This window comes from Cyprinodon tularosa, unplaced genomic scaffold, assembly GCF_016077235.1.
Source record: "Cyprinodon tularosa strain WSP-4 unplaced genomic scaffold, ASM1607723v1 ctg8, whole genome shotgun sequence".
NCBI lineage: Eukaryota > Metazoa > Chordata > Actinopteri > Cyprinodontiformes > Cyprinodontidae > Cyprinodon > Cyprinodon tularosa.
This window is the reverse complement of record NW_024039562.1, coordinates 3,294,519-3,577,276: the sequence shown is the minus strand read 5'-3', so window position 1 is coordinate 3,577,276 and position 282,758 is coordinate 3,294,519. Positions and strand designations below refer to the sequence as shown.

General features: G+C 38.4%; 7 protein-coding genes across 18 annotated transcripts; 4 read left to right on the top strand and 3 right to left on the bottom strand.

Moving 5' to 3' along the window:
* The first annotated feature begins 2,285 nt into the window (after positions 1-2,285).
* On the top strand, positions 2,286-20,034 carry wu:fl23c11. The gene is made up of 16 exons (XM_038271539.1): positions 2,286-2,665; positions 5,924-5,951; positions 6,045-6,173; positions 6,383-6,439; positions 8,357-8,460; positions 11,887-11,992; positions 12,074-12,115; positions 12,558-12,691; positions 12,777-12,839; positions 12,917-12,974; positions 13,066-13,289; positions 13,498-13,548; positions 13,641-13,692; positions 16,830-16,925; positions 17,004-17,042; positions 17,851-20,034. Exons 1-16 carry the CDS (start codon positions 2,555-2,557, stop codon positions 18,645-18,647), a joined length of 2,091 nt encoding a protein of 696 aa, XP_038127467.1. The 5' UTR covers positions 2,286-2,554; the 3' UTR covers positions 18,648-20,034.
* A 2,455-nt stretch (positions 20,035-22,489) lies between these two features.
* On the top strand, positions 22,490-30,475 carry LOC119774159 (protein disulfide isomerase Creld1). The gene is made up of 11 exons (XM_038271541.1): positions 22,490-22,742; positions 23,561-23,681; positions 23,770-23,852; positions 24,115-24,225; positions 24,412-24,503; positions 24,664-24,843; positions 24,944-25,039; positions 25,121-25,204; positions 27,712-27,807; positions 27,911-28,051; positions 29,562-30,475. The coding sequence occupies exons 2-11, from the start codon at positions 23,565-23,567 to the stop codon at positions 29,780-29,782; spliced, it is 1,221 nt and encodes a 406-aa protein (XP_038127469.1). The 5' UTR covers positions 22,490-22,742; positions 23,561-23,564; the 3' UTR covers positions 29,783-30,475.
* Positions 30,476-34,803: 4,328 nt separating this feature from the next.
* On the bottom strand, positions 34,804-42,336 carry mbd4 (methyl-CpG binding domain protein 4). Of its 3 annotated transcripts, none has more exons than XM_038271351.1 (8): positions 42,242-42,336; positions 41,937-42,109; positions 39,654-40,354; positions 36,843-36,908; positions 36,600-36,734; positions 36,375-36,524; positions 35,162-35,265; positions 34,804-35,079 (listed from the first exon to the last, which is right to left on the bottom strand). In XM_038271351.1, the coding sequence occupies exons 2-8, from the start codon at positions 42,041-42,043 to the stop codon at positions 35,005-35,007; spliced, it is 1,338 nt and encodes a 445-aa protein (XP_038127279.1). In that variant the 5' UTR covers positions 42,044-42,109; positions 42,242-42,336; the 3' UTR covers positions 34,804-35,004. The 3 variants fall into 3 exon arrangements, with proteins under 3 accessions (XP_038127279.1, XP_038127277.1, XP_038127278.1); XM_038271349.1 differs by having other exon boundaries at positions 42,194-42,334; XM_038271350.1 differs by having other exon boundaries at positions 42,208-42,334.
* Position 42,337: 1 nt separating this feature from the next.
* Positions 42,338-72,424, top strand: ift122 (intraflagellar transport 122 homolog (Chlamydomonas)). The gene is made up of 29 exons (XM_038271348.1): positions 42,338-42,493; positions 43,880-43,946; positions 44,031-44,115; positions 44,204-44,282; positions 46,821-46,897; positions 47,009-47,075; positions 47,163-47,309; positions 48,016-48,091; positions 50,254-50,445; positions 50,793-50,931; positions 51,395-51,597; positions 52,484-52,621; positions 53,674-53,838; positions 54,105-54,302; positions 54,832-54,972; positions 55,690-55,743; positions 57,191-57,361; positions 60,624-60,790; positions 61,234-61,405; positions 62,990-63,092; positions 67,288-67,428; positions 67,514-67,611; positions 68,525-68,625; positions 69,967-70,132; positions 70,230-70,341; positions 70,424-70,552; positions 71,078-71,154; positions 71,282-71,446; positions 71,949-72,424. Exons 1-29 carry the CDS (start codon positions 42,453-42,455, stop codon positions 72,081-72,083), a joined length of 3,606 nt encoding a protein of 1,201 aa, XP_038127276.1. The 5' UTR covers positions 42,338-42,452; the 3' UTR covers positions 72,084-72,424.
* Positions 72,425-72,569: 145 nt separating this feature from the next.
* On the top strand, positions 72,570-80,387 carry LOC119774054 (rhodopsin-like). The gene is made up of 5 exons (XM_038271352.1): positions 72,570-73,506; positions 73,586-73,754; positions 73,869-74,034; positions 76,369-76,608; positions 79,049-80,387. Exons 1-5 carry the CDS (start codon positions 73,146-73,148, stop codon positions 79,172-79,174), a joined length of 1,062 nt encoding a protein of 353 aa, XP_038127280.1. The 5' UTR covers positions 72,570-73,145; the 3' UTR covers positions 79,175-80,387.
* A 3,381-nt stretch (positions 80,388-83,768) lies between these two features.
* plxnd1 (plexin D1) lies at positions 83,769-198,271 on the bottom strand. 4 transcript variants are annotated; one of them, XM_038271345.1, is made up of 36 exons: positions 196,872-198,271; positions 193,862-194,038; positions 179,919-180,050; positions 176,872-176,972; positions 168,362-168,491; positions 164,889-165,057; positions 164,600-164,708; positions 157,840-157,939; positions 156,500-156,598; positions 153,914-154,003; positions 153,084-153,192; positions 149,978-150,135; positions 143,380-143,525; positions 132,856-132,961; positions 128,842-128,981; positions 128,266-128,445; positions 128,094-128,178; positions 127,736-128,005; positions 120,961-121,110; positions 114,658-114,772; positions 113,987-114,094; positions 111,370-111,482; positions 110,342-110,452; positions 107,617-107,747; positions 104,611-104,809; positions 104,390-104,536; positions 104,143-104,299; positions 103,682-103,785; positions 97,516-97,579; positions 96,225-96,259; positions 93,512-93,616; positions 92,379-92,542; positions 92,133-92,280; positions 86,608-86,748; positions 86,409-86,483; positions 83,769-84,697 (listed from the first exon to the last, which is right to left on the bottom strand). In XM_038271345.1, exons 1-36 carry the CDS (start codon positions 198,081-198,083, stop codon positions 84,581-84,583), a joined length of 5,697 nt encoding a protein of 1,898 aa, XP_038127273.1. In that variant the 5' UTR covers positions 198,084-198,271; the 3' UTR covers positions 83,769-84,580. The 4 variants fall into 4 exon arrangements, with proteins under 4 accessions (XP_038127273.1, XP_038127274.1, XP_038127272.1 ...); XM_038271346.1 differs by having other exon boundaries at positions 110,348-110,452; positions 120,961-121,113; positions 196,872-198,270; XM_038271344.1 differs by having other exon boundaries at positions 120,961-121,113; positions 196,872-198,083.
* A 5,103-nt stretch (positions 198,272-203,374) lies between these two features.
* On the bottom strand, positions 203,375-264,282 carry tmcc1a (transmembrane and coiled-coil domain family 1a). Of its 7 annotated transcripts, none has more exons than XM_038271422.1 (7): positions 264,185-264,282; positions 245,318-245,359; positions 243,966-244,246; positions 210,885-211,142; positions 210,017-210,708; positions 207,926-208,061; positions 203,375-205,529 (listed from the first exon to the last, which is right to left on the bottom strand). In XM_038271422.1, exons 3-7 carry the CDS (start codon positions 244,218-244,220, stop codon positions 205,215-205,217), a joined length of 1,656 nt encoding a protein of 551 aa, XP_038127350.1. In that variant the 5' UTR covers positions 244,221-244,246; positions 245,318-245,359; positions 264,185-264,282; the 3' UTR covers positions 203,375-205,214. The 7 variants fall into 7 exon arrangements, with proteins under 7 accessions (XP_038127350.1, XP_038127346.1, XP_038127348.1 ...); XM_038271418.1 differs by having other exon boundaries at positions 243,966-244,844; positions 264,185-264,270; XM_038271420.1 differs by having other exon boundaries at positions 245,314-245,359; positions 264,185-264,264.
* Between the last annotated feature and the right edge of the window lie 18,476 nt (positions 264,283-282,758).

The window sequence follows — 282,758 nt, the reverse complement described above, 5'->3', positions numbered from 1 at the left end:
ATATTCAGACTCAAACATCAGACATCCCATACAGATAAAAAAAGTACAGACAAAATGGTAACGAGACAGATCCTACTACCAACTGACACCAGTCATACCCAAAACCCATGTTCTAGACACTCTTGGGTTAAAAATAAATAATTAAGTAGAAATGACAATAATAACAGCAATTGAACTGGTTGATACTAAGTTCCCGAAGAGATTAGGATCTTTTCCAAAATAAAAAAACACCCTGTTGACATACCAAGAGGTTTTCTACATTTACGTCTTAAAGGGGAACCACCGTTTTTTTTTTACATTGGCCCCTTGATTTTACGTTATTACATCATGTTCTACTCACCCATATGAGTTTTGTGTCATTTGGAGCCGTTCTGAAGATATTTGATCAGGTTATATACAAGTAACGTCTTCCTATGGGCAACGACTTGAAGGCACAAACTAAACTGTTCATAATTTATTCTTTATGGTACGCCAACATTCATAACATGTAGGTGAATCACTGTGCCCCAGACATCCGCGGTTATATTTTTCATATTTATATCTTTTAAAAACAAAGCGGCGCGTGTATGACGTCATCACAGATCCTTCCTCCCAGCAGCTATAAGACTCTATAACCTTCACTGTTCCTAATAACCTTAATAAGTTGTTACATTTATGGTGATTTTGCACAGTTAGTCAGTTAAATAACATGCTGCTGTCTTTTGTTCATCTCTGATGTTGCTGCTATTTTCAAATATCCATTACTGTAAAAATGTCCATAGCTGCATATTGGTTATTTTATTATCCAGGTACACAGTATTTATATTGTAAAAACACTTTACAGTACAGTATTTTATTATTTATCTTTTAACTCTTCACTATTATGTTATTTTTATAAATTTTTCTAAGGTCCACATTTGTGCGACCATTTTTTCTAAAATCTTATTGCTGCTGTAAACACCAGAATTTCCCCATTGTGGGACAATTAAGGGATTTTTTATTCTATTCTATTCTGCACTCCTTCCTTGTGTCTCATCACTATTTCCAGTCGTGTCATCCCATCTGCCACCATAGAGGAGCGGCAGAGGCGTAGCCAGAATATTTTTTATAAGGGTGGCCAGGCAATAACCAATGTACACTGAGGGGGGCAAAAGTGGATAGGCACAAGAACCTCACTTCAACTATACTTTCCTACAGCCTTTGCTAACAAATAGATGCATATATTTAAACATCCATGCTTTCTAGATAAAAGTTATAGTGGATAAAATACACAGAAAAAAATCATGCAACTGCAATTGGCATTTACTTAATCATATCTAGTTACTTTAACACAATTGTTTTACCCTCTACCCTGCTAACATGAAACAATTGTGTTAAAGTATCTAAATATGATTAAGTAAATGCCAAAAACAGTTGCTTTATTTATTTTTTTTTGTGTATTTTCTGGTTTGAGTTCTGGGGCAAACATCTTTTCCATTGTCATTACTTACCTACTTTTATCGATAATCATTCTGCATAAAATTGATATTTACTAATTATTTAATACGTTTTTATTAAAATAGTTGTTTATCTATGATTTCACTGAAGACATTTTCTCTTTACCCCATATAACATAAAATGTTCTGAAAAGAGCATGAATTCTGTATTTATCCTGTTTAATGTTATTATATTGATGTGCATAATTAACCAGTCTTTTTGTTCTCAAGAAATTATGAATACATGGAAAAATAGCAATATATGAAAAAAATGTAAATGAATATTCCACTTGAGAGTATTACTGCTGCCACTATCTGTATTAGAGGGGGAAAATGGTAGGGGTGGCCAATGATTGGCTAAGGGTGGCCATGTCCACCCCTGGCCCCCCATCTAGCTCCGCCCCTGAGAAGCGGGCATAAAAGTAAATAAATGGATAAAAATAAACTTTTTACTGTGTGAGGCCATAATAGCGCACCAGCTGACTAAAATGTCGTAACACACAATTGACTGGCTTATAAAAATTTGTGACGTGAACTTTTAACTTTAGATGTTGGAGCAGATGTCATACAGAGTTGTTATATTACATATGTTAAAATATTACAGCCAGCGTATTATACTTTATACGCACTATATAGAGGCTGATTTATTACGCTGTAATTACGCAGACACTGGTTGAGTTGTTTTTTCGGATTTCTTTCAGTTTTTATTATCAGGAAGATCTTGTTAACGCACAACCCATAACCTGAAAGATGAACTTTTCATCCTGCTTTATTTTTATTTCATCTTTTCCTGCCTCCGTGCAGCAGGATCCGCCCACTTTCTTCGGAAACACAGTGCCAAGCCAAAAACTATTTTCCACTGTCTCACTTGAGCAGGCAGCTCAGTAGCGACGTGCCCGGATCCCAGAGCTGACTGTCACCGGGAACAGGCGCGCAGAGGAAGCAGCTCACATGTGCGCATCGGGCAGCAGCCTGGCAGCTGCTTGGTTTTTACTTTTTCCTGGATATACAGTCCTGCTGAGGTTTTCTATGGAAAGACACATAAAACAGAAGGTGGACGCAGAGAATTAAAGCCTCCCTGAACTCTTAGAGCGGAAATCATGGCTCGGATCCTCCGACTGATAGCGCATGTTGTGTCTGCGCTCAGTCTGGGGCTGCTGCTGTCGGAAGGCGCGCTGCAGATGGACACACCTGTACCTACCTGCGAAAAGGTCAGTTCATTTACCTCAAATTGACCTATTTGGTCTGTCTTTAACTGATATTTATTGTTTGATTAATTAAAAAAGATTATTAAACATTCCTTTCCAGTCTGTCATTGTCATGACGCGTCAGGTTACAGACGCGCACACAGGCAGGCGCAACGAGAGGGATCAAAGTGTAATGCCTATTATTTATTTACCATTCCCTGAGCATGACACCTCACCTCACTTCTCCAGTTCTGAGGAACGAGAAACCACTAAACCTTTGAGTAAAGCACCAAACTTCCTCCTAATAAATCCCTATTTTCAGGGAGATACCAGCATGATACATTATTTCTATTCTTTTTTCAGGATTGATACATCTATAAATGCATCTAAAAAAAAAAAAAAAAAAAAAAATACAATACACCATCTAAAAGTGAACTTGTTTCATTATTTGGCGTCAAAAAGGGACGCTTTTATATTTGAAAATGCTTATCCAACAGAGAGTGATATATAACAAGCATTTATTTTGGATGATGCTGATGACTTTGACTTATTCTCTTTAATAAAGAAAAATATTTACCAAGACATATTGTATTCTGACTTAAATGCTTAAATCATTGTAGGAAATGACTTTTTATTTTATAAATTGCAAGCAACAACTTAAAACTAAAAGAAAATATCACATTTTACCCTATATGCTGTTTGATGTGTGAATCATAAATTACTGGATCACCAATAAGAAATACTCTACCATGCAGAGAATTAAATGAAAACATTATTAACTCTTAATCTACCTATAAAACAAGTTGTATTATTTAGTGTATAAAAAATCAAACAGTGTAAATAAAAATGAATCGCTTTAGTGGTTTGTTGCTAATGGTCCTAACAGGAGGACCACTATATTAAATACAAATAAACATCCCTAAGGCGTGGGTCCCATTGCAAGCCACTTTAATTGACCTGATTATAGAATAATAGAATCAGGTAGCTGTTTTATGCTCTTTCATTTATGTGTTTTGTGGGTGAGAGGTTTAAGAAGCACTAATTTTTGTCATTATTTATTAATGTGACTAAGGATTTTATAAATTTATTTTCAAGAAATTAGTTTTAAAATGAATCGATGGGCAATACTTAATAAAGAAAAACTGCTGTAGAATCAGACATCTCTGTATAGTGGAAAGAAAAATGTAGGATTCCAGAAATTGTGGTTAGCTTTTGTTTTGACACTGCTTCCAGGTATAATCTAATGAAAGCAATGATCTCTTTACTGTTTGGCAAAAGGGGTTTTGTTAGATATTATCAGAACAGCAACAATTTTATTGTCATCACCGCCTCCTGAATTAACCCAAATCTCTTACACAGACTGTAAAACAATATTGTTTTTTTTATTAAATGTTATCCAACACACTAATTCTGTAACACAGGGAGACAGTTAGATAGAGATAAAGTGAAATTAAGGAGAATACTAGATGTAGTTTGACTGGTGTAACTTTCACAAAGTTTACTTTAAAAATGGAGATGTAAAGGTTTATTAGCAGAAACTTTTCTCATCATCTAGAAATTGGTTTCTTGATTGCATTGGACACATTTTGGAGTTTTAAACACATGGCATCCCTGATAAATTCCCATAACCTGAAAAGGTTTTTTTTTTATTCTGCAGACTCAGTAACATAAAAAGTCACTTTTTACTGCAGTCTAAAATTCCCTTCAGTCACTTATTTGGACAATAGACACTAATCCCTCTGGGGTTTACCAGGATAAGTCCTTATCTTAGATGCAGGGGACCTGCTGTTTCTTCAGGAACAGCATCTGGCATAAAAACTCAGCCAAAATGACTAAATGATAGGCATGAAAAGAGCAAGCAAATAGTGATTTTCCTGAATTATATTGATCATTAGGCATCTAGCTAACTTGAATGGCATGCTCCCTTGTTTTGCCTCATTTAGTACCCAAAAATTGTATTAATATAACAGCAACACTACTTCAATGTATAAGTAAAAAATTTCATCTAAGAAATTCACCAGATAAGAGTAAGAGATTGGTAAAAACACTACTGAGGTTCTGATTAAATATTTATAAATGATGTTAACAGAAATATAAAAATATTCCATACCATGCAAGGTTGCCGGTATTAGAAAGAATAAAAAAGATGCATTTACACAATGATCAATTTAGCCAGAAAAAAACTTTCCCAGATCAATGTTTTTTCAATCTGAAGCTTTTTTAGACTCATTTCTTGAGTAGAAATAGAAAAAAAATCACTGTGTGGAAATTTAAGTGTCAGATGCAAATAAAATAGGCAAATAGGAGCACTTAGGTACATGAAACAAAAATGTATGTATGTGTATTCTTCAACTTTTACTGTAGATTCTTGAGTAGATAACTTATCCTGAGAGGAAAAGCTTTTGAAATAAATAAATAAAGCAATTAATCAATAAATGCATTGTGTTGAGGAGGCCTTTGCCCTCAAGAAAGGAGCAGGTGTGAGAGGAGACAAATAAACAAAAAAAAAAAAAAAAAAAAAAAAAAAAAAAAAAATATATATATAAATATATATATATATATATATATATATATATATATATATATATATATATATATATATATACACACACACATATATATATATATATATATATATATTTTTTTTTTTTTTACCCGATAAAACAATCTGAACAGATAAATAAGAACTTGTGAGTTTCCGTAAACAAGACAGAAAAGAATAAATCTGTTAATATTTATCCAACTTGAAGAGTGAACGAATGAGAAATTCAACAGAAAGAAACCAAGGGAGGTTGTGACTCATCACTCAAAAGGTGATGCTGTGCCAGTCAACTCAGCCCTGAAAACAGGGAGCATTAGAAAGGAAACATACAACAATACTAATGCTAACCTGAAAGCTCAGTAAAATCTGTCATTATTTTAACTAGATATGATGAATTTTTTTTCCACAACAGATTTGGGTGATCTCCTTTATGAACATAAGGGGGGAAATGATGTTCAAAAGCCTCAGACGACACTGTCCATTTTTCAGGATAGAGTTGGAATACATACGCTTTGGAGAAGCATTTACATTCATTTATAAACAAAAGTACTGGTTTTAAGTTTTAAGACTTTTAAAACAGGCAGACTGACATTTGGTTTCGATCTGTGTTGTACAGAAATAAGTTGCATTTATAATTATAAGACAGTCTGAACAACCCGTCCAGCCAGTGTTTACTGTTACTGTGCTTTAGAGGTGTGGTTCATTTTCATTTCACTCATATTTTTTTTTCTCCTCCTCAGGGTCTCTCTGACTGCAGTGTGCGCACAGGTAGTATCATGACATCTGTTGCATGTGCTTCTGTTTAATGATGACAAGCTTGCACGCCTGCAGTCAGCCTAAACAGGCTCTCTTTGTCTTCAGGGCCGTTCAGCGGCGCTCTGCCTGATCCGTGCGGCTCTCTGTATATAACACACGTTCAGCTCAACGTCACTCACTGCAGTTATATGAATGACTGTAAACCCTGTCTGATAATTAAAATCAGTCTCCAAGGTAGTTTCAACTGTGTATTTTTAATGATTTAAAAATTTTTCAGATTGCAAATAATGACTATAAGATTTTCTGTTTATCGATATTTCTTTAGAACTGCTTTCATATTCTTAAATATATATAGTTCAGAGGTTTCCTGCATTGTAATCATAACAGTGAGAACTACCTATGATTTATTTTGTCATTCTTTCTTTTTCTGAATGTTGCTGCAGATGTGGATCTTGCAAAGAGTGTATCTGATGGGTCAGGTGACGACAGCGATGAGGAAGGTATGAAATAAATACCAAATAATGGTTACAGCAGATTTCACAACATTTATGCTCCTAGTAGTAAAAATGAGCAAAGAGCCTGTAGTGGCAAAATCATCAACTGGAAATTTCAGAAAAAATTTTTTGCCTTTCATTTGAGCAGGTTCTTTTATTGAGAAATATTGCGGTTTAAAAAAATTTTTTTTTTTCTAGATTAAAACTAGGAAGCAGTGCTTAATATAAGGCCATCCCTGCAGTTAATTCTCAATTGTGAGTCAGTGAGGGGATCTTTGAACATTTTTCTTGGTTTAGTCCAGGGGTCTGCAACCTGCGGCTCCGGAGCCACATATGGCTCTTTGGACCCTCTCCACCGGCTCTTAATACTGGCTAAAATGTATATAAAGAGCTAAATAATTTACTATAATATATACCGGTATCAATAGCTTTAGCGTTTTTTATAAGATGGAAGAGAATGAGTTTAAAAGAACCAGAAATATATTTCTAGAGACATTTTTCTATGAATTAGCTTGAAAATTATATGTTTTAACATTAAAAATATATGAATTGATTGTTTGAGATGGCAACAACTAATTTCCTATACAAGCTTTTAAAAAGAAGGTTTTCTAGAAAAAGTCATGGTAGGATTGATAGAGATCTGCAGAGACTAAACTTTAGTCTCTGCAGATCTCTATCAATCCTCTTCATTATTATCATCCCCAAACAGATCCATGGAAGAAGGCTGACTTCTCTATGTTGATTTGGTTATTTGTTCTGGATCATTTGCCTGCCAAATGACCTAACAGGTGAACTAATTTCAGTTAACATGCAACTTGAGCTTTATTTAACAACTCTTATGCATCTTTGCTAATTTTCAAGAGCCCTCTGAAGACAAACAAGCCCACATCATTACAGGACCTCCACTATGCTAAGCATTGACCATGAGATGTCCTCTTCATAATTATCCTGTGTTTCCTACCAAACTATTCATTAAGCAAATTTATTCATAAAGCAACAATTATCAGCTTTTCATCTAAAAATAATATTTAAAACTTGCAGTTTCCATTTATTGAATCAAGCTATTCTAAATAACAAATCAATTGACACTGAAAATAATTCCCCACCTAGATACTATGCGCCTCCTATGAGATACTCACTACATGGACGCTCGTCTTTCAGTTGTCAACAAGTTATGTAATACCAGCTGTTGCAATGAGATGCTTTTCATGTTGCTTTTCAGTGGTTAGACTCTAAGAACCATGTTGAAAGACTCATCCTGTGGTCTTGGAAAAAGTGTTGCTCTGTTTAAAAACACTTAAATATGATTGATTACAGAAAGTATAACCATTGGGTGGAGAACTGTCCATTGCTTTTATTAAGAACTGGAAAGACATTGGGGAACCGTCGTCTCTGAGAAAGAAATAAAAAAAGGTTTGTTTGCTAGGGAGGAAAAATAATATTGGACTCTGAAGGTTCATGGTAAGAAGACAGAAAGGTGAAGTGATCCTCCCATGAAGCCTCATGCCTACTGGAGAAGGCTTTGGGCAGTGGTCAGACTCTAACATCATCAATGCCAGATATTGGAGATAAATCGATGCAGCACTGGTTGAAACTAAATCTTACGACGGTCCAACGAAATAAATGGAGCATGTAACCCTTTTTTGGTGGTGACATTAATTTAAAGTAAGAGGAGCAGCCCAACAAACTTAACATGTTTAGGCTTGTTATGGTAGGACAGTGCTGATAACTATCTGCCATGCCAGAACCACCTGCTGGCATGTAGACTGTAGACAAGGACAGGATTAGTACCAGTGTCTATATATTTTGTGCGTCCTTACCAGGAGTGGCAGTATTTGTGAATGACACTGTAGACGATGTCTTCTGAGTACTACAAATCTTTATACTCTAATTTCTGTTAAATACGTTTTCTCTGTCCTGCAGCTCTTTTGAAAGTGTGCTACTCCTTCCCAACTTCCACTGGTTACTGCAGGGCAGTCACGTTTAAGAGAGACTACATAAATATGGACCAGTCCTTCACATATCAGGTAAGATCAGCCTTGGTTATACAAACAGGCTCAACTACAGCCCTGAAAGAAGTGCCCCTTCTTTGAAATGTAATGTTTTACATAGATTTTACATAATGGGATGTAATACAATGAGTTATCTGATCCTGAGTGCTACACTTGGTAAACACAACCTCTGGTAAACAACACAAGATTACATATAACCCTTTTTATTCAAATTAAGAGGTAAGTATATATTGAGCAGACATGAAGGGTTAGATTCTGTGGCAGCAGGGTTTTTTTCATTAAATACTAGTCATCAACTGATGAATGTAACTTGAAGTAAATCCAAATAAACACATTTTCAGCACTGTAGTATTCCCTTAGAGAAGTATTTGATGCTTTCTATGAATCTGAGATTGAAATGACCAGGAAATCACATTGGACTGCTGTGTGGTAGTGCAATGGTGAGGCCAAATAGAAAGGGTTTTAGAGCAACAGTACATCAATCTCCAGCACAGAAGCAGGTTGACAACAGTGCCTGAATTTTAAAAGGCTTTATAAATGTCAAGCCCGGACCTCACCCTCACAAAAATGCAGAGAAGAGACCGTATGATGGATGTGCATGTACAAATACTTACAAACTATAATCTACTGAGATAGTCTTTGAATAAAGATGGACCAAACATTCCTTTATTACAATAGGAGAGACTGATAAGGTTATCTGCTGTAGAAGATGGGGGCTGGTGGTCCTAAAAGCCGCTGAATCACAGGGTGTGTTCAGTTATTCAATCACAGCTTTTACAATTTGGTTTAGTTTGTGGTTTAAATTATCTTTGGTTTGTTTTATAGACTGCTAAACTTTTACTATGAAAGTAGATAATGCTCCCTACAACCAAATGAACGTGCTCCAATATCTGGCTGTGGACTACCTTCATTTATGCTAAATCTATTTTTCTGGAACTATTTCCTGCGGCTTCTTCCTGGTAAACTGGTCTCACCCTCCCATGTGACGTCATGGCTTGTTCAAAAGAAGAAGTAAATGAAGCATAACATAACTTGACAGGAGATTTCAAAGCAGTAATACAGCAAGGAAGCAGATATACTTGCAACAATGTCTCAAAAACTGATGGATATTACTGAGACAGCTGGGTGAATCGTAATTAATCAATTATTGAAATAATTATCAACTAATTTAGTAACTGATTACTTGATTATAGAGATTCTAAAACATATTTAGCTCAGGGGTCTACAACTTGCGTCTCCAGAGCTACATGTTGCTTTTTGGACCTTTTTAGAGCCATTTTTCTTCTATTTGGCTTGAAAATTACGTGTATTATCATTATTTTAATAGCTAAAAACAGCAATAAACTTTAAGCTGTTTAACATGGCAACAGATTCCATACGACAGATGTTTAATAAAAATAATAGATGCTTTAGCTGAAAGAGCAACCCACTCAAAGCTGTTATTACACCAATATTGTAAATAAATATAAACATTTTGCGTTCAGTATAAATATACTCTATCCAGACATCCTGAAATGGCACAGTTTTAGCTTCACTTGATTAAAATTTGGTGTACAAAGGAACATATTGCTATCTGATCATTAATAGGAAAACGTTTTGAGAGATTAAACGCTTAGCAAAATAGTCGTTAGTTGCAACCCTAGATATTACAAACCGAACAATCAGGATATGCAGTTAAAAACCAAGATGCAATAAAATTTACATATTGTTTTAATGGCAATTCCAAAGCTGATTGTATTTTATCCCTCTCTAAGAAACATGGGCTAGCTTATGGAAAATATGTTAGCATTTATAATTACAATTTAATAATTCATTTGATCACTTGGATCTGTTTTTATCATTTTTATGTATTTTCTTATGCTGTAAAATTCTGGTAAATGTAAACACGATAAAATTTTAAAATGACAAAGGAAAAATAAGTGAATATATATAAGTTAGGCTGCGAGGATTCCAGTAAGCCATTTTATGATGAATCTGTTAAAGGGACCTCACCATTTTTCATAGGAAAGCGATTACCCACCCCCTCCAGAAAACCTCACTGTGCCTGCACAGTAAACGACTCACAAACTTTCTCTCATCAATAAGTGGTGATGCAGGGATGAGTGTGATTCTTTCTGCTTGAAGTTGGGACAAAACACATCTTTTACCATCTTATCTTCACATTGGCAGCAATTTTTTTTAAAGCTAACGTCTAAGTCATAGAAATGTATTTTTTGGCTGCAAGAGGTCCCCTTACTTTTTTAAGTTTCCCTAAAGAAGAGCCTGAAATGGCCTGTCATAGAGATCTGTTCCACTGTTTTCTGAGGTCATCTGATAGGCTGGTTAATTATTAATTCACTCAAAATGTTCCTGCCATCTTGTGGGTTGTACTTGAAATAAATGTCATGTTTAGAATTGTAAAATTGGTCAAAATGTTAAAAAATTGCATGATTGCAGATTCTTTGTTTTATGTCAAACCTCTAATGCTTAAGTTCTAAAAATAGTTTCAACTTATTTTCTTACTAATTAAAAAAAAATGGTTTCTTCTAACTGAACTGCAGCAAAGTGTTTCCACTGTTTCTAAATCCCACACAATCTTTCAAGGGGTCAGTTTTACGCTGTGAATGAATTGAATGTGTTTTGCAAAAGTAAACTGATCTTCATCAGAGCAGACCAAGCATCTGCATGGCGTAGCATGAGATGAAGTTATATTATAAGCTTTCTTGAAAACAGTTTAGTTTGACATGTTTAAATGTGATGTATAGCAACCTTGTGAAGCTGAAGCTTAAATCACATATTAGTTTGTTTCTGGTTAGCAGAACCCTGTTATCTAAAACTGTATATCCCTCATCAAAAAGTACAAAACAGATAAACCTTGTGTGTTAAGGGTAGGGTTGCCTACTTTCCCTTAAAAAATATTGTCTTCCATATTAAATGTATAGTGGAGGATGTTATTTTTCCGGGTGGGTCATCAAAATAAGTGGTCATTCTAATTGTCATCATTCTGATGCTATTTACATAAGGCCATCCTACGTGCTCTTCCCCATTTCCACTTACCGGTGGTGAGTCTGACATAGTGGAAAAATTGCAAATCTTCTTTTGGAAAGTAAGCTTGTATGAGCGATGCAAAGTGAAAACTTAAAAAGAGCGTGCACAAGGAAAAATGGGCTCATGTATGCTCTCGCAAATATTTAATAGGTGTTCCCTCTCTGGAGTGAGTACATGGTTGTGCATGTGCTGTTTTTTAAAAATTTGCGTAAAATCCTGCACTTAACCTTTAGGAAACCAAATTTAGTGTCTAATTTTATTCAGGTGTGATTTACATGCTTACAAAATCAATTCCTAGTGTTAGGGTAGAACACTATACCTTGCAAAGAAGTCTACGTGATTTAAGTTTCACAGCATTGGCAACCCTAGGTAAGGATTTTGAAGATGACATTGTTTTTTATTTTTTGCAAACAGTTGCTGCTGACAGAAACAATGGATTTTGAAACTCCTATTGTGGTTATAGCTGAATCAAAGGAAACGTATGTCTACCAAAATATCACAATTCCAGATGCAAAAACAGGTGAGTTGAAGCTTTATAATCGTCTCAAAACAAATAACAGCAGCCTGTGGACACTTAATTTCTGCTGTCTTCTTCTTCCAGTCTGTCCCTCTGACCTCTGGAGCCTCATCATAGAACGCACTGGTAAGAGGATTAATGTCTCTCAAATTATGTTACTTTTCTGCTAATATTCTGTGAACGGTCAAGACAATAGTGGTCCTTTCTGTAAGGTGTGTGTATATTTACATCTAGGGTAAATCTTAAAGAGCATTTGAAAAGAGATTGAACAAAGGGTAAAACTAGGAGGGATTTTCTGCCTTATGACCTCAAAAAGCTGTGAAATCCTGAAGAAAAAATTAGACCATCAGTTTGTTAGATTAAGCCGAAGAGCACTTGGGTTGTGTTGAAAGATGATGATCTAAACACACCATAAATAAATATATTAGAAAATAAAGGTCATCCTTTTTCCTTAAATTGACAAAGTTATAATTTGGAAATAGATTTTTGAATTTTCACAAAGTCAACCTTTTCTGTTATTAAGGACTAGGGTGAATTATTTCCACTGACTAACATGTGTTTCTCTCAGTTCCCAGACTCCAAGCTGACACTGAAAACATCAGCAACGAGGTCCATCTGCATCTGCAAAATATTCCTGCCAACCAAGAGACTGTTACTTGGGAAATGGCTTGGGATGACATAAGGGGACAGCCAGAAAGATGGGTCAGTCTGCACTATCAAAAGTGTTCATACCAAAAACTAAGATGTTCAACCAGTATTTACCTGTGTAATTGTTTCATCTGAACAGCCCATAGGCAAGAGCAAAACTGTTATTCCATCAGATCTCATTGCACCATGCCTGTGCTTCCTGGTAACAAATATTTTAACAGAAAAAATATAATTAAATGAAAAAACTACAAGAAACTAATAAAATAACTTTACCTGCAGGTATGGCTGCAAGACAAAAATATCAGAGGGATGTACTGTCCTTTTACAAACCAACCAGGTAAAAGGCCTTACCTGAGCTCACTGTCAGACCTTGTGAGTGTGTGTGTGTCAAAACAAATTAAATTTTACATTAATGTCATGTTTAATAGATGCTCTGAAAAGAATGCAGCACAACGTGTCCGTGATAATGGTGGAGTCTCAGTGGAGGAGCGGGAACACAGGGCTGAGTTGGAATGTAACCTCTCCCTGCAAAGTGAAGGCAGAGGTGCGATTGTGCAAGAAAGACATGGCAGGGGGCCAGTGCGAAGAAGTGGCAGGTTCCAGGCAAATGCTCGAGACTACTGGTTGGATCACAGCCCACAAAGTACACTGGGTAAAAATAAAATTTTACACGTAGACATAGTTCATCATAGTTCATGATTGAAGCTAGATGCATCTGTGTGCACAAGTCAGACATCTGTATCGTGGATACATCTTTCCTTTTGCCAGTATTCCAAACACCTTTGTTTTTTTCAATCATGTGTGGATATTTTATTAAAAATGTTAAAAATTTGGTTTCTGATTCATATTTATCTTTTCAGCAAGCAGGAGAGTTCCTTAACTCCTCCTCCCATCCTCTGCTTTGTGTGCAGGTAACATTAGTTCTTCTTTACTAATACCAATAAGCAAGATTCTGCGCTTCCTATGATATTAAAAAACACTTTCTATATGAAATATTTTATAGGTTAAAACTGAAGGGATGGTCGTGTTCTCGGAGCCTCAGTGTCCATTCGAAAGTAAGTCTGCTGTTCAATTAAAACTAATCTAACTTTAATTTTAAAAATATGTCTATTGTTTATATTTTGTGAATAATGTTTTATACTCTGTCTTGTACTATTTCATCGTTGTAGAACCTCTGTTTTTACTGTAGGGTAAACATTCAATGCACGTTATGGCTTTTTTAAAGGAATTAATGACATATGCAAAGCTTTTAAGGTTCTTAACTAGAATATCTAAATAGATGCAGAAGTTCTATGGCCATAGAAACAAAATCTATTTATTTAATAGTTATTATGTTTATTTATTTATGTATTTAATTGTATTTTTAAGCACATAAAACAATAAGGTTTTGGGAAAAACTAAATTGTAATAAACTCAACAGCAGCTTAATAATGTAGAATATCTGCTTAAGAGTGGTTTGTCAATGATTTTCCAAACGGGCATTTTGATTCTGAAAGGGTTACAGTATTTGATTTTGTTTTTTTTTTTTTTAAACACAAGAGTTAAAAAAAAAAAACTTTCTTTCACTTTATATAGGGTGTGTCTTGCAAGTTTGTAAAGAGCTGCCTGGTTAAGTAACATTTAGGAGATATAAGGTATTTACTGGACTATTGCTGAGCAGCTTTCCTCACAGCAAGTTAAATACCGTTGGCAAATATGTTGACAGACTTCTAAATGGTTTCTCTGGGTGTCATCTTTAAAGCACTGGCAATATGTCAGCCGGTAATGTGCTTTCATTGCATAAAGATAATAACAGCACCTATTTCCTTGGAGGTAGCTGTTATGCAAGTTTACCAGAAGATTATAAATACACTAAATAGCTAGAACTGGAGGTTATAGTTAATTGACAGGTCATTTAAATTAAGGGGAAAACTAATGAATTATTATTAGTTTAATGATTATAACTGTAATTTGCTTACTGACCAGGATTCTTAGTCTTTGACATGAAAGGTTGGACTCCTAGACTGGGTGTTTAAATCTAGTCCCTTCACCTGTTTGATAATTTAGACTATGGCTATCAGCAGAGTTATTAATCACTAACCAAATAAATGTGTCTCTGTTCATTCAGATGTTAATGAAAGAAGAGTGAATCCAGCCTGAGTGATAAATCGTTTACTGCGTAAAATAAACACAAAAGACCATGGGTTAAAACACAATGGTACCTTTATTATGTAATAATCACACAATGTTATTAAATCTATAACCAAGCAAACACTAAACAGTACTGAATAATAAGCACAAGTAAATAAACAAATAAACAGAAGAGGAAAAAAGGGGTTTAAAAGCCTGTTAAAGAGTCTCTGAGGAAGGTTCAAGTTTTAAAGCTTAATAGCTTGAAAATACCCATTAGAATAAAAGCAGATGAGTGTAAATAAACCCTGATGTAGATATGTTAAATGCAGTCAAAACAGTGCAGTTAAAATTCTTAAAACCATCAGTAGAAAGCTTTTTTCAAATACAACATAAACACAACTATCTATTCTACCTAGTTCATCCAAGCAGAGCACTTATTAAGCATCAGATGGAAAGAGGGAAGGATGGATATTACTGTTTTGGCTCGATGGAATGGACTTTCTGGCTCGGTTCAGTTCTTTGCAGGCCCCGTCTTCTGTTCAGTCTGTTTGTCCAACAACAGCTCTGGATTGATCCGATGCAATAACAAGAGCCAAGGCCAGGACATCTCTCTTTAGCTGCGGAGGTTAGCTGCTCATGTAGCATGTGGCTGCTCTAAGGCAGGCAGGACCAGTATGGCACGGATCAGCAGCTTTTAATGGCTCCTTGGCAAACAGCAATTTGGCCTGCTGTCCTCCTTCGGCAGTTAGATTTAGGTCAACCAGAGCTGGATTAGCTCTCCTCTACTGCAAGCACTATTGCCCCATTTACACTACCCCTCTGAAACTGATCTGTGTCGAGTTCGGACCGAGCTTGGATCAATTAACCGTGCCAAACTTGGTTCCTTACGACTATTTACACAACACGCTAAAGCGGTTCCTTGCCCCATATCGGCGGTCCACAATACTACACCTCTCAAGGTGGGAATTACGCAAACAAAAATAGAGGCGCCCATAACATTCAGGAACTTATGTGCCTGGATAGCATCTTCCACCCAAATTTCAATGAGAGCCTCTGCATCATCCCAGGTTGTACCACGCTATTTTGATGCCATTTATTGTTAATAAAAGGTTCATGCTTTGAACAGGTGAAGAGATCTTCGAATTACAAAGCCGGACACGGTGGAAAACCCGTGAAATGAGTCAGCTGACTGTAAATAGGAGAAGACGTGCTCTGATCATGCTCTCTTTGTAATCAGAGAACCAAGCCACAACTGAACCGTGCTGAGCCCTACTGATAAACTAGTACTAGATTTAGCACGGTTCGGATGTGTCTGGGACGGTCCAGTTCAGTTGTGTTCCATTTACACTCAACACTTCTTTAGGTTACCATGCTCGCACCGATCTCTGCACCCTCAAAAGGGTAATATAAATGGGGCTTATGTCAACTTGGTTTAAATCTCAGGAAAAGACGGTCACTATGATCAGCTCCATCTGAATCATAGGAAGGGTAGTCTGACTCGGTCCAGCAAGTACAGTCTTCTCCAGAGGGATTTGGTCGCTATTTAGCGTAGCTTTAAGCTGAGCAGTGCCTTTCGTGGCCGTGGGCTACTGGCAACAGGAAGTTTAATGGGAACTAGTTCCCCTTCTATACTCTGCTGTAGGGGTGTGTCTTCAGAGGGAAGTCATTCTGTTTACGTCACTGACATTTGATCTCAACGTAACCATGGCTGACAAAAGAATAATTTAAAGCACCACTCCCTCTTAACGAAGACTTTCTACTCTTCTTTGGAAAGTAGTCCTTTCTTGAAATCTTCTTTATCAAATCATATACTCACTAAAATATTGGCTGCAAGACATAAACAGATTCCAAACATGGCTGTTGTGATTAAATTACATTTTGATAATCGTGCATTAATGTAATTTGTTGTTTAAACACAACACACATTTTCACGATAAAAAATTGAAGCAATAAAATACAGAAATACAAGTTTTACTAAATCAGTATCAACATGTTTTGTTTTGAACATATGTTCTCAGTTGTATGATGCAAAGTTCCGGATGTTCCTTGATTTATTTATTTGTTTACTTTTTAATTTCAGTACATCGGGTGAGGTGGACTCTGCCGATTCTCGTTGGATTCATCCTCATCTGTTTGACCATACTTGGAGTCTACCTGATAGGAGGCATTCTGAAAGGTGGGCATCTGTACCAATACTCTGTGTTTCTGGTGGGTAACAGGAAAACATCTAATATTAACTCTACTTCTTGTGCAGGATATGTTTGGAGGTGGTTGAAAGATGACGATGTCAGAGGTGCGTGGAATTCTTGCCTCTGGCTCCTTCTAAATAAACATGCTCTTCCTGATGCTAAAATACCTTAGATAAAACTAAAAAACCAAAACATTTAACTTATCTTCTTGCAGGTCCATGTAACAGACTAACAAATAAGTAGTGTACACATGTAAAGTTGAATTGTTGGATATATAGAGGTTGTTAGAAGCGAAGAAACATCATAAAGGAAAAAGGGAGTATGTAAATTGTAGAAAAATGAAAGGCAAGATAGTTTAAAACAATTACATAACTACAAATCTACTGAGAATAGATAAGCCAAAGCGCAAAGAAGGCTTTAAACAAAGAATCAATGAAAGAGCTCATCGGATTTCTGACAGAGCGACAGTCGGCCACAGGTCTGAGTATTCAGAATAAGAATTAGAAATACTTCAATAATCCCAGAGGGAAATTACTTTTGTTACACGCTCCAGTTACAGTTTTATATATGTATTTGTGTGTACATTGCAACCTTTAGTTGGTAACCCCCCAAATTTAAGCTCAGAGGAAGACCTTAAAATTCAAAATGTTTCCAAGTGCTCTAAATCCAGTCAGGCTGAGCTGTTTTAAAAAAAGAAATGTCTTTAGGTTCAAAGCTTGTACACACAACCTTTTTGCAGTTTAGATTCAAGCTTTTTTTTTTAAATCTCAATAAAAAGTGTTTTTGGTTGTGGAAAAATTTCAAGGCAGTTTAAATATGAACATTTTTATTTTTAACCAGTATGTCAGTTTTTTTAAAACAACTTTCTGGCTCATAAAAACAAGAATAATGGACACTGTCTTCCTTTTTCAGATGCTGTGGGTGGAGTTCATGTGGTGCTACTATCTCCACCTGATGACGATGAGCGTGTGCTGGAGCTCCTGTGTTACCTGGGCTCATCTCTCCAAACCCTGGGCTTCACTGTATCGCTTGACCTTTGGAGCAAGGGTGACCTCTGTGCCCTTGGCCCCGTGCCGTGGCTCCACTCACAACTAGACAGTCTGAAACGGCAGGGCGGAAAGGTTGTTCTAGTCCTAACCCAGACCACGTGGACTAGAGCTAAAGAATGGGAAGCATGTATCTCTGAGAATAACAAAGAGAACATTAAAGGAGTGGAGACAGACTGTGCACAAAGCAACCTTCCTCCTTCACGTCATGTGGATGTTTTTGGTGCCTCGCTGAGATGTATTCTGCAAGACTCTTCACAGGGCAAGGCTGGTGAGCGGTTCATGCTGGTGCAGCTTGACTCGCTCTCTCCTGCACTGCCAGGTGGTTTTCCCACAGTTCCAGATCTTTTTTGCGGACTCCATGTCTACAGCCTTCCGACCCAGTGTCTGGGCTTTCTGACTGAGCTGGCAGGGTCTAAAAAAATCACCTCTTCATCAGCAAGAAGACGAAGGGCAGGGGTGCTCCAAAAGGCATCAAGAACTCTTACTAAACGACTGTCGGGGTTCATAGCAGGGAAAAATGTCTTGAACCTTCCTGGGATCATTCAGGGTTCTGCTGGTGGGCAAGAGGAAGACTCTGTGGAAACACTACTCATAGAATCAAACTTAGGTACACCGCCATCTAGTCCTGACACTGTGGTCAGTATAATAGAATGGTGCTGACTACTGCGGCAGCTAATATAGGAAATATTATGGGAATCTCCAACTAACATATACCTCACTTGATGCTCTAAGACATCCTCTAACGACTAATTTTCCATACCCAAGTAGTCATTCCTGGGATGTTTATCTTGAGGTTTCTCCAGGGGTTGTTTGACAAAGGGCAGTTAAGGGTAGCATAAGTTAGGGTAGGGTCAAGCTACCCAATGTAAGAAAAATTTTGCAAAGGGGTTTTGCTGATAACACCAGTTGGGATATATTGTTCTTTTGAAAAAACAAAAAAATACTCTTGTGCTTCCATCACTCGTTAAACTTTAGGACAATGTCCATTGTGTCTGGTGTAAGTATCTGCTCCCCTTGGACTTGAGACTGCTAGTTATTGCATTAGCATGTAAAATGCAAGCTTGTAACACTTATGCAACATTAATTGCACTCCAAATAGACCTTTGGGACGTCAATGTTGCACCTCACTGTTCTTCATTAAGGATTTTCTTTGCAATATATCGGGCAGACCTGGAGTAGGGAACCCCCCTAAATAGCTTGCTGGCCTAAAATATGGCAACACAGAAACACACGAGACAAAACAACCATGTATGCACATAACTATGGTAATTCCAGGTAATCCCTTAACCTAACATGCATAATTTGGACAATATGTAGAAGGTTTACTACTAGAGAGAATACTTGGATAAGAACATAACTCTGCACTGAGGAACTGTTCGTTTAAGCTAATTTGAAATGAGTAAGCTAACATGTCAGTTTCTGCACTATAAGAGGACTATGGACTATTTTTGAAAAAAATCAAACAAGCATTTGGACAAAATTAAACTCTGCTGTAAGATATGTTAAGAAAAAAACATGTAATCCAGCAGTTTTGGTGGACGGTAGTAAAATCAACTTTATAAACTTGTTTAGCAGCAAGAGTGGCTCTGTATAGTAAACAGTTAAGCTTAATCTGCTTTAAAAAACTTGAAACGGTACTGGATAGTGAAACCATCTAGTTACACAAAATACATGAAATAACTGAACATATTTGTAACAGCTTCAAGATGGTGTTTGATGCTGAAGTTGCAGTAACAAATATGAAATGTTCAAAAACCTCAAATGGATCATCTATGTGTACTATACTCTTCATTTGATATTTGTATCAACAGTTCCCTGCGTCCAATGTTTATTTGAATCTTTTTACTGGTCTATGATATTCTTGCACTTCGGCTGGACAATAAAAACCCTGGCATTTGTGAAAGATAAACTTTAATCCATGTTTTATATATATGACAGTCTGTAAATTTAAATGTCATTTGTTCAGATATTCTGAGTTGGTTTTATACTGTGATATGTCTTATATAATTAAATATGGGGTTCAATAAAGTATAACGATGCCTGTCTTCATATATATATCTTTTTCATGTGTTTAAATCATAGATTCCCTTAATCTATCTCTCCTTATAAGGACTTAAACCTTGGGGAACTTTTCTGTTGAATTTTTAAAATAAAAAAAAAAGCCAAATTCGGAAAAAATGCAGAAAGAAATGTTATCCGCTCAAACAAACACCTGGTTTGAATGAATATAAAGTTTTTCCATTTTTGGATTCTTGACAAGAGGAAAACTGTAAGTCTTAGTCTTAATTAAGCTTTTAAACTGCTCAAATTTTCAGCATGGAGTTACTTGGAAAACTTTGTTTTTTTTAGATGAAAGCTGGAAAAGAAGTTTTTTTTCCAGCTTAGTTTTTACTTAGGGTCAAACCTAAAAAGTAACAAGAGGTTTCTGTATGTGGAGTGGATGAAAACAATCGTTGGGGACAATTTAGGGCAGGAGGATGGAAACAAGAGATTTTAGCATGTGGTGAAAGTACCAGGATAGACAGAATGTTACAAGGCTTTAGTTGTAATTATTTTACCAGTGAATGACTTGAATATATATTCTCTCTTGTAATACAAGATAAGATACAGCAGCACAGCACATTAGCACTTTTCTTCCGGAGTATTGTTTGACTTATTGTAAAATAATATACTAGAAAATACAGAAAAATGTTTAATGAAGAACAACATAAAAACAACAGGATCAGTTTAAACTTAGTCTAATTAAACTTTGATTGAACTACTCAAATAGTTTATTAGATTTATTTATTTACTTTTTTATTGCAAACATTGAGAAGTATAAAATGAAGTCAGGGCAAATTGTATATGCACCTTAAATCAGCTCAATATCAGATCAGTTCTACTTTTAAGGGTAGGCTTAAAACTTTCCTTTTTGATAAACCTTATAGTTTGAGTGGCTCAGGTTATCCCGAGCTATCTCTATAGTTATGCTGCTATAGGCTTAGATTGTTGGAGGACACAGGGAACCCTTTTCTGCATTCTGCTTCATTCTATCTCTTCTCCCATGCTGCAGTATTTGCCGGCTCAACCGCTAACTTTATGCTCTCTCTGTTTTTTATCATCATAGTAGCTTCATCTGGTCTGTTCCTGTTTGGCTGTGACACCAACCCGGAGAGAAATATCAGTTGTGCTGCTCCCTACAAGACCTTTGTTTATAGATGGAGCTGTGCTGCTGTCATTAACACCTTTGTTTATAGATTTTGAAGCTTGGCCTGTTTTTCAGTGTAGTCCTGTTTTTCTGACTGTCACTAACTGTATGTGCTTTTTTTCATCCTCTGACATCCTCTGGGAGCTGGCTAGGAGCTAGTCCACCTGGTTGTGTGTTTCCTGGATGCGGCCGCCTGTGGAGTTGGTTGACAGTTGCCTTTTGTATCTGCTTCTTTTTCTGTCTGCTCCTTGAACCCCAGTCTGCCTTGACAGATGACCGCTCACACTGAGCCTGGTCCTACTGGAGGTTTCCTCCTGTTGAAAAGGAGTGTTCCTCTCCACTGTCACTCCAAGCATGCTTGGTGTGAAGGATTGGTTTTCCATAGATAGAAAATTTGAACCAATCTGATTGTATTATCTTGTTGAATTATCTCTGTAAAGCGCATTGAGATGACATGTGTTGTGAATTGGCACTATATAAATAAACTGAATTGAATAGATTAAGTCAGACAGTGACCCACTGTCAAGAATAGGAGCAAATGCAATAAATCAGAACATCAGAAAATAAATAACAAAAAGCCATGAAATGATGCAAGATTCCTAAGGCCTATGAGACAATAATCTTCTGTAAACTTTTCAAATGTGTCCAATGTAAAACGATGCAAAACAGAATCAAAGTAAGTAAATAAAATGAAATAAAGAGCAAAATCATATAAATCAAAACATCCCAACAATAATGATAATTTGGCTACATGTTTAGTTTTAATCAGTCTCAGAGGCAGAGGCAACAAAAAGTGAGCTTTGTTTTAAAACACCTACATCTATGAATTAAAAATGTGTCAATAAATATTAGTTTTTTTAAATGCTCAAGAGAATTGGCTTCTTTTTCAAAATCAAATATGTTTTTGTCACATAATGGAGACAGTAAAAATGTATTAGACTAGGTGGGTCTGACGATTACGGAAGAGGATTAGGGCCACTTAAAATATAAAAAAAAGTTAACAGATTTGTACATGTTTATTTTAGTATAATATGGGAAAAAAGTCAGAATTCTGAATTTTTTCTCAGAATTCTGGCTTTTTTCCCCTGCAGAATTCTGACTTTAATCTCAGAATAGTGACTTTATTCTCAGAATTTTTAACTTTTTTCTCAGAATTTCTGACTTTAATCTCAGAATTCTGATTTTTTTTCCCCCCATGTTAAACTGAAATAAAATTTAAAAATGAGTAAAAAAATTTTTTTCAGTGGCCCTAATTCTCTTCTGTAAACGATTCTACAGTTTGATTGGTTAATAAATTAAATGCCAGCAACGTCATATCCGGTGTGGCAGCGGCTTCATGGAAAACAGAAGACACCAGAAGCCGCTCATTCATTCATCCCAGCTGAGTTCATCTATCTATTCCTCTGCAGACCAGCTGCTGCAGGAGCATTTCTATTGTTATTTACACCTTTTGGTTTGTAAAAGTAGGATTCCTAAAATATGAAAGAGTTTGGTGCGATGTCTGAGTGAGCCAACAGTGAAGAAGACGATCCATTGGTGGTGCAGCAGTATTTTGGTGTAATAACAAGGTACAACAATGAAAGCTTAAAGTAAAATGCAGACTCAGTAGGATGCAAAACTATCCATCCATTTTGGATTCCGTTTCAAATTAAAACATTAAAAAAGGAATTGAACAGAAAGGAAGAGTCTGGACAAGATTGGCTAAAGTTAGCGGCTAACTGACATTAGCGGCTAGCTGATGCTAAGCTAGCTAAGCTAATGTTGAAACCAAAGCATCTGTGTGCATCAATCAATAGGCTTTCATTTTACTATCAGCTTCAATAGGATAGTACGATTTTAAGTTTATCACTATGACGCATATAAGTCGGAGATCGCTTTTGTACACATTGAAATCTACTAATACCTTTAGTCACATTATGAGGAATCCCTTTCCAAAGCTAAAGCAGCCTTGTTTGATTTGAAACCATGTTATTGATTTAGTCTCAGTAGGCTTGTTAACATTTACTTACAATGTACTAAATAGCCTTTGTGATAATATGCTGCCATAGATACAATATTTAAAAGACAAATGCAAAGGGAAAATTATGCACCTGCTAGCAAGTACTCATTCATATGTAAAGCATTGTTGGCTGATATACTGAGCCCTTTTTTATTTTATTTTTTTAAACCTTAAAAAATTTCCTAGATCATAGCATAGATCTAAACTTGATTATTTTGCAAGAACCTAATATTTTCTAGTAATGAATCTAAGGTGGACGCACAAAACCAATAATCTTTGCAGAAATGCAGACAAAGTGTCAGAAGAAGAGAAACATGTTGCTTTAAACACAGATTGGCCTAAATATTCTGGTGAATCTTAAATGTTGTTTTCCTGTGTTCCCTGAAGGACCATGTGGGGAGCCTGGCCTTTGCTGGCGGCTCTGGTGCTTCTGTCAGAGCTCTCTGTGGTTAAAGTTCAGACGGCTCCATGCCAAACCTGCAGAAAACTAACTGAAAGCTTTATTAAGGTAAACCTGACCCACTGTAAGTTTTTTTTTAACTTGTCATTATTGTTATTGTTTTTTAAACCAAATGATTACAATTTTTTTTTTATAGGGATTAGAAAGAACAGCAAACAAGAACTTTGGAGGCGGCAACACTGCATGGGAGGAGGAGAAACTGGCAAAGTATGCAAGAAGGTAAGACCATTTTCTATGAGCTGAACCAATCAGCTAAGTTTTAGGATTATATTTGTTTTTGCATCTTATTATTTTAACATCATAAACATTGCTCGAAAAGTATTTAGATTAGCATGTTGGTAAGCATTTATATGGTGATTTATGTTGGTCATCACATTTTTTTATTTGCATTCACTTAAAAAAAGAACTGATATGAGATTATCGTTGAAGTTCAACATGTTTGTGTGCTTCAGCCTGTCTCATTACTGTCTTAATGATTCAGTGAGACTCGGCTCTTGGAAATAGTTGAAGCTGCTTGTGAGAAAACAGATTTTGAATGCAACCGTCTGCTGGAGCAGATAGAGGACCAGGTTGAGACATGGTGGTTCCACAGGTAAACTCGTATTGTTACCGGTGTTCTATTTTTACCAAAAACCCTGCCTTTAATTGTCTTTTTTTTTTTTTTCCCAATATCAATTTAAATTTAAACCAATGACTGTTATGTTTTTTTAATCATGAGGTGTTCTGGTGAGTCTATTTCCACTTTCTAATTAAAATGCTGTTGTTTTTTGGTTTCCAGGCAGCAGGAAGCACCAGACCTGTTTGAATGGCTCTGTATTGAGCAGCTGAGACTCTGCTGTCCACCTGGACACTTTGGACCTGACTGCAAAGGTGTGCAAAAAACAGGTTGCATTATGTTGGTAGAAAAAGAGAGAATATATATTCTTTATTTCTTTTTCTATTCATACAGGATTTAAATAAATAGTTGATTATTCTAATCATGGCATTTGTAAGCTTTTTATTAAAGGAGTCATTTTTGTGTTCGATGCAGAGTGCCCATCTGGACCCGGAGGTGTGTGTGGAGGTCTGGGCCGATGTGAAGGGGAGGGCACCCGTCTAGGAGACGGCGAGTGTGTCTGCGATCCTGGGTACTCGGGCCCGCTGTGTCAGACCTGCGCTGATGGTTACTACAGGGAGAAAAGCTCCAACAACAGCGCAGGGACTTGTGCAGGTGTGTCGTTTTTTTCAGACCGTTGTTTACACATTTCTAAACCAATTTCCTTATCAACCGGAACTGATGCTTTTATGTTAATGTCTCCTGTCCTCTTTAGCGTGCTACCACTCCTGTAAGAAATGTTCAGGGCCACAGGACTACAAGTGCCTGGACTGTAAACCTGGGTGGATTCTTCACGACAACAAATGTGTGGGTGGGTGTGGATCTGTTTTTGTGTTTATATAGCATGTTTTGGACGTTGGAACGCTGTTTGACTTTCATCTCTGCTTCTCAGATGTGGATGAGTGCGGCACAGAGCTGGCTCGTTGTCCTTCCAATACCTACTGTCACAACACAGATGGATCATATGAATGCAGAGGTATGATGCAGTACTTCCTCATTTCTATCAACAAACTTGATGTTAGATATGCCCTAAAAAATTTACTTACTAAAATTTGAACATTTAAAAAAGTATTAGGGGAAACAGACGGTGCCAAAACATTTCGAAGGCTTTGAGGCTGCTTGTTCAAGCTGCTGAACAGAGAGACGGACTTTAGAAGGTGCAGGACATTTGGCTCTTTTAACAACAAGTACTTGTGCTGGTTCGGTCACTAATTACAGACCATTAAGTAGGAAAGGAAGAAAAATTAGATTTTCATTGCAGTCTCTTTGGTCATGGTTTGTTTAAAAGGAGCAAGTTGATCTGTTTTGACTGCAGTATATGCCAAACAGACTGGATGTATTAAAAGCTATGAACAGGTTAGGTGGAGCCTTTTTAAAAGTACAAATTTTACGTAGGGTAAAAATTGCTTTAAATTGTAATTTGAAGAGCTACCATCCTGGAACTTTTAGATGCATCTGTTTTCTAACACACCTGAATCTCAATCCCCTCCTTTAGCTTAGCAGAGGCATGATATCAGACTCATTTGAGTTAGGCATGTTAAAGTGGGGTGCATCAAAAAGTTGAAGGATAGTAGCTGTTGAGGGCTGAGCTTGAGCACCCCTGGGCTAAACTGTGAGATGAAAACGAGCTGATAAAGCTGAACCTGTAAGGAACGTATTAATGGGTGGAAGAATAATTTTTCTGGTGTTTCTTGGGACATTTTTCGGGGGATTTGTTGCCTTCTTTGTTTTGTTTTTTATTTTAGTTTATTTAATATAAACAAATATTTACAAACTACCTTAAATGAATTTATGCATGATGCTTTTTGTTTTGCTCTCTGTTGACAGAAGCCTCTTAATCTTGCAGTGTTTTAAATATGGCAGTAGGTTGATGTATTATTGACTAGATTTGGGTAATAAAACCTGGTAGACAAACTGACACCTGTACTGGATCAACTGAGGCGCTGATCTTTGCACATTTGGTAACCAATAAAACAACTTTTATCTTCTCTACACTAATAAATTCTAAGCCATCTTTTCCCTGGTATTATGAACACAGTGAGTGTAGTCTGACCATTTGGTAATACAGAAATATAAAGTTGGTGGTGATCATCAGAGATATGGTACAGCTAGAGAGCCTATAGATGCTGCACAAAAATCCTAGAATGGAGCCTTGAAAGATGCTAAATTAGATCTTTGTTTACTATGATTTATCCTTACCACATGGCACAGATTAAGTTTGGTGTACCAAACAGGATTAAGTCAGATTATCAACAGCAGATGTGGAGGAAGCTGTATTTCGAAATGTTAGCAGTGGTATGGACATTTGATAGTCAAAGCGAAGTGTAGACTGATGTTTTTTTTAAATCACTAATGGGTGATCTAAACCCAATCTTTTTATTTTTGGTTGGCAAAAAAATCCAACCCAAAACGTGTTTTAAAGCAATTTGTTACACCGACTACATGAAGTTATATCTTTCTTCTCATGGTTTAAATAATTAATGACCACTAGCAGGAAAGCCAAGGAGTAAGAAGACACATTTTAATGCTGGTCTTAAAGTCCTATGTAAAAAAGAAAATCCCTGGATATTGGAAATCAGCCAGAAACCTTAAATCAAAGCATCTCTACTTTAAACTGTCTTGATATGTGACAATTCCAGAGTTATTAAGATGATTTGATGAATCCTCTGTCCAGTCAAACCTTTAGAAAGTGGGGTGTGATTTTTCAAAGTTGTATGTTTCTGATATTTTTCTGTAATTGAACAGCGTACAGTTGTACTTGAATGTGCAATATGCAATATTTAAAAAATGTCTCTTAAACGTTATCCTAAGCAATTTGCCCAAAATAGTTTATTTTTTAACCTTTCAATATTGGGAAAAATCATTTGAAATTCTTTAATTTTTTTGCAGGTGGATTATTATGATAGACTTTTTACCTGTTTCAATTAATCTGCTGTGAATCACCTACAGACATTGCTGAATGCTGCAGCAATGCTCACATAACTCGTGTCTTAGCTTCACTTTACTGGCTGCCATTTAATTTTAGATTTAATTTGAAACTTCTTGTATTAATTATTTGTTAATCCAAAATCAGGGACTCAAGATTCAAAATCGGACTTTCAATAGTCGGATGTACAAGGTTTAAGATCTTTCGGGATTAGAAACTTCAGGCTGTAGCTCCCTTATTGTGGAAATCTGTCCAATTGTTTTTACAAAATCTTGACACCTTTAATTGTTTTGTAAGGGATAAAACACCCATATTTACAGACAGTCTTTCAACTAATTGTAATGTTTTGTGAAGCACTGTTTTTGTAAAGTTCTGTATAGATACAAGTTTACTCACTAACCGATCCTACGATTGGTTTAGACAGAATTACTTTATAATTAACCTAAAAAAAAACTTGTTAATAGAATTTGACTTTATTGTCTGTATGGAGGTTTCTCTGCAGTTGTCAGAGTAGCGCAGGTTGGACAATAATGATGCTGACTGTGTGACCTTTGCAGGCTGTGATCAGGCGTGTGTGGGCTGTATGGGCAGCGGTCCCGCTCGCTGTAAGAAATGTGCACGTGGTTACAGACTGAAAGGAGCCAAGTGTCTGGGTATTCAATCTATTCTTAATCTTCTTCGTATTTCTTTTATTTTTTTACACCTTTAATCTTATCTTGGAGGCCATTGAGCCATTTCCTGTGCGTTCTCTCTCAGATATAGACGAATGCAGTGAACGTGCAATAGCATGCCCTGGGCTAAATGAGGCCTGTATCAATGAGGAGGGCTCCTTCCACTGCGACTGTGCTGAGGGATTCATCAGAAGAGATAGCATTTGTGTGGAGAATCAGCCACCTGGTGAGTAGCAGCGTTTCATCCTCTCTTTTGAAATATAACTGAATAGTAGGTTTAATAACTTTCCCCAGTTTTATACTTTAAGATATTAATATAAAACTGCACAGTCCTTTTATAATTTTTGATGATATAGATTTTCTTTTTATTGCACTATTTGCCTGCAGTTTTTTGTTTTATATGGTTTTGAGCTGCCAAACATTTCATTATATCCTTGAGGAATAATGACGAATGAAGACTTCTGGTTCTTTTAAAAACTATTTAATATTGTAAATAAAATACGGCAAAAAGAACCTACAGGCCCCTTGGAAGCAGCCCTCAATATAGTCCCCACTGACATCTGCTGAAACTAGGTTTATTCTTTTGCACAAATTAGTTAAAATTTGAAGCTTATTTGCAGCTGCTTTAAATGTCAGTTTTCCTATTAGATTTCTTACAGCGATGGCTACTGCAGTGCTTAGCAGAATAAAACCTGAAGCTGCAATTGATAAACTAGAGAGAGGTTCTGCTGTGATCAGTTCTTAACAGGCCTGTCTGAAGATTTTAGGTTTTCTACTTTTTGTCACTTAACTACCAATATTAATGTTTTTCTTTTTTTCTATTATTGAACATTTATGTGATGGAGCTACACAAAAAAATGCAAAGTATCTTTTTAAGGTTACTTATTTATTTTTTTTATTTAAAAGCATGGTGAGCTTTTGTATTCAGCCTCTATTTATTCTAACAAACCTGAATAAAACCAAAATATCACCCAGTTTCTAAATGGACTCAACCTTTCTGTTAGTTGTAATATAAATACAGCTGTTCTGGAAGTCCTATAAGTTTTATCATAGCATTGTAATAAAGGAGTAATTGCATAAAGGAGCCAGTATGTTCAAACTTCTTTAAAATATTTTAGTCTAACATACTTTGTTCCTTATTTAAAAAAAGTCCAAAGAGTTATACCTAAATAGCAGAGATTGTTGTTGGTCCAGATGCTGCTAAAGCAATCCTTAATTTCAGTGTCTTTTATTATTTATAAAATATCATTAGGCCCAATTACTATTTAAGCAGATTCAAAGTCTGTATTTTGTTTTCAGTTGTGAAAAATGTTAAGTTGGCTTTAATTTATCTATTTTGTAATTGGAGGGGAAAAAAGGTGTTGGAACCCAGCAGTAGGGAACACAGCATCAGGTCAGATGGATCCAAAACTCAATTGAAACTGAGCTTTAATCCCCAATGGTGAAAGGGGTTTAAGAGAAAGGCGGAGGTTTACCCTCTGGTTGAAATTTTCTGAACACATGGCCAGATCTATAATGGTATCCTTAACTTCAAAGTCTATTGAAGAAAACCCTGGATTTAACAGGACATACATATAGATAAGACAAGTATGTGGTTTGATTTGGAAGTTTGTGAGATCAATAAAGTCAATCATTCATTCAATGAAGTGCATCGGTAAAGCTTTCAGTTCCAACTTCCTAGTTGGAAAGGAACCCATTAAGATGTTTGGTTATGAAGTTTCTTTTCCCCTCCACAGCTGGCCCAGAGAAAGGATTATTCGACGAAATGACGGATGACGAGGTCCTTGTGCTGCAGCAGATGTTCTTCGGCGTCATCATCTGTGCCCTTGCTACACTTGCAGCAAAGGGAGACATGGTCTTTACTGCCATTTTTATCGGAGGAGTAGCTGCTATGGCTGGATACTGGCTGACAGAGAAGGGGGACTACATGCTGGATGGGTTTCTGAAGGGGCGCTAGGCTGCCTGAGACTTCTGTTATCCAGACAGGAAAGGTGATTAGCCAAAGGCAGGACATTATCTTCGTAGTTAGCCTTTCAGGGATTCAATTGTGATCACATAACTTAAAGGGCTCGGGTTGATTACTGTATATCCATGAAGAGGATTATGCAAGAAAAGGTAAAGACTATGATGTCATAGATGAAGCAACACTGCACTGATATAAAACAACTGATCTTTCTTTATGTCATGTTTGCCTGTGGCAGGTTTCTGCTACTCTTCAGACGGTAGTCATGGACATGCAGTTAGGTCGACACCCAAATCACCCCTGCAACACATAGTACATGCAGTCTGAGGAGAGTTTTTTTTATTTTTATCATGAGCTTTTTCACTGAATGACATTTTGCCTCTTTCTCCACGAATGTTTGTCACAATGCATGTTATCTATTTGAAATGAAAGATTCTGCACTGTTTTCATTTCTTTACTTTAGCATGGATGCATTTGATCTTTTAGCTGCTGGGTTATTTATTTTATTTATGTTTAATGAGTGTGAGTGTAAGGATAATTTAAATACCAACTGTAATCTGGATAAAGCCAACTTCTGTTGCCTTTTTAAGCCAATATTTATGTTTGTGAATGTTTAAATTAACTGCTTGTCTGCAACATCAATGCAAACCATCAGTTGTAATTAAAAATATTATTTTTAAACTATTACTCATTTTATTTTATTGATCCTGTCATTTACCTGGAGTGGAATCATCCACAGAGGTTTGCTTTAAAATAAAATTAGATTGGAATTAAGTTTTTTAAGATATTTGTTTAGTCCTGTTGTTACAAAAAAAATAACATTTAAAGATATTGGTAGTTAAGCAGCATGCAGAAAAAATGGTTATGAAGACAGAAGCCTACACTTGGCAAGCACTTTCCTAAAGGTATAGTGGAGGATTTTGGCAAATTTCTGACCCGCCCTCTCCACTTAAAAAAAAAAAAATATATATGCCCATCCATGGACATAATCTTTTTTTGGGGGGGCATGTCCCTTGCACTTTTTCAAACAGGTTTTACTGTCCAAAAACAGTGTTAAGCTACAGTACACAACATTCGTCGAATACTAGGACCAGTACTTAGATTCGGCAAAATAAATTGGAGGTGGCCTCCCATGATTATTAAGCTGATCCCAGTGTGAAATTTGTCCCCAAACCTTCGTCTCTAACTATGTAGGGGCAAAGATAGCCATGCCAGTCGAGGGACTGACTGCAGTTCTACTGTAAGGTGCCTTGGTCAAGTTCAATGACTGCTGTACCTGACACGTAACAACCATACCATGCATTTTGTTTAATACTCTATATTAATTAGGCTATGTATGCTTTAGAAAAAAAAAAATTCCACCATTCTCTTTTTTTTTCCTGAATTTAGACCGCCCACCAGCTCATCTGTTTTTTCTTGTGCACTGAAAAAATAATGCAACCATTTTTGGCATTTACTTAATCATATAAGTTACTTTAACACAATTGTTTTATGTCCTGCAATGCTAACATGAAACAATTGTGTTAAAGTAACTAAATATGATTAAGGGTCTGTGGTTGGACGATCAAACACCCTGAAGTTAGTTAGATTAAAAAATACTTGATTTAAAATTTAGCTACGGTAAATAAATTTAAGATTTGAAAATAAATATAACAATTTATAGATGTAGAAATGGATGTATTATATAAATATAGCTCAAGTATTTAAATGTGGATTTAACTTTTATATTTAGCATTTGTTGCTAAATGTGTGAGGAAAAAGCCCTAAATGTCAAAGAAGTGTTGTAATTAGAAATGTTTTAGTTTTTTTTGTCTAAAATTTTACATTTTGCACACCAGGTGTTATGTGAATGAGTCTTCAGATGCAATATAACAGCAGCGATTAATGATGCTATTCCCATAAAATCTTATTTGCAGCAGGCCATCTTCACACTGCCAATATTTTACACTGTACATGAAAGCGCTCCCACATAAATCCTATTTAGTTCTCCCAACAGTTTTATTTATAAAAGAAATGCTCCTTTAGAAAAGATAGACTATCTAATAGAAATGGAACTTTATTGATCTCACAATGAAGAAATTAACTCTCTGCGTTTAACCAATCCCCTTTGGGAGCAGAGGGCTGCCACTTTTCAGTGCCCAGGGAGCGGTGTGTGTTTAAGGGTTTTGCTCAGGAACCCAGAGTGGCTGTGAGGATCCAACCGGGTACTTGCAACCTTCTTAGAGCCCAAGAACACTGTTCTAACCCACTAAGCCAACTCTCCCCAAATCACCCTCTCCTGACATAGATATATGCAGATTTTATAACTCAGCTGTAAAGTAGAAAATACTCAGGGTTAGTCCAAACAACCCTGCTTCTGAGCATGGTTGGTTTTACTGAATACTTTTTTCTGAATTTTATTCAGCCTACTGACTTTTTAGCTTTATATAAAAAGAAAAGGCCAGGATATGCAGAAATGTACCCAGAAACATTAATTTGTAAAATAGGGCCCTGCTGAATTGCTTGTGCCAAACCTCTACCAAAATGAGGACATTGTCAGATGTATCTTACTTTACTAGAGGAAGAATTGAACTGCTGGAAAACATTTAATCAGAAAAGAGGTGAGAGGCACAGGCTTGAGGTCAGTTAGATGTTTTCCACAGTGAATAATCCAGGGAGCCATGTCATCTATCATTGTTCACCTGTGTTTTAAAAAGAACTAAGTCATTGATCCATCTATCTAGAGATCCTTAAGATGCTGATTTAATTTTCCTGTAGAACTTGTGTCAATAATAGGAGGAGAGAGCCCCAACAATGGAGAACAGCTGAGGGTTGCTATTAAAACAACATGGCCTCACTTTTCAGCAGCAACATAACCTCCATGCAACACTGCATTACTGCAGGAAGGAAAGCCCTGACCAACGATTGAGAGCGGACATTATACAGCAGATGCATATGTTTTTCTGTTTAACAAATCCTTTATTTTTAATGGTCTGATGTTTTTTTTTTCTTCCAGGAGTTTAGCTGTAATAATCGAAATTAATATAAAGAAATACTCTATATGGAGCCTTGTGTGACGAGTTTTACCTTTTGAATCAAATCACTACTTGTTGATGTTCTAATTTATTGAGATGCACATCTACTTAAAAATAAATTAAAAACATATCCTTTGTGTTAGTCACATAAAATATGTAGACTAGTTCATCTGCATTTTTTCATTTCTCCTTGGTGGCTGAGATGAAGCCTGAATCGCAGGTTTTGGCTGCTCTGAGTCACGCCAGGGTTCCACTCCAGTTAATGGGGTTGATGAGCAGAAGCTCTCCCTCCTTCAAGGCCTCCTGGGAATGTCTTATTGCTCTGTCCCTCCAGCTCTGCTCCATTAGCTGCACACAAAACAAGAACAGCCGAGGCAAGGAAATAACATCAGTAGTTTCCTGTAACCTCAGAGAATGCTCCAGCACACATTAGTACACAGATGTATTAGTAATGGATGCATAATGCATGTGTGGGACTGTGCCCTCTTGCTCTCCTCTGTATGCTGTCATTGCTTTGCTTTGCTCAACCCTCTGTTGTCTCTCACTTCTTAGGGCAAAGTGGTCTAACTCTGATGCTCGGCTTCCTTTACTTGCCAGCTGCAGCTTGAGGTCAATGCACTTCTTCTCCATCTGTTTATTTATCTGCTCCTGCATCACCTTTCTCTCAGCATAAACTATTACTTAAAACTTCAGAAGAGTGGAAGGCAAGCTGACACATGTTTTACCTGTACGCTTCTGTCTTGCTGCCGGTGGTTCCATAAAAGGCTTTCCTCTACATCTGTGAACTGACACAGCAGCTTCCACTCAATTCCTTTACTTCCAACCTGAAATGTTCTCCTCTTTGCATCATCAGTGCTCTCTTGTGGTTATGATGGTGAACAACGGGTGTTTCAAGACTCATGGTGGTTAGAGGCTAAAGGAGTCTGCAGAGGGTCCAACCTGGGAACACTGTAAATACTAGTCAGAATTTAATACTGTTGTTTTTATGCGCTTTAATTTAATCTAATTAATGATAAATTTACCCGACATTAGGCCAAAATCAGGTATTTATTGCCTGATTGCTCATAGACAGACAGCCAAGGTCTGGGAGGACTGGATATCTAATCGGAGCGACAATAAGGCTGGGATGGTGATGGGAAGGACAGATGGGTGTTGGAGCAAATTTTACCACATACTGTGACTTAAACCTGTAGCGAAAACTTGCACCATTTGGATCATAACGAATTATTTAGAACACCTTCATAACTTTTTAAGTTATCCTGTACACAGACAGACACTCAAACTCTCTAAAAAACATAATCCTCTTTGTGGAGGTAAAAAACAATAAATCGCTTGTTCTATAAGAAGGTTGCAAGAACCCGGTTTGATCCTCACAGCCTGCATTCTGTGTCTCTGAGCAAAACCCTTAACCACACGCTGCTCCCCGAGTGCCGCACAATGGCAGCCACCTACTTCCCATGGGGATTTGTTAAATGCAGAGATCAATTTCTCCAGTGTGAGTTCAATAAAGTTCAATTATTATGTTAAACTGGCTTTGTTTGCTGAAATTTTCCAAACTCCTAGATCTTAAAAAAAAAAAAAAAAAAAATATATATATATAATAATAATAATAATATATATATATATATATATATATATATATATATATATATATATATATATATATATATATATATATATATATATATATATATATATATATATATATATATATATAATATTAAAGTGGATTTCCTATTCTGAATTACAGACTTGTAAAGGTACTAGTTAAAGTTAAACAAGAGCATTCTCTCAGTGTTTTGCTCTGACAATATTCTCCTTGGGAAAGAGGTTACTCACGCCTCTAGTAAAACAAAATGTCAGCGCTGACTGAGTAGCCACGCATCATTGGACTCAAATAGAAAAACTGTTAGCCTGTGGCAACAAATTACCCAGAATATGACAGAGAACATTTCCGGATGAGATCTAGGTTTGGAGCAAAACAAAGAGGAGAATCCTATCAACTGTTAAAAATAAACACTTTTATTGAACAGGATAATAAAACTTGTTAAAAAGGTAAACATTTGAAACAATATAGCATAATTTTTAACTTATTCAGAATTAAAAGTGCGACACGCTGTTGGTTTGATAATGTCTGTGTTTATACAGCAGGGCAGTTCTTCTTGCTTTAAGATAAAAATCTTCCTCGAAGTCGCTCATTCTTCAGATTCCCAACGTCTCATGGTTCTCCCACAGCCAGGCGTGGTATTTATTTAACTTGTGATCTTCAGGCTTCACCTTTAACAGAAAATGACAGACTGTCACATTTAGTTTAAGCCTGAATCCAAACAAATACTGTGAGGGATGCGAGTTCATTCACCTGTCTCCACTCTTCAACACAGAAGATCCTGTACGAGTCGTTCCCATACTTTCCTATTCCATGCAACTCTATGGGGTAACGCCACTGTTTGTTGAGAAACTCATCTAAGCAGGAGAAAAACTGTTAGTTTCTCCCAGTCTTGGGCTGGGAAAAAAATTTTTTGCTACTTTCTTTTATTTCTTATTTCTTAGCATGTTTGGTTATCAACATCTGACGAATTAAAATAGAGGCTTCATAGGTTTTGATGCAGGACCAGCAGGTTCTGTAACAGCTTTTTCCCTGCTGCCATAAGACTGTTTAACTGTTAAAAACTCTAATCAAGTCACAAATCGTGACTCTGCATCACACTGTAAGCATTATACTTGTACTACATAGTGAATCTACAAAATAGACCTCAACTTAGTGCTTCTTCTGCATTTTGCACCACATCTTTTCATTTATTTTTGCACTGCTCTGAACCTTCCACATCAATGTCTTTTACAACATGTCTTTCCTACACTGTTTACATTTTTATCACTGCTGCAATTTATACATGGAAATGTTCATTTCACTGCTAAGCTGCTTATTCACTGTCGGAAAGCTATATGTGTCAAAATTTTGTTTTGTATACACTCTGTGTATACGAAATGAGAAAATGGACTTTTGTGGGCTTGCTGGTCTGTTTTGGTCTGCAGGTTTAATTCGACACATGCCTTTGAAAAAGTTGAAAAAAGCTGAAATTAAGACTTTAGTTTTGGTGATGGATGGCCGCCATTCAGGCCATTTTTGCCTCACCTTTCTTATCGTTAGGGGAAAAACACTGACTGTACTGATGCAACTGGGGCCTGTACTTCTTGGATGCTGTTGTGGGTCTGTTATGATGTCTGTTGCTATTGTTGTGATCTCTTGGATGTGTTTTTGCGGTGCTTTTAGGGTAGTTGTGCTCAGCTGGCCACTCCTGGGAAGATTCTCTTTTTTTTTTCACCATTTGTGGATGATGATTGTCAATCAGACCATGATAAATACCTTTCTGACACTTTCCAGGCTGAAAATTCTCTTTTTTTACACATATTCGTGTACTTTTACGAATATTTTTATCCCTTAAATATAAAAACCTTATTTTAAAAACATCCCTTTTTGTGTGTATGATGTTGTGACAAATATGCAAAAGGATTTGTAAGAAGGTGAACATTCTTTTTACATTACTGTAGTTACTGAAGACATACATCCTCACCTGAAAAGCGAATGATTGATTTGGCTCGGAGCTCATACAGTCCAAGTGGCTTCATGAGTTCAGACATGGGCTTCCAGTCAGCCTCCTGGGTCACCTCTGCAGACGGGTAACGTTCAAAGAACTGCCAAAGCACTGGAATAGCCATCTTGCCTGTAGTGAAGAACTAGTGAGACACCTCTTTTCACTTAACCTTAAAACAAAATGTAAGTGATTGCGGGATTTTACCACTTGTCTTATTTAGAAAAATAGTGGCCACCAGAAGCTTCCAGGGGTCGTGGAAAAGGGTTTCCTGTATGAGGTTGAACGGAGATCGGGGAGGCGTCCATTTTCGGAGAACTTTCCTCCTGGGTGGGCTGAGTCCTGAGTACAAAGGTTGATAAACATGCTTAAAAAACACACAACAGTACCTCCGATACTGCAATAAACACGGCCTGCTAATGATTATGCACAAATTCACTCAAACATTACCATCTTTAATTGGTTTCCCGCTGAAATATGGGCTTGTCTTCCGCTTACTCACCAATTTCTTGGATTCTATAAACACACATAGAAATATTAAATATCGCACCCAACATAAGCCCTGCCAGATTAGTATTATAAAATGTAACATAGATGTATATATTTGTAAATGTTATTTAATTATAAAGGATACTTACAGACATGGTCTTTGGGCTCTTACTAACTACCTTTAAGATGTTATAAAATGGTAATAAGATTCTCATTTGAATTTAAAGGAGGTGAAAATTCAAATTAGTCAGATAAAAACAAGTTAAAGAGAGCTAATTAAGGGGTTTTAATGGTTTTATTTGGATGCTGCTCTGCCTCATTTAAAGCAATAGTTGCTTTAAGAGCTCTGATGTTTTTGCAAAAGTATTCATATAACTTGACGCTTTTTACAACATTCTTATATATTTTTGGGGTTGTGGTTTAAACTTGATCTTGGATTCAAAACGTTTTCCCATATCAGATCATATCAGAGGCGTGGGAATCTAAACTTTCAGCTCAAACAAGGAGAAGACTGATCAGAGATGCAGCCACGAGGCCCATAATCACTCTGGATAAACTGCAGAGATCTACAGCTGAGGTGGGAGACTCGGTCCATAGCACAACAATCAGTCGTATGCTGCACAAATCTTGCTGTTATGGAAGAAAATAATTTCTTAAAGATATAAAAAAAAAAAGTCTTTCTTCAGCATACGTGGAAGAAGGTGCTCTGGTCAGATGAAACCAAAATCAAACTTTTTGCCAACAGTGCAAATCGTTTGGCATAAAAGCAACAACTCATCACCCTAAATACATCATCCCCAATGTCAAACATGGTGATGGCAGCTTCCTGGTTTGGGCCTGCCTTTCTTCAGCAGGGAAAGGGAAGATGGTTAATTGATGGGAAGATGGATGGAGCCAAATGCAGGAGCATTCAGGAAGAAACTTGTTGAAGTCGGCAAAATACCTCAACACTCCTGTATAGTAGAGTCTGCAGGATTTTCATTCCAACAACCAGGTAAACGGCACCAGTGTGTGAGCTTGAGTTTATCTATTCTTAAATCTAAAGGCCCTTCTCCTACTTCTACCTGCATTGCCATAGTTGGTATTGATCTTATCGCACTGGTACAAATCCTTAGGGCTTCATTGAAAACCCTTTCGATTTTCTTTAAATGTCTTTTAGCTGCTGCTCCATATACATAAAATCTGTAATCTATTCTTAATCTCATTAGGGCCCTAAAAATATACATCAGGGATTGTTTATTGGCTCCCCAATCTTTTCCCAATGCTACTTTTAGATTTAGAATTTTCTTACATTTTATGTCTACTTTGTCAATATGTGTTTTCCTTGTTCCTTTTTATTCTAGCCATATCCCTAAATAGTTAGACTCACTGTCTCCATGCAATGACCATTTCTAAACAGATGATTCTGATTATTGCAGTTCAACAAAAGCCTGTTAATCTGCAATCAATGGAAAGCAGCTGTGCTGAAGCAGGGAAACCTCTAGAAGCTGCAGAACAGTGGCCGACTTTGGACATGCCTGAGCTAAGCTCTCCCTGTTGAAGAAAGCTATTCCTACAACATGATACTCCCACCACCATGTTTCACTATGTGGATGGTGTGGCAACACAGTGTAAACTTAAGAGTTCAGTTCTAGTCTAGTCTGAATTTGGCATCTTCTTTCTTTTGACAGTAGTGCTCTTCTTGTCAATCTTTTATAAAGGTCAGACTTGTGCCTCACTGGTTGTCCTGTCAATAGATTCTCCTGCACAAGGTGTGGATTTCTTCCACAGTTAATTGTTAATAAGAAAAGCATCTCCAATGCTTTATCCCTGACCTGTCTGTTGTGTTTCTTGATCTACATGATGCTGTTTTTTAAAATGATCTAACAAACTTTTCCTTTGCACTATAAATCGTTGACTCTACACATGTAAATTACATTTTAACCTCCTTAAGGCTACATAAAGTCGTTACTTAACTGGAGGATGCTCCCCACATCCATTTCAGGCAGCAGAATTCCTGAATTCTCATTTAGATATATCCTTAGGTGCAGGATCATTGAATGTGAAATGCGGACACCATAATCATCTCTGGTTATTTTTAGGGCTGAAACAATCGGATTAATTGAAATTAAACTATTATTGAAATAATTGTCAACTAATTTAGTAATCAATTAACAGTTAACTGGAGCATGGAGACTCTAAAACATGCCTATAACTGACAGAGCAACTGAATTAGAGCAGTAATTATATCAAAATTGTAAAAATATGCAGAAAATTTTTGCATTTAAGATGAAACCTTTGTGTCTGTCAATATGCCTTATCCAGAACTCCTTAAGTGGAAATATTTTAGTTTCACCTGGTAAAATCTTCTTAAAGGAAACTTTCACTGATTATTAATCGATTAATCATAAAAATATTTGACAAATTAATCGATTTGCAAAATAATCGGTAGTTGCAGCCCAACTTCTTTTGCTAGAATTTTCCAAAACTGCACTTCCTGAATGGCCTACACTCATTTCTGGCTGCTGCTCCTTTCTTCTGTAGGGTGTATGATGGAAAAGGTTGCCTTAAATCAAACACATCAACAAACTACTGATGGTTCATTTATCTCTAACAACTTTAACTTATAAGCAGTTATGACTGGAAAAGGCAAAAGCAACCAGAAACTGATTTATGATAAAACAATTTATGATAAGGTAATAACTTATAACAAACAAACTTAAAAGTAGAAGAAATAAAGGCCTCAACTTAAAAACATTTTTCTAACAGTGGGTTCATGTAGCTCATACTTACTATTCTGGGAATCTCTTACAGGTGTGCAGCTTCCAGCACTGCTGTCAAGTAGCACCTCCTCTTCATGACCGTCAGCGTTATCCACTACCACAGAATTAGACTTGTTGTCACTTTTGCTGTGAGGCGGCGCTGCATCTGTGTCTGCCACGTTCTCGCTTTTATTCTCGCTCTCATTGGCAGCTTCAACACTCAGAGTTGAGCCTGAAGGGAGTGGGTTCGTCTGTTGAGTCCTCTGAGCAGGAAAGGTGTTTTGTTGATCACTGGCAGGAGCGAGTCTCAGTATTTTTTCCCTCAGCAGCCCCACCCTCCGAGGTTTTTCGTTCACATCATTATCCACCAAGTCTGAAGAAAGATGCTCAGCCCCGTCAGCGATGTCATCTGACCTCTCTTGCAAAATATCACTGCTAACAGCCTCCTCAGTAGGCTTCACCTTCCTGTCTTTGGCTTTACAGCTTATAGAGGAAAAGGCTCTTTGAGATTTACCTTTGGGGGATTTCACCTTTTCACCCATTTGATCCTCCTGTCCATTTATCTGCCTTCTCTTCTGTGTCCTTTTCTTTTTCTTGGAGTGATCTGTTTCAGAGCTAGTGAATTTATGTTTGGATAAGGTGAAATCAAACATATTTTCCAGGTTCTCCAATCCATTTTTTAACAAGTAAGCATGAAGGGATACTTTAGAACGGAATCTCTGTCCACTGGGACTGAAAAAACAAAACAAAACTATTGATTAGACATTTGACTATACAAAAGTGCAAATCACTAAATTAAACTTTAACTGAAAACGTATTTAATATCAGTTATTCAAATTTTAAAAGAGGATCACATGTATAGATTAATTACACTTAGTGATTTTATGTTTATTTTTTCTTAATATTGAAAATCAATGCTTACAGCAATGAAAACCCAAATTGTTATTTATTCAAATATTTTATTCTTAAATAAGATTCTAAATACTTGTCTATAATAAAAAATTAAAGGTTTGTAAAATACAAGATGAATAAAAAGAAAGGTGTGAAAGTAATAAAGAAAATACATGGAAATGAATAAGCACGTGAAAGAGGTTCATGAGCGTGTGATTTCCCATTTACCACTGTTCTCTTGAATACATCACAGCTACATCATGAGTTTTTTTTCACAATGGCCAAAGAGAGAAAAAAGGTAGATATTAACGAAACTTATTCTGCATGCAGTTCAAGAGGCGCACACTCTTCATTTGTTTGGTTTTACCATTTAAATGTATACATCTACAGAAGGGCAATATAATAATAAGTCATTGCTGTTTTATTTTCATTTCACTGTATTCTTGTTCTTCCAAAGTATTTGAAGCTGATTAGAAGTAAGCACTAACAGAAGGATCTAAAAAATACTGATAATATTTGAATACAATTTTCAATATTTTCACAGTTTCACAAATAATAAAAAAAAGTAAAAAAAAAGTCACCAGTTTGATTTTTAGCCATTATTTCATTGGACCTGTGCAGCTACAACACTGATAAAAAGGGATAATCTATTACAGAAATTTTTAGTTATGCCAAACAACTGTTATAGGAAGGACTATCGGCTTTACAGCTGTTGAGCTGACAGTTAATAACAAGAAGATGAGAATACTACACCCCTAAGTGTAAATAACCAATGAAGCACATCCTCATTAATCAGCTGATCACCTTCACTTAAACAGCATTTATAGTTATTCATATTAACTGTATAGCTAATGGACAAGCTTTCATGGGTATGTTTTATTGTGCACATTTTCAAATCACACTTTAACACCAGTTAACTGTCCATTAGTATCCGTGGATATAACTGGGGCGGGGCTACATCTTTTAAATCGATTAATCTCTTGATTATTTTATCGATTAACAATCGGATAGCCAAAGATTCTTTAAAGAAGACCTCTCACTAAATTAAACCAAGTAAAACTCAAACAGAGACACACACAATTCATGCACACACACACACACACACACACACACACCTAAGGAGAATTTAGAGAAGCCAATTAACCTAACAGTCATGTTTTTGGGCTGTGGGAGGAAGCCGGAGTACCTGGAGAAAACCTACGGATGCTCAAGGAAAGCGTTCAAACTCCATGCAGAAAGGCCTCAGACAGGGAATTGAACCCGAAACCTTCTTGGCGTAGTGCTACCCACTGCCTCACTGAGCAGCCCTTTATAATACAATTCTTGAAATAAATGTATACAATTTTTTCTGTTGGCTGAGATGCATTTTAAATGGTGGTTAATCCACCAAGTGTGTGAAATGAATTTAGGACAAAGCAATCACCTAATCATGTACACGTCCAGCTTTCCTGCAGTCTTGCCTGTTTTCCTCTGCCTTACTTCTCTCATCCATCCATGGGGCAGCTCCTCCTGCTTTTCCTGGACTTCCATGATTTCCAGCTCATTTTCACAGAGACTCCCGGGATGAGGATTTTTTCACATTTTCTTTGCAAGTGTCTTAAAATGAAAGCAAAAACACTTTTGCATTAAACGTAATCTATTTGCATTTTGCTATTATTGTCGTGCAACAGCAAATAATACATTTCAAAAGACACCTCCACCCTCTTTATATAAACCAGCTGCTTGTACCAGAACATCAAATAAAAGGTAAAATCGAGCAGAACAATGTAAACCAATCTCTTCTGATGCAGACAGTGTGGAGAGGAAGCGTCTGCAGGAAGTCGTCAGCAGGTCTGAGTCTGCGCAGTGAGGGCAAACCCTGACGTCACCAAATCCCAACTGCAATAACTTGTTGATTTAAAGAAAGCCATTTGGTTTCCCACATGCTTAAAATCTGAAAATGAGGCCACATGAAAAATGGAAAGAGTCGGTTCGTGAACGGTAAGGGGGTCTACGTTTTTATTTATTTAGTTTAACCCTGCTCGATAGCTGGCAGGCAATGCTAGCTGCATAGCAACGGTGGTTGCTATGTCAACTCCAGCTAACGCCAGTTAGCATCTTAGCTAGCCGTTTATCCAAGGAAGATGATGTTTATTATAAATAATCCCTAATGGAGACGTGTTGTTTGCCACGGCTATTATTTCAACGAGACTTCTTAAATTATGGGAACCATTCATGGCAATTTAGATGGCTTTTTGGGATTGTAAGGTTTATTTCTACGTAGCTGCGAAATTACATTTTTAAATATAATGTATCATGTGATTTCCCTAAGTTTAAATGTTTATCCAAAATGTTGATGTTGGTCTGCAAATGCTGCAGCCCCACTGGAAAACGTTTTTATTTCCAGACCATAAAAGAGATTATGACCCCTCATCTATTTTTGATGTGTTTTAAATGGTTTATAGCTTTAATCCATTTTCTTGTTATTTTAAATCTAGTCAGATGTTATTCCCTAATTCCCCATTTTGGAAATTCTCTAAGTAACTGTCTCACAAAAACCACAAATTATATCTTTAAAAATGAATTTTTTTTTTTTTTTTTTTTTTTTTTTTTACATTTACCCTCATATAGATACATATTTTATTTACAATAAGAACCCAGCTTTAATTTACATTGGCATATTTCCATTAATTTCATCTTTTTTCTATAAAACTGTTTAAGAATTTCATTATAGACTTAAATTATATCACATTTTTTTCTGCTATTTTGTTAAGTATCTTAATTATATTGAAATAAATGGGTCATTGACTTGGGCTGCATCCTGAAATGAACATTCATAGTTTAAACCATTGATTCCCAAAGTTGGGGCTGTGGCCCCATATGGGGTCGGGAAATAAACAAGTTTGGGGTCCTGAATACTCAATAGAAATTAAAACTAAACAGTGAAATTGTCAGTGAACAATTTTTTTGTTTAAAGATAAAAAATCAGCTGTAAATAGACATAACTAAATACAACAGCTTTTTATTCTTTCTTGGTTTTTTTGTTACCTTCATACCAGAGCTTAAAAGATGTTTTAGAGATTATTTTTCAACCAGTAGTTTGTGTTTTAAGTCCATTCTACTGTTATGTGGGTCAGAAGATGACAGTTTGGGAACCTCTGGTTTAAACTCTTTGGGGGGGTTGTTTAGTAAGGATGTTTACATTGCTTCTTTGCATGCTCAACATACAGTGGCGGAAAATAAGCTCAAAACATTCTCAGGGTCTTTTAGGTGTCCTTCTTAACATTAAAATTGCAATATATGTGATAAATGGCACCTCACCACTGTTCCAGATCAACCAATCGATCTGCTAAAAATAAACTGTCAACACCGTTTTCTCTCTTGCAGTGTTTATGACCTTGCATTCAAGCCAGATGGCAGCCAAATTATTATAGCTGCAGGACAACGTGTGCTGGTAAATCTCACCTTTTATCTTTGGCTTGCAAAGGATATCTCTGCAGAATACATTATTATTACAAATTATGGCTTCTGTTTGCAGGTCTGTGATGCTAAAGATGGAACTATTATCCAGCCTTTAAAAGGACACAATGGCACAGTGTACTGTGTGGCCTATGCGAAGGATGGTACTTGGCTGCTTTTTAGTTTGTATAACTAAGTCTTCATGCATCTTACTTACTTTCATCTCATTAGAAGCCCTGTTTTTTTCTGCAGGTAAAAGGTTTGCCTCAGGATCTGCAGACAAAAGCATCATCATATGGACTTCAAAACTGGAGGGTATTTTAAGATATACGTAAGTGAGTTTTAGACTCTAAAATGTTCTTTATATTTGTAAGTAGTCACATTTTACATTTGTTTTAATGTATTTATATTGGGGTCATTGACTTAGAACCTATGAGCACCTTTTCATTTCAGTTTGTTTATACCCCAGCAATTAACATGTTTTTTTTTTTTTTCAAATAAGATTCCTTTTCATGTCTTTAATATACAGTCCATTTCAATCCAAATTAAGTTTAAATAAACCTGATGCATTTCCATACAGTTCAGACTTGCAGTCAGGTTCAGTTATCATTAAGTTACAGTTGATAAACAGGTATCTACCTACATTGTAAACATGACTTGCAGAAATGGAGAAGGTGAGTTTGTTTTCTAAATAATAGCTTATATCTGCTTTTTAAAATCTTGCGAAAATAAAATAATCTATTGATCATTTGAAAAAGCCAGATTTCAACGGAGATAACGCTGAAGGAAGTTAAAGACAGACAACGAAAGTTAACGACTGTATATAAAAAAAAAAAAGCCGTACATTTATGAATGGAGATTTAGATTATGTTTAATTTCCATTTGAGATAATGTCATTATTTTCATATCAAATAAAACTGAGTTGAAATGTAGCCAAAAGGTTCAAGAATTATCTAACAACGTGAAGAAAGGATGGTAACCTTTGACCTATCAGCTGGCCTCACATTTAGTCAGGTTAGAACTGCCACCTCCTCTGGTTTTATTGGAATATAAATAGACTAACACTGAAGGTTGAATAAAAACAAATACTCAATGAAATTCCAATCAGACTGAAAAGTCATGTGCTCATTTGTACTCAGCCTCCTTCACAGCAATGTTGCTAAATAAAATCTAGGAAAGCAATTGTACAGTGTACATAGGGTAAAACAAAACAAAAAACCTGACAACACTACAATTTAATTAATGCTGTCATCTGTTTGCCTGTCTATCTAAAGGCTACTCTGCTAAATTGATCAGTCTGACTGCTTTCTTCAAAAATATTCTAATAATAAATTTGCAAAAGTTTTATTAAGATTTTTCCTTTTTTACAGAATTTGAAAGGGAAAGCTAAAAAATACACCAGGTTCCAGACAGAACATATTGACAAAGAATATTTATTTAATCTTAAATGGAAACTAATTACTCTTTTCAGGTGTTTTTTTTTTTTTTTTTTTTTTTTGGCATGGCCAATAAAGTAATAAATAGGACTATGCTAATTATGGAGGAGCTGCAGAGATCCTCAGGTCAGACAGGGACGCTGTTATTAATGTAGTGTACAGATCTGTCCTATATAGAAAAGTTGTGAAGAAGACCATTGTTAAAAGAAAGACATAAGGACTCGTATGTACTGTTTGCTATGAACTATGAAGAGCAGAAAAGAAAACATTTAGAATAATGTGCCTGGCTCAGAAGAGACTAGGACTGGGCAATTAATGGATTTTTATTGATTAATCACATTCTTTTTCTTATGAAAATAAACATTTTTGGGGAAAAAAAATTAGATTTTTTTTAAATTCATCCACGTTTTTGGCTTCCATAACTCAGGCCTAGCGGGATTAGTTCATCACTTTCCATTCTTATAACTGATAAACTAGCTCCCTGAGTAATATCACCAGCTGCAAACATTTATTTTCCTTGTTTCTTCATTTGTTTTTCAAGCCTGTTTCACACCTTTCATTAACCTTTAAATTAGGTTCACCTCCCAGAGGGGATGATTGAAATAAAAGCGAGTTTTTATTATTTATATTTTTTCTAATGAAACTTAAGTGAGAAAAAAAATGATTACCTTAATTGGATTTGGTAGGGGAAATAAAATCTGAGATTAGATTTTTAAGCTATATTGCCCAACCCTAGATAACTTTATGGCATTCATGCAAAACATGGAAGAAAAACTCTCTTCGCTTACCTTCTTTTAAATTCCACCATTATACTGTTGATATTCTTCCTTCAGCAAAAATGAAAGATGGAGCTAAATAGAGGGCTATCCTGACAAAACCTTTGGGGATTTAGTTCAAAGATTGCTCATTTTAAAACATCAAAATCAAAATGAGAGGTCCACAATTTTTAAAAATCTGGTTTATACTCCCTTGAGCCTTAAGGTGGCACTAAATGTGTGGCAATCATCCCTAGGGAACAGGTATATGTACATGGCCTTGGGAGGACCTTGGAATAACATTATCACTTATCACAATCCAGCCATGCTGTTGAGAAATGTTCACTAAAGCTTTATTTCAACTCTACGGAAAACTACCTAAACCCTGCTGAATATCCTCTTATAACCCATGTTCCAACTCATGTTTTAACCTGTTCTGTTTCTGCTTGCTCATTTAAAACAGAAAATTAGGTTATATTATTCACAGACAACTTAAAAGCCTGTGTTGGTGTTAATATGGAGGAAAGTTAGTCTCCATGAAAGGAATCATAGATCTGATTATACAGGAATACTTTTTATTTTTTATTTGACATGTTAACTTGGCTGTCTGCTTTTATATCCTTGTACATTGTGCATTCTTCTCATTCACTTTTCCTATTTTGTTGACCTTCTATGTAGCCACAATGATGCTATCCAGTGTGTCGCTTACAACCCAGTCACTCACCAGCTTGCTTCCTGCTCATCTGGTGACTTTGGTAAGTGTACTTCAAGTTAAAGTAAATAACTTTACTTTAACTTGAAATAAAACCTACTGATATGTGAAGGAGAATCATTAAGAGAGCGTGATCTGTTTATTTCTTTTTTAGGCTTGTGGTCCCCAGAACAGAAATCTGTAAGCAAAACTAAAGTGAGTAGCAGAATAACGTGTTGTGGGTAAGTAGTCCATCTACCGTCCTGAAACACTTTTTACATTTTCCTGCATTTCAACTGTGCTTCAGCCAGAGTTTGCTTAAACTTTAGGTGGACCAACGATGGGCAGTACCTCGCCCTTGGCATGATGAATGGTGTGGTGAGCATACGGAACAAGAATGGAGAGGAGAAGGTTAAAATAGAACGTCCAGGAGGATCTTTATCCCCTATCTGGTCCATCGCCTGGAGTCCCTCCAAGTTAGTAATTCTTAGTTTTTACAAAATAACATCGGTAAGAAATGTTTATTCCTTTTATATTTCATCCATTCTTTGCTGACATGTGTTAGAGATACTGTGGATTAATTTGATTAAAGTTATATGTTGTTGCTGAGGCCAGCAGATGGCAGTAGTTGACACAAGAGTGATTGAACTGTGCGCTATTATGATGTTCATTTGGATGTGTCTCAATTTTCTGCCACCCCCCTTTGCCAAACTCAGGAGGAATCCACTTACTGGGTTCTTAAGAGATTAATAAAGTGATGCAGAAATAAATAATGTATAAAGTTCATTTAAAGTATTCAGTGATGGATTGCACCAGAATTATTAACAATGCAAGAATTCATAAAGTATGTGAATTATAATAATTCACCTAAAAGTGAACACGGGATTTGATTTGGGGAAGGGATTTAGTTGTCTTAGAATTAAAGAGCACATTTTTGACATTATGTTACGGTAGATCTAATTATCATGCCATGCCGTATTTAACTGTGTCCTGACATTATAATGCTATTAAGTTGAAACCCGAACAAAGCTCCCCATTGCTGACTGTCGCATACAATGGAAAATCTCGAATGAAAATTGGCCGCACTTGTTTTCAGTGTCATCATTACTTAACTAACCAAAGCCCCTATCAGCACAAAAGACTATCCTTAGCACTTATGGCTAAGCTGTTTTTGTTTCACAGGGATGAACACAATGACGTGCTGGCTGTGGCAGACTGGGGTCAAAAGCTCTCCTTTTACAAACTCAGTGGACAGCAGGTGAATATCAGCTATCTTCGTTGTTAAACCCTTTCCTTAATTACTAATAATTACCTGATAGTTCAGACCTGAATTTAAAAATGATATTTAAGCATTTCAGTAATTGGGTTTAAAAAAAAAAATCATGCCTTTTTTTTTCTGTCATTGATTTATTTTATATCCAGCAGCTTTTTATAGATTTTCATTTTCCTGATTATGTCCAGAGAGTTTGCCAGCCAATAAAGTACAGTGGTTCTATGGTGTTTATACCAGGTATTTGTAGGCACAGCACAGGTTTTACAGTTAAAATCTACAGTTTGCACCACCAACGTGGCTGATTTTTTTTTCATAATCCCTTTAAATAGAACGCAACTCAATGTTCTACTGCATTTTGCACCATATTTATTTATTTTGCACTGCACTGAAACTTCCATATCAATGCCTTTTGCACCATGACTTTAAACTGGGTTTCCCTTTCTCCTACACCGTCTGTATTCCTGATCACTGCTGCATTTTATAAATTGTAATGTTCATTTCACTGCTGTAAGCTGCTCATTCACTGTCTAAAAGCTGTATGCATCGAAATGTCTTTTTGTATACACTCTGTGTATACAACATGACAATAAAATTTGTCTAAGTCTTAGTCCAAAGTGACCTTAATAGTCAAATTAAATGCAACAGTTAATTTACTCTGAACAAAATGGTTTATTGTCCTCTAAGCAACAATCCAACCCAGGTAAGACACCTCTGACACATCTCTAGGTTAGGGGTGGATACAAAAACACAAGGAATACAATAGATTTTCACCCAAATGCTTAAAAAGCCTTTGCTTAACTCTCCTTTTAAAGCTGTGTTTATTGTGTTGCTGGTGCACAGTTTATTCATACATTTTTTTTCTTTCACTCAACTTTTCAGTTATCATTTTTAATAATTTTTTTAACTTTATTGATCTCACATTGGAGGAATTTACCTCTGCATTCAACCCATCCCCTTAGGGAGCAGTGAGCTGCCATTGTGAGGTGGCCAGGGAGCAGTGTGGGATTAAGGGTCTTGCTCAGCCTGTGGGAATGGGGCTCAAACCCAGAACCTCACAATTCCAAGCTCTATGCCCTAACCAATAGGCCGCCACTCCCCATGAAGTCATTATAAGCTTTGCTGCTGCACCGAGTAAAATACCTGCTTCTTTAGCAGTTATCTTTTGTGTCTCATTTTCCATCTGTTATCACATATGTATAATATAGAATTTTTATATTTGAAAACAATTTTAAGGGTTTTATGGAATGCTTTGCACACACAAGTCTTAATTTATTTTGTATTAGCTGTAAATACTAATAATCCAAATTAACATGAATGATTCCCTCTGTTTGTAATGTATTATGCCTAACTGGTTTAAATTTTAGTCAAACAACTGAACTTTTCTATGAAATCAAATTTGATGAAATGCTCCTCTACATGCTGCGTATTCAGAGGCAGATGATCTATATTTGTACTGGCCACATTTCCACAAAAATACAGGCAATCTTTAGCTGATCTGGAACAATATCTGACATGGTTCAACATTGTCAGAGATTACTACATAGAAAAACTTTAATACAGTTTAGAATCAGCTGTAATCGGACTGTTGTGGGTCTTTTGAAAGTGTATCTATACACTAGAGGTGACCCAGCAAGGGTTTACTGACCTACTTCCAATCACTGCTTCCTCCTCGATTCCTTGTAGCTAATTTGGTCAGTATGAACTTAATCTGCACTGTTTGTTTTCCTCCAATATAAGGTTTTATTATTGTTGTCTCCTTATTTATCGACTTAAATGAACATTCTGTTATGATTGCAACATAAGGGATTGCTCACAATGCAGAAAATAAGCTGTGATTGTCTTTTTTTGCTCACTGGGGAAAAAACCAAAACAGATGGATAGGATGGAGAGAGCTGATAGGATGCTGCGCAAATTGACTTTGAACTCTAATACAATAGAGGCTTTTTAAACCAGAGACACTCTTCTTTTTTTTTTTTTTTTTGTCTTCCTTTTCATCAGATTCAAAGGGGTAGTTGAATGTACTGAGGACTTTGAAGTTTGTCAGCCCAGACAGTGGGAAGTGCTAGCTCGGACTCTGAGCAATAAATACAAGACATGCTCGTTTTATCCCTGTTTCTAAAGTGCTTCTCTCTCTCTGTCCTCCTTAGATTCGAAAAGACAAAACTCTAAACTATGACCCTTGTTGCATCAGCTACTTCTCCAAGGGCGAGTACATTGTGATGGGTGGCTCGGACAAACAGGTGTCCCTCTACACTAAAGATGGAGTGCGGTTAGGGACCATCGGAGAACATAAAGCATGGGTGTGGACATGCCGAGTTAAGCCCGACTCCAACTATGTGGTGGGTCCACAGCACATGATTCCTCTACGAGGCCTAACCTTCCCTGCCCTTGTGTGGTAATGCATGTCACAGTGAAAGAGATACTTTTTATTTTTTCAATTGTGAAAGCACCATTTTGAACTACACAGATACACAATCTTTTTCGTTTTACAGTCCCTCTTTTACAGCTTTTCCTCTCACTATATTTAACTGAAAGTGATGAGGCACACAGGAGAGAATTGGTTCCTGGCAGATTCTCGCAGCTCTGTAGTATAGAGGCTTTAACAACAGGAACATTTTCCCACTCCCTCAGTCTTTTCTTAGAGGTGTTAATAGGATGTACCGCTACATTGTTGTTTCTTATCTAGGTGTGTGGCTGCCAGGATGGGACCATCTACTGCTACCAACTTAACTTCACCACAGTTCATGGCCTCTACAAAGACTGCTATGCCTATAGAGACAGCATGACCGATGTTATCGTGCAGGACCTCATCACTGAGCAAAAACGTAAAGTTCTGTTTGTTATTTGTGACTAAAGTGATGTTAGGAAACTGTATTAGATAATTATGTTGGATGTGATTTAGGGTGCGTGACCTCGATCATATGGAGACATAACTACAGACTCGCCGCACAATACATTATCTTTGGAGATTGTTGTTTTTTTGGGATCAACTGAATATTTTGAAAAGAATTTGAATTTAATTGAAAATTATTTATTGCATAGCATTGTTTTCATGTCCAACTCGGTTCCTACACGGTCTGGAAAAGTTGGAACTTTATTCAGTCCAAATGTTTTTGGAAAAATCAAAAGAAATGTAGCTCTGTCTAGTTAAAAATTTAATATGGATATTTGTAAAATCAGTCTGGAAACTTGTGGGAATATATGTGCAGGATATAAACACTGTCTTAAAAAATGCTTTCTAATATATGTTTTGAAAACATTTTTTCCCACATTGTTATATTTCCCCAGTGAGAATCAAGTTCTGTGAACTGGTAAAGAAGATAGCCATCTATAAAAACCGCCTCGCCATTCAGCTGCCTGAGAAGATCAACATCTGTGAACTCAAGGAGGACAACTCCTCCACCCTGAACTACAGCATTAGCAAGAGAATCTGCAAGAAGTTTGAATGCAACCTGCTGGTGGTCTGCTCCCAGCACATCATTCTCTGTCAGGTCTGAAGTCTGTTTTCCAGAATCCATGAAAAACTGAATAAAAAAAAAAAAACAGAAAAAAATCAAATCTTTCATAAAGCTTTTTTTTTTTTGACCCATCTGCTTTCAGTTTTGCTTCTTTTGTAATGAAAAGTTCCCTTCCTGAGCTTTTTTTTTTGTGCTCAGACCAAATTCTTCCTACCCTAGTGGCTTTACAGACATTAGGACACCATTAAGATGATGAAATCAGACTGAATCAGTGTTAAACCATTTAAAGTCAAAGCTACACGACTCAGGATTGAATTGCTGCTTCCCCACATGTTTCTGCCGATCTTGCACAAGGGCCCCAGCTGTACGTGTGTTCCTAGATACATGTGCAGCACGTGTCTCTCTCTCCCTTCTGCAATCCTCTTCAAACTGGATAAAAAAAAGACAGTTTGGATTGATTGGAAGGGTTGGGGTCTGTTAAAGCAGTGGGTGTTTTGTGGGGGGATCCCTCTGCTTTTCGTCTGTATGTTTGACAGCGTCTGGTAGGGCGGAGGGGCGGCACTGAGGTTATTTCCTTTCAAATTTGTCTAAAGCACAGAGGTGCTTTAGATCTCTCTATTCGACATGCTCATGTTTCATGGCCCAGACAGATCTTAGACCTTATATATGGGCTGTGCATGCTTCTGGTAGATTATATCATTGTTTATCTTTGTAAAATTGCTTCATGACATTGAAACACCCTTTTTGCGGCGTTTAAAAGAACAACATGCTGCAAGTTATTAGACTTACATGAGTTTGTTTTGCTACGATTAACAGCCCATGAAATGATGGACCTAAGACTGTAATTTTTCCATAATGAAACGGTTAGTCGGTACTGTATATGATTGTGGTTTCATGTTACTCGTTCCGCTCTGCACAGGAGAAGAGACTCCAGTGCCTGTCTTTTGCCGGTGTCAAGGAAAAAGAATGGGTGATGGAATCTATGATTCGTTACATCAAAGTGATCGGTGGTCCGCCAGGCAAGGAGGGTCTGCTGGTGGGCTTAAAGAACGGAGCTGTGAGTACTTAGAGACGACGTAATCCCTCACAGAAACTTGGAAACAGTAACAGTTCCATCATGTTATTTCTCTAGGAATTTGGAGAAATGCAAAATGAACTCTGTGCATAATTAATACAGCTTCTTATACAGTGCTTTCCAAAAGTATCCACACCCCTTAAAACTTTGATTTTACGTTTGTTTTGTCTTGGTATGCTACAAAATCTAATGTATTTTATTGGGATTTTTACATTTTTTTATTTTATTTTGTGATAGAACAATACAGAAGAGGCCGTAATGATACAGAAAAGGGGGAAAAATGCTTGGTTTTTCATTTTTATGAATGGAATTTTAATGTTTTATGCATTTTTATTTAATGTATTTTACTAAATACTTTGTAGAAACACTTAAGTGCAGATTTAGCAACAATTTCTAGGTGATTGTCTGTGGCAGCTTTGCACATCTAGACACTCAGATTTTCTATCTATTCCTCTTTACCAAACCATGAACACCTGTTTTCAAGTTTGGCCACAGGTTCTCAGTTTAATATGGATCAGAAATTTTTATTTATTCAGGTTTTTTCTGACACATACAAGATATAATCAAGTTTACAATGTAACAATTACTTTGCTCATAGTCCTTCTAGCTATCATTTTATATGGTACCCTTTACCTAGACTACTGTAACCCATGACTATTCATTGATAAACTAGACTTTTTTACTTATAAAGTGGCTTGAGATGTAATTTATTGTTATTCTATAGTTAAAAAAGGAGCTGGGTTTAATTAATATCTCTAATCGTCTTTGAAAAGCTTAACACTTAGAGCCTTCTTCCACATGTTTGTTGTGTCTCCTACATGGTTTGTAGGTTGAATGTTCATGAATGCAAAGAATTTGAAACTATCATTTTTAAAACTTCACCTTTTTTTTATTCCCTCCAGTTAATGTCAATTTGTTGTAAAAATGTCAAATGTTTTAAAAGCTCTAAGGTTTTGATTACTTTTGCAAGACACTATAAATCGTAAAACACACTCCATCTGCTCAGATCTTTCTTTCTGATTTTTTTGATGTAGATCCTGAAGATATTTGTCGACAATCCTTTCCCAATAACGCTGCTGAAGCTGTCAACATCAGTGCGCTGCCTCGATATGAGCGCGTCCCGCAATAAACTGGCTGTGGTGGATGAACATAACACTCTCTTCGTCTATGACAACAACAGCAAAGACTTGCTTTTTCAGGTTTGTAAAAAGAAGGAGTGAAAACATCCCAAGGATTGTACATTGGAAGATTTCTCATAATAAAAAAAAATTAAATAAAGGAAGATTTCTGAAAGGACTTCATGGGATCAGTTAGTCAGAGCGAAAAAGAAACATGGATGCTTGTTACAGATTTGCATAAACCGCAGGAAGAATTCAATTTAAAATGGTGTCTTCCTGGCTGTTCTTTGTTCCTCTGTCACCTCCACACCTTTGTTTCTGTATATCTTCTCATATTTTCTCTGTAGGAGCCTAACGCTAACAGCGTAGCCTGGAACACCCAGTGTGAGGACATGCTGTGTTTCTCTGGGAACGGCTACCTTAACATCAAGGCCAGCAACTTTCCAGTGCACCAGCAGAAAATGCAGGGCTTTATAGTGGGCTACAACGGCTCGAAAATATTCTGCCTCCACGTCTATTCCATGTCTGCTGTCGAGGTGCCTCAGGTATGTTATACATAGCCTAGATGTAGTGATGGCTTTACATGTGATAAAGGGTTTTATAGCACATCCTTGTTTTAGTGACCAGAATGTCTTAAAGATGTATTTTTTTTTTTTTTACAGATTTTTTTCACATTGTAAAGTCCAGCATGTGACATTTTATCAAGGTTTTATGCATTAGACCAATCCCACCTCCAACACAATTATCAAGTGAATGAAAATTATGTGAAGCTTTATGTAAATAAAAAAAAAAAAAAAGGAAGAAAAAGAGACAGATTCTCCAACATTAGTTATGCACCTCTGCAGCTTATTGGAGCTTCTTGGCCTCTTCTGTGATTAAGTTTCCCCTCTTCTTGACCGCTCTATTGAATAAACTTCTCTAGGTATTTTGGCCCTACTCTAACAAATGACTGGGGCTTTCACAGAGCAGATGGATAAATATTAAAATTAAATCACACAAACAGACATCATTTAGGTGACTTACGATTGCCAAATGTATAATTCTACTTCACCTCGTTACATTTTCTCTGCCCAGTCAGCACCCATGTACCAATACCTGGAGCAGAAGATGTTTAAGGAAGCTTATCAGATCGCCTGTCTGGGTGTGACAGACAGCGATTGGAGGGATTTGGCCACAGAAGCTCTCGAGGGACTTGACTTTGAAACAGCCAAGAAGGTGAGCCAGACACACAGATTGGCAGGTTAAGTCTTAATATCCCACCCTTAATTAGTAATTTTTACTTAAATTAGTGAAACTAGATCAACATGTATGATGTAAGCCCGTTCACTGTGGATTTCTTTTTATCTGTAAGATGTTAAAGGAAAGCTGTGGATTTTATCCAAGCAGCCAAGCAAACATTGAGCCCCTTTTTTTAAACTTCCCATATTTGATTTAGTTTGTATTTGTTAGAAAGACACATCCATCACAAAAAATCTCCAACTATTTGCACTGGTTACGCTCCATTACAAAATCTGAGAACATTCTTAAAACATATCACTGCAAGTGACTTATTGTTATCGCACTGTTGTTTATAATATACAGTTCTGTTTAGAAAGAATGAAAGAAAAGAAAGAAAAAGGGTTCTTATGTTCTGCCAACCCTTAAGTTTGTATATTGTAATTCAGCTTTTCCCAAAGTTTGCTTTTGTTTGTTTTTTTTTTTTGGTTCCATGCAGTCCAAATTGTTAAATTTGGTTGTAGAGCTGTTTTTGACTGAGTCTCACGAGGAATTTAAAGTGGACAATTTAGAAAAATAGTCGGTAGCTTTAGAGGTTAATTATTATCTTAGCCAGGATTTTAATGAAGCTGAGGCTGGCTATGCAACCAAAATTAAATCAGATGGCAAGAAAATATTAGTTAATGCTGTGTATTATTATTTTTTTTTCTTTTTCAGGCCTTCATTAGAATCCGAGATTTGCGCTACTTGGAACTGATCAGCAGCATTGAGGTAATGTCTATTTATCAGAAAGAAAACTATTCAAAGATCATCTTTTCCTGTCCTTTCATTAACTCATGCAGCACCATATAAAAGCATTAATACCCATTTAGCGTTCTCACATTCATTCATGTTAAGGCTGCAGGTTTCAATAGGTTTTATGGGGATTTTATTTTATAGACTAAGAAAGTATTGCATCATTGTAGATTGGAAAGCAGAAGGTGCCTGGTTTTTAAATTCTGAACAGAAATGAAATTTACTGTGATCTGGTCACAGCTGCAAGTCTTTGTGTCGACATCTAAACTAGAAACCCATGTTTGCAAAATAGCTCCAGCTCAGTCAGACTGGACACCGAGTGTCTGTTAACCTTACTTTTTCAGCCTTGTCAAACATTCTTTACTATCTTAATATCTGTGCTGATTAGGTGATTCTAAATGTGACCTAAATTATTTAGTAATTCCTCTGGCTGTTGAATAGAGTTCTTGTTCCCCTGTGAAATGAAGGTCCACTCCATTTTTTAGTAATTCAGGATTACTCCCTGTTTAAGTTTATACGTAGTCCTATCAGTTGTGACCCGCTTTAATGTCCCTGCTAAAGAAAAAAGCGTGACTATCATTACCACATTTCGCCATGAAAATGGGAAAATTCATGGGTAATGCATGGTCTAACATTTCCAAATCACTTGGTGCTTTTATAGGCTTATATATGGCTTCTAACTAGAGCACCTTCCTCCAGGTGTTTGCTCTGACATGGCTTGTGACAAACTACAAACAGATCTTCTTTTAGCTTTCTCATTTAACTCTTAAATAACACCGGATTAGTGTGAACCTAATAGTTATCCTACAAACCCATAATTCCCCTTGAGCTGTGAATCTTTAAACTTTCTCAGAGCTACCATAGGCCTCTTGCCGCTCTCTTTGCCATGCCTTTCCATTGACGGGTGGTCATGTCTTGCTAGGTGTATACTTTTCCATTTTTAGATGAGGCACTGAACAATATTCGGTGATGATATTCAGAGCTTCTTTAAAACTTTCAACCACTTTATTCCTGCTTAGTTCCTGATTTCAAGAGTTGTTTTTGTTTACTTAGATTCTCTAACAGTGATCAACTGGATTTATGTTAAGGGTACATTACACTGATGTCAGTTCTTATTTACCAATTAGGTGACTGATTGATTGAGATTGATTGACCTGAATTTTAATACTTATCAAAGTGAAGAGGGTTAACATATTCAAACATCAAACTCTATAGATTTTCCTACTTTTTCACAATTATGTACACCTTTTATATTGATTGAAACATTCATAATTTTATAAAACTCATTGAAGCTGTGGGTATACACTTAGAATGTGGAAAAAATGCATTTGATACGCACTGTGTTGGTAGCGGTTGAAGTGTGGATGTTTGAACATGCACTTGACTGTGTGTCCACTCAGTGTTAATGTTGACTGATTTGTAGGCGAGGAAGAAGCGGGGCGAGAACGACAACGAGATGTTCCTGGCAGACGTCTATGCCTTCCAGGGGAAATTCCGCGAGGCTGCAAAGCTCTACAAACGCAGCGGCCACGAACCAGCCATGAAGAAAGCTGTGAACATGTACGCCGACCTGTGCATGTTCGAGCACGCCCAGGTAACGGAACTGCTTACTGACAAAAACATGTCCAATCACATGCAGCTCAGCTTTTACAAATACAAACAAAAACCCCTGTTTGGCTCCTGCAAACTTTATGAGTCGAGAACACATGTTTGTTCTTTATTATGTGGAGAAATGCCAGGTTGGGGCCCTGTGCTGTGCTCAGACAACCCCTTTAGCCTTCTCTCTTTCCTCTCCTCATACATCACCAGGAATTATATCATATTTCATCTGAGTAGTAAACAGATGCCACAAAATTCCACAAAAACCATGGCACAACAAAAGAAAAGCTTACATAGTTAATATTAAAACTGCAGATTGAAAAAATATATATATCTATATCTATATATAGATATAGATATACTCTACATGACTTATTCATGTATATTTCTGCATGCATGTGTGTATCAGATTGTATCTGTGTGATGTGGCAGCTGTGTATTTTTCTTGTTGTGTGGCCATCTGGTCGCACAGCCTGTTTGTTTTAAGTAGGAAGGACACCAGAGGGAAAGGCCGAGTTTCTGCCTGATGTTTGTCCGACTGTCTTCCTGCTTCCTCAGACCTCTACAGTTCCAAATGTTTAGTCTTTCTTGCTCTCTGTAAAGATTAAAATTAAGATAGTGAAAGTGACATTATTTTTCAAAGGAAAAAGGATCCCGTCTGGATTTAGTATCTGTACTGTTAGAGCGTAGAAATTTTTATTTACAGGATTTTGCTGAAGCTTTTATACGTAAGAGGGCCTAGTGGTTAAGGCATAGAGCTTGGAATCCTGAATTTCTGAGTTCGAAACCCACTCGAACAGACTGCCACTCTCGGTCTGTGAGTAAAACCCTTAACCCCACACTGCTCCCCAGATGCCCCACGAGGGCAGCCCACTGATCACCAAGGGGATGGGTTAAATGCCAATGTAACATGCTCCCATGTGTGATCAATTAAGTTCAATACCTCTGAAATAATATTATTTTTTTCATGTTTCTAAAGTAAATTTTTATGTATTTTGCAACTTTTTAAAAAGTAATAGACCAATACAAATATATCCCGGTGGTTGTCACCTTTATTCCACTCTGTATTCTCACGAGTGTAATCTTTGTTAAAAAATAAAAAAAGGAAATTTTTTTTAAAAGAAACAGTTTTGAAAAGTTTGGTATTCATTCTTTTCCTGCTCTGTGTGTCAACTGTCATTGTTGCTAAGGGACAGAGCTTACTGGTTAAAGCAACTGAAGGCTAGAAATGTTTGAATGCACAGCCAAAACTCTTCCAGTCTCCTTATTTACATGGACTTCGAAGGACCCAGGCCAGATAGATGCGTCCTTGGAAGATGCAGTCTGTAAGTTCGACTTCAGCCTTGGTTTTGGGAAAGGTTCACACTTTTCATGTGTTAAAAGGTCTTCATTAGCTGTTTTATGAAGTAGATTTAGTGTGGTCAATCTTATGGTTTCAACTGTGTTGACCCTGTTTTGTTGCGGAAACAATCAAATTATATAATCTTTAAAGGTTCTCATGTTAAAATGTACAACTCTCATCAACTATCAAAATCTTGTTAGCTAAAATGCTAATTCAAGCTAGAGTAATTTTTATTGTAAAATGTCCACTGTGTTAACTATGTTAACCTTATTTGGTTAACATGGTGGACACCTACTTAACAGAGTGGACATAAGTATACACCGGACATACGTATATGATTGGTGTATACGACATATATACAGCAGTCGGTGTGACCGGGGCCTGTCATGGCACACATGGACCATCTCTATACCCTTGATTGGGTGCTTAAGGGTTCGTGGGAGTTTACCCAACCAGTTCACATGTGATTTTTGGATCTGGAGAAGGCTTTCGACCGCGTCCCCCATGGTGCCCTGTGGGGGGAGCTCCGAGAGTATGGGGTCCGGGCCCCACTATTAAGGGCTGAACGCTCTCTGTATGACCGCAGCAGGAGCTTCCTTCACATTGCCGGCAGTAAGTCAGTCCTCTTCACGGTGCATGTTGGCCTTCGCCAGGGCTGCCCTTTGTCCCTGGCTCTGTTCAGTACCTTTATGAACAGAATTTTTAGGTACAGCCAGGTACTGGAGGGTGTCTGGTTTGGGAACCTCAGGATATAATTTCTGCTGTTTGCAGATGATGTTGTCCTGTCCTGTTATATCTCAAAAAAATCTTAAAATTTTGGATTTCTTTTTTTTTTTTTGGCAGTTCATGACACCCTAAAGGCACCACATTTAAAGAAGGACCCTTATATAGTTGTGTTTTGCTCTTTCTTTTGCATATTTCTTAGCAAAATGACTTCTTCTAAGTCATCGAAAGTAGAGTGTCCTTGAAAAGCAATTTCAAAGTCTACAGATTTCAATTGGATTTTGGCCTTAACTTTGACAAGGCTGTTCTCACATCGCAATAAAGTATTTATGTTAGTTTACGTTAAAAGATAAACCTATGCCTCAATCTTTAACATTTTGCAATCTATAACAACTATCAACCTTCATTTAGTTCTATCCTTCCAATCAATGTTCACCAGTGTTCCTGTCCCTGCTGATGAAAAGTATCCCTACAACATGATGCTGCCACGGGTACATCTGTGTGCATGGGTTCACAGTGTTCCTTATGTAGACCACCATGCATTTTAGTGTCATTTGTCCAAAGCACCACCCTCCATGTTTGCTGTTTCCTGTAGATGCAAGCTGTCCTGTGCAGGTTGAGCTGGAGTCTTTTGAGGGGTTTAGAGGGAATATGAATGCAGGCCACAACTCTGATCTTTTTTCTTATTATTCATTCTTTTTCGGATGAAGTGAATGCCAGGCATCATATACATTAAATATTGGTACACACACAACAGTATGCATACATATAAATACATGTACATGTTCCTGCCTAATCGAAATAAGGATTTCTTTATTTAAAAAGAGACAATTTTTATTTTCTATCGAGTTGATATTTTGGGTTGATCTAGATTATAAAGGGTCTGTGATACTGTATTTCTAATGATGTTTGTAAAAATAACTACAAAATGTTTACAATGTTCAACAGGTTATTTGTTTTCATCTATAAAGTCACTCATTAAAACCAAAAAAAGGATATATAGATTCGTTTGCATGATCTGATCATTTCTAACCATACATTTTCTTTGGTTTTTCCTCTGGTACAGGACACAATTAATCTCCTAATAACCAGTTTGGTGTTTTAATTGCTTATGTTTTTTTCTGAAATCATGTATCATAAGTGGTTTTTCAGTTTTATCATGTTGCCTAAGCCTTTTGATTTCTGTTTGCAGGAGTGTGCGGGTATTACAGACCCAAAGGTCTCCCTCAAGCTAATAACAAAGCAGGCAGATTGGGCTAAAAGCAGCGAGGAGCCCCGGACAGCAGCTGAGATGTATCTGTCAGCAGGAGAACACATGAAAGCTATAGATATTATCGGAGAACACGGCTGGGCTGACATGTAAGTGTCTTTCACTACGGGGGATATTCTCATTCCCTGAAGAATATTGTTTTCTAATCAATACATATAAACATATCTGTATATATATTTCTGGAAAAAGAGTTACTATTGTCTAATTTAAATTATTTTTAAGAGACGAACAGGAGGTTATGGTGTGCAGTCAGTGACACTGTAAAGTGTCTGTAAAGTGACACTCATGTAACAGGGTAGACCTCTAGATTTCTGTTTAGTTGCTTTGGGAGCCCCAATCCTTTCATCTGTGTTACTACAGGTGGATCAGAGGGACTCGGAACAGTCAGAGCCCTTTAACTGGAATCAGATAAAAGTTCAGACTCTGAATGATGAAATTATTTTCTGGGTCTTGAGAACGTCCTCCAGACAAACTACTGATGGTTTAACCTCACCCACCCTACCTGTGTACCTGCCTCCCTCTTGTTATGCAGGCTAATTGGCGTTGCACGTAAGCTGGACAAGGCTGAGCGTGAACTACTGGCAAAGTGTGCGGTGTACTTCAAGAAGCTGGGACACCATGGCTATGCCTCAGAGACTTATTCCAAGATGGGAGACTTAAAGGCTTTGTTGCAACTACACGTGGAGACGAGTCACTGGGAAGAGGTCTGAGACAACTATTTAGCTTTTAATATTAAATCTGATTGTCATAATGTATGTAAACAAAAATGTCCTGACACAGTCAAATAAATACAGAGATATTGGAAATTTACTACATTTAATATTGTTATGAACTAGGAAAAGAATAGAGGAAAGAAAATACATTGAAAAGGATTGTTTATTTACATCTTTTCTTTTAACTATTCAGGCTTTATTTACTTTCACATTAACTTCTTTTTATAATAGGTCACTCAACAAATGTGCTTCCCTGCTTTTGATTTAGATAAATGATGCATGTTACAATAATAACAGTTACTGACTAAAATAACATTGTTCTTTGTTCCCTAACCCCAGTCCCCAAGGCATGTACGTCTGTCCATCCATCTGTAAATTTGTATTAGATTTAACTTATTCTTTACTATGCTAATGGGACAAAACTGACCCGAGGTCAGATGCAGAAGTGAGTCTGAAAAGTATGGAATATTTGACTGGAAAAATTTTTATAAACGCCCAGAAATACAGTAACATGAAACCGTTGTTAATAAAGTCCTTCGTGAGCTTTTATGGCTTGTTTGGTTTGGCAGGAAACCCCAACAAATAGCTGTGTGAGATTGACACAGTAACCACAGCTGAATGCAAACAACAAGACAACATGTCTGCCCGATTTCCTCAGTTACTGACAAATAAAACCACAGCACCCCCCTGATCGTTAAGGTTCTGATTGCTCTGAGTCCATGCCCAGAATGTGACGAGTTCAAGAAAAAAGTTAAAAAAAAGAAGATATATTGCATAGAAAGAGCATCAGCCTATAACTGTATTCTGTTCTTAATCATGTTTCCCCGCCACCACAGATCATGTCGCTTGTATGGAAGGGAAATAATGTGTTTTTTTTAATCCGTCTGCGGTCTGTAATCAAATTAGAGGCACTGCAGAGATTCTAATGGCTGATTAGCATTTGGAATCACTAGAGCCAAAAACAGAGCATCAAATCTTAAAGATTTGGTTCTGGAGTATCTTCTTAATCCCCAGAGAGAGAATAGAGGAAAAAATAGAGGAGGGTGGCAGAGGTGTAGAGGATACTCTGGCTTAATGTGCCTCTCTGAGGGAGGTATGCACCAAGTTAATTCCAGCATATGGACGCCATTTTTCAGTAGCACCAGTTTTAAAAGACTTTTTTGAGAGTTTTCAATCATTGTTTTCAATCAAGTGTTTCTGACTCAGATTATGCCACAGGACACTGAGTTTAATTAGTCACTTTGTACGGCAAATGTTTGTCCACAGGGTCCCACAGCAGCTCTTCATGTCCTGACAATCAAACAGCAATGCACTTGTAGTCCCGACTGAGCCTAAAATCAGCTTTCATCGTACACTTGCCTTCGTTTTCAGTTAATTGATAATGTTGTTGAAATGTTTTGACTTGAGGTTAGGTGTGTTTTATGGAAAATGCGTGGTAACTTGTATCTCCCTAATGAGCTGCAGCTGGGCCTTTACCTGCCCAGGGGCCGTTTAACATTGTTTTAGATCTTCTACCTACTAGCTGCTCTATTAACTGATTTTCTTCTTTTGTCCTCCTGCCTTTCAATGTTCCAGGCCATCTCCCTGGTGAAGGAGCACCCACAGTTCAATTATGACGTCTATTTCCCTCTCGCCCTTTGGTTTGCAGAAAACAGTCACTTTGATGAGGCGCAAGAAGGTCAGAGTCACTTTCACTCGCTCAAATTTGTTTCTGTTATACAGCACATATAATACACGCCTACAGGAATATGTTTCAGTCAACATAGAGTCTACTTTAAGTTGGTTTACATATGGAAGTGATAAAGCCCGTCTGGCTTTAAACACATACTTTTTTTTTTTCACTACTTCCTTAAAATTTTCCATATCCCTGTAAAAACATGATCCTCTTTGCCGGAGCAGAGCAGGACACAGCTCGGCTGCTGTTCAGTGAGTGACACGCTTGCTTGGCTCTAATCACCAGTGCTACAAGCGGCTCTGATGATGATTACCAACTCTAACCATAGTCATAATCAGCTCATAGATTTATAATTATAATCTCAGCAGGCATATTTCCTCTCCCACATAATCTTCTTCTACTCGTCTCAATGTGGGATTTATGGCTGATTGTGTTTGGGCTTGCTTATAGTCAGGCGTTTAGGTAATTGTGTGCGTTTTAGGTTGCCACTAAAGCAGTATTGTGTTACAGTGATTGTAATGTCTCAGATTCTGGCTTGTTTTACGCTCAGTACTCTGCTATTTCTCATTGTCAATCTCAGAAAGGGTTATCATGGCTTAGATCTGCTAAACTGCTTTGTTTTGGGGTTTTTTCTGGGGCTTTTCATGTAGAATGATTGATCTCTAAAATGTAATAAAATGGGTGGTTTTAACTTCACAGTAATAGCGCTACACAATTATCAACTTCTTATGTTTCTATTCATTATGTACCTTTTCCTATCAATTAATAAGTTAATGTGCCCAAGAGGCCTAGTCATGATTACATTTTCTTATTTTTTGTGACTTTTTATATGTCATAATTTCAATGAGAGAAAATTTTTTTTAGCTGATAAGAAAGGTTAATATGGGGTCCAAAATACCTCACATAAGATACTCAATCCAAATAATTTTTAAAGAAGCTTTTTAGGGTCCTTTAAAAAAGTAAACAGACTAATGAAACACTGAAAAGACATTTACTTTACAACTGCAGCCCCCAGAAGTTTATTTTGAAGGATTTTATAGAGATGCTTTGATGAATTTGTTGACAAGTAAATACGCAAGCAGAATTTCTTTATGTTGGTAAATGAAGATGACAGAACTTTAAATAAACATATAAATTACTAGGGATATAAATAAAACTAAGCAAAACCGGACCTTAGTAAGTGAACAGGGTCCATTTTGGAGAAACAAATGACATCAATTATTTATTTTCATCTTGGTAACATGTTGGTTTTATAAGTTATATCTAGCTGCTGTTAGAGAGTGAAAAAACAAGGATTTTGTTTCTTAACGGTGCCATTTGAAGATCTTCATTTGCTCCCTAATAAATGTTTTGCTGCATCAAACAACGAGCATCAACAAATATTTATATCCTTAAAAAGCCTGAAAGCAGGTTACATTGGTCATTCCATGATATGTAGGGCTGCATATCTCAGTTAGACAGTAAACGATTAATGTAGTGATTGATTTTTTGACCTGAAAGATACTCTTGAGATATTAAGATATTATCATATAATAAAATTACAATTATTGGACATTTTTAATGTACCGGTACTGTAAATGGCTAAAACAGCTCATATAAACTCAACTGAATGCTCAGAAAGGACACTTGAGGAGTTCTGGCTCCACCATCTTTAAGGACAAAGAAGCTTCTTTAATTTTTTTGCATAGTTATATGATTTATTGCATTCAAACTCATTTGTTCCCATATTGATATTGTATATAGTGATATTGTGATAATTGAAACATTGTTGACGTTATATGCAGCCCAGCTGAGTCATTCCTTCAGTTTTAGCTTTGTGCTTTTAACTCGTGAAGGCAATACCTGTAGGGCATACCAGGTTCCACTGACAACAATTCTTATGAGTGTGGATGCCATTACCAAGAAAACAAAAGCTTCAAAAAGATTTATTAGAAAGTCATTAAAAAAGCAAACAGTTTTTAATCCTTCAGAGCTTTTAACATCCATCTGTTTTAAAACCTGTTGGTTTGAAAAAAAAGCTGTCAGAGTTAGGGTGACAAGAGCAAAAGCCTGTTAGAAAAATTGTTTTGTTTATACACTTCTGTAATTGTATTTTTAGATAAATAAAGTGACTTCAATAAGACTGGCATTAGCAACTCTACAAAAACCAGAGATCAGAAAGTTCTTAGCATAATTCTGCCTCTTTAGATCCTCATAAACTGGATGCTAATCTGTAGTCATGAGTTTCTGTCCATATTTATTTTACTGTGTTACCTGCTGCTTCTGCTCTGTCCCTCCAGCAAATGTATTCTTTACCTGTCTAGATTAATGAATTATTCAGTATTGTTATGATCATGCGTGCATATCGGTTTATTTTAGTGTGCACTGACTTTATTTTAATATAACATCCAAAATATAACATCTGTTTGTCTCCACAAGCAAGCTCGCTATAGAAAAGCACTGAGCACAGTCTGCAGACTTGTCAGTTTGCATTTTGTGATTGTGTAAGGTGGGGGGGAAGGGATGGGGCTGCTTGTCGCTAACAGTAACCAAAAGCAGCTGAAAGTGATTTCTGTCCAGTTAGGACTTCTAATATATTTTTGACCCCCCGCAGCGTCCTATGGGGGCAGGGTCAGATTTGGGGGTCGACTACCAAGAGTTGCTTCTAATTACACAGTAAAAGGAACATCAAGGATAATCTCTTGTTTATGTGGACGTTAAAGAGGAAGTGCTTTAGAAATATATACATTTATTACTAATGCCTTGTATGGCATTAGTAATAATCAAACTACAGTTAGATTTATTTCATTTGGATTTTTATGCAAAAGATGCTCCCAGTGTCTTAAAATCTGAAAAGTGTGGTGTGCATTTGTCTTTACCACCTTCTACTTGGGCATAAAATTAAGTTCACCCAATTGCCTAGTAAAATTCATTTACTAGAACTTAACTTCAATTCATTTGTTTAGGGCCAAGTCACTAGACATGTCATCTGTAAGTCTTTGACTTTACAGCTGTCCCTTTTTTCTGCATGCATGTAGCAACAGGAAAGCTCCCCTTTAACAGGGGGAAACCTTTCGCAATATGTCTGCTATTTTTTCAAAATGTAAAAAATTTGAAAATGTAAAAAAAACCTTTAAATGCATTTGAAATATATCCGAGGCTTTCATCATATGATGCGGCACAGTACATTTAATCAATGGAATACGAAAACATTGAGCTACAACTGCAAACTTAGACATGGCTGCTCTCCTTAAGGCAACTAATGGGTTTGCCCTTTACAGAATGAGATGGGAACCAAGTGTAGCTCTTTAACTTTTCAGGCAAAACACCAAACTTCTGAGCACCCAGAGTACCACGTCCCCTCAGGCATAGTGCATCCAGCATCATGCAGGTAGGAAGCGTTTCTTGAGCAGGGACAGAGAATTTGCTTATATTGATATGAAATTGGATTAAGCTAAACATAGGACATCCTTCTAAAACCAAACTATTAAAAGCTGAAAAAAAATGAAAATAAAAACAGATGGAGAAGCACACTCCAGCGGGAAAAAAAAAATCTCTGTTAGAATCGCCTAGTCAAAGCCCAGATCTATATCCAATTGAGAATTTGTAGGAATTGTTAAAGGGGCCGCACCTTCTCTGCTGTTAGAAAAAGCCTTTGGTCATCTATCCTTGTAATGTACTTTGACAGAATTCCAACCCATAGATGCTGTCTGGTGTAACTGATATATTTTACAAAGAAAATAAAAACATTTTGAGCTGGTAGGGATGCTCCCTTAAAAACTCATCAGCTTTGATTGAATAGAAATGTGGCTCTACAAAGTATTGAAGGGTGGGGTTTAATACTAATTCAACAAGTTATGGGCTGTCTTCATTAATTTTATGTAAATAAAACAGCAACAATGTGTTTTTGGTGTTTATTTTTATTCAATCTCTTATGCAATGCTTTATGTTGGTTAATCGCATGTAATGTGGCTGTAATGTCACTGGAAGAGAGATAAACTACAGATCACCAAAAACAAGGCAAACATCCTCCTAAAGATAAAGCTGAGGGAAGTTAAATGTCCCCACTATTGCTTATGTGAGAAATAGTTGCATGGAAGTTGGCTGCTAGGAACCAAGTATGTGTCCTGAAATGCCCTGTTTAAAGTACTGCTTAACTGCAAAGCCCTTTGAAAACTTACAGGATCCACTGACTGTTGTTCTTTTTTCTACTTGTCAGCATTTAACAAGGCTGGGCTTCATAACGAAGCTGTAAAAGTCCTCAAGCAGCTTACCCACAATGCAATGGTGGAGAACAGGTTCAATGATGCAGCCTACTATTACTGGAAGCTGTCCATGCAGTGTTTGGACATCGCCAGAGGTGAGGAAAATCATCACTGATGTCCAAAGGAAACAGAGCTCCCTTATTTTTTGCACCTACTTGTGATTCTGTTTATCCAAACCAGAAAAGGAAGATCAGAGGAAGGAAATGCTGCAGAAGTTTGAGTCTTTTCAGCATCTTGCTGAGCTATATTATGTCTACCGCTCCATTCAGCTCTACACGGTGAGGCTCTGATTCTTCATAGGTTATAATTCTGCTTTACTCAAAGACACAAAGAAAAAGATGTTTAGCTCAGGTGAGCAGCTGTAAGATTTAAACTGCTTAGCCCCAGAAATAGCCCCTACTATGCGGATAGAGGTCTATTTTCGGTCCATATATGTGACCTGTGATTTCATACACATAGAGTGAATCTGGCTTTGAAGGATTATGTCAATCCACTGAATGATTTAGCTTTAAATGGAAATTAAGATAAGCTCAGAGTGTGTCAGGTGAAGTGAACAAAAGAGAGAATAGAAGGCATTAAGTTAAGGTTATAGTTCACTAAAGCAGAATGGCCCACCCATTATTAAGCTCCTAAACCCCCCTGACCCAAATCGCCAGGGTAACAAGCTCCTTTATAGAACCACATGACGACCTCATCAGTGGTCCTCTCCTACCCTTCTGGTCTTACTGGCCTCAAGACTACACAAGTCCTGCTTATGAGCTCTGTGTGTGAGATCTGGCCTTTATCAGTGGGCTCAGTTTGTTGTTTCAGCTCTTTCTGTCTGTCTCTCAGGCTCGGTCACACCCTCGCAACAACAGAGGCATCTGTCTGTGATCCAGACCAGAGCAGGAAAACCTCGATTTATCACTTTAACTCTCCCAGACAGGCGCAATAGATTTAAACTCTCAACTCTGGGGATGAAATGCTTTTAGTGACGGCTTTAGAAAATTCGTCATTGCTTTTCAGAGCACTCTGAGGATGGATAAGACGCAGCAACGGGTTAGGCTGCTTTAGAGCAGGTTGAAAGATTATAGAAATAAGAGTGGGAGTAAAAGAAATGGAGCTTTTAGAATTGTTATCAGATATTTAGGCTATTTTGTATAATCCATACCACAGCCATGTCTCATTTTGGATTCTTTTTTTAATCTTTAGGATGAACCATTCAGTTCCCACATGCCAGAGACGCTCTTCAACATATGCAGGTTCCTATTGAACAACCTCACCAAGGACGTACCGCCAGGAATTTCTAAAGTGTATCCATTTTTCCCCACAATGAAAACGCACCAAAATGTTACAGTTTGGTGGACGTTACTTTACAACAAACCACCCCAAAATCAAGACTGGCAGCAGGAGCAGAGGAAAATAGATAGGAGTAGGGAAACAACTGAAGCGTTGGCGCCACAGCGGAGACCGCCCCACTGCTGAGGGGAAGAAAAGCGATGATGATGGGGAGGAGACGATGGCAGCAAAAGGCACATTTTTGGTTTGCTAAACAAGCGCTTTGATTACTGAACTTTGTGCACAACTTTTCTTCAGTGAACAATATGTTTTAATTCTAACAAACGCCATCCACCGCAGTAAGAAGCAGACAAAGCAAACCCTACAGAAGCTGGTATGAGGAAGGAAGGGGAGGCCTTGAAAAGAGGAAATCCGCTGCAGCAGTTGGGATCCTCTGTGGCCTAACAGAAAAAACTTTGAAGTGAGATTTATGAACTTTGTGGGAAGGTGTTGGACGTTGTGCAAACTGTTAGAGACACTATGCTGCAAATAGCCCCCTCTGAGCTAAACAGGGTTACACAATAGAAGGAGGTGCGTTTATCAGGAGTAGCAGAACTGGGTGAGTAGGAGGAGCTGGAGAGGAGAGGATTGGCTTTATAAGAGACAGAAAATACCGATATGGAGCCGTTGCAGCTGCAGCTCCTTGACCTGTGCTTTCCACTAACAGAGCTGCTCTCCACAATCTGTTTTTCTATAATTACTAATATGTAACAGTGCTGCTATTAAACAAAACTCGTCGAATAAATGTTATAAAAGATGCACAGAGAAATAGGCCTGCCACCAGAATAAGCTGATTTTTACACTTTGGAGTTCAGGAAATTAGAATCTGATGTTTTCCCAGTCACCTACATTTCAACAAGTTAGGACATCATCAATAACTTCATTTATTATAGTAATTTGATTTTAAAAACAAGAATTGGATATAATTCTCAGACATGGTGTGATATAAGGGTTTTTAAAGATTCATTTTAATCAGTTTTTATTATTATTCTAATATGGAAATTGAATTCAGTTGTAGATCTTTGGAGAATAAGAGAGCTGTCTCTCTTTGACACATGGTGTGACATTCCCTCTGGTTCTTATATAGATAGATAACAATAAAAAAGCTTCTTAAGTGTACTGCATGGCAACAATAATGATCCACATTTCATAATGTTTATAAAGAGTATATATTTTTTATTTCCCCTTTAAACTAATAGATAGAAATGTTTTCAGCTTGTGACATCCTCAAAAAATTGGTGATCAGTCATAGTCTGCAGAATCTGGTCTATGTATCTCCTCATGTCATAGTGCAGTTACCTTAACCTGACCCTTAGCAACACCTTGTTTGCACTGGCCAAGCAGAGTCGCAAACTGGGAGCGTATAAGTTGGCCCGGTATGCATACGAGAAGCTCCAGGAGCTGCACCTTCCTTCACGTTTCAGGGAGTCCGTAGAGCTGGGCAGCCTCACCATTCACTTCAAGCCCTTCCAAGACAGTAAGGTGGGTTAAAGACTGCGGTTCATGCTGCCCTGTTTCTGAAACATCCAAGGCCCTCTCTCTCCTGTTTCCCGTCGGTCAAATTTTCTGTTTCCTGCAGGAGCTGATTGAGGACATGATGTGCTATCGGTGCTCCACAAACAACCCCCTTCTTCAGAGCAGCGTGTGCATCAACTGCAGGCAGCCCTTCATCTACTCCGCTTCATCATATGGTCAGTAACTCAGACATGATACAACCAACAATTTTTTCTTCCTTATTTTTTTTAGTACTTATTTATGTATTGTTTGCCACAGAGGTGCTGCCTCTGGTGCAGTTTTACCTGGAGGAGGGTATCAGGGACGAGGAGGCGCTGTCCCTCATAGACCTGGAAGTTCCTCACACAGATGAGGGCCATGCACAAGGCCACACCACAGACAGAGGTGGTATCCTTTGATCTCTGGCTCATTATCATATCTGCACACAAAGCGACAGATTGTTCTCTTGATGTATATGAATTATTAAGTGCTCACTAAGCTGCTGGCCTTACAAACAGCACACCTCCTATAATTGAAGCAGGGGGCTCTCCTCTGTCTTGTGACAGTCCTTAAAAGCTGTTTAGTCTGCACTGGCCTTGATTTTGTGCTTGTGGGTAAGCTGTCAGAACTAAGTCATCTTAGGCCTTGCACTAATAGGGTTAGTGAGGCTCTCCTGTCTCATCTTAATGACACTAACTCTCGAAGAGCCATAGCCACAGCCCTGCTCCAGGGATTAACCTGCATTAGCCAGCCGACTCTCAAGGGCACAGAGGTGTGTTGTGTTCCGCCAAGGCCATCAAGTGAATGACAGACACAACTTAAACACATTGTCTCTCAGAACTTTCCCCTTAGATGCCAATTTATCAGGAGTGTCTCTGCAAAGAGCATTTGTAAAAATGAAAAGGTTATTCTCTCTTAATTGATGCCAAACAGTCATGCAGTCTATGAGAATAGATGACGGTTTGGATTATACAGAGGAGGATCCATTTACAGCCACAATGAGCTTTGAGGTAAGGAAAGAAAGGACAAAATAGATGAGGTGATTAATATTCTGCCAGCTGGGTGAGCCAGCTGGAGACGATGAAAAGACAGAGTCGGTAAGAGGATGTGTTTGTGTTCACCTGTGTGTCCAAACAGCAAGGGGGCTCCACCTTTGTCCCCGTCAAGGTGAGCCGCTCGGCGCTGCGCTCCATGAGCAGAAGGGACGTCCTGATCAAACGCTGGCCCAAGCCCCTCAAATGGGAATACTTCCGTTCCCTGCTGCCGGATGTGAGCATCACCATGTGCCCCAGCTGCTTCAAGGTACTGGATTTACATACCCAGTGCAGCAAATTTCACTAAAACGTTTTTTAACCTGATGGAGCATTCATTCATGAATTCTGACCTACAGATTTGGAGTTCGATTAACCCTGACTTTGAGTGATTGTAGTTGTTTTTATTCTTAGGACTGTAATGCATCCAAGAAAAAAAAAAGTTCTATAGATTCTTGAAGGGGTGGCGGTTCTGAAACCAACAGAAGATTGAAAAATTACAAGAGTTTTCCTATTTATGCATTAAACCAGATCTCTAACCTTTACCTGATTTGTTTTACTTTGCTACAAAAAGTGAATCAAAGTGCAATCCATTGTTTAATGTGGTGAAAATGATGTGGTTTTTTTAGTCTGGACCAGAACAGCAACCAAAGATTCCCCCCCACCTCTTTAATTTTTCAGAATTTTGACAGATTTTATTTTAATGCAACCTTAACTGTTTCCTTTTTATTTTGCCTGTTTTCTCATTTTTTTTCTGCTGTATTTTCTTTCAGATGTTTCACAGTGAAGACTATGAGCTCCTGGTGCTGCAGCACACCCGCTGCCCTTACTGTCGGCGGCCAATTGACGGGCACAATGGATCGACCCTCCAACAGAGCCGATTCAGTGAATTTCCCTCATTGTCGTAGTTCTTTTTATACAACTTCTATCTGCTGGGTCTTAAAAGGTCCTTTGTTTAAATTATCTACTTTTGGGGACTTAAATATGTCCTTAACAACTGCAGGATTTCAGTTATTGTAGCTTTGTCTGAATTTTGTACATTTGTTTTCATGAATTTGCTTTTTCCATGTATCCTTTTACCCAAGTCTTTGGCTGATGTAGCAAAACTACAAGGCCCATAATGCATAGCAGCTAACCGCCCCGTTGGTAGGGTTTCATGGTTAGCCATTCAACGTCCCTTTAAACAAAACTTTAAATATTTGTGCATTTTCCAAGTTTTTTATAAACTCTAATAAAGTGCTTTCTTTCACATGACTGCTGTCCTTTTTACGGGGAAAAATAAGTGATTTTGTAAAATGTGATAAAGGGAAATGTTTAAGAGCTGTTATGAGCAATACAACCCACTGATTGTGATTACACTCAGCTCTCGAAGTGGAGCTCTCTGCCTCACAGTGGTTAAAGCTTTAAGCTTTTTACTGATGCAAATAAGTTGGTTTGCTGCAGAAATTTCATTTGTAGTCCGTCCACTCTGAACGGCTGAAATCACAAACCGTTCCTCCGCCTCCCCTCCCACTCGGTCCTCTCAGCTAATTCTCATGCAGCGCTGATGCACATGACAGTAATTAATGGGTTTATTTAACCGTGGTTCTTACTTCTCACTGAGAAAATGCTTCACATCTTTTATGAGCTGTGTATTTTTCAGAGCGTTCCCCTGTGATGCCTTGTGTATCTGTGTGTGTTTGTTAATGTGTGCAAGGATTCTGAGAGTGTGTCTTAATTCCATCTCTGCTAACACCTCACTCCATCCCTCGTCCCTAATCCAGCCAGACTATTAAAAGGTGCTGCACCTCCTCGGGGGGCTCCAGACAACATCTTATTTCCTCAGGATACAGGCGTCCATCTGTATTTTTCCTCCTAATTTCCACCTCCACTGCACCAAAAGACATCCCAGCTGTGCTTTGCTCTGAGAGGCACAGGCTCTTTTGCCCAGGTCTCTGAGAGAAGAAAAGACATCATCAACAGACACAGCCATGAATGGCACAGAAGGACCCAACTTTTATGTACCCATGTCTAATAAGACTGGGTTGGTGCGCAGCCCATTTGAGCACCCTCAGTACTACCTAGCCGAGCCGTGGAAGTACTCTCTTCTGGCTGCATACATGCTGTTCCTCATCATCACTGCCTTCCCAATTAACTTCCTCACCCTTCATGTCACTGTCAAGCACAAAAAGCTGAGAACCCCGCTGAACTACGTCCTGCTCAACCTGGCGGTGGCCGACCTCTTGATGATAATTGGAGGATTCACGGTGACCCTGTACACGGCTCTGCACGGATACTTCATCCTCGGTGTCAGTGGCTGCAACATTGAGGGATTCTTTGCCACCTTAGGAGGTGAGAAACTATCCTAAAAAAACTAATGCTGTGTAAAACATTTCTGACCCATATCTTATTGTCTTATTTAATATCTTAGGGGAGATTGGCCTCTGGTCTCTGGTAGTTTTGGCAGTTGAGCGCTATGTCGTGGTCTGTAAGCCAATGACAAACTTTCGCTTTGAGGAGAAACACGCCATTGCTGGACTGGGGTTCTCCTGGGTCATGGCTCTGACCTGTGCTGCTCCACCTCTGTTTGGATGGTCGCGGTACTGTCTGCCTTTCCTGCAGAAATATTCACCTTTTATTGTTGTAGTTTGTTACATTAATGCATGTTTGCGTCATCTTATAATTGCATGCTCTGTTGGTGTGCGTGGATGCAGGTACATCCCAGAGGGCATGCAGTGTTCCTGTGGGATTGACTACTACACGCCGAAGCCCGAGATCAACAACACCTCATTCGTCATCTATATGTTCGTCCTCCACTTCTGCATCCCCCTCTTCATCATTTTCTTCTGCTACAGTCGCCTGCTCTGCACTGTGCGAGCGGTAAGAATATCACCATCCATGCTGTTTTTTCTTTGTTTTGTTTTTTTTAAGATATGATAGATTATCAGGTTAGATTTTTTTCCTCCATCTGAAGGAGGGCAGAGCATCATGGAGTCTCAGGGGATGTAAGGGGATTTAGAGGCTCAAGGACACTTCAGGAGGGCAGATGATTGCCAACGTGGCAGCTTGTAGTGAGGTTCTCATGCTAAAGGGCATTCAGCTTCCAGACTGTGTGATCGTCATGCCCTTCATAATATCAGTAAAATTTTAATTATTCATTTGGAATCATTCAAGGTAAAAGCTTTTTTCATAACCAGTGGTATGCTGTAAATGTGCATAATCTCCAAAAAGCTCCGTCAATGTACTTACTGTAGTTGGGTTTGCAATTCTTCTTACAAAAGGCTTGAATGCCCTATGCTATCCTTCCTTTGGAACCAACCCCATATGTAGGCATTTTAAATTAGAAAATTTTCTAATTTAATACCCAGAACTCACCTTCTGTTCATGAGGCATTAGTAGTTTGAAACTATTATTCTATTGAGGCAACAGCTACATACTGTCTCTGTTGTTGCTTTTGAAGATAAACTGATTTTACAAACAGCTTAATCCTCTAGCAGTTGTTCAGTTGTGAAACAAATTAAAATATGACAATAATATTTTGGTTTTGCAAATATTTTCCATGTAATTTTGATAAATTGTTCATTTTTTCATTAAGTGTCATTATCTGCAATTATATTTGCCTAATTTTTGCCTCAGAATACTTACAGCACAGGTTTCAAAATTCAGTCCATAAGGGATGATTTCCCGGACCTTTCAGATGCATCTCTGCTTAAACAGATATGACTTCAATATGAGCTCATTAACAGAACTCTTACGAGTTAGCTTAGCAATTTTGACTAGGTGTGTAGGGCAAGGGACACAGCTACAGGACACCAGCGCTATGAGATTTTTAGGATTTCGATTTGCAACCCCTGGCTTATAGTCAGTAGGTGCTGTTTTTTTTCATCTCACATAAACAGAGAAGGTCCTTTTTCTCTCCTCCACCTGCATCCTCTCTAGGTAGGTTACATGAGTTCTATCTGTGCACAATGCTGTTGTATATTGTGGCTTTTTTTGGGACACACACACTAACTCCCCCCGGTGCTCCCAAAGTCTCCATAGTAGCAACTAACAAATGCTAAATCCTGATTTAAATAGGGCTTGCTATCAATCACGTATGCAAATTTATTAGATTACCTACACTATCTAGACGTACAATGTTTTGTTTACACAAGAAATTTAGCTCAGATTCTTGGAATCTTAATAGATCAGAGCCTTTGCATTTAGTATTACGTATGTTTAATGTCATCAGTATTCAGCATCCTTACACGGTAAAGGGGTGTTAATATTTATTTTCTGGGAAAGAATAGAAACAAACAATACAGCTTGTTCTTGAATCTAAGAAATTATCGATTATGGTTTGTATCAATTGAGACAAGCTCAAAAGCACAAACTGACAGGAATTTCTTTGTCTTATGTTGTCATATTGAAAGTTTATAACATATTTGAATATTTGATGTTATTGCTGCCATTGTCAAATAATTTACAGCGGTACCCATTGTACTGTTAAAGGAGGCAGAAATACCATTTCTGGTATTAAGTGTATCTGTTTTTGGTATATTAGCATTTTAATTAAATAATTTGGTGTCTTGCCACAGAGATGACCTAAGTTCAGTTCATACATTTATGAACGCATTGAAGTTGTGATTATGTTGGTATCTTAGCATTTGCCTTTTTAAATGTCTTTAGGGTCATTCTCTGTTGGATCATCAAGCTGTTAATTTCAGCTCAGGTTTATACAAAATCTTAAGGTCCTCATTTATTTTCCCTTCTTTATGGTAAAAACCAGATGATAATATCCTCAGCATCATGCTGTCACTGCCATGTTTAACAGTGGGAACAATGTTCTAGGCTTTGAAAGCCTCATTTTGATTCCTTCAAACATTTGTCTTGACATTGTGACATTGACCTTGTCCATCCTGTAGATCTTTTCTACGTACATATTTGCACCCATGCATAGCTGTACATTTAAGTTAAGTGTGAAGGTACGGGGTATCAGAGCATGTAATTTGCTACATCTCTTCATCGTGGAAACTAACTGGTTTTCCAAACATAATTTTCACATTCATTTGCATAAGGAACACATGTAAAAATCTAACTTGAACCTGGAAACGCATCAAATTAACAATTATGTTTTTTCTCGGTTTTATTTTTAGTTGTTAAAAATATTAGATGAAATGGCTTCTTTTCGCACATTTTAAAATGCCGATTTAAGTTTTGTGCGTTTGTGTTTAGGCTGCAGCTCAGCAGCAGGAGTCAGAGACCACCCAAAGAGCAGAGAAGGAGGTGACACGCATGGTCATAGTGATGGTGATCTCCTTCCTGGTGTGCTGGGTGCCCTACGCCACTGTGGCTTGGTACATCTTTGCCAACCAGGGAATTGAGTTTGGACCAGTATTCATGACAGCGCCAGCCTTTTTTGCCAAAAGTGCTGCTCTGTATAATCCAGTCATCTACATTCTGCTAAACAAACAGGTATGTCTAGAAAATAATTGTGTCTAATATATGTTTTTAATGAAGCAAACTCCCCTACAGAAAGTTAAGAGAACAGACACCATTTATATTTGTTCTTCGCGAATAGATCTTTTTACTTTATAGCCAACATGTTAGATTCCACCTTTTTAATGAAATATTTTACATAAATGTGTAGCTTTTAGCTGTATAGTAAAGTGCAAGAAGAAAATGTATTCAGTCCCCTGAGTTCAGACCTCTAACTTACACTATATTGCCAAAAGTATTTGCTCACCCATCCAAATTATTGGAATCAGGTGTTCCAATCACTTCCATGGCCACAGGTGTATAAATTCAAGCACCTAGGCATGCAGACTGTTTTTACAAACATTTGTGAAAGAATGGGTCGCTCTCAGGAGCTCAGTGAATTCCAGCGTGGAACTGTGATAGGATGCCACCTGTGCAACAAATCCAGTCGTGAAATTTCCTCGCTCCTAAATATTCCACAGTCAACTGTCAGCTGTATTATAAGAAAATGGAAGTGTTTGGGAACGACAGCAACTCAGCCACGAAGTGGTAGGCCACGTAAACTGACGGAGCGGGGTCAGCGGATGCTGAAGCGCATAGTGCGAAGAGGTCGCCAACTTTCTGCTGAGTCAATCACTACAGACCTCCAAACTTCATGTGGCCTTCAGATTAGCTCAAGAACAGTGCGCAGAGAGCTTCATGGAATGGGTTTCCATGGTCGAGCAGCTGCATCCAAGCCATACATCACCAAGTGCAATGCAAAGCGTCGGATGCGGTGGTGTAAAGCACGCCGCCACTGGACTCTAGAGCAGTGGAGACGCGTTCTCTGGAGTGACGAATCGCGCTTCTCCATCTGGCAATCTGATGGACGGGTCTGGGTTTGGCGGTTGCCAGGAGAACGGTACTTGTCTGACTGCATTGTGCCAAGTGTAAAGTTTGGTGGAGGGGGGATTATGGTGTGGGGTTGTTTTTCAGGAGCTGGGCTTGGCCCCTTAGTTCCAGTGAAAGGAACTCTGAATGCTTCAGCATACCAAGACATTTTGGACAATTCCATGCTCCCAACTTTGTGGGAACAGTTTGGAGCTGGCCCCTTCCTCTTCCAACATGACTGTGCACCAGTGCACAAAGCAAGGTCCATAAAGACATGGATGACAGAGTCTGGTGTGGATGAACTTGACTGGCCTGCACAGAGTCCTGACCTCAACCCGATAGAACACCTTTGGGATGAATTAGAGCGGAGACTGAGAGCCAGGCCTTCTCGTCCAACATCAGTGTGCGACCTCACAAATGCGCTTCTGGAAGAATGGTCAAAAATTCCCATAAACACACTCCTAAACCTTGTGGACAGCCTTCCCAGAAGAGTTGAAGCTGTTCTAGCTGCAAAGGGTGGACCGACGTCATATTGAACCCTATGGATTAGGAACGGGATGTCACTTAAGCTCATATGTGAGTCAAGGCAGGTGAGCAAATACTTTTGGCAATATAGTGTATGACAATACTAGAATAGTAATAAAGTTTGGCAATTTTGTTGGATTTTCTTTTTTCCTTTTTACATTTCCTGACATTCACAAACTTTAGCTGAAACCAGAGTTTCAAAGAGGTTGTAAAGAAGCAAAATGATCTCATCATAAAAAGTTCTCAGCCTGGTCAGGAGCATAAATTATCTGAGTCATTATATACTTAGAGTTTCTGCAGTGAAGGCAGGCAAGCATACATTTGGAAATAAATGTATCAACTTTACAAAACTAGACATTTTTCTAAGACCATTTAAAATATGTGACATAAACTGGCAAATGAGGCTGCCAGGAAGCTGGAGGAGCTGCAGGGACGTCTTCCAAGCACTGATTGTGTTCTAAATGTGAAAACAATCTTTTGTATATTCCACATTTCTGGTCTAAGTAGAATTGCAAGACCATTTCCCCCCGTAAAGAAATCATCCATCCAGAGATAAAATATCCTAAAGACACGTTAGAATATGTTGTATGAGCTGATGAGACCAAGGTTTGGGCCAAGATTTGTGTTTGGCACTAAAGAAACCTTGAACATGAATAATAGAACTGTAAAACATGCTGGTACCACTCTCAGATCCCCTGTAATAGGGAACAACTTTACAGTTTTTCCACCCATAAGTTGTTGGCTGCTCTCCATATTTGTTTCTTAAGCCTCTGCTATATTCAGATAACAGTGTAAGCAGAATTAGAAAGCAGTACAAAAAAGATTGAAATGTTTGCAGAAGAGAAATCCTTCAAAATTTGTCATGTTTATCTTGTAAATGATCAAGAATCTAATCCTGATCAAATACACTCATTTGAATACCCTAAACAAGGTCTAATGTTGGGCATCGGTGAAAATGTATACATGTTGGAGTCTTGTTTTATTTAACACACCTAATGTGCTGAGGTGAAAAAAATGATTTGGTTGATTCTGCTGCCTCCAGTTCAGAAACTGCATGATCACCACCGTGTGCTGTGGAAAGAACCCATTTGGTGACGATGAGGCAGCCGCCGCAGTCTCCAAAACCCAGACTTCATCCGTCTCCTCCAGCCAGGTGGCCCCCGCTTGACCCCTCACTTCCTCTTCTATCTGCTCCATCTGTTGCTGCTCACCATGGGACCTATCACCACCGAGCAGCGATACGTTCCATTGGCCGGTTCCTCCGGACTCACCTCCTCACTCTTCCTCGCTGCAGTTGGCTCTTAGGCTGCAAGTTCAGCGGGACAGACTGGATCAAAGGCCAGCATGTGCACTTTAAGCTTGTTTAATTATGAAAAGCGTTCAGCGGCCCTGGCTGATTTTTAACCCGGCATTATAGGGTTGCCATCTCGACTGAACACATTCCAAGCTCCCCTGCTGCCCCCCCAACAATGGCCACAAATGGTAATTTTTTCATTAGCCATTTACAAGTTTCTGACTTAATCTTAGCTGCATGTTTCACCATTTTTTCAGTCAGAAATGTTAAAGTGGTTGGTTTCCTACATACACTCCTCATTTTCTTCCAATTATTTTTTTAACTGGGCCGTGGTCTTGGCCAATAGCTTAGCTCTTTAGTTGTCCTTTACATTTCAAAGCCAGTTTGATGTGTGTTTGGCTTCATATGATTTGATGCAATGCAACAGCAGACACTCAGCATGACGCTAACACCACCATGCTTACCCATAACTAAAATGTTTCAGGTTGAAGAGCATCACTCCAAATATTTTTCCTGTTACTTACGTCAAAAAAATCAATCTCAAATCTGTAAACAAATTCTACGTCTACACATCTCAGTCAAGCTTAGAGATGTTGCCTTTTTCTGCATCCATGTTAACAGACATTTTTTCTTTCTTGCTTGCTTTTCTTTCCTTTCTTTTCTTATCTAAATTTAAGTCTGAATGTTCTTTTTCTTTACTGTGTCTGGATGAGAAAAATAAAATCCAGAATAAATGCTGAGCTCTCCACTCTTAAGACTCATTGCCTTATCACCCTGAACAAACATTGCATCCATGCCAATAATGTGTGCACATGAATTTCTGACTGCCTCAGTATATATCCCCAAAGTACGCACTATAAATAACCAGTTTTGAAGTCTTTAGATTTATTTAGATATTCGTTTGTTTAATGTTTTTTTTAGTACATCAGATTATTCTCTCCTCTGGTGTATATGATGATAAATCTGGGAGAGTTGACTCGTTCTTTGTCTCAGCCATCCGTGGAAGTGAATGATAGAGTCTGTGTGTATGTGTGTGTGTTTTGCAGATGTTTATGTATCTGAATGAATGCCAAAATGTTAAGAGTACATGTAACTAGAAAATTTCTAAAGAAATTTTGAGGGGGGCCACCTACTGCCCGTCTGGGTAACTGGGCCAATACGGCCCTGGCAAGTGACATTGGGGCTCCCCAGACCAACTGCTTACGCCTTTGAGGGCTGCTGAGGGAAGGAAAGAGGGCTAGGTCATGGGCAAAGAGAGCTGTGTGCCACTTGAGCTGAAATCTGGGAAATAGACGTGCACAGCATATGATGCACAAGGGTAATATGGGTTGTCCATATTGAACCGCAGTGGGTAATGCGCAATTGGCGGGCTTCGCCCGCCTTCTAAGAGCCATTGCAGTGATGAAATCACCAATGGCGGGCTCCGCCCGCATGCTCAGAGCCATTGCAGTGATGAAATTAAAAATGGCTATGAGCAATATGCCAGAATGTATGAGTGTGTATAAGGAAGAGGCTTTTATTCTGTAGAGTCCCTGTAGTCTTATTTTGAAAGTCTATCATGGATGTGCATCAAAAGATGGGTCATGCCCAGCAGTGATATAGAATCCATTTCCAAATGTTAAATCACTGGTTTTCCATGTTATTAGGTGAATAGCTGCTGTATTACAGAGTAAATGGGAGACTTTTATTGTGAAATTTGCTCTGGGGTGTGTTTTTGAAAAGGTCACTAGAGTCTAATAAAAACAACCTGAAAGAGTTTGGGTCATAATGTTGAGCCATTTGCATCAATTATTGCATTAGTATAATCTAGAGGCTTTTATTTTGTAGGGTCCCTGGAGTCTTATTTTGAAAGTCCAACAGAGTTGTGTTTAGAGAAAATGTTCAGACCCAGCAATGATAGTTGATGACTTTCCAATCGTTAAATCACTCTTTTTTCCATGTTATTAGGGCAGTAGATGAAGATGAAATGGGAGGCTTTTATTTTGAAATTTGCCATAGGGTGTGTTTTAAACAGTCTCCTAGAGTCTATTCTCTAAAATGGGGTTGAGTTTGGGTCATAATGTTGAGCCATATAGGGCAATAAATATATGTAAAAAATATAGAGGCTTTTATTTTGTAGGGTCCCTGGAGTCTTATTTTGAAAGTCTATCAGTGTTGAGTGGCAAGGGAAGTGTCATGGACAGCAGTCATATAGTATCCATTTCCCAATGTTAAATCAGTGCTTTCACCCTCCATTAGATTAATATGTGCTGTTTAAAACAGCAGAGGTAAAATCTGTTTGAAGCACGGTTACCTTGACAACGCTTAACGAGCCTGTCAGTGACAGAGAGAAAAGCGCAGCACTATCGTTCCTTAGCTCTCAGGCTTTTTTGAATGGGAGGAACAGCTCCGAACAAACGACTGCTGAGCAAAAACCGTATGAGTTATTCAAAAGATTTCTTCACCGTGAGCATCAGCAATCCTTCGACTCCAACTATGCCAACTTTGGTGTATGTGTGTCATTCAGAAAAATATTTATGACGAGTTGAAAACACATAATGTCATTCGTTTTTCTCCCCACTGCTGCTCCAAAACCAATGAAAAACGGCTCTGATTTTGATCGACTTTAGGTCGGTCTGGAGGGTTTTTAAGGAAAAGTATTAATCCTACCGTAATTCCGAAGACATTGTGTGAGTCCAGAGGTTTCAGCCTACAAACTGACCAAAAATGGTGACTGTAGCTCCAAATATGTGGCCGTGAGGCAAGAACAAAATGTTTTATCTTAAAAAAAATGGCTGCCTCACACTAAGAGTTCAGCAGCTGCACTGTAGCAGGCTGCTGCAGAAGCTAACTGTCAGCTAGCTTCCAGGTGCTTACCCTCCAAACAAACGACTGCTGAGCAAAAACCATAAAAGGTATCTGAAAAATTCTTTCAGTGAAAGCAACATCTATCCTTTGTCTCAGACTGGGGTAACTTTCATGTCTGTAGGTCTTTCACAACCCAAAACGAAGCACAAACAAAATGGCTGATCCCACCTGCTCCTCCCTTTGTTTTAACTGCAGGACCTCACTCTCACTCACCTTTAAGCTGCTAAAGCACCCCTCCGAACAAACGACTGCTGAGTAAAAACCATAAATGATATCTGAAAAATTCTTTTTATCTAAGCGACAGCTATATCTTGTCTTCAATTGGAGTAACTTTCATGGCTGTAGGTCATCTACAACCTGAATGGGAAGAGAAAGAAAAAGAAAAAACGTTTCATCACAGCTGAGCTTCTAATTGAGCTAGCTGCAGCAGGTCAGTCACCCAGCTTTCTGGTGCTTAAAATGTCCTCCGAACAAACGACTGCTGAGCAAAAACCGTATGAGTTATTCAGAAAATTTCTTCACCGTGAGCGTCAGCAATCCTTCAACTCCAACTATGCCAACTTTGGTGTATGTGTGTCTTTCAGAACAATATTTATGACGAGTTTAAAACACATACTGTCAATCGTTTTTCTCCCCTCTTCTGCTCCAAAACCAATGAAAAACGGCTCTGATTTTGATCAACTTTAGGTCGGTCTGGAGGGTTTTTAAGGAAAAGTATTAATCCTACCGTAATTCCGAAGACATTGTGTGGGTCCAGAGGTTTCAGTCTACAAACTGACCAAAAATGGTGACCCTAGCTATAAATATGTGGCCGTGAGGGCGAGTTTAAAATGTTTTTGGGTCTTAAAAAAACGGCTGCCTCACACTCTAGCTTTTCAGTCTCTCCACTCTAGAAGGGTGGATTTTGCTAAAACTTTGTGGCGCTTGAGGTCTGATTATACAAAAACCGTAGCAGTTATCAACATGCCGTCTTCAGTTTTATGCAGAGGAAGGATTTATCTACAAACTGAGCTTTAAACTGTTTTTCTAAGTGAATGTATGCCGACACAGTGAAGCGCTGTTTTTTATGCTTTTTTTTACCTCTCCCCATTCATTTCCTATGGGATTTTTTTGCGACGTTTTCGCTAATAATTCGCGAACCTTCGGACTAATGAGAAAGTTTTATACAAGCACGCATCGCACCATTGGTCCCGACGCGTGTGCCAACTCTGGGCCCGATCCGACAAACCGTGCGGGACTAGTTACGCGCCGAAGTTTTAGGGGACGAGGAGAACTATAATAATACGCGGAATAAATATGTGCAATAGTAATAGGTGGGCCATGCCTTCGGCATGTGGCCCCCCTAATAAAGAGATATGTTATTTGTTGTGTAAAGGTTAGGATTTGTGTGTTGCAATAAAAACAAAGCTGAATGTCCGCACCACCTTTTCCTGCACTTTTTTTTTTCTTTTTATCATGACAACATGCACAGTGTTTCCTGAGAACTTCCAGATGCTAATTTGTGGGCGGCAGAGTAAAAGGCCAGATTGTAATGGCTGTCAAATGTTGTTAAAATCCTGTAATGCATTTAAGAGAGTTGCTCTTCACCAGCTGCTATAATAAATCGCATTATTAGACTCTGTTAAAATACTTAATTTCCTGCAATTTATTTCACAAACAAATAATTTGGCATCACGATTACAGTCTCTCCTCAGATTATATTGAGCTCACACATTTTTGTCCTTTAAATGTAAATATCCCTCTTTAAATCGATCAGATTCTTACATCCATTCACAAGCACACTGATTATACTGATGCAGCTCTTCCCAGTGAGCTACATTAAAACATCTGAATTAGTTGTTGGCAGTCTTTTATGGCCTTCCCTCTGCTCCTTGTCAACCTGTCATCAGCCTGCAGAGCACATTGGGACGTAATGTTCAAAGCACCAATGGGAGTCTGTTGCCCATCTTCAGCCAGACCTGAGATCGTTGCAGGCTTTAGGAGATGGGAGGAGTCCATTGTGGCACTGCTAATCCTGATGGACAGGCCACTTGAAAGCATTATAACACATCTATAAATATTGCTATAGACATTATATTACAGTACAGTGCATCTTAGGCTCCTTCCCTTCAAAAAAAGGGCTCAGTGCGTTAAAGGTGGCCACCAGGGCTAATTGTGCAGAAATTGCCGCTTTGAACTCCTGCAAATTCCTTCTAAGGTAAATCAGAACTAGGCTGGAATTCTGTGTTGCGTTGTGGGAAAAGATTAGGAAACGCATTGTGAGCGTATGACGCTTGAGAGGCAGCATTAAAATCCGTTTTCACTCTTGCAACAGTCAGTTGGAGAGAGATACATGAGCAGTTCCTCCTCAGTGGCGTTCTCTGGAAACCGTGTAGTTTGGAGGAGGGCAGCTGGCAGAAGAAGAGTGGTGGGGAGCAGAGGAGATTGACAGCTTTAAGCTTCACTGCAGCACTCGTAGATGTTGTCCTCCACAAGAGCAATGACCTGCTCGAACTTGTGGTGCAGCTGTGTGCGACGTGCAGTAGGGTTGGCCTCCAGAGCGTTCACCACCTGATCGGCGAAGATAGAAGAAACAAAACAAAAATGACTTTCAGGAGCTGTCGAGAATTCAATCAAATCTGCCTACGTAAACAGAAAGATATGCAATAAAATTACCACCTCCTTCCCCATAAAGTGCTTGGAAAATATTGGTCCTTTTTCAAATTTTATTATAGCCACAATGTGTCTTTTGAACGGCTGCTAACTCTTTGATCTTAACCATTCTATGATGGACCTGGCTTTGTGTTTAGAGTTGCAGCCCTAAAAGAAAAGTACATTTCCAATCTAGTCTCAACTCTGATGTAGCTTCTACCAAATGTTCTTCCAGTATTATCATTAATCCAGCACCAAGAACATTTCTGTCACTCTGGCTAATTTTCCTAATCCTGTATAAAAATAAAAAAAACATTCCTACAGCATGTTCTACTGCACATGTGATATTTTAGGGTGAAATTTAATCTTCCTTTTCTTCCATAAATAATGTTTTGCATGGAGACCAAAATGCTAGATTTGTGAAGTGGACTTTTAACCACCTGAGTGGTGAATCTCAGTAGCTCCTCCATAGTTACCACAATCTTGGCTCTATGATTACTGCCCTCCTCACATGGCTTGTCTAGGCTTTGTAGGTTTGTAGTTTTGTCTTACTCTTTCCGTTTCCAGAACATGGATTGAAAAATGCTCCTTTTGAAATCTTTACAGAAAAGCTGAATTTATAGAGATAATTAGAAAATCATTGATTCTATTAAAAAATTATCTGTCCTGGATTTTATCCATGGGTGTTAGGATAAAGGGGAAATAAAATAAAATAAAAACTTCAGGGGCATGAATGCTTTTGTGAGTGGAAAGCAGGGAAAAGAAAGAAGTGTTTCAGCCTCTTCTCCCTGCCGTCATGCACGCTTTATAACCACAAAAGCTCTTGCTCTTCACATATTTATAAAACCCACATCTGCTCTGGTTTTCATGCCCAACAGTTGTCACTGTGTCAGTGGGATTTATGGGCTCTTAGCAGCAGTGTGCTACCAGGCAGAGTGAACTGAGCCGGGGCAAAAGAATAGGCAATCAGGGGCCATTCACAGAGCTCTGTGAATCACAGTCTAAGCCCCTGGCCCACGTCAGTACAGTAGCATGACAGAGCTAAGCAGCATTATTGTGAGGGTGCTCCATGAAGGCAAAGTCACCACTGACTAAGCCTCTATCTGCAGAATAAGGCGTAGCAGCGTGGAATCATGGGGGAGGACAGCGGGAGCCTGAAAAGGGCTAGTTCAAAGCAAAACGAGAGATATGAAGCGGCAACTTAACAGCGCCATTAGGCAGATGGGGGTGTCGGCTCATGAGAAGGTAAACAACACGCTGTTTGCTTAAAGTGAAAGGTATCTGTGGGCTCAGAAGACATGAGTGAGCAGACTGAATAATTCCTGCTGCTACTGCTTGGATGGAAGCCCAGATCTGATTGTTTCCCCTTTTAACAAAAGAAAAACAGCTTTTAGATGCTTCTATTTATTGACTAGTTGCAACGCAATCCACAGTCTGTTACATCTCCCATCGCAGCTGAGATCTGTAGCACTGATGCATCAAGCTCTGATAGCTATCAGTGAAACTTAATACAACAAGTGAGCTCTGTGGAAGCATTGAGGCTGTGAAGAATGGCCAGTATGAACATCCAAACACATCTTATCCACATCTTGGATCACAAAAACAGAGAACAATGGAACAAATCTCTCACCTGGTTTCTGTATCTCTTGGCATATTTGTAGATTTCTGTCAAGGCCAGATGGGTGTTAAACTCATTTCTGTATTTCTGCAAGACAGACATCACCATATCAAGTCAGATCAAATTCCAAAATGAGACTTTAGTGTCATAACAGGCTTTTGAAGATCCAGACAGATAAAACAAGCAGGAACCCTTTGAATATTTGACTTACTCTTGACTCCTCAGCGAGGTGAGCATTCATCTCCTGCTCACTGAGAGGGGGCATTTCTTGGATCTGCTTGTAGTAGCACTGTACTCTCTTCTTGTACTCAGGGATTTCCTTGGCATACAGCAGCTTGTTAGTTGGTGAATCCTGTAATAAAAAAAACAAAACAAAAAACTGATGTAAACGTTTAATTTTGCAGCCACCGTGTCTCTGCAGGGCTTTGCACCTGCAGTGCTTTGACCCACTTGCACTGAAGATTTATGCCACTTTAATTTTTATCCCTAAAACAGATGCAACACCTTTATTCAAATGGAAAAGTTCACACTTAAAATTGCACTGAAATGAAGCGAAGGAGGAGTAAAAATATAGGATTGTGTGTCACTAATACAGACGGTAAAAAGAAAGTCGACCTTTTCTCCGAGATTTCAGTTTGTACAAAACAAGCAAAAGATTTCACAGTGCCAGTATGCACTGCCAAAATGGAAACTTTCTATATGGAAAACTCTCTTGTTAAAGAGAACCTGTGTCTCTACGAGAGTAATAAAAACAATTAATAATCAATTAATAATAATACCAATGAAGCTCATCTCACTAAATTAATTAAGCAAGACTGTATATGAAAGACTTCTTAACGTTTTACAGGACATCACTAAGTTATGGCTGCTAAAGAAACTTCTAGAAGGCCAAATTGTTGGGTATTCTTAGATTCTCGCACGTGTTTTTTGGTCTTTTGAGTTGATTTTTAAATCATTTTAGGGCCTGGGACAGATCAGATCTTTTTGTTATTCTTAAATGCATTTGATAAAAACAAAAAAAACACATACAAGTGGGTGGACTTTCTCTTTTTTCAATCAAAACTGAATAATACATTCATCTTTAGTTAATTAACCTACTCACAGCTTGCTCAATGGATTTGGATGTTGTAATCATTGGGCAGCATCCCAGACATCAGTGTCTAAATTCTAATCACAGTGGAAAAATGATGACATCACTTTGCATTGGTTTATGAAGACCCTTCAGCCTAAGAAGGCACAGACTCAAACCATGTAGGAAGAATGATAAAAAACACTATGACAAAGTCACTGGACCTCTTCAATAGTCAGTTCTAGAATTTTTCCCCTTTTATTTCTTGTTTAAAGGCTTTAATTATATAAACTTGAATCAGCTTCGACAGTCTGATAAGATTAAATGGCTGTTCAAGCTGATTAATCAAACTGAGGCATAATTTAACAATATAAATAATTTTAATGCTGCATCTGCTCTAATTGAGTTTTAATAAAACTTTAAATATAATAACTTGAAGGAAGATCTTTTTTCTCTTTTATTCCATTATACCTTTACTGAATAATAATTAAGGTATTCTATCTCCAGCTGTTTAATTTTTTTTGCCAGCCTTTCTTACATTTACAATCACTGCATATATCTCCAATCCTCTGTGCGCTTGCTTCTTTTCTCCTCCTCCAGATAATAACTTCTCCTTGCTGTGCTTCAAATATCTTTGCAATCCGGCTGTTAGGTCTACTGCGAAACCCACCTCCATGCAATCAGGCTCAAGTTGAGCAAGAATACGCAGTCGGCACTTTGTTTGACCATTATCCTTATTCTAACACCAGAGGTTATCATATCTTCATACTTGAAAGGCTACTTCACACTGATGATTCGTAATCACTACAAACTGTTCATAGCTGCTCACACAGCAGGATACTATGAATTACCTATTTTTCCAAACGTATATCCTGTCTAAGAACAGAATACATGTAATAGTTTCAGACAGAAAGGTTGTGTGCCATCATTTAAATATGCATTTGTCTTTGAAGCAGTTGATTCAGTGTTTACCAATCTAGTTTTAAAAGCAACCACGTTTCAGAAAAATACCCTCAGTAAATGTATAAATGATAACAAAATTAAACATATGGGATTCTTCAAGGATTAATCCTTGATCCTCTTTGGACTTTATTATATACTTTCCCAAATTGCTCACCTGTTCCAAAGATCTCATCATCATTTTGCTAATGACAAATGCAGTTATTAATTTCTGTATCATAATCTTGAAATAAAATGAATGCTTTTTTATGTTAAAAAGTTGTAGGTTTAGAAACTGCCTGGAGTTTTCTCAGAACAAAGCTATGATTTTTGAAGTTGATACTGATACCTTGAAATATAATTAATCCTGTATTAGTTACACTATGTAAGACTGGGAAAGACATTGAATTGTAATCTTTAACTTATTCTTAAATTTACTTATTTAAAATTTACTTTTATTTTTAGCCTTTTTGAATGAAAGCGCTGAATTCCAACTGTTCCCCATAATGGCAGTCTATAGACAATGTTTGCATCCTTGTAGATTAATGTGATGGATTGAAAGTTTTTTTTTTCAGAGGCTTAATTCGTAAGGATTATGATATTATATTATTAAGGTTTAAGGTATTCAAGCTGAGATATTCCCCCCCCCTTTTCTTTTCATTTTTGCATAAACCAAAAAAAAAGAAGAAAAAAAAACACAAATCAGAAATGCAAAGACCTTGGGTGGGGGCATCCATCTTAGCTCTATTTGTATCTCTATATTCTGTGTGCTATTTTTGATGATATTATTTTTTTATTTTCTTTTTTCCTTTGTGAATAAGCTGACTCTATTTTGCAAATCTCAAGCTTCAAACTATGTATGTGGTAAACCATTCTTAATTTCTGTAGCCTCAGAGGTAGATGTTAATCTAAACTTTGTTTTATTTTTGATGGTCCTGTCAAAACCAGTAAAAATCAAGACAATGGAGGCTTGAGACATTTTCCTTTCTACACAACAACAGGAATCACAGTCAGAGCTGGAGAGCACACCAGTCTGAACAGATCTCCCCACACTGGTGCTTATTCAAGCAGGAAGAGAAGTAGAAGCCCTAAAAGGCTGAAGGCATGTTTGGGTTTTAGTGGCGACTACTGCTGTGAGCATAGTGCAATGTGGGGAAAAGAAAGGGACAGAGAAAGTAGGACAGGGAACACAAAGGCTTGTAGCTACTGCTTTCAGCCGGACTGAAGGTGCTTACAGTGCACCTTAGCATTTCCACATGTCATGACTGATTTGTGTCACTTATTGTTTGAGTTTAATGTGCTGAGGAGCTGAGAGGCTGCAGCCAAATTTGCTCCTTCTAATAGGAACCCTCTTTCTTCCCGTCCACAAGGTCACTTCCTGCTGTTCGTCCATCTGTCCACCAAGCCTCCTGTGACTGTGTAGCCCTGTACGCTTTATATCTCGCCAAATACACTGAAAGAAAGACTCTGCTTCCGACTCTGAGTTTCCTGCTGCTAGGTTTCCAGCTTATCCAGATCCTCTACCCTTTACTGTCTGGTCCTGTAGCCGTCGCCTGGTCAGAAGCTCTCAAAACGAGACGTGACATTGCTTTTCTCCTTCACCTGCAGGACATGTGACCATATCCTTGAACCTGGTGGTTTCCCCATACACACAGCCAGATGTGATCCTATAATGAGGAAGCTGCAGACGCATGCCTCATCTTTGAAGGTTTTATGTTTGTCTTTTGCACCCGTGGACACGGTTTATCCTGTTTGCACACTTGAGCAAAGCGTCTGCGTTTTGCTGCTGAGATAAGGCACATAAATCAGCCTGTTTCTCAGAGAAAAGAGCATTATGTGAGGAGTCTTGGCTCCCTCCAGGGAGGAAGCCAGTCAGAAGGAGACAGGAAGCAGAGCGTGCTGAGGGTCATGGTGTCTGAAGGATGAGACAGATTTGTTAGCAGCGAGGACATTGACATGCAAACGTGCACATTGCAGACAGGCAGATAGAAAGAGAGATTAAAAATAAAGAGATGGATAAATGTTTGTGCCCTCACACACAAACTCACGCGCAGCACCAAAAGAGATCCTTGGTGTTTATGACCTTGGATCAACCGAGTGGGCTGGAATAACAGGAGGAGAGGTAGATGGAGCTGACAATCTGAGGACTTAGGAGGAGGGCTCACGATGGGGGGGCTGAAGAGGTGTGACTATGTGTGTGGCACTGGCTATTGGGAAGCTAAATGGGTCCAGTAGATACAATGATTGATGGCTAGAGAACAAATAATTTAAGGTTTAGGTGTGAAGAAGGTGAAATGACTCAGTTCTTTATAAGGTGACAGAGACGGCGCATTTGCTGTTCTATGTGAGAACTAAAGCAAAAACAATTGTTCCCAATAATAAAGTCAGGGTTTTCACAGGAAGGAGGAACTCTAATTTAATTCTTTTTAATGCTCTTTTAATGATCTTAGAAATAATTTTAATGCCATCAATAAGTACCCATTACTCTCATATATATATTTATATAAACACGGCCAAATCCTTCGTAATCTTTACCATCGACAGGCTGCAGCCATGCCCCGAATTTCTCGTTTTCCAGCCACTTATGTTAAAATTTGCATTTTCCCATTCCCTAGCTTTTTCTGTGCCTCGAGCTTCTGTAGCAGTTCCACGCAAACATACTGTATGGAACCAGTTAAATCTGATATATTTCACAATTTTTAAAATAAAGCATTTTAAATGCCATGATAATCACATTTAATGAATTTTAATGCCAATTAAGGCCTTAATTAAAAAAATAATTATTTAATGACTTTTAATGATTTTTAATGACCCGCAGAAACCCTGAAAGTATAGTACATAATAAACAGAAAGTAGTATGAAATGGCACATCTTAACTTAAGGCTTATTAATCTGTTTCCTATCAGATATATTCCTTCATCTGATTTCAGGGAGTAAGAAGAGATAATGCTACTTCTGAGCCACTGGTTAAAATGACTCCCTTTTTACTGGTTATTACAACACACTACTAAGAGTTTGCCAAAAATTGGAATTGTGATGAATTTCAACACATATTGTGATTTTATTGCGATTTTCTTCTGCACTAAGCACAAGCATGTCAACGTTTTACCACAAAGTTTCAGTTATTTTCATTGCCTTGAAAGCCTGCCTCTCCACAGTCAGGTTTTGCAGGACTTTACTGCAACATTAGCATGAAAAGGTTCTGACTTCTACTATAATGCATAGATCTAGGTGCTAGCTGGAATCCTCTCTTCCCTTCTGTGCGACAGCATAACCACTTTAATCGTATTACCACCACCTAAAGAGCTGCGGGAAAAAAAGTGTGTCTTGCTCCTGTTAAACGTATTGTGACTACAAATTGAGTGCCTCTGTGATTTGAAAATTGTATTTCCTAAATTGTGATTATATTGCAACTACAATTCATTCCGCAGCATTACATGCTATCATTTAAAACTGCTTTCTAATCTAGTTTATATCCTGTGAACTTTCTCCTTAATGGATTTGACCTTATACACACTCCCCCCTGCTCCCCCCCAAATAAAAAAATAAAAACAGGCTTACAGTAAGACTCTAAACTACGGTGTCTCAGGTTGAATAAACAGGAGGAAATCACTTTATCTTCCAACATGCCCAAAGCTAATAATTTGCAAGTTGAGAAGATGCATGTCTGAGCATGTTTCTTTTTCCACAGCAGCTGCTAATACTAGCTCTGTGAATGAGAGCCTCACCTTTCCTAGCTGCAGATCAGAAATGGAGCAGGCATCAATGAAAGCCTGGGCGATGACAGACAGACAGGCGTCCATGTGATCCGTCTTATCAATATCAAAAACAAACTGGGGGTTCTTCAGGATGTTCACCCAGAAACGCAGAGGTAAGCTGCACAGACATAAGGAGGGAATCATTTTTTTAAAGACTTTCACCCATGGACAAAAGCAGACCAATGGGGTCTTAAATCAAAGTGCTTAGTAGACTACCTATTTGTTTTCCAGATGTGCAGGGTGTCTGGGTCTGTGATGCCGCGTTTGTCAGCTTGCTCCTCAAGGAAGTCGAAAAAGTATTTGATGGCCAGAGGTGGACGGTCTGGAGGGATGCTGAGGATTGCCAGGAAGAGGTCATCGAGGAACTTCTGAAGAGTTCCCTGTGGAGGTAAAGGGCATTCACATCAAGTATTCATACCCTTTGAACCTTTAGACAGTTTGCCACAAGTACAAACTTTAGTGTAATTTACCGGATTCTTATGTTAGACAAACAAAGAAGAACACAACTATATGGAAGAAGAAAAATAATGGAGGCTTCAGTTTTATTTAATAAACAAACACATGGGAAAGTGTGGCATGCATTTGTATTCAGCCACTTTCAGTCTGATACACAAACAAAATGAACCTGTTTCCTCTAGAAATCACCTTATGATTACCAAGATTACATCTGTATAGTTTAATTCTGCAGGAAAGCCTTGGAGGGTTTTTTCGAGCAGTAAGGAACTCACTAGACAGGAAGAAAGTTTAGTGGAAGATTAAAGAAGGGTTAGATTACAAAACAATATCTTAAGCTTTGAACATTGCAGCAAGCAAAGGAAAGAGACAAGACATGTCTGTCATCTGAACTAAAAAGCCCATAAAGGAGAGCATCAAATAAGACTGAAATTACACATCTTTTTCAGCTATATGCCACATGGTCTCTTGGTTCTTGTTGTTTATCTTCCAGCTGAATAATAGCCCTAAACATGAAGCCAGAGCTATGATGAGTTAGATCAAAGAATATCTATATAATGAAATGAACTGGACCTTTGGCAAAAATTGATCAAAATTGATGTTCAGACACATCCAACAAGAGAGAGATTAGGTATAATGTCCATCTTTAGGTGTGCACAGCTGCTAAAGCCTTAGGTAAAGAGACTAGAAGCAGTGATTTTTGCAGAAGTTGGCTCTATAGGGTAGAGAAAAAAGATGGCTGGAATAAAAATGTGAATTTAAATTCCACCAAATTAAGTTAAAGTTGTAAAAGTGTGAAAAAAAGGTTTAAGGAGTAAAACTATTTTTGACTAAACTTAGTTTTGACTTCATGTTCGACCTCACTTCAAAGTTGGCAACAGTTTGCTTCTGGTTACCTTTGTAGATAGAAGGCGGGTCAGATAGATTTCCGGCAGCACTTTCTTGCGATGGCTGTGTCTGTGTGACTTCTTGGTCTCTATTAGCTCATCATGAGGTAAAACCTGGAAAACCAGAGGTCAAAGGTTACAGCAGTAAGGACCTAAGTGAACATGCCTCTGTGTTTAATCTGCATGAGTTGTGAACTGGAATTTTTTTTCTCATTCTTGCAAGAGTCACATGATCCAGATACACATGCAGGGTATTTTTGGAGCATTAGATGACAAACAGAACTAGGGAAGTCCAAAGAGGTTAGGAAATTCTCAGGGACTTTTTCTTCCTTGCTGTTTTTTTTTTGTTTTTAGTAAACTAGATTATATGATTTTTTTTCAAATAAATACTTAAGCATTTCATTGAGTAAGGGGTTTGTTAAATAATTATATATGGTTAACATTTTAGTTAATAACTGGGTCTTTATTCAGTGTAACTCCAGATTAGTTTGGAATTAAACTGACTAGACTAAGACATTAAGCACTTTAGAACTAGATATCTAAAATCAAGCAATATCTTGTTTTATCAGCTTCTGCTGTCAAACCAAACCCCACAAACCTTGATATCATAGTTTATTCTCCCATGCCCCTGGAGAGCCTTTTTTATGTAATGATCAGAAACACAACCATTTCACAAACTAATTTTAGGACATTTAAAATCACGTATGCTGCTTTAATCTTTTCTTTTAAATTACATAGCGTGGTATGCACAGTATTTTAATTCAAGTTTTGGTGGCTTTTATAGTTGAACACTTTGGTTTTTGAAGTATAAATGAGTTAACTTAAAGCAACATGATTCTGAAAACATGTCCTTTATGAAACAATTAAATGAAACCTTAAATTTTTTTATACCTCATTTAGACATGAGTATATTTTAAAAAATAATCAAGCAGATTTAGATATTTCATTTATGTCTCAATCACAATTAGACAGAGTGGTTTTACCCTTACAAATGCATTACATCATACTGAGCGTCAAACCGTATTTCATCACTAAGGCTACACATATATCTCATAGACATGACTCAATATAAAGGTTATAACAAACGCAGCTTTATACTTTATATTTACATTTTGAACAGTTTTAGAGCAAGTAGGCTTCCTGGTTTAAAAGTGATTTAATCTTAGGCTCAAGATTAATGACAATCAACCTAAAGACGGTTAATTTAGCATGGATTTACTTATCTCTTCATGTGAGACATAGAGCTGTCAATGTAAGGCAAAAAATACCCCTCTTTATTACTGTTTATTTTGTGTCTAATAATTGAGAGTAGCAGTAAATATGTCAACATGTTTACATAAATTCTGTAGTCTGACAGTAACAAGGATTTTAACCTCTAACCAGAACCACTTTGTTCTGGAGTGGCAGCCACTAAACAATAAAAGAGATATCATTGTTTTTATAAGAACAACAAACAATCTCTGGTACATATGAAAAGTCTGGTACTTGTATTTCATTTCTACCCTGGAAGCTGTGTGTGTATCTCCTCTGCTAAGGACGCTGTGCTAATAACTGAAAGGTCCAACATTGGAGCACAGCTCCTTTCGCTCCTTGTTTTGCTTTTCAAACTTATCTAAACTAAGTCTATGTTTATATTTGTAAAACCATTAAAGAGATTTTTAAGGAAATTTTCCTTTTAACTTAAATATATCAACATTTCATAAGGCATATCTCTGGACCATTTTGACATCATTTGGATGTTTTTTGAACTGAAAAGTTCTTACAGAATTCTTCTGTCCCCAGTCGGCATTCCAAACTGGAAAATTAAACGTATAGCGGAGGATGTTCAAAATAAGTGGTCCTCCTAATTGTCAATCTTTCTAGTGATATGTTTATGTAAGGCCATCCTATGAGCTCGTCCCTATTTTCACTTACCGGTGGTGAGTCTGACATAGTGGAGAAATTGCAAATATCCTTTTGAAAAGTAAGTGTGTATGAGCGATGCAAACTGCAACTGTTAAGTAGAGCGTGCACAAGCAGAAATGGGCTCGTGCATTCTCTCACACGCGTTTAATAGGCGGTCCCTCTCGGGAGCGGGTACAGGGTTGTATAGGGTTTTTTTTTTAATTACTGAGGGCTGGGTTTTTTGCAAAAATTCACAAAAATGGTAATTTTCGGGGTTTACTGTATGATTTTCTACATCTGTATAAATAACCACTCAATTAAAAAATTATGATTGTTTAAAAAAAAAAAAAACATCCTAATCAGAAGCTGCTTTGATATTTTTTGGTTAACTGTTTAGTCTCAATGCTCAATGCTAACTAGCTGTTAGCTCCAGCCTCCACTAATCTGGATTTTTACCAAATAACAACATCAACAGAGTTATCACTGCATGGATAAAATGTATGAATAACCTTTTAACAGAACCTAACTTAAACAACCCTAAACTATCCCTTTATGTTCCAGCTCCTCCACTCCAGAACTTTCCTGTAAAACTAACCGTTCACCCGGCAAATTGTATTCCAAGAAACTCATTATATTAAAGTCAAAGGGCCCATATCTTAGCTGACGTTTATGAAAGAGCTTAAGCAGCATTAGCGCTGTCATGTCCTCTCAGCAGCTTTCCCTCTCACCTCCTTTCCCAAACCCCCCCTCTACTCTCTCCATCATCAGGCATGCCACTGGGCTGCCCACAGGAAAAACTCTTCAAATTTAGTCTAATTACTTATACAGAAATACTCACCAAGTGCACATATTTCTCTGTGTCCAGATCCTTAACTAAATAAAGACAAAAAAACATACTATATTTAAAAAATGCAATTAGGATGGTGTAGACTTTAACAAGCTAAAAACAATTGAGGCACATAGAAGAATGAGGGATACAAGTAAGACAAAAAAGACTGACAGGAGAGTAAAAGAACGCAAAAAGAAGAAAGTGATTAGGATGGACTGTGAGCCCGAAGGGGAGGGAAGCTGTCTGAGAGAATGAAAGAGAAAGATTACGAGCAAAGGGAGAGAGAGAAAGGAGAGATTACGGGAGAGGGATGCACGGAGTTTGAGACTGGTTGTGGAGCCGCTGTAATGAGATGGTAAAGCTCGGCCAACGATGGGAACAAAAGAATTAAATCTAGCTGGTTTATTTATAGATCTCAACACAAAACATATTCATGCACACGCATGAACAGATATGAGAGCAGGGATGATTGTAGACTCGTGTTTAAACACAAGCTCAAAGACAAATATAGTCAATCTATTGTGCATGGCACAGACGCTAAAACAAAGAGAGGCTGAGACATCCTCACTCACTCACAAACAGCCACCTTCATGGTGTGTGTTTTCTCATTACAGCCCACTCTGCCAGAAATGCTCTCATCCAGCAGGCCACAGTCCAGACCCTCAGCACTGATCACAGACAGCCAGGACAGTGTTTCAGATTAGCCAGGGAGCACTACAAGCTCATAGCACCCCCTTGACGCTTTGAGGCAGGAGCCAGGTCTGGTATGCTTGAGCCTATTTTTGGCACCGCGTGAATGGAGAGAAACATCTTTGATGGACAGAACCTGAAGAGAACCCAGCTCTGGTCTGGAGCTGATTATGTAAGGTGGGCCCCGGACAGCGAGCACAGGAGCCCATTAACGGCTCGATGTAAACTCATCTGTCAACAGGCGAAGCTCGGCGGATGCTGGACAACGGGCCAAATTGTGTCACATTTTTCCCCGACAGTCTGACAGCTGCTAATGGATTACATCCAGAACATGTAGGGGGGAAAAAATAACGCTTTCAATGAGTTACTGTTGTTAGACTTCCTGTTGTGATTTATTAGACGGGAGGGTATTTAGATATCAGTCTTTTCATGGATGAGGGGAGGGGGGGGTGCTTGGTTTCACGTATGTTTACATGAGCGGATCATGTTTTGGTGATCACCTAAGCATGTGCTGTTTCCAAGTGATTGAGTATGTGAGTGCACCTTTCCACATTCGGGTGAGTGTGCATGACAAAGTGACAGAGAGTGGGTGTGTTTGAAGGTTACCTACCTCTCTCCAGGGTGCATTCTTTCTTGTCTTTCATGCTCATGGCCAGCGAAGCACCCTCAGGGATCTAGTAAAGCGGGGAATAAGGAGGAGAAGAAGGATGAGGGGGTGGGGGCAAAGAAAGGCGAGAGAGGCCAAAGGGCGTGAGGTCAGGGGTTAGCTTGGGTGCACCAAAACAGTGTCATTAAGAACGCCCTGGAGGGCAACATGTCGCTCGGCGCTGCAAGTGTTTGTATGTTTGTGTATGCGTGTTGGTCTTGCGTGCACCCGGAGCGGTGGCCGGTTTCACAGAGGCCTGGTTTGGCTCATTAAAGTCAACCTGCAGTGAAATGGATTGAGCAGCTTTGCCAGTGAACCCAAACTGTTAGTACTAGCTCCGGCTCGTTGCTCTCACAGCTCCGTTCCAACCACCCAGCAAAACTCAGTACAACACTTACCAAAAGTGCAGGTAACAGTTCAAAGGTCGAGGGGAACCGGAGGGTTTGTTTAATTATGCACAAATCATCGCAGACATAAACACACAGACAGACACGGTGGCTTTCATGATGACAGAGAAGTATCTTTAAAAGCTTTCTGTTGTCACTGCCTGATTAGAAAACGAAATGATAACATCATGTTTTATTCCATTCCAGTATTCCTTGTACCTTTATTGATGGGCAGATATAATGATAAAAATGCAAACACAAGAATTTAATTCAAGAGCTTAATTCTAGACAACTTCTATGATCTTCATGATGATAACGAAATCAGCAGCATTGTATAAAAAAACAACAAAGTTTTACACATTCCAGATTTACTTTTGTCTGTTTTAGTGAAATTATACGCATAGTTAGTACTTGATGCGGTAATCCAATAACTATTTCCATTACTCCATCTATTAAAAAGAACTTGCTTTATTTTGCCACTTTTAGTTTTCAATGTCAAAAAACAGGCCAGATGTGGAAATGTTGGTAAACCTTCAGAGATCTCATATTTTAAGCATATTTTCAAAATGTTAATTTGGGGGTTAAAGCTTTAGAGAAACTGGTGTTTAAACATGGCCAACAAAATACTGGTTGGTGCATTTGTAGTTTTTCATTCACTCAAATAACAGATATAAAAATATAATTAATATATTAAGGTAGAGGAGCAGAAATGTTAAACAAAGGAGACATTGACAGGATATTGATGTTGATTATTTACAATCTAAATTTGATCGTTTGCTTTATATTAAACAGTCACACATTAAGTTATGACAAGCATCTTTTAGAGGAAATGTTTGTAGTTGCAGAAAAAGATTGTTCCTAACTTGAAAAGCCATATTATGTTAATCTGTCCATCAAAACAAATTATTTTAGTTTCATGAAAACCATGAAACAGGGTTTCACTTTGATATCTGGGTTTTAACTTTAGGTGTTAATAGAAGGCAACATCCGTATTTGAATACATTAAAAGCATGTACAAATTTTCTTCCACTGTAAACTTTTATTTATAGCTTTATTGATCTCTAAAATTCAAATGAATGAGAGAATATTGTTTTTCAACGACTTAAAAGACATGCTGATCAAAAGTAATTAACAGAAACTAAGGGTCAAAACTGAATGAATCACCTCAGTTAAGTTTTGCTTATGGCTGTTTTAGTTCAAAGGTTGACCTTCAATGTAATTATTTACATACGGTGTCTGCTGAGTCTGCTTTCACTGTTTCTGCCAAACTAAAATATTACCCCAGATTTAACATGTCCCAACAATTTCCACTCTCTGAAGCCCCTGTCACACCTTGAGGATTTAGCCAGTGTGTGCCTGACGTCCCAGAATCTCCTAAAATGCTGACATACGCTGAACTTTCTATGTATCTTATCAGTTTTGAGCGTATACATAAAGTATTAATAACGAGTCTAGAACTTATGCCAACGACCGCCTAACTTATGCATAACGCACAGCAGCGTAATGCCCATGAAATGATGCAAAAGCCAGCTTCCTGAGGGGGGCAGCAATGTGCCTGGAGGCGTCCAGTCTGCATAAAATGATGTCTTTGATTGCCCGGTATCAACCTAGCTGCTGTTTACTGCCTGCTAAAAAAAAAAGATGAAATAATGAAAAGAAAAAGAAAGAAAGAAGGTTTGCAGACGCGGCAGATTCAGCGTTATGTCTGCAAGAGAGTTTATTGGTCGTAGGGGTGAACGCAGGGAGGATCCATCACGCTCACCATGACACACCCTATGATGGGGATGAAGTCTAGAGGAGTACTGGCTGTTTACTCCTGTGAACCCACTTTTATACCAAAATGTTGCCAAGACACCATTAAACAGTAGCTGTAAGTTAGAAACATGTTCAGCGCTCATCTGGAACATGTCAAATACGTTGATAGGCGTTGGAGGTAAGTTCTTGATAAGTTACATATAGTTATGCACAAGTTACTCATACGCAGTACTCGAGCTGAGGGGGGTTTTCTTAAAAAAAACGTAAAAATCATCCCCCTTCTTAAATGACCATCCCCCCATACCGTCCCCTGTGACATTTCATCACTGAATGTGTGCATTTCTATTATATATTAATGGTAATGGCAATAATATTGCCCTTTTAACATTTGGAAGGCTACGAGTAGTGCACAGCCTGCGCTGTTCTGAACAGCATCACGGCCAATTTGAGGGAATGTGAAAATAAGGAGGGAGGGAATCTTCCGCAGGTTCCAGGTTCTAAGTTGCCAAGATCTCCCTCCCCTGCTCAGTTTGAGAAATAATATGTTTACAATTATGCAAGTTTCCCCACATAATCAAACCTGTTCTTTGTGATTGTGGTATGAACTTCATAAGTCTGGGATAATAAATGCGAAAATAAAGGGAGGAGGGAATCTTCGGCAGGTTCCAGGTTCTAAGTTTAACAAATAAAGTGTCAGAAATGATCTAGAATGGTGTTGATAGCAAAATCAGGAATCACCATTCACTGAGCAGAGAATTTATTCACGCAGACTGACTGAAGCACATCGCATGAAATGTGTCTCCATACAAGTAAAATCCTATTAATTCTAATTTATCTATCCACCAAAACGATCAATTTTAAGGCATCCAAGTATCCCATATAGGAGATATGAAAAAAGTAAGAATATGTTTAAAATGTCCGTTTTCATTTATTTTTAAAACTGTTTTCTCATCAATGGACATGAGTTTAGGGCGATGCGTGCTCCCTTGACAGGGGAGGTAATTCTCGGCACGACAGAGGAAACCTGGAGAGAATCAAAGCAGGGGCGGATTTAGGGAATTTGGGGCCCTAGGCAAAGACAGGCATGGGGCCCTCTGAATTGAGAAGACAACTCATAATACAGACCCATTATAGAGATACAGAAAGTTTAATAAAATAGACAAAAACATTATTTACTAAATTTTGATTGCCCTTAATGATGTTTTATATTTTTATATTATGTGTAGGGAAAAATAATAATTCAAGATATCTTTAATTACAGTCAAACTGCATTTCGAGATATCTCAAATGGCGTAATCTAATTTGTCATTTAAAGAGTCACACATCCGGAATTATAATTAACATATTTCATATTTATAACATATTTGGACAATATTTCTTTAATATCCCAACTATGAAATATCCCCCCAGTGCTGTCTCTGAGCTGTCCTAACAGTTGCCTGCAGAATTTTGCATGGCTGCAATGGTACTGGCTCTTCTTTACAAACTTGTTTTAAAATGCCACAATACAGAACTCAGCAGTATGGGATGTGTGGAGAACAATAACTTTGTGAACTCTAAGACACATTTCAATTTAATTATATATTTTTTTCATTTATTTTTTTTAAACACTTTTTTTTGGTCAAATTTTAAAGGTTCCTTCAATAGCTTCTCTTCTCGTCTCCTCTCATCAACAGTTTGGTGAAAAATGAGCAGCAAGTGTCAATAAAATCCAAGAAGTGGCCTACCATGACTATGAAGCTGATCCCAGTGGTAGATTTGTCCCTAACTATGTAGGGGCAATGATAGCCATGCCAGTCCAGGGACTAACTGCAGTTCTACAGTAAGGTTCCTTGGTCAGGCTCAATGACTGCCATACCTAACATGTAACAACCATACCATGCATATTGCTTTAGGTTAATATTATATATTAATTAGGCTATGTATACTTCCAAAAAAATAAATAAATAAAAAAAAAAAATAATCCACCCCCCCTTTTTTTTAACAACTCGTCTACTGCTCATAGGTTTTAGATAAGCTTGACACCACGACTTATGAGTAACTTACACTTAACCTATGTCACGATCAGATAACTTACCTGTAACTTATGCCTCATGTATGAGCATACGCTGATATATGGCAATTTCCCGACGTACTTGCCTTATGTCAACGTGTGCTTTAGCATGCTTCAGCTTACCCGTAACTTATCCAATGCAAGCCAGAGTTTTTGCCAGATTTGACGTACGTCAGGCATACGCTGGCGAAATCGTCAAGGTATGACAGCCAATTACAGTAAAGTCAGAAGCTCAACAGAAGCATGAGTTTAAGATATTTTTCCCCCATAGCGCATGTGGCAGTTATGTTCATGGAAGTGGGAAATGCCTAACCCTGTTTACATCAGGCTGCTTGTTTTACTGACCTTTAAGCATGAACCTTACAAGATCTATAAGCATTTCTTCCTCTGTTGTGACTCACATACACATGGAATAATACACTCACGTACACTCCCATGTCTAACCTTGACCTCTGGTATGATGTCGAGTTAATAAACAAGTTCGTAATGTTAAAACTGAAAGTCACAAAGAAATGGTCAGCTGGGTTTCTGGTCAGAAGTTTACAGATGCATTTGATATTATATTGTGTTGGTCAGGTGACATAAAATAAAAACAAAAGAAATAGTCCTGTGGCACAATATTGCATTTCTATGGAAATTTGTTTTCAACCTGCTCTACCTAAATGCATATGAAATATTAAACTATCCCATGAAAAGTTCTGCCTTAACCACATCGAAGTTTTGTTTTTTTGCAAAAAAAAAAAAAAAAAGCAAAAAAAAAATGGTCTTGTTAAAAAATAAACACATTTAATTCTGACTGATTTTATATAGATTTTATATAGATTTTATATAGATATAAGAGCTGAGGTGAGGGTGAATACAAATTTAACCCCCAGACAAAAACAAATTGGTTACAATGTCCCAGAATGACCCAGGAACAACAAACCAGGGTTACTATCTGTCAAAATCTAAAAACTGATGTCACAATCTGCTGTAAAGTGAATTTTAAAACAACGTAGACTAAAACTCGCCGCTCCTAAACCAAAACCTTCAAGCTCAACGGAAATATGCAAAGACAAGCCAAACACATTCTGGAGAAAAGTCTATAATCAGACAAAATAAAGATTAAGACATTTAAACACCGTGATAGAAAAAAATGCCAAGACGAGGCTTTCACTCATGCATGGCGGTAGCAGCATCATTCTAAGGGTCTGCTTTCATACACACTTCCTCTGTGGTAAATACAGTAAGGCACAATGAAGGAGGAGGACTGACAAATATGTCAGCTTCTCCTGTAGAAAGTAATCAGATGACTGAAAGCAGCTGGGTTTTTCAGGAGGATAATGATCTCAAAAACACAGCAAGCTGCTTTAGAACTGGATATAGTCTGCTAACATTTGCCATCTGTGATCACTTTGGTTTTATTCCGTATGAAATATGTCTAAACCAAACTGTGATGATTTAAATGAGCTCTAGCGTTTCTGACATACAGAGAGCTCATATACCCAACTAGAATCAAGACAGGACGTTGTAATTGGATACAAAAAAAAAGGCTTTGGTTAAGAGACCTTTAGCTAAATATCATGGAGGTGTGTGTGTATATAAATGAAGCACATTTATATTTCTGATCCTGTATAAATGAAAGACAATCTGCAATAAATGTAAATTCTGCACCAGGCTCTTGCTTTTTTTAGCCTAACTGATGTTTTGTGTTGTTCTGTAATTCCAGTCTGACAAATAAGCGGTTTAAACGACAAGTGCATGTAAATTTTTGACCAGCACGGCATATAGAAGTGGCCCTTGCAAAACGGCAGCTAACAGTGCTGCAAACAAACCAAAGGAAGCCCAGAAATATAATTTCCATTGAATTTTCTCCTTTAACAGACCACTAATGTAACATTACCCACATTAGCTGCCGTGCCCACATACACACACAACCACACACAAACACGCCCACCTGGTAATGGAAGACTGTGTTGAGTTTCTTTCGACCATCCTCCATCACTGAGGAGTTGTCCAGATCCTGCAGGAGCTTGCTGTTGCTCCCTGAGTCAAACCACTCTGTAAGGAGGAATGGGATGAAGAAGGTGGAAATCTGAGACAATTTCATTTTTAAATTTGGAGAAGAATAGGCGAGACAAATGGCAGCCATGCTTCAGCTCTATGTCTTGACCTGTGGAAATATTCTCAGGCCATTAATCAAATCAGCTCTGCAGGCTCTGCAGCCTCTGAAAGCAATAACTCTTTGTGATTATGACTGTACACTCTCCTCAATGCATTTTGTCATTTATTATATTGCAGCCTCAGGTTAGTTGGGCTTCATGAGAAGAATTGACCTTTTTGCAAAGGAGATTACTATATCTTGGAGAGCTTGAGGAGGGGAAAGGATGGAAATAATCAGAGGAAATGTGTTCTTACCCAGGTCCACATCCTCCGCTCGAGGCCACTGAGAGAAAGGCAGGTTTTTATAAAAGGCTTCAATAATTTTTTCTTTAACTTGGCAGATCGTGTCAGTGTTCATGACCCTGACTGACAGCGAGTCCATGCCACAGCCCTGGAAGGACACGTTGATGTTCTGCAGACCAAAAATAAACAAAAAGTGTGTCACTTAAACTGAATGGATTGTTTGGTGAAAAATGAGCAGCAAGTGTCGGAGTTCTGGGACCTGTGGCTTGGCCTCAATGTTCTCACGGAGAAGCCACTCCTCGTTGAGGGTGTAGCGGGCTTTCCCTGTGAGGACGTCTATTGAGCCCTTGTTGATCTGCTGCTTGATTGCACAAAGAAGCAGGAAAAAAGGCTCGCCCACCGTTTCCTAGAAAATAAGACTCAAGTCAGCAAATCTTTCTTTGAATCAAATCCCCTCTCAGCATTCCTTTTGATCCTTACTTTCAGGTAGCTGAACATACAGATGGACATCCAGTTGGTCAGCATCTTCTCCACGACGGACTCTGTGCGCCGCAGCATCAGTTTGGGGTTCTTAGAAGCTGAAGCATCAATCAGATCCACCAGCAGGTCTTTCATGATGCTGGTATAATATTCCAGTTTGCCATGGAGGGCGATGGTGAGCAAGGATGCCAGGCTGCATCTGAAGGAGAGGTGGGGGTCAGAAAACGATTAGCAGAGGACACACAAAAAGACCCCTCCCTCCCTAAAAAACCCACAAAAACACAGTTGTGCAAATATGGTCCATCAATTTGTGGTCAGAGGAGATTTAAAAATAATAAATCACGGGAACCAAAACAAGATTTTGCTCAGCCCACTGCACCTGTGACTGCAGAGCCAAAAAAAGATCTGATCTAAAGCAGGGAGTGTCTGAGTCAGTGTCCAGAGCTACGGCCAGGGGATTTTCCCTAACAAAGCCTCTTTAATCCAGCAGGAAGAGGCTCCATCAGTCAGTAAGTGCTGACGCTGTGCAGGGACAGGGATGCGGTCTGCCTCTGGAAATTCTTTCTGATTCACGGTGACTGCCTAACATTGGAAAACCTCAACAATTATTTAGTTTACCTCAATATTGACTTGACCTGTTTCTGCCTGTGTGAGCATGTGTGTGTGTTTGTGCAGCAAAAATAGAAAACACAACACTAAGCGCGGTAGAAGCATTTTACATGTTGTCATAAATAATTTGTTTGAGAAAAACAGAGTAACATCTGGCATTCAGCAGGAGTTTCTTACTTAAGGCAAATATTTTCTTTTTTTGTTGCCCTTATTTTTATCATGCCTTAGCTAAAAAAGAACGTCCATTGTTTTCATCACCTTCTTTTCTGTTGATATCTTCTTGCTGCAAGGCAGCTAATGTGACAAACTGCTTTTCAGAGGAACGACGCAGAGAGCAGAGCGAATAAAAAAGAACAATGTCAGTCAGAAAAACTAAAGAATGCCCCAGAAGTGGTTAAAATTCCACTAACCCTGGAACTAGGTCATTATTAACAATTTTACTTGTCTAGCTGTTGTGGGAAAAAACGTGCACCAGTCAATTAGCCATTTTTTTACGGCTCTCTAACCAGCAGGTTAAAATGTATGAGGAAAAACTCCAATCATTTTCGGTCAATGAAGGCAATTATGCAGTTTATTCTTTGATAATTTCTTTTTTTTTTCAATTGGATAAACATTAGGGGACCCACTTATGACCACATAGTTAGTTTAATCCAGACTTAAAACGAACTATTAAAGAAGCTGCAGCCCTTTATTTGTCTTATGAGACTTACAGTTTATAGGAAATAAAAATAATTGTTAAAATCATTACCAGCGCCTCAAACCTCAAAGAAATCTGCAAGTTGGTAAAGCCTGCTACGAGCATCTTTATTGTTAAGGTAAAGAAGAGTCTGCTTAGTTTACAATAAGGTACATACCTATGTATGTTTAAATATAGAAAAGGACGTACATGTATCTATATGTATTAAATGTCTGGTTCTCTTATGGCTTACTATAGCTTAGCAGATGACCTATTGTGTTTGAATCCCCAGACAGCTCCCTCTGTTAGTGTTTGTCTGAGTCTGTCAGTGGTGGCTGAGCTGTATAAGTGGCCACTTTGCAAAGGTCAACTCCAAACAAAAGGCTAAGTCATTTTTAATGGTCTGCTTTAACCTTCAGACAGAGCAATGTAGTTTAGATTTTATATCAGAAAAATAAAGGTAGGAATAATATTTACTGTTCGAAATTTCACAACCCTTAATGGCATTTCAAACATATGTCCTGAAATATAATATCCTGTTGCAACAATATTGTCTATGAAGACCATAGGTGAGACAAATTGGCGGTACCTTTGTTGTTGTTTTTTAATTTTGTACAGAACTTCAGTCTTGATAAATGTTTTTTTTTTTCCTACCAAATGCCCCCAAATTTTCTTTTTCCATTTCAAAGTGTAAGCTGAGGTTCCTTGAACTAGGTACTGAAGAGGGAAAAGCCCACAGCATCACAGATCTTTCACCATACCTACCATGGCCATGAGCTGCTCTTCCAAGTTTTCGTCTTTTGCTTTAAACCAAGCTTACCTGGAGAGTTTTCTGGGTAAAAATCAATTTTTTTAGACCGATTTGACAAAAGGATGCAATTTTAATCAGCTGTTTGCATTTATGATTGTAGAACAAAAAAGGCTTTTTCCTGACATTCCCAATAAATAACTTGGCTTCTTTTTTTTTTTTTTTACAAACACTTCATGATCCAATATCTGGCGCAGCTCTCAAGCTGTGAGCTTTAGGAGATTTAATTTCCCTTACTTATCATCCTGCTAACTGTGCATAATGGCAAGATAAACCTGGTTCCTCTTTCTAATTACTGATACAACTGTAAAGATGGGAAATTTCAGATGAGTAACTAAACACAGATCTACCATGAACTGTATGTTCTGTTGTATTTCCCAGTCTTGAGGTGTGACTAAAGGGAATGAGAATTTCTTTCAAATTTGATGACTTTTTTCCCCACGTAAGCAGGGAGTTGCGTAATACCAGTTCAATGTTTCTCAAGACTCTTATCCACTAGAATAAACTATATAGTAGTGCGCTATCAGTGAATGTATTAAAAACAAACACATATACTGAATCCTTAGTCCTCTACATGGCCGTTTCAGGTCCAGTCTGTGCCGCATGTTTTCTTCCCCCCTCGATCCCATTTCCTGACTGTTAACTTTAAAAAAAAAAAGGCCACTACTGCCACAAAGATAATAATAATAATAAAAACCCAAAATAATTCTTAAAGTGGGGTTTCTTTTACCACACATTAAATATGCTTAATCAAACATTTTTTACTGTCACTTTTTAGTGAGAGATAACTGCTGCAACGTAAGATGAGTAGGTATCTCAGGCTTTAATGTAATATCATTCAATATGTCAATATATGTGTATTCTATTACAACTAAAGCCTGCACAGCATTGAAGCAGTACATTTTGCATTTACCTGTCTCTCACAGCGAAGTCCTTCTGCTGCTCCAAGGCGTGGACGAAAGTGATCAAGAAGTGCTTGTTATTAAGCAGAGTGGAGAACAGGGTGATGCCCTCCTCCACATTAGGTTGTGTCGTGTTGTTGGCCTGGTGACAGAAGATGACAGAGGCTGGGTGAAACATTTACTTCCCTGCATGATTTCACCCTAACTGGATTACACACCTGCTGTGCCCTCACTTATCATTTCCAACACCTCTCCTCTCATGTGACCTATTCTGCGAACACCTCATCTTTCTAGCGCATCCTCTTTCCTCCGATCCTCCAGGTTTTTCGCTACAGTAGCCCCCCCCCCCAGCCCCTTACAGTGTTTGATTGTCGCTAAATGTGCGGAGTCGACTTAATGAGTGTGGTCTATCAATGGGTGCGACTAAGCAGCGGCGTGATGAAGTCTTCCCTCTGGACCGCAGCCATATGGTGTGGTTTGCAGCCTGACAGAAGGAGAACAGGGGTGTCCATTAAGATAAATGCCCGCCTCTGAGATGTATTCGCAGTGACCTGGAAAACACTTCCTGCGAAGACAATCTGGATCCAAGGCACTTCATCACCGTCAGCCAGTCTCCCCTGGCTGCCGACCTAAAACCAGCGCTGCAATCTTTACCTTCCCTCGTTAAGACTCTGCACACACACATGCGTGTGCTTTCACACTCAGCACATGTTAACACCCATGTGTGAAAGTGCACCCGTTCACCCAAAGCAAAGGTTAGATTCTACAAAGGGCTTTCAGGGGCAGCAGCCTGGGCTTCTAATGTTTTTTAATAAATGGACGATTGTTATTACACTATTTTATATGAAAGTTATAAGCCCATATCGGGTTAGTTGTGTAGTTTGTTAATTTTTTTTTTTTTAGTTATACAACTCACCACTAGTTCAAAATGTTATAACCTAACTTACCTTCATACACCAAAAGCTCTATTTGCATTCTTCATCATTATTTAAATATATTGTGAATGTTTTTTTTTATCGCGGGCGTGCTCCTGTTAGATTCTGATTTGGGGTTCTTCACCACTTCACACTGTAGTTTGACCTTTCATCTCCAGAGACTCTTTGCTTTTCTTGCTACTTTAATAGACCAACTAGAGATATCTCAATCTTTAACACCTTAAACTGTTGAAGCTCTAGTGCTCTTTTAATGCTTCTCACTTTAACATTACAAAGTCCTCTGCAGGTTAAGCTGTTTTATTCTTTAGGTTTTATTAATCTGCAGCAAGTTAACATTTGTAGATTTTATGGTAGCTTTGTTCCACTGTCAATTTTCCATAAAGGTTTTTTCCTTTCATCTAAATTCTGAAAAAAATAAAATATATTGTGTACTCTTTCCAAATTTGAACAGTCTACTCACTTGAGTTATAGACAATTGATCCTTTGGACTAAATTTTAACAGATTTGTTTTTATCATTATGATATACGTAGGTCGATAGACTGATTTATTTATATATTAAAATAAGGTTTATTGAAAATTATTCCTCCCATTGTAGTTTTGTAAACAACCTTTTTTGGTTAAAATAGATTTGTCAAGCATGGATCATTTCATACAAACCACAGCTCTGGTTATACCTGCCTGGATTACTTTCTGCACCCCATGAATACTGAGTAGTTTTCTGTAAGGTATTCAGCCTGTAAGGAAATGTTTTTTTTTTTGTGTTGTTATTATTATAATTTACCAGACAAGGTAACTCAAAGTAATTTTACGTTGAATCCAGCATTAACCCTCTTCAATCTATCATATCTTATTATAGGCAACTAACCCAATCAAGGATCAGATATAAAATACACTGAAATTATGCTGCTATGTCTGAATATGTTTATGACTATTCATCTCCCTATGACTAATGAAAAATGGGGGAAAAAACTGATATACATACAGGAATATGGTTTCTTAGGGGTATACATGCATGGGCATGAAATGTTGGTATTTATTGGCAAAAAGATTAATGACATGCAGACTTGTAGTACAGATAATATTTTTAGGGAACCTTTTAGCAATGACAAAAGATAATTATTTAAAACTTACAATTGGTTGTAGATCAATCTGTCAATCTATTGTCCTTTTTCATATGAAAAAGAATGTGTGTGGTTAGAGCACCTCATCTAGTTTCAGCCAATGAGCCAACATCTTCCTATATTTGGCTTTAATTAGCTTACTGAAGATAAATTTGCTCATAGGGGAGGATTTTAAAGATATACCACTGTCTAAAAACCATCAAATAGCACAATGGCCGTCATATCGGCATTAAGATAAAGTCACAAATCTCAATAAGGTTGTCCTGAGTGCTAATCATTGATAAGATCACCATGAATCCTCAGAAAGACTGAATGTTATCTAGCAGAGAATGAGATCCTGTTTTTTTTAGTTTTTATTTAATGGATATGATTCTCCTCTTTACTCTGCATAAACAGTTATCAGGGTTCACATTAAAACACTTTACCTAAACCAGTCCTACAAATGGAACACAGAGAGCATTTATTTAATCAATGTTCGAAAGAAATCATGAGCTGAGATGTAAAAAAGCCCAAACAACAAGTTATTTATATCTCACAAAGGGGAATCTGTACAGATGATATGGATGGTCCCCACTTTAGAAACCATTCATAAAAATTGAGGAGATGAAAAGCAAAAATCTATTTTTGGCAAAATATCTCTCTTTGATGTGGACCTTGCCTAAGAATGACAATAGCAGACCTTCACCTGCCAGTCCTGAAGCAGCGGGTGTGTCTCTGGCAGTGCCCGAGGTCCCAGAGAGTCATTCTCGTAGTTGTGACGAACCAGGCTGTTCTCATAATCTGAACACATCTGAAAACGCACATAAAGACACACACAGAACAACTTTAAAACAAAGTATGCTGGTTTTTTTTGTAAACACAGGAAGGAGAGACTAGGAGGGAAAATAATGAGCTGGGCTCTGGTTGTTGCCGTTTGCACTGGCGTCCAGAAATAAAAAAAAGAGAAGTTATTAAAAGATTGTGTGAAAGAATCAAATTGTGGTAAAACCAGAAGTTAGGAACAGAGAAAGCTTTTCTAGACAAAGTGAAGCTGAGCTAAAAAGCAGCCTTCTCAGCTCAGTCTGTCATTTGAGGACAGCTACATTTGGCCTGTGTTCTGACTGCGTCTAACGCTGCTTTGTGTGTGTAATCTCAGACAGCCAAATGCTCTTCTGGGGCATAAGGGACAGTGTTTGCTGTTTTGTGGGAAAACTTTTGATATATGATGGCAGGGATACAACAACCCAATTCTAAGTGCAGACTCCATCCATCTAGTGTCCACTCTACAACCAGTATGGCTTGAAATTGTGCAATGTCATCTATGGTTGCAAAACAGAGAGTGGGTGAGCTGAGAGAGGAAAATTTGCTTGTCTCATTGCCCGTCATTGTTCTGTATCCTTGAAAGTTTTGTCTGTATGTGTAGAAAAAAACAGAAATTTGCCCACAGTTTACCTAAGTGCCAGATCTCAGATCAGGAAAAATGCCTACCTATTGGGAACACATTAACTCTCCTGCAGGATACTAAACTGAGCCAAGTTTACTCAACATTTATCATGTGTTTAAAAGTTCCAAGGTGAATTTGTATCCTGCATATTACCAGCAGTGGAAAATGTTTAAAAGAGAGAGGCGGATAGGGAGTAATACAAATATGAAAACCCCCGGTGAGAAAAATGGCAGTGTCAGTCTGCCAGGCGGACTCAGATAACAGGCTAAAAAAAGGTTTCTCACCTTGGGGAAGAAAGTGCGAGTGACAAACTGTTTGTACTCCAAGAAGGGGATGCCCTGGCTGCGATTCAGCTCTTTGGTCAGATCTGTCATGTCTGTTTGCAGCTCTGCAAAGCCTGCAAGGATGAAAAACAAAAAACAAAACAACAAAAAGAACTATGAAACCTGATTTCTGAATCACAAAACTTTTTTTTACAAAGAAAAATATATAAAATGCGTCTGGGTTCTGATGCTATGTTTACAGTGCAGGGTCATATCCTTGATGAATATTAAACAGAGAAAAGTGTAATCCTGTGATCTTTTTCCCTGTTTCTTTGCCAGATTGTGCAGCCCATCTCAGTACGGAGGCAAATATTTACCAAATGCCAATCACACCAACCAAATCCGGCTGAGGATTTGATCCAAAACATATGTGCAGGCAGAGGTTTACATGCAGAAACAGTATCAGCATGTCCAGGCACTGGCTCCTACCTACACACCAATGCTGCAGCAGGGCTATGTTTCAGCAGAGGATAAAGCTCTCCTCTAATGAGGGCCTGCAAATGTTTTATGGGAACATGCTTCATTTCAAAACAGGGGAGACGTATTTGGGTTATATTTGTAATTTTGTTGGAGTCTGTCTATTGTGAAACAATAAAATAGCAGACTAGAGTGATTTCAGAGCACCTTACAAAAGGCTGGACTTTTTCCTTTCATCATATTTTCACATTACAACCACAAATCTTGATGTTTTTTTGTTTGGATTTTATTTCAGACCACCACTAAGCAGTGCAAGCTTTTTTATGAGAAAGAAAAGAGAGCATTGTTTAAAAAAAAATCCAAATAAGAACACTTAAATAAGACAGATAAAATCGAGTGTGACCAATTGCTTTTAAGACATTACCTCTATAATCTGTTATTTAATAGAAATATTTTCAAAACTTAGTTGAATCCATTTTCTTCATGTATTCAGGGGTATGCCGAAAGTTTTTTGCCCAGTGTTCTCTAAAATAGCCTAAGTTAAGTTAGAACAGATGGTGACTTCACACGGTCTCTGGATTTCAGTCCAGACTTTGACCAGGTATTTCTGTCCCATAGATCTGATTTGATCTGAACTAATCTGTTCTTGCTCAACACTATTTTTTAAGCAACCTCCTTGTCTCTGCTAAAAAGAAGTTACACTACAGCATGATATTTCCTCCATCATGCTTTCACTGCTGAAATAGATTGTTTGAGATGATGTGCCTTTTTTCTCCTGCTTGTAGGAAAAAAAAGGTTCTGTGAATGAATAAGTGCTCTAAACAGTCTCAAAGCCTTGGAGTTGAGCTTTTTTCCATCTGCATAGCCATGTTATAAACCATTTTCTTCATGTATGCTCCAGTAAGACCACTCTAGTTTCATAAAAAGTTCCTCTAAAGAATTACTGCAGGGCTATTATTTGCTACTTTTTTCATTATTACACTTTTTTGCTCAGTTTTTTAATAAATAAAGCCCTTTGTGTATATTTACAATAACAATTCCGGTTCAGTACTGTGCGTGATGCAGCAGGTAAACAAGGAAGAGGCATACTGCAGCTAAGCCATCAATTCACACCTCCTAGTGATGTATGAAAATAATGAAGAAAGGTCTAAGATCCAGTGTCAAAAAAAATACACAAAAAAATGATATTGAAAGAGGGGTAAAATTAACAGCATTTGGAATGCAGTATGAATTGGTGTTCAAACTGCTGTCCTTATGAGCTACTTAAATAGCAGACGGTGACATTACTATTTATGTTGGCTCATTGCTCCTATTGCTGAAATTCTATTTAGGCTCAAAAGGGACTATCAAAACACTATCAAGATGAAAGCTTGAGATGTATAACCTTATTTTATCTCGATCAAATAATTTTTTTTGTGCACAGGCAAATACTGTAGCTACTGTGCACCTATTTAAGTTATCTCTTAAACCAGATAACATTGTTTAGTCTAGATTAGATGAAAAAGGTCACATCACAAGCCATCCCTGTGCTTCTATTTTCACACAAATCTTCCTGTTTAAAGCAATATCTGAACCATTAGTTTCCTGTCGCCTTTTAGCCCTCCTTTTTTTTGAAGTGCTACTTTCCCCTAAGCAGCAGGATCCCTCGTTTGGTGCGCACTCACCATGAACTCGTCTACAAATCTATCTGTGTCCTCTGACTAAATAACCTCGCTTCTCTTCTCCCTCCCACGCCTCTGCTTCTTCCCCCTGCTTGGGTCTCTCATTCTCGTTCCTATCGCTTCCTCCCTCCATTTTTCTTTTTTCTCTATCCCCCCCATCTCTGCTCCATAAATCTGGGCACTCAGACATGCAGTGGCCTTCACTCTGGTCTCCTCTTTTGCTCAGATGAACACATAAACGTAAAGATGCACAGTGGCACTCTTCCTATATGCAGGACGGACGATGTGGCCACATGCGTATGTGTGTGACTGATCATTTGTCATTTTATGTGTTTTATGAGTCATGCTTACTAGGCACAAATCTGTCCACTTTTGTGTCTCCTTCCCACTTCAGAGGAGACAACCTTAAAATCAAATGCCCTTTTGCACGCAAACACAAGGACATATTGAAACAGGCACAAACGAGGTCTAGAAAGTCAGTGTTCGTCATCTAAACCTACCTTTCCGGATCTCATCTCTGATCTGGGACTCCATCTCTTCCATTTGGAGAAGAGTTTTCTGCCAGTAGCGTTCAGCTCTCCGGCTCTTTGTGCAGTAAACAACAAGAGCTGCAAACAACAGCAAAGAGTGAGAAGAACAACCCCTGTTTCACATACTAAGGAGTCAAAAAGGCTCCAAAAGATATTCATTAACAGTTTTCAGAACAAAGCTTCTCTTTCATTGTTTTTTTAAATAAATTCAATTTGTTACAGATAGAATGAAACATTATCCATGTTGTGTAACAGCTAAATATAATTCATGCTCCCAGCCTCACATCACTAGCATCACCGATAAAATGTCTGGCAGAAAACAGAAGGGCTTTTGTGAATATATGATCCAAAATAGAAAACGGTGTGAAAATACACACTGGCACTAATTTTCAACCATACACCTGGCAAGCAGACCACATCAGTCTCTGATAACAATGAACAGCACACGGACACACACAAAGACAAAGGGAGTAACACTACAGTCTTTGTGTGTCTGATACTAAAGTGGGATGAAGCAATTGCAGGAAACTACAAGCCTAGAATTCCTTTTATCGCTTTCCACATCTGGAGCATCCATTGCTGCAGCAGGCAAACATCCATCATCCTCTGGAAAAGCACTTGTGCGTGTGTGCTGGACCTACCCACTGTGCACAACAGCAGCAGCACACAGCACACCACAATGGACACCACGATGGCCATCTCGCTGCCGCCAAGCTGCACTTTGGTGATCATGTGGCGAAAGTTCCCCACTTGCACCTGGAAGAGAAAGAAAAGCAGCATTGAAAACTGGGTCACATTTCCTGAACATCATTCCTACCTTTTTGTTATTATCTTATCTTACTGAGGTAATCCTAAAAACCAACGGTCATAATGACCATGAAATGTGATGGTTTTAGTACTTCCCTCTATCATTTTATCAGTGTGTAGCTTTTGATGAAAATGAACATGATATAGGAAGCACAAATGCAGAAACAACAGCTGTGTTTAATTAAATATGATTGAAATATAATTAAATCACAAATGTAACAATTTGGATGATATCATTTAACCCCAGTTCTTGAACTTCAGTATAACTGCAGCTGATGTTACTTAGGCAGATTTACAGGAAATGTTTATATCAACTATTAGCCAGTCTAATAGTCTACCAATGGCAAGCTGTTCTGTTCTTTAAATCCTCAAAAACAGCTATAAAAATAAAGTTTTAAGACAATGAATGGCTTTAAACGAAGAATTATTAATTGTTATTAAATTAAACTATTCAAACGAGATGTAGTGAATAAAAACAAATAAAAAAAAAAACTTAAATGACACTTAGTTATGGGCTGGCCAAGATAATAAAGGGTTGAAGTTTTAAAGATTAACAACATGACATTCATATGGTTTTAGGTCCTTGCGCCAAATGAATGTTTACTGAAGTGATGCCAGGTGCTAGTTAGATGCCAGAATAAGGCTCCTGGACTTCTCTATAACTTACATGGATGACAAATGTAATCACTTGGAAATATTTTTGGATGTGCAAAACACAGAGTAATGGTGTTGAAGGTGAAGGATAACACAAGTCACTCTATTAAGGTGACAGGATTTAAATTCACAGAAGTTTGTAATCGAGATGTTTCATCATTTTAGCAGCAGAAAGAATAACTGTTGCTTTTATGGTCTTGTTGTTAACACCTACTGTACATCACATTTCTATTTTAACTCTGGGTAAATAATGGCATGATGTGGTACTTTTACTTAAACATATCATTATTTAAATGTATACTGCCTCCAGTTTAATGACAGGGAACTGAAGAAAAGTGCTGGTGCTGGACCTACTGTGCTACCTAAGGTTTTTTTTTTCTTAGTGACTGACCTGGTAGATAGCTTACCAAGTCAGTCACTGAAAAAGTCAAACACAATAGAGACATGCTTGATGTTGAAACTGTAAAGTGAATTAATGAGATAAAAACAATACAAGTAAAAACCAAAGCATATTAGGCATATGAATTCTAATGTTTGGGTTGGAATGAAATGTTGCTAGTTGAAATTTCCTTTTACATCTTGAAACCATAAAAAATAGATTTTTGTTTAGAAATGCAGTAAATGTAGAAAACAATGTTTTAATCTTCTTATTAATTAATGAAAAAAAAGCATAGTGTAAATATTTTGGGTGCTTTCAAATGTCTTCTCTTGGTGAGAAACTTGGAAAAATTTTATCTTCATCCCGTAAATTCAATGCAAAAAGTACCCAGGTTGGGAATTGAACCTGCAACCTTCTTGCTGCAAGGCAGCAGTGCTACCCACTGAGCATAAACATACGTCTGAATTCATATTGAGCCTAAAAATAAAATAGATTCTCACTTTTCTAAGCTGTGTGTTCATAATATCCTCATGACCTTTGTCCAACATGTCTGTGACCTGCTTTCAGAGAACAACAATAGTTTCCCTCTGAATTTAATCAGATTTCCACCAAGTTTAAAGCTTGTTTACCAAAGTTCAAAATCCCATCAGCATCAAAGTACAATATTTACAGCCTATAGATAACTCTCTGACTTCATTTTCAGAGTTAAAATCCTCATGTACTGAAATAAATTAAACTTTATTACAACCTGGCTGTTAGGTTTACAACAAAGGCTATTTAAATAAAATTGTAACATTGCATACTTTGACATATATTAGTTTAGCAATATTAATACTCCATATATTATATATATATATATTTATTAAGTGTGCAGTTTATTCGGAATCATCATAACTAACTAAACATAACTAGAGGATAAAATCAATGCATCAGCGTTTCAGACAGGCTTAAAACGAGCAGTGGATGTTAGCAGCGGTAAATAAAGCTGCTGTAGACTAAATAAAATGAAATAAAGGAATAAACTTCTCAAGGTGAGTTAATTTTAGCTACTGTCCCTGGGTATGTGCTTGAGGTATAATAACCTTTTATTTTCCTTTTCTTTTAAATTTCTATCCCACAACATACAGGCGGTAAAGTGTATTTGAAAGACAGATACAAAGATGAAGAGAGAAAGATAAGGAAAACAGAGCAGGTATAAGAAGGAACAACATTAAAGGAGTCATTTAGTATATTTTTATCCCAGAACTGCACCAGAATAGCACATTCAGATTCACATATGAAAATACTTTTTCCCCCCTGTGCTTTATGCAGCTTCACAGTTAATCTTAAGTCATGAACAAGCCCTTTAAGCTCTTGTCTTTTTCAGTCTCTTTACTCCCAGGCTTTGCTGAAACCTTTGCCCCTTTTAGCTGCAAAGTGGAGCCTCTAAAAGCCCACTGCAAGCCCACCAAGTAATTATTTTTTTAATGATTTCGAAAAAAAAACTTTTCTAATCTACAGTGCTGGGTAATATCATTCACATCCCTTGAACTTTTTAAATTTTTTCCTCATTACAACGCAAACTTTATTTTGTTGTGATTTTTATTTGTTAGTTCAACACAAAGGGCTGTTAAACTGCGGAAAGGAAGTAAAATATTTCAAATAAAAATCTACAATTTCCCCTACAAGGATTTTTGGGGTTTCAAAAATCTTTTGAAACCCCAAAACAAACTACAGTGAGACCAGTTTATTTCAGTAATCTAATTACTTCAGAGGTTTGTTGGAGAATATGTGAAGAAATACCATGAAGATTTAGAAACACAGCTCACATGTCAGGGAAAATTGGGGAGAAGTTTAAATAAGTAGGTTTAAATTATAAAACAAAATATATATAATTTGATATTCTTCATATCGGCACAACTGCAAACCTACCAAGACATTGAAGTCCAACTAAACTGGCAGGTTGAATAATCAGAGCAATAATCATACAGAAAACCAAGAATCTCTGGGTTATTCTGAAGGAGCTGCAGAAATCCTAAATTCAGGTTGGAGAATCTGAAGACAGGAAACCTATTAGTCATGTTCTCCACAAAGCTTACCTCTTTGGAAGGCAGGTAGGAAGATAGTTTAAGGAAACATGAAAGAACTTAGGCTAAAAGTGTTCCTCAAGACACATAAGGGATCCAGCAGATATCTGGAAGAAACTGCTATGGTTAGATGAGACAAAATGAGAACTTTTTGTCCCACAATCTGAAACCCAGTAGTAGAAACGTCATGTTTGTTGGGATCCTCAGGCTTGCCCACCAGAGGGCGCCGAGGATCCTCTTCTGCTCTCTTTGTTTTTTCCCTTAGGTTTGGAGTTACTGTGGGGATCTGGAGATTACCCTCTTTCTCCAGCAGGATGCGCTGTGGGTCTTCTGGAGCTGGAACTTTCCTGCACACCTGTTCCTAATCCTCTCATTAGAAGACCTCTCCTTTATAAGCTCCTGCCTGACCTTGATCCCACACCGCAGTGTTGATCTTAGTTGGTTAGCTTCCTGAACCTTCTGCTATAGACTGAGTCTTGGTTGTTCCTAGGTTGAGACCAGATTCTAATCTCTCCTTTTCTGTGCCTCTCAGGAATCCTGTCTCCTCGTTAAGCACTGGATGAGCTTAAACCCCAGACTCCTCGTGAAAGCTCAGGATGAGCTTAACCTCCTGTTTCTTCGTGAAAGCTCTGGATGAGCTTAACCTCCTGTCTCCTTGTGAAGCTCTGGGAGAGCACCCTCACTGGAACCCTGTCTCTGGTCTGCAGCTCTGGGAGAGCTGTGTCACAGGAAACCAGTCTCAAGTCAGAAGCTCTTGGAAAGCCCAACCTGCTAACCCGCCCTGTTGAGCCAACCCGAGGATCCCTACGTGGTTTGAACTTGAAGACTTCTTTGAGGAGTTTCCCTAGAGGTTCCCATGTGGACTATCCCCTGTTGTTCTGTTATCCAGCCATCCCCCGCTCCCTGCACAGACTCCAGTGAACCAGACCCAGACCCATTTCAGTCCCAGTGTTAAACTTTGTGATTTTGGACTTTATTAAACATTTTGAACTTTTCCCCTGCCTCCTCCGTGTGTGTTCTGCATCTTGGGCTTGCCTCCGTTAACCCATCATGACAATGTTATTGTAGCAATTTTGCTTAGCAGGGATTCGGAAGCTGGTCTGAGAAGATCAATGGAGCAAGAAGCAAAGCTTAAGGAAAAAAAAAGAATAAAAAAGGTTTTTGTACTTGATCACAGGCTTGGTCTTTTGTACTAGAAATTTCAAAAATATTACTGTACTTATCTTACCATTACCACCTGTTCAAAAGTAATGGATATACTTTGATATATACTCCAAAAAATAGCAGCAAAATAATTTTTTTTGTTCAAAATGATGATTGAAAGCCACAATAGTTCAAATATACAGCATATATTTAATATCTATTCTTAGGACTTGGTTTCAGCCTTTCACATTTATTCCACAATGCATATTTAGTTTCTAAAAAACAAGAACACATTTTTCTAAGTACCCTACTTAAAGCATGTGCAGCTAAGCATTCCTTAATAAGGGCACAGGTGCTGGTTCATACAGAGAAATGCCCATCCATTTTGTAATGGAGACAGGTGCAGATGCAAATAGAAACCCATACTGTAGGTTATGAAAAATCTTCCCTCTGTTCTGAAGAGTCGCCCAGCTCAAACTAACCCAGATTTGTTAAGATGCGAACTTTCCCTTCTTGCTTTTGATAAGTCAGCACGGTTCTCTGTGGTCCTTTCTCCCTCCTCATCTGCAATCCCAGCATACTTCATAAAAAGAGACTCAGATAAAAAACCCTCCAATCCTCACACCAAATCCTTCTTCATACTACTCTCTGGGGGAACCAAACTCATTGGGCTCTCTGCTGTCAGCATTCCTTCATCCTTCTTCCAGTTTTGGTGCTTATTTACACGGCACAGCCGGAGAAGGCCTTCTTTTTCCAGAGACTTCACTGCTGTGACCCGGTGTAATGGAGGGGAAAATGCCATTGTTCCATGTTCTTGTTTTGCTCAGGGTAGAAAAACATTGCTTCCTCACGTCTACTGCTGCTGTACTTCAGAGCCAAGCACAACACAGGCATGCAAAAATAGATCTGCCTCTGAAAGTAAGAGAAAAAAACACTAATGGCCGCAAAACTTTGCCTGAACGCAGCATATAGGCATTTATTTAAATCTGCCGACACAAAAGAAAATAAATGCTAGGGCTATATTTACAGCCTTGTCAAATCCCCACACTTCTCGATTGCTCATGTGCAGACAGCCCACCCATTACTGTTATGACACCTCCTCTGACCCTTGCCCTCCGTTCAAGTGGTTGCTAATTACCCCTGTTTATTCTGAGTGATCTTGATCGACAGAAGGGGCGGGCAGCTACCTGAGCATGCCACAGGTACACAAGAGGGAACTGAGGGAGTAATGAGTTTCTTATTCCTATTTCTGTAAAAAGAAAATGGAGGAAAATGCTCTCAGAGCACAACTCAGCTGAGGAAATTTCAGAGCTATCTTATCAAACCCCAATCAGTTCAGCTCATTTAAAATATGGTTGAAATGCTTTACTCCTAATAAAGCTCTCCTAAAACAGACCAAAATGGATAGCAACGTGTGAAAGATAGAAACCCGTTAGTAGGACAGATTTATGCTTTTATTTTCTAACTTGGAAGAAAAACAATCCCACTGGGAAGTTAGATCACCACTGACTCAGAATAATGGTGCAGCAACGTGAGTGAGAAAACAGAAAGGCGTAAAGATCTGTTGATAAATACAGCATGTCACTGTTTTGTTGTTACGTTGTGTCACTAAGTGACAGCTCAACACTCCAGCTAATGTTATAGTGTCATGGTAGGATACCCGAAACCATTCATAAAACACTAACACTGTGTGGCTAAGACATCTTACATTCGGCGCATGGGTTTATGCACACCAGATCTGTTTGAGTTAACATCACAGATGGTCCTGATTCTGACTAAATATTTGGCTTAAATGCTAAATGACAGATGGGTGAGGAGCTGGAATTATTAAGGTCTGTTGAGCAATATTTTCAAAAGGAGATTAGATAGAGTATGGCTGTGTTGTTCATACTTACGGTGACAGGAAGTTCACTTTCGCTGGAACTCAGCTGCCCGTTGATGGTGCAGTGGAACAGCTGGTCATTATGGAAGCTGATGTTACAAGGATAGGAGCCAATCATCACCAAGTATTCCTCCGGCACTAGCTCGAGCTCGCTCGGCACTTTCTGCTGCAGAAGAAATTTAAAAAGCAATATCAGCTGTGCAGCGCTGAGATTTGGGTCCACTTTGAACAGGCCTGGATCATATAGATGCAAATCTTTCACTCAATGTAAAGCAGGCTGTAATACTACCATTTGTCCTATTGAATAAATGTTCACATTTTACAGGGTAATTCTGTTAGATAGACCCACACAAATGTTCAACCATTAAAATACCTGAAAAGAGTAATGTGCTTTTTTTTATTTAGAATCCTCTACAATCATTCTACAGAATACAACCCATTGGAAACAGTTTCCTTCAGATTTCAGTTAATTGGAAAATGGGTACAACATCCAGTGTGATAGATAATAGAGCTAATAAAACAACCAGCGCTTTAATGGGATGGTTTAGCATAGAGCAGATCAACATTCTAGAATAACCCAGTCAAAGTGTTAACCTAAATCCAGCAGAGAAGCGATGGTGAGATGTCAAAACTGCTGATTACAGATGCTCTCCATCCAGTCTGACGGATCTTAGAAAAATAGGAATGAGCTTATATCTTCTTCTCTAAATGTCCAAAGCTTGCTGCTAAAGTCTTGCTGCTAATTACAGCAAAGGGTGTAGTGCTCAGTTTAAAAATTACACACACTATTTACTGATTATGTGATTATTATAGGAAACAGGATACATATACATTTATCATAAGGAGAGTAAAGGGGTTAAAATATAAGCACATCATGTTTTTATATTTCAAATGTAAAAAAAAACTGAAATGCATTATGTGAATTTCTTTTTACTTAAAAAATATATTTATGACTAGAAGTTTTAATGAAATGCTTGATTGAACTTTACCTTTCCCCAAACAATCCCACTGATCCTGTCTGAGTCCAGAATTACAGTCTCAGCGCCTTTACAGAAATCTGTAGCAATAAATCTCACTGTCCTACTTCTATCCACGCCCCCCATCCTCCTCATCTTCCTCACTGCTGGGAGATATGGTAATTAAAGGGACCCTCCTCTGATTTTCCGCTTTACGTGTGACTTTAAGTCATGCGGAGTGGCAGACCTCAACCGTTTAATACAGTTCCACTTTGTCTTCTTGAGGTCCACAGGGAGCTTTCTACAGTCTGAAAGAGATGATTCCTACTGCAGGTGACATCGTCTCCACTGCTTTGGGCTTTACACACTGTTGGCTTGGAAAGTGAAGGATGTTTATCTGCCAGTTAGGGTTCAGTAACATTTTTAATTAGGAAGCATTTTGGGAAATTTGTAAAGCTGGGCCTCATCTAAAGTCATTCCAAGCATGTCTATTAATCTAAAAGTGAGGATAGATCAGCATTTTCTACTTCATCTCACATTTATGCATCTGCTGCAAATTCCAAAGTGATCTGAAAGGATGAGATTAAATTGGTGGATTATTCCTTTAATGTGAAATACATAAAGACTCTGTGGGTTTTATGGATTTCTACTTAGAGCTTCTTCTGCAGACAGTTAATTTGGGCCTGCAGGGATTTTTTATTGGGTCTCATTTTTACTGCTTAACTTGTTCAATGCAAAAACACTCTGTTCTGATCAGTGGTGGTTGTTCCTTTTCAAGATTAGGGCTCTGCATCAAAGGTCCAGCCAGTTGAGTGTTCTGCAGAAAATCTTGAATCTTCTGTAAAGTTGGACCTTATATGGCTTTAGAGCACTTTAGATGAAATGATCACAGCATCAAAGCTCTATTGACTATTGGGACTAGAGCTTCTTCTTCCTCTCTTCCTCTCTCTTTGAGCTTAGTCTAGTTGTCCTTAATCTGCATTTTGTCAAAAACCAAAATGCTCAGCTGAGTTTGGCATCACAAGCCTGTCAGTTTAGATTAGGTTAAAGAACCCAACAGCATCATTGCTCCCTGTCTTTTTCCATCATCCTGAAATGTGCCTCCGGTTTGACCCCTGAACTTTAAACACTTGATTCTATAGCATTTCAGATGGATTCAAGATATAAACAGGACTTTTGCAAAGGGTGGTCCTTTCCCTTAGCAGCAATTATGTTGGAAATTCACTGCTGTCCACATTTATGACCCTCCTTCATTAAGTATAACGTAAATGTTGCAAAAAGGATGATATACGACCTTTAACATTTTAATAAGGTCAATCTTTAAAGTGAGAAAAATATTTTTAATGCAATACAAAATGGAAACTCCAAAAGTAGTAGAGATGTATTTTAACATGTACCTTTTATTCTTTATGGAAACTCATCATGATCACATGACTGAAGCATGCTTTGATTACTTATTAAAAGGATGACCAGACCTACAAAGAATCTGCCCCATTCATTTAAAACTGCAACTTCCTTCAATACAATTAGGCCAAGTGAGGAAGTGTGTGCGTGTGTATCTCCAGAGGGGTCTCCTTTCTGTGATTACACCCAGAGGGTCCCTACAGGATGCAGCCTCTTAAATCTCTGTCAAAAACTGCTTTGTCATACCAAACACATACACAAAATAAATGAGGTTTTGATTGATATGGAGAAAATGTGTTATATTTTCACAAAAAACATGGTTGGATCAAGCAGATTTTTCATAAATCCAAAGAAAGATGCAGAGCACATCCACACCTCTGATCCTGGCTGACTAACAAGCTTCCTATTAAACAAACACATTCTTTCTGCAGCCTCCCCTCCCCTCAGGTCCATCACAACTGGAATCCACCCTCCTAAATAAAGCAGGAAACAACAGACAAGTCACCCATGTAGGCAGGCTGAGACAGCGATTCCTGCAGCAACCTCCTCCCAGCACACACTCACACATGAAGCGGAGGTGGCATCATGTTCAGACATCCTTGTCTGTGCTGTTCCATGTGCGTGTCGTGCAATGTCACAGCCGGCAGCCCTTTAACGTGATGGATTCAAGCAGACAGGTGCTTAAATCAGCCAGAACGCACAAACATGGGGCCTCCCACTGAGCTGCCACCACGCTCCTTCCTACCCCACTCACACCTCCAACAGAAATCAACATGCTAAGGAGGGAAGGGTCTTTGATGTGTTTTATGTGCCTCTGGTTTATGCGAATATAAATAAGGACACACTCGGCTCTCTCTGATGTACACTTTTAAGTAAAGATGCAAAACAGAAAAAAGGAAATATCATCACTTGTTGGTGGTTTTTAGTCTTCAGAAATATTCTTGTTAGTGGGTTAGCTTGGTCAGCTGACAGACCAGACTGGCTCAGTCTCTATAGAAAAACACGATGACTTGCAGGATGAATTCTGCCTCTACAATACTTTGACATGACATAAAACTTACTTTTCAGCCTCTCTGTTAATCAAATCAACAATTAGGATTTCTAAGCACACAATTAATAGCTACAGTGCCCTCCATAGTTAGCAGCCTGAATTAAGATATGCAAAAGTCTTGAAATAAATGAATATTTTAGCATGGAAGATCAGTCAAACTTTGAAAATCCAAAATTGTCTAACTTGAGTACATTGGTTAAGTTGAAGATTATAGCTCACTTTATAGAAATACAGTTTTTGACATATTACTACTTACTTAATTATTACTGATACCCCAGTTATTGGTATCTCTAACACCTCTGATGCACCTTTTTGTTGTTTTCAAGAGAATTAAAGGGTTAAAGAACATTTCATAGTGATGCTTTCCTGTTTGATTGGCTGCAAATACACTATATTGCCAAAAGTATTTGCTCACCTGCCTTGACTCACATATGAGCTTAAGTGACATCCCGTTCCTAATCCATAGGGTTCAATATGACGTCGGTCCACCCTTTGCAGCTAGAACAGCTTCAACTCTTCTGGGAAGGCTGTCCACAAGGTTTAGGAGTGTGTTTATGGGAATTTTTGACCATTCTTCCAGAAGCGCATTTGTGAGGTCGCACACTGATGTTGGACGAGAAGGCCTGGCTCTCAGTCTCCGCTCTAATTCATCCCAAAGGTGTTCTATCGGGTTGAGGTCAGGACTCTGTGCAGGCCAGTCAAGTTCATCCACACCAGACTCTGTCATCCATGTCTTTATGGACCTTGCTTTGTGCACTGGTGCACAGTCATGTTGGAAGAGGAAGGGGCCAGCTCCAAACTGTTCCCACAAAGTTGGGAGCATGGAATTGTCCAAAATGTCTTGGTATGCTGAAGCATTCAGAGTTCCTTTCACTGGAACTAAGGGGCCAAGCCCAGCTCCTGAAAAACAACCCCACACCATAATCCCCCCTCCACCAAACTTTACACTTGGCACAATGCAGTCAGACAAGTACCGTTCTCCTGGCAACCGCCAAACCCAGACCCGTCCATCAGATTGCCAGATGGAGAAGCGCGATTCGTCACTCCAGAGAACGCGTCTCCACTGCTCTAGAGTCCAGTGGCGGCGTGCTTTACACCACCGCATCCGACGCTTTGCATTGCACTTGGTGATGTATGGCTTGGATGCAGCTGCTCGACCATGGAAACCCATTCCATGAAGCTCTCTGCGCACTGTTCTTGAGCTAATCTGAAGGCCACATGAAGTTTGGAGGTCTGTAGTGATTGACTCTGCAGAAAGTTGGCGACCTCTTCGCACTATGCGCGTCAGCATCCGCTGACCCCGCTCCGTCAGTTTACGTGGCCTACCACTTCGTGGCTGAGTTGCTGTCGTTCCCAAACACTTCCATTTTCTTATAATACAGCTGACAGTTGACTGTGGAATATTTAGGAGCGAGGAAATTTCACGACTGGATTTGTTGCACAGGTGGCATCCTATCACAGTTCCACGCTGGAATTCACTGAGCTCCTGAGAGCGACCCATTCTTTCACAAATGTTTGTAAAAACAGTCTGCATGCCTAGGTGCTTGAATTTATACACCTGTGGCCATGGAAGTGATTGGAACACCTGATTCCAATAATTTGGATGGGTGAGCAAATACTTTTGGCAATATAGTGTATATCATCACACAAAAGCTTATTTCTTTCACGTTATCTTCAAAAGGGTAAATGCAAGAAAACATACCATCCACAAGACAGAAAGCAGCTATTATAAAACAAAAATATGAGGGCACTGGAGCTATGACAAAAGAGGTTTGAGAAGGACCCACGTTTACTTTACAATACCACACAGTTACCAGGATAGTAAGGGAGGTTCTCTGTTCTTCTCTGGGCAAACAGTTTTACAAGCGCAACCTATATACCTGATATTTGTACTTTTTTCAGAAATGCTAATGTTTGTACTCTACTTTACTTTTAAATTAACATTAAAAGCACAGCATAAATGCTAATAAACTCACATGCACAGCTAAGAAACTCCACCTTATACCTGCACAAAATTACAATGCAGAGTTTTGTTTTTCTATGCACAGGCAGAGTGGAACCTGAGGTGAGAATGTGACAGCTGAATATAATTTAACAGCTAGCGTGTTTCTGTTGTTTTTGTTTCTGTATTAAAACAAAAGATTGAATACTGGTGGGAAATGAAATGCAAAGAGAAACAAGAATCGACATAAAACCATAAAAATATTTTCAGTCAACCCTCAGTTCATATTACTCTGTATAATTCAATAATAAAACATGGCGCTCATGATAGAGATTCTTTATGTTTACTTTTGAATTTCCTGCATGTGTGCAGCTCTGGTAGAAACCTTGCTTTTTTACATATGTTTGAATAAATCATGTTTAATGTTATAATGACTAAGTGCCAGGTAAAAGGGGTTTCTGAACTTGTAATTACATGGGGGAGACTCAGGATCAAATCATAAAAAAACAATAAACCTGCCCAAGTTAAAGACTTAATGAGTAGATATTCTATGTTCTATCTAATCTATTAACAATACAGGTAATTATTCTGGTTTACTCTAAACCAACTTGACAGGCTCTGTTATTGGGTCTGGTTGGCTGAGCAGGTAGAAGATAGGAAGTGGCTTAGAGCTCCAGCATGACACAAAACAATGTTAGAGAATAGGCCTTAACGTGAAGTTCAGAGCTTAGTCATTGAGCTAAGACTAAAACTATAATAATAGTTATGAGAAGAAATAATTGAAAAACAGACATGTGAAAGTCTATCCCTGAATCAGCAAGCTTTCAATCACGTGATTTTCTTTGAAAGGAATATATATATATATATATATATATATATATATATATATATATATATATATATATATATATATATATATATATATATATATATATATATATATAAACTTGTAGTTTATGCTCTGCTTTAGGGCAGCAATGGTTGCTCCTTTGCCAACCAGAGAGGAACTGAGAGTAGATTTGTCACCTGAATGGTAATTCTCTCAAAACAAAAAAAAGCATCATACATTGACGTGGGAAAACATTAAATAGCAAGACTGTTTAGATCTTCATTCCCACTTCAATAAGTGATGCCAATATATGGCAGGCAGCTGTACCAGCCTTTTCCCAATATTTAAGTTAAACTGAATTCACCGACATCGTCAAACCAATGGGAAACCAAGTCTCTGAATAAACTCAGGTACGCTTTTATGGCTGAACCGGATGGCTTTAAGGAAATCAAACAGAGTAAACAAAAGAAAAGAAAACAACATACACTTACTGATTAACTTGAATAATTCTTAATTATCTACTACAAATATCAAGGAGATGTCATCAAAAAAGCTGTTCAATATGAAAAAAAAAACAGACCAGCATGTCTCTCCATCTTTACTCACATTGATGATTAGGGTCAGCGGCTCTCCTGAATGGTGTTTGATCTGCTTCTCCTTGTTGGCGGTGAAGAACTGAGGGTCCTCCACATATCCCAACTGAAAGTGCTCTTTATGATTCTCTCTGTCATTCTCCACAGTCCTGTCATCAGAGAAGCTGGGGCTGTCCCCCGTGTAGCGGACCCCATTCAATATAAACTGCACAGATGTTTCCTGGGACTGGCTGGACTCCGGAGACAGACAGATGATAGTAGAGGTGGATTGCACGGTGCAGTTCTGCAACAGATTAGGACAGATATAAATCTAAGACTTTTTAGATAATAATATTGTGTTTTGCATGTAGGATGGCTGATGCATCGCTTACTGTTTGCCCTATTTCCAGAACATGCATGATGACACTCTGAACCAGATTAAACCCTTGACCTTTAACTGTGATGGTCCTGCCACCACTGCAACACAAACACAAAATAATTTTTACATTTTAATCAGAAAGAGAAGTCCATAATTCCCTCAGAGTGTTCAAACAGGGTATACACCTGAGGAAGCTCTTAGTTGGGTGGATGGAGCTGATAGTTGGGTTCTTCTCATAGATGTACATTTCGCTTAGCTCCATTTCCTGACAAGGATGGTCCTCAAACTCCACACACACGGTCACCGGCTCAGAATCCACCTCCAAGGTTGGAGGCATGATGCATTTAATCATTTGATCTGTTTTTCTGGAAAGAAAAATATGTCAAAAGACATAAATATCAACACTCGAGATTTTTAGAGAAAAAAGTTTAATCCAAAAAATGTTTCTGATTACAGCTGCAGTTACATTTTGTGCTGCTTGGCAGACTTTCACAAGAATGGTGGAGCTATTTTGGTATGCGCTATGGCAACAGCTAGAAGTGCTGAATTTAATCTTGTGAGAAGTTATGCAGAACTTGTAAAGCAATGCACTCTGAATATTTAATTGTCTCTTCATGCATTTAATATCTGCTATTGAAAAAGGAAAGCTATTATGTGGAAAGGAGAAAGAAACCATGCAAATGATTTCTAATTGTAATGGTTAGAAACTTGCAAAGCAGACAACTTGAAAAGGAAAAGGTTAAAAACTAGCTTGTACTCACTCTGTGATGGTGCATTCCTGTGTTTTGTTGACCTTGACTCTAACCTGTGAACCAATGTCTAAATGTTTTCCATGAATTGTCACTCTGGTTCCTCCAGCAGAAGAACCATTCTTTGGATCTATGAACTGCACACTGGGGACCTGCGTTCAGAATAACGATGCAACACACAGAAAACAAGACAGCGGATTTATAACGGGACACACAGCAATGTCTCTCACTGGCTTAATTAGACAAAATTTCTTCTTCATGATGCTTTTCTTTGCAACACATAAAACCACTTCACAGAGATTTAAATGTCCAATTTCTGCAGATTGGCAGAGATGGTGGTGACTATAACAGCAGAGACATGAATAAAACTGTGAAGACAGCCCACGTTGCAGCACGTTTCTGTGCTGCTGAAGCCATTAGCTGGCCCAGGCCAAACTAGTTCAACAACTCTGTACTTTCTTGCAGTATTTTTACAAAATGCAGTTAATACTGCTGGATTTTACTTGGATGCCCCAAAATAAAATCTACTTTCGATGTTCATTTAGAAAATCTTGGACATTATTATTCAATTGGCTCAAATTAAAGTCAAGGTTGCTACTGGGAGGAAAAAAGATGAAAAGAAAAGTGCTCCAACATAAGAAGTGAAAACTGGGAATGTAAAAAAGTTGAACACAGGTGGCCACAGTCTGGACTCCAGGTTCATTATACGGTGAGGAAAATAAGTATTTGATCACTGCTATTTTGCAAGCTCTCCCACTTCGAAATCATGGAGGGCGTCTGAAATTGTCATCGTAGGTGCATTTGTATGATACAGCTGCATATGAATTTCAGAACACCTACAGTATCTATCAGCTAGAATTCTGCCTGTTAGTTTTCCTTCAAAATGTCCACCTCCACTCCATTTATTATCCTAAATTAGATGCATATGTTTGAGATCGTTGGCTGCAAAAGACACATAAAACCAGTAAGAGTCCAACTACTACAGTAACAAGGCCAAGACCAAAGAGCTGTCCAAAGAGACTAGAGACAAAATTGTACACCTCCACAAGGCTGGAAAGGACTTTAGGGAAATTGCCAAGCAAAAAAGGTCCACTGTTGGAGCAATCATTAGAAAATGGAAGAAACTAAGTATGACTGCCAATCTCCCTCGGGCTGGTGCTTCATGCAAGATCTCACCTCATGGGATCTCAATGATCTTAAGAAAGGTGAGAAATCACCCCAGAACTAAAAAGGAGGAGCTGGTCAATGAACTGAAAAAAGGTGGGACCACCGTTTTTAAGCTTGCTGTTGGTAATACACTAAGATGTCATAGTTTGAAATCATGCATGGCACAGAAGGTTTAAACAGCTAAACTCCTTCCTAACAATGAACAGCAGCTTCCATGTCTTCAGGTTTCTGTGCGCACTACAGTATGGAGTTTGCTCTTGTCAAGGTCTAAAGTTGATTTCTCCATTTTTATTTAATTTTGAGGCACTAGTGGTTCATTTTTCAACAGTAGGCTGAAAGGAAATGGGATATGAGAGAGGGGGGGAGAAATGCGGCAAAGGAATACAGGTCGGATTCAAACCCAGGTTGGCCGCGTCGAGGACTAAGGCCTTCATACATGGGTCGTGCGCGCTAACCACCGTGTCACCTGCCACTCATTTCTCCATCTTATAGCACTGGACTGATAATAATAATCCTACTTGAAGGATGGGGACTTTTTTTGTCAGCAGGAGAGAGATCACAAAAATCCCACATGACTTTTCTCAAGGGTCCATCTTATGGCCTCTCCTATTCAAAGACATCAACACATGGATTTGCAAACAATGTTCTTCATTGGAATCAGAACAAAACTGAAGTAATATTTTAGGTCCAAATGAAGTGTTTAAAAGTTAGCACATCACTTCAGTTAATAAAACTAGAAACCACTAATTAGGTTTGAAATCTAGGTGTATTGGTGGACCTTTAAAGGCACATTAAGACACTAGAAAAGCCTGTCTTCCACCACCTAAAGAACATCTCAATGTTTAGAGTTGATTAAGACAACAGTGTCTTCACAGGTCTGTCTAGAAAGTCAATCGGACAGCTGCAGTTGATCCAGGATGCTGCCGCCTGCATCCTAACTACAACTAAGAAGGCGGAGCACATCACTCCGAGACAGAGAAAGAAAAAACAAACAAGTCAGTGGGGAGGCTTTATAGCTATGAACAGAGAGAGAGCCATAGTTTCAATCTGTCAACACAACTATCATTTGTGGACTTCATAAATCTGGCCTAAGTGCACAATTGGAAAGAAAAAAAAACATTACTAAAATAGAACCACAAGATTACCAGTTTATAATGAGTTTCATGTAAGGTACACAGCAAACATGTGGAAGATGTTCTGGTTGCATACAACATGAACTGAACATTTTGGCTAATATTCAAAATACTATGTAATATAGGAAAACTGTCACTGAGCATCAAGCTGAACAAACAATCCCCATTGAGAAACATGTTAAGAGTATCTATTGGACATGGGATATGAAAGCCAATCAGAGGTGAGGCTTGCTTAAATATGAAAAGCTGAAGAGAGAAAAACTACAAAACTTGCAGCTGTAAAGTAAAGCGATGAAAGCAAGTATAGTCATGGGGAGGGAGCATTTTTCATTTGCAAATAATTTATGTTTTCACTTATGTGTTTGTGTACACTGCAAAAACAATCTACAAATAAGTAAAAAAATATATAGTGTATTTACCCTTAATTTCAGTAGGTATCTGCCAATGAAATTAGTATGTTTACTCTTAAAATAATATAATTAGATAATATGCACTTGAAATAAGACAATGCAATTGTTTTTTCTTATTTCAAATGTAAATTGTCTTGTTCCATTGGAAAAGTGTCTCACTTACCTCCTCAATTCAAGATAAAATGCACTTATAAAAAAAAAAAAAAGACTTATTAAGATTTAACATTTTTGCAGTGTAGGACATGAAATCTCAAAACAAACTGTAGTATATGGTTGGGAAAATGTTTTTTTTTATATAAAGCTGCTGATGAATGTGTATGCAAAAAAGTATGCATGGACACACAACCTATATACATAGAAACTATATGTATATATAAAGATAGTCCTGGGGCGAAACATCCTCATTCATATCTGAAGCTACCGAATCAGCATTCCTGCTTTTTCAAAACTTTCTATCCCCTCCATGAACCTTGCCTCCAGAGATGGCTCTTATCCTTGCTGACAGGATTCACTTCCTCAGTGAGCAGGGATGGGGCAGACCTATTGTGCTTCTCTGTGTCAATGTGGGTGGAAGGAAGCAGATGTTTCCGTTTAGAATTTTGAGGAAGGAGATGCAGCAGCGACACACATCCTGTCTCCTAAACAGTTTTTCCCCTTTTTCCCTATATCTTCCCCTTCAGCCTTGCTCTCTCATTGAGCATCTTAGAGATAAAAAGGAAAAAAAAGCCTAAGAGGAGTTCCCACAGCAGAAACCCTCCTCTAAACTCTCTGTTACAGTTTCTTCATCTTTATGTATCATGATGGGTTTTCAGATTGGGGTTATTTCTCTGCGGGATGACTCATGGACAGAGCTGCCCTCAGAAGCTTCTGAAACGATGCTGTGAATTATGAAAGACTCTTTGTCTATGAACACACAGAAACAAATGGCTTACATGGGTATTTCCACAGGCTGAATGTCCTTACTCCAATGAGATGTTTGCGTGGGCAGAGGTTAATTTCCACAGCCCTGGCCAGGTTCCCTTGGCCACTGATAAATTCAGAGTAAAGGGGGCATTTTAGCAGTCTCTATATTTGTTTTTGTTGGAAGAGAAAACTACATGACAATTGCTCCTAGCTTCAGCTCAGATGGATGTTTGAAGATTCCCACACACCAGCATTCCTCTGAACCATAAAACACATCTGTTAACACTCAGCTGACACTCTTGGGAAGGCCTTCCCAGTGGGAAGGAAAAGAAAAGAGAAGAATGAGGAGGAAGAAACGGACAGAAGGGAAAGCAAAACACCAACAGGAGAGTCGGAGGCTGATGAATACTCACCAAGTATGCAAAGCTTTCCTTTGACATCCCCATCCCGCTCTGATCCACTTCCACACGAACAGAATCCGTCCTGTCATGTTCAGACCTCCTGGTGCGACACACGAGCCTGAGGATGGAGCATCACAGCGAGAGATCAGTTAATAAAAACACAATCTGGATAACACAATACAGCATACAATTTTGATTTAATAAGGACTTTAATCAAGCCAAATTGTGTGTGAGGGAAATCAGATCATGACGGCTAAACAAAGACATAATATATCTCAGAGAATGGCCCTTATGAGCTAATTCATCAATCCCTATTGGATTTACATATTGAATCAAATAAAGCCTCCAAGGTATCAGATATGAGCAGATGTAAAGTTCAAAGCCCCCCTGACCAAATACGTCTAGCCACAAAGGAGATTAGGAGGGCTGCTGAGGCTTGTTCTCTTGCCTCCTGGCTGTGATTAAACCCTCTGCCACCACTGCACGCTCTGCTGGGACGACTCGTATTAATGACACAGTGGAGAACCTAGGCACAGGGACCCACTGCTCTGGGACCTCAGTGGGATAAATGTACCAGGGGCGGGATATAACCTTTATCTCTTCAATGATCCCCTCCAGGTTGACAGCTTGTTGGTTTATTTAGTCTGCTGCCTGCTGCTGCAGAGCTTAGAAACTCTCAGCTAGTGATTTGATGACTAGAAGAAATTGTTGAGAATTTGAAAAGCTAAATTACTCACACCAATAGGACTTCTTCATATTTCCTCATCTTATAAAAATATTTTTTTTAACCTGATTTCATGCAATAAACTAACACAAACTACTGTACACTTAAACGTTGAAAGACAAAGAATATATGGTTTTTAAAATCTCTGAGGCTTTTGTTTGCCTCCCCTTCTGCAATGACATCCTTAAATCAAATTACTGCAACTAATTTTCCTCTTAATTATCATAGTTAGTAGCCAGTCTATGCATATCCATATATCAGTACACATATAATTGTATGACGACATGGGAGGTTTGTTGGAGAGCGTTTATGGTGGTGGCTGCATCATGATGAGGCATTGCTTTCCTGCAGTTTGAGCAGAGAGCTTGATTAGAGTTGATGGAAAGTGCAATCGACTAAATAAGGGCTGTCATATTCCAGTTTTATAGGATCTGTGTCCTTAATCCTTTAGATCTCTTCCTGTCCAGCACAGCTGGAACAAATGGCCGAATCGCCTCATTGGCTTCCAATAAAGCCTTAAAGAGCCCCGTTAATGACCAGGTCTTTGATCTGGGGAGTAAGAGCAGTGAGATGTCTAAAGGAGGCAGGATATCAGCCCATGATTCCTGGAGTTGATACTGTGGAAATATATTCAAGGCAAATCTTGGAAGAATATAGAACCACACATATAACTATTATTAATCTGCAACAACTGTAAATTTCGTTACCTGCAAAAAGTTTGCTACTTTCTAACATGCAGGGCACAGTTTGTACTAAATTATCTTATTCAGTTGAACATTTCTTAGAATCCTTTTTCATAAAAGTGCATTTATCTTATGCTGCTGTTTGTTTTATTACCATATTTATATGTATCTCTGTTATTGCATTTAACTATCACTTTGCTGATGACACAAATTAATTTCCAACGGGACTCAGTAGGGAGAGTAGCTGTCCTGTAACAGAAATATTACCTATTGTTAGTTTGATTCCAGCTTCCTCTTGTTATATTTCACTATGCCCCTGCGCAAGGCACATAACAATAGCTCCTTAACGATTTGGGTGTTTGTTTATGAATGTGGGGTAATGTGGCTATAGTGCAAAGAGCTTAAACTATTGGTAAGATTACAAAATGTTATATATATTTCTATTCTATTCTAGGGGTGGAACGGTTCACAAAATCCACGGTTCGGTTCGGTTCACGGTTTCTAATCACGGTTTTCGGTTCGGTTCGGTATATGTTGATTGTTAGCCTGACATGTTGGTCGTGTTGCTGTTAGCATAAACAAAACGTGTTGCATAATGCTTGCACACTGTTTTTATCCACAACTTTCTTTCCGCTGTCATCGTAGGTCACTCTAAATGCAAAGTGGTCCCATACAGCAGACCTATAAAGTGCTGCTGGCGCATCTTCCAACTCCTGTTGTTTCCCACTCGCCATACCCACACAATTCTCCACAACAACTGATTTTTTTTCTGCTACACCTGGCTAAGCGGCTTTGCTTCTTCTTCTTCTTCTTGTTTACTACTGGTGGTTGGCTTTGGTTGCAGTACCGCCACCTTCTGCTCTGGAGTGTAACCGCTTCACCTATGAGAAAAAGGAGCTGCGCATGAACCGAACGCAACACAGGCGAATCGAACAGAGACAGTCGAATCGAACGGTTCGGACGGTTTTCATAAACCGTTCCATCCCTATTCTATTCTAGTCTAGTCTATGAAAATATGTTAAGGGCTACATAACTTATTAAAAGGGTAGAGTATTAAGCCTGGTTTATGCTCAGACACCAGGTTGTCTGTCGCAGTAACGCAGATATGTGTTAACTGACCAATCAGATCAGATAGACCTCTGATTGGTCAATTCTACATCCGCTCTATGCTATGTGTATTTCCTGTTTGGCACCTTACCGGCTTGTTTTGTTTGTATGACCGCCATTGTGGAAAACGACTCATGAAGATGGAGCAGCTAGAAGAACGAGTCTGCGAAGATGTGAGGAAGTACCCACATCTGTACGACTTTCGTTCTCCACACCGCGAGGACAGCACATATTCAAGCAATTCACAGAAGAGAAATACGCCACCCACCACGCCCCCAATCCTAGCTAGTTTGTGATTGTCCCTCTTGTGTTGTGGTGTGGAATAACATAGCGCAGGCCATGCTTCAAAATCAAAACATAAGTCAAAAATGTCTGTGTCATACATGTACCTGCGACAAGCCAGCTGCGACAGACTGCTGCGGGAGTAAACACAGCCCTTAAGGTCCCTTCGGTATGATCAAAAATATTCAGCCTGAAAGATTTTATTTTAGGATGGTAAAGGTGGCTGAATGTATATGCACAAATTTTTCCTTTAATTATGCACTAATTTGTGTACAGCTGCCAGATAAAATTCAATTGAAATACATTGTGGTTTGTGGTTTTAACGTGAAAAAACAGGGAAAAAGGTTTAAAGGCTATGAATACTTTTTGTGAATCACCATGTATAAGAGGAAGAGCTGTGCTTCAAGCTTGTCTGCTTGTACATTCAGGTTAGTCAGAGATACGGTCAAGAAATTGGGGCTAAAACTAAAAGGAAATCTGTGCATGAGAGGGTTGTTAAATATGTAATTCAAACTGAAACGTTGTACGTGCTTGCTATATCTAAGACTGAACCACTGTAGCGTTTAATGAAGCCCATTTAAAGTGTGAATTTTGCTCCTTTGCCTGAGTGGCTGTTGAAAATACTCTAAAATAACCTGCAGTATCTGTAGACCCTGCTGAGGCCTACAGTGCTGCTCATTAATAACAAGAGCATCAGGTAAAGAATGTCATTACCCTCAAATTAAACTCCTGCCATTACCTGGCACGAGGCCGCTCTTTGAGGGACATACGTAATTTCACAGGCTGTAATTTGGAGAAGAATGAAAAGGGACAAATGTAATCAAATGCAAGTTCCCAAGTTCAAATCTGAGGGACATAAGAGACCAGGAAGTCTGTATGAGACTTAACATTGGGCGTGTTTAGAAGGTCTGAGGGTTATCAAAACAGTATATCATGTTATTAAACATTATACCGACAGGCCAATTGCCCTAATATAATATTAGAAAATGTGTGATATTTGAGTGCTTTAGCTTATATTACTAAAAACAAAACAAACATCTCCTAAGACAAAAGCCACATGAAACCTATGATTTAAACTTTCGAAAGAGAAAATGTAATTACCACCCCTACAGTGAACGGATAAAATGAACTAGACAGGTTTCTGTTTGTTTTGGGGCTGCTACTGTAGCTTTTCTTGTAACTAAAACCCAAATATTGCACAAGACCAACAGTTTCCCACTGTAATACAACCACAGTCATACATTATCTTGCATAAGCCCACAAGTGTTGAAAACCTTGAATTTTGGGGGGATTTTAATAAGTTGAATTGAAAGAGTTCAATAGATTTTATTTGACAGACCCGTATATGTTAAAATGAAACATGGTTTTCTAAATAGTCTACAAACTTTGCACAATTAAAATATATTTTTCTAGATAGAGTTAGATTCAGGTCTGGGCTCGGATTGGACCATTACTGTATGTCTTAATTAACCATTGTAGGTCAAAATGTGTATTAATGGTTGTTTTTCCTGCTGGAAACTGGACTTCCACCAAAGCATCTAAGCTTTTTTCAGCATTTAAGAAATGTTTCATTATAACTGCCTTGCCTTCATTCGTCTCCCCATTAGCTTGGAATCTCCTCAGCTTCCTCTCTGCTAAGGCAAAGTAATCCTACAGAATGATGCAGGTGAAGCACGGTGGTGGTAAGCATGATGTGGTGCTTATACTGGATCTGCAGTGTTCCACTTTTCCATGTGTTTGCTGTGTCCCCTAGATAGCTAATAGCAAACTACAGACAGGAATTTTTATGACCTTTTTTCAGTGATGGCATTTTTCTGCTCATCCCTACATAATGGTTAGATTAGATAAGTTCACTGGTAATGGTTAGCTTAGGATTCTGTCACCTCATCTGTGCATCTCTGCAGCTCCTCCAGAGTTTCCATGGACCTCTTTTTTTTTTTTTGGACTAATGCTCACTACATCTCTGACTGTTTATTTACATTCCTTGGTAGGTTTGCAACTATACAATTTCTACGGCTGAACAATGCTTTAAGATTCATTTAGGGGTTTATATGCAGAGTGCCTAAATGCATAAAAAATAAATTTAGCAGATTTTTATTTGTAAAAAGTAAAAATGGTTACAAGGCATGTTGTATTTTTTATGATGGTTCTCTAAGAGACTGCAACACAAAAAACAAAAGACAGAAATAGCAATGATTGACATTATGGCTACGTTCATACTGCAGGCCTTGATGCTCAATTCCGATTTTTTTTTTTACACCCGATTTTTTTACGTTGCCGTTCATATTTCCAAATATATGCGACTTGTATGTGATATCCTGTGTGAACTGCAGTCATAGAACACGAGTGTCCCGCATGCGCAGTAGCGGACGCATTACGTTACAGGCCAGCATGCTCTCTTTTTCTGGGAGTAAACATGAATGGTAGTGCCGGCGCGCATCTAGCGGTTTTTCTTACCATAAAAACTAAAAGCTTCTGCGGAGCAAGACGCATAATAGTGACCTTTGTCTGGTATTAATGACGTTCAGGTCGGATGAATCAGACCTGGCCATTTAGACATAAGTCGCATTTGAAAGATCTGATTCGTATTGGATTCAGGACCACATATTCAAGTGGCCTGGGTGGGATTGGAAAAAATCGGATCTGTGTTGTTCAGACTGCCAAGAAAAGATCAGATCCAGGTTGCATATGGGCAAAAAAATCGGATTTGGGTCACTTCAGGCTGCAGTGTGAACATAGCCAAAGGTGGTGGATGTATTTCTTATTCCAGTCAAAAGGATATAGTGAGTCCCATCAGGAATAAACAGAGCAAGACTGACCCCTGGTCCCCATTCCAATGCCCACACACTACAGAAGAATCATGGTTGACAAAGGGCAATATTTGGGCAAGTACTGAAGAGTCTCCTATCATTTCCCCAGAGCGTCTGATGAGGACCATCAACAATCAGCTCAGGGTGTGTGTGTGTGTGTAGATGCAACTGTGTTGTCTAAATCTTGCTAAATGGACAGGGCGAGGGCCACTTAGCTTTTGAATGAAACTGATAAGAAGGGCGGTGTGAAGAATTTTCGACAGACATCAAGAGACGCACTTCAAGTAAATGAGCTGCGCCCAGGCTGACATTGCCATTAATTAACATGTCAACACAGAGTGAGAGGAGAAGAGTTCTTCCAGAGCTGCACACTTTCCTTCTCAGCACACAGATGTGAACTTTGGCCTTTTCCAGCACACGATCAGGCACCTGTCTCAACAGCCTCAGTAAATGGGGTCACAGACGTAGGCGCTGTGCTTGTATGCCAAAGGGTGTGGGACTCTAACAGAGCCATTCTGAACTTGAAGTGTCGTGAATGAGGATAATTAAAGCAAAAGACTCATACGTCTTTAAAAACTTCCAAGTGACAGACACTATTTTGATCCATACATTTTTAATAATCTTATATTCCTGTTTATAAGGATGCAAGGAGGGCTATTAATGAGTCTAAATCATTTCTATTCAAAAAGACTACATAAAAAGTCTCACTGTCTATAATAAGGCTGAATTATTTGTTAAATATATATATATATATATATATATATATATATATATATATATATATATATATATATATATATATATATATATATATATATATATATATATATATATATATATATATATATATATATGTATATCAGATAGTGAGATAAGAATTTCTAATATCTGGTTTAAACTCCTATTTTTTCTGTTTAAATGACCAAATGTTGAAAGTTGATGTTGAAAAACACGCGAGTGTAGATGAAGAGATAAGGTCCAAGTTGATCAGCCACGGGATGCACCAACAACAATAGAGCCGTGAAGATTTACTCATGCATGTGTATGCAAGTCAAAAGTGCTGACAGTGTCAGATGCACTAACATGTTGTGATTTGTTATTGCATCTTCCAGCAGTGAGGATGAGCTCCTCTGTCACAGCAGCCAGGAGCCAATGAGAAATGGCAACAGGAGATTTCATCATCCCTGGAGTGAACTTTTTTTTCTTTTCCAGCTTCGGAAAGGGAAGGGTTGCGGATGTGTCAAGCTTTTGGAGTGACAGGTGAGACCCGCAGGTCACCCTGGAACTGGTTTTAAAACAATGATTGGCTTCACTGGAGCACGACCAGATAAACACTTCTATTCAAGGAACATTACAGATACCGAATAGAAGTTTTGGATGTAATTGCGGAGTTACTGAGCTCTGTTTCGCCAGTGTCAAAGCAGGGTCCTGCTGTCTCCATGGTGACAGTGCGATGGTCCCCGAGCCACGAGGGGATAGGAGCAGAGTCATTTAAATTGAGAGATGTGCTGCATAATAATATTTGTGGAAATTAGCATTGTGAATACATAAAAACTAACCACGAATGCAGGGTCAAGATTATTTTTGAAGAGTAGAAAAAGGCAGATGCTATGTGAAAAGAAGTTTAATAGTAGGCTCAGCTATTTGCAGGCTTTTTTTTCTTTTTATTTCAATCAATAAAATCTAGTGTATCAAAAACTGAAAATAACTGCTGACAACTTTACTGTCTTGTCAGAGATTTTTTTTTTTCTTAAAGTGTATTTACTGCTAAAATAAATGGAGTGTAGGCGATTGTTGGACCAAGAACTTCAGATAATTGGGATTATGAATACAGCATATAAGTACTATGGTAACCTTCCTGGTATGTTAGGAGAGGAAAGCATAAAGTTCCCACAATTCCCCAAAATACGGGACCTTAAGTAGGTTGATTTCGGTTTCTCTCCACTCTGCCGCCAGAATCTTAGACCTTGAATTCCTTAATAAGATCCAAATGTGTTTTATCTGAAAATAGGACTTTGGACCAGTCAGTCCAGTCCTTTTTCCTACTTACTAAGATGTTTCTGATCTTTCTTAGGTTCAGGAGAGGTTTAACACAAGCATTGGAAAAGTTGTAGCCCATGTCCTTTAAATGTTGCTGTCCAGTAACTGTTGAAGCTCCTGCTGCAGTCAGTAACTTGCGGATCTCCCCAATGTCTTGTATCTAATGTGCTTTAAAATCTCCTTGATGCTGCAGTTATCCTTGCTACTTCTTTTCCTTTTATTACAACACTTTTTTCTTTCCCCCAGTTTTCCTTTAAAATGCTACAGCATATGATACAACACTCTGTTAACACTAGCTTGTGGTGTGAGTCATGCCTTTCTTCTGGACATTAAGTCAGGAGTCCTTCCCATGGCTTTTTCGGCAACAGCAGCATAAATATGTTTTAAAAACTGATTTTTTTGTACAACCTTTCATAATATTCACAGAATTTGGGGTTTACATTCACTTTAAGCCATCATTAATGCTACAATATTTGAATACTTTAATAAGTCCTTGGGCAAAATCAGGCAAACAGTATCTGCCTCTAGCTGAAAGCATGGCCTTTTTTCTATTTAGTTGTAATGGGGTGACCAAATGCTTAGGACAACTTAGCAGCCTACAAACTCAACAGTAATAGAGTTTGAAAAGCATGATTGCATCTCAGGAGACTGCGCCTGTTTTCAGTATATGGGAAAAGATAATGTACAAAGGGAAATCAACAATTTCCATGATGATGAAGAGATAACAAAGCACATTTTGTTGCAATACTGTCGAAACCTGATCTCCAAAGCATGACTGGACAGGCTGGTGAATCATTCAAAGACTAAAGATCCAGTGTAAAACCATGAGACATCTCAGCACTCAGAGAAAAAAAACACCTGGTTCTGCCTGCACATACATTTGGTTATGCATCAGCTTACTGTGCCATGACTTAATTTGGAAACAAAGTAACAATCTGTTTTTAACTGTGTAAAGCCAAAACCCTTAATGTAGAGAAGCCGTAGTATTCTATAGGCTCGTAATAGATCCCTTATAACAATTATTGTGTTCTTACTGTGTGACTATTATGCTGTAGATACACAGTTGCCACATGAACACATTCACATAAATTATAAGGGTAGCGTGATCTGATAGCCTCTAGGCCCAATTAAGGCACTTTTGAATGATCTATAAAAGAGCAGCTGACTGCACTCAGTCCTGATCTCTGTTTTTTAACTAGTGACAGATGGAGAAAGTCATGCCATGTTATTTTCCAGTACAAGGATTTCGGAAATATAAAAACACAGTGTTTATATAGTGATTGTAAGATTGCACATCAAGTTAGAATCTCTATGATGTATTAAAGGGTACAGATTACCAAGGGAAAAACTAAGGTCTTCAAACTTCTTTAGCTGCTAAGGTAGTAATTATATACATGGCATTGATTTTAATGCCTTGTTATTAGCATACTGTACAAGCCTCAGCTGTGAGAAATGCTGTAAGAATTTCAGGAATCCAACTAAGTCTCAGCATCAGTACCTCCTTAATCCTAAATGATTCAGAAGAGTATAAAATCTAAAATCTCAACAATACAATCTGAATGGCAACATTCCCAACATCATATTTTAGGCATCTATCATAAAAGATCTTTACTGCATTAGATCAGCAAAAGGACATGTTGTGCAGCAATTCACAGATATTAATTTTCAATTTCAATACCAGGTACGGTAGTTGTATGCATTATTTACATATTCTTTAGAAACTATAATAAAGCTGTGACTTTAATCATCAAAAAAAGCTATACGGCTATTTACAAACAAAGGCATGTGTAATCATACTAATATTAGTCCGGGTTTAAAAAAATTAGTCACTACAAAAAAAAAATCTTGAAAATAACTTGAGGTAGCAGGAGAAAAAAAGTGTTTTTCTAGAGATGCAATCATGCAATCATTCACCTGAAGTTTGAATTAGCCCATTTTCCCCTCCTTCATCTGATAGATGATTAGCAGGTCAAAATGTATGTTTTATTTTTTTGGTTGGCTGCTAAATGATACAAAATTAAGATTTCTCCCCAATTTTAAGTCCATAAAGTCATCAACCAAAAAATTACTGCCTTCATCAACGAACCCAACGAAAATCTAAATCAGTATCTCAGACATCACAAAAAAAATGCCTGACTAGTGCATCTCCAATTATTCTTCTATACATTCTACTCTATAATTCAAGCCAGTAAATAAAAAATTGTGGAGTATTTCCAATGATCAGGTAGTTGCCTTTGAAGCCATATCAACCAATATGACCTCAATATTTTAGAACACAAAACCAATATTTCCCCCTAAAGACCTAGACAACATAGAGCCCAGTTCCCCCTTAGTAACCACTGTAAGCACTAAATTGGAGGAGTTGTGTAAAAATATTTTTGAAGCTTTTTTTATGTGTTCCCAGCTGATAAGGAATTCCAGAGCAGAGGGCTTGGTTCCTGTTTTCAGTCAGTGTTGGCAGCTCTGACTGTGCTGTCTGAGTTAAGGCACAACATGCTGCGGTCCAAGACACTCACTTCACAGTTTCTCCCAACAGCTCTGAAAAAACCTTTCTATTCTCTATTTGATTTGTCTTTTCTTTTGCATTTGTCCATCTCTGCTCACTGTCCACCTGATCACTCACCTTTTACAACGAATCTTAGGTTACTATGACAACAGCTAATTGGCACCTATCATCACAAGTCCCGGCTGCCACGTTGCTGCATATTTTAACAGGTCTTTAAATAAAAAATCTTGCTATGACTTTTCTCAGCCCTCTTTTTTGACACTTTTGACAGCATGGATAATCAAGTAAGTACAAGGTGCAAGGAATCAGCAGAAAACACTCTGACCCCCAAACACGCAGTGCGACTTTGTGACTCCTAATTGTAATTTTTGTTTGAATACTCACTCTACAGAGACAGTATAGCGCTCAGGTAGCAGTTCACAGGGGACATCTCCTATGGAGACTTTCAGTTCTGACGGCCTTCGTCCGAGGTTCCTGCCCTGTACGGTCAGCAGTGTACCTCCTTCAACAGGACCCCTCAGGGGGGAGATCTGACAAAGACAAAGTAAAGCAATGAACATGGAGAACACACATACAACAAAAGAGACAGAAGATGTTGCAATAAGCACAATAAATTAGAGCCTGTAAGGAGATTACAGCGCTCAAAATTACTCATATAATGATGGGTGATAATTAGGGCCACAGAGCATGAGCAGAGGTTCAGACTTGGAGTGTGCCATAGACATAGATTGGGGTTCAATGGAACAGATACATGGTTTAGGTATATAGGCGCGCACTGCAGACTCTTAACTGAGCCTGTCTGAGACTCTTCAGCCTCTAATCCTCTACAGCACATGCAAATAAAGAGCAGGCTAAGAGCCCCCTTCACATCCCACGAGAGACAGACAGAGTGGGAAAGTGAGGGCTGGAGAGGCGAGGTGTAGAGCACAGCAGAAAGGTGGATGAGTGGGGAGGCAATTTAGAGAACCGAGTGTCGAGAGGAGACTGAATGCTGATGATGGTGGTGAGAGAGCAAAGCCTCAACAGGGGAATTAATGCACTGTGCTTTTCCCCTTTCATCTGTTTTCCTGTGTCTGTTCCGTCAAATTCCTTAGTCCTATTTCAGCCGTTGTTCTGAGGCGTGCTCTCACACGTCATTTCAGCCCTTGCCTTTGCCCCCTTAGCTTTCCACTTAGAAACCATGGAAAGGAAACAAAGGGAAGAATGGTTGCCAGTCACTGGGAAAACATCTATAAAGATATCATCTTTTAGACCAAAACAGAAGAATTATGCTATGGTTTTGCTAGTGTAGCAGGGCTGTACTACACCAAGACATGACATACAGGCTGAGGCGAGGTCACCATGACCCCCTCCTGAGTGTTATTAGCATGGCTCCACTGCTATCGGAAACTGAGCTGAGAAATAAAAACAACACTTCTGTTTGGTCTGGGTGAGAGGAAAAGGCTCAGCTTTACATGCAGCTACCCAGCAGGAGTTTATAAGAACATCAGAACAGATAAATAAACTCAATATTTCCTAGTTAAAAGGGAGGGAGGTTAAGAAAAGCAAGGCTGAGCTTCTTTTAATGCTTTGTAAAAATAAATTGCAGAAATAAATCTACAGTACCTTGCTCCTTGAACTTATATTACATCTTACCAAATTACAATGAATTCCAAAACAACTAAAAAAAACTATTCAGCACCTCTGCATCAACAGCTTTTAATTACTCAGCTTTTAGAAAAAAAAATACAACATATAGAGTCCTGCCACAGATTCCAGGTTTAATTTAAGTCTATATTTTGACATAACTATTATAAAAATATAATTTTTTAGGTCTGACCCCCTGTTTAGAGCTGTGAAGGTGAACCTTCATCCTAGCCTCAGTTTTCCTCCCAGGATTAATAGCTCCATCCAAATTTCCCAAACTTTGACCAGCTTCCTTTTCCCCGCTGATAAAGGGCATCCCCACAGCATGATGCTGCATCATCAGAGTAAAGGTGGGTAATTAGAAAAGGCATGTTATGCTGTTTAGAACTTTATTTTCTAATATTGAAAACACAGTCAGTCACTTTCGTTCAATTGAATGAAAGTATTTTGTTTATGTTATATAAAGAAACATATTTTGGTTATATATATATATATATATATATATATATATATATATATATATATATATATATATATATATATATATATATATATATATATATATATATATATATATATATGGTTTGTGAAAGTTTTGACAGATGTGAGACCATGCTTATTTACACAGCAGACATACATAGAATTCACATTAATAAATACATGATCATGGCTGCATATGCTTAAGAGCATTCCATACATATCACAGAACAGCAGTTATTTATCATCAAAACAAATCTTGCAGTACCCAGTGTGCCTCTTTGCTACCTTTGGGATTTAACATTAACATTGGTCTGCTCTGCTATTCATTTACACCTCTTATGAGTCTGTGAGCCTTGATTTACAGCGTAAACTCTGCCAAGCCTCCAGGGAGAGCGCGGCTGTGGGTTTGTGTCTGCAAAAGCTTCTAAACCCAGTGCCTTAGTATTTAAACCCTTATGAACAGTAAATAATACCTCAGTCAAACACACTGCATATGCAGGGTACAAACATTTATACTATCTCACAAAATTATTTATAATCCAACCTTTGGTCGAGCTGCAACAAACCTACATGTATTTATTGTTCAGGTTTTGTGTGTTAGACATAATATTATGCTGCCTGATTGTGGAGTAGAATCAAGGCAAAACAGGAGCATAGGATGGATGTAATGATCTTTAAAAAATAAAAAAAACTGAGAACTTACAGAAAAAACATAGTGAAACAGATACAAGGGAGATGAGCAGAGTCATAAGTGTAACAATGAGGAGTGAAACTGGATGGTAATGGGTAATGTAACACGATGATCCGGCAGAGGACAATCCCAGTAATGGAGCATATTTACTGAGGCAGGGTTGAATAAATGTCAACTAAACAAGAAGGGGCTCATCAGATTTAGTTGATAGTTTCAGCCAAGGTAGAGAAAAGAGGAGGGTAGCTGAGGGAGGAGGACTAATTACCACATAAGCTTATTAAGATACAGAAACCCCAGGAAAAATCTAACACCAAATAATCTAGATGTAAAAAGAACAATAAACTAGGAATCAAAATTAAAGAGGAGGAACTAAAATGACAACATCTGTTGAACATACACATAAACAGGACAAATGCTGGAATGTAACAAATGGAACAAAAGTTGGGCATATGTTTTTACATTTTACTGTGTTGAACCTTGATACAATTCAAAGCAACTAACACAATAAACTAAAGTCAATAATTAATAGTTTTTAAGCATATAATTTAGCAACATCCCAATCTTGAAAGATCTCACAGACCATGCAATCAAATTGGATGAGACCGGGATGGAACTTTTTGACTCGCATTCAAAAAACTGAAAATCTGTCACCAAATTAAAGTGAAAACCCCATAAACACTGGTTTACATGGTATTCACAACATCATGCTCTGTGGATGATTCTATGAGCTGAGACCAAGTCATTACTTCCCCAAAAACAATTTAGTTAAATGTTCAACTCTCAAGTTAAATCACATTAATATTAGCAAGTTACAAGTCAAGTGAAAGTCCTATGCTTTAAAAATCATGCCATTAAAGGTTTAGTGAAGATGTTCTTTTTCAGGAAGATCATCAAAATAAGTGGTCCTCCTAATTGTCAATGATTCGTGTGATATGTTTACGTAAGGCTGTCCTACGTGCTCGTCTCCCTTTTCACCTTTTCACTGGAAAAATTACAAATCTTTTGGAAAGCAAGCTTGTATGAGTGATGCAAACTTTTAAACAGAGCGTGCACGAGTAGAGATGGGCTCTTGCATGCTCTCGCACGCATTTAATAGGCGTGCCCTTTCGGGAGCGGGTACAGGATTGTGCATGTGCATTTTTTTTTAAGGGGGAGAGCGTGGGTCTTCAAAAATCTGTGGAAATTCTCCTCTATACCTTTAACTAGTCATTATGAACTATCCCTATGATGTCTGAAAATAAATGATTATTATCTTACTTTTTTTTATTTATTTATGGAGAGTATCAAGTAAATCCATTTAGGTATTTTAAGTCAAAGTCAAGTTATAAGTCTTTTCTTACACAACATGTAATGAATTTCCTGCCTAAGAAGTTGCTGTGTACAGTCCCATGATCTCACTACTTGCTTCCTCAGCTGCAACGTCAATCCAAGTCTGAGCAGTGACACGTATGGCAGCTCCAAATACTGGGATTTGCTGCATCTGGTGTTAAAAGTGGGTAACTGCCAGATTCTTGAAAGTCATTTGTGTGGGGAGACCATCCAGCATTCATAGTTTTTATCTCCTAATATCGTCCTGTCTCATTCCTGTTTTCTTATGTCCCTGTTGAATACTCCTGTTGGCTTCTGATTTCTGGACATCAACCTCCTGCCCTGCCTCTCAACAAAATAGCCAAAATCTGTTTTCCACTTCCCCTTTCTGGATTTTCCTCCCTATCATGTATGATCAAAGCCAGAAACTTTGATCTGCTTCCTGCCTCATTTGGAAACCTCTACCCATTTAGGTGTGTCTCCTTTTTCCAATTCTCTTGCCTGGATCCTGGATCCCCCTCTTGTCTAGTCCTTCTGGAAAGCCCTGTATTGTGGTTGCTTCAATGTGCATGCCCCCGAACTGACTAGCTAGCCATAGCTCTATCCAGTACTGTCAGGATTTGTGAAACGATATGGCTGCGCCTGTAGGCACCGGCTTGATACAGCTCTTCAGAGCCAGCACAATCTTTCTGCATCTTAGGGGGTTAGTGGCTTTCATTCAGTGTACCCTCAACAGATTTGTTCTCGACCACTAACCCATATCTCCTCCCCACAGTGTTTTCAGTTTCAGTCTTTCAAGTTCCAGTAACACCTATTTACTGATGAATAAACTATTTTATAATGCTTATTTCTAGTCTCTTTTGAATTATTGGGGCTCCAGATTCTGTCCAAGTATTAAACAACCAAGTCCCAAGTCAACAAACCTGTGACTCAACTCTGCTTGGGTGAAGTCATCAAGTCATAGTCCACAACTTTGCAAACACACCACACACTTTTCAGGTGTATTATGTTTAAAGCCATGTGTTTTTGTCCATTTCACAAGTGCATTAGTATGTGTTAGTCCAAGTAAAGTACATTTATGTTTAAGGTTACAATGCAGCAAAACATGATAAAGCTTTAGGGTCATAAATACTTGTGCAGTGCCCTATATACAGGATTCAGCCTGCCAGAAAAAACATATGCTTTTCTTTTGTTTATTTTTTTCTGTTCCTGACATAGCTTTCATCTTTCTCCTGTCAGTCCAGTTTTCCTGCATCCCTCTAATCAAGAAGGACACAAAGACAAAAACAGGAAAAAGATCCCTGCCGTAACTGTAGCGCTCCCCACCCTTCTCTATCTAAGCTTTTCTGCATCCTCTCTCCTAAACCATTCCAGTATGAGCTAGGTCCTTCTGTGTTTTTTTCTTTATATGTCAATAAACCGTGTTTGTCAGTTCCTGTTTTGGATGCCAAACTATGTTTTCTTTTACAGTAATGAACTGGCCTACACATTATATGGGAACAAAGAGCCGAGGGAGATAATAAATATCTCCTTTGTCTGCTGTCGGTGCACGAAACAGAAAACATTTTTCATAATAAGGAGGTAGGTGGAAAACTTTAGCGAATAATGAAGTCCTCCATTTTAATATTGATGTTTTGGCACCGTTGTCTTGGGATAAAGATCGTATGTGACATCAGAGAGAGAAGACAAACATGTTTCATTATCTTAGCCACAGCATGACTGTATAACAAAGAGCTGCTGCTGCCGGCCAGGGTGTCTGTGTGTGTGTTGAGGGAAATGGGATCTGGTTTCAGTAAGTTGGACTACTTGGGTTTTAACCCCCTTGGATTCTCTGAGAAAACATGTCTGCCAAAGTATTGCATCACACACCCGAGTGAACCACAGTCCCACAATCCTCTCTCCTGCGAGAAACAGTGTGAGTGTAAGAGAGCTGTGCAACAATAGTCTACCCACACACATCTCTGCCCAGCTAACTTCAGTCACATAAGAAGTCCACATGAGTTAGGCTCTCAAAGAGCATCCTGTTAGTCACAGTATGCTGACAGCTACAAAGAATGAAGGATAATCGTGAACGCTTCAATATGGCCAGTTTGTGTGACAGATTGTGGGCCTACGTGTGTGTACTTGAAGGAGTTTGTGCATGTGCATTTGGCTGCTTTGTTCTGCTTTGCTTATTCTCCTGGGCTGACAAGGTTTTATCTACAGGAAGTTCAGGCCGACTGGCTCTCATGTGAGCCGTGCTTCCCATGAATGCCTGCTGTGGCCGCGTCGATATAAGCTGCAGGAAAACGACTTTGGGGATGAAACTGAAAGCACCTCCACTACGGTTAGACAAACAAATAAATATGATGATCGTATTGCTTACCTAAAAGCATTAAAGGAAGGGCACCCTTTCAGAGGAGACGATGACACGACCGCAATAAGATCTGTGTTGGATAAATGTGCCCTAATTCCTTTTTTTACCAGAGTGGTTTTGCTCCTGTTATGGTTGAAATTCAAAACAGTCCCTAATGGGAGCTTATTCTAGCTTCTGTGGTTTCTTTCACATGAAGACCTCTTAACTTACAGCTCTCGATCCATGGATTACAAATACATATGTGGCTGTTTTAGTGGGTGGAAGGTGTTCCCATGCCCTCCTGATGGATCACAGATCCTTTCAGCTGTGTCCCATGTGAGCTGTGGTTGAATGAGTGTCAGTGTTGTTTTGGAGTGAACTGTTTTATTAAGAATTGGTTCAAACAGTCCCCCCAGCAGCTGACACTGGACAGACAGGACATGGGGGGAGGTATATCATGTGAGTGACCTCATGATTCAGCGAAACGAAACAGAGGCTAACGCCCACAGAAAAGAGGAGGAGGGTGAATGCAAACATTTTACCTTGTTGATCTCAGGAGCAGGACACACATCCGTGATTGGCTGACAGTCATCCCTGGGCCTGCAGCTGTTTTCACACCATCCACAGAGGTGTCCCTGGTCCTCACGGCCCCAGCACTGGGAGCAGTCAGAACTGCCTGCTCCACAATTGTAGACCTCCACTAGAGGGAGACGGGAGGAAGAAGGGACAGAGATAGGTATATGAACTTTTATAAAATAATATACATAATTTAGTGGGCCAAATAATCCAAACATAATATATATATATATATATATATATATATATATATATATATATATATATATATATATATATATATATATATATATATATATATATATATATATATATAAACTTTTTTTCATTTTGCCACATATCAATGTGTATGTTTTTTTTTCTTTAAATGTAAGGGTTTTTCGTAGATTTTAAATAAGGAAATCCAAAAGTAAGATGTGCATTTGTATTCTATCAACTTAATCTTGATATCTATAAATAAAATGTTGTTCAAAAATAGCTGTCAAAATGTAACAATGGTAACTCTGGAGGAACTGCTCAGGTGGGAACCATTAGCCCTACTGTAAGCCCTACACTATCTGACCCTTATGGAAGAGTAGCAAGAAAAGAACAGTTAATAGAGCCAGGCCATATGATCTCCTCTTAGCAATTTGCCTTCAGCAAACAGCACTTTATTGCACTGAATTGGAACAAAGAGGAAGGAAATATGTGTTGTTTGTTTATATTTTGTCTCCTCATAGTGTTCATGGCTTCACCTATGTGTAGTTTAATCTGAGTATAAATGCAGCTGTTCTGCTATTTAGCTTAAAAAACAGCATTTTGAGGTATAAATGTCTCATTGTTTAAACATTCCAAAATATTTAAACAACATAGAGTTTTCAAAAATTTAGAGTATCCCCTTAGAAGGCTGTAGTCCTAATTTGAAAAACATGATCAATGTGAATCTCTTTCTAATCCACAGTAGTGTTCTAATTGTTAAACCAAGTAAAAGTGAAGGAACAGGAGCTAAGAATAGGAAATAGGGGTTTTATTTTGCTGTATTCAAAACGAACCAGAAGAAATAAGGAAAATTCACACACTTTCAAAGCTCCCAGTGTCTTTCATTGAGAAATACAAAGTTTCAACCACAAGGTCTTGCCTGAGGAAGACCTTGTGGTTGAACCTTTGTATTTCTCAATAAAAGACATTGGGAGCTTTGAAAGTGTGTGAATTTTCCTTATTTCTCCTTGTTGGGGTTTTTGAATATCCTGCACTGGACCTGGACATAGGTTTCTATGTGTGCACAACTATTCCTTTTACTGTATTTGAATCTAGCCTTGGTGTAGTAGAGCTTTTAATGCAGATCTCTCTGAGCAAACTACACCATAGGTGAAAGGTTGAGATTTCAGCATCATGCAGTGTGGAGTATCCCTTTAACTAATAATCCCTTTAACTAACTACAAGATACTGCTTGAAGAAACTGTTTTAAGAACCACTTTGAAAAAATGGTCACTCTAAAGCAGGACAATGACCCTACAGGTGAACCAGCGCATCAATGTAAAGGTGTCCATCCAAACTCACTTGTGTATTAGAATGGCCTAGTCAAAGTTCAAACATAAATGTACCTAAGAATTTGAGGTAAGACTAAATAGTTGTTAATAGATCTTTAAAACCACGTTTTAATGTCCTTCTAATTAACACTACTTATTGTTAAGCTGTGTCAAATAACTCCTTCAAATGGAACTTTAAGGGCAAATTTCTACAAATAGAAAAATCTTTTATCATACTTTATAAAAAAGCAATGTTTAAACAACAATTTTTCAAGGTCATAGAGCATTTCTTAAAAGAATAGTAAAGTAATGCCTGCAGTGAGTTTTTTTCTGTGATAATACCTGACATAGATGCAAGAGGCTCTGCAAACATTACACAAGTGGTCTACACTATTTTTAGACTCATAATGTTTTACAAAAAGCTGTGTTGGTGCTAGTTAAATTTTGATGCTGCTGCTTTGTCTCGTTTCCTTCATGACCTATATTTGTAATATACGGTATTTAGGATGTAATAAATCAGTGTCCTTCAGTCCCTGCATTGCTACTTTTACCAATGGAAAATTATCGGAGTGCTGGTTGTAGCCTGATAAAACATCTGTTGGCTTTGCTGACCTTGAATGTTCGGCTGAACATTTTGCTCCACAGCTTACATGAACCATATGGGCTGCATGCTCTAAATAAGTAGAATAAACATTTGGAAGATGATGTATTCATTGTTATAAAAATAAAACTGAAGAAAAAACAAGGGGATGAGAACAAAGCCCAGGAAAACAGATGATTATGTTCCTGTTCCAAAGTGCCTCCCAGCGAGACATCCCATTTGTATTACTGCAAGCACATCTGCACAACTGACTGCGTGCATATTAGGGCGCATGCATCTGTATGTATGTGATAAAGTGTGTGTCATTTTAAAATTTGATGACTATGCATGCTGAGGCGGGATGCCTGTTAAGCAGAATATGTGGCAGCGGGCCAGGCTGTTGTTCACAGTGGCTGTGAACGTCACATCAGGGAATGGGACAGGCAAACAACTGGCTTGTAGCGGCTCCGCAAGACAATATACTAAGTTCAACAACACGCGCCACCTCTCATCATCTCGCAGTTGTCATGGAGCTCAAATTGTATTTGCGACAATAGGTTTGGACACTGCTTGCAAGAGGCTATGATAACACCTTCGATCGCAGCCCCCCCCCCCCCCCCCCCCACATGTTCAGTAATTATTATGTGTAATTAGGCGTTAGCAGAATACAACATTATGGTAAATTACTAGTTGTTGGCAAATTATGTGTTGCAATACACAAACTGCTATCATTACAAGTGAAAGGCAGTCTGACACTGTCTATTCTTGTAAGTGTTGGAGGCTGGAGAAGTAAGTACTCTTTTATTTTTCCACAGGTTCAATCATATCCACCCGTCTCGTCAGAAATGCATTCTCTGAGCACCAGGGTCATGTCGTTTTTTTTTTCCTTTAAAGTAAGGAAGAAGAGAAGGATTACAGCATAGCATAGGGCTGTGTTTTTCCTTCTCTTTGTATGTCTGTCTAATCATAGGTTTTACATCTTACCTTTCATGGGCTGAGGGCTGTCAAGGAATATATCCTTCCTCTGACTGCTGAAGTCTCCTGCTCTCCTGAGGCTGAGGTGGTAAATCTGACTCCTCTGATTGGTGAATAACTAAAAGGGAAAAGAGGCAGATATTATCAGATATAAAGGCTGTGTAAGTGTCCCAGTTTGATCCTCATTGTAAGTCTTGTTATTGCCCCAAATATAGTGCAGACCACATTTATTGCCGATAATAGTAAGTATGTCTGTAAGCCTTTAAAATCGATCACACATATACTGCAATAGTATAATCTTATAGAGAATAATTTGATCAATACTTTATTTGGATGATCATTATTTACGTGGGGGCGGGGGGTTAATCTCAGAAAATATTTTCTTTAATAAAGTGTAAATTAGACTTTTTTGAAATACTACTGTTTTTCTAGTATACATATATATATATGAATGGATATATATATCTTCCATGCTTTTAAATGGATAATAATCAAGGACTACAGAATCGTTAGAGATGGTGTTCAGATTAATGGTTAAAGACCATGTGAAATCTCATCTACGACAACTTGAATTTATTTTGTTTTTTCATTTTTTAGGTAAGATGCTACTGCAGTATTGGATAAATGTAACCTATTTATTTACTTTTCCAGGGTTGTCAATAAATGTCACTGGCACTCTGATAGGCTTCTGGTCAGCTCATCAACACAAGATTTAAAGATATTAGATTAAAAACAGCTAAAAAATAAGCTTGAAACATGACAAGTGTGAGCTCAATGAGGCAGTACATGTAACAAATAGCCTCACTGGCTATTTCTGGAAGATTATTGTCCGAACTTACTGTCACCCCACTGCACTTGACAGTTGAGTTGTCCAGCCATATGGCCTCATAGCGCGATTCTGTTCCAAAGTCACACTCCAGACTCTCCCTCTGTTGAGTAAGACACTTGTTTAAACAATATGGAGTATCTGGAGAACTACAGCCAACAAAAATGTGATAATTTGCAGTTCTCAACACTTGAAAAGAGTAAGCAAATGCACAAAATGTTAATGTCTAGCAACAATCTTTAATGCTGAGAAAATACAAGGAAAGTGAAAGTACAATTAATCCCATATTAACTGAGTCTGCCAGAAAAGACATTCAGATTTCATATTCATAAACATCTGGACTCCCACACCTCGGCAGCTCATCTGGGAGTCAGAATAATGAGTGTGAATTTATTTCTTCACAAAATAAGTGCCTGGAGTTCTCCGGAGCGGGATATCTGAGACCACGGAGAGGCAGAGACAGGTAAGAGCAGCAGACGATAAGTGCTTAAAGTGGAAGAAGTCATTTGTCAGTGAATCCGGCCAGCTTAAATGGGTCTACTTTGATCGGCCTCTCCAGGACGCAGCTATTTCACCTCGCTTTCTGACACCCGAGACGACTGATATGTATGGTAGCTGCACGGTTCTTCCTTTGTGTGCTAGTGTGAAAATTTCCCCGGAAGTCAGTCAGAGATTAAATATAAAAGATGAGAAAGTTGTTCTGAACGTATTTCTTCTCTGTGGTAAAAGCGTGGAATTTAACAAAAAAGGAATCCCAGCAGGGTCGGAGTGTCGGCTGAATTTGATTGGCAGCACATTTCCTGCTCTGCTGACTTGTCCGAGATGAAGACGTTGATCAAACGTCAGTCTGTCTAAACTTTCATAATGAGGAGAAGGCTATCCTGAGGAAGTCTGTGTGTGACTTAATGTCTGTCACCATAGCAACACGCCAGGAAGGCATCGTGAGAGGCCAGCCGGGGTTAAGAGTGTGACCAGCCACGCCTGGCAACCAGTCAGCAGTGACATTTTGAGCAGGTCTCTGAGTTAGGTCCTCATCCTCACTGATGCAGCGTCAGCTTCTAGAACCCCTCAGTGCGGATTAACTATGAGGATGGGACTTTTAACCAGTGATCTGAAAAGACCGCCTGAATGAAAATGAAGAAGAGCAAAATTAGCTCCTGCTGCCTCAGGCTGAATGCACAAGCTGTACACTGTGCTGACAAAGACACAGCTCCTCATGGCAAGATACCGGAGGCTGAACATGCCCAAACAGCTGAGCAAATGATCTTCATCCGTTACAGTGGCTCTCCAAAGTCTACACAATGTGTTTTTTTTTCAGTTAAACATTTTTCTACAACTAATATGGCATTATTCTGTACAAGTTATCAGACAAACAAAGAAAAGTGTTACATTTAGAACTGTTAAATGCTACAACTTGGTTGCATAATCTTGCACAGCATTAAACTAACACTTGATTTCTGTATTTGGTCTTATATCACCCCACACATGGTATCTTTAATTGGAAATATTTTCCACTATTGCGTTGGGCAAAATCTGCCCAACTGATTTATTGTTTGGAATCTCTTCAGTTGTTTAAATGAAAAATTCTTTCTAGATCCTGGCAAGGACTTTCAAAAAAAATTGACAATTCGTGAAATAAAGCCTTTTTTTTTTACTTTACCTCTCTTCATCTTTACTTTTCTTTGGGTTAGTTAGCTTAAACATCATAGCCATTAAAAACATAATAATAATAACAATAAATGTTGGGTTTCAGGGACTGGGACAGTCCTTCAAGTAGGCTGAATATGTCATTGGCATGCAAAATGTGCATGCATGACAGTAAAATACAATATTTAACCAAATATTGCATCTAACCATTTGCTTATTTGTTTCCAAAACAAGCATTGTGATGATAACTCTTATATAATATAACATGCAGCTCTATGGTGGATATTTTGTTTAGATGAAAAAGCTTTTGTCTTTTAGCCTTACTATGTATTTTGGATATATGGAGATTCCAGCAATGAATGCTGTAAAGAAGCAGCACATCTCAGATATCATTTAGTTAAGTCAATGCTGCTTGCTGCATCTTGTCTTTTCTTCAATTCGAAAGAAAAAATAATTCCTTCTATATGTTTTCTCCAATTGAATGTGATAATTTGTAAATTATTAAATGTCAGAAAAATCCTTCAAGGGAAACTGAACTTTGTAGAAGGTGTGAGTGTTATATCTAACTTAAAGCCTATTTAAACCTAGGTTTTAGGGTAAAGGTTTGAACATATATAGTTTATTAACAATTTTGGTTTCCATAAGAGTTCTCAAAGACTAATCTGTTTTACAGGTAAAATACACAGGATGCCAAACTATATTCCAAGAAAACAGTTTAGTTCTGTTCCACACAAGTTTTAGTGTGAACCACTGTATTTTTAACAAGCAGAACACTCAGACTGGCTTCAGTCATCCATTGACCCTAATCCCAGAACACAAACATTCATCTGTTTTTAGCCCTGCTTGAAGCTAATACACCATATGCTTCTTTTTCCTTCCAATCACTTTCGCCACATGTAGTTTTTGGAGACAGTCCAAGTCCGGCTCCCAAGCTGGAGGATATCTGACGCACCTTCTGGATGTTTTTCAGGTTCATAGTAAAGTCTTGGGCCATTCCTGATGGGGATGGAGGAGCATCGGAGGGAATCAGGCTGGGGCAGGAAGCGGCACTCTGTGGTGAGAGGTGGGGGGTTTTTAGTGGGAAGGAAGTGACATACAGCAGTTAAAGAAAACAATGGCTCCCTCAGCCCCCCCTTTCATACATCCACCACCTAAAAATACCTGTCCTGTTTATCTGGAGGAGCAGGAAATGAGAGGGTCAAGCCTCGCTTTGAGGAAAGCAACAATGACTTCAAATAGAGCGACGGTGAAGGATTAGAAAAACAGACTCACCAGACACAGAAAAAGGAAACAGCTAAATACTTCCCTGTGACCTCATGATCTCTAGTATAAAAATCGTATCCCCGATTGAAACAAAAACTATAATTTAAATAGCTAAAGCAGCTTAAAAAACGCTGATCTAATGGATATTTACTCCATTTGCTTTAAAGATGCAATCATGCTTTCATTACCTCATCTGTGTAAGACCCATGAGATAAAACCTTATCATTAAACAGCCGTGACAATAAAAGGCTTCAGAATAACAGCAGTAGGCCTACAGCTGACCAGAGGAGCCCCCCACCCACTCCTAAAGTGGGATCAGGCCTGAAGAGGGAAAATCCACAGGGCCACGCAGGCCATGGGATTTGGCTCAGCAGTAAAACTCTAAAGTAGACACAAATAGTTTGATAGCTGACTTAATCATCATGTTGTCAGAAAAACGTCTAAAGGAAAGTGGTAATAGTTTCCAATGGGTCTAGGCTTGTTTTTGGATAACTTTCCCTGTTTTGCACTGATATCTTGTTACACTGTTTGATATGATTTTTATTGTTTAAGAGCACTTCTAGCACTCACAGTGCTCATATCACTGAATATTTGATAGTAAAAGATAGGTCTGTGTCAGTTTCTACTCAGAAACACTAATTTATAAAAACATTAGTTTTTCCCTCACCGTAAATACATTCCTTGACTCTTCACAAATTTCTGTCAAAGGGAAACTTCAGAGCATTTTAAAGGAGTTTTACAATAATACTTTATCCTGTTACACGTCTGTAAAAAAAAAAAGAACCTCCTGAGACTTCATAGCTGATTTCAACATTTCTGCACACTGTAGTTGAGAAACTGAAATTGTAACCTCACAATGATTCACCGCATGGGTGCTCTTGCCTAACCAGTCTGGACTCAGATTATTAAAAGAAAACATTTTTTTCTGCAAAATCCGTATTGTGTCAGCGATTTGGACACGTAGGAGACTGATATCATTAACTCCCTCAGGGATCTGTCTGGTTGACAGATTGGGGGAGAATTACTCACTTCAAGAAGGTTGAGCTTTGATTCATCTTTGCTCGAGAGACATAGGTGGTTCTCCTGGTCCCAGTAGCACTTCCACCCTGTGCTCAGGCAGCTCATGCATCTAAAAATAAAGAAAGGTTCAAAGGTATATATGGTGCTACATTATATATAATAAATTACTATTCCTTACACGTTTCCAAAATATGTAAATTGACAACAAACTTTAATCTCTTTTATTCTGGTTTCTCATAATAAGACTACAATAAGCCCTCAGCATGATGGCGCTAACACTATGTGTCATAGCAGTGATTATGTGTTTAAGACATTATTTAATGGCTTTATCAACCAAAGTCAAAAGCAGATATTTATAGATAGTACATAGATAGTTAATCTATACAGGCGAGATTTGTGGAGTGCAGAACCTGTAGTTGTTTTTTCATTATATTTTCTTGCACTTCCAGAGTAACCATCGTTCTCGAAGCTGCTTTTCCTTGTTCAACCCTACATAGCCTGTTAAATTAGATGGCTGACCATGTGTTGGTTCCAAATAGTGGACTGAACAGTGATCCATAGGATGCTTTGGTTAATGTTTCAATGTTTCCTAATGTGCTCTGTGTATCTTTATTTGAGGTTTCATAGAAAAGGGGAAAGGGAACAAAAGCATAGGACAAAAATCAGATAAAAAAAAAAAATCTTTTCTCTCCCAATTTCAAGTTTCCCCTAGCTGATTTTGCCTAAAAATTCGGATATCATGTAACTACTGTCTTTGTATATTTCTCATTCCATGATAGGGATAAAAATAAAAAAACAGGGGAAGAAATATAATTTGGTGAGGTCTATTTTCTCCTTAAAATCTTGTCTATGTGTTCGTTCCCATGTAAAAGTTGAAAATGGAGCCCACTATGACTCATTTTGGAGCACCAAAAAAATAACGGGGAGGCTGGACTGATTATAGGCATCAAAGTAAGGCTTTAATAAAAGGAAGTAATGATTAGTCACAGTAGCAGACACGCTCATTCCCCAGTCAGCTCAGCCTGCGGAGAGGTCAGGGCCAGATCGGCGGAGATCAAACTCTCTCTCTGCTAAATGATGATGCATGAGTATGCATGCCATCTCATGTGTTTATATTTCAGCGAAAACAGGCTTGACTTTTAAGGTGCCGACAAGAGGCTACTTCACTGAGAACATCTGCTAGAACATGCTTGGCAGCTCAGTTGATATTTGCACATCCATGCTTTTTAAGGCTGAGTCGTAACTCTTTACAAAGAGTGTTTGCAGATAAGAATCCAGCGGTGTGACTTCAAGATAAAGCCCCTAAATATACCAAGACTACTTAGGTGTGAGGGGAGTCTGCGTCTTTAGCCTCTGGGTAGAGACAGATGTCCCACACTAGGAGGGATGGTGCCTCCAGTGATAGCAGCACTCCGAGGGGGTCTCTAGATTAGACAGCGGCGGGTGTAAGAGGATGTGTAACTGTGTGTGTTCTGATTAGAAGCAGACGGACTCCTCCAGGCTGTTATCAGCTGCAGCCTCCCAGTTTCTCCTAACTCCATTTCTGCCCAACTAAAACATCTAAAAACCTCATCGCCCAGCCATGTTTGCATACACACACTCTCTGGGCTTGACTGAACACTGACAGCAAATACCCTGTGAAACTGCTCACCCCTGCTCATAATGACCACTCACGTACACACTCGGCCTAAATACACAGCTGGGCTCACACTCTCAGGGTCCCTCAGTGGACACAGAGGTTGAACACACATCTTCAATCACACCTCTGTCAAAGAGAAATAGAAGCAGGGATCCTTTCAGGAGAAAGGACGCCTTTTAGGGAGGGGAGTTCAAGTGAACCCACACAGACACAAGAAAGGGAGAACTGTGACGCAGAAAAGGTAAAATAAAGAGCAAGTACAGAATGACTCAAAAAGGAGAGAAAATATGAGGTGGAGAAAGAAAGAAGAGAGCAGTTAAAGGTTTGGTGTTTGTCCTCTTGGTCTGCAGGGTGATGTTGGAATGTCATGGTCTGCTTGTAATTTACACTTTACCTAGTGACCACTTTATGATAAGAGTGAGCAGCACAAACAGCACTCGCTCCTTTAGACAAACACATACATGCAAACTGATTCAGCCCTATTATATCATAAATAAACTTCAGCATGTGGCTCATAAACCTTTAAAGGATATCTGTTTTCTTTGTTTTTAACAGATTTTTCCTGATTTATTACACTTGGAACTGCTACTAGGATCATCCAGCCAAATATATTGTATGAAACGTTTCTTCGTTATCACACTTATGTTCATTTGCTGGACTTGACAATAGAAAAAAAAATCCCAACACAATTAAAAATATTGGGCGACATTCAATCGCTGAAGGCCAACATATTCTGAATTCCTGGCATAAAACATGAGATCCAAAGTTTTTAAATGATTAACATGATGCCAATTTAGGATATAGAAACATTTTGACTTCAACTGTGTTGAATCTCAAACCATTAAACATTGTCTTTGGCCCTGCAGAAACTCTTTAGTGCAAATATTTCTCATTCCTGTTTTCTTTTAGTTGACATTACTCGGACAAAATGTACTTATGAACTTGACACAATTACTTATTTTTACTTGCTTTTAGTGTCAAAAAGAGAAATTTTTTAAAGAACCAAACACTTTCTATAATTCATTTTAAACTATTGAATTTGTCTAATTTATATAGATCCATTACATTATTGCTTTTTCAGCAAACATGGATTATTATGAATAATATAGCTAATGAATAATCAAGCTATCTAATCAGGCTAATACTGTAAATTATATTTTAATATATTTTAAGAGTGAAGTAAAAGGAAGAAATGGGCTCAAAAAATGTTTACAAATATCAGGAAGATGATATATATATATATATTTTTTTAAATACTTAAAAAGTTCAGCATCCAGTTGAACTTCCAACAAAATCATAGCCCGGGCTAATGAGCATATTTCTGTGCTTAATTAGGCTGACCCAACAACACTTTGATTCTATGAAGTAATGTTCACACAAGATGAAATACGCTCGATGCAAAATGCAGGTGAGCTGAAGGAGGCTAAAAAGGCCAGCTGTGTTTTTTAAATGCATCAACAGAGGCTCTAGGGCCCCCCCTCATTGATGCAGGACTGATTACTGAGTCTATATACTTTATATATATATGCTGTACTTTTCACAAGTGCAGATCCTTAAACAGTTTTTTATTAAAAATAACGATAATAATAATTGAACATTATTGATGTCACAATGGAGAAATTCACCTCTGCATCGTATGCCATCCCATTGGGGAGCAGCAGGCTGTGGCAGAGGCACTGTGGGGTTAAGGGTCTTGCTCAGGGTCCCAGAGCGCTGGCTGTGGGATCGGACCGGGTACAAGCGCACTGCTCTAACACTAGGCCAACACTGAATTATTTCAGTTTAATTATTTAAAGAGTTGTCTTTATAAGCTTTATAAATACAAAATAATAATAATAATACCTGAAATATATCACACTATGTGTAGCAGATCTATAATAAATGATTCACTTTTCCACTTCACTTCATTGAGATACATTTCATATAACTATCGATCTTTTTAAATGAATTGAAGCACAATCATGTTTAATGGGCACAAGGAAAGGGTTTTCCTTTTTTATTCTATATATATATATATATATATATATATATATATATATATATATATATATATATATATATATATATATATATATATATATATATATATATATATTTTATTTATTTTTTTTGCACTGGTGGAGTTTGCACTCAGCCAACAGGCAATCATGTTGTTGATTCACTTTATTCCTAAAAGGAAATGGACTTCATAAAAGTGGATAATTTCATTCACAGTGTGTGGCATAAAAAGTCTAATGTCTTTGGTCTTAAAAGCATTAATGCCTGACCTTACTTAAATAAAACATAATAGCCTCAGTTAACATAAAACAGAGGAGGATCTCTGCATTTAAACCAAAGTAAACGCTTTCCTCAGAAGAAAAGGTTTTGCTTTCTCATCCTTCAAGACTTTGATTTATCTATTAGCAAAGTGATGGCTCTTTTCATAGAGAATGGCTCTTTTATGTGGTTTCATTGAGTCTAAGTGCATAACAAAACCCACTGTTTGAAAAAAAAAGAAGCAGCATGGAGTGAATGAGATCAGACAGAGCCCAGCAGTTCTCCACCTCACTGGGTAATGCTCTTCCTGCACAAACGGCACTTTGCTCATTATCACCTCCGACAAACCACCATCTAATTTCACACTCCTGGACCCCGCCACATATTGGGTGCAGTCTCGCACACATACACCTGCAGACGCTGTGTTCACACCTCGAAACTACCTCCAAAAAGTGAACAAAAGGGGGGGGGGCAAAATGCTTTTTGATCTCTTTGAATCTGTCAAACACACTCACAGATATGAGGCTCAGAGGATCAGATAGAGAGGATACCGCGACATGGTCCAACATGCAGGACGATGCCAGCTGGAATGCCTCCACATCCAAGGAAAAGCCCTGCCTTTTTGGACAAGGACATGCAAGTCAACGTCCTTCACAGAAACATACATATCTAATTTCCCTTGGCTTAACATTTACAGAATATTAATCCCATATTTGATCGCACACTGAGAAACCCTTGAACAAGCCAAACACACAATAAGCCCTGGGAGAGGACATGTTGGCTGTGTTTACCCGCCGTGGCCTAAATAGAAGGCATTTGATGAGGAGACTAGGGACATAGAAGAAGAACAAACACAGAATAGAGGCTTTGTCTTTATTGTCCAGTTGTGTGCTCAGATTTGAAATGGCACTAAGGGAAACGCCTGATATTTCGGGTTTGGTTCTGTTTAGAGAACACTAGAAGAAACTATCCTTTTGGAAGGATTGTTTTGGGATATTTATCATGTGTTATCATGAAAAAAAGCTTCGGGGACATAATTAGGTCAAGTAATTTGATAAAATTACCAGCAGGGATTATAAATATTCTGTTGGAACTAAATGTTCCATTTAATAAAAAGCAGAAAACCTACAAAATTGAACAGTTTAACCTAGACATGATTTGAATTAATTCTCATTTAAGTCTGTCCTCTCAAAACACAGAAATTAGTTTCAAGCAGAGTACTGAGGACAACTTTAAACCAACCAGTTTCCAAAAATGAACCTTTCAAGGTGGTTCTGCAGCTGTTCTCTAGGCCTTCCAATTTCTCCTTTGTACTTTGTTGCTCTCGTATTTGTTTTTCTGAAGATTTTATATCCACCACCTTACAGAGGTACCTGACCCCTCTAACATTTTCATTTTCTGTCATGTTACAACCAGAAACTTAAGTGATTGTTTTGTTCCAGATAAAGATCTAAAAAGTGGAGTATAAATACATTCAGCTTCTTTTTTTAGTCTAATACCACATGAAAAGACCAAGACTGCCTTGAGAACCCACCAGATTAAAAAAAAAGGTCAGCTTGTGTGTGATTTAATCCTAGTATACATACATCTGCTGTGTAAAGGTCTCAGCCGTATGAAGGCCATAGGAATAAACTGTGGACAGTTTAGGATTAATGTTGGAGAGAGTTTTAATGTCAAGTTAGGAGAAACGTTTAATCACCAACATTAAACCTGAAGGTAATAGAGCTCTGGAGGAGCTGTAGAGATGCATAATGTTTTCATTAAACTTTTAACTGAGAACTCCACAAATCTGTCCTGCATTGAAACCAGCAGAAAGTAAACACTGCTGAAAAAGAGACCCATAAAATATACATGAATTGCCACAATCAATGTTCATTTAGAATAAAAATCTAGAAGATGTTTTGGTCATTTGAGTCCAAAACTAAACTTCCTACCTTACATGCAAGACACTGTGTCTGTTAGAAAAGTAACACAGTGGACAGACCCAAACATTCCCACACTGTAGGGAAACATGGTGGTGGCAGCATCATGCAGTGGAAATAGAGCAACTACAGGAGAGCTAGTCAGGATGGGAAAGTGCAAGATTTTCAATATGAGAGAATCCTGGAATCCTTCACCATGAATCAGAACAACCGGAACCTCAGCCAGAGCTGAAATGCAACAGTTTAGATTTAGGTCATCTTCAAATGTTAAAATGGTCCACTCAAAGTCCAGACAGATGCCTCATTACTATTATCTGATCTATGTCAAGTTTCCTGCTAATAGCTCTTTACGAACTACCATATCTTATACTAATTTAGAATTTCCTACTTTTAAAAATAAAACAAAAGGAAAAAAAAAAAAACAGTTAAAACTTAAAGCCAAAGGATCTAATTTAGGGTTAGTTATTTGCCAAGCTGTATCTGGTTGTATATGTCACCTATCTGTCAATGTCAGATGGCTCCATAAGAAACAAACAAACCAAAGCAAGCATATTCTTCTTAAAAACTAGTGGACATGAGGCAAAAGCAGCCAAAGTACAAATTTTAAAGGACTTTACATTTATGCCAATGAAAGCAAAGAATCTTTAAATTATAATTCATATTTAATATTCTCATTTCAATCAAACACAAGCCAGTGATTTAAGAACTTTCAAAGATTATTAGGTAGTCACAGCTTTTTTTTTTAAGTGTCTCAAGTGAAGAAGGTGTGAAACCCACTATGTCGTCCTTGACAGCATGGTATCACTATGTGCTGTTAATGTGAAAATTATACTGGTGATAAAAAATACAAAACGAAACTGGCTGTCAGACTTTTTGTACCTAAGTTTAAAATTACTGAAAGCTTTCCCATCATCACTAAGTCTGAGATGGTGACATGAAATGTGAGGCTTACGGAGTGTTAGGGTGAATTTGTCCAGTCTTCTCGCAGTCGTAGATGATGAAGCTACCAGATACCACAGATGTACCGTTCACCTTTATCGCCACAGAAACAGCCAGGTGATCTGCAGAAAACAAAGAGGGCATGTATCTTGCTCTGCAACATTTGGAGATGGTATCAGTCTCATAAGACAAAATAGATGGCAACAGACTCAGACCTCTTTCTGCATTATGAGAGATGAAAGCGGAAATTACATTTGCTCCTTACCAGCAAAATGAATAGGTCTGAGAAATGGATGGCTCACCTGTACCAGGGGGTATGGGTTGGTAGTTTTCTCTTGGGAGCAGGGGACAAGTCTGGATCTGAGAGAGACCGTAAACCGTGGCAACGGTGGAAACACCGGGCTTGTACTCACACTCTACCTTTGAGCCAATCAGATCGGGAATGCTGCCGTTTATTAGAATGCCAACAGCCTGCGGCAAAAAAAACAAACAAACAAAACAGATATAGGAGCAGAAGCATAAATAGATGCTCATGCTGATCAAAATTAATTAGATTTTTAATTTGCCGTTGCCCGTAAATGTGGTTTCCTATTCAGTTTATGTGTACACGCTGGTTGGAAGATGTTGGCGCCACTTCAAGAGCTCAGGAGATTGTGCAAAAAAAAGAGAAACTAATGTGTAATGAAGAAACAGATGGCAGAGTGCTAGATTCACATCTAAATCTGCAGAAAGTGATGAAGTATGACAGATGTATAATGAGATACATAACACCTCTCTGACATGTCAGGATTTTAGCTGATTGGCTTTAATGTGAGGAAAAAACAAGTGGGATGGGAACAACAGGGGAAAGTAAGGAGAGGATCTGCAACTGGAGGGAAATAAATCTGTTTCTCTGCAGGTAGGAGCTGAGGTGGTCAGTGACATGTGCTGACATGCCTCAAAAAGCTGCCCCATTGTTTGCTAGAATCGTTAATTTCCCTCCTCGGGTCCTGACTTCCTGCCTCCTGCTTCCTGTTTGCGGAGACAACCTTGAGCCGAGCTTCCTGCTGGTGGATCAGCCAATTGGTGAAGCAATTACTGACCACCCTGGATCGACCTCCCCAACAAGCAAATATTCACAATTAATGAAGCAATTAATGACCTGTCGTCTCTGCCTTCCATCAAATTACACTCCTTAATTAGAGGTCAAATATATTCCAAGTGGCAGAGATCAGCGATCTAATCACAGCATTGTTATCCCCCCTTAAGACGACGTTCTTATGAGAAGGAATTATTGAAAACAACAGTTTGCATGTCAGACCGCTCAGGGAATCTTTGAACCCACATATATTATCCTGCCAAGAATGATTAAATCAGACTGGTGCCGTTGAAAAAGCAGCACCAATAGCACCAATAAACGGACACCCACACAGATTAGAGGAAGAACAGTTAAGGTAATGTTAAAAACCACAGTATTGAGATAATAGTACTGCATTTCTTAACAGGAAATAATGTAATCAAAAAAAAGCAGAACATAACTTGAAGAAATGCTGACAAAGCTATTTTAGTCATAACAACTGATTGACAAATTCTGCTTAAAAGTCTGAAAATTATAACCCATCACTAAAGTATTCAGGAAGAACCCAGGAGTCCAAACACAAGAATGAAGTGAACAGGAAACACTAATGTCATCCTCCATGGTGAAGAGGAAACCTCTATGTTTGAATGTCCTGTAACAGACTTTAAGAAAACATTTTTTTCTGGAGAGATGTTTAATAGTACAATGTGACAAAAAGTTAGCTGTTGAGGCATAATGACAAAATGAATGTTTGGATAGGCTTAAGAACTTTAGAGGAGCTGACCAACTGTAAACCATGTTTGTGGCACTATCATGCTGAAGTGGGTGGAATAGTCAGGAAGGAAGACTACCTTAAAAATTCCTCAAATGCCATCTTTATAGTTATAAAATTTGAAATTTGGATTCAGCTAAGAGGTCCAACAGGACAATGATCCTAGGCACATAAATGATGGTTGGAAACAGCTGAAACATGAAACCCTACAGATACTGTAATGTATTGATTATACTTTAAAGAGGGATATTGGCACAAAAAAAAGCAGAACAATTACAAAAACTCCACTCTGTAAAAGTAGTGTCAAGAGTGTATTTGAGGTGTGGCTTACTTGTGAGCATTAGTGTTTATGTTTTAGCATTGATGTGTAATTCTCTCCATTTGTGATTTGAAGATGATTTCTCAAATGTTGATGATATTTTTACCCATGACGAGTTTGGAGGATGCTGGTGAAGACCACTGGACTTTGTTTGCCAAGTTTGAACGTTAAACCTGGCAAACCCAGTGTTTTTTTTTTTTTTTACTGTTTTGGCAAATTTAGAGTATGCAAACTTCTTAGTATGACTTAATGTTCCCAACAGAGTAGTTAGCTTTTTAACAGTGTTTTTGTTTGGGGAAATCTTTCGATTATGAGTCTCCTCTCTGCAGAACCAGCTACATATGTCTGTTTTTAGGATCAGGCATACAATTTTATTTTTTATAAAGCTTATAACTAGTCACCAAGATCTAGAGGTTTAAGCTGCTCTAGTATATATGGAGCAGTTTTTGAATATTTTCACATTATTTTATATCAGCGTCATCTTTTCTGATTGTTCTTTTTCCTGTAACATACTTCATTTAGACCACTACCTCTGTATGCGTCTCTGTACTGGTAGCTGAATAAGACAGAAAGAAGCTGAGGATAAGTCTGGTTCTGATGGAGATAACTTCAAAACAAAACCTCAGTTCTGTTTAAAAAAAAAATATATATATATATACATATTTATATATATATATAAATATATATATATATATATATATATTTATATATATATATTTATATATATATATATATATATATATATATTTTTTTTTTTTTTTTTTTTTTTTTTTTTAAAGCTTGATGCAGCCATGAACCTGTGACACATTGAGTTTTTTTTTTATATATACAACACACTTACCAACCCTAATTTTGGGTTTTCATTAGAAACACTTGGTACACATGTCATTTTAAATATATGGGGGAAAACTGGATTTTTTTCCCTCCATCACATCACAAAAACTCAGTATTTCAAGGCACCACTGCGGATACTATACTATTTTCAAATTACTCAGAAATTCAAGCCACCTTAGATTAGAAGCTGGCACATTTCATTACAGTGGTTTATCCCTTCATAGCCCAGCTATATAGCTGAACATGCAGCGCTGCTTCCAGTGCACCATCAGTTACATGTTTCTGTTTAAAAAAAAGTAAAAACAAAGCTTTATCTTTAATTATGGAGAGCATTCAAAGAACTCAGAGGGTAAAACGGAGCTTTAAATATACACTTGGCATCTGTGTGTTTGTTTAACAGCTGTGTATCACTTATCTAAGCACAAAGGGCTTACATGTGATTCTGTTTAACGAAGTGCATTTAGACTGAGGTGCTATTAGAGTGGTGACCGTGAACAAAGGCAGTACTGTTGTAAATCACAAAGCTAAACAAGCAGATGAATGTCAACTGTAGTGAAAAAGAGGAGGTGGTATTACAGGGGGGCTGCGGCATAAAACAGCAGTTGCCTGAACTTACCGACTGGGTTATAATAATAGAGATGTGGTGTCAGATTATAAAAGTGTGTAGGGAAAAAAAAATCAGCTTTAAATACGGTGACCCCATTATTGCCATGCCTTTATAAAGATCAGCAGGCATGACTGTTTCGTTTATGACAGGTGATGGTAACAGCAGGGTGATGAGAGATAACCGTACCTCGATTTTTGCAGAGATGCTGATCTCTGAGGGAGTCAGGGTGATGGAGGGACACTGCTGGGGGCCTTGACCAATGCTGATCCAGGAGCGTGGCATCAAACCTCGGGCACACTCGTTTTGGATGCTGCATCTACATATAAAGTAACAAAATATAATTCATATACATATCGACTTATCACGTCACATTTCACCACACTTTGCAAAGGTATTCCAACCCACAAACTTTATTGCATTATTTATTACATCCAACATATTTCAAGCTTTTAGAAAATGATGCATAGATTTCATTTTTCATCAAACAATGTTATTATATTTGTAGACCAATCTGTTCTGCAAGGGTAGGTCTCTACCAGATTGGCACATCTAAAGACTGTTAAAAGATAGCTGAACCTCAGTTACACTAAGCATCTGTGGACAGTGATATTCAGCTTTCACCACAGACTGTAAGATGGATTTATTTCTAGAATTCAAAAACATTCTTAAAAAAAATGCTTTCATTTTATTATTGCTATGTTTGTATGTTAGAGGTGCAGTCCTGATGAAAAGCAACCCATTGCCATAATCATAGTCTTGCCTCTTCTACATTTTCTTTTAGGATTTAGCTCAATTTTCCTTATATCTCCAGCTGACTCTCCTCTCCCCACAACAAGATGCTGCCACCACCATTTCTTACTGTGCAGATGGTCTGTTCCATAACAACAACATTTTAAATGTTAACCAAAAAGTTTGATTTTGCAACTTAATTATTAGTGGACCTTTGCAGCTCCTGACATAGGTCAACCTGCTCCTTTGGGCTCACAACTCTGCATATTTTAGGTGTTTCCCTGCTTCCACAAACCTGAGTTAAATGACGGGATCATTATCCGTCTTCAGTCCTTGATATCCTGCTAAGGAGATGAAGCTATAGTTTGCATCGGTTGTGTTGGTATGGAGACACATTTCAAATACTGTTTGTTCAGTAATATATTTTTTTTAAACGCTCTAAAGCCAAATTAGAGCAGCTGGTTCTATAGTGAGATTAAGTTACCCACAGACGTTATCTGTTTGATATGTGGGCAGATAATAACTACGTAGATGACTTCTGAAGCTCACCACACTTCAAATTATTATTTGAATATGTGATGTTTTGGGATTTTTTTCCCACTAAACATTGAATGCATTTTTTGTTAAGAGAACATAGTCCAATAAACTTATCGTAGATTCTAGTTTTAATATGGCAGTGTAAGCAAAGTTGGTGAGATTTTTGTTTTTGTTTTTATTGGAGAAAACACAGTTAAAAAGGCTTTAAAATGCACTTTAGTAAAAAAAAAAAATTCACCATGTTCCGTTTGACGTTATGATCACATCTAATAATTGCTTGTCATCATGGCATCTTGTAATTTAGTCGTGCATGTGTGAATGCAGAGCTTTAAGGTCAACTTTCCATCCTATGTGGGGAGAGCACCAACTTTTCAGTTTCTTTTTCATTCTAGAACTTGTCAAAGTCTCACCGTTGGGTTTCACGGTCTGCTTCCCACAGATTTATGAGGTGCTCTGGTCTCCTAATGTCACATTCAGACCTCGCCTGTCAGTTTGCCTGGCTCGGCACAGGAGACCACTTGACTCTAGGTCACACATATTGCTATGGTAACCAATCCGGCAGGCGCCAAGATCAGGGACGAGTCACAGATATCAGAATAACAAAAACTACCAGCCTGGGACTTAATCTGCATGAAGCAACAGTGCATCCATGAGTCTGTGTGTTTTTCTGAAGGACACATATAAAGGGGATAGTGTGTAAGTTTGTGAATATAATGAACCTCTGGTACAGGAAAGCTTGTAAAAGGGCATTCAACGAGCGAGGTGGCGTCACACTTTGACTTGTGTTTCACTAATGAACATCAATGTTGGCAGAGAGCTTAGTTCATCTGCAGCTCTGACTGAAAGGACAAAGTGACCTCAGAGAAAGGAAGAACCTAAAGAGGGCCCCATGTCCTCCTTACATGCCACATAATGAGTTTGGCGCATCCTACTTTCCTTTCACACTTTAGAGGTTGTTTTAAAGTAAAGTGTGTATCTGTGTGACTCTAAGTGCGGGGATTTGTGTTTTGAGGAAAGAAGATGTTCAAAATCTCAGTCCCAATGGCACTTAGGGACCTGGAGGGTATAAGAGGTCAGCTACCGAGCTAAAAATAAAAACGAAGGCTCTGAAAGCAATCTGAAAAAAAGAAATAAAACCAGCCAGACACAAACAAACTCATAAACTCTGAACACATTCTCAAAGGTCCCAATAAAGTGGATTTAAATGCACAAAGGGATGATAATCATTGTTTGCTTTGGATAATAGGAATGCTGTTAAGACAATTTAAGAGGGCAGACACCACTGATAGGGCAAAATATTTGGATAGCTGCAAAACCCACTGGTTCAATCTTGGACCATTGCAGTAAGTCAACTACAGTACTTTTAGGATGACATATATAAAACAACCTTAATTTATACAATGTTTATGTGAGCTGTGACAGAGTAAAGCCTTCAAGCCCATTAAAACTAGAGCTCCGCCATGTCACAAGTGAATGTTTTTACAATGTTTTATTGATTTAGACTATTAAAACAATGAGATTGGTTGCAAGGAAGCTACATTTGCCTCACTCCACTATTTATTCACCCTCATCATGATGTATCTACCCACTGCTATAAGTTAAAGTATCCAACTAAAACTAAATAAAGGCCATCAAAGCCTGTAAGAGTCCATCCAACTGTCTAAAATCATTACTGGTATTAGAAATATAAAAACCAACCACAAATTGCTCTCAAGCAGTCCTTTAAAATGAGCTATTTTGCACAATTACACTGCAATGCTGTCATTAAATCAGATATATTTCGCCGCTCAAACTGAAAAGCATAATGTCTTTCTATAATCCTGAGTCACATGCTTACTCAGGAGGAAAACAAAATGCCAAGACCAACAACTCAATGAAATCATGGCACTTTTTAAGCTTCCCCAGGTCGCAATGTTGCAGCCTAGACATACTTGCAACCAGACAGTGTTAAATGCAAATTTACCTTTAAGTATTGGAATTGTGGAAGGGAAAAGAAAGGCGTTACAGTGCAAAAATATACAGTGAAAAACTTTAATTTAGCTCCTAAATTGTTTTCATTTTCCACCATATGAATCAAGTGTTTCCCAACAGGTTAAACCCTTAAAAACATCAAAGAGCCCCTATCAGTACAAGAAATTGATGCAGAAGCAATGCCTCCCTATAATTGAGTGGACCTGTTTGTATAATCATTTTCCAACAGGCATTGTCCAACCAGCTGAGTTTGAGTGTATTGGACTTGTGCTATTTATAGCTGCTCTGTGGGTACATTGAATTAGACTGGTTTAGTATGATAATAATAGGACAGTAGTTCTCCTATCTACTTGTGCAAACTAAAGTAGGGTGAAACTGAACAAAGCACGGCAAACTTTAAAATAGATGGGCTGCAGGTGCAGATGACCACACAAGGTGTCACTCTAATGGTCATAGAACAGGAAACAGAATCATTTAGGGAATTTGATGTACTGTAAGTAGGAGAGGGATTGCTTCCACAGATTTAACTGTTAAGTAAAAAGTTTGTCCATGACATTCGAAGACTTTTACCACCTGTACCTTTAATATCCTCTTCCTGAAAAATGCTCCTTCAGATTGTTCGGCTTATTGGTCAAAAATGTGGACCCTTGCTGAGTGGTCCAGTGTAGTAATCCTACAAAATGTGGTAAATCATGATCTACAGTAGCTAAGTACAGGAAAAAAGGCTTTGCAAGAACTGTTATTTTCCTTCATCCGCACTAAAGATGCTTTGAATCTGAGAGCCTCGCAGGGGTTGGGTACATTCAGTTCAGATCAAACAGAAAAGTAGACTACTATTTTTGTTTCTATTCACACCTACTGCTAATTTACGATCAGCAATAAACTCATTGTCATGTTTTTAGATGTGGAGAGAAGCCATAAAACACCCACAAAGTTGCGGGCAGAACATGTAAACTTGACCAGGAAAGTCCCCAGGCCACCACCGGTATTTTTATTTTTACTGACAGTGCTAACCACTGATACAGTCTTCCCTGATTCCAGCCCAATATATTTAGCATCATGCAGTTAAGTCAAAGTTTTATATTTCGATTACTGAATATCTCAAATTATAGAAAAATAAAGCAAACATCCAAACATTCCATTATGATTATATATCATAATGGAAAAATAGCCATCAAACTGAAAGGGGGAAAGTCTTTCTTTTCATTATTTTCAATTATTTAATTAATGTATTTAAACATTGGTAATTCAAGCAGAAGTGTACGTAAATGCTGCACTGTGGAGAAATTAATTAAAACTAATTTACTTATCTGATACAGATATTAAACAATATAAAGTCTGATAAACAAACTTTGACTAGTTTCAAAAACTGTTAAAAAACTGCTTCTACTCCTGCTCATCAGATCTAACCACTTTTCCTGTTTCTGCTGAAGAAAAGCATCCCCACAGCATGATTCTACTTCCACCATGTTTCACAGCAAGGTTGGTGTGCTACGACTGCATGGTATCACATACTGCATTAACAAATGTTGAAACACATAACACATGTAAATACAGACCTCCTCACTGTCAGTCAAAAATCCTTAAATTTGCTTGCCAATCAGCATTGAGCAGCCAGCTTTACAACCCTCCCCTGCTCCACTGAGCCCCTAAGAGGTTTAGCCTCACTGGCAGAGACATATTTTGGCATGTTATCCAATCAGGACTCTACTTGCTTACTGGTTACCTCAATAAACTGAGGCTCAAACCTCATTAGGGATTTTTCATAGAGGCTGACCGACAGCATCCTGCGGTCTTTCAGCCTCACGATACATATTTGACCAATAATTCTACTACCGGTAAATCTATAGGGGAGAACAACCATCCCTTTTATTTAGTGAGGAATTGGCAAGGGTTTAGTGTCATCTTTTATTATTTTTTTACTGCCTAGGTTCCACCATGCATGGAGTATTGTTCATTGTTATTTACGTCTGACCAAATTGCCTTACATGTTTGCTGTTTCCCGATTGTTATATGTGGCAAACTACAAGCCTTAAAGCTTTCTTCAAACAATAGCTCTCTCTAAGCCATTTTCCAATAAAAAACTGATTATTGAAGTACATAACTTATAGCTATCCCTCTGTTAGAGAATGAAAACAACAAACTCACTCATAGCATTTTTTTCTTTCCTAAAATGTATTCACACCTCTCCTGTTAATTCAAACAGCAATTTTCTCAAACACTGCACTGTGAAGAAATTAATTCAAAGTAGCTCACTTTCCCGTGAAACACTAATACAAACGGCGATGAAAATACAGTTCTGACATGCAAACACTCCTCCTCTTCCTCTCCACACTCTGCCAGACTTTAAAAAAGCTTTTCACAAAAGCTCCCTTAAAATAAACAGAGTCAACATTTTCAGCTAAAATATGACCTGTGAAAACTCATCACCCCCCAGAGTGTCTGAGGAGGTGGGAAGCCAGTGAGGCTGTTAAACAGCAGCAGAACATATGAGTTTCTGAAGTGCTCACGCCGACACAAACGCACCCAAACACACACCAAGTTAGTGGGAGATAAGAACATGCAGATAAGCATGATAATTTGTGAATAGCAAAGAAGGCATGTCATGCATAATTTGCTTCAAATAAAGATGTTTAAGTGCTTTCCTGTGACATGTGGCAGATTAAACCAGTGCCAGCATGAAAGCAGTGATCAAGGACTGGGTTTTATCTCTACTACAGAAAGTAGCTCCATCTTTTTGACAACAATGCCGCCTCAAAAGAGTGAACAGATATGTTTTCATGTACCATCCTCCTGCAAACATACTGAGAGACGTCAGAGCCATGAGTATAATCCAACTGGCCCCTCAAAGGGACAGTGGTGGCTTCACAGATTTTGAGAACTGTTTCTTTTTTTTCACACTGTCTGCAGTTGTATCAGACAGTGAGGTGATGAAGGAGATGATCCACCCCCACACTTCATCCCCCAGGCCTCGAAACCACAGAGCCAACCCAGTGGCCGGCAGGCCTGGCCAAACAGTGCATCAAACGCACAAACACTCATGACATCAGCTCCCTGGCCTCTGAAAGCCAGAGAAAGACACACACTCAGGCTGACACTTGCACGCAGGCTTACACACTTTGACATTTCCTTGTAAAAAGAACCAGTGTGCTCGCACCCTCCCACTACCATCAGCACAATCAACGCTCCTTTGTAGAGGGATAGGAAAGGGGACAGGGGCACGGAGGGGAGGAGAAGACAAGAACTAAGGAGACAGGGCAGCAGGCTGAGAGATAGATGGCTAAAATTTTCAAAGCTACTGGAGTATAAGGACAATGAATTAAAAAATAGAAGGCGGAGGGCAGGGAGAGTCTCTAGAGTAAAAAAAAATGCAGTGAAGCGAGAAAGAAAGCGGAATAAAGAGACAACAGATAGATAAATAAAGAGAGGAGACAGGGAGATAACAGCCAGCAGTGGCGGGTCTCAGTTAAATGGAGCTCTGGGCGAGTCCCTACTTCTGCTGAGCTCAAACTCCTTTCACCTTTTCTTTGTGATTTTAATTTTAATGTTCTAAACCATCTCTGGATAGAATAGAACAATCTTGCACTGGTGGAATAACTTTCGATATCTTAGAGATAATCAGTGCAGTCAGGATTCCCCTGACATGAAACCACTCAGTTCCTTAGTCATTTATGTTTGCTTAGAGGAAAACATTGCTATGAATTTCTAAAGATAAGAAAAGAGTGGAGAAACAGTAGGTGCTGTGAACAACCTTTTCTAGTGTTTTGTGTCCCTATTCATGTGTAATCTGAAAAAAGTATATATGCAGTATTCTATGGTGAAATATGGTTAAAGCTCTCTGAAATATAAGAAGTGTCAATTCTCTACAAGGGTTCAGTGTTATTTTTGTCAGCAATGACGATGGCGAAACTTATTGCGTTGATGCAATAATTTTGTGCTAAATGTGCAAAATGGCATTTTCCAACATTTAAGTTAACATGACTTGAAATGTAGGTCCGGCATTGCCGTGGCATTATAAGGCAATTATGTAGGTTCTGTGTAACTTTTTATATCAGATGCCTGTGAATTTAAATATACTTGAGCAGCGGTAACCGATGGGTACATTTTTAGAAATCAAGCCAAAGTAGGATGTGTTGGCTTTTGGATGGGAACCTCGTTTGTCTAAAAGCTTTCCTTTATTTTAAATTGTGTTAGCTTATCTGTCTGCTATTTTAAACAACATAATGTGTTGAATTAGATCTGCTATTCCCAAAACATTTTTGAGACACTTTTTTTTATAAAGTAGGGCATTAATTCATAAAAAAAAGTTTATTTGAATTCTATAAATCAAAGTTCTCTGCCCAACAGCACTCCAGCAATTGTACTGGAGCTGTCACTCTGGTAAAGATGCTGGTTGTTATTCGAAACTGTAAAGGTTAGCTGTGGATGAACTCATTATTTAGAGAATAGGATATGAAATAAAGCTTATCATTACAAAGATTTCTCAGAACTTTCATTTCCTTATTCATGCCAAATTAAACCTGATAAATATAGTATTTTGAGCAGATCGCAGGAAAGAAAACTGTGTAAACTGTGTTTAAGTTCACAATTGGCTGTACATACATGCTACCCTGGGCATTCAGCCCTATCTGTTATATCAGTAATAGCCACTGACAGTGAGAGAGACTGACCACGTAAGAACTCTACATTTCCCACCCTTCTGTATCTGAATGGCCTCTGGCTATTTGCTTTTATCACCGGACCAAACTAATACACACCCAGACCCAAACAAACGTAGCTCAACAACACCCATTTTCTGATGTGGGTCCAGACATCCCATCCTGACACAGCCACATTAATCACTGTGTGCTTTCACCAGCTCACAGCTCCACTTCAGCCAAGTGACTCCTCACTGGGCTCTTCCTGCCTGTCACTCTTCCCATCAGACTGACCGAGAGCCAGGGGAGCTCTCCAAACAATGATGTTTCCTCCAAGTCAAAGGCTCAGTGAAAAGCAGATCAATCGTCATCCAAGGATAGTTTCTCAAACCGAAAACCCACTCTGTTGGTGCCAAGACTCAACCAACCAACCAACTTTCAAACTGAGAGTGACAAATCCCAAAACAGGGAAAAGAGCCCCAGTGATTTTCACTAATCCTCAAGTATCAAAGCAGGGAGCAGAGGCGTTTCCACAGAGGTATCAGTTTTCCAATTTATGTACAAAAACAACAACTATGTGAGATTATATTTTGTAAAAAGCCGTAGCTGATCTTGCATCCTAAAAAAAGACAGGAAGTGAATCTTCCCACAGTCAAACTCCACTTGCTGATAACATCAACAACCTCGTGGCATGAGTGTGACACCAAAGCATATGATTATTTGATTGAATCATGTTTTACTGGAAGAAAGGAAGATGCTGAGATGAACAGATAACAAGCAAGAAGAGGGCCTTTGAAGTCCCTGAAAAGTTGTTGTTCTCACCTGTTCTCCAGGGTGCACCAGCCACAGTAGGCGTCTCCAGCGCCCAAACAGTCAGTGCAACTCGTCCACAGATCACATTCTGCCACTTTCACTCGCAGCATCTGCACCAAAGTAGCATCAAAGTACAACCAAGTTAACAATTTTAAGACAATTTAATGTTTTTTTTAAAGAAATATAAAATTTGGTAAGAGTCCTACATATGAAATAAATAACAGCAGATAACTGTCACAGCTCTGACAGTCGGTTAATATGATACTGAATGCATAAATGCAACATCTGCTGGCTGTGGCTTGTCAGCAGTTGGGATTTGCTTCTTTTCCTCTGTTGCTTAATCTTTGTAATTAGGTCATCTGTGGGATTTGGACTGCTGGGCGGACATAACAAGCAATTTAATGATGTCGTGTGGCCTCTGGAAAAAAAAAAAAGTTTTTTTCTGGCATCCCCCATGGATTAGACACTTTGTTAAATTAAAAATAGCATGTACACTGCTGTGAAATACAACAAGTTTAGGCCTTAGTTATTTAGGGTAAAACGCTTAAAACAAACATTATTTTGTCATTATTAACATGAATCCCTTCCTGCAAAACTGTTTCCCCCATTTAATTTTATAGCCTTATCCAACAAATTGTGCATTGTAGGTTATATAAAGAATATTTTTTTCATATAATGCATAACATTAATAATCCTCTTCTTTAAGACTGTCGTAAAGCATTTTTATTCCAGAATTGCATTTAGAGAGACCGGTACAGGAGATCTTTCTGCCCACCGCTATTAACATCTAAGAAAATTTGCTAAAGGCTCTACCTTTATGTGCAAAGTTGACTTTCCCATTATGACCGATAAGATGTTTTTGAATTAATTTGAATTTGTTACACAGAGCAATGTACCTGGTTTACACTTGACTGGTTGAAGTTCGACTTCAAGGAATTATTTGTGTCAATAAACAACTTTACATCAGAGACCACAAAAATCACATGTGCTGTTCTCCAAGGTTTGATCATAGGGCCCTAGCAATTAAATACCTATATACTCACCCAAGCTTAGGTTAAAATAAATTAAATAAATGACTATATAATGATGACAAACAGCTCTATAATATCACCAGGTGATTTAGCACATATTAAGCACTAGTGAAATGTGTACAATAAATAAATAACGGGATGTGATAAGATAATCCTCATCTAGTAATAATTTTACAACCAAAGGAGTTGTGATCAAGGGTGAACAGGAGTTACTTCAGCTGGAAACTGCTGAGGAGTGGTGCCCTCATCCTATTGATGGGGGATCTGGAGCCAACAAGTCATCTCTATGTCATGTATTTGTTCTGACCGGCTACTGCACCAGGTGAGTCCAATCTGCGCAGGTTAAACCAGATTGGACTCACCTGGTTCAGTGGCTGGGCAGAAAAAAAATACATAATATATGCCCAAACCAAAAATGGCCCCAAAGCACTAACTCATGCGCACTAACCCTCAGTTTGCATGTTCCCACGGCGGGTCCACCACATTAAGTGCCATCCAATACCACGTAGTGGGTAGGGAAAATGGACAATTCAGCCCTTAAATAGCGAGTCTGTGTTAAGTGCAGCCTGCTAGAACTTGGCAGCAGGTGTAACAGCAACTTGATGGCGCAGGAAACGTGTGCGTTTAAATGTAAATTACACCTGTTTGCTGCATCTTTATCACACCGACGAAAAATCACAAGTTAGGTTTCTTTGAACAGTTTTATTTGACCGTATACATTTGTTTTAAGAAAAGGGCTTATGTTTAATGTTATGTTAACCTATAGAGCTACAGCTATGTGCATGGGGCGTCACTTTGTTGCCGTAGCAACGATTGCTTTCTTTTTCCATTGGAGGAAAGAGGCTGTTCCATTCTCGTTTACACCCCTCCCCACCTTTAATCAAGGCGCCTTCCACAGCTGTGAGTGTGACTTTATTGCGAGTGAGACTTGATAGTTAAGAGTTAATGGTTATGGAGCGGTTTGGGATTCAGCATTAGAGATGACCTGTTGACTCCAGGTCCCCCATATCTGCTTTAACCTCACTAGAACTAACAAAGTAGAGCACATCATCTCAGTTTTAAAGTCCTTACACAGGCTCATAGACGACTACAATAAATACCCTGAGTTATTTTAAATCAGGATTTAACATTTAATTTTGCCTTCATTTCTGTTTCAACTGTTTAGGAATGTCCTCCATTTACCTACTTAAAATGCCTTTAAAACCAGTTTCATCCCTTGGTTTTATTGGCAGTCTGATACTTTTGTTTTTGTTATTCCTAAATTTTTATTGATTTTAGATGTGTTCCCTTGTTGTTGTTATATGGTGCATTTGAAAAAAAGCTAAAATCATAGAAGTGGGACTGTTGTATTCACACTGTCAGCTAAATAAACATTATCTTGAGTGAGTTGTCCAACTTTCCTTTTCCTGGCTTTACTGTTCCTCTAGCTGCACTGTACTTTTTTCTATATTTTCCCTTTTTTATTTTTTGCAGGTGAAGCACTATGAACTGACCTATTACTGAAACACGAATTACAAATATACTTGCTTTGCGTTTCTTTTATTTTTTGAACTTTTAATTTTAAAAGTGCTTAATTTTAAGGTAAGATGTTTAAGATTTCAACTTAACAGCAGAAAGTTGTGGATAGTGCAGCATTTATCTTCGCAGCAAATTGTCATGCATGTCTAAAAAAGCATAAGCTCATCAGTGTGCATTTTAAAATGTGTCTGTCGCAGGAAACATCGTGATTTCATATCTGTGCAAAAAACAATCAGGTACACCGGTGAGAAAAATGCTGAAAGTGCAACCACATGCAGACATACGTGCTGCAGTTATGAAACCTCCTTGTAGCTCTGAAGTCTAAAGGAGCGTAGAGCATCATACTAAATCTAACCATGTTTTGCTAGATGGGAGCAATGAGCCTCCACTGGATGTTAGCAGATGTATTCTGAATGTGGTTCCTGTGGTTTTTCTCCATGATGACATCTGTGAAGACAAGCAGTAAACATCTACCGACTGAAAAATTGTCTGCGGCTGTGTGCTTACATGGTGAGAGGTCATGACATAAAGGAAGTTGCTGTTGTTGGGGTCGAAGGTCATGATATGGTGGACTGCTTCTGCGGCTGGTAGCTTCGTGGTCCTCTGGCTGGCCAAGGTTCTGTTTGGCAAGAAGGTCAACTGAGGGCAAAATAGAGAGAGGTTAGATAAGAAAGGATCAAACCAACCAGAGAACCTCCACTCAAATCCACCAGCTTTTTCTAAACACCACATATTTTATCAGACAAGATGATTTACTAAATATGGCATACATTTGTTTTCTTGGTTTTAGTGACTCACACCAGAATATCTGCTTAGAGGCTGCATCCATCTACAATGTTTGACAGGTTTCACCCATCTGCTGCTCAACTAAATACTTTTTGTACTTATTGGAGGCTTCAAGGGCTGCCCATTAAAATATTAATGTAACCATTAAAATCATCATCAGCTTTTTTAGCATTCTTGTTTGGAGGACAAAGGAAGTGGTCAAAGGCATAAAACTGATATAAAGGTTATGAAGTGTAGCTGAAAGTCAAAGAAAAACTTCAGCAAATAAACAACAGGTAGATCAGTCATCCTACATTTCAGCATTGCCGTATGCATGACTTTTAACCAACTTGTGTTGAATTATATTTTTTGCAAATTTACAAATTGAAGATATTAAATAGGAGAGAACTGATTGCATGATAATGAAATGTTCTTCAGGGGGAGCAAATATTGCAGAATCAATGGTCAAATAGAAGTGGCTCAGCTTCCTTAGATAGTGAACCATCCACCAGCTGGCACTGTGAATGACTGAACCTAAACAGGAGCTTGTGGTATAACATCTATTTCTGACTATTTTGTTGAATTGAAGACTTTAAAATAATCACTATAGCTTGTTCAGAGTTTATAGCTTGTGCAATAAAACTAAATCAAATGACTGAACTGACCTGAGCTGAACTGAATGGGACTAAAATAAATCACAAAAGAAATGAACTGAAATATGATTAACTTGACTGGACTCAGTTGTATTGAATAGAATTTAATTCAGCTGAACTGAGGTGAACTAAATTGAAATGAACCAAATCTAACATTTTTTAACTGAAACAAACTGAATGAAATTCAGAAAACTTAAATTCAGACTTAAATTATTTTTGTGACAGGCGACTTCAATTTCTGATTTCATTTTTTTCTTACATTGTTTTCTTTTGTGTGAAGACACATTGTTTTTGTCTATAAATTTAAAGGCTTTGATGTGTCGCCATGATTTAAAGAGGCACCTTTAACTTCATTACCTGATAAGAACATTTTTGTAAAATTGGTCAGTTAGAACTGGATTAAAAATGAGTGAGTCTCTCATGTGATATTTGAATTTACCAAATGTTGATCCATTACCATGAGAACTTTCTGCTTAAACAACTCATGAATTAAGGTTTTTGTCTGACATGTAATCATGACAGAGTCAACTAAACTAAAATGAGTTGTGATTGGCTCTAATACTGTATATTTTAATAACTTCCAGAAGGTCACACGGTTATTTAGTCATAATCTATATTTGCAAGCTTTGGGAAAATTCCTTTAAATGTTTATTTTACATGTTTTTATTTTTCCACCCTCTTAGAACACATTTAAGGGCTCTCTTTGCTTAAGCATTGTGCCCAATCTTGCTCTTCTGGGTTGTGATTTATTTACAGACTTGCTTTCTCACAGCCCCGGATAATAAAATGGTTAACATGGTCACAAACATATGCACACATAGACACACTCACAAATGAAGACCTTTGTAGGAAAAAACAACAGTGCTGAGTGTGACTTCCTGTCACGCTAACAGAGAAAGCCCTCATTTCTGCAATTTGTTAGGTTCCTCTTCAATGGGAACATCCTGCCATTCGTAGAAACAGAGAGATTTTATGACAAGCAAGGGCTCTGTTGTTGCTACATCTGTGGGACATATGAAGAGACTTGGAACAGCATTCATAGTTTCTGTACAGTTCCAGTGTCAAATTACAGGAAAAAGCTCAATTTATTTATTGGGAATTTATGTGACAGACCAACACAAAGTAGAGCCTGTGTTTTAAATGAAAGAAAAATAATGCATTATTTTCCATTTTCTTTGTTTTGTTTCTTCATTCATAACTGCCACCCCCCATCGTTCCCATGAGAGTTTTGTCATGGATTAAATTTGACTAGCCATGCTAAAAAAGTCATAACCCTCACTATTCTTTCATAATTTTTCTGTATTTTCAGTCTTGCTTTCCTGCTTAAAAGATATGTTCCCTTCTAGATTTTATGCTTTTACTGCCTCTGACCAGTTTCCATCCATCCATCCATCCATCCATCCATCCATCCATCCATCCATCCATCCATCCATCCATCCATCCATCCATCCATCCATCCATCCATCCATCCATCCATCCATCCATCCATCCAATCAAATTTCAAAGCGTGCAGAAAACATAGGTAGTTAAACTGAAATAAAATAGAAAACCAGTAATATTTATTTACAATATAGGTGTATTTTGAAGAATCGATTAACTGAACTTAAGTTAGGAGTATCAATGTAAGGGGGTAGGAATACCAATAGGTGTCACACTTTACAGATCTTAAGGACCGAGTGTAATTTTTTGCAAAGCTTGTTTTAATAAAATATATTGATGTTTCTGGGTGTTAGATTTTAGAATTGGAAAAAGTCCAAAGTGTTTGGGTGTTTTTGTAGGGGAAAAATATCACCACCCACTGGGCGGATAATTTTAAATCTGCGCAGACAGAAGCTTAGTAAACCTCGGGTAAAGGGGATTGTCTCAGCTTTCAAACATCGCTGTCGTTTTCTAACACCACCCACCACTGCTATAAGCAGACACAGTGGGGATAGTAAGCAGCTGTATTGTGTCTTCAGCCCGCGCCCCAGTGACTGGAAACACATGCACAGATCGTCACAGTTAGGAGCCTGCAAACAGCAGCCCACACACCTGGATGGAGTAAAGAATAGAAGCTGAGCTGTGGCACAAAGCACCACCCGGTCAGCCAGCAAAACACCTGCTGCACTGGCAGGTCGCTCTGTCTTCATTCTCTATCTATCTTCGCACAGATCACAGACACTATTTAAACACGGACGCTCAGCTGCTGTCCACTCATTTCTTCTGCCCTTTCTCCACACGTGAGTGTGTGTTTGGATGCGTACCTGGGTGTAAAATCAGGAGAATAAAGATGGACAAAGGTGGGGCAGTAGGAAAGAGAAAGCAATTGGAAAATATACTTTAGAAGGTGTCACAATACCTTCAATTATTGTTCAGCCTTGAAGCAGACATCTCATGTTGTTTGATTAGCACATTTTTACTTGATTTTTAAAAGACAAAATAATGATTGAAATATCTTTTGAGAAATGAACCGCTGTCGATAAAAACATAAGACATTGTAAACCACAACAATTCTGGTTCATTCTTGGTTGCATTTTTTTAGAATAGAATATAATTCAACTTCATTTTCATTCCACTGTCACAAGTACAGATCAATGAAATGAATTCTCTGCAATGAAATGAATTCTCTGCAACCCATCCCCTTGGGGAGCAGTGGGCTGCCATTGTGCGGCGCCCGGGGAGCAGTGTGGGGTTCAGGGTTTTGCTCAGGAGCCCAGAGTGGCAGTCTGTGGGAGTTGGGCTTGAACTCAGAACCTCAGGATTCCAAGCTTTATGCCCTAACCACTAGGCTGCCAAACCCTCTATTTTAGAGGCCTTAGGTGAAAAGTTTAAGTAATGAAATGCATGATGGGAATGTCCAGCCAACACACGGTTTGTCAAAGAAGTGGGTTCTGTGTCCCAATGATAGATGTGCTTTAGAGCAAAATCAGAAAATCAATGTGGAAAAAGTAGTAGTGGGTAAGTGAGAGTAATCATCCACATTAAAACTAGGACTGAAAAGCCACTCATAGAGGAAGAAGCAATTTTTCCCAAAGCCCACACATGGTCACTCCCATCTCTTCAAACACTGACTAGCGAATCACATACTGGTATGTAGGGGATACAGCTCATGTCATACAGTATATGAATCTCAACAAACTTTTAAAGACATTTTAGCAACAATGTTATCATTGGTAGCTTTAGGAGTGTATGCTTTAGGGTTAGGGATGGGTTAGTGCTACTTTTTTATTTTGCAGTTTATGAAAAACTTTCACAAGTTCCTGCCACAATGTGTCATGCACCCTGCGCATCAAATAATGACAAGTGGGCTACCTCCATCCTTTCAGTATCTGACTCGACAGGGTCTTGACCAAGCGTCAGCATTTGATGAGGTGGGAGTGAAACTGTCTTGCATATTACAGCAAAACCCAGATTACCACTTAGAAATGCAATCAGTGACAAAGACTATGCATGTCCTGTGGTGGGGACTTGTGCACTGCAGAAAATAGACAAATTAAACAAACATCTTCAGAAGCAACTAAGAAGTTCAAACTTTGGTGTAAATTAATTCCAAATGAGCAATGACCAAAATAATAACACCAGAGAAGTTATGAAATGGTCATAAGGACAATAAAGTAAAGCCTTATACTTAGGAAAGCAAACTACCGACCTCAATTTATCTGTTGTGTCAGGAGAAAATGGCCATAATAGCGGCACATTATTTTCAGAAGCTTGTAAAAAATGCTCCGCTATTTTATCTTTTACTCATTAGTCTGCCTTCAAGCAAATAGAAATTATTCTGTTCATCCAAACCGCAATGGTTTAGTGGGATTTAATATCACACAGTAATAAAAAGGTTTTGTGTCTTTCAAGATCCTTTATTTAAACATCTGGTCCGGACTGTAGAAAGACAATTTTAATAGAGAATTAAAGGCTTTTTTACATCAGAAGTGAAATAAAAGCAGAGCTAAATGGGGGGCAGAGGAGTGATGTAGTGAAAGATGGAGGGAGCAAATTTGGATTATAGGGAGGGAGTGAGATAGAGACGGAAGCTGCCAGACACAGGGAAATGGAAGTTAGCCGTAATGGGGAGGGAGAGACTTCATTAAAAAAATGCATGTAATTACAAATTACTTCAGTGAGGGCTCTCTCAAAGACAGTAAAGGAGGTCTAACTTAATCTGAACCACTGCTCCCCTGTGTTTAGACTGAGCCAAACTCACAGTCAGAATCACATTACACACACTAACAGCACCATTAACCTCTGTAACAGCTCTATCCTCAGGGCACACACACACGCACAATCAACACACACACGCTAATTCACACACACACAAACAATCAGAACCACAAAAAGCTAAAAAGCACAGCAGCTTGTTGCTGCAAGGTCACTGAAACACAACACACTCTGGATTTAACAAGGTTGACGCACACGCATGTATAATCTCTGGGTTTGTATCCATCTAAGTAAACATATGGAATCACTAAACCCACTTGCACTGGCCTCCAGACAAAATCCAACACCTAAAACACAGCCAAACCTGCAATCAGGCAAACAGATGCATGCAAACACACGCTCACACCCACATGTTAATCCCACTATCCTTACCTGGACTTTCATTCAACATTTATTTTTACTGCCATACCCAGATCTTTATCATTAATAGTAGATACTAGAAGTAAACCAAAACTAAACTCAATTCATAACTTAATGCTAAACCCAACACGTAACCAAAGAGGTAAACTTTTCCTCATAGCAACCAGTTGACTGGCCCCTACAAGTATCTGTAAGTCCCCACAATGTAGCATATTCCTGGGAAATAGGCCTTACACCGTTCCCACAAGGTAATAAACACACACACGCACACACACACACACATACTGCTGTTTACACCATCCCAACCAATGTGGTGCATCTGGTTTACAGCAAAAAGCCTCCGAAAAAACAATTACTGCAAGCTCAGCTGGGGCCAAAGCAGCGCATTTTTCTGAGGCAAGGGAAAACAATGAAAACCATGTATGGTTTTAATGTCGTAAAAGGTACAGAGCTGATCCCAAAAAAAAAACAAAAAAGACCCTCAGAGTAGGGCTTGCGTTGTTTCCATGAGCATCTGAGGAAAGCAGATTGTTGCGCTTGCAGGGAGCTCAGTCAGGGGTGACTGGGAATGTGACTGAGACAGGAATTAAGGAATGCTGTTAATTAGACACAAGCTGGATAGTCGGTGGGATGTGTAAAAGCGGAGGTCGCAGGCCAACACATGGTAGGGCTGAGTCATGCATCCTCCCAGCGTCTTGTTAAAGAGCCTCTCTCAGACAATAACCAGGTTTGAGGAACATTAGAGCACATGATTAGGGCTGCTTAGGGATGACCCAAGGATGACTGAAACAGAGGCAGATGGGGGGGGGGGGGGGATTGATTGTTGACAGTGCTGGAAAGCTGCAGGATGAAAGCAGACAGTCCTGCTTGTTCTCTGAGTGTTTTTCTCACACACCTAAGGTTAGTTTTATTGACTGATGCGACAGCCACTTCAGAGCAGCCGTGCGTGATTCCTGATGCCAGAGTTTTTCCAAGCTTCGAGGCTCAATCAGATGAAAAGCCTGAGCTCCAATCGGAGGGGGGTCAATTTGAACAGCAATAACTCTATAACCTGAGGAAGTAGTGCTTTAAATCCCCTTTTAACCCTTTTCCTTCATTCTTTCCCATACGTTTGTAATGTGTGGAGCGTCGTAGTCATTTTTTTTTGTAATGGTGACCGCATTTTACAGGGTTTTATCTGGTAGCTGAACATAAAATACCAAGTTGATACCAAAGTAAGAGCAAACGGTTAGAACTTCAGAAAGTTTTTCTACAAATGAAAATCTGAACAAGTGAGATGTATCTTTGTATTTAGCTGCTCTGTGCCTTCAGTTCCATCCAGGTATGTAACTAACATATTTTCACAGGTATTTCAACCAGTTCTGCTCCAGCAAAATAGCTCAAACTCAATCAGAGTGGATAGAGAGGGCCTTTTAAAATTATCTGGCCATTCTTGATACAGATGCTTTAGTGGATTTAGGTCAAGACTTTGAATAGGCCTTTTAACCCCATTAATTTCCTTTGATCTAAACCATTCCACAGCTACTTGTTTAGAGTCTTATTCTAGTGGGAGATTAACTCCACCCCCCTCTTAAGTATTTTGCTGCATCTTACAGCTTCCCAGTTGCAATTCCTGCATCAGCAGGCATTCTCTTGGTTATTCTTTCTTTCTAACTGGGAATTTGGAAGTCCAAATACTGACAACAAAGACAACGTTCCATTATATCTGCACAAAGTATCAAACGGCAGTTATCACATTTTTCATGCATGCAAATGACTGCTTTAGTATAATAGGATGGGTTTGGAAGGGTTTTGTAGTTTAAGTGAAATGTAAGCAAGCAGGGCTGTAACTACCATTGAGGACACCAAGGTCATGTCCTCTGTATTTTTGTCTAATAAAGTAAGGTAGATACTGTGCCAGAACTGTATGGGTTTTAAAAGTCAGATGTTTATTGCATGATACTTGAAATATTGTGTTAAACCAAAATAGAAATATGTTCAAAGGGTGGCTTTCAATAACAAGAGTAAACAGATAAGGCACTATCGTCAACTTAATAGTGTATTATTAGTAAACTTGGTTGTCTATTTTAAATACTGTAGTAAATATGCAAATATGAAGCAACCTATCTCATTTATACAGGAATGTCTTTTGTGAAACATTTCTAACCATTTAGATAGAATCTTCAAAGGGGAAAATTATATAAAGATCAAGTTTGAAAGTTTATAATGCCTGTAATGTCTGGTAGGGAAACGGGAAGAGAGAAATACACCTAATAGTCATTATGATCTTGCTTTCGCCACTTAAAACTCTGAATATAGCCAGATTTAAATAATGGAAATAAAAGCATTTTCTGGGAGCATGCCGCTGAACCCACTGAGAAGTGACGGACTCTTAACCTCAGTATTTTTTTGGGGCCTGCAAGCAAGTATGCATAACAGTCATATGTTTGGTCTGTTGGAGGGACTTCCCCTGCCCTCGATGGCCACAGTTTTTTGACTAGTGGGGGATGCAAAATCTGACATTTTGCATGGAGATAATGATGAGATGAGATAATGAAGAGAAAAAGGCAGGAAAATTTGGGCTAATCTGAATCACTGTTGTCACTGCAATATGCAGCACTAGTGTTTAAGTTACCATGTGATAAACACCATAAAGGTCTGACAGCATGTTTAGTTTCCTATTTCTTATTTTACCCAATAAAGGAAACTCGGTCTTGTTGATAAGAGGCGGAGATCTAACTGTCAGAAATCGTATTTGGGGAGGGATATGGCGGAAGAGGAGTAAGACGTGCCTCGCGTGGGCTCCCGCTTCAACCTCTTTAGTTTATGGTTCTCTACTAAATGTCCTTGCTGTTCTGAGCATTAGGTCTGTCCGGACTCGTCCTCTAAGTGATTCCTGCCTGGAAGAGCAGAAGAATGGCGACAAATTTGAGGAAAGGCAAACATTCTAGCTCTGTGGCTGTTAGGCCCGACACCGCCTCGGAGCAGACTATTGCTAAAGCCGGAAGCTCAGCACCTCCTTCTCCTTCCCGTTGCGAGGCGGACGCTCTCTCCTTGAAGTCTGACATTCTTGCCGCCATAAAAACCGATATTTCAGTTGTGATTAAATCCGAAATAAAAGAGGCTTTGGCTGAAGAGTTCACTTTTATTAAAGGAGAGCTACAAGCGGTGAGAGCGGAAGTGGCTAACGGCACAACGCTACTTCGTGCCGACCTAGACCACGTTAAACAAAGCGTCAAAGAGGTAGAAGGTGGCTTGTCAACCTGGTCCGATGAGGTTGTTACTCTACGCACCACTGTGTTGGAGCTGAAAGAAGAAGTTGATGGGCTCAAAAAGAAGTGTGACGATATGGAAGGGCGCATGAGAAGGTGCAACCTGCGGATCACTGGGGTTCCCGAGACGCCAGAATCCAGCTCCACTGAAGCAGTGGCTAAATTGCTAGCAGCGGTGCTACAGATGGATAAAGCGCCATTGATTGACCGAGTTCATCGCACTGGCGGTGGGAGCAAGTCAGGCGACAAGCCGCGGGTTATTGTCGCTAAGCTGCACTATTATCAAGAATGTGTGGAAATATTACGTCGGGCCCGGAGCCGTGGCCCTCTTCGCTTCAAGGAGACACCGATTATCATCACATCTGATTATACAGCGGCTGTGGCCAGGGCTCGGGCGGCGTTTTCGGAGGTGAGGAGGCTTCTTCGCAACCGACGAGATGTTCGTTACGGCCTGCTTTTTCCTGCTAGGCTCCGCATTTCTCATGGGGAGGAAGACAAGGAGTTTTTGGATGCCAATAAAGCAATGGATTACGTTAAAAAGAAAATCCTCTCAGCGACGGCCAGCGAGGACAGACGTTAGCTGCAGATCCAATCCCCATCGTTCCACTATTTCAGGTTGTACGGAATCTTCTGACATTATGTCCCGTGCTATCTTGATTTAATTTTCGACACTATTCCGAAGGACAGCATTCTTCTTTTGTGTTCTATGTATGAGGGTTTCGCAGGGGGTCTGTCCAGATCCTGGTCAGTGATGCAATTACTGTATCAATGCAGCAAGGAGCGTAAACGATATTAATACTTTAAAGCAGGGGAACCCTTTTTTTTTTTTTTTTTTTTTTTTTTTTATTTATTTATTTATTTATTTTATTTTTTTTGTTGTTGTTTTTGATTACTGTTATTTAGTTTTGGCGGGAGCCCAGGCAGGGAGACAAGTTCCCCAGCACAAGCACAAATGTGTGGATTTTTTGTTTGTTGGACTCTCCGTGGTTATTCAGGAGAGAGGGGTGGGACTATACTAGATTTATTTGTTTTGAGTATGCCTTCTGTTAGGTTACCTTTTTGTGATGGTTTGTGGTTATTGTACTACATCTGTTTGACCATTCATGAGCAGTCCTAATACTAATAGGTTCATCAACAGTCACCCAGTTAATTGTGTGAGTTGGAATGTGAAATCCCTTAATGGTCCAGTGAAATTTAGGAAAGTTACGACACATTTAAGACAACTTGATGCTAATATTTCTTTCTTGCAGGAGACCCATTTGTGTAAAGCAGACAGTGTAAATCTATGTAGGCGATGGTCCGGTCAAGTGTTTCAGTCTAATTTCCAATCTAAGTCGAGAGGGGTAGCCATCTTAGTTGGTAAACAGGTGCAATTCACGGCATCCTGTGTTAAAACGGACGCTGCTGGACGCTATGTTATTGTGGTTGGAAAGCTGTATGCACTTCCAGTTATTTTAGTCTCGGTATATGCTCCAAATTGGGATGATCAAACATTTTTCAACACGCTCTTTTCAAATTTACCTAATATTTCAACACATAACCTTATAATTGGAGGAGATGTGAACTGTGTGCTATCATCCCTTGATCGTAGTACAGCGGGAAGGATCTCTCTCTCTAAATCTGCCCAGTCAATTAATTCATTTCTTAACACTTATGGAGTGGTTGACGTATGGCGTTTTCGAAATCCGACCCTAAGACAGTATTCGTTTTTTTCCCCTGTTCATAAGAGCTATTCCCGGATTGACTATTTTCTCCTCGATAAACGGATTTTATCTTTAGTGAGCGAATGCAATTATGGAGCTATAGTCGTTTCTGACCATAGTCCGCTCATAATGAAACTGAACATTCCTGTTATGCAATCAGTCTATCGTCCTTGGCGACTTAATCCCATACTTTTATCTGACGAAAACTTCGTCGATATGCTTACTTCTGAAATTAAGTTTTTTATTGATATTAATCAGACTCCTGGGATGCCACTCAGCACTGTTTGGGAGTCATTAAAGCCTTACCTGAGAGGTCAAATCATTTCTTACTGTGCTAACAAAAAGAAGAAAGATATCGAACGGCTAAAATTGTTAACAGATCAGATTCTACAATTAGATAGGGAATGCTCCCATAACTTTACACAAGAATCTCTTCAGAAACGTGTATTACTTCAGACAGAGTTTAACATTTTATCTACCCAACAGGCCGAATATTTATTATCCAAATCCAGGTGTGGCTACTATGAGCATGGTGAAAGGGCTGGACGCCTTCTTGCGCAGCAGCTACGGCAACGCTCAGCTAAACAGGATATCTCAGCAATAAATGATGAGCATGGTGTAAAATGTTGTGAGGATGCTGAAATTAGTCTATGTTTTAGCAAATTTTACCAATCTCTGTATACTTCTGAAGCCTCACTTAACCCAACTGAACTGGATAATTTTTTTTTAAAGATATTAAAATCCCTTCACTAAGTTCTGATTTATCTAACGAATTGGAAAGAAATTTTTCTTTAGCTGAGATTAACTCTGCAATTAAAAATATGCAAAATGGAAAATCTCCAGGACCAGATGGTTTCCCGGCAGAATTTTTTAAGAAGTTTTCTGATCTACTTTCTCCCCTGTTGCTATCAGTTTTTGAGGAGTCCCTGGCTATACATTTACTGCCGCTGTCTATGCGTCAGGCTGTAATATCATTGCTTTTAAAGAAGGATAAAGATCCCTTGAGTTGCAGTTCATACCGCCCAATATCGTTATTAAACACTGATGTTAAAATTCTTACAAAGATGTTGGCAAAACGAGTTGAACAGATTATCCCTACAATTGTTTCACCTGACCAGACTGGTTTTATTAAAAATCGTCAATCCTTTTTTAATATCAGGCGGCTATTTAATGTGTTGTATACTTCCGCCCCGCCCGGTCACAATTGTAATGAAATTTTAATCTCGCTGGACGCTGAGAAAGCGTTTGACCGGGTGGAATGGGACTATCTATTTAAGACCTTGGTGATGTTTAACTTCGGTCCTAAATTTATTTCATGGGTGAAGTTGATATATACCTTGCCAATGGCAGCAGTACGCACTAACAGTAATCTATCCAGTTACTTTGAGTTGAAACGTGGGACGAGGCAGGGATGCCCACTTTCGCCACTTTTATTTGCAATTGCAATTGAACCACTTGCAGTGGCTTTGCGAAACAGCCCCAAAATTAAAGGTATTAATCGGTTTGGCACTGAACATAAAGTCTCCCTATATGCTGATGATACACTTCTTTATATCTCAGATCCCTTATCCAGTATTCCTGAGTTACTTATTTTACTCCAAAAGTTTGGAAATATTTCTGGCTATAAGGTTAACCTTCAAAAAAGTGAATTGATGCCTGTGACTCCAATGGAAGTGCAGCATATGGGTCCAGTCCCTTTCAAAATTAGCCCTGCTAAATTTAAATACCTTGGTATTTGGATTACTCACAGTCACAAAGATCTTTATACAGCAAATTATCTGCCTCTCCTGGTGAACCTTAGGAAAGATATCACTACATGGGCATCTCTGCCTCTATCCTTGGGAGGTAGAATCAATATAATCAAAATGGTAATACTGCCTAAATTACTTTACAAATTTAAATAGTGAGTTGTCGTCATTTATTTGGAATAAGAAGCACCCGCGGATAGGCTGTAAGATGCTACAGCTACCCCATGGTCTTGGTGGCCTGTCACTCCCTAATTTTCTATATTATTACTGGGCGGCTAATATTAGAGCCTTACTGTACTGGTTGAGAGAGGACAACCCTGCTCCCACCTGGGTGACTTTAGAGAGGAATTCAGTTACGGCTAGCTCTCTATCTGCTTTACTCTGCTCCCGGTTACCATTTAATCAACCAATCTCAACTTATACTTCTAATCCGGTTATAACTCACACAATAAAAATCTGGAATCAGTGCAGGAGGATGTTTAAAAGTACGGATTTATTAATATCCGCTCCAGTATCAAACAATCACATGTTTGCTCCTTCACTAATGGATTCTGTTTTTTATACCTGGAGTTTAAAGGGAATAGCTTCTCTAAATGATCTCTATATAGACAATAAGTTTGCCTCATTCGAACAGCTCACACAGAAATTTGACATTCACAAGTCACAGTTTTTCAGGTATTTACAATTGAGACATTTTGTAATGTCAAACTCTGGATGTTTTCCTCTACATCCACCAACTTCTCTTATTGATGAGGTTTTGATGTGCAAGTCTGTAACAAGACGCTCTATGAGTAGAGTCTATTCTCTGCTCAGCTCATTTAATGATACTAATTTAGATTCCTTGAGGGTCAAGTGGGAGACGGACTTGGAGGAGTCCATATCAGATACAGTTTGGCAAAAAATTATTCAAAATATCTATTTATCCTCAATTTGTCTGAAACATGTTATAGTTCAATTCAAGGTAGTACATCGTTTACACTGGTCCAAGGACAGATTGTGCAAATTCAAAAGGGACTTAGATCCGACGTGTGACCGTTGTAAACAATCTCCAGCCACACTTTTACACACATTCTGGTCTTGTCCAAAGTTATACAGATATTGGCAAGGCATTTTTGACACTTTTTCAGGAATATTTGGACAAACTGTCTGTCCATCACCACTCATCTCTCTCTTTGGGGTGGCTCCAGCAGAGACCTCCTTCAGCAAACATCAGAGGACTGTGTTAGCATTCTGCTCTCTACTGGCGAGAAGACTCATTCTTCTTCGATGGAAGGATCCACATCCTCCAAGTTATGGACATTGGTTAAGAGAAGTTATGTCTTACATTCATTTAGAGAAGATCAGATATACTGTTAGGGGATCTGTAAACAAATTTTTTGACATTTGGCAGCCATTTATATCTTATGTTGGGAATATGTCGGCAGATAACTTTGTGTAAAGGTCAAATAATGGTTCTGTGTGTGCAAACATGTGATCTGTTTCGGTTGATGTATGATTAAAAGGTGTACTCTTGTTGGGGTAGTAGATCTGGTATAGGAGGGGTGGGTTGGGAGGGTTTTTTGTTGTTGTATATATTTCGTCTTTTTTTTTGTTTTGTTTTTTGTTTTGTTTTTTGTTTTTTGTTTCTTTCTTGTTTTGTTTTTCTGATGTGTATGTGTATGTGTGGTGTATATAAAGAAAAAAAAGAAAATAAAAAAACCTTGATCAAAAAAAAAAAAAGAAATCGTATTTGGACAAAGTTTCATTCATCTTCAATGCTATGGCAGTGTGCCTCACCTTATGAAGACGTCCGTTACTGGTTCCTAGAAAAACCACAGTGTGCTGGTGCACACTGTCCACTGAGACCGAACTTAGGGATGAGTACTCAAAGAGGGGAGTGGCCCTGAGGGGCCTCCGTAGAGCTAGAGGATGCTGCAGGTGGGCGGCGCCGCAGTCCAGCTGCTCAGGCTGCAACTGGAAAGGCAGACAAAGGCAAAAAGACATCAATCCTCATCAGTTTTTCACAGAGATCAGAAGACAGAGGAGCGCAGCGCACAACAGGAGCACCGTGTGATTAATGTCTGGTGGAAAGCAAGTGTTGTGTGATAGGAGCTATCACTCTGGTGCTACTATTTCCTCTACATTACTTTGTGGGCATGTCAGTGAATACTTGAAAAGGGATTACAATGCTCTTCAACACTCATAAGACTTTGCTTTTGTCAAATCCTCGGTAAGCAGTGATAAAACATTTGTGCCACGCTTGGATGAGCACCAGGATCTATTGGGAATTCTGTGAATATTTTAGAACATGCTCAACCCAAAAAAAAAGGAGAGGAGAAGAAAAAGCAAAAAGAAAAGAGAGAGAAAGAATTAAGCGCAGTGGATATTTGTAGAGTCGTTTCCCACGGGCCCCATGCTAACAGCCTCATCTCTCTTACCATAAATTGTGTCTGACTTTCCTTCAGTGCTGGCCTTCAAACTGTCAACTACAAAAAGGATCACGTGTCCAAAGCCACTTCATGTTAAACCAAGGGAACTAACTTTTATTCTAGCAGTATTTTTATGACATCAAAAGTAGAAAAACAACTCTGGACTGCATCGATTTAAACAAGAAGCAGTCTATCTTAGGGGGCCTGAGGATCAACTCGGATGTTAGATCCATTCAGGCGAGTGGTCATGGATAGAGCCGCCGGGGGCCACAGACAATAAGGCCGTGCCACTGAGGAGGGCAGCTCCTTACTTGTGGCAGAGCATCCTTTGACCTTCACCCTACCACCAGGAACTTTAACAAAAGAAATTGCGAATTTCATCACACTCTCAGTTCATTTTGCCTTCATTGTGAAAAAAGCATCCAAAAGAGGTAAATATGGTGTTCATCTTAAAGGTTTCCTTAAGGGAAAATATTTAGCCTGGTATGTGAGTGGAAATACAAGATAATGTCTGACCACGGGACATAAACAAAGCGGCTATTTGTACTCCACTGCTGCGCCAAATCTGTGGTCGAGCTATAGTTAGCGACACTAACTCACAAACAGTAGCTGGAAAACATAGTAAACTGTTAACCCTTTCTCTGCTGCAGATCTGATAAGACGGAGAGGGGAGGGGTTGCTTGGTGTGAGAGGAGTCTGAATTCCCACAACCTTTCAAGTGGCTCTGAAGGATCTTTTCAGCTCTAATGACCTTTACTGCTTACATAGAAGATCCTCTCTCTGAGTCAGGAGCCTCAGGGCGGAGGAGGTTAACTTTCTGTCTGAGATACAGTGGTCATGATCCCCCCCCCTCAGGATCTATAGCAGCCTATGATTCAAAACTAAACAATTCTGTAAGTTGGAGTGTTTTACTTGTCCTTGTTTGGGAATAGATAATAATGATGCATAACATATCAAAGCATGGAATGAATTGCAGCAGAAAGGTTAATGTATTTTAATGGGAATTTATAAGAGAAAAACATAAAGTATGGCATTGCACGCAGGTAGGCATACATCTCAGTGTTGAAATATGTATTCAGATCAGGGATCAAACTTACCCTTTTAAAATAACCTTTAAGTAGGCATTAAAATACATCATTATCACTGCTTTAGATTGTTTTCAAAAGAATTGGTCTGATGTAATATTTTTATGTTAAAAAAGCAAATCACTTTTACGTTCAAAAAAATATTATTGGAAAATGTGTGTAACTTTTATGATGTTTTTTTTAAGGAATATTTTATATGACTGAGATGTACTTTAACATGATTTTGAAAATTTTACAATTGAAAATCTGAAAAGTGCGGTGTGCATCTATATTAACTGCCCCCCTGTTCATTTTTGGTAGGGCAACCTACAGTTACAATCCTTTTAGAGGACTTCCTTGTCCACACTGCACATCTGGAGACTTATGTTTTTGCCAAACTCAGTCAGATTGGGAAGAGAGCACCATTTTATAGCAGTAATTACATTTTCTTAGATTATTCATTAGATTTAAATCTGATTTAAACTGTGACCTTTCTTCCCTGTCTCAGGTCAGCCTCTTATATTAGTTGTTGTGGATTTTCTTTCCCCAGGATACTGTATGTAGCTCCATCCTTATGTGACTGACCCATGAAGCTGCTGCCACCACTATTTCTCTGTTATTACATTCTGTTCAAGGCAACATGTTGCGTTTTCATTGATTAGGCTTTTATTCTAATATGAGCTACTAAGGTGTGAATATTTGACCTTTGATGCTTATTGTTTGCACTGCATGTTTGAATTGTTTTCACAATTTCATCCAGAAAAAAATGTTTTCACAAAATATGGACGATAACTTTCGTTATACCTCACTGTTTTGCTCTAGTTAAAAAAAATAAAATAAAATAAAATAAAGTGTATATTTCTGTAGAGACTGTGCCTAAATGGGAAAATATCAAAGTATGTAAATATTTGTTTTGGTTAAGGCAAATTTTGCAATATATTCTCTTCAGTTCTTGAGTTCCTTTAAATCAAGACTTAAAACACATTTGTTTAGGATTGCCTTCCACTGTTCTGGTTAAACAGTTCAACTGAAAAATCATGAGTTCAACTTTTTTATTTTCTTTAGTCCAACTGTTTTTAATGTTCTTTTTTGTTTCTGCGTTTTTTATTTTATTTTTTTACCCTACTTGCTTTGATTCTATTTTGTCTTTGTACTGAATTGTGCTATACAAATACATTTGCCTTGCCTTGTCTTGCCCTACCTGCAGATCCTTTATGACACTAGTTTTTTCGAATTTATGTTTAATGATTTTTCTTTTGACATCAATCCATGAAGCAGCTAAGGTCTAGTATTTAATAGAGTGTCTTTCCTTACCACCAGGTTTCCCTTCTGGACGCAGACGGCCCCGGAGCCTTGGATAACGCTGTCCAGCACCTGGACGTCGCGGCTCGGGGAGTTGGAGCAGTTCCTGCGCCCCTGTCTGATTTCCTCCTCTATGTCTCCAAACTTGAACGCGCAGAGCGCAGACTTTGCGTCCGCCTTGGAGAACACTCCAAACAGATAAGGCTGCGGGTCTCTACCGCCTTCTGCGGGGACCGTGGTGGGATACACGGACAGCAGGCGGTTGTAAATGTTCCCGTTAGATCCACACTGCAGGGGCATCTGGATGTAGGACTCGGTGAGCTTCCTGCTCTCCGGCCCGGTGGACTTTCTGGGACTGTCGCTGTCCAAACATATCCGCGCCAGGATGCTGTTCGGCTGGCTCTCCTTGTGTCCCATTTTGGCATCATTGTTAAAGGCGATGTATGAGTAAGTTTTCTGGATGAAGGCGTGAACGAAGTTAAGTTTGTTTTTGGTTTTGACCTCCTGTTTGATTTTGAACACATTATCCTCAGAGGGATTGATGTCATAGGTGAAGAGCCTGGATAGATCCTGGGTGTTTAAGGAGCGGATGGCGATCTCCGGGGTGTTCTCGAAGCGCAGGTCCTCTTTGCTGTGGTTCTTTGGGAAGAACTGAGTCCCAGCTCCTGTGTATGTGGCCCCGACTAAAAGTCGGGTGTTCCCCCCGTGGCTCTTGAAGATGAGCCCCACTGTGGACGCGTTCGGGTGATTGGCGGCGATGTTCAGCATGCTGGGGAAGACTGTCTTTTCGCCCCGCGGTGGGAACTCCACCGCTATTTCTGAAATATTCCCCATCCTCCTCAGCTCACAGAACCCCTGGTACACAGATCCACACACTACCACGACCCCCTGATCCCGATCGAGCTTCAGGAGCTTGTTGTAGTTGTCGGTGAGGGATTTGGGATGCTCACATGGAGCCTGAGGCAGCTGTGGCGCATGGCACAACAGGTTGTCCTCCACCGGTCCCGTGCTCTTCTCCACCTCCACGCTCAGGGTCCCGTTGAGCTGGTACACTGTGTTGACGGTGGCCAGGTAGACCTTTCCAGACACAGGGTCCACCACGAAGTTATTGGTGAGGTTTGGAGAGGAGAACGCCTGCTGGATGTGAAGCGCGCTGGCGCTCCTGCGCGTCTCCAAAGCCAGGACGCCGAGGAGCAGGACGGCTATTTCCATCGAAGGAGGCATTCTTCCTTCTGACCGGCTTCCGCGTGTTCTGTGCCGAGGGGTGCATTGAGCGAAGACAAAAATGTCTGTTTGTTCTGACGGCGACAATTGGAGAGGAAAGGCTGTTTCCTGCTCAACGGCCGAGCCCAGAATGACGCGATAAACGAGTCGTGTTTCCTTTTTCAGGCTGCCTCCTCTGCCTCTGTCCCCCTTCTGCCCGCTGAGCAGCTCAGCAGAGACGCACTACAGACTACTAGGTCAAGATTTATTTTTAAATAAAGCTACTGAACTATAAAGTAGGATACATATTTTAAGACGCGCAATTTATAGACATTTAGAGATAAAACATGCATCTAGTGATGTTTTCTGAAACACAGAAAGCTATAATAATATTTTTTGGGATGTAATAAAGCCTATTCTTTCATGGTAGCAGGGGTGTCATCTCATTAGTCCTGACAAATGGTCCTGCCTCTCTGCTCTGACATATATTGTCCTATGAGAGCACTCTGTCTGTCTGATTGATCTGTGCTCTCATATGGTTTTTATTCTATTATCGAAACATTGACTCAGGTGACATACTGTGAAAATAGACTTATTTACAACTTTACAATCTCCCTAAAAGGTTTAGAATGTCAAATTTAAAATACCAGGCTTTGACTCAGCCATGAACTTTTAATGTGGCTTCTATCCTAAACAGTTTATCTTAAAACAAATAAAACATTGTAATAACCTGCTTGCATTAAAGTAAAATTCCCTTTTGATTCAGTTTTCTTTGGTGGGAGTCTTTCAACATTTGTTACTGATCTGAACCAAGTTCAATCTGAAGAAAATCAACCCAGATCATGGCTCGGCCTCCCACGTGTTTCACTATGTGGAGGATGTATTAGAGACAGTTGCAACACTTCCTGCATTTGACTCTGCTACTCAGAGATGGCTTGGATTACAATAAACTTACATTCATCTTTTAATAGTTAAAAATTGTGGAATATGCAACTTTATTTCCCTACAAATTTGTCATCAATACCTCACCCTTCATGTGTACAATAACTGTACCTTGCAATATAATTGCATCATTGACTTTTTTATTCAGATATATTTTTATATACAAAGTATAATTAGACTATTTGCTGCATCCTCATCAGCACATAAACACTTGGTTATATAGGCAAGGCAAGGCAAGACAGACAAGTGTTTTTAGTATAGTGCAATTCAGTACATGGACGATTCAAAGTGCTTTACATGAATTAAATAAAGATGAAAAAACAAGCAAAAACATTGTTAAAACAAATAAAACAGTTGGACCCAAACCTTACAGGAATAACACCTCAGGTAACAGTTTAACTTTAAAAGGCAATTCTAAACAAATGAGTTTTTAACTATGATTTGATTTAAAATAACTCAGGCTTTCCGCACCTTTCCAGTCTTCTGGGAGTTTGTTCCAGATCAGAGGAGAATAGGAACTAAATGCTGCTTCTCCATATTTGGTTCTAGTTTCGGATTTACAGAGTATAGGCTTGAACTAGAAGACCTGAGTGGTCTAAGAGGTTAATACACTGACAACATATCTGTTATGTATTTTGGTGCTGATTCATTTAGCGATTTATAGACTAACAGAAGGATTTTAAAGTCTATTCTCTGGGCTACAGGGAGCCATTGTGAGGACTTCAGAACCAGGCTGATGTGCTTTACTTTCTTAGTTTTATGAGAACACAGGCAGCAGCGTTTTGGATCAGCTGGCTGATGGACTTCTTAGGTAAACCTATGAAGACACTGTTGCAGTGATCTATTCTACTAAAGATAAATGCATGAATGAGTGTTTCTAGATCCTGCTTGGACATCAGTCCTTTCATCCTGGAAATGTTCTTCAGGTGATAAAAGGCTGACCTGGTAACAGCCTTTATGCGCCTGTGAAGGTTCAGGTCCATCATGACACCAAGATTTCTGCCACAATCATACATAAAGACACAGAAACAGCGGAACTGAAATGCAATATATTGAAGAAAAAAATGAATAAAATTTGCTCTTAAATAAAATATCCAACTCCCACGCTCTGTCAGCCATGATAAAACTACTAATATAACAAATAATGCTCTAACTTAACCCGGTCATCTAGATACATACAATATTGATTCAAATATTAACTAAAAGTAAACTTTTAACTCCTTTATAAGAAAAATAATTTTATCCCCAACTTTGGTCATCCAATAAATCCTAGAGTAGCTCTGAAATCTGCTGCTTTTCTCTCCAGTGAAAGGGGATGGTATGCTTGTCATCATCTGCAGTACCAAAACATTCTGTCACTCCCCATTCCATTGCAACTGACCCTGTGGTGACTTCTGTCTTGGTCATCTGGTAATGCACACTATTGGATAATGGATTGGATAATGCACACATATATTTATAGGTGTTTCCAGCACATATAGAATATAAACTACTGTAACGTGCTAAAAACATCTCTTAACAGCCTTATTGACCAGTGCCTGTTGTGTCTTTTGGATTTTTTTTAGGGGGAGGGGGGTTACATCTCTCCTGACTCATAGAGGCCCTCTAACCTTTCTAAACTGGGGCCAAAGCAAAAGGCTGGAGGTACATTTGGAACAATGTGGGAAAAGTCTGCTAAAACAGCTCTACCAGATTTAAATTAGGCTACTTGCTGTTACCGAAAAAAAGACGAAAGATACATTTAAAAAAAAACAATCAATGTTTTATCTTGATGCCAAAACCGGGTGTTTTAGCAGAGGTGCGTTAATCTATCAGCTCCCAATAATGTACTTGTATGAATACATGTGGCCATCTGACGGCCCTATCAAGATGAGCCTCCATCACCATCTTGGCATGGTTGTTCCGCTCATATTGAGGTTAATGACGGGTCACCATCCCACCTTCTGTGCTCTCCAAATCGCCCGACTCTCAGATTAGTTCTGCAGATCCGGAGGGTTCCGTTCTGGGCACAGAAGGCGCGGTAAGAACCGTGAAAGTGCAACCAGATGGACGCGTAAAGCGCACCTTTCCAGGCTCTGACATCCACCGCAGATTCCTTTCAAGTCATAAATATTTACGCTCAAACACATGCGCCCTCCCCATCCCTCCCAAAAATGGAATATGGTTTGCATTTTTGGACTGTGTGCATATGCTCTCTCTCTCTCTCTCTCTCTCATCTCTGAACCGAACACTTTGTTGTGGAGCGACAAACCGGTGCGTCAGACGCTGCATAAATCAGTTTGCAGGGGAGCCAGAGAAGTGTTATCTCTGAATACACGCAATAATTAAAGTTGATGCTAAATCGTGTGGAATCGCTCTCTGCCAATTTGCCGTGGACTCCTCTGGGGGACAACAACTCCCCTCCCACCCACGGTCACCACTTGCAGCTTTCAGCTGGACAGATAAGAGCACCACCAGTGTTTCCTTTGGCGCACAGCCATGCGCATCAAATCTGACAGCGTGGAAGAGGAGGAAGGTGATAAAGTGCATCATTATTAACTTAAAAATGCAACACGCATTTAAGTAAGATGCAGGTGGGGGGGTGAGGAGTTTAGGAGGGTTGAAGGTTGGGCCAGACGGGTCAGCATCATAAATCCTTAGTAGAAGTTAAATGAGTTTGCGCTTTTATCATGAGAATACTTCCACAGCTCTGACCTATTTAGCACCTAACCTGCTCTGCTTCCGTCTTGATAAGAAGCCACAGTCATATGTGTTTGGAAGCATTTTATTGCACTAATAACACCTAAGCGTCTCGGGCATGACTGACATGCAAGGTAAGAGAGCGCCATCTGGTGGATGGAATAGAAACATCAGGACAGGTATAAAAAAAAATCTTAACCCAGAAAACTAACTTTATGGAAAATATAAAATATAATATATAGAAAATATATGTTTTTTTAATTTAACATAAAACAACATTTAAGTCTCTAAACTTTCAACAAATCAGTTGAGGACAAGCATAGAATATAACATACGCGTACACAACTTTTGTCATTTTTTATATATTATATATACATATGTATATATTCTGTGACCCATCATATATTGTGACTCCTTTATGGATTATTCTCATCAGTCAGCTGTCTACTAACCCGAACTTCAAAAGACTCATAACTAACTAAACCTTAGAAGTTTGACACTCCTGCATATTTGATGCTCTCCTGGCATGGACCTTTGACCTTAGCTCATTACTCAAATTTCTAATGGGCTGGGAGTGACTCTTTAGAGGAAAGTCTGGCAGTTACATATGTTTCAAACCATTTTTATTTCAAAAGACAAAATGAACCAGAACCAGCAACAATGCGTCTGTTGGTACCGAGTGCTTCAGATTTTCTTTCAAAATCTTCACGATTTTCCTCATTTCCAGTCCCAGATGTACTAAGAACCCCCATAGGGTAATGCTCCTACCACTGTGCTACACTGTGGGTTTAATGATTATTGGGTTGTTTGTCTCTTTCCTGTCTTTTTTTCCACAGTGTGGCTCTGTTTGAATTACTGGATGAAAGCTACTTCTAGCTCCCCTCTTGACTCTTGGAAACATGTTGATAGCATTACATTCCTTCTGCTGCATGAGCATTAAAAGTTCTTCTAAAGGCTAAGCTTTTTTATGGTATTTTTTTCTCCTCAAGTTACAGATTAAACCCTTGATTTTCATACTGTGTAAAAATTAGGAGAAATTAGTGACCATCACATATCTGAACCAGATCATCACACATTGTTCTGTCTTATGGCTCAATTTATAAGTAACTGAATGAGGAAGTTAATGCTGAAAATTGGCAGTTAAGAAAAATATTCTACTGTAGTTGCATAACTGTAGGCATGTGAATAATTTATCCTTCCTAAAAAATCTAGTAATATTTAAAAATACTGTCAGAAATACGTTGCTGTTAAGAAGTGAACCATGTTTCAATTTTCCATACATTTTTACTGTATTGTTAAACTTTGTAAAAAAAAAAATTAGGCTTAAAAATAAAACTTTTAAAGAGTTTTGAAATTACCGTAGCAGGTGTAGTTTTTCCATAAATAAATGCCTTGTTACATCTTCATGAAGCAGGACTCCACCCAATGAGTGACTGAAATAAACGGTTAAAAAGCTGGTCTTTAAAAGTAATTTCATCTTTTTTTATAGGGAAGACAAAAAATAGATTTGTTATGAAAAAATACAATCTTATTTTTAAATCATATAGCCCTACTAAAACATATTTAGTTAAAAAAAACTTGATTCATGCTTAATAGTCATCTTCCCAACAGTATATGAACCTACTTTATACTCTACTCTAACCTACTCTAATGCATCCCAAAACAAATGACAGGAACAGTTGAAACAAAGCTTAGTTGGGAATGCACTTTATTTATTTCACACTTAGAAAAGGACATCAGAAGGCACTGAAGTGGTTTAGCACAAAACCCCACACAATAGGTGTTACAGAGAAAGTCATGCAAGGTTAATGTTCAGCTCACCCAATGGTCTTCTCATCGCAAAATAGAAACAGATGAAAAAATATAATCATTTTTAAATCTGTTTATCTTGAGGGGAGTCAAGTTTTACTTTGATTTAGACACAGTCACACACAAGTCATTTTTAACAAAGGTGACCACGAACCTGACCTGAGTCAGCTTTAAGTCTCTATCAAAGCATCGCTTAACTTCAGCTGGACCTATGTGCCGTCACACGCAGTGCTAAAGTGCAGCTGTACAGTTCGGATGATCAAACTAATAATCTGCCACTGAAAATCAGGGAGGATGGTTTCTAGTACATATTGGGGTGCCTCTGACATGATGAGAACAAAACAGACCTAGAAAGGCTCATGGATTCATGAATTGAACTCGTCAAGACAAAGGTGCAGAAACACACAGCTGTAGCTCTGCAGTAAGGTTATGTTCAGATAAGGAATGGTTTCCCCAACAAGCTGCATCCCTGACAGCCCAGCAGCATACATTCATGACCAATGTGAAAAATCCAGAGCTTCATCTTAACTGTGCCACCGTTCAGTATGCTCAGTCACCCCCTGGTTTACCTCAGGTTTTGGCACTGGGTGTTAACGTATACAGAATTAGTGCTTGTAAAAAAACAAAACAAAGACACAGTTCATATGCTGGAAGGATGTGTAAATACAGCGTTAAATACAGGCAGTGTTCATCTGCATGGCAGTGGAGATGACGTATAGTGTCGATTTTAGGCAGCATCGCTCCCGAATCAACTGGGATGGAGCTGGATGAGCACCAGCGATCTCTTTCCTTCACTGATCATATCAAATCTGGCAGGTGGGAGGCAATTATCCTGCAAATTGATTTTACATGGACAACATCACTCTGTCATTGCTTTTCACAGCAAAACTAGTTTGCATGTAATGTTCTTAATGACATCAAGAGGCTTTGTTTCCATGTTTCTTATATATGGCAGATGCTTGAGAATCGACAGATGCTCTCTACTGATGTGCCTTTTTCTTTTAAACGGTGAGCAGCATGTCGTTTTAAGTCTACATCTGTCATTCATAACAATCATTAATCAAACTTTATCACCTAAAAAGGAAGATAATTTAAAGCAGGTGGTGCAAACAAGTAGAAATGCTAAGAAAACACCACATCTCAAGTCATATTCAGTCCTTCTGAACCAGTTCATCACAGCAAAACTGGACCATCTCCCATTTAAGTTCATAATCATGGTTCCAATCCACCAATCACAGTAAGGTAAGGGTTCTCTTCTTCTCTTAAAAAGCAATCAACCACATTCCCTCATGCGTATAAAATTAGACTGGACCTTAAGGGCGAGGTGTCAGCCCAGTTTCCTAACTAAACTGTCCTCTTATGTGGAGAGAGAAGGTCATAATGCTACATGGTACTGAATAAAATAACAGTGGAAATAAAATAATATTAGAAATAACATTAAAATTGGTTAAAATCTATAGATAAAACAGTACAATGTTGCTTCCTGTGATGGATAACACCATGCTGTTTTATTTTCTGTAAACAGTCTCTTCCTTCCTCAGAGTGAGCGTCTTCCGCTGCTCGCTGACTCTTCCTCTTTATCTTAGTTTCAGGTTGTCACCAAATGTGCTCAGAGTACACGGCTAAACAGCCATCCTAATGTAATCACATTCTCTGAAACTCTTGCGTGACTGCAATGACAGTTATATCATCGGGTGAGACCAAAGCGATTTGCCCATCTAGTCATCCCGGGGGCTTCAGAGCACGGTGCGTGTAGCCCGACAGAGCGTCCCAGTTTCTCCACAGGAAGGCCAGCAGGAGAACGACGAGGATGGTGGAGATGGAGCGCGAGCGCGTCCTCATCAGCGGGACCACGCAGTTGGCCACAGTTGAGACAAATACCAGAAGGACGGCCATAAGGGCCAGCAGGACATTGATAAGTTTTCCCAGGAGGGTCCGGGCTGTGGCATTTTCCAGCCCCTCCAACTGGACAACCTGCTGATGCTGCTGCTGGAGCTCCATCTTGGAGATCCTGGTCTGACACGCTTCCAGAGCCTCCTGTGGAGATAGGCAGGAAAAAGGGAAAAAAAAAGGTTAGCCAAGTGACCATTTTTATAAATAAAAGCAGCAACTCAAAGTAAACACGCAGCAGGATGGATCCACAGAGTTCCCCTCTGTTGTTAACAGCTGTTTATTTGCAGCCTGTTCTGTTTAAAACAGAACTTCATAAAAAATATAGCAGTGTGTCACATGAAACATACCTTAGCATCATTGCCAAACAGGAGAGTACTGACAGAGGTCCAACATTTTTTACTTCCCAATATAAAATTATAAAAAAAGCCAGGAAATCTTCAGCAAACACGTCTTAAACCCTTGGTCCGATATGCATAACAGATATTAATATTGCTTTTAAGGTCGATAACCCATATTGCACTTTCACACACATACAGTAGTAGCCATTCAAAATTTCCCCACTTTCCTTGATGGGACCTTGGCTGGTCCCCTAAAATTCCTTTTAAAACATCAATATTTGTACTAAAATGTTCTGTCTGTCATGATTTGTGGACATTAAGATCTAAAGAGAAGCATCATCTCCTGGTCAGACGCTGTAATTCATTGACAGGGTGGAGTCAGAGTAAAAAAGTAAAATCAAAAAGTATGTTGGGTTCATGGAGTTGCAGGGGAGTAGGCTGCCATTCGGCTGGCGTTTGACTAGGAAGGGCTATTATGAAAGGCTGCTACTGTACACACAACCCCACAGCAGCATTTCTGGGATGGTTATATTTTACATAAACTCTAAATCAACAAAGCTGAGTTTCTGCATGTTTCACTTTATTTTTGAAAAGTGATACTTTCAAATAAAATCGCACAGCCAACATAAAACACAAGTAACCTCCAGTGTTACTTTTTACCGTTTGTTAACAAGTGTATACAACTCACCTCTGTAAACTGATCAAACTACTAGGAGTTTAACTTTTACTTGATTTTATTAAAAATGTGTTAAATGTTTTAGGTTATTCAGTAAAACAGGATGCGATAACCTAATTTGGACAGATAACATAGTTCAGTAAAGCTGGGATTAGCTTCTCCAGCAGTTCAGAAAAGCCAGCCATGATGCCTGAGTCTTTACGAATATGTATCAAATCTAAAAGCTCAAAGACTTTCGCTGTAAAAGCTGCAGTACACATTCTGCTTCCTGAAATGACAACGCTTAATAGCAAGAATCAACTTTAATGAGAAACAAAACCAAGTATTGCTAGAGAGAAAAATAATCAATAACCCGCAGACTGTTAGCAAAAGCATGATTAATAAAATCCTGACTTGTTACAGAATGTCTTTTCTTACGAAGAGAAACATCTTTTTGGACCACCCTCTTCCTCCCACTCTTACCAGGTTGGATATTTCTCTTTCGTTGTAAGGTGTTTATTAATTAAGAGTAGATTATTTGCTGCTTTTTTTAATTTTTGGAATTGAGATATTTCAACTTGTTTATCGTTTTATTGGGAATAACCCCAAAAGTTAATCGCTTCTGCAAATGAGACCTGCAGCCTTATCGGTTTCTCTCTCTGCATCATTTTCAACTGTTTACTTATTTTTAAAGGACCCATAGTATTAGCTGGTCAATAGAGGTGTATCTTTACATGCTACTGTTGCCAAGGAAAGGAAATGGAGCAAGAAACAACTTTAACAAAAGTGAGTTATGCAGGATCATTTATAAAAATAAAAAAAAAGACTAAAACTCAAGCCCTCACAGACAGCAGGCAAGGATGAGTAATGAGAGAATCTTACAAGGAAGTGCTTTTGTTTTGGACAAACAGAAAACCTGCTGGACAAACTGAATTCCTTGGGCAGAACTTCCTGTTTACACTATCAATATGCATGGTGAGATAATGCCACTGACTGTTGCAGGGTGTGTGACCACCTCAGTTGAACACGCGTCCGACTAGCCCATATTAGCTCACAACTGCTTTAAAAACAGGAAACCATGCAGGCATACCACATGTGATAGCAAAGGAGCCATAACAAGGACCATGCTATAGCCCCGAATTAAAAGGTAAATAAGCAGATTAAAAGGAACAAGCAATTAGTAAAAGCCTGCACACCATGAATGGTCATTTATCATCCTTATCTCCCCAGTAACTAGAAAACACTTAATAGCTTTTGTGGGTGCGATAAGAGAGGAGCAATTAGTGACCACAAAATCAATTAAAACACTTTAAAAAAAAAAGAAGCTTCCTAAAAACTGCACAAGCTATATTTCTATTTTAACAATGCAGTATTGTAATTGCTGCCTTAACTCATTACAGAAATGAGAAATAACTTTCTTTATTAATCATCAACTTAATATTTGAATCTGAGTATTTTTTAGTAGAATTCTGGCAGGTTTCTCTCAAAGCAGATGATTATTTGTAACATGGATGAGATGCATATGGACAGAGGTCTCAGAAACCCACCTGGATGTCTCGAGCTCTCTCATAGGACTGGTAAGCGATCTTCTCCTCCATGCTGACCAGCTCCTGTTTGAGGTTGAGGATCTCATTCTGATGGAGCTCTGTCAGGTCATTCAACTGTTCCTCCAAACGCTCACACCTAGAGACGCACACGGAGAAAGCAGATGTCAGCACCCGAGCCATAATTAGCTCCCACCCGAAATAGAGCGAAAACAAAAAAAAAGATGTAGACTTTAGAAGAAACAGGCCAGAGGGCATTTGACAACATGGTACCCAACAGCCCTGATGACCTGTGCTGATAAGATTAGGACCTGCTTACTCATCTCCTCATCCAACTGGCCAATCACAGGGAGAGCTACTGTTGTGAGACTGGCCAATGGAGAATGCTCGTTAAGAGGAGGGGGATCTGTACTCCCTTTGTTTGGGTCTCAGATAATTGGAAAGACAAAATTAACAAAAGACTCCATGTCCATACCTTTATTTATCGTCAGGAAAACTTCAGCTCCCTTATGTATTAGAATAACTTGCAATAAAGTATAAAATTTGATCTTTAGCAACTATCCTAACCTAAAATACAGGACATTGTGGCCTGAGCACAGAGCAAGGAATTCAATTAAACAGAACCTTTAGGGTAAACAATGGAATTAGATAAATTTCCATTAAAGAGTTCTGCATTAGTTTTTTTTTTTTTTTTTCCTTCATTACGAAAAGAAAAAGGAAATCAACAGGAAAAGTTTTTAATTTCTAGTTTAGGTCCCTTAATAGTTGGAATCTGGAGAATAATCACCTGGATAATTAATCCTATCGAAATATTTTATTTTGATGAGCATCTGTGGGCTTCAACTTAAAAGCCAAACACTATAGTTTTTTCAGTTTTTTTCAGTAATATCTTATTTGAATTCAGAAATGTGTAGAAAATATTTACAATATATATTTTTTGTATTAATGTTATTATTTCAAAGAGACATTACTTTTCATTAACATTACTCACTGAAATTTAAATTAGCAACCATGGTGATTACTATCATATGCAAAAAGGTATTTGAAACCTACTCCAATAATTATTCACATGGAGTACCTGTTAGCTTTGTCTTGAAAGTTTAAAGTAATCATATGATGGCTAGCATTGGCCTAAAACCTAATCCCTTTATAATTCAACCTACTATTTACCAAGTCTCTTATTTTGAAAGGCATTCATAGCTTAGATTTAGCGTTAAATAAATATCTTGGTAAATGCCTGGCTCTCCGTTAACAGCTGAAGCTAACACCAATAACGGTAATTTTCAGTTGTAGGGATTTAATCGTTGGATTTAGATGTTGAGGAGTTATTGTAGGTCAGGTTGTTTATGGGTGTTTTATTTTGTTGCAACAGACGGGAATAAACCTGACTTATCAGTCCTGCAAAGTGGAAATTATTTTAGCTTTACAGAATAAAAAAAACCAAACAAACAAAAAAAAAAAAAAACAGATGCTGCTCTGGGCCGGGACATTTTAGGAAGAAGAATGTCCAAAAATTCTTCATCTGGGCTCAATGTTAGTGCCCTCATGTCAAAGCATTCCTTAGCAATGTGAATGTGTGTTTCAAGGCCAGAGTTTAAATGGAGTCCTGAGAAAATTGCTGATATAACAATGAGGAATGATTACTGAGAAGAACCGTGGGCGTGGAAGATGTTTGGCACATTTTAAGAATCTCAGATAAAACACAAGCTGCTGTCTAACAATTAGAAAAACTATAATGTTTTATAAAATAATAAGTGGGGCAAAATTAGCTAAATGTGTTTCCCAAAAGGTGTTATTTTTTTGGAGTAAATATTAAAGGTGACTTGTTTTTATGTTGGCTGTAAATAGTATTTTTTAATAATGGATTAACTGCCTGTTACTGCTTTTTTTTTTTTTTTTTTTTTTTTTTTATGTAGGACATATTAAATAAAAACATCATTACTGCTGGTGATGATGTCACCTTAGATGAATAATAGATTTGTGTCTAAAATTAGCAGGGGTTTCCGGTTAGGTGCGGGAATTTCCTCCTAACCATTGATTGTGATCATATAAAAACTTCCTAGGAATGCGAGATAGGACAAGCCGTTCTGTTACCTGTAGCGTTCCTCCTGCAGCGCCTCCATAACGACTGTATAGTCTCTCTGATAGTTGCTCCTCAAAGTTTCCAGGCTCTCCTCGAGCCTAGTCTGACCCTCCCTTAAGTCCTGCATCTCCTGTAGCAGCATGTCTAAACTGGAGCCCTGGCTTCTCTCCAGTGTGTTGCCCTTGGAGCTTGGAGGGCCCCCAGGAGCCCCGGTGGTGCTGTTAGCCCCGGCTGAACCCGATGTAGCACTAGAGCAGTCGTCGTCACTAATGTATTTGGGACTCAACTGGAACTGATGTCCAGCATTAGTCAGGGATCGTCCGCCTCCTCCTGTCACACCCTCTTCCACTGAGGGGTCATCTAGCGAGTCTTTGAGGTTAGGGATGTTGTCTGCACTGCCGAATTTGTTGCGAATGAGCGAGGCGATCTCCCGTGGCTTGGAGACGACCGCGCCTGCAGCGGAGTGGGTCGCCTGGGAGAAGCTGGATAGGCCCCCCTTCACGCTGTCCACAACACCCTCGCTAAAGCCGCTCACTTTGGCACCGACATCCTTCAGGCCCTGCTGCATGTCCCGCAAAACGTCCTTGGGCTGGCGTGGGATTCCGTTGTGCTCTACTTCCCTCAGCTTCCGATGGTAGTGCTCCAGCTTCCTCTGCAGCTGCTGGATGGTCTGCGCCGACTTCTGGTTCTTTTTCTCAAACACCTGCGAGCCACATAAGGTATAAAATCACAAAGAATAACACTAAATACTTTTTTGATAGCAACTTTTTTTGGATAGCAACTGATATAAAAACTTTCATTGTGATGTAGCGATTGTGCAAGAAACTGTGATAAAATGCTAAACCAAACACTCAAAGATTCAATCATCCAGTCCCGTACCTGTTTGATACGTGTGCTTTGCTGTTTGTCAGCATTGTTGGCGAGCTTGAGGTATTCTGCTACGTTGTCGTCCCTTGCTGTCTGCTCAATCTTAATCTGCTCTGTGAGCTTGAGGATCTTCTGCTGCAGCTGAGCGATTACCTGCTTGGTGCGCTGAGGGTCAGGGGTGCCATCCTCACTGGAAGGGAAGGAGCTGTCCGCCCCGTACGAAACAGCGAGGGGTGTTTGGCCCAGCCCGCTCACCTCCAGCCGGTCAATCTTGATTAAACAGAGAGGAAGTTTAGAGTGGGTAAAAGGGCATCGGGGATGAGGTAAGGCATTTAAATAAAGAAGGAAAAAGTTTGGAGTTGCATTTTGTCAGCTCTTGCCAAATTTGCTGACATGATAAAAAAAAAAAGGTTTCTGCTTTTTTTTTGGCTTGTTGCTTGAAAAGAGGAAAAGTGAGACAGCTGAAAAGGCAACTTATGGTCACAGCTTCTCTGAAGAGAAAGATGCCCGCTATTAACTTCTCATTTATCAGTTCAGTGGAAAAGAAACTGTAAGAAAAACATTATTACTAGGCTGCAACTAACGATTCTTTTGCAAATTGATTCATCTGTCGATTATTTTTTTTGATTAATCAATTAATAACCAGATAACTAAAGGTTCTGTAAAGAACATTTTTTACTAAATTAAACCAGTGAAACTAAAACTTTTCCACTTGAGTTCTGGATAGAGCATATTGACAGAATAAATTTCTTATTTTATTTTTTTTTTAATCTTAAACACAAAATGTTAAAATATATTTATTTTATTTTTTACAATTTTGGCATAATTACTGCTGTAGTGGGTTGCTCTGTCAGCTAAAAGCATGATTTAGAGTCTATACTCAAGTTAACGATTATTCGATCACTAAATTACTTGATTATTCCAATAATCAATTTATTGTTTCAGCCCTAATAAATAAATAAATATATATATATATATATATATACACACATTTAATTTCTTTTATTTATTTTCTAAACACAAACCTCTCTTAATGCACCCATATGTGGGTGTGTATATCTAATAATATCACCACTCTTACTCAAAATGATGTAAATTCTTGTAGAATTTAAATTATATTTTTCGCTCAAATTTCCAATAAGTTATACTTCCCAACCATTTACTTTTGTGCACACATTCAAATTAAATCAGAAAACCTTTTATTTCACTGGCATGAAATATAATTTCCCACAACTAATCTTATTAACCCTTTGTGTGCTGTAAATCATTGTATTTGTGCATGAGGTGCAACAGGGTTTTAAATCTTGGCTTGAAGCAGTTTTTGTAGATCACGACAGTTGTCCTTCCTTCCAGACTGTGACCTTAAAGATACTGGCAAAAAAAAAAAAAAATGTCCAAAGGGAGTTTTTCTTCATTCATTTCAGTAAATGGATGAAACCTAATAGAGAAAATGAGTCCATCACCTTCAGAGGAGCTGATTCCTGAATCACACAGAGAGCTGCTATGACTGATCAAAGTAACAGTACACACCATCATAGTACTGTCTCAGCTGGATGACTAACAGAGATCGCAGCTGAACATGCATTGAGGAAAACTATGAAGTGCACTCGCTTTATTCTTTTTGTTGAGTGTATATACGTTTGGAAATATATTCACAACAGAAGCAACTATCTCTAACGAGCGTTAAAAAAAGAAAAACTACCGCTCACCTTTCCAATCTTTAAACGGAGAAGTTGTTCCCAGTACATTTTTTCCTCCCAGAAACATCGAGCTGTGTATTTTCATCTGTCCAGACTATTTATTTTATGTTCCAGTTAGTTAGAATCCAACAGGTCGGCTTGTTGTGTTTCACGCGCTCCAGTAACGTCTACGCCCGCGGCTTGTTGCGAAAACTTTAAATCTCACCTGAAGCTCAGACCGCTGAAGCCCCGCCCACTTTCTCCCTACCCTATCGGAGCAAAGACATAACGTCATCCCTGTCAGCTGCAGGGAACACAGAAGGCGTCATCTTAAGAGAGCAAAAATAGATCAGGTAGAGATTTCTTTTTTCTCCACAGCCTTAAGATAACTGAGACGGTCATTACAGGAAGACATGATCCAGTTCCAAGTTACTTTTAAGGAACTCCAGCATGCATGCTATAACTTTTAAAATGTTCCCTCTTACAAACACAATGAAATTGAGGATCATAAATGCACCATGACAATGCTTAATAAATAAAATATTATCAAAAACTTCTTTTACAAAGGACCAAATAAAAATAGAATTTTTAACATAGAAATTCTTTGTTTATTTATTCATTTCAGACATACAAGTATATCCTAAAGACAGTATATGTCCATATATCATAAATTAAAACAGTCTGAAAAGGGGTGTAAGCAAGAAGCTTATAATGCCCACCCTCCAAAGCCAAGTTACATTGGACTAGAAAACAGAAGGAAAAAAAAGATAAAAAGATGGCTAACATTTATAATACATATCAATGTATGATTATTATTATTATTATTCTACAATGATAACATTTTAGGGGGGAAAAAAAGGTAATGCTTACAGCTCTTAACTACATTCACGTGTTTCATAATTTTTTTTATTGTATAATTATCAAATATGTTTTTAAACCTTGTTAATGTACAATCTTTTAGCTCCTGGTCTAATTTGTTCCATACATCAACCCCAACAAAAGAAATACATATTTGATAGTATTGATAGATGTGCAGCATGCTGTGACTGACAAAACCCATACGCCACAAAAAGTGATAGCTAATGAAGTCCACTAACACACGACTTTATCATAGCATACCTATAGGAAATCTGGGTGGAACAAATGTAACTTTTTCCCTGGAGGGGGAATCCCCAAGGAAAACAAATTGGAAGTATTATTTGTAGAAATATTTATGGAGGATTGATTCTTATTTTTGTTCATTTAGAATTTGTTAATTACCATTTTATATATTCAAAAGCATGATCTTGTTTCTGATCCAACTATCCTTGTCACCATTATTACCATTACTACTTCTACAATTATTGTCATCAATTCAAAACACAATGCAAAAGGAATTTATTTCCTTTTATTTAAATGGAAAATCCCAATGACATTAAAGTATTCCTTACTCCTGCGAGTCCTGGTAAAGATGGTGTAACAACATTAGCAGAGTTGAAGCAACAGGTAAGGAAGAAAGGAAAGCCAGTAACTAGTATTCTTCCTAACTGGATTACAAAAGTATCTGCCTTTCAATAGAACTGTTGAAAAGCAAGAAGAACCAGTTTGGCATCCATTACACAACCTTCGCATACAAACCTTCATTCCTCTACGTACAGGTCAACAAGTGAACAAAACATTCTGACGTTTTTTTGTTTTGAAGTAAAGGGGTTTTCCCTTTTGCTTGAAATCTTTAAGGCAACACTAAAAGAAGAATAAAAAAAATAGTACCAAGACATATTCTTAAGTAAATTTACCCAACACATGTAGTGTTAGACTAATCTCTAATGAAGCCTGCTAAATGGCATTAGAGACAACCCATAAATCAGAACAAGAATAACTCGCCAGACAAGAAAAAAACCCCAAAAACAAAAGTTGATTTCTTCAAAATGGCCCCTGCCCTGTGTTTAGTTTAGTGAAAAAGAACATGATTAAGTTTATGAGGGGCCTATCTCATTCATATAGGGCTCTGCATGGTGCAAATCTTAATATGGATAACTTATCTTCCTCACCGTTGACATTTAACTGATTAATCAAATCATATATCCCATCTTACAGGCATTACAAAGGGCAAAGGACATTGTAATATAGCATAGATAGGGGTTACAGATACTATGATAAGAAGGCCCAGTGACCTGTACCAATGTACACTGAAGCCACACCCGTTTACCGATCAAAGAAAAATCCACAGTGAGCAGGCGTGGACACACCACTGACAGCCGGACAGTCAGGTGTTTTCCAAAGACGGAGTCCTAATTTTACTGATCCATAAAAAGGTGATCTATGCTTTATAACTGGCCAATGCACACTCACAGTTTGGATTTTTAGCAATATATGACAACCATATTCCAAAACATACATACCCTTTTCTGGCATTAGACATCAGAGAAAATAATAATCTCTTAGAGCTGAGCCATCTGCAAATAGCCCAGTTCTGTAACTAATCATGCATGTAATTAAAGATTGTCAGCCGAAGGATAAAGCTAATTCCCGCCGGGTTTAACAAAGCCATACATGCTGATGTGCAGACTCACTGAAGCAAGAAACCACTGGCTTCATCACTGGAGTACATGTAGCCTAATAAGAGCAGCTGATGGCTTGTAATTAGAGGGTACATTGATATCAGTCTGATTGGTCTTCATTATAAATAAGGAGTGACAGAGTCTCTTTAAGAGGTCAGCAGCCTGTACAATATAAAGGTCATTTTCTTAGTTTGAAATAAAACAACACCTGTTGAATGACTAAAAATAAACATGAAATAACCAATTAAGCGGAGTTTAGATACTCGGGTTATACAGATTGTCTAAATCATGCTCTGACCTTAGAAAAGTTAAGACCAGATGAGAAAGACAGACACTACAATCTATCAAGGGTTAACAAACCTTTTCCAAGGCCTTTGGATTCCACTGAACCACAGTGAGAGCCACAAATAGAGAAATCATTCAGTGGTGGTGAACCTCTCCAGGAGTGGCTGGCCTACCAAAATAATCCAAAGCCACATCAATGAGGTCATGCAGAAGCTGACAAAAGAACCCAGGTCAGCATTTAAAGCACCGCAGCTCTAACATGTCTGTGAGATCAATGTTTAGGATTCAACAATAAAAGGCTAAACCTGTGTCTCTGGGAGAGTGTTCGACTAAAACCACTGCTGACAGGAACAAAGACAAAGACCTGTTGCGTAATCTTGATGATCCTTGGGACTTTCTGGAAAATATTTTGTGTACTCAATAGGCATAAATTAAAGGTTTTTGAAGGTGGAGATTCTGTTACATCTGGAATAAAACTGAAAAAGAAACAAACAAGTCACTATTCATTATTCTTAGGCATGGTAGTGGTAGTATGATGGCCTTGAGCCGCTCTGTTGGTCAATCATGGCTTCCTGAATTGATAGATCCTATACCTTTAAATAAAAACCCTAATGGTAACTGTTAATTATGAAGTTTGTGTCTTAAACTCAAGTGTCCCTGAGAATAATCTGAAGCCCACCTTCAAGTATACCTTGGAATAGCTGGGAAAGCCGTCAAGTCAAAGCCTGTAAATAAATCTGATTGACATAAAGTGTTGGACCTTAAGCATGCTTTCCATGCTTAAAATCCTTCCAATATGACTGAATTAAACCAATTCTGCAAAAAAGGCTGCACACAGCTTAGAAGACGGCGAATGGATCCACAGGGCTCGCCCTAAGTGCCAGAGGTGGATCCAGACTCCTGGGTTGCAGACCTTATTCCTCTACAACTGCTTTGCCCATTTACTCTTGTAAAAGAAAAAAAAAATCTCCCTTTCCCTAAGTCCTAACTCTAGGTCCGGCTGTGAGGGGCCTCTGCCTGTGTAACAGCCTCTGATCCAAGTAAAGCTTGTTAGAGCAACCTGCTTACCCAGGATCCAACAGGGCACTGGGAAAAAGTCCAACTCAACCTAAGCAGACCTACAAAACACACCTTACAAGCAGGCATTTAGAAGGGATTACTAAAGTTGGTAGACACACTTATCACATAAATGGATGCATGCGACCAGAACGTCCTGCATGGCCAAATGTGTATCCATGTCATCAAATAAGAAAGATTAGATCCTTTGATTTGATCTTCAATAAGTCTGCATTACGGTTTTGGTATATTTTACCCAAGACTAGTGTTTTAGTTCAGTGACCATTCAAAGGGCCTGATTAAAAAGAAGAAAAAAAGAATGTCCACGCATCTGCCCCTTTTATTCATCAAGCTAAGAGAGTGTAAAACCAATTTCTCCTAAAACATGTTAAAAAATAAAATGAGCGTGGATTATAACGTTATCACAATGAAAGTTTGCATAATATTCTTCTTTCAGTGTTTATTAAACATTCATATAAAATCTGAGCACTGAACTGTTCTATGATTGTTTCAGGTAACAACAGTCTGAAACTTCTAAAATTAACACTCTACCTTCTGACCTGTTAAAGTCAAGCCATTTCACTGTGTGCATAAAGCGGTGAGTACCTTGCCGGTTGTTAAGGCTTGTATTGCAGCTGAATTGTGCTGAGCTCCCTGTGATGTCAGCCTAGGTTTCCAATGAAGCTGCGGTTTGAAGTACAGCGTTGGCAGAGAAGGGTAACAAGGATACTGTAACATTGGGTGTCCTTCTGAGAAATTACACCGAATCCACGCCTCTTCAGGGACAGCGTTCTCCGAAATATGGAACCTGTGCAGCTCTGCTTTGTCCTGGCATGTCTACCCATTTCAGTGGTTGTAGGCTGGGTTTCAGGGCTATCAGTCCCCTCTTATCTGCAGAGTCCAATATCCATCACTGATGGGAGTAGGGTTACACCGTGGATGTAATAACGTCAGTTCTCAGCATTTACCTTTCTAATTATTGTGTAATACTAGGTTAATTTTTAATCTATGATTATTTTAGACTTATGTTTTGTTATTTCTTTATTACATGGGTTATACTTTGTTGGTTGCACACAGTAATAAAAAGAATTTCCTTGTGAGGATTAACAAAGCAATCTGTATCTCATCGTATTACCAATGTACTGCATGAGCATTAATGCCACTTGAACATTTTGTCACATTAAATCCCACATTGAATCTATTTTATCATATGACAGTCTAACAGAAAGAATATAATCCTGAAGTGAAAGGAAAGAGAGACTAGCTGTATGTGTATCTGTACTTAGATCAGGAATGGGCAATTCCAGTTCCTGGGGGTCGTTATCCTGCAACTTTTAGATCTATCCTTGGTCCGACACATCTGAATCAAATAGCTGAGTTACCTCCTCAGTATGCAGTCAGTCCTCTCAATCATCTATTTGATTCAGGTGTGCTGAACCAAAGGCATATCTAAAAGTTGCAGTGTACCGGCCAACAGGAACTGGAATTGCCCACCTCTGACTTAGACACATAAAGGCTCTAATTAGGTGACTTTTTACCATAATCTATTGCACTGATTTTATTTAGGTGCATTAGAGGAAAGGATTGAATGCAAATGCTAATACCAAGGTTCAAGGTTTTCATTTGTTAAAAAAAAGCAACATTATTGTGAAATACTTGCGTAGGTCTATTATAAAAGACCCCAATTAAATGCACTGTAGTTAACTGAAATGTGAAAAATGTAAATATGTATAGAAAGAGGAGTGTGGGTTATCTGACCTGTACTATGAATCTCTATGGATTAATGCTTTCATAACGTGGTGGTTAACCAATTTCCTTTCTCAAGGCCTTAATCTGTGAATCAGTCTGAGCAATAGCACTGATTGTTCTGATCTTTAACCCTGCTGTAAAGATATCAGAAAGGAAGAGTTTAATGGCTGTAAACTGCCATTCAGTAGTTGTTATCAGAATTTGAGCCTCTCGGCTTGAGATGAGAAGATGACTGATGCACTACAGAGTTGTTCCTCATGTTTTGAGTTTCCACAATGTAAATCTAAAAAATGACAAATATTTGTTTTTTTCATTTAAGGAAATCTGGTGAGATTAGAATAATACCCTTTTTCCCATATCTGGAAAAAAATACAAGGCTACATGTGTTGCCATTCATGAAGCAGGTCATACAACACACTCACTCAACAGGAGCACTTAAAGCAAAGTCGCACAAGCCTTTGTGTTAACGTAATGGGCTTAAACACAAAGTCAATCCCAAACAGAGCATTCCCTGCAGAAACGGCACAAAAACAGGAAACAATCCTGCTTTTGATTCATCTAAACTTCCAATACAGCAGAAATATTTTACCCACATAACCACACACCTTATGCATGTGTTGACTCACATTTATGAGGCTAGCAAGGGGAGAGGTATCAGACAATACCAGGCTGAGTATGACCTCCATGATGAATTAGGGAGTCACATGTCTGCTGCTTAGACAGGAAATTAGCTATGTCTTTTTATCATTTCGTGTGTCTTTCTGGAGAAAACCAGAGTAAGGAACAAAGAGGAGCAAAGCACTCATCACTTTATCCAAATAGAGTCCACTTCACTCCACTGGACAAGAAGAAGCCAAAACCAAATCCAAAGAATGTAATCTTTGCATGAAATATCCAGGATGGCCAACAACAAATCACTACATGAAGCTGAGCAAACACAGAGCAACCGTATGCCACGCAGAGTCCCAGAAACTATGGAGCAGAAATATATGCAGTTGACCTTGCAGAGCCTCCACCATTTCCAGAATGCACTTTATGGAAGAGGACAGATTCCTTTTGAGCAAAGCGGACATTTGATGTGGAGTTGGAGTGACAGAGTGGAGGTGGCTAATCGACTGGAGCCATGTTGCTTTAGATGCTGGCAGGAGCAAAAGCAGAAAAAAAAAAAAGTTTACTGCAAAAGTTACATGTTCAAAAAAGTCCATTGCAGATAAAATCCCAAGAATGAGAAAAAAAAAGGCAAAGACCCAGAGGACGGATGTGAGCGAAGTGAGAGAGGAGACCGGAAAGAGGGGACAAAAAGGACCCACCAGGAGCTGTCATTGAGAGGGAGTCAGAGAGGTTGTGAGAAAGCATGGAGAGGGGAGGGGGAGCTTTTCTTCTGTTAAACTTTTTAGGCCAGTTCAGCTCCGAAAGCAGAGATTAGCTGAGGCAGAAAAAAGGGAGAAAAAGCTTCTTCTCCCTCCCTTCAATTATCACCCAGCATGATTGTCAGAGCCAATCTGTTTTCTGGCTTAGTGAGCATGTGTGTATGAATCACCTTCCACTGTCTGTGTGCATCAATAAGCAGGCTTGGTCATAAGTTTCCTCATGCTACCAATACTGACTGAACAAACAAAAATGAGCAGAAAGTTCTATGTGATTACAGAGCCTGTCAAAATGAAGGGCACAACCCTATGGGGGTAGTTTTCGTTTATGGTGAGAAATAATGAGTGAAAATATCCCAACATAAAATAACTTGATTAAAAGGCTTTAATAAAAAAGCAGGAGAACTTAGAGAACCAGAGGGGTGAGTGAGCATGATTTAGGAAGCCCGTTTATGAAAGAACAAACCCAAGTTGCGCAAATGAAGATGTGATGTTTATGGACCCAGTGCAGCACAGCTTGGTCATCAAGTTGGAGGATCTGTGCAAGGGTTGCATTATATTTGAGAACATATCATACAGAATATTATTGGTGAATAATATGAGAACTTTGTAAATAAATACATCCCAGATAATGAGGCAAGAACCTTCACGCTAATGGGTGCTTTGGGGAGTGGTGGCCTAGTGGTTAGAGAGCTTGGAATCCAGAAGTTCTGAGTGCAAGACCCTTAACCCCACACTGCTGCACGGGCGCCGCACAATGGCAACCCACTGCTCCCTAAGGAGAGGGGTTAAATTAAGAGTTAATCTCATTGCTCTGCTCTTGTGATAGTGTAATGAAGAAAAAAAACAAAAAAAAACACAGAAATTAAACGCTGCATTTTGATCTCTGCAACATTTATTTTTTTCCCCCCAAAATTTACATCAGGATTAGATCTGCTGTTTTTGGCAGTGTTAAGTAATAGTACCGTTTTTTTTGTCAATTTTAATAGTTGTGCTATAGAACATTTAAGTGTGGGATTCTGCAAATATAAATTAATATGTTCTGTTGGTTTCTCCAGGCCGTAACCTATACTGTGCACTGAAGTAGTTTGTGATGGTGTGAAGGGGCTGGTATCAGTTCCTAAGTCTGAGGCCATAGTTCTTGGCTGGAAAAAACTGGAATGCCAACTCTGGGTTGGGGGCAGTTCTCTGCCTCATGCTACGAAGTTTAGGTATCTTGCTGTCTTGTTAAGGCGACAGAGCAGAATGGAATAAGAGATAGATAAATGGTTTTGGTGAAGAGAAAGTTGGCTTAAAATAAGCAAAACTCTTGACTCACCAGTTAGGGTACATTCCGACTTTCATCAATGAAAGAGCAGGAGCACAGATAAAATTGGGCAAAAACAAGCCTGGGGGTGGCCATCGACCAAAGGGGCCTTTCAAGAGGAATCTCTTCTTCACATAACATATAGTCAGTTAGGGTTGGTATTTGATCAAGATATCTGCTCGGCTTTGGGCACGTCACATTGAGGGGAGATCACAGGAAACATCTAGATTTTGCTGGAATATAACACATACTGTCTGGGCAGGGAATGCCTTGCTATATCCTAGAATGAACAGGAAAATGTCACTGGGTAGAGGGATGTCTGAGGTTCTCTCCTTGGCCTGTTGCCCCTTTTGATCCAGTCTCAAATGAGAGGATAGACAGTGCCTCCCAAATGTAGATTTAGGACTCCTTGTAGCAGGAAATGATGAGGCCTCCAGCAGGGTTACTTAAGCTCTCATGGTGACTCAGTTCTTTTACACGTTTCCTGGCAGGATTGCTTACCACAAATAGCAAAGTGGCAACACAATCACAAAATCCCAGAGGGGGGTGTAATCATGTCCTGACGAGTAACGGATTCATTGAAAAGAAAAAGAAAAGAAATGTTTGCCTCAGGGATGGTTTTTCCCTCATTAATGTCAGATTAGTTAAGGGGACGAAACAGCAGCTGTGGGTTAATAAAAGTTTAATTTAGGTAAATTAACAAGTTTTTAATTTGCCATATGTTTACTGTGACAGTATTAAACAAGTATGCAGCAATTCTTTATTATTATTAAGGTGACAAAAAACAAGGATATTGCAAAAAGAACAGGATTAGACAACCATTTTCTGTAGAAGATAATGAAATATCATCTCAAAGGGCATTAAGGTCTTAATTTAGGTAAAAAGCATTAGAAAAATTCCAGCTGTCAAACATATTATTTATGGATGTTAATAAGTTGACCTACACCTCAGTAACGGTTCTGCCTTCAGCTGCATGCTGAATATTTGGAAACGCTTCTTACCTGTGCTTGGTTAAAAGAAAAACACACACTGGAAAAGATGCAGATTAAAATACAAAGATGTAAGGCCTCAAGAATGTGATGCAAACAGGTGCAGGTTTAATGAGCTCTGGATTAAAACTGGTCAGACTAGATCTTAATGGAAAACATGCACTGAAAGAGAGAATACCTGGTATTTTCCATGGGGCTTAAGTTCACCTAAACTAATTGGGTCGGTCCTTCCATATCCAAGATAAGACCTTTAACAATAGTCATTCTGTTCTTATTCATATGCTTCACGTCTCTTAAAAAGCAGCAAGGAACTTGTTAGACAAGGGCCTCTGTCATTTGCAGTTTAAATCGGGTCAAGCCTGCAACAGGGACAAATATTTCTGGAAAAGTCTAGATGCAGTAAAGAGATATGCTGATGTGGGTGAAAGTAAAAAAACAGGTAAGTTCAATATAACTGGTTAGTGAGAATTAAACAAGAGGTGTTAACTAAAGAAGGATTCAGCTGTGTTAGAATAGGTTGGTAGGTTAGATTTTTCTACCTAAAAATCAACAGCAGAGTCAAGCAGCAGTTTTGTATTTTTCTTACCGCAACATCCCTTAAATGTTATGGTCACCTATTACAACACGGTTGGTTCTGGGGGTGACAAAGGTTACATTTACTCAGAATATAGGGAATATTGCCTTGATAGACTAAAGGGATTTCAGGTCTAAAGAAGTGACAACAGGACTCCAGAGATGGTCTTTTTAAACGCCACCCCAACCTTAAAGCAAGCCTCTATTCAAACATGTATATGCTTCGTGTTTAATCAGTGGCAATGTAGGTGATCGCATACGTCATGAGCAACTTCAAAGACAGGAATAATAAAGACTGGTTAGGGTCACAGCAGCACGAAGGAAGAGAAAACAAAATGGAAATAACATGCCTGTATATAATTTTCTTTAACAAATAAATATGTAGAATAAATAAATTGATTGAGTGACTTTAATGATCTCACAATAGAGAAATGTACTTGTTACATCAGCTCAAATAGTCAAAGAAGATGAATGTGCATAGAGGAAGGGAAAGGTGCATGGGATATATACAGTACAGTGCGTCCACATATGAACGCTTTTTCTTTTTTAATAGTAGGATCATTATACAGGGTTATTGCTCAGGGTGTTTACATGGGTATTTATATAGATGGATATTTATATTTATATATAGTTATTGCACAGGGTATTAAAATAGTAAATAATAGTAATAATAAATACACACAAAAAAGAGCCTGCTTTTTGGCAAGAGCCTAATTTATTCAGACAATTTTGCTAAAATATTTTGCAGGAAAAAGCTTAGATTTTAAAATTGCTTATTTTTATTTTGTTATTATCTCTTTGTTAAAGAGTGCAAATAGATATAGATTTAGGCTTTAACTGTTGCTTTGCAGAAAGTCCTTGGTTAAATCCCAACTGCATTGAATTTTCATGTTTCCACCATGCACATGTTGGATTTGTATGCGTCCTCTGACAGACTGTCAACCTATTCCAGTTTCCTACCTTCCCCTACAGCAACCCTGCATGGATATAAACAACCGATGGATGGATGGACTTCTTTTATATGTGGATAAAAAATGAAATTTGTACACTTCACATATTATACACTGACATGAAGTCATATGATATAAAAAATTGATGATTGATTTTAAACACATTTCTCCTGTTTTTTTAAAGTTCACTTTAAATCCAATTTGCCTCGCTGTCAATTGTTACAAATGTTTCTGCTTAAATATATTCTACAAGTTTTAACTATTAACAGTGCTTTCTATGCATTGAATGTTTGTATGCAATCATGAGACAAATCTGGTTTGAAGCCTTTCAGTCTGAAACATGAATTATCTTTTTTGAGTTGAATATATATAAAGTTAAAGGTAACTTTAACCTGGCAAATTCAAACAAAGGTGATTTAGGAGTCATTTATGCCGCGCTCAATACAACATATGACATAAAATGGTTTTACATTGTTGTTACCATTTTTTTTTTTTGTTCAGTTATAATGGTGTTTTTGCATATTTAAGGGTAACTGTGGAGATAAAGAATGATAGGAGTTTTATATATGTGAGAGGAAGTGTTTATGGAAAGAAAGGCAGCATAAACACCATGCAGGAATTAAATATGTGTACGTGAAGGACATGGCAGAACCAACATTGAGTGTGGGGGGGGTGGCTAAAGCTCTGTCTGTTGGAGCTGGTTGGTATTTGTTGTGGCAAGGTCTGTTTATCCTCCAACTTGGTTATGTAATGCGGAAACAGAAAGGGCTCTGACCAAAAGACATGGTTGGATGCTGCACAATACTCAGTGTACCATGGGTCAGTATATACACCCCCAACACAATGCAAGGCTATTAATCAGCAGGAAAATGAAGAATGCAGAACAAACAGTTCCAGCTTTCCCCCCTGAAAGATTATTAAGTCTAGCCACACATTACCATCCTGTAATGACTTCACTGACCACTCCTGCTAAAGACTTATTTAGTCTAAAGCGAATGCAGGGCTACATTCTGAAGTCAAAATAAGGCCAGAGAGAGACTGCAGATTTCATAGCAGGAAGAGAGTTAATTGGGAGTAGAATTTGGCCAAAATAAGGCTCTATAGCTATTAATTATCTAATGAAAAACACAGAAATTCTCGCTGCTAATTTGATTTTTACTGGAACTGAGAAACTTCCATAAAGACCAAATTGATGGATGGAATGCATCTTAAGCTATTTAAAACATATCATCTTATATGTAACAATGATACATATTTTTACAGCTATTTTCAAGATAAATGATGATGATATATGACAATTCATTCAAAACCAAACTCCACCAGAGGGAGCTAAAAGATAATCTAATCTGCAAAACAGGAGTCAACTGAGGTTGGTACAGCTAACTCTGGATGTTATGCCTGCTTTACTGGATTTTCTGTTAATTTTCTTTTAATCGTTGGATTGTTTGCCAATATTCCTACCTTGTCACCTCACCTGACAAGCATGCTGTCCAGAAAAGGTGACATCACCACAGCAAGGCATATATATGTGAAAAGAGGCAAGACGTGAAAGTCAAGGTCATTGCAAGAGGAAATTGTAGAAAGATTTTTAAAAGATGCCATCATAATATGCTAAATAAGAAAGGGACAGTAAGAAAGAAAAGTTGGATGGATGAAAGGAAGATATTGTGAGATAATAGAGTAATTAATTCATTCATTAATTAATTTCATGTAAAAACAGTGAGGTAGTAGCAAACTGCAGAAGACATACAGATTTTTTCGATTCCTACTGGCTGACATGCATGATAACGCAAAGGATGGTTCTGGTTATTAGTGGAAAGGAAAATATGCAGATATTTCCCTAGAGGGTGCGATCAGATTTGAAATGTGTGTCCATGTGTGTTCTAACTGGGTCAGTAGAGCAGAGCAGAGCTGAGCTCAGCGATCTATGGACTCATCCATAATTTATCAGAGTCGCACAAACGATACAGACTTAGCAGGGAGTGGCAGGGATAGAGCATGGCCTTACAACACAGTCTGGCTGTCTGCTTTTCTGACTAAATACAGGCAACTGTTAGAAAAGTCTCCTTTGAGACAAACTTAATAATGTTTGAGCAAAATGAGGGAAAAAATATCCAACATTTGTTATAATTTGTTTAACCAGGAAAACCCATTCCGCTTTAGATCCATATTTGCCATGACTGCAACCCAAAACATCAGTAGAATACGGCACAGAAACATTTTAAACAATATAAAAGATCAAAGGTCCCTGAAAATATTAACAAAATGTAAAGCAATTAAACAAAATATATTATTTCAGACAAATTTACAGAATTCAAGACGCTGAATTTGGGAGAGAAGAATATCTTTACAATCTAGGAAATGGGAAATGGTTTTATCTTTAAACGGAAGCAGATGATCTGAAGATGGTTATTGAGGATATTGAGCAAAGACTTTAAAGGAACAGGTTAAAGATTTTGTTGTAGCTTCAAAGGAAAGACAGGACCTAATTCAAATGAAGACACAAATTTGACATTTAGGTTTTGTTTTAATAACTACTGAATCTGAGACCAGAAGGAAGTTAGATACTAACTCAAAGCTGAAACTGACAAGAGTGCTAAAATGAATCAAAGACTTAAATTTCAAGCATGCAAAAGGAGTTTAGAAGTGTAAAAAAAACCCTGAACATAAGCTGATAAAGCACCTGCCAAGACAGACTAATGGTCCATTTCCTAGGACGGTTCCAGATCTACTCTGCTTCACACATCTACCCTCCATATGGAACCTGTTGTTTTTCCACTCACTTACTGATAGATGGAGTAAAGCCTAGAAGCCTCATCTTCAGTATTTTTTTTTTTTTGTGTGTGTGTGTGTGTGGGGGGGGGGGGGGTGGGGGTGGGGGGGGGGGTGGGTCCACTTTTTTCTATAATTGAACAAAACGTTTGATTGTGGTTTGCTTTTTGGATTCCATAGACAATATACGAGCATCTGAAATGGGGATTTTCTTTATTAAATACAATGTGCATTGTGCTGACCTTTTTCTTTTCCTTCAGCCTTCAGAAAATGTTTATTATGTAAAAATAGCAAAATGATCTGAAACCTTCAGAAAAATGTGGTATTAGGATTTCTCCATTACCATCACCTTTCTCCCATTGGAGGTCTTGGCAACATATGGCTGATCGTATCCATGGCCAATCTATAATCAGTAGTCTTTTTACATCACATTGTTTCCATGATGGTAATTTTAGCCAGAAAGTTCAAAAAAGAAAATCCATGTAAATGTTTCCAAAATGGGATGAGGGGAGAAGAGTCAACCAAAGTGAAACCAGTGGAAAACAGTCATAAATCACAGGAATGTAAGCATAAAAATGAAAACATTGTTTTATGAAATTAGATCAAATCCCTGGGAAACATGTTTGGACACAATAAGGAAACCAGGACAGACATCAAACATAAACTGATAGATATAAACAGAGAGGGGCTGGGGACATACACTATATTGCCAAAAGTATTTGCTCACCTGCCTTGACTCACATATGAGCTTAAGTGACATCCCGTTCCTAATCCATAGGGTTCAATATGACGTCGGTCCACCCTTTGCAGCTAGAACAGCTTCAACTCTTCTGGGAAGGCTGTCCACAAGGTTTAGGAGTGTGTTTATGGGAATTTTTGACCATTCTTCCAGAAGCGCATTTGTGAGGTCGCACACTGATGTTGGACGAGAAGGCCTGGCTCTCAGTCTCCGCTCTAATTCATCCCAAAGGTGTTCTATCGGGTTGAGGTCAGGACTCTGTGCAGGCCAGTCAAGTTCATCCACACCAGACTCTGTCATCCATGTCTTTATGGACCTTGCTTTGTGCACTGGTGCACAGTCATGTTGGAAGAGGAAGGGGCCAGCTCCAAACTGTTCCCAATAAGTTGGGAGCATGGAATTGTCCAAAATGTCTTGGTATGCTGAAGCATTCAGAGTTCCTTTCACTGGAACTAAGGGGCCAAGCCCAGCTCCTGAAAAACAACCCCACACCATAATCCCCCCTCCACCAAACTTTACACTTGGCACAATGCAGTCAGACAAGTACCGTTCTCCTGGCAACCGCCAAACCCAGACCCGTCCATCAGATTGCCAGATGGAGAAGCGCGATTCGTCACTCCAGAGAACGCGTCTCCACTGCTCTAGAGTCCAGTGGCGGCGTGCTTTACACCACCGCATCCGACGCTTTGCATTGCACTTGGTGATGTATGGCTTGGATGCAGCTGCTCGACCATGGAAACCCATTCCATGAAGCTCTCTGCGCACTGTTCTTGAGCTAATCTGAAGGCCACATGAAGTTTGGAGGTCTGTAGTGATTGACTCTGCAGAAAGTTGGCGACCTCTTCGCACTATGCGCGTCAGCATCCGCTGACCCCGCTCCGTCAGTTTACGTGGCCTACCACTTCGTGGCTGAGTTGCTGTCGTTCCCAAACACTTCCATTTTCTTATAATACAGCTGACAGTTGACTGTGGAATATTTAGGAGCGAGGAAATTTCACGACTGGATTTGTTGCACAGGTGGCATCCTATCACAGTTCCACGCTGGAATTCACTGAGCTCCTGAGAGCGACCCATTCTTTCACAAATGTTTGTAAAAACAGTCTGCATGCCTAGGTGCTTGAATTTATACACCTGTGGCCATGGAAGTGATTGGAACACCTGATTCCAATAATTTGGATGGGTGAGCAAATACTTTTGGCAATATAGTGTATTTCTGTCAGAGCTGCTATAATCCAGGGGACTGGTCGGGATCAGATTTAATTCAAGGCTCATCATAAACACTTGCTAGGAAATGTCATTTTAATGCATTTGATTTGCATTTATTCCAATAAAAAGGTTTTAGTCCATCATTTTTTTTATTAAATCAAGATATTTCTTATCTTGATGCTGTGTCTCTGTTTGCGTTTGGAAGGATGGAAATATTCTTTTTCTGTGAATTTCTGATCCATTGCCACCATCTGGATTCCTGTAGTTCCACAGTAATGCCAGCAGGTGGCCCCATATCTATTCATGTCTGTGCATGGTGCCTGATGCTGAAACCCTATTCAAAACATAAAAATTACTAAAAATCAATAGAACTAATATAAACTTGTGCACATTGTGTTTGGTCTTTTAGGCAAATAACATTACTATGCCCTTTTCTTAAACAGTATCTGAAGAAAGAGAAAAAATATATAATAGTCACAAATGCAAGTATAAAGCCTTTAGAGGAAAGTACAGCTGGAGGCCAAAAATAAATACACAAAGGATGACCATAGTGACTCACTGCTGACATGCACATATATCAGCAAGAACTGCCGTAGACGGCCAAAAAAAAAAAAACATGATAAGCATTACTGTCATTCTAAAGACATACCTGCTTCTTTTGCACACTTCTAGTAGGTCATTGAAAAGGGACAAAATAACTGTAGCAACATACTTTAACCAAATTAAAAATAGATATGGCTGGTACATTTGAATCCTGCCTAATGATGAACTTGATTAACACTGGTGGTCTATTAATAGAACAGTTGAATATGCAGAGATGAAGCTGTCTTTTTCCTCATTTTGACCCAGATCAGAAAGCTATCAAGCTGTATGACAGGAACATTTAATTACCAATGCATCAAAGCAATGCATTCTCATCAGGATCCTCTCCACCCTGCTGATCAACTACAACTATCAGAAAAATAGAATATTTACTGTTCTCCAAAAACTCTTCCTACCCAGCCTCTTTGCATATTATTTATTACATTAGCACTGATGGTTTCACAAACATTACATTATTTTCTATTAAACTTGAAGGTGTTTATGAGTGTGTGAGTGTGCACTCCATCTAGAACAAGCGACCTGAGTAAGAACCCCAAGCAGTTGGCTCCAGCTACAGTAAGGGCGTTGGTCTACATGTATAATGGAATGAATATTCAACAGTCTAATTCGCAAGGCAGAGGCATCAAAGAAACACAAACTGTTTGGGTGAAGATTTAAAGAACGCATAAAGCTAAAGCATATGCAAAACAGTACTTCACTCATATTATGCACAGGAAAAAAAAAAAAAAAACATTGACAGAAAACTTGTGATGTGTTGAAAAAACTGGATTTTAACCAGAATCATCTGATTTGTAGCTTCGTCCAGTAGACTGCTAATCATTCAGATATCTGACATTTTTTCTGATAGGTGAACAAACCATAAATAACCAATGACATTAAATTGGTAAAGGTTTCATTTTCAGCAGCAGAACAGAATTTAAAATGAACTGGGCTGAAGCTCAAAGAAGTAAAAAACTATTTGAAAGAAAACATTTTTCAGAAGAGCAAAACTTGGAGCAATTAAGGTGTGACGGAGAACAGGAAGGTTTTATCCTTAAAAGCTTTTCAGCAGGATTTGGAAATGTGCTCAACCTTTTGCATATTTCAAATAAGGCTTGATATTCTATGAAGAAAACATATGGAGCCTGCTGATGTATAAATAATAACTGCTAGTATAAGAGGTTTAAGATAGGGTAGAGGCGTAGTCAGCTCATGAGTATTTTTTTAAACCACTGCTCTCACAATCATGTTGTCATCTTTGCTCTTGATATAAATGATTAAAGACCATTCAGAGCAGAAATACTAGAAAATATTGAAACGCTTCAGTTCAATCTTTTTTAATCATATTTCTTGCAGAAGAATCAGAATACGTTCAAATTAGTATCAGCAGGTCAAAGATTTACCAAAACCTAGTATTCAAAGTCTTATCACTGAATCTCTACAGATTTTTTTTTTTACTTAATTTATTTAACTTCCATAAAATGGACAACAGAAGAACAAAAAACAGCCAAACCTTACTAAACTCCTATTTGTAGCTTATTCGTTCGATCAGACTAATTTATATATGTTGGGAAGGGAAGCAGAGGTCTCATATAGTCCTGCATTTATCTGGCTATTCACACACAAGCTGAGTCTTCAACCCCTTACATTAAACAGTTCTGACACAAATCCAGTTATTTGGTAAGGTGAGTATAAATCTAATTTTAGACAACAGCTTTTCTTCTGCTCTGAGAGGTCACCACTGGCGGCTGATGAGGCGCCTGAGAGATCATTCGGGAAACCTGTGAGGATTCAACTGGGTTACGCTGCTTCAGCCCCCCCTCCATCCCCGAACATCACCCTGTTACCATGGAGACCAGCTCCACTGTCTAGGACTGGACACAGATGAGAGGGAGAGAAATGAAGAAGTGGGGGGTGAGAAAACTAAAGCAAGGCACTCTTTGAGACCGACAGAGAGAAGGTTACGAATGTAGAGGTCAAAGTAAGGAAATAAAAGGAGGTGAAACACGCGTCTCAAGAAGAGTAGCCGATGTGTGTTTAAGAAACCTCCAGTATGGTATTGAATCCTGGACAAATTGCTTCCGAGAGATTTCTTTACATTGAAAAAATATATATATGTGCAACATAAAAATATTAAAGTGCTGTGGAAAAATAAAGAATTTCCCCTTTTACATTTTATAACTATACAACTACAAAAAAAATAGATTTTATTGCAGTTTTATGTGACAAAGAGAAAGAAGTATATAACTGAACTAGGAGGATAAATATATTTCAAAATGGTTCACAAAAAAAAAAAAAAAAATTTAAGCTGTAAAAAACATTTTTATGCAGCTCCTTGACTCTAATGAGAAGGGAATAAAAACCAGTCCTACAGATGGTCTACAGGTGCTGGTCATAAAATTAGAATATCATGAAAAAGTTGATTGATTTCAGTAATTCCATTTAAAAAGTGAAACTTGTATATTATATTCATACATTACATACAAACTCATATATTTCAGATGTTTATTTTGTTTAATTTTGATGATTACAAATAACAACAAATGAAAATCTCAAATTCATCATATCAGAAAATTAGAATATTGTGAAAAGGTTCAAACTTGATGGCCCCTGGTGCCACACTCTAATCAGCTAATTAACTCAAACCACCTGCAAAAGCCTTTAAATGGTCTTTCAGTCTAGTTCTATAGGCTACACAATCATGGGGAAGACTGCTGACTTGACAGTTGTCCAAAAGACGACCATCGACACCTTGCACAAGGAGGGCAAGACACAAAAGGTCATCGCTAAAGAGGCTGGCTGTTCACAGAGCTCAGTGTCCAAGCACATTAATAGAGAGGCGAAGGGAAGGAAAAGATGTGGTCGAAAAAAGTGTACAAGCAAGAGAGATAACCGCACCCTGGAGAGGATTGTGAAACAAAACCCCTTCAAAAATGTGGGGGAGATTCACAAAGAGTGGACTGCAGCTGGAGTGAGTGCTTCAAGAACCACCACACACAGACGTATGAAAGACATGGGTTTCTGCTGTCGCATTCCTTGTGTCAAGCCACTCTTGAACCACAGACAGCGTCAGAAGCGTCTTGCCTGGGCTAAAGAGAAACAGGACTGGACTGCTGGTGAGTGGTCCAAAGTCATGTTCTCTGATGAAAGTAAATTTTGCATTTCCTTTGGAAATCAAGGTCCCAGAGTCTGGAGGAAAAGAAGAGAGGCACTTCATCCACGTTGCTTGAAGTCCAGTGTAAAGTTTCCACAGTCAGTGATGGTTTGGGGTGCCATGTCATCTGCTGGTGTTGGTCCATTGTGTTTTCTGAGGTCCAGGGTCAACGCAGCCACATACCAGGAAGTTTTAGAGCACTTCATGCTTCCTGCAGCTGACCAACTTTTTGGAGATGCAGATTTCATTTTCCAACAGGACTTGGCACCTGCACACAGTGCCAAAGCTACCAGTACCTGGTTGAAGGACCATGGTATCCCTGTTCTTAATTGGCCAGCAAACTCTCCTGACCTTAACCCCATAGAAAATCTATGGGGTATTGTGAAGAAGAAGATGCAATACACCAGACCCAACAATTCAGAAGAGCTAAAAGCCACTATTAGAGCAACCTGGGCTATCATAACACCTGAGCAGTGCCACAGACTGATCGACTCCATGCCACGCTGCATTGCTGCAGTAATACAGGCCAAAGGAGGCCCAACTAAATACTGAGTGCTGTACATGCTCATACTTTTCATGTTCATACTTTTCAGTTGGCCAACATTTCTATAAATCCTTTGTTTTTATTGGTCTTCAGTAATATTCTAATTTTCTGATATGATGAATTTGAGATTTTCATTTGTTGTCATTTGTAATCATCAAAATTAAACAAAATAAACATCTGAAATATATGAGTTTGTATGTAATGTATGAATATAATATACAAGTTTCACTTTTTAAATGGAATTACTGAAATCAATCTACTTTTTCATGATATTCTAATTTTATGACCAGCACCTGTATAGGGGGCAGGTATCAAGTAGCCCTAATGTGTATTTTTTTTTTATCTTAGCAGCTCAGTTTAGGCATCATGCATTTATGACCAAGCACTATCATAAAACTGTGCACAAGATAATAAAGTTGGACAAAAAAAAAAAATCCTTCAAGCTTGAACATCTCATAAAGTCATGTGTGTTTATTCAAAAAAAAAAACAAGAGTTTCTCAGTTGGTAGCTCTGAGGGACAAACAAAGCTCAGGTGAAGAGAACAAATGCTCTATTAAAAAGGTGCATTTTAAAGATCTGGTCTTTGTGGAAGCGAGGCCTGGAGATGGCCATTGCTAAACAACTTCACAGCAATCCCTGATCAAAGCTTGCAGCAAATCATCTACAGAACATAGTCAACAAAAGCTGGTAGGAGGTCCTCTGACCAAATTAGGTTAAAATGAACCTTTTCAGCATAAAGGCAAATATAAATACAAACCCTTGGCAAACCTATGTTTTCCACTATTAATAATTATTTTAAGTCATGGATCCTTTTTTTCTATCAAACAATTACTGGACTGATTTACATTGATCCATTTAATTAATTTCAAATTAGAATAATTTAAGTTGGCAGCAGCCATGTATTAATGTGAAGGAGCATGATTACTTTTCAAGACATAGTTGGGTGGCGTAAAAAACACGCTTGGGTTAAAATATGTGATGCTACAGAATGGTCTGATAAAATTGAATTATCTGAATTAAATAAGATATAAGTGCAAAAAAATGCAAAATAATCTTATTTAATAAACAGAGACCTTAGTTCAAACTTACATGTATTGTATGTAACTAAAACAACCCTTTGTTAATGTTGCAGGTGACTTTTAATGGTCAACGAGTCTGCTTAATTCAATCACTGAAATTTAGTCTTAAAAAAACAATCAGTAATGGTATTGATTGATATTTCACTCATAGTTGGATGTCCTGATTGAGATAAAGATAAAAATATATTTGCAATCATAAAGCAGAACCCCTAACATGCTCTGTGATATTTCCATGGTGGATCCTATAACTAAAGAAGCCATGCCTCACTATTCAGACATTTGATTCAGGAGAATTTGTTTTTTTTTTTTAATCAAGCAAATAACAAGGATTGACTCAAAATACATAGACATCCCACTCTGACACAAAACAGATCAGACCAGTGGCATTTAGTCAGGGTACTGATATTGTGCATGGTGCATTGGCTGAATGCTAACCCTCTATAGAAATAGTGAAATACATTGACAGGTAAACACCTAAAACCAGTGTGATATTGAAGGTAATTTATGATCAATTTTCCCAAGCAAGTAAACTAGAACAGGAAATGAACTGTATTTAAGTCACAGTCAATATTGATGCTTATTCTGGTGACCAATAATATGTAATGAAAAGGATCAAAAGTAAAAGGTATTTGTTTGTCTGATATGATGTAATCTAATATCAGGAAGTAAAGACGTGAAAGGATAATGACTAACAGCTACAGCTGATAAGAGCAGGGTAAGGCCAAGCACTGAAAGGGGAACACATCAACATATTCCAAAACTCAGTACAAATCAGAGCCTCAAATCAGTGGAGGCTTGCTAGAATGTTTCCAAATTTCACTAAGACCCTACCGGTAATCAAGTAATGATGACAAACTCTGCTCAACAAGGTGTGCGCTCACAGCAGCACACTACCTGCAAAAAAGCTATCAATGGGTTGGTGCAGAGCAAACACATAGGAATGACATCACCTCCAGTGTGAAAGCAAGAGCCCAAGCTTCATTGTCCCCCAGGCTGCTGATGCTTTTCTCTGAAACTCAGTTGTTTGGTCATGCATGGGTGTGACTGTGAGCTTCTTTGTCTTTCTTTACAAAGATGTCAAGACAATGTAGTGCAGTAGTTGTCAGGTAGAAAACGGTGGCTATCTTTCAGATCTGTTGTCCAACATGAATTTAAGTGCAAAAAAAACTATATATATGAGCAGTAAAGGTTCTCAGAAATGTCCCTAAATTATAACCTAGAAAAATGAACTGATAGCACAAAAGAGTTAGGATTACAGCTCAGTGACGAGGATATTAAAACCAGCAAGGACAGAAAAAGCCTAAGGGACAAGGTGATGTCCAGCTTCTCCTATTCACACTTCTTAATGTCCTCCTGCAGTGTCGCAGCTCTCATACAAATATAGTCAAACATCTCAAAGAAATCTCTGCAATCCAAGACTGCTAAAACTGTGTGTCATTATTGGACCAATTAGATATGAGCTATATATTACATCATATATTACATCAGATTTTAGAAACTTTAGATACCTCCTGTACTGCCTGTGATTTTATGTCGTCCACACAGCCAGACAGACATGTGTTTTCTTCAGTCAATATATGAAAATCAGAGCTATTTCGTTGTGCATGGAAAACTGTAAACATTATGTTATCTGCCGTGCAAAGACCGTCTTTGCTGCTGCCTGTCTATGTAATACTATCGGTTTTATGCAGGAAGAGCTGTCTTTAAACTTAATGATGATAAAAGAAAAGTGAAGCAGAAGAACAGCCTTTTCTGCAAGTAGCTATTCTCTGCATATATCTATTTAGAACCACATTAAAACTGCACCAGTATTATCCTAGAGCTTCCGCAAGCCTCACCAGATTAAAACCTTTTTATTAGGATAAATATATTTGTTTACTGAAGACTTTAGTTGCATATGTTTGTCATTGTTCACTGCAGCTTTTTTTTTTTTTTTTTTTTTTTTATTAAACACTTTCGGCTTTAACTCAATTATGATTACCAGATTTATTTCTATTACCTGAATAACATAAGCATGAGAAATGTTAACTTTTTTCAGTGTCAGCCTCCATTAAAGTTCCCCGATACTGATGAAATTGCCTTTTAAACTGTAGGAATATAAAAAATTTTGGCTAACTTTCTCAAGTATAACCCATCATGAAACAAGAACAACGGAGTCAGGATTTTATGCCACCTTGCGTACATCCACGTTTTCATCTTTATCAATGTTTTTAGATAGCACTCCCAAAACATAGATTTTTTAGTCCTATGGACAATTTATTACCAATTTGGCGGTAGGCTTAAATTAATTGTCAGTTCAAAATATCCCGTTCTGATGTCATAGGATCTGTTTTAGTATTTCACATAATGTTTTAACACAATAATGACATATATTTCATAAAGTAAACCAAATCCCACCTGCAGTAAAACACACAACATGCTGATGCTGCAACTGTATTTCCAATGTGACCTCATGCTTGCAAGCTTTTACCCTTATTCATTGCATGCAACACTGCTAATTATGCCCAATTATTTCCATTTCAGCTCTATCAGACAATTAGACATGTCTTCAAAAATTAAGACCTTTTTTTTCCAAACTGGTTTTTAAACCTGTAATTAGGCATTTTATGTTGCTTTGGGAGTAATGGCCTATTGGCTGCCCAGAGGCTTTTCAGTCCCTTAACCCCTTGAACCCTACGGACCCACCGGCGGGTCCAGCTGCTACATGACCTCGTAATTTTACCAAACCCCCAGTATTGATGTAAAAAACATATTTGGCACAGTTTGGTGACATTTATGGATAAATGTGCCAAACTGGCCCCTCCGCCTAAGAAATTTCTCACTAATACCATTCTAAAATAAATATGATTCATCTGATTGAGTCCAAATTTGGTATATTTTTACACAACATTTAGATTCGAAAGTCTGTACTACTTTTTTGTGCTATAAATAACATTTTGGTAGTGTTTTGCAATGTTTATTTCAAAGAAAATTTTGGCGAGGTTCAAAAAATGCAAAATATTTTGTATTTTGTCCCTAATATTTCAGGCAGGGTCAAAGCTACAATGGTGCTGACACCAGAAAACCATTCTATGACATCTTACCTTTACAGACGTACCAAAAGTTTCTTCTTAAATCTAATAGCTTTGAGGCTATACGTTATTTACTTTTGTGTGTTTTTGTCAGGCAGAAATTTATTTATACCCCCTTAGGGTGTAAGAGGTTAAGGACCTGAATAATGATAATCTAAGAAATTTCAGGCAGCATCTCATCCTTTTGAGGTACACAGCCCAGTATCTTTCTGATATTTTGGCTGATCATTAGAATGTATTTTTTAGGACAGTACCCAAAGACACCATATGTTTGAAATGTTGCTTAAACAAAACTAACTCAGTTATTGTGAAATAATCAATTACATGCTTAAAAAGCCATGACATCATCAGGGTTTTCCTAAGAAATATAGAGGCATAGTAACCTTAGTTTATGTTAATGAGAGGAAAACAAGCTTTAATAGCTCAGAATGCTATGAAGTCGAGTTCACACCGAATGCATTTTGGGCATCGAAAGTACGAAATTTGGACTTTTAAACCTGGGTCAAAATGTGATCAAGGCGTTTTGATGCTTCGACGCTCTGGATGCTCGGCACTCTGGTTGCTTATCTGTTCTGTTCTGTAGCTACAAACTAGAGATACTACAGCTTGGCTTTATCTACTTTATGAGTTGGAAAAATTGTTTTACACGTTTCTAAGCGAGAAAGTCCACCTTAAAACCTCATTTGTGCAGTCAGTTCATCAGGATTATAATTCTACTAAAATATGCAGTTCTTGTTCAGAGCGCCAGACCGCCAGCATACCACCGGGAGGCAGCGCTGGAAATCCCCGCTGAAAGCTCTCACCTGTGGCCGCTGCTGTTCCTAGCGGCTGGAAGAAAATATAAAGAGTTTTTAAGGTTTGTGGTAAAAACTACAAGTACCAGAATATATAATAATAATAATAAGAGCTCACTCTCTTCCTTGTAGCCCACATATTCCATTATTCCAGCTTTTATTTATTTATTTATTTTTTAACCTTTGGAGTTTAACGCCTTGATATTTATTTATGTTTATATGCAGACAGCACTGCAGAAGCCATAACAGTTTGCATGTAGTGTTTATCTCCCACAAACACTCCTAGATCAGCTTTTCCGATTAGTTGTTGCTCCAAAAGCTGGTTGAAGCAGCAATAGTTCAATTTTCTGAACTCTGGTGCTGTACGCTCCAATAACCGAAGCTCTGACACTTGGACGCACCGCTGGACCTCTCGACACCGTCCCCCACAGACTTTGCATGTAAATCGAACCCCTTGACCCCCAAAAAGCGTTTGGCAAAAACACAGCTATAGGAATGAAATAAAGGAAACCCCAACAAATGCTTTTAATCTTCACAGGTTTGTTATTTTATCAGTCATCCACAGCATGGTAGCTCCAGAAATTTAATTTTTTCAAAACAGTGAAGCCGACTTGTCTTGAAATTTTAACAGGAATGCCAGATTACAGTATATAGATACAAACAATAGGAGATTGACGTTGAGCAGGAAGATAAGGGGGTTGTGGAAATTTGTCCTGAGGAAGTGAACAAGGTCACCTATCCAACCCCTTTCTTTTCCCGATAATTCCCCATCTTCTCGTTAGGAGAAAACAAGTTGCAGACGGGCCCAGAAGGACATTATTACCACAGACAAACCCTGCTTCAGTCTTTCAGGCAGAAAAATAGCCAGGAGGTTTATATTCAGTTTGTTTGCACAGATGATACTAGAATATTTTCCCTCTTGCATTAGCTCCTGCTGTTACATCCTAATCTGTAACACGGTTTCCTTTGGCACTAAGGCTGTATTTACAACACAATATATTACAAATACTAATAAATGAGTGATTTTTGGGTTGCTTTGTTGCAAATTTATAGGAGAAGCCAGAGCAGAACACAACATCCGAGCAAATTAATAATACATCCAAGTTATTAACCACACCACCAAATATCTGTAATTGATATAGCTACGGCATAGTTCCTGCAGTAGAAAAGGTAGAAGCAGACCTTGTGCACAACAGTGATGTTAAAAACAACCATATTTTCCATAAATTCACCTAATGTTTCTGTTAAATGTACAAAAAATTCAACTGCTGGGTGGCTATAATTTAAATTTCATCTGAAACACAAAATGCTGTTTCCAGATTTCCAGGTGTGGATAATAAGCAAAGGTATTTCTGATATGATAAGAAAACTTAAAAAGGTCTGCGTTGTTATTATTCCTTTTCACCCCCCAGATTCAGACCCCTAACAACAAGAAAAGACATGTTTGCTTACAGTTCAACTAAAAGCTTGCACAAAGCTTAGGTCAATGTGAGATTTGTTATTTATATGGACTAAAGCAGTGCGAGATAAAGAAAGCATCTTGATTAACACTGAACACAATATCAGGATAATGCTTCACGGACTGGTTTCAAAAATAAATAAACTGCACACTCTTTAATATTTACATTTTGTTTTCATTACAGCACTAGTTTACATTATCTTACAAAATGATAATATCCTAACTTGCATAAAAAAGGAAGAAATTACAGCTGTTCTTAAAGGCTTATGATGAAAGATAGATAATGTAACAATTTATTGTCTGAACCACAAAGGTCAGAACAAAAGCTTAAGAAGATGAATTTCCAGGTAACCCCAAATTAAAACTGGGTCAGCCTCTGCTTCGCTCCAGAGTGAGCTCTACAGTTGTAATCCTGATTACATTTAATTTCAATTTATTTCAATAGCACCAGGTGACAAAAGTTGTCATCTCAATGCTATTTAAAACAGACATCAAATAAAACAATATGAAGTTAATTCAATCCAAGCATATAGACAGAGTAAGATCCTGTTATATGCATTTCAAATCTACTCTGGTCTAAACACGGTACTTCAAATAACACTAATTAAAAGCCAAGCTGGTTTAGAAATATCAGAGGAAAAGCAAAAAGAGGGCTGAAAGCACTAGGTCTGCCAAAAAATTTCAGATTTTTATTTGAAGAAAAAAGATTAACCAAGTGGTTTTTTTATTTTTGCTTAAACTCTATCATATTACTCTGTTATCTTTGTCTATAAAATAAAATCTCAATCCACTGCATTTAAGCAGGGGGTTATAAAATAGGTCAAAGGGTAATAAATACATTAACAAGTTACTTTTCTAGGTCTTTCAGGCTGCCTCTGGTTATTAAACACATTTTATGTCTGGTTTTAGAAAACAAAAATCATATTAGATTTTATATCAAATACTACTCTCCTTGGTAAAGTAAGTCTGACAGTAGATTAAAGGATTTCTTAATATCTAAAAGAAAAATCAGAAATAAGTTCAGCCTACTAACGTATGCATCAGTGCTTCCAGCACTATTGCATTAGTATATTAATGAGCAGGTAGGGTGTGGCAAGGCAATGAATGGATCAAAATAGAAACGTATTGCTTTGAATACTACAGACTGAGGTCGACCATCGGAATATTAGGCTCTCAAAAACCAATGACGCCATTTCTCATTACAACCTATCGCCTCTCTTTATCCACAGGAGCACTGAGGGACAACTGTAAAACACTCATTAACAGCCCAGTCAGAAATGCTCTGCAAACAGAAATAATTACACATCTGTGCATAGTTAACGCACATCCCTGGGAGAGATTTAGAAACAATCTCATAGGCAGTTAATGGTTATAAAGAGCTTGCATAAACTCAGAAGATGGACCACTCAGATACCACGTGCAACAAACCTCTAAGGAGTGAGGGGGGGGAAATAAAATTAAAAAAAGAAAGCCCATATTTTACAGAAATGTCTCAGGAGATGCTTTTAGTCGAATATGTTTCTTATACTTACACATTTTTTTTTGTAGATATAGTTGCATTTTGTTAGTCATGTCTGCTGTTAAACCCTCAGCAAGCAGCGGTAGCTCACCTTCGCTACCTAACATTAAAAGTTTCATGATAAGGCTGAGAGTAAGAAAAACCCAGAATTCTATATGAAAATAAATGTTTTAAAAAGGATTAAAAGAAACTGATTGCAAAAAAAAGAAATAAGCAGAAAAGCAACATGGAGATATTAGCAGACGGTTGGATAAAGCTTACCTTGGAGTATTGTCTACGAAGACTGAAGCGCTGCACCATCCTCCCTGACTGACAGACCCAAAGCTGGAATCCCTGTCCTACTCCCCTCTACTGATACCCCTCCAAAGTACACACTGCCTCCTGCAACACACTCCCCATTCACACACACGTGCTACAAGCACAGATGCTACCATCTTCTCTAAAGAGCCATGGGTCCACACCGCACCTCCTCACTATGCAAACACAAAATGAGCAGAGGAGAGAAAAGAAAAAAAGGATGAAGGAGCTAGAGATAAATTGGTTAACTGGGTTTCCTCCTTACTTGTAATAATGGTGAAGTGAGATGTGTCACACTCGCCCACTCACACAGACACTCTCACATGGCCACCAATTTACAAATGATTTTCAGTAAACAAGGATGAAAATGTGATCTTACACTCACACATGCGCACACTCGTCTCAACACAGGCTGAACTAGACCCTCACACAGCTACAGCTCAGCTCTCACTCATCTAGGACGAGGTAAGGTGGCCTCCTGCTTCCTGTCAATGTGCTACAGGGTGGGGTGGAGAGAAGGATGAGGTGGAGGAGGTGCCGGTAGAGGGAATGAAAGGGAGAAGGGGGAGATGGGAGAGGAGGAGGGACCAGCTGACTGCTTGTAATAGCTCTCTCCAGGGATTGAGGGAGGGAGCGGCAGGGACGGTGAAGGGAAAAGAGGAAAAGAGTGAGGTCAAAGGAAGCACAGCAGGGGAAACAAATAAAAGGAAGGAAAGAAAGAAGAAAAGACAGAAAGAAACGGATCAATGGCTGAATATTCCTGATAAACAAATACAATTCTTGAACCTCCAACCTTGCTGCCAACAGCCGGATGTCACATTTCCAAGGTCAACTACGCTGTTACTATGGAAACAATAAGTAGGGTATGCATCATGTTGCTAGTTTAAGGGTAGACACAGCGACAGCTTGTGGTTACCCTGGTGACACCGATTTGTTGCTATGCTAAGGCAGGGCTGTGATATTAGCTGGAAATGAGGGTGAGTTCTGATCACCCCTAACCGACCGCTGAAGCTCATGCCCGCTCACCTTTGAAGTGAGGTCACTCACACAAGACAAGCATAGCACATACAGTGACGCTGTTAGTGAAAGCACATCTATAAACCTGCATTAAAAGAAAATCATTTTATTTTAATACAGTTCAATAATTTTATTAAAGGCAGCGTGTGCTCTTATTGCAAATACCGGCTCCACATAAGCCAAATGTGTGACTCTACAGGGCTGGTTAGTTGAGATGACAGAGACCTCTAGTGGCAAACAGCACAAACTAAAATAGTCTTGAATACAAGTAAAAAGTAAAAACTAAAGCAAAGTAAATCAAATTCTTTTTAAAAATATGTTAAGAAGTCCAGCAAAAACAATGCAAAATTCAGATTCTAAGAATATTACAAACAAATTATACCAGTATAGTACCTACACCATCATGGAAAGACAGTTTTACAGCAGAAACTACTCTCAACAAGGAGATAGAATGCTATATCTAAGAATGTTAAAGGAAAACTGAGTGGAAGAAAATAATAATAATGAAAAAAGTATAACAAGAAACAGGCCTAACCACAAGAACAAGAGTTTAGTGGATAGTCATGAATGTATTCAGGATAAGCAGAGACTGAAACTGTTCCATTCTTTGTCTTAAGCTACAATATTAACTGAAGTGTGTTAATTGGACAAAGGGAAAAAAGGAAAGCCCTGCCGCTGAGTGGTCCTATTATTAGAGGGAATTTTAGACATCATTTAGAAATCAAGGTCCTAGAGACTGCAGATTGCAAATTTAGGTCAGTGGAGGTGTCTGTTGTCAAGCTAAAGAATAAACTAAAACAAAAAAACACCATATAAATAGTTAAATCCACCTGGAGTGAAACTGACTCTTCATCTTAATAGGTTGCAAGATTCATATTAAACCCTAAACAAATAGATACAGGTTTTGGATGCGAACTTTGTATTACCTTATCTGCTACATGCAACATGATATAGAAGAGATTGGAAGTGTACAGGCTTCTGGATGACAGGGTACGGAATACAGAAGGTATTATATTTTCAGCCATTAGCGGTCTTGTCTATAAATGAAAACAGTGATTATTAGTAGACTCTGTGGTGACAGGATCGGATCTGCATTGCTGCATGACCAGTCGGGTCCAACAAAACAGGTGCAACAGGCACTCTCCCCCACTCCATCATCTGTAAACATCACATCAGCGTTATGGCAGGAATCATTCAGACACTTGCTCGGTTGAATTTGTGCCTTCATGCACACCAGATTGTCACATCTGGGTATCGGCACACAACCGAATTTGTCGCAATGCAAGTATCGATAAGCTTCAGAGTGTTTCAGCTTTTTCTGTTGTTCACATCTATCGTCATGGACTCATTGAAGTATAACAATATTTTAGCCGGATAAGGAGATGATAAGCCAACTACTTTTTACGAGAAATAAAGGAAACCTATTTTAGTGCCATTGCTATTTAATCTAAATAAAGGCTGTCCTTAGAAGAATCATTGGCGCCTAATTTGACTGGAAATGTTTGTGGAAGTTGTCTATAAAGCAGGGTAAGACACAGAGCGATTTAATTTAGATCCCAGAACAAACTTAATAAGCATAGTTATAAATATTGTTGCAACTTACAAAGCTATATATAGCTACAGAAGAGCTCTGATTTAGTTGATTAGAGGAAAAGCAGAATGGGCACCGGATCAACATATACCGTATGAATGTCACATTATGGATAATACGGATTTAGTGTAGCAGTTTAAGTCCGAGTTAAAACCATAATAATTTATTATAATTATTAAGAACATAAACAAATTATTAATAATGATATGTAGGCTAGTTATGGGTCCTCGATGTCTCTGTTCTGATCAGCTTTCTGTAAGCATATGCAGCTTTGGCTCTCTGGTTCACAAAAACCCACCTTTAATAAATCTGCGTGGGCCCTTGCATAACAACGTTTCAGCTCTTGGATTGATGACAATTTCCTCTCAGATTTTCTACTAGTCTTTTTTAAGGCTTTAGTCCAATATACCAGTTGGGCTCTTTAGCAGTCAAAGGAAATCTAAGGGTAAGTACAGCAGACCTTCACAGCATCATACTGCAGTGGTTCAAACACTTAACTAAGAATTCACAGATGATAGGGTGGAATATTAAAGGCTACCATGGATTTTTTCTAATTGGCTATGAAACAAAGAAACAGTGGATATAACTTATTGTTTTTGATTCTGTAACTAAGTAGAACATATTCTTTGTATAAAATTGCAGAAATTTTCTTGTACATCAGCAGGAAGGTGAACTTCAGCATTTGATTGACAGCTGACAAACAAACAAGCTTGGCAGCAGAAAAAGGAAAGAAAGGACACATTGAGGTGATGATTAATGGCTGCTGTCACTTACTCTGTCTCTCTCCTCTGTGGACTGGTACCCAGACGATAGCACAACATCCCCGACGGTTTGTGCAGGAGCAGGGCTGCTGGGCGTGGTGTCAGTGGTGGACGAGGAGCGTGGCCGGCTAATGTGCTGCTGAGGGTCATGGGTGTTGCGCCGCTGAGGAGGCTGAGGGCTGCTTCTCAGAAGGGGGTCCCGATCTCCGCTCCCAGACCCGGACCCCTTGCTGCGCCGGCTCTGCAGGCTGGTCCCACACCTTATCATGCCTGCAGCGGCTGAGCCCTGTCCAGCTGCAGAAGAAATCACAGGAGCAGACAGACGATCAGACTCAGAGGTGCTGGACCCCAAACTGTCCTGAGGAGCAGGAGGGGAGGTGCCGCCTGCTGATAACACCGAGGAGGATGAAGAGGAGGAGGATGATGGGATGGTGGAGCGAGAGAGGGAGAGGCGTTTGCGCTGGTGTTGGAACAGTTGTTTCAAGCCCTGACCAAGAACCCCCATGCTCTCCTTGGCATTTTGGCTCATCTTATTCAAAGAAGGATGTAAAGACTGAGATGAGGCCCTCTTCAACCCTGGGCCTTTTGAATCCTCTGCCCCTCCACTAGCTGCAGGATTTGAACTGGGGCCCATCTTTTCTGGGTCGCCTTGACCGTTTTCCTCCTGCAGCATATAGTCCTGGAATAAATAAACAGCAGGAATATATGGTCTTTTGCCTCACTCCCTATCTGGAAGGCATGCAGATGGACAAGGAAAGAACAGAAAATGGCAGGGCAGAAGAATCAGAGATGGAACTGTGATGGAGGATGGGATCAGCTCAGACTCCTTCAGAGGGATGTATCCAAATTAGGAGCATGCATCTTTGACTCAGGAACGCACAGCCTTGATGGTCTAACACACAAAAAGGAGAAAGTTAATGAGACGCTCGAATCCTTGTTTGATTTTTCTTTTCCCAACTTGAGACCAACTTTAAGCAAATAACCTTAACATTTCAACTATAAAAGAGGGGCCACTTCTTTTACAGATATAAAATAATTTAAGAAAACCTGGATTCAAATAGGAAACTGGAACAAACACATAGAGCATAATGTAAAGTTAAGTATATTAAAAAAAGATATTTAAAAAGTGAAAAGCAATTAATTTCAAGACTAATCTGCAAGGTTTAGGGTCAGAGCTGAAATATGTCCCTCTTTTCTGCAAAAAAAAAAAAAACAATAAAAATGCTGCTTTTCTAAATATCTGACCCTCTTTTACGACTATTAACCCCAAACCTGGAGGCAGAGAAAGTCTGAATGGGGGTATAGAGGAGAAGAGGTCAAAAAGGGATGAGAATGTTACAAAAACAAACAGAAAAACCCACCTACCATCAGCCCAGCTGTCATCCTTTTATACCTCACTTTGCGTGCCTGAGAGGGATAGAATAAAGAAAGAACATAAGAAAGACATAACAGAACTGTATTCAACATTTTTATTTTTTTACAGGAACAACTTATCTCAAGATATCTGTGTTTATACAAATAGAATAGTACATTTCATTTAGTCTCAGACCAATTTCATAAAAAGCAGAAGGAAAAAGTAGAACATTTGTGCTGAGGAGTCCTTCTCAGGCGAATTTAGAAAAAGGACCATGAAAAGAAGAATAGACAACTGCTGACCATCCATTCAGTATTAGTCAAAGCAGTGATTCCAGATCACCAATTTGCATAAAGTGGCTCGTTTTTCTGTTTCATTATGATGATTTTCAAGCAAATTCCACCTCCTTTTAGTCCTGCTCTAGAGCAAAGCTTGCTCTAGAAAAAAAAAAGTATTGATGATTTTCCAAAAGTGGAACATACAATAACTAATTATAAAATAAAAACTATTCCACTTCTTTGAATCTGAGCATTTAATTCTAATGCATTTTCCATCTCAAATAAAAAATTGATTAATGAAGAATACATTAGTATCTGAAAAATATATATGAAATCTTCTTACTTTTTTAAAACCTTTCATAAAAATATACAGTAATTACAACCATCACTAACCCTGATACTGAGGTTAACTAAAAAACAAAACAAATGATCCTTTCATGACTTTTAATGTGCCCTGCCTTATAAAAGTTGCGTCCTTATTCGAGTTTCCATGGCTAAATTTAAATGCATTTCTCATTTCCCCTTCTTTATGAGCCGCCTCCATAACAAAAGTGAATTATATTGATTTTCCTTTGCACCAGCATCCATAATGAACAAACATTCATGAAGGATAATATTGTAAACACTATCTCGGTCACAGATCAGGGCATCAATGTGCCTCCCAATGACTGGGAGAGTGACAGTGGAGTGTAATTTAATAAGGATTCAATGCTCTGCTGTTGACTCAGATTTGATGAGTCAAGGGGTAAAACCCCAGTTAATCCTGTCCCACAGCTAAAGCTAAACCTGATGTCCTGTCCTGACAGCAGCACCTAACACTACCTCTGAGTCTGTAAATCCCCTCCCTCATCCGCTGCTGATCCCTCTGTTGGATTGGATGCTTTCTTGATTGCCCATGCTTTTGTATACCATCTAAATCCTCTTATAGGGGCTTTTAGATGACAACAGTTTCATTGTCAGACTTGGTGCTCATGTAGAAAAACCTTATTCAGTTTAAGAAAGCCCTGGTGATCCATCTTAACGAACTGGTGATGAAACTAGAAAAACAGCAGATGGGTCTAACATGACAAGTGTGCTTCTCTAAACTAATGAGTCTTTCTTAAGGAATTCCTACAGCCTACCAGGAAGTGACTAATGAAGGCACAGCTGACAACGTCCAATTAACACTTGCTCTGCATCTGAATCTGGATTTAATGTTCAAAAGCACAAGAACACTGGAATAAAACACTTTCAAATAAAGTGAGAGATGCTTTGCAGTCACTTAACGTCAGCACGTCTCTCAGAAATGTCACAATCCTGTCGACAGTAAATAACAACTGAACAAATGCCAATCTGGACATGCATCGTCCTCAGTTAACACTCATACAAACACGTCACTGTCCATTACTCAACGTCTCCTTCCATAGTGCTGACAGTTGCACAGCGGTCATCATCTCTGGCTGGTCAAAGGAGAAAAATAGACTCAAAAAAAAAATGTAAATACAATTTTTAAAAGACTTCCAAGTGTGCAAATTTTCAGTTAAAGCCCAATACAAGATTCGACAAAATAAAAAAGTATAATTAGAACAAAATCTTCAGTTACTCTAGAAACAGTTTAAAAGCTTCATTTCTGGATTGTCTTTTTTTTTATATTTCCATTTAAAAACATGCTGTCTAACTGCAACAATAAAGGAACAAAATTCACTCCATATCAACCCCCAAAACATCAGCAGCACATTTGTGGAGTCGGTTAGACCAGGGATGGGCGGATTTTATATGACACTTTTATATATGTCTCTACTTCAGCACCTGAATAAAATAATGACTTGATTACCAGGCCTTTGAAGAACCTGCATACATGAGGTCTGTTCATTTTTGGCAGCTGCGTCCACCAAAGCAGTGTTTCCCAACCTTTTTTGACTTGTGTACCCCTATGGGCATTTATTTCTTACCATAAGTTCCCCTCTCAGTCAAAAGTATTGTTGATTGTCCAAGAGTGGAACATACAGCAACTGAAATAAAGACTATTTTACTTAATCTTTTAATTTGAGTATTTAATTTTATAATTATATGCTTTCCATCTCAAATTATAAAAGAAAACATAAAAATATTGCCTGAAAGTTGCTAAGGAATCGTAAAAAATACAAAATAAAATCCTATTATAATATACACTCACCGGCCACTTTATTAGGTACCCCATGCTAGTAATGGGTTGGACCCCCTTTTGCCTTCAGAACTGCCTCAATTCTTCGTGGCATAGATTCAACAAGGTGCTGGAAGCATTCCTCAGGGAGTTTGGTCCATATTGACATGATGGCATCACACAGTTGCCGCAGATTTGTCGGCTGCACATCCATGATGCGAATCTCCCGTTCCACCACATCCCAAAGATACTCTATTGGATTGAGATCTGGTGACTGTGGAGGCCATTTGAGTACAGTGAACTCACTGTCATGTTCAAGAAACCAGTCTGAGATGATTCCAGCTTTATGACATGGCGCATTATCCTGCTGAAAGTAGCCATCAGAAGTTGGGTACATTGTGGTCATAAAGGGATGGACATGGTCAGCAACAATACTCAGGTAGGCTGTGGCGTTGCAACGATGCTCAATTGGTACCAAGGGGCCCAAAGAGTGCCAAGAAAATATTCCCCACACCATGACACCACCACCACCAGCCTGAACCGTTGATACAAGGCAGGATGGATCCATGCTTTCATGTTGTAGACGCCAAATTCTGACCCTACCATCCGAATGTCGCAGCAGAAATCGAGACTCATCAGATCAGGCAATGTTTTTCCAATCTCCTATTGTCCAATTTCGATGAGCTTGTGCAAATTGTAGCCTCAGTTTCCTGTTCTTAGCTGAAAGGAGTGGCACCCGGTGTGGTCTTCTGCTGCTGTAGCCCATCTGCCTCAAAGTTCGACGTATTGTGCATTCAGAGATGTTCTTCTGCCCACCTTGGTTGTAACGGGTGGTTATTTGAGTCACTGTTGCCCTTCTATCAGCTCAAACCAGTCTGGCCATTCTCCTCTGACCTCTGGCATCAACAAGGCATTTCCGCCCACAGAACTGCCGCTCACTGGATGTTTTTTCTTTTTCGGACCATTCTCTGTAAACCCTAGAGATGGTTGTGCGTGAAAATCCCAGTAGATCAGCAGTTTCTGAAATACTCAGACCAGCCCTTCTGGCACCAACAAACATGCCACGTTCAAAGTCACTCAAATCACCTTTCTTCCCCATACTGATGCTCGGTTTGAACTGCAGGAGATAGTGTTGACCATGTCTACATGCCTAAATGCACTGAGTTGCCGCCATGTGATTGGCTGCTTAGAAATTAAGTGTTAACGAGCAGTTGGACAGGTGTACCTAATAAAGTGGCCGGTGAGTGTATAATATCAACCTGTATTTATAAAACTGGACGTCCTTTTAGTAGCTCCCTTATGATCACAGTTAAACTTGATGAATTGGGTGTGAAAAACAGCAGATACACCAGAATAGCAGAATTAAAATATATAAGAAAAAGTTACTTTTTGGTTGATATAAGCTTCTTTAATTTTTCTGTTGGGTCCTCATAAAAGAAAAACAGATCAGAGCACTATTTTATTTAAGTACCTTAGAAATTAAATATTTTAAAGTACTGGTCTACCTGGACTGGGTCCTTCGAAGGCCGTGAAAATAAGGAAGCCAGAAGAGTTTGTGTTAGGGCTGGGTACTTTTGCCAAATTCCTGAATCTATTTGATTTTGATACATACAGTTCTAAATCGATTAATTTCGATTTGATCTGTTTTCACAATAATGAAAGTGGTTCAACTGTGTTTCAAAATACTCATGTATTTTATTTTTTCCTGTCAAATTAAACACCAAGTGCAAACTTGTAAATCAAATAGTTTAAACTTGAGATGTGAACAAAACTGTCTCAAAACTGCAAACGCATTGTGAGAAGTGAAAAAGTGAAACCTCACTCGTGCGAGCAGCCGTGACACAGCAGATGCATGAGCTGCATTATCTTCACTGCACAAACCATATGTGCAGCATTGTCTGTAACAACTACAGGGTGTTTTCTGGTCAGCCCCCATTTGTTAATGTCTTCAGTCTACCTATTGGCTATATTTGCAGCTGTCTGGCTTTGAGTAATCTTGATTGCATCTTTCCTGCTCATTCGAATGTGAACGTCACGCGCGTCACTATAAAACTAATCGATCTCATTCCCTAGACATCGATTTTGCAAAAATTCCATCCAAAATCAATAAAAAAAATTTTTTTTTACCCAGTCCTAGATTGGATATAAAAAACAAGTCCAGTCTTCTAGGACTGTCACTGCCCGTCACTCAGTGTACACCTATCAACACCTAGCAACCGTGAAAGTTGACTCACTAACGTTTGTCGGTTGCTACTAACAAATATTTTGCAAATCGATTAATCTGTCAATTATTTTTTTGATTAATTGAATATTAATATGGGAAAAAAAGTCTTTAAAGAAGACTTTTTACAAAAATTAAACCTGCTAAAACTCAAAATTTTCCTGGATAGAACGTATTGACAGACAAAAATGTTTTTTTTTTTATCTTAACTACAAAATGTCTATATATTTCTTTACAATCTTGGTATAGTTGCTGATCTAAAAGGGCTGCACTGTCAGCTAAAGGCATGATTTAGAGTATCTATACTCCAGTTAACAATTAATTGATTACTTAATTAGTTGACTAATTAAGTTTTGAATTTCAAAAATCGATTAATCACGATAATCCAATTAACTTTTTTCAGCCCTAAATTTAATCTCAACAGGTTGTATTTACTGCAGCAAAATGGAGGTCGGTCTTATCAAATACACATCTCTTGTTTAGGGGTAAAAACACCAGAAGAGAAACAACGGACTGGGGATAAACAAACTGACATAGAGGTCAGTGAGGCTTGTTTTCTGCAACCCTCTACAAACATATGCTGTTGGTATCTGCTGAATATACAGCTACTAAGCTGAAAAAAAATGGATACAGCCTAAACAAGCAGGAGCAGTGTTTCCAGAAGAGTCTGCAAGCTGGCGTGGAATAGGCCCGTCTTTGTTTCCTGTGAGCCCCACACAGACCCATCGCTGCCCTGTGTCCTGCGCCTCTTTCACTGACAGATACACATCAATAAAAGCAGAATGAGGCCAGAGAGTTCGGTCAGCTGTTTGTGTTTTAGTGCAGCCACCAGTATGTGTTTGTGAGTGAAGCCCAGAAAAGACAGGAGCATCCACAAAAACCCTCCGACATAATAGCATGGTGTTTGTATGTACCCATTTATGTGTGTCCATGCGTGGCATCTATAACCAGTGGAAACTGGAGTCTATCTCGTTCAGCAGCTGCAGAACAACAGCAGCCAGGAAACAGGAAGAATCGTTATTGTATTAACGTGTGTGTATTTGGGTCTCAGAGGCAGATAATGGTACACTTGTGCCAGCTGTGACAGTGAGGGAGAGGACTTCAGCATACTGCACAGAGTCTGATAAGAGACACAGCTCTTTGTATAAAATGGTGATGAGACAGGGAGACAGAAGCGTTACAAAGGGAGTGAAAGAGGCCAGATGGATCAAAGGGATCCTTCGTTTCACCTGGATGTATCGGGTTCAACCCAGCCACCCAGGGCAGGGTGTGTCTTTAAGGAGGAGTGCCCAAGGCAGTTTGCTGAAATGGTAGGCACATTGTCTAAGAAAACCTACAGGGAGTTTGATGATGCAAACAGTGTGCTCAACTTTCAAGGAACAGAATAAATGAGATAATAAGCAACCATCTGGTTCAACAAGTGCTGATGGGAAATAAAGTTATAAAGCAGGCATCCGCATGTTCCACCCAGCCATTTAGAGAGGCTATAACTGCCAAGTAGTCTGGAATGTCTGCATCTCAACATGCTTAGTCAGATCCGTACTGGCACAATGGTGTTTTACTCCATATTGTGTCCATTTCTAGTTATGAAATGCGGAGTACACTCTTGACAGGTCGGCAATACTTCAGAGCAACACGAACCTGTAAACACATTCAAACTTAGGGGCAATTCAGACGTACCAATTAATTCAACAGTTAGGTATATCAGTTAATCCTGTGAAGCAAAGCGAGAGCAGAGATGAAGCTGAGTGTGCGGAGAAGTCGAGAGTGCGTCAATAGAGTTGAGTTGGGATTTCAGGGAGGGTGTGCAAGTTTAAACGATGCATGTTGCTCTCACTGCACGTTCAGTGGCACCAAAATTACGCCATAGATGTTAGCAAAAGAACACAAGTTTTTCTGAACTGTTTTGGGATTCTGGGAGGAAGCTAGAGTACCCAGAGAGAACACAAGCATGCACAGAGAGAAGCTGCAAGCATGCAGAAAAAGCCAAGAAATACAGGACCTTTTGCTGCAAGGCCACATCGCAATGAACTGCACAGCCATGCATTTTTAATATGTCTAATAAATTACACATTTTGTTTTTATTGTTTTCTTATTATTGTACTTTGAGTTTTACCCCCCAAAAAATCCATTAAATAATGCTGTTTTATTTAAATGAAAAGAGCAGATTATTTTCTAAATGAGCAATCCTCAGCTACAGTCCAATCTGAGAAATCCTATTTTCAACTTCTTACTCCATTTTTTTTGCCTGTTTTTTGGCTAGGTGGGGGATGTCTTTTTTATCTTCTGGACACATTGATCCATATATCTTTGTTAAAGAAGGATTTTAAATTAAAATCTAATGTGGGGAAATTTCAAACAGAAATACAAAAAAAGAAAAAAGAAAAAACTTTTGCACTGGGAATATTTACAGAGGTACATGTAATAGTAGGTGTGATGCAACCATGAGTCATTTTAGCCTACCAAACCTAGAACAAAACTGAACGTGGGAACTGTTAATATTGATCTGCTGCGGCTGTTAATGTCTGTAAATATCATCCAATATCTGGGATGTGGGTGTGTGACAGTGCAGCATATTGAATCAATCTAAAAAGGTCTGGATGTGAGAAATGGTCAGATTGCAGGTCTACTGTGCTCTAAGAAAAGGCTTTGTGTTTATTGGAAAGGTCTTGTTTATAGAAAGCTGTATCCTTCTTCAACTCCGTAGCAGGTGATCTATTGAATAATTCAGTAGTTTCAAGGCATCAGTTCAGCAAACCACAGCGACGGCAACAACAACACAAACCAAGCGTGTCCAACTTCTAAAGCTACTGAGGGTCTTGTTCTCTCAGCTACTAACAAATTGTGGTTTTATCAGTGATTAAATTGGGTTAAGTTTTAGAGGTTCCCCATTTAATGGCCTGATTGGTGTTTAACAGCAGTGATCCAGCTCATATTCCAACAGGTCTAACAGAACGTTGTGAGCTGTCAACAGGCATGAAAGTTCCAACATACCTGCTGAATGAATCTCATACAGAACCAAACTCAATTAAGGGCACCGCATTGGGTAATCTGTGTCATGATCTATTGCGACTTGGCACAACAGAAGGGGGAAGCCTAACAGGTCATCAGACCAGAAAGCATTGCGCGTCCAGCAGGTGAGAAGGACTTCATGCGTTCAACCAGAAACATTTGCATGTGGGTCACTGACGTAGGATGCAAACTACTGTGTCACAGAGCATCATTTCCTCTTTTAAGAAATGCAATTCATTTACGTTGCAATAATATGTTAAATAAAATGGCCCCAGTCTTATCACAGTTTGAATACAGCTTTAATTAATTGTATTAGTTTGCTAATAACTCTAACCTCCAAGGGTCAAACGTGTCAAAAGTATTAATATTTATTACTCAAGTAGAAGTAGAAATCCTACTGTTTAAAACCCTTTTGTAGAAGTTAAGAGTATCAACTTAAGCTTTTAACTTAAGTTGTAAAAGTTACCATTTATAAGCTATTTAAAGTACAAAAGTAAAAGTAATACAAGGAAAAAAATTATAAGGACAGATGCTTTACTGCAATAGCCTATTAAAGGAACATTTTTCTACAATTCTGGACGATAATTTCTTTATACTTCTTACTTTTATAACTAATGGTAAAAGTGTAAAATTTTACTTTGCATGATCTTGAAAAACTATTTATTTTGTTGGTTCGGTACCAGGTCCAACCACAAAGAAAGTAAATGTCAGGGTAAAACCAATTATTTTGATGGATTTTATTCTTTTAAATACCAACAGGGCATGACAAGAATTAACTCAAATGAAACAAACCGAACAGTCTATTTTTAACACATAAGGAGTAGAAAATAGAGATAAATGTAAGTTGTAGAAGTAAAACGTTGTCTAAAGAATAATTACTCCAGTTAAGTATAGATAGCCAGTGATGGGACTAACGGCGTTGAAACTAACGGCGTTACTAACGCCGTTACCTTGTTTTAGTAACGAGTAATCTAACTAATTACTTTGACTGTAACTATAACGCAGTTACCATTGCAGGCACCCCGTTACTGCGCGTTACTCAGGTCGCACAATGAACCTTTTTTCATTATAGGACTCGTGCGCAGCTGCGTGAAGCTGACACCCCACCCACATCAAAAAACTCTGCAAATAGACTGAATGGTTAGTGCAACGTTAGTGCAGATTTGTGCAGAAAAAAATATTGTTTGTTCTACTTTTGTTTAAGAGATATTAAAGATTATTTTTTTAGGTCATCCAGAGGTGCGCGCCTTGTCATGAGAGAGGGGAGGATGAGATTCCGTCTGTCAGTTGAATAGGTGGGTGTTTCTGCTGGTGGGTGTTAACGTACAGCACACACAGAGAGATGGAGAGTGAGGATGACTCCAGCAGCAAAACAGCGTTTTCCACATGGAAATACCGGTGTTACGTCGAGCTGCGTTTCCCCATCACATAACGGTTACCTCTGCATCTCCACACAGCGCAGGCGGCAAGAGTCACCGCGCAAGCGACAGGAAACGCGCATGCTCGCTAAAGGCGCGCAACAGTCGCTCTGTGCTCGCGCCACAGGAGAACTATAGAGAGCGTGAACGATCAAATGAACCTGACAACAGCCAGAAATGATAGCCTGTATGGAGAAAGGGAGAAATCTGGATGGATGGATGGATGGATGGATGGATGGATGGATGGATGGATGGATGGATGGATGGATGGATGGATGGATGGATACTCTGCCTTCTCAACCTACTGTATTTTTTATTTTAAACATTATTTGATGGCCTTTGTGGCAGGGATGGAGATCCATATTTTATGTCACACACAGAGTATACATCTAGATAGATAGATAGATAGATAGATGATAGATGTTGCAGTATCTATAACAACCCAAACACACAGGATTTCAGAATTAGACATCCCCAGTTATTAATTTCATATACTCACCGGACCTGAATGTCCTGTTATAAAACTTCACATCGCGTTCCCCCTGATGTCATTTACGTTGAGTTGCAATAAATGCTAAACTGTCTGCAGGTTCTTGTCTTTGTCGTCCGCTCTATTCAGCTGGCTTTGGAAACACAGGCGAGAAGGTGGGGGCCGGGTGGTGAGGTTTACGGGGGCGAGAAACGCAAAAGTAACGCAATAGTTACTTTTACTAGTAACTAGTTACTTTTATTGTGGAGTAACTCAGTTAGTAACTCAGTTACTTTTTGTGAGAAGTAACTAGTAACTATAACTAATTACTTTTTCAAAGTAACGTGCCCAACACTGTAGATAGCAAACATTTCTACTTAAATAAAGTAACCAAGTATTTATATTTTGCTACTTAAAACCTCTGCAGGTGGTAAAATTAGCCGTTATAGCAGCTTAAAGATCAAACACCTTGGTTTGCATTTTTCAAAGGGCTTTCATGAAAAATAAAGACTAAAAAAAAGGCATTATGTTTTTTTAAAGATCTTCATAAAACAAAAACAAAAAAATCTATAGACCAGAGATATGTCCTTTGTCAAAGATAAAATGATAGCACAAGCAACACTATATAGAAAGTTTACTTAATTTGAAGTTACAAAATTATTTCAATAACCAGGACATTCAGAATATATGAGAACCCATCTAGCAAGTATGGTTAAGTGAAAACATTTTCAGCACTCTGTAAAACAAATGAAAAAGTGTAACCTTCAGGAGGTATAGTACACAAAATAATTAGAAATCAGTTGCAAATGTCAGGAATTATAAATATATGTTCCATCTGATAACTTAAAGCGGTCAAACTTCTGTTCACCTGCAGTGGTTTCTGTATAAATGTTAGAAGAGGAGCAGTATCACCAGTCCATCTTTTTCTATATAACATTTATAAGCATTTTAACAAATATTTGGGAAAACTAGAAGTAGGGTTGGTAATTGATAAGATTTTCTTGATTCCGATTCCCTTATCGATTCTGTGAAACGATTTGATTTCTTAACGATCCTGTTAACAATGAACTTAGTAAGTGCACGATGACATTCGTCTACCTTCACCTGGGACATTCTATTTCTGCCTGCCTCTGCGAAAACAGAAGGCAGTGAGTGTGAGCTGCCAGCCTCTGAGCCAGCCAGGCTACCTGCCTCGTCAGTCATCTAAATCTAATGGAGAAGGCATTAGTTTAATGAAAAAGCATTACTGTACAATTTTGGGAAATAAACTTATCTGCCCCCGATTTAAATAAACGGGCGTCACCTTTCTCTCGTCCCCTGAACTGCGAAGCTACTTCATAGCATGATGAATAACCCCAAAAGGAGATAAGAATTGGTTTATTTCCAGAAATGTCATATGATTTACCAGGAACTACATTAAGCATAGCCAGTGATATAAAACTAGCTACTTACCACCAGAGTTGCCTTCCATGCTGGTCGTAACTTTAGCTTCTGTCCGGAAGCATCAAAAACATGGCATTCGTTAAAATGTATGCCATGTTGTTTGCACAGTTGTTTCTACATGTTGGATGCATTTCCTCCCGCGAATGTAATTCCCACTTTGCAATGATTGCAAAACGCCTTGTTGCCATCTTTCTCTTCCTTAAAATGAAGCCAAACTTTCGATTGCTTTACCCGATGGGACGCAATTTTTTTTTTTGTGCTTTTCTACACCAACGACTGGTTACATCGTACTTGCTTACTGAATGCAGTGTGCGTAACTTGCCTAAAAAATGGTACGCAAGTCATGCTGCCCAGCACTAGGCTCTGGTGCTGCCTGGAACCATTAAGAGAATCGTTAAGGGAGCTGCCAAACGGTGCCATGGAATTGGAACACATGGAACCGGTTCTGAACAGGAATCGATTTTTGATTTCCATCCCTAACTAGAAGTGATGTAAAAAATAAATAACAGCCTTTCAGAATCTCAATTCAAAGTCGATGCCGCCAAAGATGAACAGTATCACTTGTTCTTCTGAAAAGCTTGATTCACCACTATTATTTCGACCCTCAACTTTATGTCATTGCTCTTTTTCCTCTTTATCTTAGCAGAAGCTGGGCTGTTATGTTTATTAAACTGTCAACCCCTCCTGAAGTGGACATCAAGCTACCGCTACTGCTGACTTCCAGTTATAGATGACACACTTGGCCCCGTCTTTTAGTGACCGTCACCTCCACTAGAGAGATATTGGCTGAATTAAATAATGTTTCTGTTTTCCTTTAGTGTTTATGCTTTGCTCAGACCTTCAGTCTGTAGTGGTAGAAGGGTGTTTAAAACAGAACCTGGTTTTGCTGATGGTTTCTTTCTGCTGAAATGTAAATTTCCCTCTCCACCATCGCTACATGCATGGTCACTACAAGGGATTTCTGAAGCAACGGTCCATTGTCGCTTCATGCTCATCCAGGATAAATTTATTCAAGTCAATGATTCGATGCAATCTGTTGGGTTTTCTTAGACAAAACACTTCTTACCTAAATTTCTCTATGATTTGATTGGATAGATTTGATTAAATGCCTTGAGGGCACTTGTTTGTGAACTCATGTTATATAAGTGGACCAAAATGAACTGCGTTGAATTAACTATCTAATGGAAAACTGGTTGAAGATTTAAGAAAGCGGCTTTGAAGTGCAAACTCCTGTGTTGCTGAGCTTCCTCTGCCTGTTTTCGGTTTGGAGGGATCAGAGGGAGGCCAGCAGCTTGTTGCCATGAGAAACCACAGCCTTTTTGAAGGAATTTCACCTTCTCTCTAATAGTGTGGGAGTTAGTTACACAGGAGAGAAAAAATAAACTAAAACGGCAAACACACATAGAAAAACTTAAGCACCCCCTGTTCTTACAATTCTGAGGTTAAGGTTAGGACGTAAACAAAAATTACTTACTTTTTCTTCTTATGCATTTTATTTAATCGTTACGTTAATGAAATAACTTTGCAAAAGAAAGATAGCAAACTGACCCTGTGTAATCTTATTTACAAATATTAACAAATGCAGAGTATCAAAATACATTTTCGGATGTAGGTAAGATAAGAATATAAATAATATTTTTGTCAGAATATTCAGGGTTTTTTTTTTTATTTTATTTTATTTTTTTAAGAAAATCACTTCAAAGATAATGCAATATTCTCCCTTGCCTTTTTATGCACCTCTGAGATGATTTCTAACAATGCCATTATTTACCTCAAAATGTTCCTAATTTAGGAGTGTTTTTTACAGCATGAAAATACCAGCTAAGTCTTCAGGCAGAACCACAACATACATTAGAAATCCACTGCCTTTCTGGAATCAATGAAACCTTTCTTGGACCTTTTAAAAATAATACTTGAATGCACCTCTTCATTGGAAATATTTTCAAGGGCAAGGTTAACATTAAAGTGCGTCTTGCTTAACATCTTAGAAGATCAATATGAGTTTATTCTGACTTGTTTGAGCCCACATATCAACAACACATCACTAAGGGAGATGCATATCTGCTTAAATATTGCAGTGACATAGAAAATGAATCAAGGCTAAGGAATGAAAAGCCAATATGTCGTCCTGTAACACCAGGTTAACTCATGAGTATGCCTTCCTTTATTTTATATAGCTTTCAAAAGTAGATCAAGGAAGTTTTGTCTGGATCTGTTTGCACAGTGCACTGCACCAAACCCTCTAGAGATTATTTTTTTATACATTTTGAAATTGTTTGCATTGCTATGTTAGAGGTCTTTCTGCTACTCAGTAGTGCCTGTGGTCAGATTAATGTGGATTTTTGGCATAAACATTGAGTTCATTCATGAACTCAATGTTCAGTCATACATAGAAAATATTAAAGACATCTAAATTTTAGACATTTGTCACAAGAGGGGCTGCTCAGTGGCGCAGTGGGTAGCACTAGTGCCTTGCAGCAAGAAGGTTCTGGGGTCTTTCAGCATGGAGTTTGCATCTTCTCTCTGAGCATGCATGGGTTCTCTCCGGGTACTCTGGCTTCCTCCCACAGTCCAAAAACATGACTGTTAGGTTTATTGGCTTCTCTGATGGGCTGGCGACCTGTCCAGACTTGAGACTTGGGATTAAGCTGCTGTCACAACACTTGCTTACTGAAGTTGATCTTTCAGTGGCTGATTTGAAAATAGACTCCTCTGTATAGCAAAGTATTCTGCAGTCAAACATGACACAATGAGAGTAAAAGTTGAAGCCAGAATAAATCTGGCTCATAAAACCGGACATACGGTATATCAAAAGTGCTGCACAGAATCTACAATGGAATGGCCACAAAGAAAAGAATCAAAGGGCTGCAGCGCTCCAGTTAGGTGCCAAATGGTGCAAATCGATAAGGACACATGGCGTCACCATGATACATGCTGGCTGGACAGTGCTGGCAGTGAGGAAGGAGGTAGGAAGAGAAAGCAGGATGCTTCCTATCGATAGTTGATTTCACATATCACCTGATGTTTCTATTAGGGCTGCAACTAACGATTATTTTGCAAATCGATTATTTTTTCAATTAATCAACTAATAATCAGATAGCCAAAGGTTCTTTACAACAGACTTTTTGCTAAATTAAACCAGGTGAAATTAAAACTTTTCCTCTTGTGGAGTTCTGGATAGAGCATATTGATAGACGGAAATGATTTTGATGATGTTGATATATTTTCTTTTACAATTTTTGTATAATTGCTGTTGCCCTGTCAGCTAAAGGCATGTTTTAAAATCTATTCTCCAGTTAACAATTAATCCATTACGAAATTAGTTTTTTTTTTTTTCAATAATCGATTAATCACAATTAATGCCAAAATTGTTTCAGCCCTAGTTTCTATCCATTGCATAGCTGTACGTTGGCCAACAATCCTTTGCTTAACAGGCCGTATAGGGACACAAACCTCATTTAACCTGTGTGACATTTACTGTACAGATGTATTTTTCTTTATAGGCTGTCCAGGGTTGTGTTCTTAGTGCATGTTTTAAAGCTGTGATTCTGCAACTAGAGTCATGGTAAAAGGAAAGTTCATCCTCTTTCAGGCAGTTTCAGGAGGTTTTGTGTATCAGAGTAAAAGAAAAGGTCAGCAGATCTTCATCAGATTAAAATACTATTTGATTATAACCGCAAGTCTCAAACACTTCCAACATAAGAACTAAATATATTAGAGTACCCAGGAAAGCAACGGTTGCTGCACATCAGTCATAAAAACAAAATCACTTGAAAGTAATGATCTCATGAGTATATATATTAAAACTGAGCCATTGGGCGTCAGTATCTTCCTCTTTCAGTGACTGCAAGGTGTCCAAGCTGAACAAAGCAAAGCCGCTGATAAAGATTCAATAAACTGATTGAACCTTAATGAACGTTAGCACCTCATTACAATTTTGCCAAGCGTTTGCAGGTAATATTGCGATTATATTAATCTTCTAAAGCGTTGGGGAGTTTTAAATACCTCATGATGACAAATCTGGAACCATTAGTTGATTATTCATGCAGTCAATCAACAAATAAAATAAAATCAATATCAGGGAAGCAGGATATATTGGCATTAACATTCTTACCAGCTGAGGTTAGTGAATATTTAACAATTCCTTATAAGTCCTATAAGTAAAAGTAAGTTAATATTAACAGCCGATGTTCCTTTCCTTCTTGGTGCCTATTGTAAACCTGTTTCCTGAGAGGGAGGGGGTCGGCCATTGTGACAGAGATGCAGCAGGATAGTAGCAAGTTTAACTGGAAACAGAGAATCAATGATGGCTAATATTGTTGTGTTAAATTTTTTCCATTGTTGAAACTATGGAAAATATAAAGGATATCAGTTATTACCATAAATTGTCCTAATAGCTTTATTAATTAATATCTGGTATTGATACCAGCCCAAATGTTTATAGTGGCAAATCCATAATGATCCTTAAAGGGTCATTATTATTTTTGGTCTTTTAGAGACAGTTTTTTTAATAATGCAACTATAAATTAGATCGGTTTAAATGTTATTCCTCAACACCTGGCTTAAAAAAAAAAAAAATTCTGGATAAATATTATATAATAATAAATAGAGAGATTATATAAGTGTCATGCCTGGGATTACATATGCTTTGGCTTACATTTTTTGTGTTTTATTATGCATCAAATATTTTAGCATGAACCACAGACATGCCTGTTCAGCATGAACTATTGTCAACAGGGTTGGCATTTACTCGCTTAGAGGAAAAGATGGCAGCACGTGTTGCTTCACTGGGACTCTGCACCTGAATTTAGGGTCATCTATTCTGGTTTAAACCAGGGCTGCAACTAATGAATATTTTGCAAATTAATTAATCTATTGATAATTTTTTTTGATAAATAGCCAAAGGTTCCTTAAGAAGACTTTTTTTTATGAAATTAAGCCACGTAAAACTAAAAACTTTCCCCTTTAGGAGTTCTGGACAGAGCATATTGACTGACGCAAAAGGTTTTTTTATCTTCAATGCAAAATGTTTACATATTTGTTTTACAGTTTTGGTGTAATTACTGCTGTAGTGGGTTGCTCTGTAGGTTAAAGGCATGTTTTACAGTCTCCATTTTTCAGTTAATGATTAATCGATTAGTAAATTAGTTGAAGATTATTTCAATAATCAATTAACCACAATTAATTCTTTCAGCCCTAGTTTAAACTGTGCTCATCATGCTTCAGATCTGATCCAACAGAAAATCAGTTTGCATGATGTTTCTAGCAATAAGCACTTAGTGAACGCCATGACGACAACCGCTGGTGATTCCTCACAACTGCGTCTCCTACTGTCTGACTAAGATAAACCGGGGTCTACTTAGATCACATTATGCAGCAGTCTGACAAAAAAAGACAGACAGAAGGAAAGACACAGTGGCTAAGTAAAACAGATCAGCTTTGGAAAAAAAAAATAAATGGAGCCACAAAATACACAAAAACAAGTTCAGTTTTGTATTTTGATTGGATTGGATCAAAGCTTGTAGAGTTAGAAACAGACGGCACGTTTTGGCCATTAGAAAAAGTGCTGAACGCCACTCAGTTTTCCATCAAGTCGAATCTATGAATTAAGATCCTTCTAATAAGATAGAGAGAGCAACAGAGTGGCCATGTTCTTTTTCTCTGTGGCGCAAAGAGTAAACATGATTTCACACCCACACAGCTGGGTCAGCTGGCTGAAAAGATAAAGCATTTTTCTCCTCATTACTAGAAAGATAAATGTGGCTATTTAGTGATATTTTCTGTCACAACCAATATACACATATAAACAGTTATATTGTGAAAACTATAGAAGCACAGTCCTTCAAACTTATGGTAAAACTGTAGTTAGGAAGTTTTGATTAGCAGCCATAATGGAGCTATAGCATGAGCTGGTGCCGTCTCTTCCCCACCTGTTTCTGTGCACTGCTGTGCAGATGGCTAAAGTATGTAAATAGGAATAGCAGAAAGTCGAAATATCATTTGCAAAAAGTATAAAACATATAAGTTTAGTGTTAAAAGTGGCTGTTTTATATTGTTGCATATAACAAAACAATACATCTTAAATAAAACATCAAAATATTAAAAATGTTGTACTGATTTAGTAGAATTAGGAATATTTCCTATTATTCTCTTGTAAATTATTATTATTTTTTAAATAGTTAAGTCGATACTATGAAAGCTTGGCATTTTCATTCAAACGTATTAAAAAGCTGAATTTAAAACTTGTTCAGGTGAAGTTATAGAGTTTATGCAGCATCAATCTAAAATCATATGGAAATAGGGTCTTTTCTACTCTTGTTAAACTATTATAAACAAAATAAACAAGATGTCCCTAATGTGAAAACATTAATAGCAAAGTCATTACATAAGTGATTGTCACACAGCTAGTTTTAATATATTTTTTTCTGATTTGGGGTCAGAATTGTTATGAGAAACCGGTTGACTTATCGAACCAATATTTCAGCAGGCCTGATTACATTAAAGCACTCTTTTTTTTAATACTGCAGCTGAATCTTGTAAAATCAAATCTTCAAGATTCATTACCACCACTGATATCAACATGGGTTTTAGTAAGCTGATCTCATATCTAATAGTGAAGCAACTACCATCTTTAGAAGCCACAGTTTGATCTTGTATGCGTCATGCTCACAACCACTAACACAAAGAAGAAAAACACATTATGCCTTTACAAAGACGCTCATTTCTGAGCCCAGACCCAAGGAGGGATGGAACAACATGAGCGCAGCAGGAACAGGAGGAGGAGGAGGAGCATCATCATGGTGGTCTGACCATCCAAGTGAGACATGAATAGCTGTGCTGTGTTAGCAGTGCCCTGAAGGGGCAGTGAAGCTCTCTGTCACTTAGAAAAAAAAAACAGATACAGGAAAGCATGGTGTCATGCCAGTCTCTTCTAGGGTCAGAAATTAGTTAATAGGCAGGGATGCAAACAGTTATCAGAATGTAGGAGTGGAGTGAGGGGGTGAAAACCAACCTTCAGCCCATTATTATGCAGCAGGAGTGGGGATCAGTCATTGCAGAGTAGATGACAAGCTCCCTCATTTGAGGAATCTGCCTTCAACCACCAGCATGAAATGAAATGTGTAATCCTCCACATCTGCCTTCCTAACTGCTTGTCTGTTCTTAGTCTGCATCTCTGTTTCCTTGACAATGATAATGAAAAGCTAAAGAAAAAATGAAATAGCCTTCAGATACAGCAAGGCCGCTGGCTCACCAGATGGAAAAAAATGTTAAAACAGGAACATTTGTAGAAGTTTCAATAATAAAAAAATAGAAGAACATCCATAATAACAAAAAAAAAAAACATATATATATATATATATATATATATATATATATATATATATATATATATATATTTATTTATTTTTTTTTTATAAAAACAATATAATATTATATATATATATATATTTTTTTTTTTTTATAAAAACAATATAATATTATATATATATATATATATATATATATATATATATATATATATATATATATATATATATATATATATATATATATAACTAAAAAAGATATATGTTTCATTCAGTTACACTAAAGTACTTTCTGTTCTATACAGATACATTTTTAGGAAATGGAACTTAGTGTGTTTAGGGGAAGCATTTCAGCAAAAATAAAAGTAGCTTAAACCCTTAAAAATATCACCCCGGGTCCTGCCAAGCGTGTCATAGCCCGCAGCTTCTCAGTCCCGTTAGTATCATTGCACAGAGCAGCTAATACGGTAAATTATCAACGCCGATACTCTGCTACCTCTGCCTGTCAAAGGCTCAACAAGCATCACAAACACATAAAACTTGGCAGTAAAAAAGACTGACCTAAAATAATAGAAAAACACGAGAGGGAACATTTTGCAAACACTTACCATGAATGATACAAACTGTTGGAGCTGACAGATCTGACCGAGCTGCACCCCTTCAAAAGCTGTACACACCATGGAGCGCCCTCCCTCCCTTCCTATAAACATATGTCTGACGTCATTGCGTAAAACGTAACCAAAGATGTTGTATTAAGGAGGATGCCTCACTGAACAATTTTAAAGTTGCGAACAGAATGGGTGCTTGTCACGGTTCGTGACGAATCTCATTTAATATAATCGAGAGGGAATACATTCTAATAATTGTTTTGATTTATTTTGTAAATGGTATATGGCTTATGATTACATGTCGACGTAATGAAAATTAATTTGTCGATGCTCTGCTAAGTTTTTAGGAATTCCAGGGGCAGGGGCGGAGCTAGATGGGGGGCCAGGGGTGGCCATGGCCACCCTTAGCCAATTATTAGACACCCCTACCATTTTTTCCCCCTCTAATACAGATGGTGGCGACAGTAATACTCTCAAGTGGAATATCTAAAACATTTATATTTTTCATATATTAACAATTACTTGACAACAAAAACACTGTGGTTAATTATGAACATTAATATACTAACATTACAGATGATAAGTACAGAATTCAAGCTATTTTTTAAAACTTTATTTTTTGTGTTATATGAGGTAAAGAAAAAATTATGTGTCTCTGCAAGTCATCTAAGAGTCTTCAGTGAAATCATAGATACTGTAAATAACTATTTTAATAAAAGTCTATTAAATTATCGATTTATGTAGATGTTAGTACTTGTAAATATCAATTTTATGCAGAATGATTATTGATAAAAGCAGGTACAGGTAAGTAATGACAATGGAAAAGATGTTCACCCAAAACTCAAACCTCAAAGAATTGTATCCACTATACCTTTTATCTAGAAAGCGCAGATGTGCGTACATTGGCGTCGCCAGACCCCATTTACTGGGGCACGTGCCCCATTATAAATGGGCTGTGCCCCAGTATAAATCTTATGAATATTTGCAACAGTGATAAATTTTTTTTTAATGCATCAATGTAGATAATTCCAACGGGAGGAGACGTATATTTCTACTCAAATGCGTAGCAAGTGTGTTGGTAACTCCAAATTGAGGATGTATTAGCGCCCCCACGTCAGCGCATGTCACTGCATGAACTGCAGGTAAATTAACGCGCTGCTCTCAACTGAGTTGGATGGGACACTGTGCGGCCGCAATGCATTTTTAGTTCTGGTAACGTTTCTTACCTGTCAATTTTATTATTTTCCCAGTGAAACCACATGGTTTATAGGCTACTAACTGAAAATTACTGCATTGGTTTGTAGATGGATATCAGGAAATTCCTCACACGAAGCAGAGACAGGGAAGCAGTAAAACAAGATGAGAGAGGGAGGTAAGGTCCCGTGATGAATTAGTGATTTAAGCTAACCACTTAAATTAGGAACGTTACAAGCAATATGATAGATATTTACATAATTATAAATTTACATTTTTTAATGTTTGCTGTAGAGAATGAGAATGCAGGTGCTGGAGTAGGAAAGGGAGGAGGAGGCGAGACTGACAGGCAAGAGACAGGTGAGAGACAGGAGAGACAGGACCATGAAGGTGATGATGATGCAACAACCAGCTTCCACAAACAAGAAGGGGACATTAGTGACTTAGGGGGAAAACATGATGGTCCTAGACAAGTGAAGTTCTCCCACTATCCCCAGCACAAATTTGGAGTTAAAAAAAACTTTCATTTAATTCAAAATGGTTTGAAAGCTTTTTATGGTTGAAAAAGAAAGCCTTGACATCAAGGATATGCAGTGTGTTTTCAACTTGCTTGATAACATCATATTCCCAACACTAGCGCTGGTCATCCAGATCTCCCTCACAATCCCAGTCAACAGCTGTAGTTGTGAAAGGTCATTCAGTGTGTTGAGAAGGCTCCACACTTCACTGAGGTGCACAATGGGACAAGACAGGCTCCATCATCTTGCTATTTTATCAGTTGAAAAGGAAGAACTTTCTAAGCTGAGTCACAGTCAAGCGATTGACCGCTTTGCAAAAATGAAAAATAGGAGGTACACTTTAATGCTCAAAAAATAAAAGAAAACTTAGTTCGGGTTGAGTTAAACTTTCCCCTGAACTAAAACTCTGAAACCTAGGAATTAATGATTACTTCAGGATCTGTATAAGGAAACTTTTTATTTTTAAAGTTGGTAATGTCTTATTTTTTATAGCTGCAATGTTGAAATTGTTCATGTTTGTTAAAACAAATATGCTCTTACACTCATTAATATCTCAACTGGTAATTTTGGTAGGAATTTATCAGGGTGGGGCAGTGTGCTTGTCTGTATTTGTGTATGGCAGGAGGGGCATATGCGGTAGGGGGCCCGTGCCCCAGTAAAGCTTTGTGCATAGCAACGCCCCTGTGTGTGTATTTGTCAGCAAAGGTTGTAGAAAAGTATAGTTAGTCTTTATTTAGAAAATATGGATGTTGTGCCCATTAATTTTCCTGTTGTAGACTGACCCTGATGTTCTGGTGCCTATCAACTTTTATCCCCCGTTCAGTTTACATTGGTTATTGCCTGGCCACCCTTAGAAAATTTTTCCGTCTACGCCCCTGCCCTGAGGGCTAGAGTAACAACTATCTTCTTCAAATTTTAGCAACAGTTTTTTTTTTTCATCAATAATTAAAAAAAAGAAATGAACTAAGCAGTGAAAACTAAGAGCTGTATTTTTTATTTCATTTGTTTCTGTTTTAATTTTTATTATTTTATTAATCTCAAAAGGGCTCCAGATGTTAAATTTTAAGTTAAGAAAATCACACATTATACTGCTCGTAATTTAACAACTCTACAGCAATAAACGTACCCCTTATGCATCATGATTCTGGATAATGTATGATAAAAATGATATTTTAAAATTTCCTCTTAGTTATAGTCCATGTATTAGCTGAAATACATTTTTTCACTGCAATAGAGTATTTTTTGTATTTTCATGGTTTTTGTATGAGGGTGGTTGGGTGGTATGTGGTTGCTCATCTTTCTAATTATTTTCTTAACAAATTTCTAAATTATGTTGGCAGGTTGTCTCTTACCAGGTTGAAGTTAGGGTGACTTTTAACCTCAACAGACCTGTTTTACTGTTACTTTTGTTTAGTTGGACAGCTATGCACTGCTCTACCTCCTTTGAATAATGTAGAAATAGCTCATACCAGAAATAGACAATATTAAAAAAAAAAGAAGTCACTGCCCCGAGTGCCCCAATGACCACGGGTACCACTGATGCCTTCACCTTCCAGGTTTTCACCAGCTCTTCTCCGAGCCCCTGGTATTTCTCTAGTTTTTCATGTTCTTTTTTCCTGATGTTGCAGTCACTTGGTATTGCTATGTCAATCACAACCGCTTTCATCTGGTTTTTGTCTACCACCACAATGTCTGGTTGGTTTGCCAATCTGTTTGTCTGTTTTATATATACATATATATATATATATATATATATATATATATATATATATATATATATATATATATATATATATATATATATATATATATATATATATATATATATATATATACAGATGTAGAACCCACTGTTGCTAATTCCATACTATGCAACCTGTATTCCAAGAGGTGGGGATTTACACAGAGAGGATAACAAGAAAATAAAATTGCCATAGTGGAAACATTATTTTTGGTTACCGGTCAGCACATTTCATGGATATATTACAGTTACTCCTGCATTTAATATCCAAATAATAATCCATCTATATGTTTTTATTATACATATGTGTTGAGGGTGTGAGTTGCAAATGTATTAAGTGAGGCAGGGTGAAGTAAAAGAGAGTGTTGTTGTGCAGTATATGAACAAAAAGAAGTTCTCTTGGTGGCAAAATGGCAAACGCCAAGGTTGAAAAGTGTTGCTGGTAGTGACGGAGCCGCTCCAGAGTTCCAGGATGGAAGTGGAGCAACGACAGGCAGCAGCCACAGAACGCAGAGGAGCAGAAGAATCCATAGGGATAATCCAAGGCAGAGTCGAACAGGTTTCCAGACCAAAAGAACAAATCCAACCCCGAGTCAGAAGACAGGTCCAAGGTGGTTAAGAGGCAGAATCCAGGTAACAGTCCAGAAACAGACCAGGCACACGGAGCAGAACAGGGACAACCAAAACGAGGTTAGAAACTATCATACTTGGCCTGAATAATCTGCAACAAGTAGCTTAAATAGAGGCAAGAACAGGTGAATCTGATGAGTGACAACTTGTTATGGTTAAATTATAATAACTCCCCAAGACACAGACGGAGAATTTTCGCTCTCTGAAATGTCTGTGGTCAACTCTGCTGGGACCTCTCTGACCCCTGCCGTTATTATCTGCATCAAATGAGTAACAGGAGGGTTTACACATGACAAAGCATGACAGTTCCTTGTGTATTTTTACAATGAGCCCTGGGCGGAGCAAAGCAGATGTGAGGAAAGAGCCAAATCCAACCATAGGTGCCAAGATCATGACAAAAGTGGAGTAATTTATTGGCTTTAAAAGACTCTTGATTTGTCATAAATAAATAGTCTTCAAAACTTCTTAGACAACAAAGTAGTTCTTGACACTTCACCTATCTAATTGGTTCATCAAGTCTGAGCCTACTTTAAAAAGTACTCTGAGAGTTTTTTTGAAAGTAGCAGAGCTCCACTGAGAGGCTAAGGTGACTACATGCTAGATGAGTGGTTGGAGTGTTGCTTCCCACCTAGCCACAGCTTGATGACAGGCAAACCACATCATATTCATTCATCCCAACCACATAATGCAATTTTCTGCTACATATTTGTAGAGGCTGAAAGTAAGCTATATAGCACTTTATTATATCTGGTTGATAAGTGCATGTCCCTGAATATAGAATATGTTATATAAAGGGGTGCTTTAGATGAACAATAAGTGTTTCATTTGTCACAACCTTGGCTTGCTGCTTGAAGAGGTATACAAGAGACATGGGAGCAGGAGATTATACAAGTTTTTCTCCACTTAACCATTCAAGGTGTACACTTAGTCACAAAGTAACATAATGAGAACAACCCATTCTTAGTCTCCAATAGCTGATCAGCTAAGCCTTCTAAACTTTTTTTTTTCAGTTTGTCATTACATTGTCACAAGTACAGAGAAACAAGATTCACTCTCTGTTTTGGCTGCCATTGTGTGGCGTCCCGGGAGAAATCAGGGGTTAAGAGTCTTGCCCAGGAACTCAGAGTGGAGGCTGTGGGGATCGAACAGGATACTTTGAACTTTCTCGGAGCACAAGTGCACTGCTCCAACCTACTGGGCCAACACCAGCCCATCACTCACATCCCGCTTAGGTGGCAGATAGTATGATAGAATTACAACTTGGTGTAATAAGTGTGAGGTTTCTGTCTAGACCGATGTTGTAACCATGGAAACATGAGTTAAATCTGAGTGCTGAGAACATTTCTTGTAGTCTTCTCTTCCAAAAAATATCAATAGGTGTCTTAATCATAAAAAAGCATAATTTAAAAACTGATACAATACATCTTTACAGAATTTAGTTTTTCAATTTTGCACTAATTTCATTGGAAAATAATTTCTTTGTAATTGCAATTTTTTTTAAGGTTTGTCTATTCAATCTACATGATGTAATTTATGGACTTATTCTATTTGTGTCCACTAGGTGGTATTATTGACTCAAAGATGTAAACTAGACGAGAGCCAAACCTTGTATGTTTGTGTGTGTGTATACCTGTCTAGTACTTAGAGTGAGGACCATTTTTCCAGTTTCACCATCAAATTGAGTACCAGTTGTTGCAAAGTGACGACATTTTGCAGGTCCTCACATGCTATTTTGCTAATGGTTAGGTTTAGGGCTAAGGTGCCAATTGGTTAGGGTTAGGGTGAGGTATGCATTGGTAATGGTTAGGTTTAGGGTTAGTTTTAGGGTTAGGGCATAGAAAGGGTTGGAAATGACTGAAAATCAATGGAGATAAATAGGAGTCACTATGATGGCATAACGAGTATGTGCATGTGTATGTAACTTTTTTTTTTTTGGTGTTGTTTCATGTTCGGGACAATTTTCAAAGAGTATGCAACATTTTGGGGACTTAGAAGTTCTTGTGGGGACTAAGGACTAATCCTGATGAGGAAATGTTATTGTCTTTGGTCGGGGTTAGGTTTAAGACTAAGGTGTGATTGAGTTTAGAAAAAATTTAGGGATAGATCTTAAATTGGTAATGGTTAAGGCTGGGCCATAGCAAAGAGTGGGAAATTAATGGATGTAAATGGAAAGTCCCCACAAGGATGGTGTTTGTGTTTGTGTTTGAGTTCTCGCCTTTAATACATTGTGGGGCCCATTTCTGAAAAGATAGTATGTTCACCTGCCCTTTCTGGGACTCAATGCCTGGACCATAGAAGGCGAAACGCTGCTTTTTGTGTGAGGGATCATGTTTAGGACTAAAGTGCGAATTTAGTTTAGGTCGGGGTTAGGGTTAGGTGAGATAAAATGTTTTATCTCTATTGTAGAGATAAAACTGGTTTTATTTTAGGTAAAAGTCACAGTATAAAACATTAGACTAAACAACAAAATGCATGTCTTTATCAAGTTTTATATCTGCATATTTATTCATACCCCAACATCAACTGCTGTAAAAAGTTACTGTGAAAAGACCCATGTCCAAAGAAAGATGAACATGTTCATGTCACATTCATCATTTCACTTCATTTGACTTTCAAACATTAAAAGCTGTTGAATCCCTGATGTATGTGAGGTATTTCAGTAGTGTTTTCAGAGGTTTGATTAAACCATATTAGAGTGTCATCAGCATTAAAATGGAAAAAGAGACCATGCCTCTTAAAGATTTTCCCATGTGGAAGGAGGTAAATTGGAAACAGAATAGGATTGAGAATTGGGCTCTTTTTTCTTGTTTAACGATGAGATAAAAAAACAGAACAGTGGACCTTAGATTTGTCTGGGTGGGTAAAGAGTACAAATTTGTGTAGTCTTAAAGTCCATTATTTTAAATATGTCATGAAATAGCTCATTAAAGATTAAATGCAATTACCTCTACATTTATATTTAAACTGTCCTAAACTAAACAGTTCATTATTAACTATTTCTTTATTGAAATAAAAGTTCTCTCATATTTTATATTTCACTAGTCGGGTGATGTACATTAATACCACATACTGGGGCTGAAGGTATTTTCATTAAACATGATTAATCAATTTAAAATGTCAACTAATTTGAAAAATAATACACTCTTGAAGAATATACTGAAGCTTCTGAGTGCAGTCCCATGATGCCATTACTTGCTCCCTCACTGGGAATCAGGTCTGAGCAAACCCGTTGTGGCAGCAATTAATACACCTGGGAGGAGCACTATCAATTCCTGGCTCTCTTACTGGGTAACTGCCAGATTCTTGAAAGCTTTGCCTTTTTTTGACCTCCTGATCTCGTCTTTTCTCGTTCCTGTTTTCTTCCTCCCAGCCATGCCCCTGTCGGATACTCCTGTCCGCTTTTGATCTCTGGACATCAACCTCCTGCTCTGCCTCCCAACCAAGTCTGCTTGCCTCTGCCCCTGTCTGGATTGTCTCGTCAATCTGGTATGACCCAAGACTGCACTGTAGATGTGCCTCCTGCCTCTGTGTCTCTGAAAACCTGTGCCGTTAGTGGGCCTCCTGTTACCGAATCTCTCACCTGGATAGCAGATTCCCCTTTCTTCTAGCACTTCTGGAAACTCAATCATAGGCCCCGTCCACACGAAGTCAAAACGAACACGAAACGCTGATATTTTCCAAAACGTTTGCCGTAAAGACGGAGACGTAAAATAAATGTGAGCGTCCACACGAATGCATGAAAACGCTGCAAAATGTATGCCAGGCCTGTAAGTGGCGCTGTGGTGCCAAAGCAAAAATAAGCGACGAAATGTTGGGCATGCGCACTAACATTTATACATGTTTGCCCTGCGGGCCCATTTTCGTGGTTAAGTCAAATTCAGGTACTGAACTATGTCGTCGATATTGCTCTGTTCTTCCTGGAGATATTCCAGAAGAAGAAGATTCTGTTGTAAGCCCGACAGCAGGGTGAGTAGCATTAGCAGCAACGGTGCCATTGTTGTTGTGATACTGTGTCGCGCATGCGTGTTTAGAGGCGACGCTATGACGCATGCGTGTAAAAAAAATATGCGGTTAGAGCGTAAAGATGGAAACGCGAAAACGGCGTTTCAGAATCTTCCCACTCTGAAGGCTGAATAAAAAAAATATCGTTTACAGACCCCCGAAACGCCGGCTTCGTGTGGATGAGAGGCTGGTTTGGTGAAAAATTTGTGCGTTTAGGCCAGGGTTCGTCTTCGTGTGGACGGGGCCATAGTCTCTGGAATCAGTCTTAAGAGCCAGTGCAACCCCCTTGGCTTATGAGAATGTAAGTGGCTTTAGGTCATTGCACCTTCAACATCACTGACTTGTGCCACTTACCCTGTTCTCCTCCCCCAGTGATTTCAGTCAGTTTATGTCCTTGCACTACCAATTCCCTTTTAAATAAGTTCCTTGAATGCTTACCTACATTTGCTGACTGAATTATCAAGTCTCAAGATTCTGTCCAGGCATTATAAGAACAATCAACACAGAGAAAATTAAGTCAAAACTGTACAAAATACAATGTGCATTGAAAATGAACAAAAATCTTTATCTGTGAATTTCCTTTATTCATAACTTCTGAAGAGTCTTTGTTTTACCTTTAAGTGGTATAATAGTTTTGTTGATACACTACATTGTTTAAGCTCTACAGCCTACTTCCAGCTGGATAATATAGTAGCAAGTTTCAGATAAAATAATGTGCTTTGGCAGAATTTGCTGTTATGTCTGTATTGACCAGATTCTCAGAGAAATGTTATTTATGCCTTTTTAAACCTATATTACAGATAATTGAGGCTGTTCTGAAGTGTAGAGAGGATGTAACTTAGTAGTAGCAAGATTTCCTCTGACATCCTCTGACATGGGAGCTGGCTCGGAGCTCCTCTGCCTGGCTGTGTGTTTCCTGGATGGGGCCGCCTTTTACAGCTGCTTTTTGTATCTCTGCTTCTGTCTCCCTGAACCCCAGACGGCCTCGGCACACTGAGCCTGGTTCTGCTGGAGGTTTGGTTCTGCTAAAATTTAGTTTTTCCTCTCCACTGTCGCTACAAGCATGCTTAGGGTGAGGGATTGCATTCAAGTCAATAAGTCGATGCTATCAACTGGTTTTCGTTAGATAGAAAACATTAAATCAATTTGACTGTATGATCTGGTGAACTGTAAAGTGCCTTGAGATGACATGTGTTATGAATTGGTGCTATATAAATAAACTGAATTGAAGTGAATTGAATTTATATTAGCAAGGTTATAGCTGCATGGACTATCGTCAAACTCAGCACCATTTTTTTGTTTGTTTTTTTGTCTTGTTACTGAGATGTTTACGAAATGAATATTTTATTCTAGCTCTTTGAAAATAAAAGTTCAGTTAGGTTATGTTTGTCCTGTTCCTCTAAGCGATAAACATGGTTTCTATTTTCTCCCAGCAATTCCTGTCGGAGCTGCTACCTTGGCCTCGCAGATCACCAGGTCCATGATATTTCTACTCTGTACTAATAGTGTTGTGCAACTGCAAAAACCCTATTCTGAAAAAGTTTCAACACAGCCTTCTCAGTCTTTTACCAGACACAGTAAGAGCTCACACACCGCAGTGAGCTGCAGGAATTACTCAAAGGTCATTAGAAAATGTTACCCATGCTACAAATGCTCATCAACATGCTTTAAATTGTGAATTAAATGTCCAATCACAACAATTAAAGGTTGAAATTGAACATGTTAATGGTATGAATCCCCATGGAGGTTGTCAATAAAAATTTAGTGCACAGTGCCTTTGGCAGTGAGGCTAATACGATGAGTAATTAGCTGCCAAACAGGTATAGAGACCCTTAATGCCCTTAAAGTGACCCTGTTGTCACTTTATACCAGTGTTGCCTTGTCTGTCTGTATATACTTAATGTATATATTTTTTTTATATATTTTTAAATATTTTTTATACTTTGTATTCTTCTTTTTTCCTACTGTACTGTGATGCAACGCTGCAATTTCCCCACTGTGGGACAAATAAAGGATTATCTTATCTTATCTTATCTTAATCAGCAGCTCAGTTGTTTTTCACAAAATGTGAAGTGTTTTAAAGCTGGACCACTGGAAAAACATCCAGAAATACATTAGATGTACTCAATTCACAAGTTTTCGGAGTACCATAAATAGCTGTAATGTGTTCCGTTTTCAACATGATCTTACATGCCACCATTAGCCAAATAACTAGAGCGACGGTTGTAAAACAGTCTCACACAAACAGATGCCTACTGAAATGCATGATATGAGGCAGGGACAGGCAGGCTGTTTTTCCTGCTGCCACGGTAGAGCAGAGCATAATGGGGAAGATTAGTTTGAGCGGCTGATGCCTGACGACCCCTTTTCTAAGAGAGCGCCAGACAAGGATGCTGGCTCTCAGTGGCCCTCGTCAATTAGAGCCTCCATCCTCACAGGCTGGGCCTAATGAAGAGGCCGAAGAGTGAGAGTGGAGCTGGGCAGACAGGGATTGATCCCCAGACCGGTGAGGGCCCAACGTGGGAGGCAAAATGGGAAAGCCTGGGGACTAAGGGACTAAATGGACTTCTTTTATGATAAAATTCATCACATGGCGGAAGATATTCCCTCATTTCACCTCTAAGCATCCTTAGTCACTCAGTTTTCAATGACACAAATTGTTCTCTTTTGTTACTGTGCTTTCAAACTAACTAGCAAACCTATATGCAGCCTGCCTCAAGGTAGGTTAAAACTAACCTAAGGGGTTTGCTTTGGTGAACCTTTATATTGTAATCCTTAAGGATGGATTAGTGTTTAAATAGTGTAAGCGTTAAAACACCTTTATCCATAAAGTGTGATATTTTGTAAACAATGTTCCAGTGTAATTCAGGAAAGTAACAGTATTAAACAATACTGCTTCTTTTCCACTTTTTCTCACAATCACAAATTTCATGTGTAGCTGCACTTCAGTGAGTGAGTAATCTTCCATTTTCACCATTTAGCACCACCTCAGCTTTTGTAGGCTATCAGGTGAAACTTGCAATTGGAAAAACATTGAAACAGACGTGACATTGAGGGCGACCACAAATTTTTTTGTCTTGAATAACTTTTACCATTAGGCTCCTATAGGAACATAAATGCTCTTAAACTTCAGCGACTTCAGGTTCCTCATTTTAGTCTTAACACCAAAAATAAAAATTTTTAATCTCTAAATGTTTTTAAAATACAATATATTTCAGTATGTAGGCAGAGGAAAACAATTTTGCAGACTTCCAATCATTGTATTGCCAGTTTGATGACATTTGCTCCTGAAGAAACATTTCACAGATTTTAGCTAAAGCTACATATTTCGATTGATTATCAAATATGCCTACCATTAGATGAAGAGCACAGTTAAAAACCTATGTTACTAACTGACTGGATTGAAAATATAAATAAAGAAGAGATGTCCTGACTTGTCAATAAGAGTTGATAGAGGGTCCTAAACACAAAACAGCTTGGAACCTTTTTTGCATTTTTTTTTTTGCTAAACATCTACCCTACATAGCTGTTTCTCCCCCTACAATGAGTAAAAAATGAGGATAACATATTTAGGCTGACACTCATGTAAGACACACATGTAAGCTTTCTGCTGCACACAGCATTGTGCATAAAGTCACAAATGTAAGTTTGTTCTCATGTGATCAGAAAGCCTTCTCTCATATTTGCTTTTCTCAGATCCATCAAATAGATTTCTTTAATGATGACTTCATTCTTGCCTCTGTGGGAACAGTTGTATTTATCACACTATTGAGATGAAATATGAAAGTTATTAGTTGCCCTGTTTTAAATTCACGGAGAAAGGGAAAGAGGATGACTCAATAACCTAAACCCCTCTCTTTTTTTCTGTTTCCATATCTCAATGATGCACTAATTTGACTTATCTTTAAAATCCTAATAAAAGAAAATAAAGTTTCAGGTTGTAAAAAAAGAAAAAAAAGAAAAAAGAAGACAAACATGAAAAAGAAGAAGAATCACTATTCTTGAATATTTGCCTTAGAAACAAAAATGAAATGTGAGTGTTTATGATGCTGGGGATAATCCCAGTCCTCGGAGGGTAAGTCCTATTTGGTTTTTAACATTCTCTGATTTTCAAGTACAAGAAGAAATAACTATCATTAAGAAAAGGCAGAAACAAGCCTGATTTTATATTCCAATCATACCAGCTGCTGCTCAGTCCTTGATAAGGTCAGGACCCCCCCGCCTCCTCCTCAATGTTCCTGCATCCTCACAGTGATCAGCATGCTAATACAGATAATTGCTATTTCTTGTATGGAATTTTCATGCAGATGGAAAAGACTTAACAGCCCTATGACCAGCTGTGATAATATGGGATCTGTGATATCAAAATATGTTAAAGAGCTCCATAGACACCCCAGCTTGGTCACCATCTACCTGTCAATCACTTGGACTTGATTGCTGTCCAAATTAATCTGTCAATGTAGTTTTATTGAACTGTATGGACTGACGAAAAGATGGTATTAAGGTCCACTTCTATTAGCTGTAATCTTGATGTAGAGCATAGAGTACTATCAGTGTCAATGTTTAAACAACACTCAAAACATAGAATAATATTATGAGCAAATTTCTTGTTTTTCCCATTAGACAGCTAAGTTAAATGGCTTAATGGTGCATAAGTCGTGTTTGAATTGAGTGAAATCCAGAGTTTAACGACATAAAAAGGATTTCCTATTAATGCAACCTCTTTAGTCAGAATGTTAGGCTGCAGTAAGGCAAAAAAAAAAAAACCAAGAAACTTAGAGACCTCTAATGATTATTGTAACTATATTTGAATGGTTTTTCCTTTGGATGACTTAGTTTGCTTATTTGGCCTTTAACCCTGCAGTGCAAAAACAATAACAACAACAGCTAATGTGTGTTTGAGAGAGAAGTAGTGTGCTTCATTGATCAGATTTAGAACAATGATGTATTTCTGCAACAGAAGGAAGTTGTTTGTCAGTGCCAATGTTTGTGCAGTCAATACATTGTGAAAGGTGCTTATGTCTGCTTGTACAGATCACTAAATAAGCTAGTTTAAAAATAGAAATATAAATAGTTATATAAGATCATAACTACTTTCTTTCTTAGGACAAAGAGCTAACCTAAAGGGGAATTCGATGAATCAGTTGATAAAATCTTTACATTATTTGGAAGTCTTAGTGATGATTTAAAAAAAGATATATGTAAATATATCTATTTGCATATAAATATTGCCTTTGCCTAATCAACTTCCTTAAAAATGTTAACTTTTTGAAGTCCTTGCTCAGCAATATTTTTCCACTAGTGGTTTTCAGTCTCCATGGTAACTAGCTCTGCTTCTGCTTCCATCATTAGTTGTGGTTTAACCTGGATGTGCACAACTGCTCTATAACTACCTCAGCTATTAAGACAGAGGTGTTTGAGCTTTAAGATGAAACTGCCTGAAGCTTCAGAAGCCGTTATAGATCTTCTAACACTTCTGCAATTCCAATAAGTGGCATGGTACCATTGCAATTGGAGTTAAAAAAGAATGGGGAGGAGCAAAAACAGAGGATCTGCATTTGTTTGTGTATAATCCACAACGAATTGAATAGCGTCTGAAACATGGTTAGAACACAACTCTAAAGTCTTCTATGTTGAGAGATCTGCAAATAAAGGTAGATGTTGACTAATATGTAAAAACACACCAGTTTGTAGCCAGTTATGTGCATTGGAGCGAGATTTAGTCTCCTTTGGGATTATTTCATATTGTATGGATCCTCTCTGCATTTTTCAAACGGTTTTGTTCGGGGATCTATTGTACGTGAAGCACAGGATATGTGCTTCCTAGCCACTGTACTAAGTAAGTACACCTTGCTAGTGCCAGGCTGGACTCTGCTTTAGCCTCTGTCCTAACTCTTTGTGGCATAGATTCACCAGTATGTCAGAAAGAATTGTTGCAAATTGGTTAACAATTGTTAATGATGTCAGCAGGCGCGCTGGAAGCTGTTTCAAGCGAGGGGGGCTGATGGCTGGGTTGGAAAACACATGACGTCATTATGTTGAGGGCTGTGGCTGACGTTTTTAACATATAACGAATATTGTAGGCCTACATTTGTCGCCAAAAACTGCCATTTAAAATGCATCGGAACAAAGCATGAACATTTTAAACTTTATTTCTTCTCTTTTAATCATTCAAAACAGACAACAGCTCCCAATCAACAGGATCAGGAATACTTGAATAAAACATGGCCTAAATATAGCCTAAACTGAGCATTGAACGTCTTGAAAGTCCATTCGACTATGGATATGGGGAATGATTTCATATCTGAAACAAAAAACACACACACAAAAAAAAAAAAATTAACTAATTTCATATTTTGTCACTAAATAGCTTAATACAGACATAAAATTTAGTGATATGCAGCCTTATTCTAGCGTAGACTTCTTCAGCCTCAGGACTTAGATGAATAGGCACATAAATAATGCTAAATGCGGCAGTATAGGGGAATTAAAACCATTTCTTACCTTGAAATAGTCAGAAATACGTTTCTGCTGCCTATTGCTAGCCATGCCTAAACGAATGTGAGGTGGCGGAAGCCTCTGGGGGAGTAGCCTAGTTTTTTATGAAATATTAAAATAATGAATCATTAGTTTATATCTTATACACAGCCCATCATTTTAATCCCATATCAAACACAGTCTTTAAAAAAATAAATACATAAATAATTTCATGTTTTTAAGTACAATATTATGTTATTCCACAGCCCCCACCATGGGGGGCTGATGCTAAGACGAGGGAGGCTGCAGCCCCCGCAGCACCCCCCTTCCCGTGCCACTGGATGTCAGTTTTCCATGCCATCACACCCAATATTGCTCTGTTGGATTGACTCTGAATGCACCTGGATTAACTCAAAATCAAGAAACCAGTTCATTGAGCCATGTTCTATTGTGCTTTATAGTTATAAGCCGATGGGTACAACATGGTCATTAAGGATCAGCAACAATACTGGTTGGCAGCTCACTTGGTAAAAAAGGACCCTAATATGAACTAAGGAAATATTAGTACACTGTATTATGAAACAAACCCTTATCTGAGGCATTTATTTAAAATTTTAATTAGGGTGAATGGATCCATGGTTTGGTTTGTGCCAAAATTTGATCCTATTCATTGGATGACATCGCTAAAATTGTTATTTGTCTGACTGAGCATGTTTTTTTAATCTCTAATTGCAGAAATGTGGCGAGCCTGTTTGATCTACCGGTATACCCTCAGTTTCCTGTTTTCTCCTGCTGTTGCTTATCTGCTCCTCGTTTGACTTTTTGTCACCTCAAATATGACTTTTTATGTACCTTATTACTTGAGCTTGTGTTGCCTTCTTATCACTTCAAGTCAATCTGTTTTTGTTTTTTTTTCTCTGATCTACGTAAGGCATTTTCTTTTAATCACTGAGTGAGATTTCTCTGGGCTTACAGAGAGAGGTGGGGTTGTTTAACAGTTTGCACCCTAGCTATGCCCAAAAAGAAAAGAAAAAGTCAAAAAGAAAAAGTCTTAATTCATAACGCTCATTTATGCTGTCAAGATCAAAAAGCTCCTCGGTAACAAATGTCAGGATTACACTGCTATTTTCTCTCTCTTGGGGAAACTCAATGAAATGTAAATATGATTTGACTGCTACTTTCAAATGTTAAGCCCTTTATTAGTGACAAGGATTCAAATCAAGGTAAATTGGTGTAAAGTTGCATTTTTGTTCTGTGTGATTAACCACCCCTTTAAAAAAAACTGTGTCAGTTTCTTTATTTCATACTGTATAACAATGGGTGAAACAAGCACAACTATAACCCAGGTGAATTGTGTTTTTCTTGTTATTGAATGTTGGCATCATTTAAAATTCTCAGAAAGAAAAACATTGCTCTATTAGTAGGAGTGAGTCAAATACAACATGATAACCCTTATCCTGACCGCAATCTATCAAGATTAGTTTCTTCCAAAAGTAGAAAATTGGCCAAATACAATTAACTAGCATATAGCATCAATAAATAAATATAAAAATATTTTAATTTGGAGTTTATTCCATATCAAATTGTACTAATACCTCATATTAATTGGTTACAGCCTTGTTGTTTCTTAATAAATCCTGTGCTGTGGCCTCTTAAATCCAGGTAGAGTATAACAGCTTTGTAACAACAATAAACTAAGACAGTGGAATCCAGGACCCACTTTTTGGCATGTTCTGCTCATCCTCCCAGAATACATTTTTAAAAGGGTTTTAACAGTGTCTAGCAAAAATTACTGATAAACAAAATTTCATTATAACCAATGACTCAATATTGAGCAGGTGTTTGCAGATAGGGTTGTTAACGCTCATAAGACAGCTCTGACCTTCCCAAAGACAGCATTAGCACACCCACTGCAGCCAGCAGAGCCTAATTAGAAAGAGAAAAAGTGTGGAACTCCAATAGAAAAAAAAGGTAAAAATGATAGGTTTTGTAGTTTAGTAAATATTTTTTTATAGCAAATACTTCTACGTCTTGTCAATCCTGTTCGATATGAAGCCAATTGATTATCTCTAGGCTCTTTATATCATTAGATTCAAACTGGTATGGTTCATCAATTATATGTAACACATGTTTGACAAAAATGTGTGCAGGATACCAAAAGCTGCGGGACACAAAGAAGGTTGACATTTAAATCTGTTACTGTTAGCTTACAAGAACATTAAGACCTTAACAGCATTCAGCTAAATCCATCCATCACCAGAGAACAGATTTAGCATATTTGCTGACAGGACACTTCTTCTCATCCTTACTCCAGAACGAAACCCATGAGAGAGCAATGCATCTTGATTAAAACACTTCATTTGCTAATGCAGAGCACACATTATTAGTCAAGGCAAGATGTAAAACTAAGAAGGCTGTGTGTGAATGCGTATATGTGGTAGGTGTGTGTGTGGCGGGGATGGTTTAAATGGGAGGAATAGGGGTGAGGACCTTACATGTTCAGCTGTGTCATCCACCTGAGGATTATATAATACCACTAAATCCCAGTCTTAATGGGGAGACATCAGGATGAATAAATAAATGAAGCAGTTATTAAAAAAAAGATGTAAGGTGCCTCCATTACAGGAGATCCAAAACGCAATGTCCAATAAAAAATAACTTAATCTTACATGAGATTGGGACAGCAAAAAAGGGGGACAAAGTGGTTGTCATGTTTGTAGGATAAATTAGTCAAATGTGCAATTATGGCTGGGAGGAACAGTGTATTTAAAAAAAATGGAGCTTGACGAGTAGCATGGCAAAAAAAAAAAAAAAATGGGAAGAACCAGTGAATACTGAGGGGCGAGGGAATAGTGACGCTGGATCCAGCTGAGTTTAGTCTGGGGAAATGTGGAATTGGTCAGAGAGGGGAGCTAAGGAAATGAAACTAATTACCCAAAGTGAACTAAATTACACCAAAAAAAAAATACTATAAACAAACTTAGAGCTAAACCCAAAGGAATTTGCTTAATATGGCAAGCTCTTTCTAACACTAATGAATGCAGAGAAATGATCATAATAGACTATTGCAACAATAAAAAGCTTTCTCAGTTGATCAAACACAGAAAATAAAAAACAAAACCGAAGATTATAAACATATTTTTATAGTAAGTAAATCAAGACTATCGTCTCTCCCCTCTAAAATAAGAGAGGAAACATTAAAGCAAAACAAGAAGCCAAACAAAAGAACAAGATTGACACAGATGATATCGAAATGACATTGATTTAAGAGTAAGAATTGAAAAAAGTTTCTTGAATCTGAATTACAGCTTGTTTCAACGGTGTAGATATTAGTGGGAGCGTTGCAATGGGAGTTGTATGTTTTTAATTCATCTTATAATAAATCCAGGAATAGCATTAAGAGTTAAAATGAACCGAAAACTCTTGGTCCTTTTAATATAAATATCAGCTCAGCTGATTGAAGTTTGGGCTTGAGATGCTAATTATGGGAGAACTTCTACTGTAGGTACAGATCAGGTAATTTCCTGAGTCTCCCCAAGTTACACAAATGCCGTGCTGGGCAATATAATGAGCATTCTTGCTTGAATTTTTTAGTTTCATTAATTTATTCATAAACTGGCTTCTTAATGAGGCAGGGGAGAGATCATAGGGAGATCAGAGAAATCCCAAATGCAGGAAAAACCCAACTGATACCAGAAGACGAAAGGGGACAGGTAAGGACAGGGAGCAAGTATACAAAACGCTAAACTTGTGGGGCCTGTTGTTAAATATTAAGCCTTGAAATGATTCCTTAGCATTAAAACAAGAGGCATTGGTACAGGAAGAGAAACACAAAACAGACAGTGACAAGAAGCATAGAAACAACATGGCTTGTGTGGAGGAATAAAAGGTGTGACTCCCCTCTCACTTTGCTGATTACAGATGGAGAGGGCTCTGTGGAGTTCTGCTGCAAGTTCCTGCTGCCTCAGAGATGAGTGTGCCTAATGCTCCTTCCTCTCCATTACAGCCCACA

What these genes read in the sequence shown, in the direction of transcription:
- wu:fl23c11 (XM_038271539.1), top strand. Translation starts at nt 2,555, where the DNA reads ATGGCTCGGATCCTCCGACTGATAGCGCATGTTGTGTCTGCGCTCAGT. An exon ending in CTGTACCTACCTGCGAAAAG is followed by an intron (nt 2,666 to 5,923) that starts GTCAGTTCATTT and finishes TCTCCTCCTCAG; the next exon opens with GGTCTCTCTGACTGCAGTGT. An exon ending in TCCTTTTACAAACCAACCAG is followed by an intron (nt 12,975 to 13,065) that starts GTAAAAGGCCTT and finishes CATGTTTAATAG; the next exon opens with ATGCTCTGAAAAGAATGCAG.
- tmcc1a (XM_038271418.1), bottom strand. Translation starts at nt 244,625, where the DNA reads ATGCTGCAGGAGGAAAACGGTCAAGGCGACCCAGAAAAGATGGGCCCC. An exon ending in AAAGCACACGTATCAAACAG is followed by an intron (nt 210,709 to 210,884) that starts GTACGGGACTGG and finishes TGTGGCTCGCAG; the next exon opens with GTGTTTGAGAAAAAGAACCA. An exon ending in CTGCAGGAGGAACGCTACAG is followed by an intron (nt 208,062 to 210,016) that starts GTAACAGAACGG and finishes GTGCGTCTCTAG; the next exon opens with GTGTGAGCGTTTGGAGGAAC.
- mbd4 (XM_038271351.1), bottom strand. Translation starts at nt 42,043, where the DNA reads ATGGAAGTCCAGGAAAAGCAGGAGGAGCTGCCCCATGGATGGATGAGA. An exon ending in TGTAAGAGATTCCCAGAATA is followed by an intron (nt 36,909 to 39,653) that starts GTAAGTATGAGC and finishes GTGTGTTTATAG; the next exon opens with AATCCAAGAAATTGGTGAGT. An exon ending in GTGTTGAAGAGTGGAGACAG is followed by an intron (nt 35,080 to 35,161) that starts GTGAATGAACTC and finishes TTTCTGTTAAAG; the next exon opens with GTGAAGCCTGAAGATCACAA.
- LOC119774054 (XM_038271352.1), top strand. Translation starts at nt 73,146, where the DNA reads ATGAATGGCACAGAAGGACCCAACTTTTATGTACCCATGTCTAATAAG. An exon ending in TGCTCTGCACTGTGCGAGCG is followed by an intron (nt 74,035 to 76,368) that starts GTAAGAATATCA and finishes GTTTGTGTTTAG; the next exon opens with GCTGCAGCTCAGCAGCAGGA. An exon ending in ACATTCTGCTAAACAAACAG is followed by an intron (nt 76,609 to 79,048) that starts GTATGTCTAGAA and finishes TGCTGCCTCCAG; the next exon opens with TTCAGAAACTGCATGATCAC.
- plxnd1 (XM_038271344.1), bottom strand. Translation starts at nt 198,083, where the DNA reads ATGCCTCCTTCGATGGAAATAGCCGTCCTGCTCCTCGGCGTCCTGGCT. An exon ending in GCATCTCTGCAAAAATCGAG is followed by an intron (nt 165,058 to 168,361) that starts GTACGGTTATCT and finishes TTTTTGCCGCAG; the next exon opens with GCTGTTGGCATTCTAATAAA. An exon ending in GACTTCGCTGTGAGAGACAG is followed by an intron (nt 104,810 to 107,616) that starts GTAAATGCAAAA and finishes CCTCTCCTTCAG; the next exon opens with ATGCAGCCTGGCATCCTTGC.
- ift122 (XM_038271348.1), top strand. Translation starts at nt 42,453, where the DNA reads ATGAGGCCACATGAAAAATGGAAAGAGTCGGTTCGTGAACG. An exon ending in GCATGTTCGAGCACGCCCAG is followed by an intron (nt 57,362 to 60,623) that starts GTAACGGAACTG and finishes TTCTGTTTGCAG; the next exon opens with GAGTGTGCGGGTATTACAGA. An exon ending in CAGCCACAATGAGCTTTGAG is followed by an intron (nt 71,155 to 71,281) that starts GTAAGGAAAGAA and finishes GTGTCCAAACAG; the next exon opens with CAAGGGGGCTCCACCTTTGT.
- LOC119774159 (XM_038271541.1), top strand. Translation starts at nt 23,565, where the DNA reads ATGTGGGGAGCCTGGCCTTTGCTGGCGGCTCTGGTGCTTCTGTCAGAG. An exon ending in TAACTGAAAGCTTTATTAAG is followed by an intron (nt 23,682 to 23,769) that starts GTAAACCTGACC and finishes TTTTTTTTATAG; the next exon opens with GGATTAGAAAGAACAGCAAA. An exon ending in CTGGCAAAGTATGCAAGAAG is followed by an intron (nt 23,853 to 24,114) that starts GTAAGACCATTT and finishes TTAATGATTCAG; the next exon opens with TGAGACTCGGCTCTTGGAAA.